At 43.1% G+C, this 288,358-nt stretch overlaps 8 protein-coding genes across 19 annotated transcripts; 3 read left to right on the forward strand and 5 right to left on the reverse strand.

The window, feature by feature from the left end:
* Positions 1-63,238: 63,238 nt before the first annotated feature.
* On the reverse strand, positions 63,239-87,669 carry FAXC (failed axon connections homolog, metaxin like GST domain containing). The gene is made up of 7 exons (XM_035110680.2): positions 87,423-87,669; positions 86,788-87,326; positions 78,372-78,507; positions 74,776-74,972; positions 68,906-69,123; positions 67,335-67,451; positions 63,239-64,511 (listed from the first exon to the last, which is right to left on the reverse strand). The coding sequence occupies exons 2-7, from the start codon at positions 87,039-87,041 to the stop codon at positions 64,225-64,227; spliced, it is 1,209 nt and encodes a 402-aa protein (XP_034966571.1). The 5' UTR covers positions 87,042-87,326; positions 87,423-87,669; the 3' UTR covers positions 63,239-64,224.
* Positions 87,670-90,585: 2,916 nt separating this feature from the next.
* On the reverse strand, positions 90,586-99,868 carry COQ3 (coenzyme Q3, methyltransferase). 2 transcript variants are annotated; one of them, XM_035109342.2, is made up of 7 exons: positions 99,727-99,868; positions 98,000-98,111; positions 96,882-97,034; positions 95,442-95,541; positions 94,206-94,448; positions 92,856-92,973; positions 90,586-91,731 (listed from the first exon to the last, which is right to left on the reverse strand). In XM_035109342.2, the coding sequence occupies exons 1-7, from the start codon at positions 99,830-99,832 to the stop codon at positions 91,526-91,528; spliced, it is 1,038 nt and encodes a 345-aa protein (XP_034965233.1). In that variant the 5' UTR covers positions 99,833-99,868; the 3' UTR covers positions 90,586-91,525. The 2 variants fall into 2 exon arrangements, with proteins under 2 accessions (XP_034965233.1, XP_034965232.1); XM_035109341.2 differs by having other exon boundaries at positions 92,856-93,015.
* A 3,177-nt stretch (positions 99,869-103,045) lies between these two features.
* Positions 103,046-121,801, reverse strand: PNISR (PNN interacting serine and arginine rich protein). Its single transcript, XM_035109340.2, has 12 exons — positions 121,689-121,801; positions 114,412-114,518; positions 112,907-113,092; positions 111,775-112,001; positions 109,905-110,091; positions 109,120-109,310; positions 108,883-109,020; positions 107,717-107,816; positions 107,025-107,078; positions 105,648-105,818; positions 103,674-104,784; positions 103,046-103,413 (listed from the first exon to the last, which is right to left on the reverse strand). The coding sequence occupies exons 2-12, from the start codon at positions 114,497-114,499 to the stop codon at positions 103,383-103,385; spliced, it is 2,484 nt and encodes an 827-aa protein (XP_034965231.1). The 5' UTR covers positions 114,500-114,518; positions 121,689-121,801; the 3' UTR covers positions 103,046-103,382.
* Positions 121,802-121,937: 136 nt separating this feature from the next.
* On the forward strand, positions 121,938-129,109 carry LOC118082233 (uncharacterized). 5 transcript variants are annotated; one of them, XM_035109335.2, is made up of 10 exons: positions 122,091-122,351; positions 122,714-123,060; positions 123,290-123,740; positions 123,851-124,079; positions 124,165-124,395; positions 124,484-124,625; positions 124,699-124,845; positions 124,953-125,179; positions 125,294-125,421; positions 125,518-129,109. In XM_035109335.2, exons 2-10 carry the CDS (start codon positions 123,016-123,018, stop codon positions 125,754-125,756), a joined length of 1,839 nt encoding a protein of 612 aa, XP_034965226.1. In that variant the 5' UTR covers positions 122,091-122,351; positions 122,714-123,015; the 3' UTR covers positions 125,757-129,109. The 5 variants fall into 5 exon arrangements, with proteins under 5 accessions (XP_034965230.1, XP_034965226.1, XP_034965228.1 ...); XM_035109337.2 differs by having other exon boundaries at positions 123,294-123,740; XM_035109339.2 differs by lacking the exons at positions 122,091-122,351; positions 122,714-123,060 and adding an exon at positions 121,938-122,068.
* USP45 (ubiquitin specific peptidase 45) lies at positions 128,110-194,132 on the reverse strand. Of its 6 annotated transcripts, none has more exons than XM_035109333.2 (18): positions 193,650-194,132; positions 181,689-181,795; positions 180,420-180,589; positions 179,225-179,328; positions 177,814-177,914; positions 169,694-169,845; positions 168,749-168,844; positions 167,870-168,000; positions 162,755-162,842; positions 157,875-157,956; positions 156,313-156,404; positions 152,978-153,034; positions 150,147-150,287; positions 145,489-146,173; positions 135,170-135,267; positions 134,372-134,458; positions 133,521-133,674; positions 128,110-132,272 (listed from the first exon to the last, which is right to left on the reverse strand). In XM_035109333.2, exons 2-18 carry the CDS (start codon positions 181,786-181,788, stop codon positions 132,142-132,144), a joined length of 2,469 nt encoding a protein of 822 aa, XP_034965224.2. In that variant the 5' UTR covers positions 181,789-181,795; positions 193,650-194,132; the 3' UTR covers positions 128,110-132,141. The 6 variants fall into 6 exon arrangements, 5 of the variants coding, with proteins under 5 accessions (XP_034965224.2, XP_034965223.2, XP_034965225.2 ...); XM_035109332.2 differs by having other exon boundaries at positions 181,689-181,798; XR_004692219.2 differs by lacking the exons at positions 128,110-132,272; positions 133,521-133,674; positions 145,489-146,173 and having other exon boundaries at positions 134,409-134,458; positions 181,689-181,798; positions 193,650-194,126.
* A 2,633-nt stretch (positions 194,133-196,765) lies between these two features.
* TSTD3 (thiosulfate sulfurtransferase like domain containing 3) lies at positions 196,766-201,958 on the forward strand. The gene is made up of 4 exons (XM_035109330.2): positions 196,766-197,275; positions 198,844-199,020; positions 199,221-199,380; positions 201,101-201,958. The coding sequence occupies exons 1-4, from the start codon at positions 197,101-197,103 to the stop codon at positions 201,162-201,164; spliced, it is 576 nt and encodes a 191-aa protein (XP_034965221.1). The 5' UTR covers positions 196,766-197,100; the 3' UTR covers positions 201,165-201,958.
* Positions 201,959-202,028: 70 nt separating this feature from the next.
* Positions 202,029-216,275, reverse strand: CCNC (cyclin C). Of its 2 annotated transcripts, none has more exons than XM_035109328.2 (12): positions 216,044-216,275; positions 213,418-213,524; positions 211,040-211,124; positions 210,182-210,251; positions 209,275-209,326; positions 208,501-208,556; positions 208,122-208,157; positions 206,722-206,813; positions 205,774-205,841; positions 205,308-205,387; positions 204,622-204,740; positions 202,029-203,406 (listed from the first exon to the last, which is right to left on the reverse strand). In XM_035109328.2, the coding sequence occupies exons 1-12, from the start codon at positions 216,073-216,075 to the stop codon at positions 203,328-203,330; spliced, it is 876 nt and encodes a 291-aa protein (XP_034965219.1). In that variant the 5' UTR covers positions 216,076-216,275; the 3' UTR covers positions 202,029-203,327. The 2 variants fall into 2 exon arrangements, with proteins under 2 accessions (XP_034965219.1, XP_034965220.1); XM_035109329.2 differs by having other exon boundaries at positions 202,029-203,564; positions 216,044-216,272.
* A 41,122-nt stretch (positions 216,276-257,397) lies between these two features.
* PRDM13 (PR/SET domain 13) lies at positions 257,398-273,243 on the forward strand. Its single transcript, XM_035110591.2, has 5 exons — positions 257,398-257,541; positions 260,850-260,981; positions 261,087-261,207; positions 271,550-272,112; positions 272,188-273,243. Exons 1-5 carry the CDS (start codon positions 257,398-257,400, stop codon positions 273,241-273,243), a joined length of 2,016 nt encoding a protein of 671 aa, XP_034966482.1.
* The last annotated feature ends 15,115 nt before the right edge of the window (positions 273,244-288,358 follow it).

Here is a 288,358-nt window from a genome sequence, read left to right on the forward strand (position 1 = left end):
TAGGGACCGCACCTGCTTCATCCTCGACTTGTAACCTCCTCCAGCTCCTTTGATGTCTCTCGAGGTTGTCGCTCAGTTCCTCTTCCCTTTGGAGGGAACTTCTGGTCCTTGTTTCATTATGTCGAGTCACGCAGAAGACAGAGCGATGTACTCCTGGTGTGATGATGAAATTGGTACAGAGTCTGCACTTGTCTGTAGTAGTTTATTATTACGGCTGGTGAAGAAGGAATCCAAACCTGGCAGTAGCAGCCTGCTACAAATCAATATTTTACAGGTAGTGTGCTCTGAAGAGATGACACGTTGACAGACTAGAAAGAGAGAGGGGTGGGGTGGGGTGGGGAAAGAGAAGGCGTGCAAGAAAGAGAATTTATCCTGACATTCTGTGAAAGGTTTTTGTACAAAAACGTGAGTGAAAACACAAAGCAAACACAGCTGCTGATGCTCTGTCTCCAGGCTACATGGACTCCTTTGCAATAGGTATTATTTCCCACCTGCTTTCTCTACGGTACTTCCGCTTCATAATATGTAAAAGGAAGCAGTAGTGCCTACTTTTTTGGAATTTATATATGGGAAAGAGGATGCATACAGTGTTCTGCAATGCAATGCAATGACCTACCTTGGTCATTACTTCTCTGTCCTACAGGAAATTAACATCAGCTCTCACTATCTAAATCAGTGTTTCCCAAACTTGGGTCTCCAGCTGTTTCTGGACTACAACTCCCATCATCCCTAACTAGCAAGACCAGTGGTCAGGGATGATGGGATTTGTAGTACGAAAACAGCTGGAGACCCAGGTTTGGGGAAAACGATCTAAATCTACAGCAGGGCCCTCCAGATGTTTTTTGGGGGGACTCCAACTTCCATCAGCCCTAGCCATCATGACCAATGACCAGGGGTGATGGGAGCTGTAGTTCAGCAACATCTGGAGGACCAAAGCTCCCCCAGCCCTGATCTATAGGTATTAGGTATGGGTTGTATCCAACAAAACCATTGGAGGAGCAGAATGACTTCTGCTTGTGCAATAGACCTCCCCCGCCCCTCTTTGCGTGGAAGGGGCTTCTTTTTCCTAAGCCTTAGTCAAGAGGGAGGATGTTGGATTAGGTTTTTTAAAAAGTTGTTTTTATCAAATAAAATATCCATTCCATTTTTTGTTAAAGTACATAGTAGGAGGACAACACACTTTCCAAAGCAACAAAAAATGAGGAAACAAGCATCAAGGAAGGAAGGAAGGAAGGAACTCTGATATAAGAGAAGAATGGAACAGCTAGAGCAGTCAGGGCTGGGTATAATGAGGCTGCAGGTTGCTCACCTGTGCCATTGAAGAAGGAATTTCAGGAGGTTGAGCTAGGGACAGCAAAACGTTGTCATATCACTGATAATAAGCATCAAATCTAATGTATGTTTTAGAAAGTTGTTCACTTTGCATTTGGACACCTTTTAAGATGTCATAACCAAATTTGGCATGATGGTTCCCGAGAAAAAGCAGCAGGCTTTCATCCATGTTTTGATACAATCAGATTTCGTTCCGAATCAATATGGTGAACCAAACCTTTTAAAAACGGCACTGAACTTAAACATTGATTTCAAAACTGCACTGTTTTTGTTTTTTAAGAATTCCCGAGCAGCACTGGGTATGAAGCTGGGAGTTACACATAAATTGCACAACAAATATTATTGTTAGGAAAGATGGCATTATAAATTATTAGCTGTTAGCTGCGAAGTCATCAGAAATTACCGGCAGCAAACAATCCAGATATACTTTAGGTCTGATGCAACTCTAAGACAAACCAAAACTGCTATGCTACAGCTAACAGCATCCTACTTTAACACGTTAGTTGGACTTCCCCTCCAGTTACAAGATTCACTGCAAGATAGCAAGTCCATCTTTAGTTCTAATGTCCTTAACTTAAAAAAAAAATTCCTCTATGTGATAGCAGCTGTTAGTTCAAAAGACATGCTGGGATGGTGGCAGTAATTATTAGCAATACAAGATGAACTCCACCAAGTAATTTTGGTCAGGTTTAAAAGGATTATTTTATTTGATCACAGTGAGTTATAAACCAAATTACTTCTGCTAAAAAGAGATATTTCTAGTGATCTTCATGGCCTTAACAACTTGTATAAAATTATTTTGCCAATTTGAATAATGGAAAGTGAAATGATATAGATTTCCTTTCTGCAGCTTGCTCACTATAACCCCCATCACACACACACACACACACACACACACACACACACACACACAATTTTTTTTGTAGAAATCAGGTAGAGCCTTAATCCACCTGTGTGTACCCGGAATAATGACTGATGCAGTCTTTGCTAATAAGTCTGTTCTTGCTGATGACACTGACAATGAAATGAGGTGAATTAAAGTAAATAAAATTCCAGGGGCCTATCACTTCGAACTTTGAAACTGAGCTCCTGTTTACTGGCACCGCTTACAACACACTCTCATTTCAAAAAGTAATTTACAAGCTGTCCAGGAGAATGCCACTACCATATCCATTATATAATGGATGCTGAAATATAGCATACAAAAAGGGGCATAGGTTAGGCTGAGAGGTTGTGGCTGGCCCAAGGTCACGGAGTGAGCTTCATGGCTGAATAGGGATTAGAACCCTGGTCTCCCAGGTCCTAGTCCAGCACTCTAACCACTATACCACAATGGCTATCAGTCTGAAGCATAGCAATGTTCCAGTCCCACACTGTTGTCTAAGATGTGCAGATCTATTATAATTATCATCATCATCATCATCATTATTAAACCCCCCTTCATCCCAAGATCTTAGCACAGTTCACAAGATAAAAGTTCAAGTCAGAATTCAGGTCGGACTCTGCAAAGAGCATAATGGAAGCTCCATATGAACAATGACCCCAAGAAAGCTAATTTAAATCTCAGTGTATCTGAAGAAGTGTGCATGCACACGAAAGCTCATACCAAAATATAAACTTAGTTGGTCTTTAAGGTGCTACTGAAGGAATTTTTTTATTTTGCTTCGACTCAGACCAACACGGCTACCTACCTGCAACTAAATTAAATCTCAGTGTGTGGCTGATGCCTTTGCATTTGAAGCTGTTTCTCTTGCAGTCAGGGGGTGAAGTCTCTGCCACTATGCCACTGCAAAACTGCACTTTATTTATTACATTTATATCCTGCTCTTCCTCTAAGAAGCTCAGGGCAGTGAAACTCCCTTGCCCTCATTTTATGCTCACAACAATCCTCTGAGGTAAACTGAGCTGAGAGACGGCCCAAGGCGAGTGAACTTCATGCCCAACTGGAGGAGGTGTGAACCTAGATTTCCCTAAATTCTAATCTGAAACTAAGGACATGGCAGTGTAATATAAAAGAACAGGGTCCTGTGTAGCATGCCAAGCTGACGATAGGGATGGACAACCGTTCATCCCTGTCTCCAGGATCCCCCAGTTCTCTATCAGCCAGGAATCAGTGCAACGTCTTTGATCGTGATGATTGCTATCCTGCCCCCCAACATGTCCTGGCAGATAGCTTAGAGCAGGCATAGGCAACCCTGGCTCTCCAGATGTTTTGGAACTGCAACTCCCATGATCCCTGACCACTGGCCCTGTTAGCTAGGGATCATGGGAGTTGTAGTTCCAAAACATCTGGAGAGCCAAGGTTGCCTATGCCTGGCTTAGAGGGGTAGCTTTGATACTAGTAAACAAATAAATAAATAAATATACAGACTAAATGCAGGAGACAGTCTCACACACCTGTCTGAAAAATCACAAGATTACATTTGGATTTGCCCTTCAAGGCACTTGTAAACATATCACCCAATCTATCCAAAGGGTTAACAGCTGCGAAGAGAGGATGTGCTTTGATTTCCCCTCCCCACCCCCCAAGAATCGAGTTTAAGATGGGTCACTGAATCTTCCCCTGCCAACAAAATGCAGAATATAAGCCATTAAGAGTATACACGCCTTGTGTTTTCAGACAGCCTCCTTTCGAAATACTGATGCCTGCTTATTAGGCTGGCACCTTTCATGCGACATAATGGGTAACACATCTGCAGCGCTGTTCTCAGAAACAGTAAAAGACAGCTGTTAGAATGACACTTCCCCCAATTTTAGGCAATCAACCGCTTGCAGGGCTTGCAAATATTGCTAAGAAGTCACCGTGCCTGAACCTTACTTTAATATGAGGCTTAAAAGCAGAACTGAAACTGATGTAAAAGAAAAGGAAGGGGGACAGAAAGAGTGAGCCTAAGAATCGTCTTGCTCAGTCAGTCCAAGGTCTCTCAACTAAGTCCAGTATTATGTTTCCAAAGTAAGCCAGCCAGATACCTTTGTGCCAGGGGTAGCCAATGTGGCACCTACAGGTCCCCCTGTGCCCGCAGAAGCCTTCCCTGGCATCCGTAGGGTCCCCTCTCCCTACTGAAATTAGGTTTGAAAGAAATGTTCTCTGGTGATGTGCCTATATAGTCCAAAACCAGTTTGAAGTCCATATCGTCATATCAGTTTCATATTTTTTGACCTGGCAATATATTGTAAATCGTGTGTGTGTATGTGTGTGTGTGCGTGCTATGTAAAAATCACAAAGTGAGAAAAACTGTGAAGCCAGTTAATGCTTTTCTCGATTCCCGTAGCCCCTGTTAACTCTGCTGGCTCAGCTCACCCTCTCATGTAGGGGGCAGCGAATCACAAGAGCAGGTGTTGGTAAAAATCACAATGCGGGGAAAACCATGAAGCTAGCTAATGCGTCTGCATAGCTCCACCCCTATTTCTGACATCATGATATATCAACATAATGTGATGCTTAAACCCCTGACCGTTAGGTCCAGTCGCGGACGACTCTGGTGTTCCGGCACTCATCTCGCTTTACTGGTCGAGGGAGCCAGCGTACAGCTTCCGGGTCATGTGGCCAGCATGACTAAGCTGCTTCTGGCAAACCAGAGCAGCGTACGGAAACGCCGTTTACCTACCCGCTGGAGCAGTACCTATTTATCTACTTGCACTTCGTATTTCGAACTGCTAGGTTGGCTATGCGGGGGCGTGTTATACCTGAAAAAAATATGGTGTGAATGAGTTTTAGGTTTTACTCTGTTTTTGTTTTATAGATGTGCTATTTATTTATTTTATTGTTGTAAGTCACTTTGCATTATTCTTTGTTTAAGAAAGTGACCAATAATTAATAACAATAGCAATAATAATAAAAGTAAGCAATGCATGTGAGACAAACATGGCATGCTAATGAACCATAAGCTTTAGTAGTGCTAGATTTCATATCTGTTCTTTAGATTTCACTCATAGCTCCAAGAGGTTCTCAAAGCAGCTTACTGAATCACATTCAAATCCCGTACACTGACAGAAATTGCACCGTGTCCATAAGGAAGCAGGATTAGTCAGGTGACATTTTCTGCCCTTATCCTTGTCCTTAATACCAATTAGCAGCTCCCACCAAAGTGAGTATATGGGGGCACTGAGCAGATGGATCTCGATCAGCCTGTGACAGAGAGGTCTTCCCTTTCTGGCTATCCCACAATACCATATGAAAGGGGCCTTGAAGACCTTGACTATGAAGCCAAACCTATTCTTTTATGCCAAAGTAATCTGGAAGTCTGTTCCAATCAATACCCGTCACTAGTTCAAATAGACTTTAATTAAGGAATCATTGTGAAAACAAGAATAGGGCGCCAGATTTTGTCCTTGCTCAGGGTTCCATATTACCAAAGGCCGCTCCTGCCATTAGTCACCAGTTCCAATGACTTAGAACAGCGTTTCTCAACCGCTGTTCCACGGCACACTAGTGTGCCGCGAGACACTGGCTGGTGTGCCGCGACGTGCGGTGACGAGAAGGGCGATTTGCATTGTCACGTGCCTGGCGGCCGCCAATACACAACACTGACCCGCCGGAAAGCAATATTTCTCCTCCTCTTTCCCAAAGCTCAGTGCAAACGAGCCTGGCAGCCGCCAATACACGGCACTGACCCGCAGGAAAGCAATATTTCTCCTCCTCTTTCCCAAAGCTCAGTGCAAACGAGCCTGGCAGCCGCCAATACACAGCACTGACCCGCAGGAAAGCAATATTTGGCAAGTGTTTCTTACAGTCATAATTATAATATAGGGCGGCACAGAGTTAAACTTTTTAACTTTTTTAATGGTGGTGTGCCTCGTGATTTTTTTCACGGAACAAGTGTGCCGTGGCCCAAAAAAGGTTGAGAAACACTGACTTAGAACAAAGTGGCAGAGAAATTATGAGCAGCCTCTTGGGTATCAAGGTTCTCCTCCAGTTCAAACTCCTAACCATCACCCAAAGCAATCATTACTTTTAAATATACATTAAAATACTTTTTTAACATTTGCCAAACCTCTTATATTAACATCTGGGCTGGCATCTACTCATTCTGTATCTATGTTTTTTCAAACACACATGCATGTTTAAATTGTAATGGAATGTAACGAAATAGAATAATAAAACCCAAGATGAAAATTAAAAGATATCTAGGACTGAACATAGCAGGAGAAATTTCCATACCAAAATGAAGTAGAGCAGGTTCCCAGTAACACAAATAGGTTTACCTTATCCTGTAACTTAAACTGTTTTAACAGACTTTCCCTTCCTCTGTGAACAGCAGACGAAGGGATCACTAAAGAGAATTATCAGCATGCACACTAGACTGCAATTCGCAGGGCTCTTGGTGAGCAGACATGACAGTTAAACTAGTATAAAAACCAATATAAATTTGTAGTGAAGATATGCCTTAGGATTACATGGGAACTTTTGTTTCTGCTAGAACATCCCAGTAGCTTTCAGTGAGATTTTATTTAATTTATTTAACAATGCAGGATTTACAAATCTGAAGGAATAAAGAAGCCCTCCTCCTTCCTACAAGCACTAGTACGCAATAATCAGGTAAGATACATGGTTATTGCACCCCAGATATCACTGTTCCATACCCCTGTTTGTTTCTCATTAGTAAACATTTTCTTTTAAATTATCTCAGATGCTCATTAAATATTATCAGCTACTTAGAACCAAAGGATAATTATGAGTTTAATGAAGCATGTACTAGCTTGCTCAAGTCTAACGTTTGCTTCTCTGCTGGGACTCCATTTTACTCTGCACTTCTACAAAGTCACTTTGGCAATAAGAAGTATTTAATTAGATTAATGAATTTTTATCACCTCTCTCAGGGATTAGGCTTGTTAAATCCTGGCGACCAAAGAACAACAGATTTTTTATTACTAAATACTTGGGGATGTGCTGGTTCCACTGCCATGGCTGCCCTCATAATTCTGTCTGCTCTGGGCAGTTTTTACCTTCTTCTTCTTTTTTTTAGGTCCCTTGACAGGTTGCAGATATTTGGCAGGGACAGCCGGTGCCTTCAGTTAAATCACAGAAATCAAAATGCAAACGACAGTATGCCAGAGCCTCAGACAAGGTTTCAGTGGCTGACTTTATTTCAAAGTTTTAAGTGTGACTAAGAAGAGCGATTAAAATGTTTGCGGTCAATCCGTTTAACAGATTACATACCTAGTAAATAAAGGTTTGCTTCGATTTATTGATTTCAAAGTCTTATTGTACTGATTTATGATTATTTTAGTTTTATTTCAGGTACTAATATACCGCTTAATATTCAGAATTTCTAAGCAGCAGACATACAATGTTAAAATACAGGATCGTCAGCTTCTTCCCAATATGCCTTTACTGGTAGAGCTGGGAGAAGGTGGGTGTCGTGGACTGGCTGGATGCAGAAGAGTGGTGGCAGGCACCAGCCGGAAAAAACCCCTAGGGAACCCCCAGCGGAAGAAGGCTCAGAGTCAGGGGGTTGGAGGTGGGATGACAACAAGTGGTCAGAGGGAGAAGGAGTAGATGTCAGAAGCAGAAGAGGTGACAGGGTTTAGTGAGCAGGAAGAGGCTGTGGCAGAGCACAGTTCAGACTCTGAGGCAGAAGTGGAAGCTGGAGAAGAATCTGCTGAAGAAGCCAGGGAGTCTCCTCCTCTTGTTGCACAGTTTTGGCAACTGAGTCATCAGGGCAAGACCTCCAAAAGAGAGTAACTGAGACCACTAGGCCTGAGCTATGGTTTGTTTCCTTCAATAAATATTTGACTCCACTGGCCTCGAGTGGTTTATTGTTTTTGCTGCTGAGTCCAACCCTGACAGTGGAGGGAAGATGGAGAGAAGTTCACTAAGGGATACTATTCCCCTTTGTTGCTGCAAAAGTGAAAGGGTGAATCCACACCTGCCATGCATTTGATGGATTTACACAAGAGTACAGTATCTATCAAGACCAGTTCTTGGAAAACCTGTATGGAAAATGGTGACGTGAAAGTATCAAATGTCCATGGTGCTGCTGCCCAGGGCTGATGGGAGTTCTAGTCCAAAACATCTGGAGGGCACCAGGTTGGGGTAGGCCAATTGGTTTGAAAAAAGGCAACCTTGACAGCTTGATGTAAAAACTCCTCTGCTTTGTAGACCAAAGTAGGTCACTGTCTCAAAGCTGCTGACCAACAAATAAAACCGACACAATGAATCCCACAATAAATGCAGTAAAACAGACAATATCATCAATAGCCCAATAAAACGCACGTTGACAAAAACTATCCACAGCCCCCTCAGCAACACAAGTGAAACTTTTAAAAAAGCTTCTTGAGAAGTTCAAACAATCAACAAGGAGGCAAACTTTCCAGGCTTCATTGGGGAGTGAGTTCTTCCATTAAGAGGGGGCAAATTTTAAGAAGATTCTGTTTCTTGTAGGCATTGAACTCTGTATTGAAAACAGTAGCACTTTGATTATCTCCTCTGAAGATCCTCAAGCACATAGTGGAAGGTAACACTTGGCATACAACACCATCATCATCATCATCATCAATTAATTAATTAAATTTGTATACTGCCCTTCATCCAAGGATAACAGGGCAGCTCACAACATAGAAATACAAAATGAGAACACGAACATAATAGAAACAAAAACAAACCAATAATCCCCCTCCCACCATAGGATGTCTAGGCCACCAAAGATGAAAACAAATATTTTGAGCTGAACACATCCAAGTTACAGCCATAATGTGAACGAACGCCATAAAGGAGGAGGTCTGTGGAAGCAGTTTTCCTAAGGGTGAGAGCATAGTGTAGCCTGCCTGAGCATTTCAACCCAGGCTGTATCTTTCTGTGTTAAAACTCCTTTGAATCTGAATATGTATGAATATCATTTTGGGTACCCAGGTTGACTGATGTCTGGCTTGTACTAGCCCAAAGCTCCATGTCTGGTGTGCATCAAGTCAAATGAGTATTGGACCCAAGGGAACCATACTGTGTCACATGCCTGGTCCACATCTGTCTGCTCGGCAAACATGGTAAATTGCAGAGTGAACACCTAGAGAGTAGTCAGGAGCAATATTGGCATGAATCCATCCAACACCATGCAGTGCCTGCTTAAACAGAGACTATTTGTCATGCTCCAATTTCTGATGCTTCAGGAGCCATGTTGGCACAGCAAAGGTGTGAGTACAGGCTCAGCCTGAGGCTGCCATCTTCTACTAACATTTTATTTGGAAATTCCTCAGCTGAACTCAATAGGACTAAAAGAAAAAGAAAAACACCCACAGTTACTCATTTGAACATTGTAACCTCATATGCATTGTAACCTCACATGCAATGTTCAAGTTACTCACTTGAACATTGTAACCTCACATGCAGGTGCCCCATTCTTACTAGCACATCAGCTGATACATTGGGTTGCATTTTCCACAGCAGTAAGCAGTCACCATTTTCTCTCAAGTGATGCTGAGCATGCACTCAGAGTGGTCTGCTTGCCTGGTGTCTGTATCACATAGGAATGAATCAATCAATGAATGAATGAATCTTTATTTGCGTCAGCCATCGGCAACAAAACAGCAATGCAATATACAAAGAACAGAAATAAAAAGTCGATTATATAAAACACACTTTAGGGTCCTGAATCAGCAGTCAAATAGTGGACCTTATTCTGATTGCCCCAGCCAAAAACCTTGCAACTTTCGCTGCTCCTCTTGATCTGCCAGGAGAAAGGACACTGTGGCAGTGGTTGGGCGACCCGGAATGGACAATAAGAGGGGGGTGATAATCTCATTCCTCAAGTCTTTATAAAGAATGCAAGCCAGAAAGGCATGAGCCACTGATTCGGTACCACATACGTAGCTCAGGGTCCTGGAAGAATAGTATGAAGGAACAACTGGGATCTACAACAAAATTTTGCAGTGTCTATTCACCTCCTTTTACAGGAAGAATGCTTCCATTCAGATTGCCTGCTGACCAAGCTGTCCTTGTATTTCTTTTCACCCTTTAACTTTCCATTTTATTTTATTTTTTGAGCTGACACATTTCATGGCTTCTGACCATAGTCAGTTCTTAGGGGTGTTTGTTTGTTTTTTGTTTTTAGGTCTTGCCCCTTATTTTTATGTTACACTTTGGAAACCTATTCTCAATCTGTATATCTGTTAATAAACTAAAAATATTTCCAAACACTTTGCGTCTCCAGAGATCCCACTTTTGGGGAATAGCCAAACGCAGGTACCGTAAGCAATTTACTCCTGCAACTTGCCACCAGCATAGGAAGTGGAACACATGCATAACGTTGCATTCTACTGTGTGTAGTTCATGCATCTTGCAGTGCAATCCTATCTGCAAATAATATAAAATATGCTCGGAAGTCTCATCGAGTTCATAATGCATAGGATTGCAACCTTAGTCATTTAAATGTAACAAGAGTGTTTTGCATTGCCTGAACATGGCCTCCTAATGGTAGATTTCACGCTTAAATTCCAAACACTATAGGTATACACAGGGAGCCACACTCCAACATGTGTGTGCCATTTTCAATCTCTCTCCAATAGGAGTACTGTGGTGGGGGGTAATAGCAAAGCGACACCACTAGGGGGCAAGAATGCTTTATTTCAACAACTCCACAAAGGGTTTGAGTCAGGTAAACAGTCTATAGCCACTTGAACTTGTTAGCAAAGATTGAGGTCTGCGTCGGCAGAGCTAGAAAAGGAGCAGAGAGTTAGCCAGCAGCACAAAAGTTTATCTATATTCTGCAGAGTGCTTCATTGAGTAATAAAGTCACCTTTCTCCGAAACCTTTTGCCCAAGAGTGAACTCCATCCTTCACAGCCTGTTTAAAAGAGTCTTATAGAGTGCCTGCATGAATAATATGTGAGCAGCACATGATTATAAAACTTTTAAAGAGGCAAGACTCAAAGGGAAATGGAAGAGGTGGAGAGGAGGCAGGAAAGATAAATGGGGAGGAGGGGGTGGGGAGCGGAGGACCAAAAACAAGTCTCACTGCTAAATCATAAAGAGACTTGGTGAACAGGGGGAGGACGGTGCTGCTTCTCATAGCGCAGCCATGCAGGCTGCAAGGAAAAGATGCTCAAGGAAGCACGTAGAGAGCTGAAGCTTTGTTTCAATTTTAAAGGGAGCAAAAGACACATTTTATCTGATTTCACAAGACTGTCTATACCAGCACATTTCTTCCTTTCACTGTGTAATTAAAATCTAAATGTTATCTTAAAGGCTTCCTTTCTAGGAAGACGGCACTGGGAAGGGTTCATCCATACCATGACAACAGTAAATGACTAGAAACAAAGCCTATTAAGATATATATTTAGAGATCCTTTGCAGATAAAAGGCACAGAAGTACTGGGCGAACTCCTAGGACCGTTCAGGGTGCAAAGAGGCACCAGGAGATGATGCAGGGCAGCAACACACTCGTCTTGTGCTTCCAGTGTGAAATGTGAAGTGCAAAACTCATGCATCTTCTTTTATGTGTGAGTTCCAAAAGTGTACAAAGAAATATGATGCACATAGGGAAGCTGCATGATGCGCCCACCTAACCTTAAAACAGGAAGTACATCCTTTGAACATCCAACCTATGCTGCCATTGCTCTTATTGTTTTAGAGAAACCATGAGCAATCTGTGATTTACCAGTTGAAAATGTTTTTGGTGGGGTCATGATCTAATTAAAAAAAATAGAGCTCACCTGACTTGAAGGCCATTACTTGCCCATTCCTTCTTTGGTGGAACCTATGTATTTAAGTCATCTTAAGGAAAGGGGATAGCCCATGGCCTTGATCATTTTTCTGGTTGCACACCATTTTAAAAGCTTTGTTTCTGCAAACCTTATGAGATTCTTGCCTTGCATCCCACAGCAAATCACGAGAGCCTCATGGCTATACCATCTACATACAAAGGTATCTAGAAAAGCCAGCTAAACGGCTGATCCACTGTTGCGGATATCCCTTTTGTTGGCTGTTGACCAAAGACTGAACATTACACAAGAGCTATGAGGGAGAATCTACCTAACAGCCTCCCATGCAACTGATTTGTGCCAGGCATGAAGGACGAAGAAGTGTAAGAGAACTATGATCTGGAAAGCACAAGCTTTTTTTTTTTGCAAGCTGAAGCTGAAGTTCATGTTGAAGGAATCCCTTAATATCACTTACCCCCTTTGATAGAAATTGGTCTGAAAATTGCAGGCGCAAAATGGATGCCTCGGGTTAAGAAACCTGCCAAGTTGCAGATAGGTCCAGGGGCTTTTGTGCTATGCTTTTAGCAGTTAAGCTAGAATGAATGGCTTCATCTTGTGCAAACTGAGGAACTTCTCTGGATTTCATAGAATTCATAGAACTGTAGAGTGGAAAGGGGCTGTGAGGGGCATTTAGTCTAACTCCTTGCAATGCAGGAATCTTTCACCCAATGTGGGGCTCAAACCCACAACCCTGGAATGAAGAGTCTCATGCTCTACCGACTGAGGTAATGAGAAGTTTCAGATCTTTTTTCACCAAGCAACACTCTTCTGCTAAGTTGAAAACAGCCCTTTCGTAAAAGGAAGAAGTCTCCTCCTAGCATCCTTGGATCCAAAGTACTATGGACAGCTCCACCAAACATAGTAGGAATATTTTTATCTTATGGAAGTTTTGGAGGATATGATGTCTTATACATTAGGAATTTCAATTTCTGTTTATTGTAATATGCACTAAGACTTCAGGACGGAGGGGTTGTACAAAGACATGGAACGATGCAGATTGATCAAACAGGAAAGATGAATTCCTTCAAAATTGTATACAGGAAATAAGGGGAAAGGTAGCATTAGGCAACAATGGATCTCCTCATCCTGTTAAAAGTAATGGCAGAAATTCCATCCATTTTCAATTGATGAGGATTGCACCCATTCCTGTTGCAAGGCTGAAATTGGAATCAAAAATAAACAAACATTTAGAATATAATCAGTAAACCCCCATGGCTGAGAGAACGGAAAAGTAGGAAGCAGTGTGAAAGTGCTTAGGAAGAAGGACACCTGTGACTAAGATATAATGCTATTTTTCATTTCATTTATCGGCAGCTAAAAAGACACAGTTTAAAATAGCTGAGTGGTTGCCTTTGTGCTAATATAATTTAGCACTCTGGTTTGAGTGACAGCTCTGATTCATCAAGGTAGCAAGATCTGTCCTGGTTCAGATAGCTCTTCTTCATGTGGAAGACAGCAAAGTGACTGGAGATTAAGAATTGCCTTGTGGAGTGGGGGCGGGGGAAACTCCTGTGTCAGACCTCCCCCTACTGGCCATAAAGCATAAGAGGAAAGACCCAGAAAAACATGTTAAGAAGTGTTATCTGTGTCATAGTGCTTTGCAATTTCTGCAACCACTTGAAAATCACCTCATAAGAATAAAGGTTCCTGGGTCCCTTTTCAAAATCTGAACACAGCTGCAATTAACCACAAAAACTACAATACTGTAAAAAGTGCAAGAGGCTGCCTTTTTCCAATAAGGATTGAAATACATATTTATTGTTATAGAAAGTTAGACAGAAATTATGTGAAACTCAGAACAGGTATTTTAAAGGTGAGAAATTGATAATTAAGGCAACAAAAAGTTTGTGAGGCCGTATTCTTAGAGGAAAGTTTTCTCTCACTCAAGCTATGCTGGTAAGCAATGTGGATGCTAAGTTTCCTGCTTGGCAGGGGGTTGGACTGAATGGCCCTTGTGGTCTCTTCCAACTCTATGATTCTATGATCTCAGGTTTTATTTCAGCACTGAGACCAGGATCATGAAGAGGAACAGTTTGGTAACCAAACCAGAGAAATTCCCACGTGGCAAAAATAAATGTTTACACCCATATGTCTCTTGGCACTGGGTCCATTCAAAGGGAGGGGAATCAGAAATATGCAGATTGTCCCTTTCTGTAGTGCACAGTAGAGCTGACTTTGGGGGCAAGTTTCTAACTCCCACCTTTCCTTTTAAATATAGGGTGGGAGTTTGAAACTTGCCCCCAACGTCAACCCAACCATGCATTACAGACAGGGGATAATCTGTATACTTCTGATATGAAATGAATTGTGCATATGTGTACCCCTCCTAGTTTTCTACAAAGTTTTGTGCAGATACTGGGTTAAGCAGGGAAATAGCTGCGGTGGGTGGTAGGGAGGCAAATGAGGGGAACATGGTAAATGCATATAAAATTGTGCTTGATGGGGAGAAAGTGGGTGGGGAGATGGCTTCTGCCAATGGGTGAGCAAGAAAATTGTACCTATGCAAAAGTACTGACTGTACCCAGTGCCCTCTCTGAAATGGCCTGACTTACCTCTATGTACAGCCTTTGTAAGCAAATGATCTTCTGTAGCCTTGGCAGGCACTGCACTAGTATACTAACACTGCTCATGCCAGGCCCACGTAAAAGATCTATTGAGAGAAGAAGGCCTTTAGCAGGAGCCAAAAAGACAACAGAGATGGGACTTTTCTCATAGGCCTTTGGTCAGGGTTCAGTCTGAGTCCTTTTCTCTTTGCATAAAAAACACGCATGAAGGAGGTTTCCCAGCCCGCTCACAGGTCCTTATAATATCAGTGGGAACAGTCGGTCCTGGCGAGTATCAACCGCTTTCCATTTTAACCTGAGGATTGTCATTTGTTCAGTTTTAATTTTAATTTATTGGAATTAATTTTGGGATGCATTTTAATTGATTGATTGCTTGCTTTTATGCATGTTGTATTATTTATATGGTGTTAGCCGCTCTGAGCCCAGCTCCGGCCGGGGAGGATGGGGTACAAAATTATTATTATTATTATTATTATTATTATTATTATTAATGTAACGGGAGCGAATTCCAAAGGGTAGATGCCACTACATTAAAGTGATACCTATATTGTACGGAAAAGGCGGCTTCTACAGCTGGCTACATTCCACCCTCTCAGAAAGTCAGAGGTTTAACACACACACACACACACACACACACACACACACACTTTCATTCCTTTCCCATGGAAGCAAGATGAATTATCAGAATCCAAGGATACCCCTGGCAGCCAGAGAAAAACACTTGAGGAGGGTGAGAAGCAGGTCAGTGAGGGGTGGGGTCTGAGTGGGGCACTGAGTGAAAGGCAGAGCCCTAGAGGGTTGCATTTGCCCCCAAGGCCTCTCACCCTGGGCTTAGAAAACCCTTCCTCTCGCTCATGCCATGATGTTGGAGCAGCCCTGCTATGGCTTGCCACCCTCAAGTATCCAAGATTTTATTGCCGTACCCCACTAATATTTTTCCCCACACACCTCACTATAAGGAGAGTCATCCTATGGCTGTATGTCTGCTGCCGGCTGCCCTTCCTACTGTTCACAATTACAAAGTAATCAGAGACCTGCTGCTTATTAATGCTAACTTCTCTAAGGATGCTTGCCTTGCCCTTGTATCTTCCCCTTGGTTTTTTAATATATTTTCAAGCATAGGCCTATTTAAAATAACAACAACCCTGCTGAGAGAGAGAGAGAGAGAGAGAGAGAGAGAGAGAGAGAGAGAGAGAGAGAGAGAGAGAGAGAACATCAACTGACAGAAGCAATTACACCCTAACCCCCACCCCGAAATATTAAGGGAATTGACATATCATAAATCGATCAGCAAGAGACTGAATGGATGGTCAAAGAGGAACTGGGAACAATGAGCACATCTACAAGGTCTGGTAACCCCCAAAGTTACCAGAATCCCCACAGTAATGTGGAACACTGTGATAATCTTTGGCCATTGTCACAGAGTTTGCCACACATCATAGCTGGAGGAGGGTGATTCTCTCAATTTCAGCTCCTCTCATTTTGGTCATTTGTCCAATCCCAAATTCAGTTCTTCGCATTTCCACAGCAAGTTGCAATTTAAAAGGGAAAAAAAATTGCAAAAATTCACCAGCATTTTCTTCCAATAAACACATGGGGGGGCGGTTTTGACTAAGATACCCATTTTTGTGAGCAGTACATTTACACCAATTTACACATTTTTGTAAGCATTGGTTTGTTAGAGAAATGCATCGCAAACTTTTGAGAACTGCGAATACCTGTGTTTCAATCCGCAAATGTGAATTCGGTAGTTTCTCATTAAAATGTAAACAAAATGGAATTCTTCTCCATCCTTAACATGACAATCTATGTTCACCACTATAGTGCAATAGAAAGGAAATACATATGGGCGATCACCAGAACATCCCAAGGATTCTAAAAGCTGATGTCTGAAAACCTTCTAATATTTTATAACCAAAGCTAATAGTACTTTGAGTAATGGCTGTTGATTTAAACTTACACTTAATGCAGGTGATCACAGGAACTACCACAGGTTTTCCCACAATGCACTGGGGAGACTAGAAGCGTCCACATGGGACCCTGAGCCTGTGTGAGCCAGTCTTAATTTTACTGCAGATTCCATCGGAATTCATATCCTACAGAGTCACGACAGGAACCAATTGAGTATCCGCAGAATATACTGATTTTGTTGCTCTGTTACTTAAGGCTTAGTACAACATTTTGTGTTTTATCTGTAATGCATGTTGAGCCTTTGTAAAGTCTACCCAGCGTGGTCTCTAACTACATTCTGCAAAGCCTTCGACAAATATAGAAAGTTTAATTCAATATTGTCGGTTTCCTGTTTTAACACTGCAATAATTCCAGCTTTATAAATCTCTTTGTTTATCTGTGGGTGCAGAGACAGAGAACCATGATAGATATGTCTTAATGCTATCTTCCTTGTTGCAAAGAGATTTTAATTTAATTTTGGGTTGTGTGGCATTTGTTTTATCAGTTATGATTAAACGAATTTTTCAAGGGACACCAGAAAGGTGATTGAAGGTGACCCATTTAATCTCCTAGGAAGAAGATGCCCCTTTCTGCCCAGCTAAGATGTGAAATGCCATTGAATAAAATTATAGGGAGGGTGTGGGCAGCATCGACGCTACTTGCTATAAGGAGGGCTTGGGTTTTGTTTTGCTTTTTTAAAAAAACAGAAAATAAAGGAAGAAGCATAATATAATTTGGAGAAACAAGGATTAAAGGTTCCCCTGCTCATGCTGTTTTCACTGTACATATTGAGTTAACAGCATGCTATTGTACTGAATGAAAATAGAGCCCACATAGGAGGCTGGAGTGGCACGGATAAATCCCCACAGCTTCTTGTAATAAATGCAGTATTTGTGTCATGGAGGTGTGTGGCCATAAATAGTTTTAGGTTTCAAGTTGGTATAATAAGGGGAGATTGTTGCTTGACTCACTGTGGCGCACAGATAGTCTCAGCCACAGAACAAAAGAACCCCTGAGACTGAGGAGCACCAAACAATATCTTACTGCTTATCAACTTCTAATATGCGAATTGTCAAACTTCAGCATGTGAGCCGCTCACCTGTGGTGCTGGCAGCTTTATTTTCCTCAAAGATTACTTGGGCTTTATGTAATTGGTAAGCGGAAACATTGCCAGGGCTATACTGCAAATAAAATAAAACTGATGAAGTTAGGAAGCCCAGTAGATGGCAAGGCCTGTGTATAAGCCGGTGAGAGAGAGAATAGGCTTCTTCTTGGCTTAGACTTACAGGCAGCAGCATTAAATGGTAATGGTTTTCCTAGACTGTATTAGTTTAAGGCTGTTGGGAGGACAACTGGATTTTGAATGTGGAAGGAAGGAAGGAAGGAAGGAAGGAAGGAAGGAAGGAAGGAAGGAAGGAAGGAAGGAAGGAAGGAAGGAAGGAAGGAAGGAAGGAAGGAAGGAAGGAAGGAAGGAAGGAAGGACCTCTCTACATCCTGAAGTGTAATGCATCAAGTATATTATTATTAATAATAATAATCCATGCCTGCCTCAAGTTGTAGCATTTCCTGAATGACATTGGCTGCTCCTGAGACTAAAGACATGGACCTAGTGAAATGTTAGCACACTTAACAGCTTGCTAAAGCTTACTGTGAATGGACTAACATATGTGATGTGTGGGGTGAAGGTGGAACACAAGCTTTGAATATGGCTCATATTACAGTGGTACCTCGACTTACGAAGGTGATCCATTCCGCGGCCGTCTTCGTAAGTCGAATCTTTGTAAGTCGAAGCGCCTGTTCTGCGCATGCGTGAAGTGCGATTTTGCGCTTCTGCACAGGCGCAGGAAAAGACTTCTGGGGTTGTCGACTTCGGAAGTCGAAACCTTCAGAAGTCGAGTTGTTCGGATGTCGAGGTATGACTGTACCTGCATTTTGGCTCTTAGTATAGCATGGACAGGCTTGTCCATGCCAGGCTTCTACAGGACGAGCAGGCTTGAGTCCAATCTGCTTGAGTATATGGCTGAAGATGCTCCACCAAGCATCAGGGGGATCCTGGTAGAGGGTGATTCAGTCACTAGGCACATAAATAACTTGGTCTGTAATAGGCATGCGAACCACACAATGACTCACCTGACCGGCACGATGGTTGCAAATGTGCTGTGTTGCCCATACGCTGCAAGTGTCCTGGAAAAACTGGAATATCCTGTGTTTTCCCACAGCACCATGATCTCCTGAGATTTCATGCTGAGATCTCACCCCGAAAAAGCACTTTTCCAGGGCCGTGATCTTGCGCAGCACCCCAAAATGTTTGTTTTGAAGCACCGTGCTCTCACAAAGAACATGGCCCTGCAGAAAAAGCATGTCTTTTGAGATTGATTCGTGATCCCTCACAGATCACATGACTTGTGTGGGAGCACAGATGGGAAGACATGCTTTGATAAGATATCTTTATTGTCATTGTCCCCTTGCGGGAACAACGAAATTACTCGGTTGCTACATCCACTCCGATAAAGCATTCCGCATAATCCAAAATTACAAAAACCTAATTAAAAACAGTAAATATAATACAAAATAACAAGTAAAATAAGATGACTTCAAAGTCCAGGCTTTCCATTTAAGGCCAAAATCGCTCTAGAGAAGAAACTGTTCCTGAGACGGCTCGTTCTTGCCTGCATTGTTCTATATCTCTGTCCCGATGGCAGGAGCTGAAAGAAATGGTGACCAGGGTGCGTTGGATCTCTTGATATATCTAGTGCTTTTCTATGGCACCTGGTGGTGTAGATTTGTTCTAAGGTGGTGAGTGAGCAGCCAATAATGCTCTCTGCTGTTTTAATAATTCTACACAGCCCTGCTCTGTCCTGGGAAGTACAGCTTCCGTACCACACACATAAACCGTACGTGAGCACACTCTGTATGGCACAGTGATAGAAGGCAAGCAGCAGCTTTTGTGGAAGATGGTTTTTCCTTAAAATTCTCAAAAAATACAGTCTCTGCTGCGCCTTCTTCACAAGCCCCCTTGTATTAACACTCCAGGACAGATCCTCCTGTAACTCAACGCCTAGAAATCTAAACGTTGTTACCCTCTCCACACAAATTCCGTCAATCAAAAGTGGCTGGACCTCGTTCTTCTGTCTCCTAAAGTCCATCACAAGCTCCTTAGTTTTCTTTGTATTTATGAGCAAGTTGTTGACTCTGCACCACTCTGTCAGCCACTCCACCTCATCTCTATACTCAACATGTTGGAGGGTATGGTTGTCTAGATAGCCTGGTGCTCAGTAGAAGTCAGGGCACGTTGGCGTGGGGAAATATAGCCATATGGTCCTGGAAGTGAAATGGAGGTTGCTAGGTAAGAGGAACTTGAAGCTTTCTCTGAAATGCTAGTAGTTCCATGCACAATTTTTTTTTTGGGGGGGGGGGCTTTTACTATCCTAATGCCATCATAGAAATCTATGGCAGAACAACCAGGAGAAGCCAGAGTATCTGTTGGAGCTTCAAGCCATTGGGTCTATTATTTTCATGGCTGCAGTGTACAGAGCTTAGTGGCTGAGAAACATTCTGGATGGTGACGGTTATGAGCAAGACAGACAGAAAATAAAAATAAATCGTCTTCATCTATGTCTGTCAAATATGTTCAAGAAGCAGTAAACAGATGAAAATGTCAGTCTTGTCAATTCCACAAGATGCCCAGGATGCATGGGCGAAAACGGGTGCTGTGCCAAAAATGCCTTCCTTTTTTTTTAAACCATTCCATATAAATTAATGAGAAAGGAATTTGCATTTGAGAGAGAGAGAAAATATAATTGCAATTCTTATGGCTTGAGTTCAGGGTGTTGTTTGTGCTCTTTTTAATTTGAGGTGGCCAAGGGAGGTTGTAAGTGAGCTTTTTTTATGATTCTACAAGTCATTTTTCAGCCTCCCCGGCAGCTAAGCTCCCTGAAAAGGCATGCAAAGCTTTTCTGTAAGTGTGGGGAGCTGAGGAGACTATCAGGTGAAGTCTTTTTACTCTTGTGAAAATCTGGTTTTTAAGGACAGGCTTTGACACACCACTAGGAAAAATACTCTTCTGGACTAGATCAAGGTTTCCCCAGGCTCCTGCTTAGATAAAAGTAACAATAAAAATTGACAGTGAAGTTGAACAAGATCAACTCGTTTTGCTCCAGGGAGGCCTGGGAAACAAAATTTCCAGTGCTTACACAAGAAATACTCCTCCTGGTCCAACCACTCTTTTGAGCTATCAGAAGTGATCTGGTGCCACCATCCAGATTCCGCATGCTAACAGAGTCCCAGCTTTCTCAATCTGTGTGGCATTAGTTAGGAATAATCAATAGCAACAGGGCTGGGCAGCTGCGGATTCTGATATATTTACTGCAAAGCCTGCAAACTCTGTGAATATTTATATGGCAACGAGCTGCTTCAGCATCCTGAATCACTCCAGACAGTCGCAGAAGAACAATTGAAAGTAGAGTTACACTGGCATGTAAAATATTTAAGAGTTGCAGCGGTGGCATTTGACAGGGGTGCTCTCCAGACCTCCGCTGCACAACAAAATTGCCAGCTTCTTCTGTAAAACATGGCAGAGGGGAGGAGGCGACAACCCTTTAATCCTGCAAGGCAATGGATAAAGAACAAGCGCCCGAAAACCTATAACACTTTAAAAAAAATGGTAATGAATAAATTTAGAAAGTACCTTTCCTAGCAATATACTAGTATTGCAAAGACTGGGGGTGAGGGGTGGAAGAGAAATTCAATTCATTTGGATGGAGGAAAGTTCTGTGGCTATAGTTGCACCCATTGTGTACCCTCAGGTTCCTACAGCCAGTCAATGTCAGAGTCATGAGCATAGACACAGGACCAGTGGTCTGACTCCGTATAAGCCAGCTTCCTATGCTCTTATGTATATACTACAACTATACCACTACAAAGGGTAAATGCAAACAGGTGCTTAATTCCACTCTATGCTTTCCAAGCAAATTACATGAGATTTAGTTGATTCCAATATTTTTATTCAACCCCATATATCCAGTTACACTTAACCATTACAGTACGTTGACATCATTTAATTGGACACAACTTATTCTAATTCAATTACTGTACATATTTTTGTAGCATCCTTTTAGGCATCCTTTATTTTGTCCTTTAAATTTTCCTTAATAGCAAGGGTTTTTTTGCCGCCATATTCCATGCTCTATCTTTGTGGCACATTTCCACATTAACAATGTGTGGTAAACTGACCAGCTGCCTTCCCTTGATCTTTAATCCCCTCTAATCTGTTCTGGGAACACTGAAATGTTCCACTTTGGTTCATTATATTTTTAAAAAATGCTCCAAGAATAATTTGTATGGAACATTTTTTAAAATAAAAAAAATAGTAAATGGATGGAAGAGGGCCCTACCTCCTTGCTATTGTGGATGACATTTCTTGTGTCATAGAAGGATTATTTGTGATGCACAGTTCACACAGTGGCTTAAATCCAATGTCCGAGTTAAATCCAGTGTTGCTATTCTGTTCAAGGGATGGCTTTTGATCCAACTGAGGCAATCACAATTGTAGGAGCCACTGACCATTTTGGGCCAGGGGACATTTTTCAAAAGTGCTACAGGCCCCAGTCACAAAATGTAGGAGAGGTCAAGCCACGTGTAGGAGAGGTCAAGCCACTGCAAACAGAAGCTGATCAGGAAGAGCAAACTGTCTCTCATGCCCTGTGGATTTTTGAGGAGATATTTACTGAGACTTTTTGTGGGCACCATAGGAGATGCTGACAGGAAGGTGCCACATTGGCACCCCCTACACTCATTTTAAAAAGGGGGGGTGTAGTTTCCCCTGCAACTCTCCACACCATCTTCCATTTTGCTCTGGAAGGCCCACAATCCTCTGGAACACTTTTTTGGGGAGGGGGGAGAGATAAGAGGTTACAGAGGGGATGAAAAATCAGTGTAAATTGGCTCAACTTTTCTTATGGCAGCAGATGGCCAAATGGCAGTTTCATGGCTCTTGTTATTTTCCCCATTGTCAAAAGATGCTCACTAACAACTTGGAATGGCTGTTTAATATGTTAGGGGTTTTTTTCCCCTTAATGTGTGAGCTGGTGCTATATTTATTCTGGCTTGACATGCAAGGTGTACTTTGCTGTGCCTGAAATTAGATCCTGGTTTTTATCCCCTAAGAGAATAAAACAAAGGTGCTGTATGCTGTGTGGCATGGTAGCAGGATCCACCACTATTGACTGCAAAGATATTGACAAATACCTGAAAAATGCAATGCAAAAAATAAATTTTATCCTGTGTATGTGTGTGTGTTTGTATTACTATTGTATACCAGTGTGCCTTTCCATGTTGCTTTTATCATTTCCTGGACACCAAAATAACCTCTCTCTCTCTCTCTCTCTCTGCGCATGTGTGTTTAAATTGGATCTTATTTAAATGAACCCCTTAGCAGGTTGGCTGAGTTCTTGAAAGCCTAGCCCAGGCTGCAGATGTCTGCCTGTTCAGCCACATGGCAGAACCAGGCTCTGGGAATCCCTGTAGCCTAGCACAGGAACAGGAACTTCTTGGTGCTGGATGCAAAAATCCATATCCCTTTCCAGTTCATTAGGAGCGCCTATTGTTTGCCATATTTATCTGCCATCACTGCTGTTTGTTAGCAAATGGAAAAAGGAGTGCCAAGGCTCCATTTCAAGCCTGCCCTCTGAACACCGGGAAGAGGCTCCAGCCATTCAATGACAGATGGTCTTTGAATGATATACAGAACCTCTGCCCTTGGGCCTGCTTTAGGCGAGCTGTTTTGGATTGTTGCTCTGAAGAGCGGGCGGGCGTTGCACGCGAGGTGATTATTCCATAATAATTTTAATTATTTTGCCTGTTTTCAGACAATAGTTGCAGAATGTTTGTTTGTTTGTTTTATTCTTTCTTTCTTTTTTACACTCACTGACTTGTGACACCAGCGTTGTTTTCGAAGGCTGGGAGAGAAACCGAGCCTTGTATCCCTTCCCCTTTTTGCAGATCATCCCTGTTCGCATGAATTGCTGCTGTGTGGGAAAGAAGTGAGTTGCGGGGTCTTTCTTCTGGCTTGGGAAGTTAAATGAAACGAAATAAAAATAGATCAGAGAGAGAGAGAGAGAGAGGTGGGGAGGTGTGTGTGTGTGTGTGTGTGTGTGTGTGTGTGTGTGTGTGTGTGTGTGTGTTTTAGTAGAAGATTGTCACAGTAGCAAGTCTCCCGAAGATGCTGCTCTTTAACTCCTCTTCCTCGCTGCTGAGAACACAGCTCCAGGAGCCTCATTTACATGCATATGGGCATCTGATTGGATCTGTTCAAAGGTACAGTAGGAGTCAGTCAGATTGCATATGATGTGCATATAAATGAAGTTCCCCAAAGTGAATCATGATGCTTCAGGAGAGACAGGGAAAATATGTTCACTCTGGTTCATCCAAAGGTCCAATAGGAACTTGTGTTCTTTTCCTTTTCCCCCCACCTTTTCTTGCTCCCTCCCCCTCCCTTTCTGGTATATGCTTAGAGATAAGCAGAAAGTACACACTTTTCTATTTTATTTTATTTTTTAAAAGAAATCAGGCTTCAGAATTTGAATTTTAAAATCACATGCAGGAGATTTCTGGAAGCCCAGAACTTGAGTTAGCGCCGCCTTGTTCCTCCAAGGCGACATCACAGGTGTACTCTGCATACCCCTACTGCACACACCCAGGTGCGAAATCTAATTCATCGACAGCATGCAAAATATGTGAGACATATCAGTAGTGCTGGGCAGTTGGAGCTTTTCTGGTAGCACTCACTCTCTGACAAACTGCACCATTAGCACCTGTTATTTTATTGGTGGGATGCAACTTGGCTGCAATAAATCCTAGGCAAAAGAAAGCAGCTCCTTTTCCCAGGGTGCTGGGCTTTGTTCCTTTTTTCACTCCTGAAGTCCAGGGAAGGCTACCCAGTGACATTATCTCAATATATGCATTTTTGGCACACAGTATTTAGCTGGAGAATTGCACTGCAAATTTCAGAGAAGTGCAGATTTCAAAGGATGGCTGTGTTTCTGTTCAAATATTGTTTCAGAACACTTGGATAGCTCAGTCGGTAGAGCATGAGATTCTTAATTTCAGGGTCATAGGTTCGAGCCTCACATTGTTCAAATGATTCCTGCTTTGCAGGTGGTTGAACTAAATAACCCTCAGGATCCCTTCTATGATTCTATTACACGAGGATTTGGCAAGTTCACTTTCAATGCAAATTGAAACAAATTTCTCTCCCATTCCTATGTGACTGCCCATATACTTTTTTTCCCTAGTGGGACACCACCACTTCAAGATTTGGAGGAACATTCACATTGTTTTTCTATGTGATAAGGGACACAACTCTTTAGACATCTAAAACATTGATGAAGACTCAATTTCTGTTCTGACAGAGTTGTGTTTCCAGACATAGTACAGGACAGCTAGATGTGATGGAATCCACTTGCCACCAGCTTGCCCTGACAGTTCTTGACTTTCCATGCCAGCTGTTCCTGCGGCCTTGGTCCAGTATATCCTGAAGGAGCGTCTCCACCCCCATTGTTCTGCCCGGACGCTGAGGTCCAGAGCAGAGGGCCTTCTGGTGGTTCCCTCACTGCGAGAAGCCAAGTTATAGGGAACCAGGCAGAGGGTCTTCTTGGTAGTGGCACCCGCCCTGTGGAATGCCCTCCCACCAGATGTCAAAGAGAAAAACATCTACCAGACTTTTAGAAGACATCTGAAGGCAGCCCTGTTTAGGTAAGCGTTTAATGTTTAACAGACCATTGTATTTTAATATTTTGTTGGAAGCCGCCCAGAGTGGCTGGCGAAACCCAGCCAGATGGGTGGGGTATAAATTTATTATTATTATTATTATTATTATTATTATTATTATTATTATCCCTTTTGTTCCTTTTGGTTGTTCCTTTTTGTTGACACAGTCCTATGCCTTAAGTTACAAATAGAAACAGGAATGATTTTTGATATTTTCAAGAGACTGTGTTCTATAGCAGTTTGATTCAGGAATGCCCCTATAGCATGGGAATGAGGGACCTGTGGCCCCCTCATGGAATCATACAATTGTAGAGTTGGAAGGTCATCTAGTCCAACCCCCTGCATTGCATGAATCTTTTGCCCAATGTGGGGTTCAAACCCACGACCTTGGGATTAAGAGTCTCATGCTCTACCCCCCCCCCCAGGTGTTGTTAGATCCCTGGTTGGCCATGCTCACTGCTGCTGATGGGAAATGTAGCCTGGAGAGCCCTAAAGAAGGAAATATGTATTTCCAGAATGCTTTGGGCTTTAATAAATACAAACACTTTTAGAATTCATCCTTCTCACACGTCCTTGTTTTCTGTAACAGAATGTGCAGGGGCCTTATCCAATATACAAGAACCAACACTCAATCGATAAGCCAAACTAGCTGTTAAAGACTGAAGAAAACAATGCAATATAATCAGTCTGTGTTGGGTGTATTGGCAGAAACTCATTTTCCCCAGTGAAAGATAAATGTTGCAAGGCACCCCGTTTTTATCATCTCTGCTTACTACAAGTAGCTGCTTATATTTCCTGAAAGGTGGTACTATTTTGCCATAGATAATAATAATGAAGGCTGCAAACCTAACTCCACTCAGGGCCGTCTCAAGCCAGTCGGGTGCCCTGAGACTCAGGGCCGTCTCAAGCCAGTCGGGTGCACCTGGCGGGCACAGCGTGCAGCACGGCTTCCGTGCGGCTTTGCCATGCAGCACCCTCCTGCTGGCCCAGCGCCCTGGCGCCCCGCGCCACCGAGACTACCCCTAGAGCCGGGCCTGACTCTACTTACCCAGGAGTAAGCCCTATTGAAATAAATAAAATTTATTTCTGGGTATATATGGTTAGGATTGCTCTGTAAGTCTGCTATAGAACAAAATCAGGACACAATATCCGTTAAGCATTTTTTTATTTAAAACCCTTTTTGGTTAAGGTTTGTGCCAACCTCTTCATGAAATCAATAGCCTAATTTTTTTGGATTGCTCATGCCTCAAGGGTTGTTTTACCTCACACACAAAATCTGGGCTAGGAGACACAAGAATTAAGTAGAAACTTTAGCATTTTTGTTGTGAGCGGGAAATTATTACTAGCTTTCATCCAGCAAGAAAATCTATCTAAAGTCGGCATATCTGATGGAGCTATGCATGCCAGTCCACACTTCAGTCAGCACATACCTGGCAGAGCACATTTGGAGCTATTTAGATGGATGTTCAGTTAGAAGGAGCCCCTTTGCATGGGGAGGATACAGAAGGAAAATAAATGGGACTCCACACAGGGTCCCATCTTTCAGAAGCCTGAAGCATGCATGCATGCATGCGCGTGTGCACACACGCATGCATGCACACACATGCAATAGCATCTTCCTAGCATAATGTTAAGCAGAGCATCTCCCTGCTGAACAAGTTCTTGGAACGGACTGCAGATATTTCACCCATCCTTTTGTGCTGCCTTTGAGGAATCTGTTAGAGAAGCCAGGGAAGAATTCTCCAAAAAGCGTGTGTGTGTGTGTGTGTGTGTGTGTGTGTGTGTAATAGATTCCTCCATTCCGACTACTAATGACCACCCACATTTTCAATATGTGAGCTGTGCTTTTCATTTTCTAAAAATATTAATTTTCATGTTTGACTTGAATCATCCCCCTTCTATCTCCTCTCAATGTTTCCATCTCCCCCTCTCTTCTCAACCAGGCCAGTTAAACAAGACATGTCAGTTAACCCCCATCACTTTGCATGTACTTATACATATTGCACCTGGCTCCGGTTGGTAGAACTTTGGGTTTTAGTGAAAAACAAACCCACAAAGTAAAACTGAGAAGGCTGAAGACTACCCATCCACACCCTGAGCTAGGCCCATAATTCTCAGACATGTTGATATTTAAAATATCCTAGGTAGATTTGATGGCCCTGTTTCTTGGCCCAAAAGAGCAAATGTGTCTTGCATTTTCCATCTTCAGAGAAACGATCAGCATAAAGCCTTGTAAGGGACACATTGAGCTGACATGACTAGGAGGGGGTTATTCGAAGCAAGAAAAATGCCGTTTGCACAATGTAGCTTATATAGATGGAGGAATCCAACATCAACTCCAGGGGGACATATTCTGTAACATCTGCAGTTTTAGTTTAATCAAATCTTGGACTCCTTCTCCAAGGAGAAGTGCCTAGCAGTCAATAGTTAATACCCAATTGAAATTCAGATTGCTCCAGGATGTCAGTGAAAGGTGGGCAGAAATGCCTGAGAAATGTTATTTGCCTGTCCGTGTCTGCACTGAAACCGAACCCCACCCTGTCTAGCGCATGTTTGCACCACAAACCCTGGTGAAGATTTGCACAGCATCTGCATGTGGGGAAGAGGGAATTCCCCTAGTCCCAGACCTCGTCTTTGAGACAATGCTGAGTATGTTCTCACAAACCGCAACAGTCTTTTGAAGCTGTTTGCAGCAGTTCAAAAAGACTCTGACTGCAGCACAGTCTCCCCCCACGCAACAAACAAAAATATAACATTTAAAATTAAACTTCAACATTTTCTACCTGCCAAGACCTGTGTGTTCAGATCTCCAGATCTTTCAGGAAAACCACCGGTGATATTAACATTTCATGTCATTATTTATTTAACATCGAAGAGAGTGTTCAGTTGGGCTGACAGGGGGGTGAAGTAATATCTAGTTTTTCTCATGTTGCAAAAAAAGAAAGAAAACTGCTAAAAACAGGACAAACAGATTTTTCATCTGCTATAGCTTTTTTCCACCTGAGAGTCCCGTGTGTGTGTACGCGCGTGCGTGCACACCTGTTGAAAGGAATCACAGGTGTGGAGAATGGTGTTCCACTCAGGTTCTGCTTATGGTCTTCCAGCAACAAAAGGGTTCCGGACTAGATGGGCTTTAGACATGATCCAACAGGACTCTTCTTATATATCCTTGCACTGAAATCAAGACCATGTTATGGCTTTTTCTCAAGCTATTTGGAAAGAAGTGAGATGCTGGATAAAGCCCACCCCCAGTGGACTAGCTCAACTAGAGACTTCCAGCAATCTAGTAAAATACCTTCAGTGTGGCAGTCGCACAAGAGAAGGGGAAAGAATCACCATATCTACCTTAAGCCTGGAGTTCCTCTCATACCTATCTGCCCAGTCCCTATATCATCTTCAGAGGTCCTTGTACATACAGGTGCCCTCAGCCCAACAAGATGAGTTTCAGAAAACAGAAAATGCTTTCTGTTGATCACACCTTCATCCAGTAGAGTCCTGATCACCTACTCCCAAACAGATTTGGTTTTTTTTAATAATAATAAAAACTGAGCACTGAGGGAAGGTCCATCTCCCATGTGCTCAGGATTCCACAAATCATCTTGACATCTTTTTTGCATAACGCACAAAACAGATTTTGATTCAGAAATGGCCATTGGTCCCACATCCCAAACAGTAGTAAGATGGTAAGGTCAAATCCATACCATACATTTAAAGCATTCTTATATCAATTAAACAGTCATAGAAAATCATGGGAACTGCGGTTTACTGAAGTAGCTTTGAATTTTGCCATATTAGGATGAGTAATTGTTGCATTATATCAGCGAATCAAAGCTTTGAGTGGGGTGTACTTGTTGGGTCGCAAATGCAAGCCATGATATTATGACAACATGGCAGGAGCATTACAGCAGGACTTTAAAATGATATATCAGAGCAAATGTTGAAAATTGGGACATAGTGATGTAATCTAATAACCCCACCAACATGAAACCCTTGTTTGTGGACCAGACATCTATTCTGTCATCACAGAATGACAACAGAGGGAAACCCTGCTCTCCTTCCAAGCCCTTTGCACATTGGCACTGACCAAAGGAAACAGTTTTATACATGATATTTGGAGATAGTTCTGACACTCAAATCATTTTTCTGTTGAATAATCCCACCAAAGTCCAGTGAAGAACATTCTAATGTTGAGGCCAATTCACATGATCTTCTTAATAACGTTTTTTTAAAACCCAAATTCAATTTAACTATGCATGTAATAACTGGCATTGTCAGCAGGTTCACCAAGCTACCAGATTGCCAGCATAGACTGTAGTCATATAAAGGCTTGTGTGCATCAAATATAGTGTCAAATCTACCTCCTACCAAGATGTGGGTACTGGCAAAGTAAAATCAGTCCAATGCAACAGCCATGAGAGGAAGATGCAACAGTATCAGAAGTGTCCTTATGGTTCAAACTAAATACCTCATGACATTCCTTCATGACTCCATCCTTTGGTGTGACCCGGGTAGTGATGCAGAAGCCAAATCCCTTATGTTCCAGATCCACCATGGAGCTGGAGTCCTAAAAGAAAGCTACATATGAATTCAAAATGTTTTAACCAGTATTAGAAAGAGGAAGAGAGACATTGGCTGAGAACCAGGATGAAAATTTAGTTTGCTAAAATCAACTAATGGGGAAAAGTCAGGAGAAACCTGTGAGGTTAGCTATATGCCCATCTCATCTTACATAGCTTGCTAATTAAATGTTTTGGCCCCAGTTAGCTAAGACAGCTGCTCGGTGATCCTACAATCTCTCCCCTGAACCTTAGACTCATGAACACATTCGTTTTTGCACAATCTGTTCAGTTCATCCACTCACTCCATTAGGCTGGGGTTATCGTTTCCAAGCCAATGATTGAGAGAGCAAGAGGTGTATCCTGGGGGTGCATCTGAAGAACTTTGAGGAATATAAAGCTGGAGAGCTACTGTTTCAGACAAAAAAAAGAGGGTCATTTGGCCAGGTTTTGGAGAACGAGTTTTACAGTACAGAGAAGACCCAATGCCAGCTGATCGGCTTGAAGAAATGCCAGCACAATGGAAACGGCATTAGGCAGACGTGCTTTTAAGACAACTCTTTGTGGAAATGTTTGTTCTTCATTTTCAGTGAGTATAATGTAAAAGAGCAGCTTGAAACAGAAAGGATGCCCAGCTATTGAAAGCATATTATACAACTGGTGTCGTTTATGGGTCTGCTCAAAACATAGAAACCCATTACTGTTGCCTGAATAAAATATACTGTAGTAAAACTGCCATGAGATCCTCAGGTGAAGGGCAGTATAGAACTTTAATCAATTAATTAATAACCACTGAGGAACCTAGGGCAGAAAAAATTGGGGGAATAGTCCCCGATTACTGGCTAGACTTGTTCCAGCTCTGGGGAGATGATGAAGGCTGAGCCTCTCGTGTAGGATTCTGCTGCAAAAGTGAGACTGTTCACCAGTTCACACACAAAACATGCTTGTGCTAAGGCATAGGCAGCCAACATGATGCCTTCCAGCAACTGTTGGACTACAACTCCCAGTAGCCACAGCCAGCATGGCAAATGATGGGAATTGTAAACCAGTAGCATCTGGAGGGCACCACTGTGGCTACCCACCCCCAGCCCCCTTCTAAAGCTCCTAGGTTGCCTAGTCAAGACCTAAGAAATGTTTGATCATACAATGGGGTCCTTTTAGCACATTTGCTGAAGCCATTAGCATACCTACCGGCTTTTGGGTTGTATTCAACACTGCGTGAGTGGCACGCTGCTCATGCAACAGGACTTTCTCTTTCTTCTCCTGCCCCTCCTCTAGAGGGACCCGAAATCTGCTCTGGAAGGTCCCCCAACCCACCAGAACAGATTTTGAGGGTGCATGGAGCAGTGTCATAGAGCCAGAATTGGCCTGACAACTTTTCCACTACCCACTCGCAGGCACATTCCTGTGGCTTGGGGCACCAGTTTTAATGCCAAAACCCCCAAATCCAAGAGTAAATAGCTGCTGCCACCCACCTCCTGTTTAAAGCCAGAAGTCTTTGGAAACTGGCTGAAGTCCTATTTGCTCTTGCTTAACTTGGCACCAGACCTATGATCCTTCCCCAGTCCACCCCTAAGAAATGTTTAATCATACAGAAGCTCTAATGCCATTCATTTTACAAATGTGTACCTGCACACATACATCTCTTTATTTGTGAACATGTCAGGTGCACGGTGTTAACACAGCATCTATCCAAAGTAAAAGGAAGATTTGCCAGAACAACCAGGAGTCGCAGAGTGTCTAGGCACATGGCCCTGATGAACACACAGCGTGCACCAAACAAAGAAGCTTCTGAGTTAAGGATTTGAGTAAGATGTTGATGCATAAGACAAAAGACAAAACCACCCACCAGATCCAGCTGTTCCTTGATCACACAGAAACTGAATGAAACACAAAATTCTCCTGCATGCATATAATACAAGGCAAATGTCATTCATTAGTTATATAAGCACATGCATTTCAAAAATGAACCCGAACAAATGGTGACATGGTAGTTGCTGTTGGGAAAATAATAACGACAAGTTCTTGATCACTGCCAATCCCCAGTTAAGTACAGCATCTGTAGGCAGGATTCCACATACACACACACAAATGAGTTCCTTGTAAATGCAAAAGGACACTGAATACCAAGGGCTCATTCATTTTATTATAATAAAGTAGAGAGACTTTTTTCTCCCTCTCCCATAATACTGGAACTCAGGGCCATGCAACGAAGCTGAAAGTTGAAAGGTCCAGGACTGTGTTTATTCAAACAGCAGCACATAGGTAAACTAAGGAATTTGCTGCTACACAAGGTAGTGATGGCCACCAGCTCAGGGGTGGGTCTACTCAGGGCCGGCTCTACGCAGAGTCCTGGTGACGCGGTGCGCCAGGGTGCCGAGCTGGTAGGTGGGGCGCTGCGCGGCAAAGCCGTGCGGAAACCATGCTGCGCCCTGCAAGGGCGGGGGCGTCGGAGCGATGTCCGCCCCTCAGCGCCAGGGCGCCTGACCTTCTCGAGACTGCCCTGGGTCTACTATGAAACTATTGAAGCTTCAGCTTCAGGGCCCCTAATCTTACAGGGGCTCCAGAAGCAGTACTATTCATGCATATATATATTTCCCTAATTATCATCCCCCCATAACTTGAAAACTATAAGGCATAGGACATATTTATTCACACCAGCGATTTTGACATGTGAGATAATCCAGTACAGCAATTTTAATCAAAATCTGAGGTGTAGTAGTTAATTTTTTTTAAATAAAAATAAAAATGTGGTGATCTGTCATGGAACAACCTTATTGAAGAAGATAGCAGGGGATACCCAGACCTCATTGCTGGTTGTGAAGTGGCTCCCATAACAGGTTAAGCTTCAAGGCCCCCAAAATGTATGTCCACCACTGCACTAGCTTTAGAGGCGGATTAGACAAATCCTGACTACTAGCCAAAATGGCTAAATTCTCCCATCCCTCTTGGAAGTAGGATGCGTCTGAATGCCAGTTGCCTGAAATCACAAGTGCGGAGAGCACTGTTCCACTCATGTCCCACTTGCAAACTCCTCATAGGCCTCTGGTTGGTCATTGAGAGAAAAGGATGCAGGACTAGATCTAGCTGGGCTCTTCCTATGCTCTTATTACAAGCAAAAGACTGCCAGAAGACCCAGTCTTGAGCCCATTAGAGTGTTATAATGTAGGGCAACCTTGAATGAGAACCAGATCACACATGCACAAATTAAATCTTGATTACATATGTCATATGCTGTACATTACAGAAATCACACCACCAATTCAACCTGCCCTTCTCCGAGTGCCACCCTCAATGGAAGCACCTTTGGGTTGTAGAGCCCCAACTTTGGAGCACCCTGCTCAAAGATGATTCTGCTGAATGTTGGCACACTTTTCCGAGAATCACAGCCACTGCATCATACAAAGAAGTGGTCTGCTGGCAAATAATTTGTTCACAGCATGCCCAGGTTTCAAAATCGCACAGAAAGTCAAAGGCCTGGAATGGTCAGAGGCCTGGAAACAATGCCTTATGAGGAACGGCTTAGGGAGCTGGGTATGTTTAGCCTGGAGAAGAGAAGGTTAAGGGGTGATATGATAGCCATGTTCAAATATATGAAAGGATGTCATATGGAGGAGGGAGAAAGATTGTTTTCTGCTGCTCCAGAGAAGCGGACACGGAGCAATGGATTCAAACTTCAAGAAAGAAGATTCCACCTGAACATTAGGAAGAACTTCCTGACAGTAAGAGCTGTTCGGCAGTGGAATTTGCTACCAAGGAGTGTGGTGGAGTCTACTTCTTTGGAGGTCTTTAAGCAGAGGCTTGACAGGCATATGTCAAGAATGCTTTGATGGTGTTTCCTGCTTGGCAGGGGGTTGGATTGGATGGCCCTTGTGGTCTCTTCCAACTCTATGATTCTATGAAGTGCCCTACATTGGCTACAGCAGAAGACATGTAGGATCTGTTCACAGTTAAAGTTGAATGCATGGCTGTCAGAGCAAGAATGCTGGACCAAAGTTATTAGCAGTGTACTTTACTTCCCTCTGCCCACCAAATTTTCAGTATAACTTCCGAAAAGTGGGACAATACCCTACTAGTACTAGGAAAGGACATAAACAAGCCTGTTAATTGCTGCTTTGGCATCCTTGTGGTCTTTGGGGTACTAGGAAGACAGCACAGCTCTGCACTAGGTCCCTTCCACAATGTATGTTTAACACTTTTCAAAAGCCATGCTTATGACTTCCCCCATAGAATTCTGGGAGCTGTTGCTTGTTAAGGGTGCTGTGAGTTCTTGGAAGACCTATAGGGAATCGTCACTTCATGAAGGTAATTAGAGTCTCCTCTCTGCACCCTTAACATGCAACAGCTTCCAGAATTCTTATATGGAAGCCGTGGCATCATAGTGCTCTAAATGTATGGTGTGAATGTGGCCCTAGTCTCGACTAAAAACGAAGGTGGAGGCATGAGAGAGATGTGTTGCAGGGAAGAGAAATGTCTCTATTTCCCTTCCAAAGCAGTTCTGCGGTCTAACGTAGAGTGAGTCAAGCCACAGACTTGAATTCTACCACTGGGAAATGAGCGAAGGTGAGCAGATTTCCATTACCACTTGTGGATCCATATATAGAATGCAGGTAGAAACTACAACTCTTTGTTATTCTATGGCTCTAAAATAAGGGAGCTAAACGTGTGTGTGTGTGTGTGTGTGTGTGTGTGTGTGTGTGTAGCAAAGAATTTCACACAACTGTAATTCTATTTAGATTGTTGTCAGTGACAGACAGAATTTACTTACAGATATTTGTGTGCTTTCCAGTGACTCATTCATGCAAAAAAAAAGATAGCCCTTGAAGCAGTGCCCTTGCAATCATCCACCTTGCCCTTTGTAGCTGTGGAGCGAATGCTAAATTAAAATTGGCTGCACTGGCAGAGGTGGGCTTTTTATATATATAAAGCCAGAATAATTATTTAGGCATATGTTTACAGCTGCAAGGTTATACTTCTGAGGACTTTTAAAAGTGGAAAATGCAAACCCGTGGCTAATAGGTTTTCTGCATATTTCGCTCGAGAGAATGGCCATGTTCCCCACTGCGTCCACCATCTTAGCACCATGTCTTACTCTATGTCTGCTTTCATTAGAAGCAATTAAAGCTCTAGTTGCAGAAACGACAATAGTGTCCCTCTGGTATGGTTTGAAGATACCTGAGGCCATCACCTTACTGAAGCTAAGCAGATCTAGGCCTGGTTACAATTCCTGGATGGGTGACATGTATGGCATCTTAGGTTCCATGGTAGAAAAAAAATGGGATATAAATGTAAAAATAAAAAATAAAAAAATTAATTGCCTAATAGTTTATTCTGCATTAGTTGTAGTTGAATGGAGAGGGCTAATCCTAATTCTTTATATTGCCTAGATATTATGTGATGTGTTGACATTTGTGTTTCCTGTCATAAACCACCCTGTGGCCTTTTGATGAAGGGTGGTATATAAATTTACATAATAATCATAATAATCATAATAATAACTCTTTATAATCCCATACAGGTTGGCAACCTAATGACAACAGACTGTATCTGATCTACCTAAGCTTTTCCTGCAGACAAGTTATCCAGACATTTTTTCTTGGAACGATGTTCACATGAGGCTGCACAACCATGTGGGGAAGCCTTGGTAGGCTAGATATGACCCACAGTATGATGGCATCAACACCTGATCTCATTTCACTTAATGGAAATTAGGCTAAGAATTCTTTCCCCACTGCTAAGAATAAAGTGGGGGAAATAGCTGCTATACGAAACCAGTGAAATTAAGAAAACTTCAATGGAGGCCTTCAAACTCAGATTTAAGAAGCTGAGCTTCAAGGGTAACAAATGCAAATAGGACTTAAGAAATGCCTTGCAAGAATTCACAGATCTGCTTGCATAATAGGGAGGAGAACTTTAATTTCTGAAGTGTGAAGCACCTTGAAGCAATCAGAAGCGGAGAGAAAAATTACGCTGGGAAGAAAAAGAAATTGTCATTTGGTATTTTGATCCTGCGTGCTCCTCACAGCAATAGGTAGCAGCACAGCACGGGGAAGGATTCTGCTCTCAGCATCAAACTCTTGAGCAGCGATGCATCCAAAGATATCACAATAACGAGTCGCATTGATGAGGCACTTGAAAGGTCTCCAAACATTGTCCCATTTTTCATTTAGTCACCCTTTAGCCTCCAATAAAGAGTGCTCTGAAAGAGACATGGCTGTAAGTATGGGCAAATTATTCACTTCCACTCAAGCAGCCAAAAGATAAGAGCGGCAAAGAAGATCAGTACCGTGCCGGCTCTCTAAATGCAATAACTAGTAAACCTACCAAGAAAATGAATGAGATAAGGACTGTAATGCAGTTTGCCATTCCTGCAGCACTTTTAGTATGCAAACTGTCATAATCGATAATTTTAAAAATCAGATAGCACCAGTAAAGGGAGGGGGGTATTGCTGACAACCCTTTATGTTTGGTGACATGGTAGAACTAAGGCAAACTAAGCAGTAGATTTGTTTCTAAATTGAGAGCTCTCAGAGCTCAAGTCTGCCTTGAAGTCGTGCTCTCTTTTTCAGAACCCTTTCCTGAAATTGCGACTGCATCAGGACTTATGGTGGCTACACGGTGGCAAAGGAAGTGCACTCTGCAAATGCTCTAGGATACTGCCTTGCATTCTTTATTAATCACAGTTGCATCCTGCTCCTCTAAGGGAGTTCAGGGTGGAGTAAATGGGCTCTCGCATTTTACCCAACCACCACACACACACACAAAAAAAAGGCTTGGAGAATTGTGATTGCCCCAAGGCTGAGTTTCATGACGGAAAGAGGGTTTCAATCCAAGACTCCCTAGCCCAACTCTGTTCACTGTGTCTGCACCTCTAGAGTCTTCCCGTGGCTGAGTCTTGACATTGAAAGCACATGCTGATGCTGATGTTAAGTGCTGCTGGACTCTGACTAAAATCAGGCTTGGCATACACATGAAGCAGAATGATGTGGAGAAGTTGTTGTTGTTTAGTCGTTTAGTTGTGTCCGACTCTTCGTGACCCCATGGACCAGAGCACGCCAGGCACTCCTGTCTTCCACTGCCTCCCGCAGTTTGGTCAAACTCATGTTAGTAGCTTCGCGAACACTGTCCAACCATCTCGTCCTCTGTCGTCCCCTTCTCCTAGTGCCCTCAATCTTTCCCAACATCAGGGTCTTTTCCAGGGAGTCTTCTCTTCTCATGAAGAGAAGTAGGCTAGACCTTCTACATACATTTTTACAAAAAACACCCTGAAAGTGAAAATCTACCACAACAGGGAGCATGCTGGGCTAGAACTTTTTGTCTGATCACAGTTTGGTGGGTTTTAATTACAAGGAGGTTTGTTTTTTTGTCAAGCAAAGCATTCTAAAATGCATCATCTTCCCTCTTAAGTTGTCATCTCTACCCCTCTTTCTACTGCATGTGTGGGCCAGGTATTTAGCTTGACCAAAAAGCTTGAAGATACCAAAGGAAGTGTCATCCTGGGCTCCTCGATCCTGAGCACAGCCACCAACTTTTGAAAGGAGGCATCAGGCTGTGAGAAAATATTAACAGGGATGATAAAAGGAGCTTCACAAACCCCAGAGCTTCAGTCTGAAACTGATCTACAGAAAAGGCAACCTTTCTGGGACTAAAGATTTTTTAAATGCAGGTGGTGGATCATGTGACCACACAGTCAAAGATTATCTGTTTGTATAAAGCACTTGTGGGGCACTTTTGGTCCTCCAGATGTTGCTGGAGCACAACTCCCATCATCCTCAGCAAGCATAGCCAATGTCCAGTGATATCCACCCCATATATTAAGCAACCTTGACAGGAAGAAAAGGTATCATTTAGATTTCTCCCTGGCTTGGTAGGCAGCCTTTTAATGCAGGAGAGAATTTGACATGTGCACCTGTAGTCTGAAGCAGTATCATCCCCCAAAAGGTTTCCATGTGATTTCTTTTAATGTGTAGGTCAGCTCTTACTTTGTTATTGTGACTCAGTAAGAAGCATGGTTCCATTGTGTCACCTATGCTCAACCCAGTTGAATCCACAGATAGGGTCTATGCCAAATGCTCAGGAAGAAAACTGTTCTTGCACAGATTTGCAAGATGGGACCCAAGCAATGATGCAACATTACATAGCAAATGTTTTTTTAATATGGGTTGAGCAACCTCAGCTTCTTTCTTCTTCTTTGGCGATCACTCGTAGCCAAGTAAGACTGTCTTCCAGAAACACGATTTTAACAATGAGACCGTAAGTGACTGTGGAGGCCAATTCTGGATCCACACGTCCTTCCACAGTGGGGACATTGGTTTCCAGGCAGGAGTTGATCATGGCGTGGATTTGCCAAGCGTGCCTTCCTCTTAGCATGTTTCTCCCTTGCATCCTGTGTTCGAGTGTCTTCAAAGCCCATGACACCTTTGGTAAAGGCTGTTCTCCAACTGGAGCGCTCGCAGGCCAGTGTTTGCCAGTTGTCAGTGTTTGTACTACATTTTTTAAGATTTGCCTTGAGACAGTCTTTAAACCTCTTTTGTTGACCACTAGCATTACGCTTTCCATTTTTAAGTTTGGAATACAGTAGTTGCTTTGGAAGACGATCATCAGGCATCCGCACAACATGACTAGTCCAACGAAGTTGATGTTGAAGAATCATTGCTTCAACACTGGTGATCTTTGCTTCTTCCAGTACATTGATATTAGTTTGCCTGTCTTCCCAAGTGATGTGTAAAAATTTTCAGAGACATCGTTGATGGAATCTTTCAAGGAGTTGGAGATGGCGTTTATAAGTGGTCCATGTTTCACAAGCATATAGTAATGTTGGTAGTACAATAGCTTTGTAAACAAGCACTTTGGTTTCCCTGCAAATGTCCAGGTCCTCGAACACTCTGCACTTCAATCGGAAGAAAGCCGCACTCGTAGAGCTCAGGCGATGCTGGATTTCGGCATCAATGTTGGCCCTTGTTGAAAGGTAACTGCCTAGGTAGGAGAAGTGATCAACATTTTCCAACGTTACACCACTGAGTTGGATTTGTGGCCCTGCAGAGGGGTTATTTTGTACTTGTTGGTGCAACACTTTGTTTTTTGGGGTGTTGAGTGATAGGCGAAGCTTTTCGTAAGCTTCTGCAAAGATATTTAGGATGGTTTGGAGGTCATCCTCTGAGCGTGCGCACACTACGTTGTCATCAGCATACTGAAGCTCTATGACAGAAGTTACGGTAACCTTACACAATCTATAGACTGAAATACACAGTCAAACCATAAACATTTCAACTCAAAACTCACTAAGTTTGTTAAATTTTAGATCACTTCATGCTGATCTCAAAAGGTAGACATAAAGGTTGCCTTGGAAGGGGTAGCTCAAGTAATATAGTTTTCATATTTGGGGCTAAGCTACGTACTATTCAAATATGGCCATATGAAGTATATCATATATTTGCAAAAAAATTGGAACACATTTACTACTGTTTGCATCTACCTGTTGCATCTGTACTAACTTGAATCATAGCAGGCCTGGAATTTGAGAAGAGGAAGTTCTTCTACATTGGGTGGAGGTGAATAATTCCTAACAGGACAGCACAATTATGCCTACCAGAATATTTGTACACCCTGTTATGATACCTTGCACCTATCTGACAAAGCCCAAGGAAGAAACTAGTTGCAACGCATCCCAATGAAGACTATTGGGCTTAAGTTTGTTGCTCCCAACTCCTATTCCGTGGCTTTTCCAATGGAAATAAAAATTGTGAATAATATTTTTGCCAGTGTGCGCAGTCTTCTTCTTTGTTCCATTTCTCCCACCTTCTCCAAAGTGGAGGGAGGGTGGCTTTCTCCATCCTCTCTTTCATACATCCCGACACCATTGCTCAGGTTGCTTTCAGAATCCGAAAATCCAAGAAATATATTCACAGATGTTCCCTTGTTTATTTGTTGACTCTGTGTAATTTGTTTGCCCTAATTTGTTTTTGTCTGTCAAGGGACTTCCCTTTTTAATTTCCCTTTCTCTGTTTACCACTCTTTGTGGAGCAGCGGTCTGTTAAGCTGTGAGAGGCACATGCCAAATTAAAAAAAAAAAGGCATTGCAGATTGTTTTAAGCATAGGCTGCCCCTTTGGGCCTGCAGGCCTTGCTTGAAGCCTGCACCTGCTCCTCCTCCAGAGACCCAGGGCTCCTGATCTTTATCCCCTGCCTTTAAGCTGCCTGATTCCTATTATCCAAAGTCAAACAGCGTTCTCTACATTCACGCCTCCAGCACTTGGCATGAAATTAATAAGCCTGGCTGATATATTTCCCTGGAAGCCTGCCACTCTTTAACAGTGGTGTTAGATTAAAAATTTTGGCATGGTTAATGAACAGGGAAAAGCCGAAGCCAAAAGTTTCATGCAGCAATGCAAAGATTTGGGGGGGGGGGGTGTTATGAAAAGAATACCAACTTTGTTCACATTTTCTGAATGCCATCCTAATTACAGAGCTAGACAACACATACAAGAGAATAGACAGAGCTGGAAGAAAGGGCATGTTCTTATCCTGCCCTCGCATTTAGATTTTTATCGCCAGTCTTTTCAATTGTGCACTATTCTGCTAGATTATCTCAAAAAGCAATAATAGCTGTTTGTGCTTATAATAAAGGGGGAAAGGGGGATGTCTTGCTATTAACTGCAGCTACAGAAAGACTCACGCCAGAAAACTGAGATTCACATTTGAACGTCAAGCAGGAACCTCACAACCGTTGGGAGCATTAAGACATCAGAGCTTCTGAACCAAAGGCAGGAGTCGGGCTTGGGGGTGATGAGAAGCAGGAAGGAATAAATGTATTTAAACTGGAGACTGAGGAAAGTGACTGTCAAAGGAATGCATTTAGGGCTGGAGACCAGATTTGGATACCAATTGTCATAGGATGCAAGGTATTTTGAGTCCCTTTTATTCAGCATTTAATTTGAGGTGTACCTTTGCTGTATTTAGGCACAGTGAAATAACTGTGCAGCATCTTCTTAAGGTCAGCCTAGGCTCCAGATGCCCACCTCCCTTCTTTTCCATTAGTCTAAGCCCAAGAGAAACTTTTCTGCAGGTCTGTATTTTAGAGCTATGCTAGAGAGCCATATATAATCTTGCCAATAACTCAGTTAAGTTACCAACCCCTGTACGAACCTGGATCCAATAATCTGAAAGATCCGACACTACAGTCAGGACTTTCAAATCACCTCAGACACTTTTTGCTGGAGTCATTTGGTTGCCTGTCAAGTACAAGTGATGTTCATAGTTGTGCAACGTATTCCTCTGTTAAGCAGGACAGCTCCTGCTTTTTCTCAAAGCTCCCTCTCGAGGCTCAATTCTTCATTCAATTTGCCCATTCAATTCTAATGCCCCTCCTCCATCACTCCAGTTCCCTCCTTATCCTGTTCTTATTGCTCATATAAAAAATAGGCATCTCTTCTCCCTCTGTTTTAGATTGTGTCACTTCTTGTATTGCACAGCACTCACCACTACCACCAGTAGATAGAACCTGGATAGAACTTGTATGTCCAACCATTTCTTAGTTTATTCAATATGCTTCTAAGGCATGCCAGGAACTACTGGTGCAAATACTGTATTTAATCCTGGCCTATGACCCTGATTTGGTACATATCTATACAATGGCATACACATTTTTACAATGCCATATACCTCTGGTTTCCCCCAGTCTCACTCACTAACATACTCCACTCAAAATACATACCAAAAAATCCAGGAAAGTTATCCCACTCTGAAGGTGCCGCTGATCACCAAGAACTGCCAGTTCACCCTAAGGCAATTGGCAAAGCCTTCAACCATTATCGTCAGTAGGATATCTGCCATACCAGACATCTGTACCAGTTCTGTGACCCTCCTTCTATAACAATCACCTCAGTAAAGCTGAGGGGTGCTTTGGCTTATGGGTAGTAAGAAACAAGCACATTATTTTGAAGGGATTGATTGCTTTTGAGATCATGAATAAAACCATGATTCTTAGTGCCACAAAAAATAAAAGCAAAAGCAAACCATGGCCCAGGAGTCTGTCCCTCCACCAGCAGAGAATGAGTTTGGTGACACAGACTACGGGGAAGGCTGGGCGCATGAAGTCCAAAGCGTGTCAGAAACCACTGCTTCACCAGATGAACCCCCCCACCCTGTAGGGAAGCCTCTGGAGCCAGTAATGCCTTCATCTGACTGTATGAAGATGTAGGCCTGGCTCCTCCTCTTCAGAACACTCAACAGTACAGGAGGACACTCTTCAGGTGCCACACCACAGGCAGTGACAGTAGGAGTCTCTCCACCTCAACTGAGGCAAGCCTCTGAGGAGTAGGGCTTGGGCTCCTTTCAGCCCCAACAGGTTCCTCAGATGTAACCTTGAAACACCAGTCTGATGTGAGGCCCCCATAACCTCTCATTTGACTCCAGACCACTATTAGGAGGTTGCACCCCTTGAGAGTCTTGTATCCAATTTCAATACTGTATGTACTTGGTTCCATAGTGAGCTGACCATGGTCCTGATCTCCTGCAAACTACGGTAGTTCTAGACATCTGCTGAGCTTTGACCTCCCACTAGGCCCCAGACTGGAACAGGATAAACAGTCAATAATCATTTCTACATAACTGAATCTCTATAATGAATCCACATGAAACTGTTAGTAGAATGTGGTTGCATGATGCAGGCAGAAATAACTGGGCAGGTATCATTCGGAGCTTCAGTTATTTGCCTGAACATTTAAGTTTTCCTGGTCCAGTCCCATAATGAAAACCTCATAGGTAGAGTCAGGTCTGCCTTTATGGGAAAGTATTATCAACCATCAAGACTTTTCCCTTTTCCCTCAAAAGATACCCCAAAGTTAAAACTAAAGGTTCTTAGGTTTTGGCACTGGATAGATTTTTTTTTTATCAAAATACAAGAGTAAAGATAATTTTTAAAACATATCCTAGGTTTCCTATATAATGGAGTTCTTTGTTTTCATCCAGATAAGAAATTCTGAACTTACTTAGGCAGGCATCTGGGGAAATTGTGTACCTGAACAAACAAGCATAACACTGCTCTTCAAAGAAATGATTTATCTAATGGCTATTGATACATAGAACAAGTAAGACCTGCAACAAAATGTTGCAGTGTGAAGTGCTCCTATTCAAGGTTCAAGCCAGCCAACCACCCAGCCATGCTTTCTTCCAAGATACAACATTCCATTCCACCCATGGTTTTCTGCCCACCTTTCCAACCATCAGTCAGTCTTCATAGATGTTCAGTCTTCATTGAATTCTTTTGGGAGCCCCCTCTTTTTTCCTAATTTTTTGTATTTCTGAAACCTTTGGATTCACTCAGCCCTGCCAATATTTTTATCCTGCGCACCATAACTCCATTTGTGTTGCATAAGGATCCACACTCACCCATGATCATTGGAAATATAGGGAACTAGTGACAAGTGCCTAAAAATGTTGCCGTGTGGAATACTCCTGTTCAGGGTTGCTTTCAGCTAGCTATTGTCTCTTCCACTCCCCTTTTTTTCCAGTTGTTTCTCCCCTACAACAGTCAACCAAAATTCCACGACCACTGAGCATGCTGTCTTCATTGGGCTGCTTTTACACACACACACACACACACACACACACACACACACACACACACACACACCTCTTAAGGTTTTTTTACACAAGGATTTTTTGTTTCGTACTTTTGCAAACTGCAGGATAACCCCAAATCTGTCAGCGCCTTCCTGCTTGTGCACAAATGGGGCCAGTTGGGCAATATAAGGACTCTCCTTCAGGAAATGAGTTTGCTATTAGTATTTCAAATGTTAGGAGCTTAAAGTCCATTCTTCCCTGAAGGCCATATTTGTATTAAAGAGAAAACAGACACCCTAATTCATTTCACCAAATAAAACTTTAACAAATGACTCAGGGGAACTGGCAGCATCCCATCTACTTTTTCGGGGGGGGGGTTGCCACCCAGGTTCACACCACCCGCGGCTTTGCTATCTTTTATTGTTGCTTTGAGGAGGCAGGCTCATTCTGGGCTCAATTGCTGAGTGTTGACCTTTTGGTAACAAAATGATTAATCTTCTCGGAGCCTAAGAGTATAATTCAACATCTATCTTCAGTTCCAAAGAAGAAAAGAAAAGAAAAATCTATTTGCACACAGACAGAGACACACACACACACAAAAAAAACACCTGATTCAAACACCCTCTCACCTTCTCACTTCCCCTTTGCTGGAACACTAAAGGGATAGACAGAGAGAGATGGAAGGCGCTGTGTTGTCCCTTGGGCCTTCCTGACACCCTGCCAGGATTCCAATTGGCTTCGGCTCCCAGGGCAGACGCTTGGCTGTATCTCTCAACAGGAACCGTGAAGCTGAGTGGTGTCTGCCTATCACGGAGAGAAGGAAGGGCACAGATCACACTGTGCTGCAAACAAAAAAACAAAAAACAAACCCCGCTTAGGACAGGGTGCCAAATGCTCAGCTCATCGCGAGCTCAACACGACCATTTCCAAGTAATTTAACATCATCCGTGTTCCCTGACTTTGATACCACCGATGGCGAGATTTCTCTGATGCTTTCATTTTTAGACTATTTCTACGAACATTTCTTAGATGAAGGGAAAAGAAGTTTCCAAATTCCCAGTGTGGGAGTAGCTGTGATAGTCTTGCAGCGATGAAAACAAACCACAGAGTTTTGCGGCACCCTAAAGGCGAACCAATTTCTTATGGCATAAGCATCATATCTAGAAAGCGGAAGTCAATTCATGTGGCTTCGGTATATCAAATCAGTTCTCCAAAATCCTGCTTCCCCTGGTAGCTTTCAAGAAAAATGCAAATAAGCACTGAGTTGAAGTTGATTTAACCAGTGGCTGGCTTTGCGGCATCTGTTCTGTAAACACCTTGGAATCTGTAATGTCTCGTTGTTTGCTGGTGTATGAGTTGTGGTGATAAGAACTAGCTCTGCTCACCTGTGGCACAAACTCACTTAACAGCCTTAGTCAAACCATCCTCCCTCTGACTTTGTCCATTCCCTGCCACACAATCTGCAATACAGAGGATAATAGCACAGTAATGTTGTAATCCTTACCAATATATAGTGTAAGCAGGGCGCTTGGAACACTACATGCAAATGCTAGATATTATTCTTATATTTACCATGACCTTTTAATGCCATATTTGTGGGAGAGCGGTGGCTTGCATCATACATATGTTGAAATCCTTCATTTTATTCCCATATGAATTGCAATGGGATTGTTTGGTACTACAGTTGAAGCACACGTTCTAGCTCAGAACATGGAAGAATAAACATGAAAAGGGTGTGCAACACTAAATGTGGATTTGAATTTAATGTGGCAATCCCCCTTTGCAAACATACGTATGACAATCCTGTACAAAGAATGCTGCAGAGAGATGATCACCTCAAATAGAATTGTTTTTATTAAGAGTTCTAAACAGAAGCCTACCAGAATCTCGTCTCTCTCAGGTGACTGCAGCCAGGAAAGCCACATTTTTCAGAGCCCTGTCCAGCAGAAAACACCCCACTTTCCAGTCCTCCTGATTTTCTGGAAGTAATTGAGAAGTGAATTGCTGCAAGGGGGTGGGGGGGAACAGGATGAATATATTCTCTGGTTGTATCTTGCTGGCAGTGATTGGTGCATAACTTCATAAAACTTCATAAGCAATAAATACATCACACACTAGACCACGAACAACTCTCAAAAAGTGAGTGAGCTGGTGATTGAGGGTCTGCTAACACATGAGCAAACAAGGTTGTCTTCAGTTGTCAGCAGAAGCACATCACAGAAGGTGCTTGCCAGAGCTCAGAGGAGAGACTGTTTGATAAAATAGGTGCCACCACAAATAAAGCCCTTTTCCTGGTTGCCCCTTAGCAACCGTCTAACAATAATTGCCATATGCCGTCCCAGTATGAGTCTCAGGGCACTTAAAAAAAATTCGAGTGGAACTCAGTTTCACAACAACAAATTAAGGCTGCACTTCCACACACAAAATGGACTGTTTGCAGTAAGGAAAGTGAGGGGCACATAGGAAGTTGCCTTATACTGAGTCAGACCATTGGTCCATCTATGACAGTAATTGTTCACACTGACTGGCACAGGTTCTCCAGGTGTTCAGACATTGTCTGCCTCCCAGCCCTACCAGGAAACACCATAGTTTGAGCTTGGAAAAATTGATACTCTACCACTGAGCTATAGCCTTTCCCCCCACTGGAGGGATGGGATAGCAACTGCTTTTCATGACATAGCATAATCTTCCCGCAAAGAAATCAAAACATATGCTCGATTGACAGCCAATAATGTATAGCCTGCCCACAAACTGCACAAACAAATAAGAATGAATGGTCATTAAATCTGGAAGCAATGACAAAAAGCTTTGTTTGGGACATTTGCCCCACTGCTTTTAGGAAAAATAATTTGGGTGATAGGCAGTGTGGATATCCCTGAAGGAAGCAAACGTGGTTGGCAGATTTTAGCTCATGATCATATGTTAAATGCATTTGCCTTCTGTCAGCTGTTATTGCTTGATGCCGAGGCAGAGGCTCCTTGCCCTCCGTGGGCCAGATCTTTCTAGTGTTGCTGTTGCTAGCTGAAATGGATGAGCCTTCTAGCGATACCAGTGGCACAGAGGGCAGGGGGGAAAGGCGTTTTGGTGCGAGTCCACTTTGTGTTCCTAGCCCCAAGCACTGCCTCCAGCCACTTGCACTTGCTTAAGAGGATCATTTGTCACTGATGTTTGCTTCGAGCATCAGCACAAGGCAATGGTGTTGGAAAATAAACAAAGTTAATGGCCAGGCATGGAGCCAGCAGAGATTATGGGTAGTATTAATATTCTTCACTTGCTCGTATCTTTTCAAAAGTCTGACCTTAATTGCAGGCATCCTTCTTATCGCCAGCAATCCTGAATCCACATAGACTATCGTAAATCCTGTTGAGCTCAACAGGATCTCTTTGGGAATTGTAAGTTCACGCATAATATTAGGAACCCAGGCAGAAGCCGTAACTGGCCACTGTGGCCTTTGCTCACAATACTATCAGCCAGACTTTCCACTTTTTTTCTTTTCAAATAATATTTATTGATTTTCAAACATTACAAATTACAAAAATTCACAAAAAAACAAGAATAAAAACATAAAAAAGAAAAACATATCAATTCTAACATTTTAATTAACATTGTAGACTTCCTCGATTCCCCTCGCACTGGGTCCATTTTTAACTCCAAATTAAGCAATTTTCATTTATTATCTTAAACCAGACTTTCCACTCTTTTTTTAACATCCTTTTTTTATTTTTTTACATCTTACGAAACAACACACACATTTAAACTTATTTTAAATCATGTTTGCTTTGGGGTTCATGTAGTAGTATGTTGTTTCATGAAGGCTTATTGAAATGCATATCAAGGGCCAGTCCTATCATTTGCCACAGCTCAGCAACTGCCTCAGATGCAGGGCCGGCTCGCCCATTGATTCTAGTGGCGCAGGGTGCCAGGGCACCTGGGCACTCAGGGGGCGCTATGGGGCGCTGAGTGGCACCCCAGCAAGTGGGGGAGCTGCGCGGCGGCCTCCCTTTTCTGGTCTGCAGCACCCACCTTCCAGCGCTTGTCGCTTGCCGCTGCTGCTGTTCCGGCGCTGCTCTGGCTTTGACTCGGGCTGGCTGGAAGCGCACGTAGAAGGTGGCCAGCTGCACGCCCGACCCGGCTCCGGCTCCTGCCGCAGCAGCGGCAGCTGCACTGCTGCCAGCGCCGCAGTAGAGCCCCACGAGCGAGACGCCCTGCGCCGGCAGCGAGGCCACGGGCACTGCCGAGCCGTCAGCCACTGCTAGTGCCTTGCCCAGCATCACAGTTAGCAGTGCCGCAGCAGCACCGCAAGGCGATGAAGACATCCCCGCCGAGTCCCACGCAGCTCCCGCCGCCGCCGCCAGAGGCAGCAGCAGTGGTGTTCGACCCGCGCGCTCTGTGCAAGGCCGGGACTGGAGAGGACTGGGACCGGAGAGGTAAGAGCCCAAAGGAAGCTGGAAGGACTGGGGGGGTCAACTCTGAGAAATTGGGGGGGTGCCAGAGGGATCTTCGCACCAGGGTGCCGGGTATACTTAAGACAGCCCTGCTCAGATGGCAGGTGAAGCTCCCCTCCTGAGCCCAACAGCCATGCATCTCTGTTGGGTGACACAGCTGGGTCTGCCACCAAGCCTGTCGTGAACCCCCTAAGCTAGCCTCCTTCCCTCAGGTATGAGTGGAGGGTGCTAGTACCCCATTGTCAGAGTTGAAACAAAGTTCAAATGCCAGCCCAGTATATGGGGTGCAGGGGCACCATTTTGTCCTTCCCCTCAGACAGCAAGTATCTTGGGCCAGCCCTGCTCAGATATAAAGAAGAGAAGCCCTGCACAACCTGAGCATATAATCTGCCTTCCACTTAGTAGGAATGGATGTGTCTGTCTACATCTGCTTCATGTCCATTTAGCATGGATCCATTCCATTCCATCCTAGTTCTGCATTAGTCTGCATTTTTCAAAATCTGTATTAAAGTTCAAAGTTAAGTGTGTATTTTTCCACATAACACATATTTAAATACATATTTTATCACAATAAATGCATTTCTAAAAGTATTCATTTTGGGGTATTATTTTCAGCTGAAAACTATACTGCAAAATTCAGAGAACTGCAGTTCTGAAAGACAATTATGTTCCAAGCCTTACAATCAGTCCAAGAGGTGCAGATCAGGAAAGTTTGCACTGGCCTTCACAGAAACTGAATTCCTCAAGCATCACTAGCCTTGAGATCGTTCCTTGGTCCATCTGGCCCAGTATTGTTTACTGACACGAGCAGTTACTCTCCAGGGTTCTAGGGTGAGGTCATGCAAATTACGAGAGTTATGAGCTAGAACCCTTTCCCTTGTTCACTGCTACACCAAATTCAGTCCACCAGCTAGTAATGGTGGCCTGCTTGTGGTTTGAGAAACCTCCCTTTTTTTGGCAGGATTCATGAGCTGGTGAAGCAACAGCACATGACAGGTGGGCTGTGGTCAGCTTGTTGGGTCACAAGCTGTACATTCCCAAGTTAGGGTAAAACTATATTGTGATGGTTGGTAAGAGGTCACTACAGGTAATGGCAGCTATGCAGAATGTTATCTAAATTTGATTTTGAAGCAGCTGCCATTCTATCCCCCACAATGTCCCAGGGTGGTGCTAGGCCTAGTTTATCATGGAAGGGTGCTGGGGGGGGGGAGGCTGCCAACACAGTTACTGCTACTGTCACTTCTACAACCTTGGAGGGTGGGGGGAGAAGCTGTACTGCTCTTGCACTGCTAACAGCGAGGCCCATCCCCTATGATACTATTGGGGAATTTGGGGTTCCATTGAACTTCAGCTGCCCCCGAGTAAGTCATCTTAAAACGAAATGAGTGTAACAGGCCACTAGAAGGAAAAAAATAAATAAATATAATATAGTCTCTGATTACCGTAAAATGCTTTATAGCTATTTGTATTCCTGAGAAGACCAAGCCCTGACCTTGGACACCCTGTAGCAATTGTTTCTATGCCCAGCTTTCTGCTTTTGATGGTGAATAGTACGAAGGATGGAACTGGTAATGTTCATTTGCCATGCACTAGTGATAAGCTAAGCTAACAAAAGTATGAAGAAAATGCATGAAGTACCACACAGAACTGAAAATCAAATCCCCTTTCTGCATCAGTGCCAAATTTTGACTTCCTGACATGATAAGAGTTCAGTGGGAGGGATGCCAGCTGATTAAAATACACAGATAGGGACCACTGGAATGGCATTCAGCTAAACCAAATCTTCTACTGCCCTCCTGTGGTTTTTGTCAGAGTAGCATAGAGCAGTTTCTGGCAATGAAATTCTGCATCCAGGTACAGTAGTGCTATGAATTAACAGCTGTACTGTATGATGTTTTGGGGGTTTTTTAATCCTAATGTTCACTGTCTCTAGAATTCCTGAGCCAGTCCTCATGGAAAGAACAGTGGACAGTACAGTGCGGTTGTTGTTGTTTAGTCGTTTAGTCATGTCCGACTCTTCGTGACCCCATGGACCAGAGCACGCCAGGCACTCCTGTCTTCCACTGCCTCCCGCAGTTTGGTCAAACTCATGTTGGTAGCTTCAAGAACACTTGTCCAACCATCTCGTCCTCTGACGTTCCCTTCTCCTTGTGCCCTCAATCTTTCCCAACATCAGGGTCTTTTCTTCTCATGAGGTATTGGAGCCTCAGCTTCACGATCTGTCCTTCCAGTGAGCACTCAGGTCTGATTTCCTTAAGAATGGACAGGTTTGATCTTCTTGCATTCCATGGGAATCTCAAGAGTCTCCTCTGGCACCATAATTCAAAAGCATCAATTCTTCGGCGATCAGCCTTCTTTATGGTCCAGCTCTCACTTCCATACATCACTACTGGGAAAACCATAGCTTTAACTATATGGACCTTTGTCGGCAAGGTGATGTCTCTGCTTTTTAAGATGCTGTCTAGGTTTGTCATTGCTTTTCTCCCAAGAAGCAGGCGTCTTTTAATTTCGTGACTGCTGTCACCATCTGCGGTGATCATGGAACCTAAGAAAGTAAAATCTCTCACTGCCTCCATTTCTTCCCCTTCAATTTGCCAGGAGGTGAGGGGACCAGTGGCCATGATCTTGGTTTTTTTGATGTTGATCTTCAGACTATATTTTGCGCTCTCCTCTTTCACCCTCATTAAAAGGTTCTTTAATTCCTCCTCACTTTCTGCCATCAAGGTTGTGTCATCAGCATATCTGAGGTTGTTGATATTTCTTCCGGCAATCTTAATTCCAGTTTGGGATTCACATTCATACAGTGTGGTGGTTATCATTGAACACCATTGTGGGAAAACATGGCATAAGGTGTCAGTAAAAAAGGGAGAAAATCTAAATGGTAAAAATAAAATCTCAAAGCATTTATAACTTACACTATTTTGCCGAAAGAAAGGTTGGGGAACCTGTTGCCTTCCAAATGTTCTAGGACTACAGATCCTATTATCCCTGACCATCAACCATGCTGGCTGGTACTGATGGAAGCTGGAGTTCTGCAACATCTGGAAGGCCAAAGGTTCTTCATCCCTCATCTAAAGCAACATTCAAAGTTTGCCTTATGCTGAGATGCACATCTTTTGATCATCTGGGCCACTGGCCTGCAACTGGTGGCTCATGATCCACAAGTGGGCAATAGCAGTTCACCAACCAAACAATACGTACAAAACTTCATGTATTTAAGGGGATAGGTTCACAAAATGCACATACAACATAGGAAAAGGCATTCAGTCAGGGGAAAATTCTTGCAACAAAAAAAAGTCCCTAGTCAAAACTACATACAAAGATGTGCTTATTAGGAGAAATTTGCACAAAATGCTAGTGAATTTTCATTACACACTCCACATTTTCACAGCAATTTGAGAACTGAATTTCAGATTGAAAAAATGGGAAACAGTGGCAGATTTGCCTGCCCCTACTGTAGAATAATTTTAATAGTTTTAAAAAAATAGATCTAAAGTTCCTACAGAATATTATCCTACTACAGAGTAACACCACAAACGACGGATTCCTTTCTGCATATTTAGGTCAAACTTGCCATGAAGAACACAAAACCACTATATAACAACTTCAGCTTAAAGACTGCCTGCTTGACAGTTTATCACCCCCCAGTGCAGCAGTCTTCATCATTATCCACTTTTAAGCTCTGCAACAGCTATAACTATGTGGTTGCTTTAGAGCTACAGATTTTCTAAACTCTGTATGTGATCGTGCAATTTTAAGCTTAAAGTAATGGAGACTTCAGTGCCATTGCAGTGCTTTCAAGCTACTTGAGGACACTGGTGTACTTCTAAACTCAATGGGGTCTGAGTCTTTGGACAATGAAAATGGCTATTTTCCCACTCTAAGTTCTTTATGTCCTCATTCAATATTTGCACTACCTGCAATCCAGATCCATGTCCTAGTTCACATGTCAGATGGGAAACAGGTTGGTGAAAGAGACACAAATGCCATTAATAAGCCATGGTACTGCACCCCACGTCTCGGCTTGCTGTAAAAGACACCTACATTTCTGGCTTGCTCTGTATTAAGTATAGAAACCAGCAGTGGAAGAAACCTTTCTTCCTTTTTTTTAAAAAAAAAAGATATATCCCTAAATGTTCTGAAGCATAGATCACTGAGGGCTACAATTGATTAATGGTCTGTGAACTGCCTAGAGAATTCAGTTATATGAAGAGGAACATAATATAAATGTAATGTGATAAATAAATGAATGAAAAGAATGGTAGGGCTACTATCCATCAAACTAAGAAGTGGCAGTTGTCCTGTCTGATTTTCACTGTAAGGATTCAAAGCATCTTGGCTGTGAGTCCTGGAAGACCTGCTCCCTGCCTTTCAGACCTTTTCCCACCTGGCCTGGGAGGAGAGGGCCCTGACTGACTCCAGCTACAAAAGCTGAGGCTGCTGAACAGACACTTGGACTGAGATATAGTTTTGGGGGGGGATTGTTGGTGGGTTTTCTCTCTTTATCTTAGATCTTATTATGATTTATGTGGAAATTATTTAATTTGGTTGTGTACTTTTTGATCTTTTATTTATTATTTGTGACTACTTTTGTTATGTTTGTAATGATGTAATTTTGCCATGTTGATAAGCCACCTTGAGCATGGTTTTAATTACGGAAAGGCAGCATACAAATAAAATGATGTATGTATAGAAGCAATCTCTTCCATTATTAGGGCCCTGGGACTTTTAGGGATACTATGAAATCTTGGTTCCTGAGCGAAATCCATTCTAGAAGCCCGTTTGGCTTCCAAAACGTTCCCATTGGTTGCAAGAGCTTTTTGCATTCAGCAGAAGCCACATTGCACATTTGGGTTCCAAAAAACGTCTGAAAATGGAAACATTTACTTCCAGATTTTCAGCATTCGGGAACCGAAACGTATGAGAACGGAGATGTTCGGGAACCGAGGTTCCACTGTATCTGGAAGAACAGGGGAGAGTTGAAACATGTCCCTTCATATTGAGGGCACTGAGCTGGTTACATAAAATTGTTTCAGGGTAATATGTGTTAGAATATAGGGATGACAAGCCCTAGATTCTTTCTTCTGCCACTGGCTTTGGTAAAGAAGACAGCAAACAATCGTACTTTTAACTACGTTTATTAGAGAGCAATGGAAAAGTGTGTACGCCATCACTCTCAGTTAGAAGTGAAAGTAAGAGAGAACAAAGAACATCACATGACAGGAGATCAGGTTACATCCGTTCTCCTGTGTGGGAAAGTTACAGCAGTCACACACCCAAACAATCAGCCTGTCTCACATGCAGCTGGGCAGTGGACAGAACTGAATACGCTAACATTATGTAGCCTATCTTTTTTTTTCTTTTTTTTTTTGGTCGTTGGGGCTCTTAACCCTTAATGTTGCAAGGCTGTGCAGAAGGTTGAGAGGGTTTGAAACCCTTTCCATACAGTCAGGAGTAATGGGACAATCACATAAGAGGGTCATAACCCACACTAAACCATGTTTAATGGTAGCACCCCAAAATAGCACTTTTGTGGGAATAAAAAACAATCCTAAGGAGAGCAGGACCTATGGTGATATGGGTGTGAACCTGCCACTTTTTAGTTTGATATAGATCAGTCCTGTTATTCTTCTATAATGAATTGCAAGATGGTGGCAGGTTATGTAACTACAGGTACTTAATTGGATCCTGCTGGCTGATTAGGCTCACGGAAACTAAACTAGCTTCTAGTTAAATATCCTCATTAAAGCAGCATGGTCATTAGCAATATAAAGATTATCTGTAGTGCCCAACTAAGCACTGGAGTTTGCGTGTAAGAAACTATTAAAAGTCCCAGGTGCTCCTACTTCTTCGTTCAACAAAGGTCCTCTAGCTTGCCTATATATATTATGGTTCTCCTGGCTTCATGTAGATGTTAAATAGCATTGGAGATATTATAGTGCCCTGTTGTACTCCATGGCACAACAGCCTGGGGGTGAGGAGCACTCATCCAATACTACCTTCTGAGAGCTTCCGTAGACCATCTCCCATAGTCAGTCTAGGAGGATACCATGGCTGATGATATCAAAAGTTAATAAGAGATCTACTAAGGGCAACAGAGTCCCCTGTCACTCTCCCAGCTGAGGTCTTCCACCACCAGGTCAATCAAGGCAGATTCAGTCCCAAACCCAGATGTGAGCCCAAATCAGAATGGATTGCCCAAAACTGTATGCCAGATAAGATGGCACAATATTTGAGGGGGGGGACATACAAAGAGGAGTAGGAGGAGTTTGGATTTGATATCCCGCTTTATCACTACCCAAAGGAGTCTCAAAGCGGCTAACATTCTCCTTTCCCTTCCTCCCCCACAACAAACACTCTGTGAGGTGAGTGGGGCTGAGAGTCTTCAAAGAAGTGTGACTAGCCCAAGGTCACCCAGCAGCTGCATGTGGAGGAGCAGAGACGCGAACCCGATTCACCAGATTACGAATCTACCGCTCTTAACCACTACACCACACTGGCTCTCTACACCATACAAAGGGAGTTCAGGTTGAAATGGGTATTCAACTGGCAATTCTCCTGTGATTTGTTTATAAATACTTTGACTGTGAGAGCAAGCAATCTTGCAGTGCAAAGGAATATGTGAGAAATATGTGAGAAATATTTTACTGGTCCATCCAACACTTTATCTAGCCAGGTATTCTGTCCCCCAGTAATGGCCGAAAGCAGCTACTATAGGAGATGCCTACAAAACAGAAAGGGCACCATGAGAGCAATGTAATTTCAAGTGTATAAAAGGATTCTAGAACTCAGATCATAAAAAATAAAGTCATATATTGTTTTTTATTGCATTGCTCTCTCTTTCTGCAACCAACAGCAGCAGGTACCAGAAATTGGTTTTATATTATAGCAAGGAACCTATTGGTGATGGGCAGGGCCTGAGGAGAAAGTGGGCAGAGCAATACAAACAACACTTACCTTTCTGGAATAGTCAACATTTCAGCCATAGCAAAGTCAGAGGATTCTACACACCTATGTTAGCACTCAGCATGGACACCAAGATCCTCCTCCAATGGTCTTCTGCTGGTCTCCTCATTGTGAGAAGTGAAGCTACAGGGAACCATGCAGAGGGATTTCTCTGTAGTGATGCCCTCCCTGTGGAAGACCCTCCCTGCAGTTGTCAAGGAGATAAAGAACTACACAACTTTTAGAAGACATCTGAAGGCAGCCCTGTATCGGTAAGTTTTTAATGCTTGATGTTTTACTATGTGTTTATATATGCTGTAAGCCAGCCAGATGTGTGGGGGAGGAGGAGGAGGAGGAGGAGGAGGAGGAGGAGGAAGAAGAAGAAGAAGAAGAAGAAGAAGAAGAAGAAGAAGAAGAAGAAGAAGAAGAAGAAGAAGAAGAAGAAGAAGAAGAAGAAGAAGAAGAAGAAGAAGAAGCAGCTCTCTCCATTCAGGTAAGCAAGAAGGGAAGGACACATTCTAGCTCAGCAAAAAACATTTGAGGAAGGTCTGCAGATTAAATGGTGAAGGATGTGACTTGAGGAGAATGTGTGTGACCTGAGATGAGGCATGCTTTGGGGTGTGTCTACATTCAGCCCCCAGGCCTGAGGTTCCACCACCTATGATCTATATACTGTAACACAGTGTAGAGATGTGGGGGTGGCAATCACTGGTATTTCTTAATATTCAAGGCAAGAAGAACAAAGATGGACTCACATTATATTTGATATCTGTTCATTGTCATTTACATTTAAACATCAACTACATATAGCATTGAGACCAAATATACAGATTTCCACATGTATATATTTACACACACACATTGATCAACATAGTGCACAGTTTAAAGGTATGTTACACTCAAGTGCACAAGTTTAAATATGGCTTTATAAATTAGTAGTAATAACAGTATTAAAAGAATGGATACCCCATGTAACTTCAGAAATTAAAAATAACAAATAGCATCGTTTTTGTCTTCTAACAATGTGTTACTTATTTCTGTAAAACAGTGCACAGGGAACAGTTGGCCATTAGCTTGTTGTTCCACACCAGCTACATACATTTCATTCTTTCCCCAATATTTTTGGATACCCTGGTTAGAAAGACTTTTGGAGTTATCAGTGTTTTTAAAATTAAAATCAGCATATTGTTCTGAACAAAATTTATTGTAGTCAAAATAAATTTGAAAGAGTGCACAGACAAGTACACTGATCTGTAAAAATAATAATAATTAAAAATGCCGCAAACCAAAGAATCCTGCATCTTTTTAATTAGTTTAAAAACAATAGCAACTGAACAGCGACAGCAGCCCAAATCCTGCTAATTACCGCAAAGTCTTGACTTACCAGTGAACATATACAAAACAGATAACATGGTACTACTCCATCAGAGATCCACTCATTTGTAATATACATATGCTGGACCAGATAGTCCAGGCATCCCCAAACTGCAGCCCTCCAGATGTTTTGGCCTACAACTCCCATGATCCCTAGCTAACAGGACCAGTGGTCAGGGAAGTTGGGAATTGTAGTCCAAAACATATGGAGGGCTGAAGTTTGGGGATGCCTGAGATAGTCCAATGCAATTTGTGTAGCACTGTTCAAGATGTCTGGAGACAGAATCTGCATATGCAGTACCATGTTAATTTCCCACTCTCGTGTTTATTTCATACCATCTATTCCACTGCATAGCCTGCAGTGAACTTTCCCTTAACCATAGGCATTATGCAACATGAATGGCAACACCAGTTTCAAGGTCAGATGATACAACGATCATTTGCAAACTGAGAAAAGGAAACTACATGGTAACAACCTCCAGTCGTTCCGTTGCAGCTAAGCTTATTTGTGCCTTCATTTGTAGGTTTTTCCATGCCTGCTAAAAACTTGTGTTCAGGCAAACCTAAACAAACACATGATTTCATTATGTATACTTGTCCTCAAATGCAGTTGATCTTAATCTATATTATGATAATTTTATGATGGCTACTTGCTTTTAAGGTCTGTTGAACTTATTGGTATTTTTTAATATTTTATACTATCGAGGGGTATTAAGAGGTCTATAAATTGTTAAAGAAATGTGCCGCCATTTGCTAAAATATATCTTTAACTATGTCCAGGGGCCAGTGTACACACTCTCTCTTTAGGCCAGGAATGGCTAAGCTGTAGCACTCCAGATGTTGCTGGCTACAACTTCCATCAGTCCCAACTCCATGGTCAAGTAGGATGAGACTCATAGTCCAAAAATATCTGAAGATTAGTCATCCATGCTTTAGACCAGAGTGAGGAAGCTCTGGCTCCTGAGCCAATCTGGCTTGTCAAGACATCCCCATTTGGCCCACCAGTTTGTATCAGGCAAGTCACATCCACCTATAGCTAACAGCAACCACCCATAGACCACATCACATGTGGCCTTTTTCTCTTCTGAGCTTAAAGAATGGGGCTAATTTATTAATCTACATCCCCCTCCCTTGCCAAAACGATTTCTGCAGATAGCATCATATAAGCTAAGAAGTAAGGTATCACATGAAACACATTGCATTTCGTATCTCCTGCTCAGTACACAATCACAGCACTCATCTTCTAGATGCCAAAATCAAAGAATATCAAGAGAGGCATATTGTATCACTGACAAAATATCAGCAACAAAAAAACACAAAGGGACACCCTCCGGCACAAACCTTCAAACCTGTCAAGCCAGAGGTCTGCGCACATTTCCTACACCAAGGCAAAAACAAAAACAAAAAAACCAAACATTTAAAATCCTGCTTCCTTCCTATCCCAGTCATGTCAACTCTTTTCATCAAAGCCTGGTGCCATAAATATTCTGTCTTCTTCTGAAGGTTATGATTGGGGGCATAGCAGAATAGCTGGTGCACACACACCCCAACACACACACACACTAACTCAGACATTTTTCGGGAAATAAAAGAAAGCATAGCACCTGTTATATACTACCCATTTCAATGTATCAAAACTGAAATATTGACTCATCAGTGAAAGCTCTAGCCAGGCCAGCACAACTGGTACTCCACCCAGGCTGAACATGGACCATGTATTGTGGCCTGCCAGTTAGTTGACAAGCCCATACTACGTAGTCCCAGGTACTCCTTAAAGGTCTGTGTTCACTTTGATGAATCATATGTTATTCCTGTATGATCTACTGATTCATTCACCAGTAGAAGATAAGTATTCACCTGTAGTGGCCCATCAATGACAGCCACCTCCTAAATGCTGCACATCTTTCCCTTTCGTCTCTGTGGAGTACAAATCTACAAACTGGTTGTCACCTAGAGATACAAGTAAGGTATACATTGAGACCTCCTGCTTGCATGCCTGGTCTTGCTTTTGTCTGGTACAGCATGTTCCCCCACAATCTGCTACATCTAAGGAAATGAGGACACATGAAATGCACGCTGTTGCTCAATCACATTAGTTAACTTTGGATAAACACCTTCTGCTGAAATTGGCAACATGCTCTTGCTTAGGTCCAAATACATATCTGCTTCTTGAGCTCGTTTCCTATTTGTGGCAGAGGAAAGGGTGAGGAATTGAATGTTAAGGTGGTCATATGCCCACTTGATACAGGTATCAAGAGTGCAATGCTCAAATTGGCAGTCTTGGTGGCCCATGGAGAGAGAAGGGAGCCACTTGACAACCACAATGTTCATTCTGTGCTAACAAAAAATGCAGAAAAATTAAGAGAGGAAGAAGTCATCGGGTGCCACGTAACTTGTACAATTTGACAAACCTAACTGTCAAATTTCCTGATGCATTTGAATACTCACATTTTTCAAAGAAAACTGTGCATCTATACAGCAAGCTAATTGATATTTTGCCAAGTAGTCTCTCCAGGTTTGGCTTACCAATTATTGGATTGCATCCATTACTGTCTCTCAGAGAAACAGCTTTTTTTAAAAAAAAAAAAACTGGCTATTTGTATAAGTGTGGGATACATTTCCCCTAGGGAAGAACAGGGATCTCTGAAACCTTATCTGGCATGCATCTCATTTCTGTGTGGTACAGCCTCTCTTTTGGCGGCATCTATCCAAAAAGTAATTTCAAATTGTTTTGGTTTTTTTTTAAAAAAAGTAAAACACCAATCAGTCTCCTAGCACCACAACCTACAATATGATCTGGCTCTTTAATTTCAATACTTTTTTTTATAGGGTCTCAGTCATTGCCAGACATCTTTTATGAAGGGAGTAATTATGTTTCTTCAATAGAAGCAAGATCTTCAACTATATACCTTAGAAATCAATATACTTATGGTATCCAAAAGGTTTGTGTGTCCATGCATAGTTGCCTTATCCAGTTTAAACTCAAGCAACTCAATTGGCCTCACCAAGGGGGGAACACAGGCTACTTAGCTTCTTCCAAATAACCTGAGTTGTCCCTAAGAAAGAAAACGCATACAGTACAATGTGATAAATACATTCACACATTTCGGGGGGGGGGGGGACAGAAAACCCTGCAGCTAAAAAATACCATGGGTTCCAGACATAACACCATGTCCTTTGTAGCTTCCTTGCAAGGTTTCCAAAGGCTGCTTCTTTGGATAGACAGAAAGAAGGAAAAGAAACTGCTTAAAAGGTTCAAGTAATTTTTTTCCAGGCATACAAACAAAGTCATCTTAGGGTTGTACCCAACAGGATTGCTCAGGTGATGGTAAGGCTTTCATCAGCAGAATGGAGAGAGAAGCAATTCAACCTCCTTTTTATAACACCCCTCATGCACTCATCCAAAACTGTGCCAGAAACTCCACCAACCCTGTAAAGAAGATATTATTACTATTATTATTATCATCATCATCATCATCATCATTCCAATTAATTTGACCACAATGATCTACTGGAAGTGTCTGCTCATGAGGCCAACTGAAGCAGCTGCCTTGGGTGGTGGAATCCTGCCTAGCGCTCCTCCCATGCCCACTTCTGCCACCAGGGTTGCACGGTGGTGGTTTCTGGTGAGATCTTGCAAAAGTTATGCAAGATCTAGTTGGAACCCTGGCAGGTGTGTGACCCCAGTAAGCAGAAGAATGGGAGGGGATGCCCCTGTCTACTGTGTGTATAAGACATAAAGCAATCTCACAACTAACCTAGACCTGAGCTGTATAGGGACTTATATGTTAGTACCAACACCCCGAATACATTTACGCAATATTAGGACAGGGTGCAGTGGGGGGGCAAAATGCCAAAAATTGCTTTCCTCTCCATTCCATTAATGGGAGTCTTACCATCAACTGAGAAACACAACCGGATACAACCCAAACAAGGGTCTAATTATTTTCAAACACATTTGCACTAGTGCAGTGATTTATCATTCAAGCAAGTTAAAGAAAAGAATGTACAATCTTTGTATGACCCTATATTCAAAAGGGGAGACAATCATCTTGAATATTCTTTTCAGGGGCATGCCCAAAGTGCTATGATTTTGGAGACCAGAAAGTATGTGGTTTTAATTTACACGAGATGTTTTTGTTGCAGGGGTGGGAAACGCTGTTATTTCTGTGAAGCACTTCTGTGGTTCCCTGCAGTGTGCTGTGGCAAGCGCCACAGTGGGGTGGGGACCTGAAAGCACTCCCCAATTAAAGATTACTTACAGAGCTTGGTTTTATGGATGCTGGTGCATTTTATTGTTGCTGCAAGTTGTTGCTTTGCTTTTTAATTGTTAACATATCTAGCCATCTATATTTATCCAAGTATAGGTTTCAATAATTTTACATTATCTATATGTCATAGTGTTAAGTTGTTTGAGTGTGTTTTGACACAGAAAAGCAACCAATATATTAATAAATATGAACAGAGCAAATGGAGCTTAGAAGCAGAGTGATCACATGCACCGTCTAGAGAATCCTGCCCCATCCACATTCAGACACTTCCAAGCATCCTCACAAGCCACTAAAAACTTGGCAGAGACAACTCCAGCCCCAGCTGTTCCAGAAGGGGCTCAAAGCACCTTTCAGTACCATCAACCATCATGGTATTCTTCTGCTTATCTGGGGATTTATTAAGTGGTTTTCAGCACCAGCCACCATGGTTCACTTGGGGAGTGATTTGTACTGATGAGAATTTTAAGTTGGACTGGCTGTATATGGATTGGAAGCCACACTGGGAGCAGTTAAAATGAAGAAGAAGAAGAAGAAGAAGAAGAAGAAGAAGAAGAAGAAGAAGAAGAAGAAGAAGAAGAAGAAGAAGAAGAAGAAGAAGAAGAAGAAGAAGAAGAGGAGGAGGAGGAGGAGGAGGAGGAGGAGGAGGAGGAGGAGGAGGAGGAGGAGGAGGAGGACATGGGAATGAATAAATAAATACAAATAAAGACATTCAACCCTGTGTTTAGTTGGGTGTCTGGTCCTTTGGAAAGACACAGAAGTTCAGAGGAAGCCAAGAGGCCAACAAGATTTCCCTAGTTCACAAGACTTAAGGCCTCAGTTGGCATCCATCACCAAGTATCAACGTTACAGACAAGGCACAATGAATTTTTGCCACTGCTACCAACTTCTCTGTCTTTTCAGGCATATTTGGAACCAGCAAAAGTAAAGCAAAGTCTTTGTTAACCTCCCATCCAACATTCCATAGTGTTTTTGTTTCTCAAAGGTATCAGCTAAGTGTTGGGACATTAAAGAGGATAGCCTACGAACATTTTTTTAATGGATAATGAGAGTGGCTACTGTTCTCATCAACTACATTTCAAAGAAGGAATGGAACACATAGCAGCTAAGAAAATTCCAGGAATCAGAAAATTAGAAGATCTATTATAAGTAAACTAAAAGCACATATTCGTTAGGAGACCAGGCACGCTGGTTCAGTGTGTCCCAGTTTATCTCTGGAGGTTTCATATCTTGGTTTCTGTTGCAAGGACACTTGTGTCCTGGCTGAGCAGCTCACTAAGAAGATGGATATAATTACATCTGGATATGGATTTGGAGCTGAATGGTATAGCTCAAGTTATCTGGCTCAATGGGAACCCCAAAGCACCCTGAAAACGATAGAATTAATCTGCAAACTCCAATATACCATCCCTACAGTAGCCCAGTCTGTGTAGGATTGCATTCTCTTTGGGTGGGGAGAAAAGGAGAGAAACCATTTTCTTTCCATCTCAATTAGTTTGCTTATACCCTGACAATTGTTTAGCATCAAGACCCAAACACTGATGGAGCCACAAGAAGTGGGAAATGGTTAATAATGGGCAAAAGAGGTGGCTTCAAATACATCTTGCTGACAGACAGACTGCTCCAAGTGCAGGGCTCAACTGGAGTCAGAGCTCTGGAAATTCATTTAGGGTTGAATAGGGGAGCATAAATACTTATATATAAAATCCCAGAAGCTGGTGCCCCAAGTGCCTTTCCTTTCGAAATCCTGTCCTGTAATAAAATCAGTTGCCTTTGCAAGCATCTGCAGCACACCACCATGTTCTGGATGGTGGAAGATTATTAAGTACTAGCAGAAAGCCTGTTGTTGTGTGTGTAAGGAAGACTTGAATACTGGGAGGACATCAGTGAAAGCTGCAGCACACTGTAGGATCCTAGCTAGTGAGAAACAGACCTCTCACTTTCAGAGATGGAGAGGACAGAAAACCAAGTACAGTGGAACCTCAGTTTATGAACACAATCCGTTCCATGGAGGCGTTCGTAAACGGAGGCATTCGCTCCCTGAAGGCACGCTTTTGCACGTGTGCGAAGCGACGATAGAGTACTTCTGCACAGATGCGATCTGCGCATCCGACGCCGTGGAACCTGGATCTAAACACTTCCGGGTCCGCGGTGTTCATAAATGGAGGCGTTCATAAACAGAAGTAGTTGTAAAGCGATGTTCCACTATATTCATTTATGTAGTAGAGAAAGGGGTTTTAAGTGTAAAGGTAGGCTTTGGGGTGAAGACTAAACCTCTTCTTTTGACCTCCAACAATTCAAGTCCTCAAAAATCAGTTCTGCTTCTCTGTGCATAGCTCACCTCTCCATCTGTGTCAAGGGGACTCCCTACTGGGAGCCTCTCCTAGTCATCCTGACCAGCACTTCACCCAGCGACAGCACAAGCAGCGAGTCGGGAGGAGGGAATGAGGAATGGAGTGGTTTGGAGAGAGGGCTCAGTGAGGTGTCTGAGCCCTGGCAACGCTATGGAGAATAGAGCATGCAGGAAGGACTCAGACGTGTCAGAGCCCTGGCACTGCTCTGGTCGAGGGTCAACAGATGAGGGACTCACCGAGACGTTGGAGCCCAGGTACCGCCCCAGCCAGCAAGAGGGGAAACATCTCCTTCCGGTGCCCAAGTTGAGGCACGCACCCACACATAGGGCAAAGGGGCGGCGTTTTGGGGTGCCCAGGCTTTTATGCTGGCCGAAAAGCAGGCGGCAGCCATTGCTGGGTTCTGAATCAGCAATGTTATCTCTGTTATCTCTGCACTGTAAATAGTATGCACAATAAAACTCTTAAAGACAGTGCGGACTGGAGCGTCTTTACTCGAGAGTAGCTGCAACAATCCCCTGACAATCTGCATAACCTGAACTTGGCTTCTGCTTCTCAGTCACACAAATGTGTGATGAAATGTTGGCAGTGGGCTTTATCCATAAGGCTGAAGAGCAAAATTGGTGCACTGACCCCTTACAAAAAGTTACAATATAAATAAATAAATTGCCAAGCTGATGAGTCAGATGGGAAACAATTGGTGGTATTTTGAATGCAAAAACAACCGCCCCTCATTATTTTTGTCTCTGTTGGCTGTTTCTCTGTGAAACTGGGGACCAGAGGAACCTTCCCCAGAGGAAATGCAGTCACTTAACACACCCAAACTTATGGAGGACATAGAGGGGCAGGATGGAGATAATGTTATAATCCCTCACTGTCATAGCTGCCAAGTTATCCCTTTTTTTAAGGGATTTTCCCTTATGCTGAATAGGCTTCCTCGCGAGAAAAGGGAAAACTTGGCAGCTATGCTCACTGTGTTTACTCCATTCAACCATTTCCATGATCTATGTGGAGTCCTAATGACCCCTCTTTCTTCCCTCCACCAAGCCTGTTTCTGGTAAGAAAGTAGCTCAAACATCAGCCTTTCTCAATACTTCCTTTTGGCCTATGGATGGTTTCTGCGTATCATTCTGGAATGTTCTTCCTTTTTTAAAAAAAGGGGGGTCTCATTCCCACACATTACCTTCCTTGTCAACCATACCACCTTGTTATACAGAATTAAAAATGGTTTCTCTAGAATCCAGTGGAATGTTCTAAAAAAAATAAAAATGCTGAAAAGATCCACATGAATGGCATAAAGCAACATTGTCTCACATCCCAACCAATTTGGGTCTCTTTAGAACCTAGGCCAATTGGCAGGATTCCCAGGAGGTGGTGGCATTTCTGATAAAAGATGGAGAAGCGCTTTGTAGACACATCACTTGCATTGTTCGTGATCTGTGTAGTCATCCATGTCCACATCAGAATCGAAGAGGGAATGTCCCGTGTAATCGGTGTCAGGTGTTCGCGAAAAACTATTCTCGGTTCCCTCATCGTCAAATGTTTCTGTCCTTGAGTAAAAACTGAAGTCCAGCAATGGCTGAGTCTTACTTGCTTCACTGCTTTCTTCTGACTCATACAGAGTGTTGTCATCATCATGGTGCCATTCTGGCCAAAATTTCCTCCTTATTCTCTCACAGTACATAGCAAGGTTAATCAGTTCTCCTAAGAAAACACAGGGAGGGAAGGAAATAGCATTATACGATTACCCAGCTGCAAAGCCTCTCAACGTAGTAATAATATTATCATCATTTTTCATTGAGAAAATACAATTTATTTTATTTTCATAATGTATAACTCACTTTTCACTACCTCCTGAAATAAAACTGGTTTAACTTGATGTCTGAAATTCAGCAGGGATGGGGCCTAAGGGAGGCAGTTCCACAGAGTTGAACCTGCAGCATTGAAGGGAAGACTTCTCGTTCACATGAGTCCATAGGGAAACCACTATTAGTGGTCCTCCAGTTAATATCAGTGAGCAAAATGGGATGTACAGCCTTAAGGTGGTCCTAAAGGTTTTCCAGGCCTAAGTTATTCATGTGCACTAGTACAAGAACTTCGAATCTGGCCTGGTGGCAGATGGGAAGCCAGTGCAGATTTTTTAATACTTGTGTCTAGCCCTGGCATTCTGCGTTACCTGAAGTCTCCAGACCACACCCAAGGACAGACCCACATAGAGTACGTTGCAGTAATCAAGTCTTGAGGTTACCAATGCATGTACAAGAGTGGTCAGGTTGTTGTTGTTATATATTTAATTATACCTCATGTTGTTGTTGTTGTTGTTGTACACACACACACACACACACACACACACACACACACACACACACACCCCTCATGTTGTTGTTTTCCTGACAGGGCTCAAGGCAGCTTACAGTTAAAAATAAGGACCATGGGTCATATTTCTTATATGGCAAGTATATCCCAAACTCTATATTTTAACTGGGAAAGTTCGGGGTCGTCTTATACACCCAGTTGTCTTATACGCCGGAATATACGGATATATACATAAAATATTTTAAAATGTTGTTTAATTTAAAAAGGGACCCTTGTGGTTCTTTCCATCTCTATGATTCTATAAGGCATCTCCCTATGATATCTTGCTGATTTCTTTTGGAAGAAGGGTATTTTTCATATACAACCAATTTGCTTCACAATCTTGTGGCTACCTCTCAAAGTACCATCTTATTAGTTCATATTTTAAAACACATTTTATTGACTTGTTCACTGTTATATGTAACAGCAGCCATTATCCAGAAGAGAAAAATGATATATGTCCTGAGGACGACATGGGACAAAATGAAGCCCAACAAACTGCAGTGGATTAATGCTTTCCCCTATAACCTGTTTTTAGAACGGTAAAAGACATAGGTAATGTGCAACCTTGTACCACCAGGTGGCAGGGTTGTCTGAGAGAAACTCTCCATTCTTCATCAGGATTCTACAGGAAAATATTCTGTAGAACAATATTACTTTCACATACACAAACATAACGTATCTTCTGGCGGTTCCCTCATTGTGAGAAGCGAAGTTACAGGGAACCAGGCAGAAGGCGTTCTCGGTTGCGGCGCCTGCCCTGTGGAACGCTCTCCCATCAGATGTCAAAGAAATAAATAACTATCTGACTTTTAGAAGACACCTGAAGGCAGCCCTGTTTAGGGAAGTTTTTAATGACTGATGTTTTAATGTATTTTTAATCTTTTGTTGGAAGCCGCCCAGAGTAGCTAGGGAAACCCAGCCAGATGGGCGGGGTATAAATAATATATCATCATCATCATCATCATCATCATCGCTTTGGGACAATTCAGCTGCAGATGCTCTTGGGCAAAACTGATTATCTTGGCCCATTCTAGTCTGGGTTCAGATCCAGTTGGGTACCAAAAGCAGCCTTGGTCACTCTGAGAGATGAGAAACTGAGAGGGGCAGTGAGACCCTGTTGATTCTCCATGACCTTTCAGCCCTAACCTCCTGGAACACTTCAGAGAGTTGGGGGTACCATTTTACAGTGACTTCTTTTCTACTAATGGGGTCAGTTCCAGATAGTGGCATTAGGTAATATTGGGAGACCATACCTCAGCCCTCTGGCAGCTAATCTGCGGGGTACGAAAGGGTACAGTTTGTCCACAATGCTATTTAATATCTATATGAAGCCACTGGAAGCAGTCAGTCACTGGGAGATCTAGAATAAGGTGTCACCAGCACACTGAGGATACCCAGGTCTATTTCTCTGTAGCATCTGAATCAGGAGAGTTTGTGCATGGCTCAACTTGTGCCTGCCTGGATGCAGTCATGGACTGGATGAGAGCTAATGAACTGCAACATAAATCAAGATGCTAGTACAGTATCAAACAACAGAGGCTCAGCTGGCCTCGATCAGAAGTCAGGCATTTAATATCTCTTCCACCAGAGATTTGGCAGGCATCCTTGCTTTTTACTTTCAGACATCACTTGAAAACCATTTTATGCCTACAGGTCTACGCAGTTCTTTACTCAAGGAAATTTTAGCCTGACATTTACTGATTGTTCCCTATTGTCTTTATCGTGTGTTTGCTTTTTGTGTTGCCATTCATCATCCAGATGTTTTCTGAGAGGGTGATACATATTAGTTTGACATTTAAAACTCCAATCTTAGATCATAGGTTTTGCCTGAAGTCAGAATTCCCATGCACACTTAGCCCCTTGAGCAAAGAACTATGCCTCCTGGATCCACCTCCCTGACGGTGCTCACCATCCCAGCTCTACCTTCTGACTTCCCTGTCTTGGTCAAAAATCTGAAGGGTGAGCTAACTGTACTCACTTAGCTTGGACAGCTCAGTTGGTTAGAGCATGTTGCTAATGCCAAGGTTGCAAGTTTGATCCTCATATGGGACAGTTGCAAATTCCTGCATTGCATGAATAGGCCTTGGATCAGATTGCAAACAGGTCCTTTCCATTCACTATCAGATAATACCTTCAAATCTATAATGCAGGAATTAAAGTAGCCCCTACCTTTAATTAGTCTCTCCGGCCTAGTTCCTGGCAGCGTCCACATTGCCTGTGCTAGGTGTCCAAAGACTGTAGCATCTAAAGTGGAAAGTTTGGGCCCCATGATGTACTTCTTATCACCTACAAAACAAAGCCAAAAGCATTTTTTAAAGCCTGTGGGTATTTATTTATTTATTCCCCACCCCCACCCCAACTCACATACTCAGTGTTGCCTGGTGATAACCTGCTATTATCTTCAAAGCGTTAAGCTCAGCAGTCAAGCTTTTAAATCACAAATCACCAGGCACAAATTTCAACAATTGCAGAATGGCATTGCCATGCCACTGCAGGGGTATTTCAGCCAATTAATGCATCAAAAGGAAGTGTGTTAGAGCAGTGTTTCCCAACCAGTGTGCCTCCAGATGTTTTGGGACTACAACTCCCATCATTCCTGACCACTGGTCTTGCTAGCTAGGGATGATGGGAGTTGTAGTCCCAAAACATCTGGACGCACACTGGTTGGGAAACACTGTGTTAGAGTTCATGTATGAGCCTGCATTTGAGGACTACTGCAATACGACCAAGGAGTTTTCTGTGTAAGCAATGATAGACAGTTTCCCCCAAAGAATCACATACTGTAATCCCACAGTGCTCATTTAGCAGCTACTACACTAGCAGCCTACTACACAAAGGCAAGAGTCTCACCCATTGCTCTGCCTACTTCTTGCCTCTGGCCCCAGGGGTGTAGGGCTGCTCGCCAGTGCCAGGGGCAGAGGCAGAGGCGGAGTGTGCTTGTTCAGCCCTCAGCTTGGACACCACCAGGCAGGCACCCACCAGCCCCTACCACCAGCCCCCACCAGCAGCAGGGCACAACAGGAATCTCTGCAGGGGTGCACCTGGTTTGCGCCCCCCCCCCCAATTTGCACCCGGGGCACTGGCCCCCCGTGCTCTCCCACTACACCACTGCCTAGCCTTGCATGCCATAGGCATCTGGCCTCCAAAAGGTTGCCCACAGAGAATTGTGATGTTGGGTCTGACAAAGGTTCCATACCCCCTGAATCAGGGTCATCATTGCAGAGGCAAATGGGGATTCTCATTCACAAGGGAACTCTATGTGTGCATTACTGTGGAGTGGAAATGTGTACAGTAATTTTAGGTGATCCATAGTGCCGGTATATTTAATTATTGGAGAGAATTTGAATGAATCATGGTGCATTCCCGAAAGCATGTCTGAATCCTAGAATGCTGAGCCAAGTCTTCAGTGACACCAGCTCTGCAGGTTTCCTTTCAACACAAAATGACTCTTACGCAGAATCAGAGTTGAATAGCCAAGACTGTGCATAATGAGAAATTAATCTCTAAAATCAACGCAACTAAATAAAATGTAAGTTGGCATATGAAAGCATCTCACAGTGGCTGAATTTCTGAAGCATGTGCAATTTGGATTGTGGGGGAGATAATTTAACACATTCATGAGGCATACACCTAAACTATGCATAAGATTAAAGTGGTAAAATGTAATCTGTTGGAGTAGTCTCTCAAAACAAGTGATTATGCATTTTCGATATAATGTAATGAATGGCACTGTACATTACCCAGAAGACCCGCCAGAGAGCGCATGTCTTTCTCCATCAGCTTGTAGATCTCTTCCTCAGAGAAGCGCCCGATGCCGTGGCCATACATTTCCCGCCTCACTATTCCTTTTGTTATATGGCAGAGAATCCACTTCAGCAGGTCACTAAAAGGACCAGTAAAGGAAAGCATCTTCTGAGTCTCATGGAGATTGTCCACCCACTGGCAATATGCTAAGGTCCTAGAATGTGGTGAGGGGGGAACAAACATTTATAGCTGTGAGGAACACAAACACGCTTCTCTCGACCAACCCAAAATGGAAGATGATAAACATGTATAATAGGAAGAACAGGCTTCATTGAGGCAGTAGATTCCCCAAATTTCTTTTGTGCTACACTGAAACAAAGAAAAGCTGCTAGATCTACTATGAAGAGAAGGATGACAGTATAATTATCACTGGGTACTTACTTCTTTCAAACTCATTTTTTTAAAATTAGTAGTAATAATCACACACACACACACACACACACACACACACACACACACACACACGGGCTTCAACCTCAGTAATACTGTATTTAAAACATTTTTACACCTTCCTTTCCACAAAATGCCCATAATTATCTTGAATGAATCAAGTTTTTCTGAAGCTCAGGTATGAGCAATTGGCTAGTGCCCCCACAGGCTAGCATCTCAGGTGCTTTTGCTTTTCTATACATGGCGTGGCTTACTCTTTTGAGGCCTCTGGAGCTATTTGCCGGACATCCATCTTATGCAGTGGCATATTGTGATCTGGAAAGGCCGTTTTGTGGGTTGGTGTATGAGCGGCCCTACCTCCCAGCAGGACGTTGAACCAGGTGGCATTTTGGTCCCATCTAACCCTTTAGCTTAGGAGATGATGATGATGTCAGTAATTACAAAGTAGTGACTGCAGACATTTTTGAAACAAAGGACTGCCTTGTGGATTAATAATAATGTTCTATAGCAATGCTTGTTTGAGTGTGAAAGCCACGTTTAATGGGATTGTTAATTACCTCTCTCAGCGACACTTGGATATTCCCCTTTCAAGAGGACTGCGTGCAGCCAGAACAGGAGATGCACTTGTCAACACAGTATATTAACAGAGGCTTCCAAAAGCTAAACATTCAAGGAAGCTACCAAGACAGGCTTTGTGCTTGCGTGTCCCATACCCAGCCAGCCAGCCAGCCAGCCCCACCCCTCACCTCTTTCTCAGGACTATTCCAGGAAGTGGAGCAAATCACAACTTTAAAAGAGCAAGAGATCAACAATGCTCTCAAAGATAGGCGCAGTAGTTTTTCAGCAAGGTTCAGAATGAAATATTTATAAACCCAGAAATACTTTCTAAGTGGCGTCAATTCAGGTCGTTTACCCTACAGAGCCTGTCTACCGGCTCTCTTCCTTTGCCTCCTCATGCTGGCTTTTGAACAAAGTTGAGCTTCACCATTACCCTAATGGAGCTTTTACCAACCAAATCCCCTCCAGATATTTTGGACCACAAGGCCCACCAGTGTAGGAGCACAGGAAGCTGCCTTAAAGAGAGCCAGTGTGGTGTAGTGGTTAAGAGTGGTAGACTCGTAATCTGGGGAACTGGGTTCGCGTCTCCGCTCCTCCACAAGCAGCTGCTGGGTGACCTTGGGCTAGTCACACTTCTCTGAAGTCTCTCAGCCCCATTTACCTCACAGAGTGTTTGTTGTGGGGGAGGAAGGGAAAGGAGAATGTTAGCCGCTTTGAGACTCCTTCGGGTAGTGATAAAGTGGGATATCAAATCCAAACTCTTCTTCTTCTTCTTCTTCTTCTTCTTCTTCTTCTTCTTCTTCTTCTTCTTCTTCTTCTTCTTCTTCTTCAACTGAGCCAGAGCATTTAGCTCAGTACTGTCTTACAATGGCCATCAGCAGTTGCCCAGGATTTCTGGCAGTTGTTTCTCCCAGCTCTACCTGGAGACACTGGGGACAAAACCTGGGAGCTTCTGCATGCAAAGACCACACTGACTGGGACTGATGGGAGTTGCCATCCAAAACATCTAGAAGGCACCAGATTGGTGAAGGTTTCCCTAAAATGACAGAGGGTGGCCTCAGGTGACCCCACTATGGGGTGGGGGAGGAAGCTTTCCAGTTAGATCACACAAACAAACTTGGTCCCCTATCCTGAAAATATGCCAAGCATGCCAGCAAGGTGCTTTTAGCACACAGTTCTCACTTCAACCAGCTGGAAGTTCCAAGTGCCTATAAAGCTCACAGAAAACAGTCAGAACTGCCAGGGGCACATTAACAGAAATCATTCAACACCATGCAGAAATTGATCAAGGAGAAGAAATTGCCAAGGAGATAAAGAATTACACAACTTTTAGAAGACATCTGAAGGCAGCCCTGTATTGGGAGGTTTTTAATATTTGAAGTTTTATTCTGTTTTTAGTGTTCTATTGGGAGCCACCTAGAGTGGCTGGGGAAACCCAGCCAGATGGGTGGGGTATAAATATTTATTATTATTATTATTATTATTATTATTATTATTATTATTATTATTATTCTTTATGCTTTTATTATGTTTTTAGATATGCTGCAAGCTGCTGAGAGTGGCTGCAGAAACCCAGCCAGATGGGTTGTTGTTGCTGCTGCTGCTGCTGCTGTTGTCGTTGTTGTTGTTGTTGTTGTTATCCATATTCTTTTTAAAAACCAAATATACACAGAATGAGCAAAACAAATGCCATTTTAGGTCTTATATACAAAGGTCTTGAATGAGTACCCATTTGCAACCTGTGCAAGAGAGCCATGCCAGGGCATCTTCTTCGGAGCCCCAGAGAGCAGCCCTGAAATCACTGCTAGTGCTTCTCAGCTCCTACACCAGGTGTTCTGTGACATTAGACTTTTTTGAAATGAGGAACGCGATAGGACGATGCACTGGAAGGCATGGGATAACACTTGCTTTGATGCGGCATCATCTAACCTGCCTGCGAGCAAGATAGATTGAATGCACATTCAATAGCCAATGTTGTCTAATCTCCCTGAATGCAAATCTGAAATGTTTAGCATACATTAATGTGTTTTTTTCATGCCTTCTATAGATAAAGATGCATTGTTCAATGATGATGACATTTTTGTTATATTTATTTCTCTCTCCCCTCCCTGATTGTTTGGGTTCTTTTGTTTAGTGTTTAGTTTTGGATATACTTTTATAATATCAGAAGCTATTCTGCAGTCAATGTGCATGCGTACACGCTGAAATATGAAAAAAAAAACCTTCCAAAAATATTTGTCTGCTTGTGTTTTAAGTGTGGGATGACACAACATCGTCTAACCTCCCCACAACCAAGACTGAATGCATGCTCATTCAATAGCCAACACAGTCTAATCTCCCTGCAAAAGAAATCAGGGCGAATGTCCGTTGGGAAGCACTCTGGATTGCCAGAGCTCAGATGCAGGTGCTGAGTTGGGGAGGGTTGGAAAGGAGGAAGAGGAGGAGGAGGGAGGAAGAGAGAGTCACGCCAGCACAGCAAAACCCTTAATTATTTATCAAGCTAAACTACTTGCTGAAATGGAACAAGAGAGAGACAACATCAATAGCAGTACTTTAAAGGAAATAAGAAAGCCGTGGTTGAAGAAGAATGAATGTTATGAACGGGAGGAACCCTCCCAGCTTCATCTCCTCTGTCCTGCACTTTTATTGCCGAGAAGGAAAAACCAAGAAGTATAACTTTAATCATTTCAATCCCCCAGCATCTCCAGACAGGTCTGGGAATGTCCCCTGTCTGAAACCCTGTTGCCATTCGCGGTAGACAAAATTGAGTCAGATGGAACAATGATCTGATTCAGTATAAGGCTGCTTCCAATATTTCTATTAACAGATAACAATGGGTGCCTATTTTAGAGGGAGCTCTTGGACCTTTCTTTCTCAACAGGAAACATTGCGTCAGGAATTCTTCCTTGTTCAAACAATGAGTATGTGGGATTCGCATGCATTGATGCTGATGATGACAGTGGCAACTATGAAGGAGCTCAAAGTACCTTGGACTGATATCCATAGGTGGCCTCCCATCCAGGCAGCTTACAGAGCCAGAACCCATTTGACTTCAGAAATGTAATGTTTGCCTTCAACACATGCTCCTTGCATCTCCAAGCACATTGCCATTGTATGGTGTCAGCTGCTTTGAAATGGCCCAAAACCATACAGAATCTTTGGGGGAATTTCTTGAAACTCAGGAGACTTTGTGGACATATCTAGATGCTACAATTCTTAACTAAATGTACTGAAGAGGCTATAAAAGAAGTGGACAAGTTAAATAACATGAATCGAATGTAAAACATAATATGGGGTAAAGGTAAAGGGACCCCTGACCATTAGGTCTAGTCGTGACCGACTCTGGGGTTGCGGCGCTCATCTCACGCTATTGGCCGAGGGAGCTGGCATACAGCTTCCAGGTCATGTGGCCAGCATGACAAAGCCACTTCTGCCGAACCAGAGCAGTGCACGGAAACGACATTTACCTTCCCGCTGTAGCGGTACCTATTTATCTGCTTGCACTTTGACGTGCTTTCGAACTGCTAGGTGGGCAGGAGCTGGGACCGAGCAACAGGAGCTTACCCCGTCGCAGGGATTCGAACCGCCAACCTTCTGCTCGGCAAGCCCTAGGCTCTGTGGTTCAACCCACAGTGCCACCTATGCTACTATGGGGTAGCATAGGTTAATTCAGAAAATGGCTTAAAACAGGCTGCTACGTGAAGAATCCTGCCTTTGATTAGGGAGGTGAAGCAGCTGGCTTTCACTGACTTATTATGGAAGCAAACATTGAATTTCTAAGAACATGAAATCTCTCTGTGGCATTCTAACTGTGCTTTTTCCATTATCAGAAATCCTCCAAGTCAGTGTTGTTCTCCCTGGGGTGCATGGCAGGTATTTGTTGACTTGATGAGGGGTAATAGAGAATAAGCCTAGGTGCAAGGAAATGGAAGTAGCTGTGGCTGTGTATTTTCAGCCACCTTTATTATCTGCGTTTCAATTTTGCATAATCCCTTTGTTTTGTTCCTTCCTACTTGTTGCCTTGGGACCCAGGTGGCGCTGTGGGTTAAACCACAGAGGCTAGGGCTTGCTGATCAGAAGGTCAGCGGTTCGAATCCCTGCAATGGGGTGAGCTCCCATTGCTCGGTCCCAGCTCCTGCCCACCTAGCAGTTCGAAAGCACATCAAAGTGCAAGTAGATAAATAGGGACTGCTCCGGCGGGAAGGTAAACGGCGTTTCCGTGCGCTGCTCTGGTTCGCCAGAAGTGGCTGTGTCATGCTGGTCACATGACCCAGAAGCTGTCTGCAGACAAACGCTGGCTCCCTCGGCCTATAGAGCGAGATGAGCGCTGCAACCCCAGAGTCGGACACGACTGGACCTGATGGTCAGGGGCCCCTTTACCTTTACTTGTTGCCTTATAGCTGATTGATTAGACTGAAAACCTTAGGAGGCCAGAAAACCACTTTGGGGAACTGCTGTAGCCCTTGGGAAAGGGCAGGCTTGCCATCAAAATTAAAAAGAGATGAACAGAGGCTGCAGCTCTATATTTCTATGCAGACCTAGATATTGCCAGGGGCCCTCAAAGTTGATGAGCATTGCCATTCAAATGGTGTGTGCACCACATTTTGTGATCGATTATGTGGGGCAGGACCTACCTAGCCCCCCAAATATTTTATTCAGGTTGGCACCCCTGATCTACAAAGTTTATGCAAATCTGTGCCCTCTTGTATTTTTGGGTGAATGGAATCTTTTAAGGTGGTGTGAGTAAACAGAAAAGCAATGCTAATATAACTAGAAGACAGAAAAGAGAATTGGGTCTAACAAGTGTGCTACCACGTCTGAAATCATCAGAGAGCATCTAATATCCATGGCAACTTACCAGTAAAAGTGCTCCTCCACCATTTTCGTAACAGCTCTAGAAACAGCTCTTTCATGCGGGCCAAGATGTTTGTTTAAATTGACTCCAAGCTTCTCTTCCAGAAAATCAATAATGAATTCTGTGCCGGACACTTTTTTGCAATTGTATTCAATCCACGGCATTTTCCCTTGAGGGGAAAGTTTTCCATCGAAGTAGTTCTAAGAAAAGAAGTACCAAAACAAAAACAAGGGGAGAAATCAAACAAACATTTAAAAAATAAATAACACAACAATCACAAATCAGTAATTCAGACTCTATTGCTAAGTCAACAACAAACCAACAGGTCAAAACCAAGCATTATGTCTGCTCCTGAATGAATGGTGATGTGTTTTATCTACCTTTTATACTTTCATTCTCTGCCCGCAGGAAAATTTGCTGCAAGTGTATTGCAAAGCAGTTGAGGAACAGAGAAGGATAACAAGAGCAGACAGGGATGGGTGACTGGGCAGGAGAAATCACAGGTGCCTCTAGAGTCAGAAACATGTTTTAAAGGTAAATTTGGCACCTTTCTATTCCAAACTGCAATGCGCTCATTAGACCTGTCTAGGTATGCATGTCCATCTCCTGAACCAGCCTACATTTTTGGACATTTCTAGACCAAAAGTATGGTAGGTAATAGACAAAATTGCAAAAAGTGAGATTGCCCTCAGCTGGATTCTTCAGACTCTGTGGGCGTGGGGTGTATGTGAGACTCTACCACCAACTTTAATCCTTGGCAAATCCAATCAAGACAGATGGCTAGACTGAGGGTGGAAGGATTCAATTGCAAACCAGGTCTAGCCCTTATTCTTTCAAGTGTTCCAATATGGGTAACCAGTTCTTTCTGCATGTCGGACACCTGCCTTCTCATTCCCATTTGAATATGGCTCACTACAAGAAGGTGGCAGAGGGTTAAAGGCAGGTGAAACCATAGCTGCCAAGTTATCCCTTTTTTACAGGGATTTTCCCTTATGCTGAATAGGCTTCCTCGCGAGAAAAGGGAAAACTTGGCAGCTATGAGGTGAAACAGCAAAGGAAAAACAAAAAAGGCAACATACAGAGCCTGTCAAGTAGTTAATAATGGGGATGACAAGATGATAGATAGATAGATAGATAGATAGATAGATAGATAGATAGATAGATAGATAGATTATAGGCAAGCATAACACCCAGTGATGTTGGATAGAAAAAATGTTTGGTGGGAATTTTCCATGATGGATTTTTTTTTCAAATTATGTTTTTTTAAAAACAAAAACAAAAAAACCTCTGCTGCTACATTTTTATGTAAATCATTCTCTACTTTTAGAAATTCATTGCTTCACAAATTTAATTAGTAACATACTGAACCAACATAATGCTAGTCAAATTGAGCAATTGGAATGGAAACAAAACCAGTCAAATCTAAAATCAAAGCTGCAATTAACTTCTTCTCATGAATCTATTCCTAGGAAGCACATTCATGAGCACAGTTCTTCAGGCCTGCTATGTTTTGATTGCCTTCATTTCTCTCACCCCCTTAATATCTAAACAACTTAAGCGAAGAGTGTGCAACCGAGTCATTATATTTATATCTCAGCTTCCCTTCCAGCAACACTACATGTTTCTCCTCTCACTATCACATATTTACAAGTACTCCAAAAAAAACCCCACCTTTACATGGGAATTATTTTTAACAAATTAACATTTAAACCATATGAAGTGTTTTATGGATCCCCTAATCAAATACAGCAATTCTACTTTTAGTTACATGGGAAACAAAGTCAAATAAACCTGCTAAAGGACATCAAATCTGTGGAGGGTAGCAGAAAAAAATAAATAAATTTGGGGGTGGGGAATCCAGTTCAAAATGGGCTGTTAAAATAGCAGTCATTTGTTACAACGAAGAAAAACAATATGGTTTCTATGTTCTTGTCACGTGTAGCAGTGGGAATGACGCAAGCCTGGCACATGTGCATGGCACCATTGGGCAGGCAGGTTCCAGCAGGCCGTGCAAGAGAGGGAACCTCTTCTGCACATCTATGGACCTCGCCGAGTTAAGACAACAGTCAGCTCCCAATCTACTGAAAGCGCAACCATAATTAAAGCTTCTGCCTGAATCTGTTACTTGACAAAAATAGCGAGGGATGTGAAAAGACAAACTTCAGTATAATCAGGGTATACCCAAGAAATAATTGCTTTTTAACAGCAGTTGCTTTCCCCTCCACATGGAATTGCAAATGCCAGGTACAAAATGTATTAACACCACCAGGCAGGTGTTAAGGCGGTCCCTAAGCAAATCTGAACAACTCCCTCTATTTCCAGTGTACAGAGGCAAGTAACAGTGCTTACGTAGCCAAAATCGCATCACCCGCTTACAAGAGGGAAGTAGCAGCAGGCTCAGGGGAAACAACCCCCTCCCACCAGGTTTTCAGAAGGTGGGAGGAACTAAAGAATGGGGATACAGACACCCTGGAAAGAGCATTCTCAATGACCATGAAATGCTGGGTGTCCCTTGACGGAGGCAGAAGGGAATATCTGGGGGCAGCATGGCTCATGGGCACCACAAGATTAAACAGCAAAATTATGTGGCAGATCCCACTGCAATTCTGTATGTTTTAAAGCAAACTTAGGGGTAGTAGTTCAGTGGTAGAGCATATGCTGTGCATGTAAAATGTCCGAAGTTCAGTCCTCAGCTATGGCTGGGAAGAATCTCCTGGCTGAAATTCTGGAAAGCCTGACAGTGGCAACAATATTGGGCTAGATGAACTAATGGTCTGACTTGTTCCTATGTTCATCTGCTTCCTAAAAAGGGATGTTCTACTCTAGAAATGCTCTTCTGACCTGGTCCCCCTGGGCTGTTCCACTTGTCTTCATGAAAATTCAGTCCAGATGCATACTGCTCTCCTGGATTTTGGGTTGTTCATTGGATAAGGTAAGGATTATGTGAGATAGCTATGCAGCCAAACACTCATATGACTGTTACTTTCTTAGCAAGGGGTAGCGGAGTCTTCATCTCTGTGAATTTTGGAGGCAGCAAGAACCATGAAGAGTCAGAAAAACACAAAAGAGTGTGTGTGTGTGTGTGTAAATGGTAGAGATAGACTGAAATTCGGTGTTAAGCTATGGTTTTTTAAAATCAGAATTGCTATTTTTATGGACATACCTAATACATTTATCTATGTATTAAAATTAACGTGTTCAATCAGGTAAATGTCACCTTAATCAGAAGGCAGCCCTAAGAAGGAGGCAATCACATGGTACAGAACTCTGGCATGACTGTACTACATCATTTATAAACAAGGATCATTTTTTGAAAGCACTCCCACCCACAAACCTGTCTATTACACACATGTCAAAGCTTATGTGTGTTCCCATGTTTAAGCTTTCCACCAAGAGTGCAATATGGGAGTTTTTTCCAACAAGGGTGCCTAAAAACGTGCATCATGAGATGGTACTGTTGTGCAATGACTGTACCACGGGACTCTTTTCTCATTAGAACAGGCCAATACACCTATCCTCTAGGCAAGGCAAATGGTCCTAAAATAGGTGGCATCATGCGCCTGTAAGTAGCCAAAGTAACATAACATGCACAAGTTTACCTGGTAGGGCAAATCAGCCATCCTTAAGTAAGTCTCCATTTTCAAACAGAAAGGAGATAAACTCGGAATACCATTGTTTGGCCTTGAAAACTGATGCAGTATAATAGCATCTTTTGAATCAACCTCTTGCTCTTTCCTATAAGCAAAACAAGCGAGTAAGTTTTACAAAACAGAATCCATCATGCGTCATACAGCATCAATATGTCAAACTTGCAAAGCACAATGCAACTGCTGAGGCAAACTTTCCTTATGTCATTCAATAGGCTGCCACCATTTTGTATTCGTTAAGCTTTAAGTCACTAAGAAGCACTTTGGACTGCAAGGGCAAAATAAGCCAACAAGTCAAGATGATTCAATATTCAAAATATCTAAAACCTTCCACAGTTAAATTCATATACACACAAATGACCATATTCATAGTTATGATGAAGGTGTTACATGTAGGGCTGCCATCTTGTCCAGAAACTGCCTCGATAGCAAACATGAGCCTTGATTTATTATTAGTTCATATCTAATGCTGTTGAGTATTACTTTAAAATCATCAGGACATTACCCTATACTAAAATTAGCATGGTACTTGTAACATGTTGAAGGAGAAGATAACATGTAGCCATGGACCAAAAGTACTTGGCAAAAGCCTTTGAAGTTAGAATGTTGAGAAGTCCATTTCTTTTGAAGCAAGCTTCTAGTCCTCATGGTGAGATAAATACTCTTTCCCTCCACCCCACCTTCATTATTTCAAATAAACTCAGTCAAGTCAATCCAAGGATCAACTTAATTTTTTCTAAGCCTGTGGGGAACTAATTCAGAATAAATATAACCAGGCTTGTGTATATTCTGAAATCCCAATGTCAGTAAGCAGGACATTTAGTCTTGACCAAGGAAGTTAACATCCTGAGAAGATCAGTTTATTCTATTTTAAAAGAAAGGTTCAATCCACTACGATTGCTGAAACAGATTTGGTTAATAAAAGTCCCAGAACCCTGGGGTGCAAATATTTACAAAGGTACTTCTTATATAAGGGTGGCATACTGTACATGGTTCTTCCTCAATCAATTTTACTCTCACAACACCCTATGAAACAGCCTAGTGGCTGAGAGATAGTGACTGGCCCAGTATCTTCTAGTAAACTCTGTAGCTGAGGAAGGATTCAAACCTGGGTTTCCCTGGTCCTAGTCTGACAATCTCAGCACTACACCATTCAGGCTCTTCAATATGGCCTGTTGCCTCCACCTTTGCCTTCATCCCCTATCCTAATCCCAGGAGCATCAGGAAAAGCAGGATTCCTAGAGTGATTGCTTTAGGGTGGCGCCACCTTGTCCAATATGGCACCACCTTAGAATAACCACTCTAGGAAACAGATGTGCAATGCACACGTCCACCCACTCACGCAGCCCCCAGGCTTTATGGTGCATGAGGTCCACTGCCTGAAAGCGGTGTCCAGCAAAGTAGTTCTGTCAACATAAGGATTTCCATTTGTGCAACTGATCTTCCCCTCCCTCTCATTGCCCTGTGTGCCCACACAAATCTGCTCCATAGGGTTGGGAGAGGAACCAGAGCAAAAAGGAGGAACACAGGAAGAGGAAGTTCCATTCTGCAAGTGGAAATCCTTGTGCTAATGGAACTATCTTCTTCAATGCTGCCCCAGGTCTGCCACATGGCAGGGCTACTTAAGACACTGGCAGAGGGCAGGGGAAGTAGTGGCCAAGATAATGTGGCCCCAGTGCCTTGCATAGCTCTTTGCCTGTCCTACAAGAGAATATAAGTTATGCAGGTATATGCAAGTGTACTTAGTAAGTAAAATGCAAACAGACAAAGTTCCCGTATGTGGCTATTTTGAATTTTAAAATAAATAAAACACATGGAGCCCTGAATATAATGTACAACACCCACCCACTTTGGTTCGGCATCTGCCACATCATTAAAATGATACAAAAAGCTTGTTAATTCCATGGAAACTAAAACATGCAGATCAGCAAATCCTTTGTTTTCATAGATTATTTCCCTCAGTGGTGCTAATCAGATTTCCACATTCTATAATCTCATTGATCTTAATGAGATGGGATACACATAAAACTTGTGGATAAAGAAAAGCTAGATAATCCAAAAGGAATTTTGCTTGGCAGGGGGTTGGACTGGATGGCCCTTGTGGTCTCTTCCAACTCTATGATTCTATGATTTTATTCTATGATTCTAATTCTGATTATAGGGGGCTTCAGTTGCTATGAGGCACCCTGCATGAAGAGATTGATAGAATTAAACTCTTACTATGAGCCTTTGTCCCATACAACTCAAAATGTGCTAGTTCTATGACAACAACAGTATTTATTATTGTGCTTCTCCTAATCTCTTACAGGATTTCATATGCAGTGGTGCCTTGACTTACAAATTTAATCCGTTCCGAAGGCAACTTCGTAAGTTGAAAAATTCGTAAATTGAAAAACGCCATTGGAAATGCGATCTCCCATAGGAATGCATTGAAAACGGAAAAATTCGTAAGTTGAAGCAACCCTATCTAAAAATTCGTAAGTAAAAAAATCCCTCTCTAAAACCACCTTGGGTTTTTTCTGGATGTTGAGACATTTGTAAGCGAGCGGCCATTACCCCCATTCGTAAGTCGAAAAATTCGGTTGTCGAGTCGTTCGTAAGTCGAGGTAGCACTGTACTTTACCAAAGTCAACCTGACAGTAGCTCTGTGAAGAAACTTCACAGTTAAGGTAAAGTCCAAATACAATAATATAGTTATGATATGCATACTGTTTGGATGAAAATTGTCCACTGTGTCAATTGGGGCAGGATGAGGTGAGAGGAAAGAACCTAGTCTCCTGCTCCTGTCCAGAGAGCCAGGAAAAAGTGCTTGGGTTCAGCAGGCAGTCTGCTAAGAAATGGTTAGGCCATAAAAGTTTCAAAATATTGTGGGGGTTTTTTTGTTACATACTTGCAAGGCTTCAGTTAACCAAAGGATCTTGCTTTTATTTGGGTCAGGAGAATTGAAAAGGGTCAAATTGTCATAGGTTCTTTAGCAGACAATCTATTCAAATATCATTTGTCCTCACATTTATAGGCTAATGGGATTCAGAAGTGCAGAGAGAACTCTGATGATTGTTCAGAGGATTCTGGCAGGAGTGGAGGAAGGGAACAGAAGTAGGGAAAGGGAAAGGGAAGACTGCCCTGTATGGAGTCAATCATGAGAGAACAGTTGGTCAGAGAGTGAAGAGACTAGAAAGAGGCAGAAGGTTAACAGAGAATCACACAGAGGGAAGGCAGTATGAGGGCATTCCAGTTTCAGTTCTCCAGAATAATTACTGGTCAAAGTGACAGCAGCTGACACTCAGCTGCAGGAATACTTCAGGAGGTAACTGACATCATTGTGCATGAGCCCTGGCCGTTGAGTAGCTGACCAGAAGGAAGACTTGAGATGAGAGCTGCAGCAAATCTATCAGAGGGGCAGCCATAGTTGCAAGAGGTGGAGTCTAGTGTGAGTAACAGCTAAGAGCAGGCATCTCCAAACTGTGGCCCTCCAGATGTTTTGGCCTACAACTCCCATGATCCCTAGCTAACAGGACCAGTGGTCAGGGAAGATGGGAATTGTAGTCCAAAACATCTGGAGGACCGAAGTTTGGGGATGCCTGGCTAAGAGGCTATTTTACAATACTGTACATATTTTCAGTGAGGCCCTGACCACAGAGAAGACTTGCAACTGAAGCCCATGAGTTAACCAGGGAAGGACAAAAGGGAGAAGTGGCTATTGGTTTTGCACAGTGATGAGAATATTGAGCAACAACCACAACTTTACAGCAACAATTTGTAAGGTGACTAAAAGTAACCACCTATTTAACAACATTTGTTGGCTTAAATACCTCTATGGAGATCTATATTAAATAAGCTTTAATAAACTAATGCAAGTCTTCTGGTCTGTTCATCCCATGCCTATACCCAGTTATTGAAGACTGTAAAAGTAGGTGAAAGGAACAAGTTGGAATTAAAGGGTTATAAAATCTAGGTACAACTTATTTAAGCTGTATGATGCAGGGATCCTATTTATTTTTATTTTATTAAGATTTATAAGTCACCTATCATCAAAGATATCAGGATGGTGAACAAATATAACCAATGTATCTGAAGAAGTGTGCATGCACACGAAAGCTCATACCAAAATATAAACTTAGTTGGTCTTTAAGGTGCTACTGAAGGAAATATAACCAAAAACACTGTTAAAGGAACAGTGAGAATAAAACGTAGCTACAAGGCAGTAAGGATACATAGAACGAAGTGGAAATGTCCTTCCCTTGTGTAGCACAAAGGCAGACCTTCATGGAACAGGAGACCTTATCAAAGCTACAGTAAACCCTCCACTTGCTGTCAGGCATCAGTTTGGTACCCAGTGACTTCACCATGAACTCTGGCGCCAGAGGTTGGCCTGCAAATATGATGCATGACACACAACTGTTCATCACCATGTGTGTCTAACCTAAGTATCTCCCACCCAGCACTTTTAGAAAATTCCACTCCAATAGGTTGAGCTCTTAATGCAATGTCCGGATATCAAAATTTCCCATAGACACAGTCTAGCCTAGCTTCAGCTGCAGAAAGTATCGTCGTACTAATGCCAGGGAACAGACATTGGCCTTAAGGCTGTGCTGTTCATTGCAGTAAATATAGTTACAAAGAATGCAAAGTTGGTTAGAGTGCCTTATCTGTGGCAAGCTCAACATCCTCTGAGATGGGGTGGGGGTGTCTACACTGGACTCTGAAGCACTGTTTCCCTCATCCTTGGAATAAGGAAGAAATCTCACTCCACTCGCCTTCCTCTGTGCTTTTGAGCTTCCACCAGCTCCTGCTACAAAAAGAATTGTTGAGTGTCTTTAACCACAGTTGGTTAGAGACCATGGTGCTGTTAACGCCAAGGTTGCAGGTTCGATCCCCATACAGCACAGCTGCACTGCAGGGGGTTGGCCTAGATCAGGGATGTCCAACTTCTGAGAGACTGTGATCTACTCCCACTAAAAAAACACTGGCAGTGATCTACGCATTGTATTTACGTACCAGAGTTGTTGAACTTTTTTTAGGGAGCCAAAGTTATCTCTCCCCTTGCTTAGTAACCAGTCCCTTATCAGGTGCTTTCACTTGTGCATAGAGTGACACTCTGTTCTCATCTCTACTGCAACAGATAGGTGATGTTGGCCTTGCTTGGTGTCAAAGACCAAAATGAGTGCATAAATGACTACAGTGTTCCGGTTCCTGATTGCAACCACAGCAAAATCTCTAATGATTTTCTGGAGCACTGACTAACTAGTGTTACAAGAGTCTTCTCCTCTGATGACTCAGGCCAGCACAAACAGCAATTCAGGATAAATCCACCTAATTCATTTTACAAGCTTACTCAAAATTGTAGCATAAAGGCATGCATTTCCATCTTTAATTGTTAACAGTTCTCAGATGTCAAAGATATCAATCTGTTTACTACTGCTTCGCGCAAGGATGGCTCCTTTGTCTACCAGAATATATCTGTCACAATAATCTCTGGATGTTGCCTCCACCACCACCACCACTCCATACTTATCATCTAGATCTATAGGAGAAATGGTTTGCCAGGTGCTGCCCCAAGACAGCCAGGACTCGCAGCCACCGTTATTTAATATAGTTTACAAGAATAATAAAGACCAACTACGACACTAGTTGTTGACTTCAGGTTCTGGCCTATGACAATCACAGTTGCATAATTTATCTAAACATTGTTGGTCTCTTATTTTAAGCTGCTTGTGGCATTTACAGCAAGCTACACTACAGTGAAGGGACGCGGGTGGCGCTGTGGGTTAAACCACAGAGCCTAGGGCTTGCCGATCAGAAGGTCGGCAGTTAGAATCCCCACGACGGGGTGAGCTCCCGTTGCTCGGTCCCAGCTCCTGCCAACCTAGCAGTTCGAAAGCATGTCAAAGTGCAAGTAGATAAATAGGTACCGCTACAGCAGGAAAGTAAACAGCGTTTCCGTGCACTGCTCTGGTTCGCCAGAAGTGGCTTTGTCATGCTGGCCACATGACCTGGAAGCTGTACGCCGGCTCCCTCAGCCAATAATGTGAGATGAGTGCCGCAACCCCAGAGTCGATCACGACTGGACCTAATGTTCAGGGGTCCCTTTACCTTTACACTATAGAAGACCATTGCAAATAGATGGAGATGGTATCATTTTGAAGTAGTAGGCACATCTATATTGACTTTTATGTCAACAAACCCTCATGTCTGAAGGTAAGGGAGTGTAAGAAAGGGGCTTCACAGATCTGGGACGGATTTGGAGGGTTTGGGGTACAATTCAGCAACTGTGGGAGGATGTGAACATGTCTCAGATGAGAAACACTAACTGATTCTCCCGTTGCAAAAGAGAGAGGGGTGTGTGGAAGATGTGGTGACATATTTATGCCAGTGGGATTAGCAAGAAGTTTTTTGGGTCTGGATTCATCCCACCATTACCACCTCCCAATACCTTCCCCAAAGAAGTAGCATTCCCAGAAAGTTAGAGGCTGACCAGATATTTAGTGGAACTGCTATGTTTGGGTGGAACTTGAAGACTTAGAGCAGGTATAAGGAACTTAAAAAGCAGAGACATCACCTTGCCTACAAAGGTCCGTATAGTTAGAGCTATGATTTTCCCAGTAGTGATGTATGGAAGTGAGAGCTGGACCATAAAGAAGGCTGATCGCCGAAGAATTGATGCTTTTGAATTATGGTGCTGGAGGAGACTCTTGAGAGTCCCATGGACTGCAAGAAGATCAAACCTATCCATTCTGAAGGAAATCAGCCCTGAGTGCTCACTGGAAGGACAGATCCTGAAGCTGAGGCTCCAATACTTTGGCCACCTCATGAGAAGAGAAGAATCCTTGGAAAAGACCCTGATGTTGGGAAAGATGGAGGGCACAAGGAGAAGGGGACGACAGAGGACGAAATGGTTGGACAGTGTTCTCGAAGCTACGAACATGAGTTTGACCAAACTGCGGGAGGCAGTGCAAGACAGGAGTGTCTGGCGTGCTATGGTCAATGGGGTCACGAAGAGTCGGACACGACTAAACGACTAAACAACAACAAGGAACTGCAGGCCTGGGAGACAAATACAGCCCCTCAGGCTTCCCTGCCTGGCCCTTGGGCCTCTCCCCAGTCCTACTTCATATCTCTCATGAGTGTCTTTTCCTGGCTGAAATGTTTTGTTGAACTCCCATAATGCCCCTTGGTTGCCTGGGTGGGTGATAGAGAGGGGTGTGGAAACTAGCCTAGTGTATCAATGTGAAATTTACATTTGTTCCTTCAATTGCTTTTGCCTCCAGCCCCTCTGACAACACACTGGTCATTTAGAGTTTAAAAACACTAGTGGAGGGCAGGGAATGGACAGCTGTGTGTCATGGAGAAAATCCCACAGTAAGCAGTTTTGTAAGGGTGACGTATTATGACTCAAAATGATAACAGAAGGCACATCCCAACTGGTACAGCTGTACTTTGAATGGAGTTGCTATCCAACACATGAAAATGAGTTAACGAAAGTTTCTGCTCTGATTCTCCCCCTCTCCCTGTTTTCTACACCCATTTCTATCATATTTGGTGCTTATATCATATGCTTTGCAGCATAAACACATACCTATAATAGGGTAGAGAGGGCCATATGAACCAATGGCACAACCCACCAGGAAGTCTCCAGTGCAAGCCCTATTTTTCAGGAGGCTGCCCATAGGGACTACTATTCTGCATGCCCAACGAGTATTATTTAGCTGTGTGTCAAGTACTCCATAATAACCAGGTTGCAAGAAACCCAAAACAAACCACAGCCCTGTAAAGTAGTCCACATCAACTGCTAGCATTTAAGAGCTGTGTACTGTATATATTATTATTGGGATATTATTTTTCCATAGCCCCTAACCTTAAAACATAGTTGGCATGGCCTGATCAGCGTGAAGCATATTATAAAACTCAGCTTTATTCATGGGGAGGGCATTAAACCTGTCTGCAAATTGCACCTGGAAGCCCCCCACCCTTCAGCTGCAGGCTGCATTTTCTCAGTGCCATAAATACACTCTACATATGCTCAGAGGCCCATGACAAGCGTTTCACGGACGCATTGCCATTGAAAGCAGGTTCCGGGGTTGATGGACCTTGGGCTCAGACTAAGGCCTGCAGTTGTTATGGTCCACATTGAAACAAAGGAGGTGCAGCTTCTCTTTCTGCCGGTATCCTGGTCCCCATTTGATAGATGCATGATGGCTGATCACAACCCGTCCCTTCCCCCACCCAGCAAAGAATCCCCACCCCACCCTAGGAAAACAACCCTCCTCCCTAGGGGACCGGAGTGCCCTCCTGCGCGCTATTTTGCACCTCTTAGCTCTCCATCTCTCTCTCCCAAAGACCCCCCCCCCCGGAGGTGTCCCCCTCTCACCTGATGGCCAGGAGTTCGTGGAGCAGGTAGGCGGCGGCGGCGAGCAAGGCTCCCCCGGTCAGATAGAGGGTTTTCTTCCACCACGAATCGGACCCCAGCCCGGCCATGACCCCGCCGTAATCCTGCAGAGGGAAAGCGATGATCTCCCCATAAAAGGAGAAGCGCTCGTCGGAGCCCGCGCACCAGAGGCTCTGGTTCCGGCTGAGATCCACCACGCACGACCTGGACGAGGCGAAGCCAACCCCCCAGGGCATGCTGCGCGGTGAGGGCGGCGCTGGATCCCGGTTCCCCCAACGAGCACGGGCGCAGCCAGGGCAGGCGTCTGCATCAGGGGGGAGAAGCAGGCGGCGAGCCGGAGGCTTAGTTAAAGGCGGAGGAGGAAGAGGAAAAGGAAAGCGAGAGCAGCGTGAGCAGCAGCCGCCGCCGCCGCCGCGCCGGGTCTCCTTGGCGAGCTCTGCAACATCATCGTCCTCCTCCTGCAGCTACTCCTCGCCTTTGTGCCTTTGCATGCAGGAGGGGTGATGTCATGGCTCTCCTGCCTTGGGAAAAACAAACAAACAAATAAATAAACCTTAGGATCAATTCATCTACATTGGAAACCGCCGCCCCCCTCCCCACGATCCAGGCGCACCCACCCAAGCCTGCATCCCACTGTGGCGTCGACTGGAGGGAGGACGAGGAAGGTCGCGGCGGCAAAAGGGCAGGTCTGCCGAGAGCTCTGGGACAAACAGGGCGGGGATCGATGCGGGATTGATGGCTGGTTTGGAGGGAGAAAGCGCGCCCCGGTCTGCTTCATTGGTTCATCATAATGGTGCTGTCGTTCCTTCCCTGCAGCTTTCACAACATTAGACCGGACCGTGTCACGTGGGTGGCGTTCAGGTGTGTGTGGTGTGGGGCGGGGGGACGACGACACAGCATCCGAACAAACAAAAGCATGCATTCTCGTTGGTAAACAAAACCCCTGCTTCTTAGAAGATGCGGGTTTTTATTTATTTTAATTATTAGTTTTCCTTCCATGTTTGGCCATGAGGACGAACAGTGTGATCCTATGCATGTTTACTTAGACGCAAGTCTCACTCTAGATTCCATAGGGCTGGCTCTCAGCTAAGAGTCCAGAGTCCAGACAAAAGATTTGCTACCTAGCTCCTCTTGGCCCTCAGAACCATGGTTGCTTCATTCACCATACCCCTGGCCCAGAAGTCAGCAACCAGTTGGGCAGAGGACCCTTGTTGCTTTTTTTTACAGAGAATGGGGTGGGTCTCTGATGGACCCTATTGCCACTTACTCAAATGGCATTGATGCAAAGGCCTACTGGCATGGACTATCCTTCCAAACCGCTCTTGGGAGGGGAAGGGTGACAGCAGAGCTTACTAGCTGCTGAGTCCTATCATAGGGAACAGCTAATTTTCCCACCCATGTTACCCAAGATGCCTCTGCAGATGGGAAACAACTGTTCACAATGCAGCCGATATTCTTTCTCCCAATTTAAGGTGGCAAGTGTGAGGTTATCCTTACAAGCCTAAGAAACAGTCTAGAGCAGATCTAAACACCAAGGCCATTTAGCAAGCTTCCATTTGTCTTCCCATTATTCTTTTCAATACTGTCCCTTGAAATCTACTTCTCCCTGTATTTCTAAAAATAATTCTTCTTTTGTTAGACATTTTCTTTCTTTCTGCAGTGTCTACGGACCGAGGACAACTTGTCCTTTTTCTATTATGGAGTGCATCTTCTTTTCCAATTAGCTTCCTGCCTACCACTTTAAAGATGACTTCCATCATACATATTTAAGAATCCATCAGTAGAGTAATCTTGATATCAATAATTGGAAAGGGGAAGCCTTGTGGTTATGGGAATGTTGTTGCACAACCAGGCAAACAAACATTAACAAATCAATGCACATTTTAAAAATTGTGCATTTACTTGTATCTAACAGGACATGAATGATTATTACTTCACAACTGTATACTATGGGAATGGGAGTGAAATGGTTTCCCCCTCCCCCCAATTAGCCCACAACTGGAAAGCCAGAAGAGAGACCTGGATTCAGAACCACATTCTGTACCAAGTTTGCTAGGTGACCTTGAAATAATGATTATCTGGGAGTGTAGGTCTGGAAAGATGGGATTATAGAGTCAGTTATGCCACCTGGTCTCCTTAAAAGGGAAAGGAGGGGGAAATGTAATACAATTATTTCTATTGCATGTACTTTGGCTTAGTTAAGATCAGACATCCCCAAACTGCGGCCCTCCAGATGTTTTGGCCTACAACTCCCATGATCCCTAGCTAACAGGACCAGTGATCGGGGATGATGGGAATTGTAATTCAAACCATCTGGAGGGCCGAAGTTTGGGGATGCCTGGTTAAGATACTGGGGGTAGTTCCAAAGGCTTTCCAGAAAAGGTGGATCATATACTTTAGCTCAGAAAACAGGGATCTAGTTTCAATCCCTTTGTGTACTAAATCTATGGAAAATATATGGAGTATAATTAATATAGACACTATACCTATTGCCATTCACATTTCAGATGAGTTAGTATATTAATTTGGTGCTAATTAGTAGTAATAAAGCTCACTGGCTTTTTGTCATGGAATACCATAGAAGATTTTAGTTTGTTAACAGGGTGCAACAGATGGAGCTGAACATTTCCTGAATTTGGTAGCTATACGACCACTATATAGATATTTCAGCAGAAGGTTGGACTTAATGGGGCAGTGGTTTTTACACCTCATAATCTCATACCATAGAAGTCAAGACTTCAAACCTCTAGCTACTTAACTGGAAGCAAACCCTATTAAACTGAATGACACCTGCTTCAGAATCGTCATATAGAGTCAGGGCTAGATTTCTCTCAGTAGGAGTGTGACAATTTTGTGCAATCCAAAATATCTTGTAGAATTCTTGTTTTCCCACAATCCTTACTGTCATAGTAGCGACTGAAAGGCACAGAGTTCCTCAAATAAAAAAGCCCTCCTGAATGGTTTCAACATCTACAAGTCTTAAAATCTGTGTTCTTTCCATAGTTCTATTTTTATTTACAAGTTTCCTTAAGACTCCTTTCCCCAGTTATCTGATAAAAATCTGATAAAGAGCTATAAAAATTGTATCTGCCCCTATTCAACCCACTGCTGACAGCACAGCCCTTTGCTATCAACAAAGCATATATACTCTCCTGCAATTCTTGCCTTAATTGTTTCTAGGGTGCAAGACTATAAGGTAGGACCAGCTATGTTCTCCTAAACCCTGGAACAAAGAGATATAAAAGGCTGCTACAAATACAGCAACAGGAAGTTAATAAAGCATTTGCCACAGAAATAGCATAAAGCCATGGTTCCATGTTACTAGGTACCAACAAAAACAGCTGCTGGTGAGGAACAACATCCTTTAAGTACCCTACCTCAGCTATTTCTCCACGGACAACAAATAATGGTGCAAGAGTCTCCATTCATTGCAAAGCAAAGCAGTAATTTGGGCAAGTTTCATAGAATCATCCCATCTTTTACTTTTACAAAAACAAACCTGCAACACATTTTGCCTTTCAAAATTCTATTGAGAAGTGCCTACATTTGTATTGCTAGAGATAGAATTTGTCTGTTCCTCTGATTAGGCACCAATGGTGCTATTGCAACCAACCTCACATGAAATATTGATTGTAATATTTAATGGAATTATTCTTCATCGTTTCTAAGGGTGGTAAAAGCTATTTTAGCAAAAAGCTTTTGTGGTTTGGTACTGATGATCTTGCTGGTGCAGTTCAGATTTTAGAATTTAGCATAAGAAGGAAGTCTTAACTACTGCAATTTTTAAAAACCAGTTTATTTCTTGGCATTACCTTCATGAAAGAAGAGACCAGATTTACACTATACCCCCCCCCGCCCAGTTTGTGATATATGTTCTCAAAGCAGATTTTCCAATCCAAGGTTCTTTAAGTCAGGTGACTTCAATATCTAGTAGAGTACAGCTTACCCTGCCATTTCCTTAGATCACTGGACAAGCCTTAATTTCCAGTCTGGATACCATAACAAGGTCCCATGGAGTCTAGTGATCAGAATGTGCCAAGGCACAGTTCAAGTGACAAAAACATTCTAGCATCTGTCCCTACAGCTATGGAGAATGCATGGCTGTATTTTGCCACAAGCGGACGTATTTCCAACATGATAGTCACATGATGATGTCCCCATTTCCTAGCTCTGCATTTCCACATAGGAAATGTGGAAAGCAGCCCTCTGTTCACCCACATATTGAACAGCAGTTCTTAACAAGTCAAGAAATAGTCCTTGCATGGATTTAAGTCTTGGTTCCATTGCATGTACGCATAACAGCATACCTGAAGATTAACAGGCAATCAAGAAATAAGTAGGGGCTTATTTCTTAGACAAGCTGCTGAACTAGGATAATAAAAGCAATTCAGCTATTTTACAAATACAAAATGTACCATTTTAAACCAGTAACTCTAAAGTCTATTAAAATAATTATTCTCTGGAATTTTAGAGGCATGCATTTTAAGAACTCTTTCACAAAGAACTGCCCCTTTCCCAATAACTTTCACAGCACACCTAATCTGTAGGTATGCAATTGACTCATTATTTAACATAACTCATCTCTGAGAGCTTTGTAGATCTGATACTGTGAAGAATGAACCATTATTTACCACAAGACAGACTGGCAGACATATTCTAACATCCAGCACTGTGAACACAATACTGCTTGTTCCTTCCTGGTTCATTACGGTAATTTATGCTATAATGTCTTAGCCGGAGGTTCTGATGCCATAGTTTTTGTCTGGAGCTGCTCTTCATCTGTCTCTAGATTTGGATCCACTTTTTCCTGTATATCTGATTTTACAGCATGGAGTGCATAGTTAATACTAGTGCTTTCAGTCCAGCTCCAGGACCCAAACAGGGGGTTGTACAACATTCCTTTCACTGTCTTGACTAAAAAGCCATCTGTAAGAAAGGAGAGAGAGACAGCATAAGGAGACTATTCTTTAAAAGGACCTAATATCCACAGTAAACATATGCAAAATTTCCTGTAATGTCATTCTGGCACAATGGTGGTGTTGTCTCAGTAAACTTCGAGCCAAAGCAGCATTAGGAACAGGTTTTTAATCTTGATGCTATCAAAACATTCAAGAATGTCCATCCCAAGTAAAATGTATCTTGCTGAATACAGTGCTACAGATTCAAATTAGCACCTGGATGATTATTTTTGAATTGTGACTAAAACACTTGCATTAACCCAAACCCAGAGTCGAAACAAAATACCTATCTTTAGAAAGCTGATGTTTAAAATCATTTTTAAAGGACACCTACAATTTACACACCAAGATTTTACACATCAGATGATCCAATAGTAAGTGTTTAGGTGTATTATCTACATGTTCCCGTGTGTGTATATACCACTTCATCATTTAATTGTCAACCCCCTCCCTCCCCCAAGTGGGATAAACACTGTTAGCCAAACTTGCCACTTGTAGAATAGTGCACTTGCCCCTCCCCAACCCCATGATATCATACAGTAAATCTTCTCACTGATGCTTTAATTAACATAAATTCCTAAAGCAGAATCCCTTCTGAAAATACACTTTAAATGCAACCTACAAAATTCAGGGTGAAAACGGGACACCGAAAAAGAACTAACAAGGCCCACCTATGTTCACTCGGAAGAAAGTCTTATTTAATTCAATAAGGCTCAACCCCAGGTAAGTGGGGTTAGAACTGCAGGACTCACTTCTGACAAGGATAAGATGCAGCTCTTCCCGATACCTTCCCCCATTTAATTATTTACAGTCATTCTTCGCCACTCTTCATCAAAGGATTCCAGGGTTGTGGGTGTAAGTGTGAACAAATTCACAAAACTGTCTTTCACTTCCTGGTGTGAGACTGGGGGGTCTTTTGATTTAGTATTTCATCCACCTTAGATTCCCCCTACCCATTGACTACATATGATTACTCTGTAAAGCATGCTTGCTTTATGCAACACCTGTATCACGGGACAGTTAAGGTCAGCTAGCAGCCATACTTGAAGGAAGTTACTGACTGTGTCCTTTCATTGGGGTTTAAACACTTACTTGACTCTAGGAGCCTCTCTAGCTCCTCTGGTGGTATGAACTTCTCCCAATCATGGGTGCCTGGCGGAACAATGCCCAGTACTCTCTCAGCTACCACAATGCCAAAGATATAGGATAGCTGTGATTTGTTGATTGTAGTCATAAATAAGGAGCCTTCCGGCTTAAACAACAACAGCACAAGTGTTAGCACATCTGTCATGTATACACAATATAACTAGCAGCATCCAGTTAGTGTGTTAAAATTAGGATTGTCACCAAAGTAAAAAAAAAAATTGTGGTACAAGCTTAAATTGATTTTTTTTTTTACAGATTTCCCAGCCATTGTAGCAGATACCATCTTAGAAAAAGCATTTCTTTACATGTGTGCATATTCTTCTTCAAATATTATTCTTGCCTCCAGTTTTCTGGAATAAAACTATTTTAAAATTCTGCCATCCCTACAAATACTGGCACCTTTCTTGCCAATCACCAGATTTTTAATTGGTGAAACTAGCCCATCAGTCAAGGAATGTAGCCCTAAACATGTAGGCCTAGTCAAAACATATTTGCATGGGTCAATTCAAAAACAGGTCTCATCAGAGCTGTTTGAATTTGCAATATAAGCAATGCAATTTATACTGAAGCCAAATTCAAATTTATTCATGTTACTATGGTTCTGAGATTGGTATACAGAATATCTGTTAAGCGTTACTGCAATATTTTTGTGCACTAATCACTGTTTGGCTTGTTTCTATAAGAAAACAATCTAGGCCCCATCTGCATTCTACATTCAAAGCAGTATTGTATCACTTTAACAGTCATGTCTTTCCCCCCAAAATCCAGGGAACAGTAGTTTGTTAAGGGTGCTGAAAGTTGTGACAAGGCTGCTATTCCTCTCGCAGAGTTATAATTCCTAACGGTTTAACAGTCAACCCCTTTTCGCAGGGAACGCTGGGAGTTGTAGCTCTGTGAGGAACAGGGTGCCACAAGCCACAAGGCGGGGTTATGTGATCAATAAACTACTAGTATTTGCCCTGGCCCCTTGGGATAAATAGAACTCAAAATATCTACTTATTTACTGTGCATTTTATATTTTATTTCCTTCATGTTTTTAGGTCAACTTAACAGATCTGTACCCAGAACCCATTCATTGTCTGGTTCATCTCCTCAGCAGGAAAAAGTGCAATATTCTAAAGGCTGTGTTTGTTTTCAATCTGGATAAGTTGAATCAATAAGGGTTGCATAAAATTAGGCTCTTTAGCACAGAGCAAATCAAAAAAGGAAACCAATGCAAAACATTTCTTATAATCAACAGCTCAATTTTACAGTGCAAATGATTCAGCATTCTTTTTTTGTTTTCTTCCAACTCACTTTTAACACTTTGCTGCAGCACCTGATGAACATTTCCACATCAGCCACATGTTCTACAACTTCAGAAGCTACAATGACATCAAATGTGTCTGATGCCTCTTCCACAATATCCTCCAGTGTACAGGATTTGTACTGTATTCTCTTAGCCAGGACTGGATCAAATGATTTATGCAGTTCTGCTGTTCTAATGCTGTCTTCCAGAGGATCAATCCCAGTAACCGAAGCTCCCAGTCTACCTAGAGGCTAAGACCATAGACACGTTAGTCTCTTCTGCTTAAAAATAATAGAATATGTAACAAAGTTGTTATTTGATTAGAAGGAAGTTACTGAAGAGCTTAAAGTAAACTCTGAAGCTTCCTCCCTAACATCTACCCTTTTGGTGTCTCTCTACGCCCCCCCCCCAAAAAAAAACACCCTACTGGAATAATAGAAGGGACAGGTTTCTAGGTTGATTAAGGAGAACAGATCGTCATAAGCATAGTTGCAGTTTAGACTGCCAATTATAATAAATAGCTAATTATTTTGTCTTCTGGAATCTGTAGACCACAAATACACACTATGAAAAGTAAGGCATGCATAAGGCTTCAATCCTGTCAGCACCTACTTGGAAGTAAGGATCACTGAACACAGTGCAATATAAAAGTAAAAAAAAAAACTTTGTGGAAGTTCCAGCAAATTAGGGAACTTCAACCCTTTCCACAAAATCAGTTGAAGTGTGTTCCAGCTCACAGTTTAGCTCTACAGCTAAATTCTGCATTTCCAGCAAGAACAATAAATACAGTGGAACCTCTATTTGCGACCATAATCTGTTCCGGAGGTCCGTCCAGAGGTCAAAACGGGTCGCTGGGAGAGGTGCCATTGTGTGCAGGCGCAGATTGCCTGTGCCCGTCCGTGCGCATGTGCGAACGGTGATCGCCGCTCCTGCGCATCCGCGAACGACGGCAAACCTGTCGGTTACTTTCGGGTTTGCCGCAGTCATGACTTAGAATGAAGCAGTGGTAAGTAGAGGTTCGACTGTATGTGCATCGGCACACACGCCCTACCACTTTGCTTTATTGGAGGACCTTAATCTAAATAATACAATAATGAACTAATAGAGCAGATTGCAAGAGAGACTTGTAGTTAAGCAAGTACTTGGAAGAACTAAATAAGCACTATTCAAAACTTCAGTGCTGTGCTACTTCAAAACAAAGGGTCAGGGATAAGAAAATTTATTATCAAAGGAGTAAGCCCTACCTCAGTTAACAATCCACCACCGCAGCCAACATCCAGGATCTTCACACCAGAGAGAGGGCTTCCAGGCTGATGATCACTTCTCATATTTAAAACAGTATCTCTTACACAAAGTACAAAATGAATTATATTTTAATTGTGACCGTCCACCAGTAAAGAGCTTTTAGTTGATCAACTACACTTGCATATTACCAAAGCCTCAAAATGTTTGCCTTGTTGGGCTTCCTGTTTCGGGTACTGAGAAATGGCTGACTCCCATATGATCGGACCTCAGCCGTGCCAGTAGTTCAGGGGTGATATGGGGGTAATTAGCCCTGGCAGACTCCCCAGGGTGGGGGAGGACTGTCTCGTAGACCCGCAGATTGTCCGAGATTGTCATCTTGCATCAAGGTGCAAGCGGCAGGACACTGGGTCCCAGAGCACGACACAGCTGGCACTCTCCGAAGCCACTCTCATAGCCAGAAATATCTGTTTGATAAAATAATTAGATTTGGACAATTAGATTTGGTCGTCTTTTGATCTTTGCCTAACAGGAGATGATCAAATTTTTGCTTTTCTGGGAGGTCAGCGAGCCTCGCCAGCAGTGGATCAATAGTCTCTCTACGTGCCTCTTCATAAAAGGGGCATCTAAAAAATAAGTGCTCTGGGCTTCCTATCTCCCCCAATGAACCGGCGTATATTCGCAGAGGATCAGTGGGGCTATTCCTCAGGGGAGCAGATTCAATGTCAGCCATTTGTAGATTGATGTTAGGCAGATATAAGCCTCCACTCTCATCATCCCCGTTTCTAGTCTAGCCCATGTGTTTGAATCGCATCTGGGGACATGTAGGAGAGCTCTAAGGAGTTTGGATTGAACTCTCTCAAGGGGGGGAGAAAGCAGAGGAAGGCGGGCCCAGAAAGGATCCATAAAGGAGCTGTGCCAACGGTCTGGCCTTGTATAATTTTAGGGCCGCGGGGATGAAAAAGCCCCCTTGGGCTCTAAAAAATTTAAGAATACAGTTTGCGGTTTTTTCCACAGAGCTCCCAATGGAGTTTATGTGAAGTTTGTTGGTCCCTGAAGCCTGTACCACCATTCCTAGGTACTTATAATTTGTGACTTGTTCTAATTTGTGGCCTTGAAGTTCCCAGCTTCTAAGCTTTGGTTTCCCCCCGAAAGTGAGTATCTTGGTCTTTTGATAGATAATTTTGAGACATTCAGTTTCACAGTATGCTGCGAGCTTTCTTAGTGCTCTTTTGAGGGGTTCTAGATAGGATTACCGCATCATCGGCATATGACAGGACCGAAATATGCCGATTTGCGCAGCTCCAGTTGTAATAGCTTTGCACTCAGTAAATATTTAAGCCGAGCAATACAAATGAAGACACCTCTTCTCTAAAAGGTGATGTATTACGATTTTCAGATTCCCAGAAGTATGTAAAAGCTGACCCATTCCAAAACCTTACCTAATAAATGGCACTCTAATATCATTCATAGAATGAAGAGCTGCATAATCTCCACGCTCGTCCCACCACTTATGTGCCAGGAGTTGGAATTTTTTCATCTCCTTTGGATCGACTGTTGTTTGTGACATGCTGCAGTGTCGCTCTGTGAGTAACCTAAATATCAAAGGTGTTATTACATTAGGTGGCATAAAAACAGGGATCAGCTAGCAAAAAATGATTTTAGAAGTGCAACAAGAAGTTCCCTTTATGGAAAAGGGAAAATAAATTCAGATTACAGTAGGACCCCACATGATCGTTCCTTACATTGAAGGCTAATGTATTTGGGAAATAGTTTTATCAATGGCTAATAAACACAACAGCTTCATGGAATCTCCGTGTTCTCTGAATACCAATACCATGCCTCTGAATACCCATTGGTGGAGTACGAAAGATGGTTTTCATGGCCTGCTTATGAACTTCAAAAAAATCTAGCTAGCCACCCTAGAGTTAGTTGAGCCCTTGATTTGAATCAACAGAGCACTTATTCATGTTGACAAAGTCTAGCATGCACAGACCCAATTATATCTATTAGAGATTACAAACTATCTGACCTATGTAGAGACAAATAATTCACAAATCACATCCAGTAATCCCAGAGGTAGATGTGCAGAATCCTGCTGTCCAGTTGTATATAAATTATGCCTTACCAACACATAATGATCCTTTTGTTTGAATAAAACAAATGGCTGTCCATTAGCAAGGTTTGCCATGCCACTACGTAAAACATTGGTGGCAAGGACACTAGCATAGTGGCACAAAAATGTGCTTTATGCTTACAATACAAAGGCACAAGTGCCCAGAATGCTACTAGTTTGTAGGCCATGTACCAAGAGAGTTACAGATTACACTACTTATTAAGAAATGTATGAAAACCATAACCCCCTCCACACAAAAAACCCCACAACTTTCATTTTGAACTGAGTCGATCATTATGAAGTAATCAGAAAATACAGAAAGTGTGGGAGGTTATTATTTTTGTTTATTACTATGTTATGCATTTTTGTGTTTTTATAATGTAAACCACTCTGTGATCCTTGTATGAAGGATGGAACAGAAATTTAGTAGATAATAATACTCACATTGTGTTCCTTGCTTGAACCAAACTAACAAATATATGATATTTTAACTGATTTTTACACCTCTTAAGGAAGGGTATTTGGACTATTTGAGGAGGCTGTCCATAGCGATTACCTGGAGAGAGAGAGGTAAAGCAATTTTTGTTGTAAGCTTCCTGGCCCAACCATTTTTAAAACTGCTAAGAATCCCCAATACATCTGAGTTTCTAGCTGAACAGGTTAGCACCTATCTTCTACAAACAATGGCTGCAAAGGGTTGGCTCATCACACCTTGTCTCCCTATTAGAACGATATGTAACATTTTGGAGTTATTCCAGCAGCATATAATGCTTTGCACATTTTCATAATTAGTCTCAGGAATCAGATTGTTTTAATCCAAAAAGGCAACCATGTGTTACCACAGTTATACATTAGTTATGTTTGTGCCACTGCTTTTTAATGGGCTAAAACTACTATGTGCACCAAGAGCTCATTTTCCCATATTAACATGCCATTGCTATAAGATGATCTTTCACTCCTCATCTAATATGGTGCAAGAGTCAAGAAAAGGCCCTTTTCGGTGGTGGATCCTTGCCCCTTGGGATCCTTGCACATGCATCTCGCCTCATTTCTTTACGGATCCAAGTAGCTAGCAAATACAGTTTTTCAGTGGGCATTTGGAGGAGATGAGACCTGATTGTTGCTGTGATGAAAAACTGTTATTCAGTGATTTGTTGTATGTTTTTAATAAATTTTACATGTCCTTATTTACTTGCTTTGATTTTAAACCATCCTGTGGCCTGTACAAAGATGACAAAAATCATCTTAATACACAGATACTGTCAGGAACACTACCTCGATGGTGAAAGATCCACACCCTCACACTCCAGTGATAATTTCAATGCAAACTTAACATTCAATAGAATAAGCTAGTGACATGAGGATCAGACAACCTGGCTGGGGCTGTGAAAATTCATCCGAAGTTAAATGGCAAAGCTATTCCCCCCCCCTTCTACAGCATTAGCAGCACACCCTAGCACCTTGCAAAATTGCATAAGCAGCAAATCGAGGTCCCTGTTCCCAAGGACCTTACAATCAACAGACAGAGCGGGGAAACACTACAATGGCAGGGTCAGGCAAATGCCACGAAACCTATCTAGAGCCACGAAACCTATGTCAATTGGTAGGGCTGTAATTGGTTGGGTTTTCCTAAACAAAAAAACTCAGTAACTTCCAGGGTCTCCTGGTTTTTACTTTTAGAAATATGGCAGCCCTACGAGAGGAAGCCCCGCTTGCTAGGGTTGCCGCCTGCCCTGTACAGTATAATACAGGATTGTCCCCTATTCCGATCTGAAATGCTGCGTCCTGTATTGATACACTTTTGTCTTCTCTCTCGTTACGGTTCCTCTCCAAATGCACGTGTTTTAAAGGGTGCGTGGAAGGTCCTGTATTTAAGCCAAGCACAGACAGATTTACAAATCCATTTGTAGGGTCTGTGTGTGATCAATTCCAAAAGCATCGTCCTGCAGCAGTTTGTAATGAAATGCTTTGAAGTCACTTCAGCACCAGATTTTTTGGGTGGGGGGGGGGGTCAGTTCCCCAAGCCTTTTACCGGAGCAAAGGTGCCAATTCCGCAGGGGTAACAGGGAGCCACCCAGCCGGAGATACGCACGGAAGAAGCCCGTTAGCATGCAAGGACACTGAAGGTAGGGCAGGATCCCAAAGCCACGGCGAAGCGCAAAGTTACTCACAGGAACTCAGGGCGCGCCGGCAAGCCGCCCAGCCTCCCGCCATCTCCCCGCGGAAGACCCACAGCCGCCTGGCCTGGCTGAGACAGCCGCTCTGCCAGCCCTTCATGGCTCAAGCTGATCACCGTGCCACTCTCAGGCGGGGCTCCACCTCCCGGCCCCTGCACCTACCAATAGGGCTCGCCGTTTCCAGCCGCAACCCGCGCCCAGCTTCCGGTTCCGGCGAGAAGAGAGTCGGCTTCCCCTTTCTTTCTTTTCAGGAATAGCGGCACGGTCCTCCTGAAAGGCCGCCGGGGGAAACAGCCCTGCAGCAAAGTCAGACTGTAGCCTTGCTGGCGGGTGGCGAGGAAGCCGCTTTTTTGAGCAGTTTACTTGTTAGTTCATTTTTAAGAACACAGGCATCAATTAACTAATGTGGGAAGGATGCATTCTTAATTGCCTGCATAGGCCTGAATAGAGAAGTTTACACCAAGGCTGACACAGAAGGAGCCTGCTGAATAATGGCAGATAATTCCACAGGACTGGGCAGATGACACCAAAGGTTCTGTTTGTCATTGTCCAACAAGCCACACCAACTTGGGGAGTGACGATGATGCTTCTGCAGATCTCTGGGATATAAGGATTCAGGCAATTCCTGAGGTTCCCTGGACCTAAATTGTTCTGGGCTTGGAAATTAGTGCAAGAACCTTGAACCTGGTTCCATAGTAAGCAAGCAGTCAAAGCAGCTGTTTTAGTGATGGTGTCGCAAGTTCTTGACCAGAAGCTTCTGTCAGCTGCATTCTGCACCAGTTGGGAGTTTCCAAACCAGACCAAGGGCAGGTCGACATAGAACGCATTACCGTACTCCAGTCTTGAGGTTACCAAGACATGGACAACAGCAGCCAAGCTATCCCTGTCCAGGAATAACTATAGTTGGTGAATCAGACAAGCTGGTAAAACGTTTCAAGGGGAGTGACTGTGTTTGAGGTCTTTCTCAGCAAAAAAATCAGTCTGTTATATCCTTTCCTTATTGCAATGTTTCAATATAAGTTCATTTTGTAAAGGAAAGGGGAGACTAAAATGGCTGGAGCAACAGATGTGCATTTAACATTTGTACAGTAGGCTAATTTCACCAGCCAAGCACTCGAGTGTGAAGCAACACAAAGGGTGTGGCCTGTCCCCCAGACAGATGTTCCCAATTTCTGCCTTTATGGCTTGCACATGAGGGGAGAAAAAAACTTCTGGTTGTTTACAATCTTCTACATGGGATGGTTCTCCGTGGGACCTTCAACCTACAATAACTCTCCCGTTGTCTCTTCATTCAGCATAGAGAATAGACTCTTATCTAGGCAACCATTATGATTCCACAAGCACTGGAATAATTGCCAGGGTGCGTAAGAGAGGTGATGAAATTGAGTATAAGGTAGGTACAGTATTGTATTGGCTGGTGATGGCACAAGGCACTGAAACCCAAATAGGCCCAGACAGCTGCCTTCTCTCACTTCTTTGGTTCCAAGTCCCCATATTTACCATATTGTGTAGAAAAATTAATTATAGCTACAATAAAGGAAACTCAATTTACTTAAAGGCTCATTGTGACAACAGCTTGGTTCCACCATTCTCTCTGTGATGTGAGTGTTATAGACCATTAAGTAAAACCTATGAGCCTTTTAAATAGGAAGAGTATGCTCTCTTTATTGGCATACAGACATTACTGAAATTAGTGCACTTGTGTGAATGAAATTTCCACAGATACAGGGAGTGACAAATCCAGCTGGTGTGGTATATAAAAAGCTTCATGCACAATCTTGTTTACTTAACAAATCCAGCTGGTGTGGTATATAAAAAACTTCATGCACAATCTTGTTTACTTAACAAATAGAAGTCTAGTTTTAAAAGTGGATGCAGTAGATCATGGAAAGCTGTACAGTACAGTACTTCATTTTAAAATAAATGGGAACACTGAAAAAATCTTTGCCCCCAGTTTTAATTTTTGAACCCAATCTCTCAGATTCTTAGTTATCTAAAAACCAGTTTATCCTTAGAGCAGGGGTAGGCAACCTAAGGCCCATGGGCCGGATGCAGCCCATTCGCCTTCTCAATCCAGCCCGCGGATGGTCCGGGAATCAGTGTGTTTTTACATAAGTAGAATGTTTCCTTTTATTTAAAAATGCATCTCGGAGTTATTTGTGGGGGCTGCCTGGTGTTTTTACATGAGTAGAATGTGTGCTTTTATTTAAAATGCATCTCTGGGTTATTTGTGGGGCATAGGAATTCGTTCTTTTTTTTTTTTCTTCCAAAATATAGTTTGGCCCACCACATGGTCTGAGGGACGGTGGACCGGCCCATGGCTGGAAAAGGTTGCTGACCCCTGCCTTAGAGCTTGTTTCTCTTCTTTCGTTTAAAACTACAGTAGGTTGAATTCATGGAGAAAGGGATGGGAGGACTCTGGACAACATAATTCTTTGGTGCAGTTCTTTTTATGCAATGTTTACCTGGAAGACAAATCCTGCTGAATTTAATGGAACATTCCCAACTGCATATGCCATTGCATTCGTTAGCCATTTCTAAAGGGTAAATTTAGTGAGCAGAATTATATTTTAAAACCAAAAAGCATAATACTGGGAACCCCTCATCAGAATGTCTTGACATTTTGAAGTTCACAAGAAGTCACAATGAGTTGTTTGGGATGGGCAGCTTGTATTTATAGTTTGCAAATACCTGTTTTTACGAGTTCGGTTCTATCAGCCAAAAGAACATCTCTCTAGGTGGTTAATATGTTGGCAAAAGAAGTTTAAGAACTGTCTTGTTTTTAAAGTGAAACCATAATTCTAGTAATAAGTTGCAAGACCAGACCTAGTTATTTTTATTAACCTTCTGTATCACAGAGTTATTTAATGGTTTCTACTGCAGAAGTTATAGAGTAATAAAACAAATGAATCCAAAATAGATTCTAGCTTCTCTAACCATATGAACCATTATAGAGTGTGCTTTTGAACACAGAAGTACGATGTTGAGGAATAGAGTTTCAAAGCTACAAACTCACATCATACATGTTGTTTACTTGCACTTCGCTACTATTTGTGCTTGGCTAGTATTGGTATGTTGTACAATAAGAATTATGCATATTTTAGTCACAGACAGTAGGATGATAATTCAAGAAAAAATTTTTAAAAACAAAACCCTACAGTTCATTTCAACAATTCTTTTGCCCAGGGACTGACCTTGAATTATCCAACGAGGAAATTAAAACACTGAGAAAATTTAAAACTGACAAACTGTTCAGTATTTTACAAAAGTGTATTGTAAAAAAAGGAATTTAAAATAAATTAAAATACAAGAATTTAAACGAAAAATGAACTAAAGAACTTTATTGACATCACAGTACATTCAATAGCAATTTTAAGAACATTACAGCTGAAAGAGAATGGCATATTTCATAGTCTTAGTAAGCACTACTAAGGAAAAATGTAAATACAAAGAAATCCTAGCAAGTACTTAACTCCGAGCAGCGTTTCCCAAAAATACAGCTATTTACAGATTACTTTTTTTAAAAAGGAGGGTTCAGCTTTCACCTACACAGCCACAACTGTAGCCTCTATAATGAGCCTCTATAATGAGACAAGCCCTTAAAAACTCATGGAATTTTTAAATCGTATGACTAGTGCCATTAACATTCCTCAGCGTTTACGACGTGGAGGAGTCATTGATCTGAAAAATAAAGAGAAAGGGAAGGAAATTAAAGGGGAAAAGAACTATCAAAACCACACACACGTTAGGCTTAAAAACTTAAATTTTCTTAGTTGGAAATAAATGCTATCAAAGTCGTTCCCATCCGCCGCCACCCCCACCCCACCGAGAATAATCTAAAGAAGTTAGCTTAACTTGTAAAATATATAGTTTCAGGCATGATGATGAACAAAAACAGAAATAAATACATAAATCAAACAAGATACTTAAAAGAATACTACCTTGATCGTGATTTAGACTTGTGTTTGCGGCTTGCCTTCTTACCAGACCTTTGAGATTTCTCCACGGACCGCGACCGACTATGCTTTGCTTTCTTAGACTTCTTTTCTTTGCTGCTGCCTGGTGATTCAGAACTGCTCCTTGTGCTAGATTCCGAACCTGAGTGCTTTTTGCTCTCTTTGGTAGAACTTTTCTTGCTTTCCTGCCTAGAATCATGCCTTAATGTTTTTGAGGAAACTGAATCGCTGCGAGAGACCGTTCTTTCACTATCTCTTTTCCTCTTTAATCTCTCATCATGATTGCCAGCTTTACTGTCTTTTTCTTCTTTTCTCTGTTTCTCTTTGCGCTTCTCCTGGTCTCTCTCCCTCTCTCTGTTCTTTTTTTTGTCTTTTTCTAGGCTCCTGCTGCGTTCCTTTTTCCTCTCCTGAACTTTACTATCGTGGCTGTGTTTGTGCCTGTTTCCACTTTCACTTCTACGCTGGTCCTCATTTTTACGCCTATCTCGACTCCCACTACGAGTGGAAAGGCTAGCAAGTCTATCCCTTGAGTGACTATCACTTCTACGCCTCTCCCAGTTTCGGTCATGGGAAGGACTACGATTTCGTCTCCTCTCCCCCCTGTCTACACTCCTATGTCTACTAGATCTCCGCCTTTCTCTTACCTTGCCCCTACTCCTGCTCCTCTCTCTCCTGTTTCTATGAGAATAGCTCCTGCTTCTGCTGCGCCTAACCTTATGTGAAGGTGATCTACTGTGGCTATGCCTCTTTTTCCTTTTAGGGGAAGAAGAATGTGAAGAGCTGCGGCTGCTGCCAGAGCTACTGCTATAGGATGAACTAGAGGCTGTGCTGCTGCTACTACTGCTGCTACTTCTGCTGTTGGCACTCGAGCTACCACTGCTTGAACTTTTTGACCTACTCCTCCCTAGTCTCTCTTTTTCTTTAACCTCTTTTTTGGGTTCAGCATCTGGTGTCATTTGCTTTGGAGATTTTTTCTTTTCACTGAACACATCCACCTCCACCTCTTCTTTTGCATCCTCTGGTGGTGAACTGTTTTGCTCTTTACTGGTGAGTTCACTCATCTCTTTAGCAATTTTCTCATTATGGAGCCTTTCTTCTGCAAAAGTAAGTGCATAAAAGAAACAAATACAAAAATCATGCCAAGCGAGATAGCAGATACACAAGAAATCTCTCCCTATCATCCACTAATGGCCAGTGTATCAACAAGGCAGCATGGTATAACATTACTTCTTTCATATTACTTCTTTTCTGTAGCTATTTGAAAGTCAATGGAGCTTATTTACAAGTGAACATGAATTAGATTGGGTTGTTAATCATCAACAATTTCCTTTTTAATAGGGTTTTGAAGCAAGTATATAAATGGAACCTAAACAATAATAACAATAAATATCTATGAAATATCTGTGTTGCCATGGGCAATTGTAAACTGGCAGTCTCATTGAATTCAGAGGAATCTTTGTAATATGCGTGTTCCTGGAATCTCTGTACTGGAAAGTATGTGCCTTTCCCCAAGGATTTCTTCATGCTATAGCTAATTCTGCCTCTATTCTATCCAAAGATTCTAGCAGATTCTTTACTTGGTAAATTCTGGATGTGAGCCAGTCCTTGTGTGTCCAACTCTTAACAGGTAGATCTTAGGAATTACAATGGCCAAGGCCTCTGCTTATGAATTTTTACTATCTGTGTTATTGACAGAGGTGAGGTCAGCTAAAGATAAAACAATCTGGAGTTGTGAACCAGTATCAAAGCACAGAGAAAATACCAAATTCCTCAATTACCTGTAATGTACTCTATAGCTCAGGCTTGTGTACATGGTGCATTATTCTGCGCAAGTTTACGTTCTTATTTCCATTTAGCTTGGCTCCCAGGTTGCAAGTTAGGGTACAAGCTGGCACATAAGTCTGAGAGGTTGAAAACCACCGCTGCTGTCATCAATTCTGAACCAAACACACATCCTACCTTCCAGCTGTTTCTCTAGCAATAGCTGCTGTTCTCTCTCCTTTCTCCAAAATGCTTCTTGTTTTTGCCTGATTCTGTGTCGCAGTTCCTCGTCATCAGTATCGGATGACTCAGAGCCTCTGTCGCTCCTCTCATCGTCACTGTCTCCTGATCCATAACCACCCAGTCCACCTGCGTGCATAAAGCCTAGTCTATCACGAGGGAAGATTAATCCTGGTTCTTAATATTTCTGCAGGGCAAAGAGGAGAGTATATTGCCCATCTTTCACTTCTTCACTGAAGAAGCCACTTATTCTGGAGGAAGTGCCAAAGGTGGTTGACTGGATGTTCAAGGCCCACACATTTGACCTGTTGTTCAGTATCTGGTTTTACGTCTTCCGGAATAGCTTGCCATGTTTTCCAGCAAGCAATCGCTATGATTACATACTTTCCCGTTAAGTATATGGGTAAAAAAGCTCTTTACAGAGCCAGTACCAAATGCTTAGTGTACATCAGCAAGACCATATACACAGGAGTGCAGTGCCTAAGACCTATCCCTGAAGACATCTTTGCAATGATTTCAGCCAGCTTCAATATCCAGGGCTTTAAAAAGTCCCAAATGCCAATCAATTTTCTACTGTTCAGAAAAGACTGTACATTAAAGAGGTACAGGTATGGAATAGGAATGGACTTCTCTTCCCCCAAAAGATAGATCTGGAAAAACTAACAAGACTAGCAGAAAGTAATCTTGAACATCTGATACAGAAGCATTCTTACTTTCTTTTTATGTTCTCTTCAGTATTAGTTGACTAATACATTTAAGCTAACGTGAAAAGAATTTGTTACTAGTACGGTAGTAAAAATATTTAATATAACAGTTACTAAAATTGTATAATTAATGTTACACTGAGATTTCAAACATTTTTTAAAAATCTATTACATCTCAGAATGTAATTCTGAATTTCATATCCAGCATATCCCAATATTATACTAAGTGCTGGCTATGAGAACTCAAAATGTACATTTGTTGCGTGGATTGCTGGCAGGGCAAAATTGTAGATTTTTATTGGTTTCTTTTATCAAAACACACACTAATAGCTGAATTAAAAACAGGAGAAAAATTCCTCCAAATTCACTTTATTTAGATACTGTAGTAGCTATCTGGTGCAAAACATTTCATTTACAGGACAGGCTTACATTATGCTTACAATGGAAATAACACCACTGTACAATTTCATGTATTTCAATAGGTTTATTTGCAAGATAAGCCCTTTCTAAGAAACACAAAAGTTATCAGATGCTTGCATATTGCATTTTGGGCAGTTTCAATATATATTTAGAAATGCAAGCTAGAGCAATCTCCCCATTAAGTCCCTCTCAAAATTGGGAACATACTTACCAAGTCCAGTAAGGGAAGCCAATGCACTGGACTGTGCCAGCTGTTTTGCAGGAGCTTTGTATCACATCAACAACAGGAACAACATGTTAACACAAATAGCCACGATTTCATAGGCATGAGAGTCTATGGTATTGTTAAATCTACTACTATTGCTGTTTTGTGGAGGAGAGAAAAAACATTAAAAACGTAATCCATTGAAAACCCAATTATTTTCTGGCCACGAATGTTCAGAAATTTAAACTGTGAATTAATAGTGGATAGAGCAGTTTCTTATAGTTATACATTTCCAAGTTAATAAATTTCATCTGCAGACAGAACATTATAGAATTATTTACTCACAACTATATGGAATAAAGCTGCCTATTTTCGTAAAAAGAAAATAGCTGGCTAACAGTGAAAGTTAATTCATTCATAATTTAAGTATGCCTTAAGTTTTACTCAGTTAAATTTGAACTAGAATTATTTAAAATATGTAAAAATAAATAAATGTCATTCTATAGGAAAGAAAGAAATAACTGAAGTTAACTCACAATACACTGCACAGGACAATAGTATATGATTATTACAACTGAATTTTTGCAACTTTTCTTCCTTAACATACAGGCTGCTTTTAGGTACAGATACTATGGATTTAAATGTTCTAGGACATGCAAAAGGATATTTAATTAAAGTACTAGAAAGCCTAAGCATACCTTTTATTGCTTTACGATGGGCATCTTTAGCCACGTAATATATTTCTTCATTTGTGACATCTAGGAGAATTTCTGTCAGCAGCATTTTTGTCAGCAACATCTAAACAATTATAAATATAAAATCCCCAGTTCAAACACAATTCTCAGCAAACCCTTGCAATTCTATTTGGTTATTCATGTTATGAAGCATAATGGTTCCTTTACCCATGATTTATTGGAACTACTGAAGAAAGCATTGGGCCCATACTATATGCAACTTCTTACATGTTCAGCCACCAGCACCGTACTTTAAAATGTACCTATTTGTTCAGTATGCACAGCAGTTCACCTTTGCATTCAGTGATGTGTAGTCAAGTAATGAAAGCAGATGGAAACAGAGTTTGGGGGAGAAGAGCGCTACAATCACATTTCACATGCAGTACATATTTTCTTCTGAGTAAGAGAATCAAGATCCTTATAGGGACGAAGTTTGGGGGTGCCTGCTCTAGCCCATAACTTTACAAAAGGTCATATATGTCCACTTTTTTTTGCCCAAATTTGGTTTTATGTTCTTTCTCAAGCTGGTCAAATGTGTAGTTAAATGCCAATGTAGGTTGTGTGGATTTAAAGTTGGAGTTGACTGTCATCATATTAGGCTGTGCATACAACCATTTCGTTCTTGCCTTAATAGCTACTAGTGGAAGCACTAGCGGAGGCACAGAGAACTTGCTTGCTAGCAGGCTTGCTAGCTTTCTCTAGCTTAGCCCAAGGGGAACAGCTTTTCCTAATAACTAAGAGTGCAATTTTTAACTAACTAAGGACAGGTTGATTAAACTTTTTTTATTCAACTCAAAAAGGAATCCTTGCTTAATTTTTTTAAAAAATTGTTTTTAAGTAAGCATAAACAACAGGTGGCAGACACCATCTTTAAAGAGGCACCCCCTTCAATTCTGGAAAGGAGGGAATACCTCTCAAAAATTGCACTTGCTGCAAAATACATGTACACCATATAAAAACAGGGTGTTTTATGCAAACTCTTATTTTAATCAAATGAATTTTAACAAAAATTAATTAAATCGGTGTTATTTGATAAACCAACTATGATTTCTTTAAATAGAATGGCAGTCCTACTAATAAGCAAGCACATACAGCCATGGGCAATGAAGTGGTCCCAAACTCATCCATACCATCTGATACTCCTTTTCTTCCTCTGTCATTTCTGGTTCGCTTTGCTCCTCTTGAGGAGCTGGAGAGGGACTTCTACTGACTTTTCCACTACTTATAGCTTCTACGTTATCAAGATCTTCATCTTCTTCATCACTATCCTGTAAGAAAAAGGTTAGGAAATAGTTTAAAATACGAGTTAGAATTCAATGCAGAATTATTACAACTGTTCTGTCAGTGCAATAAACTTTTTCACTTACAAATTTACTTTTCTGAGGTAACCGTGGTCCATCTTCTTCTCCTGGGTGGGCATTTTCCTTTTTTTCTTTCTTAGACAATTGAGAACGCTGCTGCTCCATTCTCTCTTTCTCTAGTTTCTTTTGCTTTTCTCGTTCCATCTTCTCTAGGCCCTCACGAATCCAAGCAGGCAGAGTTCGGCGTTTAACAGCATCTAAATATTCATACAGAAAAGTAGTTTCTTAAAAAGGAACCCATTCATTTTCTTTTTAAGCTCATCAGATGATGGATGGGTTAGGATGTTTCACGGGGGAAAAGCCACTGTAACTTTCTAATTCTCTCCCTAGGCTAAACTAGACATTGTGGTGGCAAACACATAAATAGGAGTTGGGATGTGGCTAAGGTAAAGGTAAAGGATCCCTGGACAGTGAAGTCCAGTCAAAGGCAACTATGGGGTTGCAGTGCTCATCTCGCTTTCAGGCCGAGGTAGCCAGCGTTTGTCCACAGACAGCTTTCTGGGTCATGTGGCCAGCATGACTAAACCGCTTCTGGCGCAACAGACCACCGTGACAGAAACCAGAGCGCACGGAAATGCCATTTACCTTCCCATCGCAGCGGTATCTAGTCATCTACTTGCACTGGCGAGCTTTCGAACTGCTAGGTAGGCAGGAGCTGAGACAGAGCAAGGGAGCTCACACCGCCATTTGAAATCCAAAGCATAGGGAGGTGAAAGGGAAATCTCCTACCCATGCATTCTCTCTGAGATCAGCTCACTACATTTATTAAAATTAATATGATGAGGACATACCAATTTGAGGAGTCTCCTGTTTTGCAGGTAATGTGATAGGTGAACGCTGGCGATCTCTGAATGCTGGCCTCTCCCTTCGATTCTGAGGTGGTGCAGGAGGTGCTGGAGGACCTGGAGGGCCTGGTGGTCCAGGCTGCCAGTAAGGTGGATGAAACCCACCTTGAGGTGGACCAAAATTAGCCCCATGCTGAAAGAGTAATGAAGCTCATTTTCTTTCAGATCAATGCCACACATTTCCTAACTTTAATATTTGGTCTGCACAAGAATGCATAGCAGAAAGAAGTTGAATAGAAGCCCTTTTAATATTTTAAGGGACAGCCTATATTATCTAAACTGTGCAATTGACCGTTTCAGAAAAGAAAATGTGACTAGTCCCTTCTCATATCAGAATTCAGAAATAGGAATTTTGCGTTACTGTAACACAACAAAAATAAACAGGAAAAGTTCCAAGTCCCTTCCGTATTGGATGGGTGTTGGAAGAGAAGATTTAAGTAGATATATTAATTATATTAATTTCAACTACACTTATCAGTTTGATTTATAGTTCAAAGGAAAGCCACTGTAGCTGCAGTAAGCCAGCTGCTAGTTTGGGATATAAAGTAAAGGAACATAACATCTAAGTTTCTTTCTTTTTAAATCATACTTGCCCCCTGGTTATGAGAGTTGTAAATTAGTTTATGCTATCTCTGTTCTAAGGAATGGTGTGGTTTTTTGCTGCCTCTTACTGTTTAATTTCATTTTAATTGTTATATGTTGTACTTTAATATTTTTGTAAGCTGCCCAGGGAAACTATATAAATGTGCATGTGTGAGAACAATCTGCATAGTAATGTCTGGGTCAATCTCAGACATTCAATGTGTACATTTTTATTTGTGTGTAGAGCTTCAGCTGACCAATCTAACAATTACATTAAAGTCTGCAGCATTTTTTGCAATTTAAAAAGCCCAGGGGAAAAAACTTGTAATATCTACGTCTAATAAGCATGTGGGGATTTGACACAGAAGTGGAAAAGGAAAAAGAAAGAGCCCTGAAAGTCATTCTCCACTGATGTTTACTTTTAAAAAATCATTTACAACTTCGTATTTGACTGCCATATATCATACTTTATAACACTGTGTAACATCGACACACTGTTTATAATAGCAATTCAGAAAAGTGTGGCATGTTTAAGTACCACTGAAATGAATGGAGCTGGGCACTTCCTCTGAAAAGCCTAATCTAGAAAGCCCCCCCCCCCCCGCCGACTCAAAAGCATAAATGTGCACAGCGGTCCACACTGCTCACTTCAATCCGCACACCTAAAGAAATATACACTTCCAGTAAAATGAATGGAGATGCTTTTTCAGCTAGAGGTGTTCCTTGCACATACTGGAACTCTTGCCCAGGAAAAATAACAGAACCAGAGTAACTGGCTATAATTTTGGCCAGTTCTACGCTTCTAAATTACAGTATTTCAGAGAAGCTTAGCTGTGTGCAGGAGCACACAATTCATTTTGGAAACTGATATTGTGAGCATAATTCACCTTTATGAATCAAATCAAACTGGTGAGAGGTGGAAAAGAAATACTAAATCATCTAGGCTATCTTTCTAAATAGGCAGTTCCTTCTCAGAATACACGTGCTCATGTAATTAAGCATTTTGTTTTCTTTCATATTTTTCTCTTTTACACGAAACTTATTGTATTGGAAAATGAGGTGTTTTAACAACCAAAATATAAAGAGATGCTCACAATGCAGGTGGTTTGCAGATGACAAATTGTATCTGAGCAAACAATAAAACTTGTGGATTCTGTTGAAAATCAGCACTAGAGGCACAACTCCGTGGAATGGGCTCTGCATGCTTACAATATTTAAGCAAGAAATGTTTCACCTGATAGTCAAACTGGTTCACTGGGCCCATTGCAAAGTTATCAGGTGGTGGTCCCCCAAAGTTGTGATTATTCTGACTAAATATATGCCTGTTGTCAGGGGCAAATTCCCCACTGTCCTGACTGTTGCTGTCTTCCGACGGAGGAACAATATCCATTGGGCCTGGTGCTGGAGGAATCCATGGCTGCTCTGGAGGTGGATGAGGGGGTTGGTGGGGCATGCTCCAGTCTGTTTGGATTTAAAAATCAAAATGGTAACAACTCATTTTTTCCATTTCTTCTCTTGAGACTTTTAAAATAAAATCTTTAATGTAAAATACACACAAATATATACCTTAATAAAGCTACCATTAATTGTTTGTGACAATCACTGATACTCCTTCTTGATTTTTGTTTGCTGGCTACCGTAACTATACCATGAAATCAACCAAAATCAGGAAGATCTTGTCTTTCATCATCAATAACGTACTAAGAGCTAGTTGTGAACTTGAAAAAGGATCATGAAACAAGTCAGTGAGGAAGGACACTGTTCTTGGCTAGTTTATCCAAGTACCTTACCATTTCCCTTAGCATATAGCTGTACTAGGCACACAGGCAGAACGGGGGGGGGGGGGGGGCGACGACTTTCAACTATACATTTCCATACTGTATCCTTTAGCAAGCTTAATTTGAAATACATATAAGAGTTTGTGAAACTGAAAAGTCCTTCGTGTACAGTAATGTACATTTGTAACATTTTAACAAATAACGTTAGCCCATTTGAAGCATAGAGGAAGAACAGTAGCAATTGCTGAAAAAGCACTAGACTTGCTGGTATGAAAAATCTCTGTATGAAATGCCTGTGAGGGAAAAGAAAACATTTTGATCTATAGATTGCTATCTGACCAGAGCCTGAATCTGACTACAGCTGGCTGATTAAGGCAGCATCTAGGAGCATATCACAGAGCACTACAAAGGGCAGAACTATATGCTCCAATTTAAATTCTGTGCGTTAACAGAAAAAATAATTCAAAGCCAATGGATTTGGATCTTGCAGTCAGCTTGCCTTTTCCAAGGATGCTCCAGGCTTAGAAAGATAGAACATATCAGTGTTAGAATCCAAAAGCAAAGAGGAATTAGTATTTAAAAACAAACCTGGCTGCCACATTCTGTTGAAGTTTGGATCACCCTGAAAGTTGCCATGGTTGTTTGGACCAGGCTCCATGCCTGTCATCTCCTGGCCATTTGGGATCATCCCTTGCTGTTCCACTACACTCTGCTGCCCCGACGCTTCTCGCTGAGCAATCCATGCTTGAGCTAATGCTGCCCAGTCAATTTGGCCTAGAAATAAAATTAGATTTTCAACATACAGGTTTCCATGGCAGAACTAGGAAGACTTATTTGTCAAGCTCCTCAGAACAGCACCTTATTCACATGTAGGAAGTACATTAAAAGCTTCCTTTTAAAAGTGTCCTTCACATAATTAATCTAACACTATGGTCTGTTTCAAATAAGGCAAATAATCATTAGATTTAGGCTGTAATCCTATATACACACACATAGAAATGAGCCCCAGTGAACACAGTGGGACTTCCTTCTTAAGACTGCACATTAAGACTACCAAAACAGTTCATTGTCCTATTACATTTTCTTCCAATCCTCCATTTCAAAAATATCTAATAAACAGAATTTGTCAGCTGTATTCAGAGAACGAAACCTGTACTGGTACTAATACTCCAGTTGCTATAATATACATACATATTTAGCATGCATACTTAAGCTTCAATGGATTTAGTGGAACTTATTCCTGAATACGTATGTAGGAATGGGCTGCAGCCCTGCAATCCTGAACACACGCCAATTTTAATGGGATTTAAAGATCTAAGCAGTCTACATGAAGGCTTGCAGCCTAAAAGGTTCAAATCGGCATCACACTTAAGTCAAGGGGAAAACTGCCAATGGATTTAAATGGGTGTGGTATGCGCCCGTTTTAAATTGCAGCCTATCTTTGTTCTCCCATCTCCCAAAAGCTTTTTTTTTTTTTGAGGGGGAAATACTTTTCAGTCAGACAACCTAAATTTACTATCATTTTCAAGGCTGAAAGTTGCAATATTATTTCTGCGTACCCATGTTACACAAGTAGGATTCATTGTAAGTATTCTAGTAGAGCCCAGGTCTTTAGTTAGTGCATTCTGATCAAATTGAGGGGCACTGGTGCTGACCATAATAGTTTTAAAACACTACAACAAAATGTCAGCCAACCTACTTCAAGTCAACATACAAGAAATCAAAAGATAGCAAATAAAATACTAACAGTTGTATTCAACCTAGTGTTAAGTGTACAAGATTTTCCACTTGTGCAATGGGATTCTCACCCTCTCTCCTTCCCCTGCCTCCCCAGTTTACAGGGGTTCCCTCTATTTTTTGCAGATTTGGGGAGGCCGTGGGGTGCATGCATGGGAAGATAGAGGGAGAAAGTTTCATTGTGCTAATGAGAATCCTCGCACTGCTGGGATGTGTTAGTTGCATGCTGCCCTATGGAACAGATTAGCTTGATTAATTCTGTAGCAGGTAAAATATCATGTCCTCGTCAAATTCCTAAAATGCCGATTGGTGTGCTAGCTTGCATCTTGAAAGCATTTTTCCAACTATTCACTTACTTGGATCTTGCTGGTGCTGAAATGACTGCATCCATTGCTGCTGATTCAAAGGCCACTGTTGCCAAGGCTGCCCACTTTGATCCCACATCTTTAGTTCTTTATATATTCTACATTTAATCAAAAATAACAGTTGATGTTTGAGTTGAAGCTTCATGTGTTTAGAGTCATTTAACTCTTTCAAAAGTAAAAAATTATATTTTAAAATGAAATTAACTACCCAAACATTATCTCAAACAGATCAAGTAATATTTCCATTTTGTTCCGATTCCTGGAAGCATCCAGAAACACTTATATGCCAGACAATTGCAAATAACAGAGTTGCCATTTCATATTGCAGGATTATAATCAGTTGAGAAACAAGTAAAAACTTCACTTCCAGAACTTTACACTTTCAGAAAACTGGTCAATTTAGATATTACATGAATTCCTAACAAAATTGTGAAGGGGAGGGAAAACCATGATAAACACTTTTGGGAAATAAATATATTGTGAAAAGATGTCCAGAAGAGTTGCCAAATCACAGGAGTGCCTCTTGGTGGTGGTTTTTTTTAAAAAAAAACACACCCAGGCTTCCAAAGAACCCCACCCCTATCAAGAAAAATTAATTTAGTCTCTGTGACTAGACAGATGATAACAAGTGTTCTCAAAGCACACTATGACTTTGAAGTGGCAACAAAAGCTAATTAATTATTGAGACTATAATGTATTATCATTTGCTTAAGTAAAACTGCTACTGGGTGGGATGGGGTGGGGCATAGACCAGAAAGCTATCAATATGCTTAAGAGACATGTTCCTTAGAAATACTTCTGGATACCTACTGAAACATTCCTTCTAAGTAGGATTCAACAAATATTTGTAACACGTTTATTACAATTCAAGAGTGAAATTATTATTATTTTGTTGTAAATATTGCACACAAAGAGACAAACTCATACACATGAGAAAGTGTAACTTCCTTCCTTACAATTCTATGAACGCTACCCTAAGCAGTGGAAACTACTGAAGGAAATACATATTTCTATTGTCCCAAGCAAACATGCTGGACCACTTTTTCTCATTACCAGTCTGCTTGATCACTAAGGTCAGCATCTGAGGCTCTTTCCCGTGTGCTTCAACATTGTATAGTAAGGCATGTGGCTACCAAGTACAAAAAGAGAATCACCTGTTCACTGTTTACATGCCAACTTGCCTGTGGAATGTTCTCCCCAGGGAGCCTCACCTGACATTCACTTTGATGTCATTTTGGCACGAAATATTTCACACACACCCTTCCAATTTTCCAACATATTTATTACACTCCACTGAATTTATTATTATTATTATTATTGTATTTGTGTGTTACATTACAGTATTGAAATATATTGTTGTATTATTTTCTAAGCTGCTCTGGGAATATATCCAGCATGGAAGGTGCTTGATATACATCTTAGAAATTATATATACTGGATACGAAGAACCATGAACAAGAGATTTGAAAAACAGCTTGCACAAAAATTCATATATAATAACAGGCAAGGGGAAGAATTCAACATCATACAGTAACATGATTTGTCTTGCCAGATGGAATGCTCCCCTCTAACACCCCCTAGCCAATATTGGGGGGCACACAGTGGAGAGAGGGAGCCCTGTTGCACAAGCAGAAGTCCTTGCAGAGGGCTTCCACTGATGAGACTCATTCATACATTGAATCCCACCCTTGGTTTATACTATAGCAGTTCAGAAGCATCCACTAAGAGGCTGCAGAAACTCTTGTGCAAGCAGGTGAATTTACTTTCACTTTCTTTGCACAACATTCCAGTGTGAGATGGAATACAATCTTTCCATAAACAGTAGGAAGCCACCTTCAAATCCAATCACTTGGTTTTGCCTTCAGTGTTTCACAGAAGCCCTATAGCAGGAGTAGTCAATAAGGTACCCTCCAGATGTCAGACTCCAACTCCCATCAACCCGACCAATGGCTATAATGGTTGGGGCTGATAGGAGCTGGAGTTCAGCAATGTCTGGAGGGCACCACTTTGCCTACCCCTGCCCTAGAATATTAGAGTACTAATCTATATGCGTTAGTAAGACTGGATTTGTTTCCACTTGACCGAATAGGAAATACTTTACTAGACATAGGAATAGGAATAGAATAGGAAATACTAGATCTAGACATATTGTCCCCTCATGACCTATCCCTTCCATCTTTTGCCTTGTTTCTGAATGCCCTGCTCTTCTGGTGCAGCTAAGATACAATATTCCAGGCTTGAATTTTACAAGGGGGAACCCCAATTCCTTCTGATGCAGTTGAATTTAGAATCTAGAAATACTGTACGCTAATGTTCAAACCATTTATATATTAACTATATACCTATAGGTTTTGGATTTTTAAACTTTTTGAACAAACAGAAGTGACAATGAACAATCATATGATCATTTAGTACACAAGAAAAGTTATGCCATTATGTATTTATGGTACACATAAAATGTCTCACAGAACTATAAAATAGGTCTCTCCTTCATAAGTATTGCTGAATTCCAAATGATGTGAAATTTGAAATACTAGAACTCATTCCGCTGTCTTACCAAAGTAAATTCCAAAGTAAATTCTAACAGATTGTTATTGCCTAGTTTTTATTATGTTTTAATCCATTAGAGACCAATATCTTACATATATTAAGAAAAACAATTATATTTAATGGAATGTACTTCCTAATAATTTTGGGATGTTTTCTGTATCAGAGCATTCCAAACATAAATGAAAAAGTTGCCTTTTGATTCTTGGCATCTCCTCTATTTACCTACCCTTCTTGTTGTATATAATTTCCAGGTGGAAAGTGTCAGTACAGAACCACTGTAAAGCAACACTACTTGCATGTGGCCCCACTTCTCATACATTCAGCTGAGATGGCACTGCAACAGAATAATGATGAATGAGTGGCACAAGACCCCCCCTCTCCTCCATGTGTAACTGTCTCATCTGCTTAAGTTTGCATGGAGACATATTAATGTGACTTTTTCCCTTCAAAAAGCAGGGGACGCTCACAAGTCAAATGGGCATATGCAGAGGGCCAAGTTCACACTAGAGACTGTTTATGTGTAGGTGAGGAGCTGCCGACATTGTTCCTCCACTGCTAAACTATTTTAGCATGAGCCAGACAGTAAGTTTTCATCTATAAATATTCCCAAAATATGAATCATTTTCTTCTTCTGTACTAGGTGTAGGAAACCTTTCACCCTCCAGATGTTGCTGAACTACTACTTCCATCATCCTTAGCTATTGGTCATGCTTGCAGTGTTAATGGGAGTTCTAGTTCAGCGAAATCTGGAGGCCCAAAAGTTCTCCACATCTGTTCTAGATCTTCTATCATTTGTACATGCATTATTTTTCAGTGTTCTAAAAAAATGATGCAATAGATACCTTTTTTATCTCAAATGCTTTACTTCTATTAATAAAAGTTTCAAAATTATTCTTTCTGCCTTTGAACTTGCACCCCGAAGCTGGCTTCCAACTCTCAGCAGATGTGACTATGTGTGTAATTTCAGTAAAGGACTGAAAACAGATGAGCAGTACATACTAAACATGTGTGACTCCAACACAATCTCACATATGTACTCTATATAGAAGAGGCTGTAATTTCCTTTTTGTTACTAGTAAAGGTAAAGGTAAAGGGACCCCTGACCATTAGGTCCAGTCGTGACCGACTCTGGGGTTGCGCGCTCATCTCGCATTATTGGCCGAGGGAGCCGGCGTATAGCTTCCAGGTCATGTGGCCAGCATAACAAAGCCGCTTCTGGCGAACCAGAGCAGTACAGGGAAACGCCGTTTACCTTCCCGCTGTAGCGGTTCCTATTTATCTACTTGCATTTTGACGTGCTTTCGAACTGCTAGGTTGGCAGGAGCTGGGACCGAGCAACGGAAGCTCACCCCGTCATAGGGATTTGAACCGCTGACCTTCTGATCAGCAAGCCCTAGGCTCAGTGGTTTAACCCACAGCGCCACCTGGGTCCCAGTTTGTCACTAGTACCATGCTACATATCCTATGTTTCACTAAGATCTTCAATAGGTGCCCCCATCATCTGAGATGCAGCGGGTAGCTAAAGAAAACAACCTACGGTACTTATTTTTCTTACAATTGGAGTGGATAGCCCTCCCATTGTAGAATGCTGTACCCAGGGAGCATTGCCTGAAAATGCAATGTAATTTCATGAGTAAGCAAATACCTATTTTCTGTTCAAGTCTTTTAATCCTATCTACATTACTTTTGACCTTTGGTGTTTGCTTTTATGCCATTTGTTTACACTATGGCTTTTTAATGTTTTTAATTTTAATCTTTTATAAGCTACCCTGGAAAACTGTAGAACAGATTTGACCTGAACTAAAATCTATTTATTGGAAAACACTATTTCCCCTAATTCTCAGAGACACCAGTTGGACTACACACAGGATCATATGCAACAAGATACCTTCCTTGATTTCAGACATTTAACAGATATATTTTACTTTTAAAGCCAAACTGGCCCTTTATATTTTATATTTATATTTCTTTAACTAATATCATATGCCTTGTATATGTCTATTTTGTCCTCTATTAGGCACAATGAAAATTCCAACAAGCAAAATGTTGCTGAGAAGCCATTAAAGCATTCCCAGAACACCCATCACAGTATAACTAAGTCAGATCCCAAAAGTAAACTGCAATTGGCAAAAATGTGGCCAAGGCTGATGTAGGATTTTGCTGAAAAGTAAACTTGGGTGCAGATGTTTCACGTGTTAGGTGTGTGAAGTTAATCACTGAAGTTCAAGCTTCAATGATTTCCAGAAGTGCAGCAAAGCCTTCCTGTCTGGAGTTTTGACAGCAAAAGTTTTGACACCCATGTGGTAATTTTAATTTCTAAATATTTTAACTGGATAGTCTGTTTTTACTTTATTTTCTTAAGCTGCTATTATTCATCCAAAACCTTTGGGAAGAGATGGGGCGTAATCAGAAATAATTATTTAGACAATAGCTGGTACAGAGACATCTGGATGTTATCAACATAGATTACCCAACAGTGAATCTTTGACTATCAGAGTATTTCAGTTTTCAATGTATGTTGAGAAGTGTATGAAGTTGATAAGTATGTTTTAGTACAGTACCTTAGTTTGCCACCATAACCCCACTTATCTAGAAGTCCTATTGAATACAATAAAACTTACTTCTGAGCAGACAGTTAGAATTAAGTTATCAAAATAGCTGTACGATTTGAAAACTATAAGTTAGCATGGACAAGACAAGCCCTTTTGTACATACTCCTGAACACTGCATTCTACATGCATTTCCATCAATAATGTAACTGGTTCCATGCATACTGAAGCTTCTTTTCCATGAAATATTTACACTCAGGCCATCCAGAGTTGGTATACAGTGGGGATGAAAACTGTCAACTGTGAATTCCCTTTACAGGTAGGTAGCCGTGTTGGTATACCATAGTCGAAACAAAATAAAAAAAATTCCTTCCAGTAGCACCTTAGAGACCAACTAAGTTTGTCATTGGTATGAGCTTTCGTGTGCATGCACACTTCTTCAGATACACTGAAACAGAAGTCACCAGACCCTTATATATAGTGAGAGGGTAGGGAGGTGTATTACTCAGAAGGGTGGTGGGAATGGGTGATTGCAGTCATCAGCCAATCACCCATTCCCATCACCCTTCTGAGTAATACCCCTCCCCACCCTCTCACTATATATAAGGGTCTGGTGACTTCTGTTTCAGTGTATCTGAGGAAGTGTGCATGCACATGAAAGCTCATACCAATGACAAACTTAGTTGGTCTCTAAGGTGCTACTGGAAGGGTTTTTTTAAAAAATTGTGAATTCCCTGTTTAAAATCTCAAAGCCATTAACTCAGCTGGTAGCATTAAGCAAAACTGCTACTCTCTTTTCTCCTCTTCCCATCTATAATGTCAGAATACTCTCCTGCATTACAAAACTCTTTATTGGGATTACTGAGTTAGTGCATGTAAAACCAGTTGAATTGCTGAAATAATCTGTATATAAAAGCTTAGTTCCCCACCCCAACTTTTTGCGTACACAATCACAGATTTTACTGCTGTGAAGCAAAATGAAGTAGAGTGCTTCACTTAGCACACATGCTTTCATAGCAAAGATGTGAAAGGCTTCAAATTAATCCTAACCATGACAATCTTTTATTTATTTCAAAGTCCAACTTTCTTCCATCATGGAACCCAAATCATTACACATAAAGTTCCCAGACTGTCTCCCATCCCGACACTGATTATTTATTGCATTTATATCCCACCCTGACTTCCCAAGAGACCCAGGAAGGCAAATAATATACACAACTTAAAAACAAAAGGCAAAAACATTCTGAAAACAATCAGTTAAAATATGCTCTGCCACCACTCCCCTTTAAGCATCTGGGGGCTGAGGAAACACCAAGGGGGCTCCCCTCTGCCGATCTGTGCAAGATCTGTGAGGTTAGAGCCTTCCTGAGCCTCAATGCTTGCAGCTAGGCCTCACTAAACTGAACAATGCTTACTGCCAAGTAAACATGCGCAGGGTACTGTTGAAAAACATTATCAGAGTTCACATGAATAACTGCAAGAATTTGACATTTTTGGACCAGACGAATATGTAGTGAAGTATGAATTGCTTTACGAGGCTACACGAGGGGAAAAACCCACTTAGCTTAAAAAGCATCCAAGTTCCCAACCCCATTATGGCAACTATCAGCCAGTAATCCTATATAATAAAAACGCCTATACTGTAAAGTACATGCTTATCGAGCCAATGGGCGTGACTGACTCCATCCCTTCCCTCCAGGCACCACTAGCAACAAGACCACCACCGGCCCCAAACGTCAACCCCCATATATTTCATTCCGATCAACCGGGAGCGCACCGGCGCATGCGCATTATGGATTCGTAACGGGTTTTAATCTCAACCCGCCCGTTCAGTACCACAGCAAGGACAAAGGCGCATGCGCAAAAGGGGGTGGGTACGTGAGGGGTGGGGGAAAGAGAACCTCGAGAAAAGGGGTTACGTGCAGTAAATAAGCGCCAGCTGAGATAAGTCAACCAATGTGGGGGAATCGAGAGGGGCGAATCCCTCCACGCTTCTTCACATGGGCCCAGAGGGCAGACCCCTCCCCCCACCTTCTCAACCGCGCCGGCTGCTGGGACAACAGCGCCGAGCCCTGGCGCGCCCCCTGACGGCGAAGGGAAAGACGCCCCAGTCCTTCGGCGGCGTCGAGTGTCTTTTCAACGGCAGCCGCCCTATGGGCCCTTACTCACCCCTTCCCGCTCCTTTCCTGCCGACCGGCGGCACTAGCAGCTCTTGGGCTGCCTCCGTTTCTCCGGTAGGCTTTTTTCCCGAACCACACAAAATGGCGCCCGCTAGGACTCACCCGGAACAGAAACTTACGTCACTGGAACCCGCTGGAGAAAGCGGTCCGACCGCCATCTTTCGTAAGGGCAGACGCGGCGCCTGAGATACTCCCTTAACGAGAAGTGGACGGGGGGGGGTGTTAGCCATTTAGGGGCTAAGAAAAGCCCACTATTGACAAGAGAATACGGGTCCTCCGAAATATGCTAGGAAGAGGAAAGAACCCTTTCATGTCTGCTGATTTTAATCTCAGTCTGCTCTTCCCCGCCACCAACACACACCTTTTAGGGTTCGGATTAAGTTTATTCTGTCGGCGTCATTTTTAGGAAGGGCGCAACGCTCTTCCTTCCGCTCTTGGCATTTCCGCCTCGAGGCGAGGCTTGGGAAGGGTAGTGGCGTGTGCCTGGTGGCTGTAAGGTGTGTTACTGGGTTGCTGGCAAGAAAGCCGGTGGAGCTGCGCATGCAGAACGGAGGATTCGTAAAACCGTTTCGGATTTCGAGACTGCTGCGAATAAGGATGAGCCCAGTCCTTGCAAAATTAAGACATGTCTCACGCTCCTGTGCATGTTTAGGTAAAGGGACCCCTGACCATTAGGTCCAGTCGTGACCGACTCTGGGGTTGCAGCGCTCATATCGCGTTATTGGCCGAGGGAGCCGGCGTACAGCTTCCAGGTCAGCCGCTTCTGGCGAACCAGAGTAGCACACGGAAATGCCGTTTACCTTCTCGCTGTAGTGGTACCTATTTATCTACTTGCACTTTGACGTGCTTTCAAACTGCTAGGTTGGCAGGAGCTGGGACCGAGCAACGGGTATTCGAACCGCCAAGCTTCTGATCGGCAAGCCCTAGGCTCAGTGGTTTAACCCACAGCGCCACCCGCGCCCCTGTGCATGTTTACCCAGACATAAATTTTACACTGAATTGTTTTATTCCTAGGTGAGTGTGCGTAAGGTTGCAAGCACGGCAAGTGAAGTAGTCGGAGCACAGCTGTCAACCTTCCTATTTTTTGCACGAAATTCCTACCCAGCGCCGTTTCCTACTGCTATCCTGGATTGCCTGGGGACTCACCTTTGTTTCAGCACTTCCCAGCGGTGTGGTTTCCTTGCTGCTGTATCCCTTTGCTGGGTCGCTGCGCTGTGGAAACCACCGCTTGAGGCTTCCTTTGGCTGCTGGCTGGGCTTTCTGCCTTTGGGCCTTTGGCTTGGAGGGGCTTGGAAGATACCTGTGCTCGGAATTGGATGGATACTAACATCGACGTCCCACTCACCCATGCCAGGGATAAGGTCTGTCTGGAGTGGGGGCACATGGGGGAAAGAGAAGAAGCGGCTGGTTGGGTACAATGGCGGGCGGGGATCTCATGGGAGGGGGGCTTTTGGATTTGTTTTGGAGTTACTCCAGTCAAATCCCATGTATGAATGTGGAGGAGGTAGGCTTGCTACAGGAGAGCAATCTCTTTGCAAATTGCATGTGTGGCTACTCTAATGTGTTGCTTTTCTTCTTTTTCAAACAAAGAAAGAGATGGATGGAGGTGGAGAAGACATTCCTTCAAAAAAAGCAAAGAAGTTGTGCAAGTATCTTGAGAAATGGGAGAGCGAATTTAGCTTCGTGAAGAAGAGCAGAGTGGGGGACAGTAACGCATTCTGCACAATTTGCAGTTGCGATTTTAGTGTCTCCCACGGGGGAAGGAACGATGTCGCTCAGCATAAACAATCAGCCAAGCACAAGCGCAGGCTAGAGGCACAGAAAAATGCCCCGACAATGTCCGCATTTGTGAATAGGAATACCACAGAGGCTGACCAGGTTATAAATGCAAAGGTTAAAATGGCCATGCTGTGTGCCAAAAACAACATTTCTTTCACCTTCTGCGACGACTTCAACAAGTGTGTAGCTGACATGTTCCCGGACTCTGCCATTGCACGAAAATATTCTGCGGGGGAAACCGAAACTATGCAAATCGTAAAAGGTAAGTTGATTCAAATTAAGAAACAATGGTACCTCGGGTTAAGAACTGAGGTACCACTGTAATATTGTCGGCTTATTGTTAGCTAACATTACTGTGCTCTTACTCAACAGGTGCCATAGCAACAGAGCTAGATGACGAGTTGGCCAAAACATGCCGATCTCAGCCCTTTTCATTGATGTGTGACGAATTGAACAACAGAAAAGCAGACAAAAAATTCGTCATCATGGCTAGACTCTACGATGAGGCCAATCTGCAGGTTGCTACCAGATTATTAGAGATGCCCATATGCAATGTTGGAAATGCAGAAAATCTTTATGAAAAGCTGAGTGAAGCATTAAGGTAGGGAAGCTGCACTGTGTTGTTGGCGTGTGCAGTAGTTTGCTCTTAACTATAACCTGACATTTTGTTGCATTTTTTCTTATAGAAAAAGAGGCATTCCGTGGGAGAACCTGATAGCCTTTAACTTTGATAATGCGAGTGTCATGGAAGGCAAACACAACTCTGTTATCAGCAGACTGAAGACCAGACAGCCCCACATTCAGGATCTTGGCTGCATCTGCCACCTAGTACAGCTGGCCACTGGCTGTGCCATCAGAGCAGCACAGGTACCTGTTGAAGACATCCTGGTCAGAATATATACCCACTTTGGTAAAAGGTGAATTCATGTACATTATTATTAGATAGGCCTTGCAAACATACACATACATATCCAGCCACTAACAAAATTATTTTCTATATTACAGTGCAAAAAGATGTGAAATTTACAAGGAGTTTGTCGATTTTACTGATTCAGACCACCTGAACCTGCTCAGGTATTGCAGCACCCGATGGCTGAGTCTGTTAACCTGCATCCAGAGAGTGTTGAACCAATGGGACGCACTAAAGGTAAGGATGGTAAGTGCAGCAGATATATACACGCTTTACTATGCTTTGTTTTCATTTTAATTATGTCCTGCAGGCCTACTTTAACAGCCTTGAGGAGGTGGAGAAGAGTGCCAAACTACGTGATCTAGCCAGCCATCTGGGTGATCCGGTCGTGAAGATCTACTTCTTGTTCCTGGCTGCTGCCCTTAAGCCTTTATCTGAATTTAATATTGCCTTCCAGGTGGGTACCAATGACATTGTATGTATGTGTGAATAATAGTTACGGTATAAATAGGATTGTGCTAATTGTAGCATTCCTAATTCTCTGTTTTTTGACATTTTCTGCAGTCAGAGGAAGTGCAAATTCACAGGCTTGAAGAGGAGATGTGCAGGCTGATCAGGAGGATCCTGGGCTACCTCGTACCAGCCAGGGCCATCGTGGGTGTACCTCTCAGGGAGGTGGAGTATGGAGAAGGACATCAGTTGGCTGATGAAGACCTCTTTATCGGAAAAGACACAAAGGCGTTCATGAGAAGCACAGAGCTTCCTGTGTCCGCCGAGAAGAAAATCTTTCAGTGAGTATATTACCCAGCATTTATGTAATCATGATATCATCGCACTATGAGAGTATAGGCTGTGTGCCTAAAATGTTGCCACTAATCAGTTTTTCAACTCTTATGCTGTTGTAGATCTGTGAGAAGATTCTACGAAGCAGTGCTTCAGAAGATGTTCTCCTCCTTTCCCTTTGACAATCCACTCCTGAGGGACTTGAAAGTGCTGGACCCTGCTGCTCGCCTTGACATTACTCCAGGGGCAGGTAGATGTTTGGGACGCTTTCCCCATTGATAGAATGATTGAGTTAGTGCATAGTTTGATCAGCACTGTTCAGTCAAACACTTGTTTTGTTTTACAGTGGAAAGGCTAGTGGCCCTGCTCCCTCAGTTGAGCTTGAGTGAAGATAAGCTGAGAGAGGAACTCACTGACTACCAGCTGACAGACAGCAAGCAACTCCCCCAAGAAGAAAAAATTGACAGATTCTGGGGCCTGCTAGGGAAGGATGTGAGGTTCAGTGAGCTGCCAAGATTAATGAAGGCTTTACTCTGTATTCCCCACAGCAATGCCAGTTCTGAAAGGGTGTTTAGTATATGGTGAGAAAGATAAGTTACAGAGAATAGAATGCCATTAGACAACAGCACTATTTGTGCTTTGCTTGCATGTAAAATCAACCACTCTGGCCCGGCCCACAAATACACTCCTTCCAAAAGAGTGTTAAAGGATGCAAAGTCTGCAACACGTTTGTATAATAAGTCATTAATGGATGCGAGAGAGCCAAAAGAGTGAACCTGATCAATCTGCCCATGGCGCTGGAGTCCCATGGACTGCAAGAAGATCAAACTGATCCATTCTGAAGAACATCGGCCCTGGTTGCTCATCGGAAGGACAGATCCTGAAGCATCGCATGAGAAGAGAAGACTCCCAGGAAAAGAGACCCCGAGGTGGGGAAAGATGGTGGTGTGTAGCCTGGTGTAAATTAATTTGTAGCCTGTGGGGATTACCGCGGCATGGACTGTCCCCAAGAACTGTATACTGTCCCAGGCTGCTGATCCCTTATTTTCAAATCCGAAAGTTGACAGCTATGAGTCGGAATGACCTACATCTAACACCACCCCTAAGCTGCAATTATAAACATTTATTTAGAAATTAAAAATCCGTAGCAGTGAATGTGATGTGCTACTCGTTTCCATGCAAGTTTGCTTAGCAGTTAGTTGAGTGCAACCTATTTCGTAGCAAGTATACAGGTCATCACAGCTTTATGTCCAAATAAATTTGCTCAGAATTTGTGGGTGCACTGCAGCCACAGCCTTATCTAGATAAAACCCATGGAACTCTAGAGCTGCATTCTTATCTGTGATAGATTTATTAAACGCAATATAAAGGTAAAGGGACCCCTGACCATTAGGTCCAGTCGTGACCGACACTGGGGTTGCGCGCTCATCTCGCATTATTGGCCGAGGGAGCCGGCGTATAGCTTCCAGGTCATGTGGCCAGCATGACAAAGCCGCTTCTGGCAAACCAGAGCAGCACATGGAAACGCCGTTTACCTTCCTGCTGTAGCGGTTCCTATTTATCTACTTGCATTTTGACATGCTTTCGAACTGCTAGGTTGGCAGGAGCTGGGACCAAGCAACAGGAGCTCACCCCATCACAGGGATTCGAACCACCGACCTTCTGATCAGCAAGCCCTAGGCTCAGTGGTTTAACCACAGCGCCACCTGGGTCCCCTAAACGCAATACTTATAATCATTCATTTAATTCATTCATTTAATTCATTTAATTTAAGGAATTAATCATTAATTCCTTAAATTAGCCCAAGGTCCACATTTCATCCGTTCCACAACCCTGCAAGGAAGGTTAGGCTAAGAGATGTGCCGGAGGCAAGTAAGACAGTTGAGTGGTGAGTTGAAGCCTGGTTTCCCAGATTCTCTTAACTACTATGCTATACTGATTCTGAGGAAATATGCATAAATTCATGCTGTATTCAAATTGTGTGTCAGATTTCAGATTCTGTGTTCTGTGTTGGAAGGGATTAGCATGATGTGGGTGTGTCCCTCTGCTTAGTCCTGCCCAGCTCTGTCATGAGGGAAACTGTAGCAATAGGCCAGCTGAAGCCACTGCCAGCAGCATCCCTAGGGTGGGGCTGGTGCAGCAAAAGGGTATCTTTCCTACCTTCCACCTTGTCTGGTACGAGCAGCAGAGCTGTGCTGTTCCATCAAGCCCTGCCATTGTTGGCCAGGGACTTGGATCAACCCCTGAGCTTACGGGTAGGAAAGGACCCTAATCCAATCTACCTCACACATTCCATTTCTTTCCACCTAATTATTGGAAACTTTACAACTCGCAGAACAGGCAAGCAATAAGGGGCAAACTGCAGAGCACAGCATCATTCAAAAAGACACAAGACAGCTCTAACCATCTGCAGTTGGATCTCAAGAGGTGCATGTGCCAGACTGCCTGCCTGTGCCTCTTCTCTCACTCCTCACAGTGACAGCACTTAACCAAAGCAAAGGTAAGGGAGATGATGCAGGGGACACATCAAACAAGGCTGGCAGCCACTTCCATCCCATGAGCTCAATAGTAAAAGAATCACTTGGCAAGTTAGGGAAGACATGATCCCCCCACCTGTCTTAATGAAATCAAACACAATAATCTGTTTAACATCTGACATTCGTTTCTGGAAATTTCCCACTTATTTTGCAACATCTTGATATACAACACACCTCAGAGAAGTAAGGGAATGATAGATTCTGGGTAAGCTGTGGGTTCAAAATAAGCCCTTTCCCATCCTAAAGTGGGGTGACTTTAATGAACCCACATACTGAATAAAGTTAGCTTGGAGAAAGAATAATCTAGAAACCAGAATATGACACCGGATTTCAGTTAATAATTTATCTTGCCCCTTCAAATAAATATAAACTGAACATTTTTCTAAACTTGTGTGCTGACTTTTATGTTTTATTTTGACAATCAAAAATAAACAAGTGTTTTTGTATCCCAATGGTATATATTTAACAGACATTTTCATATTTTGCCTCTGTTTAATTAAATACATATTCCTGTTGAACATTCTCTATACATTTTATACATAAAATACGTAAAAATACAGTAATAGGTTCATTTATTGCACATACAAAGTAAATTATGCTTGCATTTCTCTTTGCTCATCATTACACAAGTATCCTCTGCAATATATTATTGGCCTAAATATTGTTTTAATATAATCCCAGTTTACTAGTATACTGAAATATTAAGGAGTAGAAAATCTGTTATAGTGCATTCTAAATTTATTCTAAGTATCATCTGCCTCACAAAGTTCCCTGGTTTAATCTATCATATGTAAACCATTGAGGAAAAATTTAAAATATTTCATTTTGAAATTAAGTATTTTGAAATTCTAGACTTCTTTTCAACACACGGCTGTTCCCAACAGGCAAATCAAGTTTTCACTGTGCCTTAAACATAAAACTCACAGAGACTCTTGTGTTGGTAAGCGAACACCCCTGCCTTAGGAAGTACTGGCCTGATACTGTACTTTGTAGCCTAAATTCCAATAGATCCAGGTTTTACAGTGTGCAGTTCCAAGATTAAGCCAGAAGATGGTGCCACTTGCACTGCTCAGTTACCATACTACAGTAGTGATCATATCAGATTTCCTTCTATGATTCCTCCTTATCTGAGGAAGTGTTTTATAGTCAGAGGACTGCTTTCAGTCTGAACCACAACCACACTAACATGGGCATGCTAGTATAAAGAAAAAGAAGTCGAAGGTCGGGAGCCATTTCAAAAGGCTGAAAAGGTTGAAACGCATGGGGAAAAGCAAAGAGAGAAAAAGTGATGGTGTCTCTGTTATTGGGATACTGAATTCTAATTCTAGGGCTGAATATAAATACAAGAGGTGAAAACCTGAGGTAGTACAAGGAGATTGCAAGGGAGATACAGGCAGAGATCCTTTTTTTCAAAAATCACAGAAAACCACTCAACCAAGATACCTCCAGAAGTAGAAAGCTAATTAGGCTTTTGTAGCATGAGCAGACTTTGGCCACCTCATGAGAAGAGAAGAATCCTTGGAAAAGACCCTGATGTTGGGAAAGATTGAGGGCACTAGGAGAAGGGGACGACAGAGGACAAGATGGTTGGACAGTGTTCTCGAAGCTACGAACATGAGTTTGACCAAACTGCGGGAGGCAGTGCAAGACAGGAGTGCCTGGCGTGCTATGGTCCATGGGGGTCACGAAGAGTCGGACACGACTAAACGACTAAACAACAACAACAGCATGAGCAGAACCCATACACTGTTCATTTGCTATCATGAGCCAGCCATTTAAAGCCCACTGATTTTAATGTGAGCATTTTAAAAGTGTAGTTAACTCCCTTTTAATTTGACAGAATTTAGCTTTAAATTGTGTGAATTTTAAAGGATGCTTTTTTAGAAATTCTTAAATATAATGTCTTTATTTGATGTAGAAACCAAAATATAAATCACATTCCAGAGCTTGTGTATGCATTCTTCAGAACTCCCGTACCAATGAATAGGTACCATTTCTTTTCAGTGTATGGGGTTTTAACCCGTGTAGAAACAGATAGCAAATTCCTGTATGCACTTGAGTCTTCATGTCTTATCCCCAAAGTGCTGGAATGTGGCATTTAAAATAAATTCTGAATATGATTGTGCATAAAAAGGTACATCTGAGTAAGCTACATTGCTCTAAATGTGCATGGGTGAGTGTTGGATTTGTTGGTATAGATACGTAATCTGGAAATGATCACACTGAAACTGATTAATTTACTTTAAATTATCAGATTAAATGTGGATCATCATGGATTACTACAGGTCACAACAACTCTCTCTCCAGTGCTGGGGTTATAACATAATATCAATAAATTATCATTAAAGTTGGAATTAGTGAGGTGGGTATGGAGACATTCTGGGTGTATTCTGCATGAAACTACTCAGAGATAGATACGCATGTGCATGACACACGCACTGCTGTCCCATTATACAGCTTGTTAAATTGACTCTCTTGTTTTTAGCAGGCAGTGGGTTATATCCAACATGGTTGCTCTGCTGGTAAGCAAAGCTGCTGTGACTGGAAAGGGAGGGAAGCAATTTCTCATGATTCTTCCTCCCTCTCGCAGCCCCTTACTTCCCTTAACTATGCTCTGCTTTCCTCCCCATTCCACTGATGGAAGCCTTACCATCGGCTAAGACACATAACTGGCTGGAACCCAATGGCTACAATTTAAAGAGTATCCTAATATGTGTGGTTCAGTGCACAGGAGAAACTTGGATTGTCCTGAAGCTGAAAAGGAGTATCCACAAAGAGATAATAATATTTCTTTAAAATTCTCCAAGTCCTAAAAGTAGAGCATGTGGTGCACAGGTAAAAAAAGAAGTTTAAAAATATGCATTTCACATGCGGAACTAGTCCCACTGTCCTCTGTACAATAGAAATAATATGCATAAATCCATATTATTGAGGACAGTAATAAACAGCAGACCTGATCCTTTGTAAGAGACAGCAATATACCCCCACCCCCATATTTAATAGAAAATAAATTGAGTACAGTCAGTAGTGTATATATGTAATGTGTAAATCACAAAAACTAAGAAAATGTATAATTATTATAGGGTATCCAGTCACCACCCTAAAATGTTGGGTGTGCAGTAAATCAGCATGCTTGACTATACGATGCTTTGCAGATATAAATGGCAGAGAACATAATGTACGACTAGAAAGTATATTTGGATATCTATAAGCAAAGTCAAATGTTCTGAAAAAGTAGCATACTGTAGTGACTATAGTCATGGTGCATATCTGAATACACTCCCATCTCAAGCACTCTTTGAATGTGAAAAGGAAGCACATAAGGTAGAAAGGCTCTGTTCTAATCTACTCCCTGATGTACTCAACTTTCTGCATATAGAACTCAACAAGCATTCAGAAGAGATTCAGTTCTAGAAGAACTGCAACGTGCCTTTTTTGAATATAGGAATTGACAGAATCACAGAATTTTAAAGTTGGAAGGGACCCCAAGGGTCATCTCCAGCCTCCTGCAATGCAGTAATCTCAACTAAAGCATACACAACAGAGTAGAACTCAATTGTTGAGCTTGCAACTTAACAAACTACAGCAATGTTTTAAAGGAACGTCAGGTTTCAGATATGCTATTCAAACATGATTAGTGAATGGCACAAACTAACTCTAATGGTTGCACAAACAGAAAGCCTGTGCAATCACACTCTCTCTCTTCCCCAGTCCCTCCTGTACTGCCCCGAAAAAGCCTTCTCCAAAGGAGAGGGCTGCACAGTGAGGGTTGTGTTATACTAGCTTGCAGTGGGAGGGGGGAAATCACCAAAATCAGGTGGAAGAATTTTGCTCTAGTCTCTGCTATACAGTCCTCTGCCTCCCCTTATTGCAAGAGAAAGGTAGAGAAAGAGACTGCTTATGTGAGCTGCAACCCTACTTCTGTATTAAGGAAAACTCAGGCAGAACTCCAGTTCATTTCTCAATTCATGTTTTTTTAAAATTTTGCTCATCCGGAATTGAAATTTCACTACAGTATTCAGTTTCCAAGTACATTGTTTCAGATGCATTTTGGGGATTTAGATAATGAGCATGTGGACTTATATTCAGAGAAACATGAAGTTATTCCCACTTACACATGAGGTGATTTTCTGTTCCTCCACTCTGGTGGCAGCTCCACATGCCCCTTCCAAAAGCACCAACACAGGGTGCTAAAACTGCATCCTCTGCTGTTTGATGGGCAGCTGCCAATCAGCATAGTAAGATACCCTACTTATGTGTGTATCTAGGTGTTTTGTGCATGCACCAGCTTCTTAGAATGCAAGGCATGGTTTTTAAAGTAAGAAATCATGGTAATTTTTGTATTAGAGAACAGATAAAAGCACAATATTTACATGTACTGCATTTAAGAAAACAGAAAAATAACTTATTTAGACTTTCAGTATTGATTACAGCTACAGTATTCTTTCATAGAAAAGCAAGTATGCTTGTGAATTTAATACTCTTGATTCTGTAACTGCTTGTACATGGGTATCACTGACATATACCCATTGTCCTACAGTGGCTCCTACAGAGTCTTTCAAACCTGCAATGCAAAAAAATAAAAAGTATTAATTACCATCATAGTGCAAAAGAGAATATGACTAAGCCAATAACTGTGAGAATTTTGAAGGTTTGTTATTGCATAAATTCCACTGAAACTTTGTTTTCATATTCTCAGTACTGCCAGCTTTGAAAATTGTCTTAGCAAGAGTACAAATTGGGAAAGGCAGTGTTTTCCCAACTGCATGTTGGAGTGAGCTAGAGTGGCCTTGAAAACTGAAGCTACTTTGTTGGATACCTCCACTGCTCTGTGCTTGGGCAGGGAGAAAAGGGCCAGTAGTTGGGGGGGGGGGCAGAGAAGAAATGGAAATAAAAGTGCATAGAGCACCAAAACCCCACTACATGAGCAATGGATTTCTCGTCCTTTCTAGCCTCTTGCGATTTCACTAGAAACTTGTCCATGTTACAAATACATTTCTGCTTCTGTGCAGGCCACACACTTATAATTTAAAAAGAGAACACTTAGCTTCTGAAGATACCCATGTCTACAGTTTATGGGGCTGCTTTGTAAATGCAGAATCACTGAGTCTACAGCACAGATATCCAGCAGTCCTGGATAATACAGAGAGTCCTGAACAATGTGAAATGACATATTATCTCCAATATAGAAGATACAAGATTTCAGCAGTAAATGTTAAGAAGAGCCCTGCTGGCCCATCTAGTCCAGCACGCTTTTCTCATGGTGGCCAACCATGTATGATGTCTATGAGAAGCCTATGAGCAGAACCTGAGTGCCATAGTGTTCTCCCCACTGACTTCCAACAACTGGTATTCAAAGGCTTACTGCTTTAAACATAGCCGTCATGACTCCTAGCCATTCGTAGACTTACTGTCCATGCATCTGTCTAATCTTTTAATGCCATCCAAGTTGGTGGTCATTATTACTACCTTATGTGGGAGAGAATTCCACTGTTTTAATTATTATGTGCTGTGTGAAGATTACTTCCTTCAGCGCGTCCTGAATCTTCCAGCATCCAGATTCAAAAGTTGCTATTTATGACCATAGGCTGGAAATCTTGAATGTGGAAATTATTGCAAGCGTAAGAAACGGAATGTCTTAATTGTCCTTTTGCTGGAAAAAGGTGGGCTGGATCTAAAAGATAACTGTTTATTGTAGGCTGCGGAAGTACTGAACTGATAAAACCAACTGTGTGATACCGAGAAAAAGGCATGCATTTCATGTACTAGATGTGTGTGTCCCAAAAATACATCATTTTCTTTACGTACATACCTTGAACATTTCTGTTGCTAGAAATGTGCTCCAAAATCTTTTTGGATGGTGCTCTGACTTTCACATATGCTGCATAGTGACCTCCTCGCATGGACCCACTATGCTCCACTATTCCATAAAGAGAGTAGAGAACTTTCCCACCATCTGCCACATTCTTCATTGCAAAAACAAAAGGGAGATGGAAAGGGGGAAATGTGATTTCTATGCAGTGAGTTTTGAGAACATAAAAGGTTCTCAACCCCTGACCATTAGGTCCAGTCGTGACCGACTCTGGGGTTGCGCGCTCATCTCGCATTATTGGCCGAGGGAGCCGGCGTATAGCTTCCAAGTCATGTGGCCAGCATGACAAAGCCACTTCTGGCAAACCAGAGCAGCACATGGAAACGCCGTTTACCTTCCCGCTGTAGCGGTTCCTATTTATCTACTTGCATTTTGACATGCTTTCGAACTGCTAGGTTGGCAGGAGCTGGGACCAAGCAACGGGAGCTCACCCCGTCACAGGGATTCGAACTGCCGACCTTCTGATCAGCAAGCCCTAGGCTCAGTGGTTTAACCACAGCGCCACCTGGGTCCCTCTAATGTTTGAGAACATACTCAGCTTAAAAATATAACAATTAGCAAAAACAGTGACAAGCCTTCACTAATTTTACATCTTAGGCTAGCAAGAGAGTTTTTGTTTTGTTTTTAGCTATTGCCAATTCAATACAATCTTGACATGGCAGAAAAATAAGGCTTTCTGTGATTTAAGGGGAAGCCTTAGGCCTGAAAACAAAGACACCTGTAAAAACTGAAGCCTGAAATTATCTTTGAAGTACTGTATAAATTGAAATGGTGCTTCTGACATGCCATACCTTGCAAGAAGCAGAACAAAATGGAGCCAAGTCCAAAACAAGAGGGAAATCCACGTGACGGTTTACTTTCCTTAGACTCATACCAGCCTGAAGAAGAAATGAAATATTTACTATTTCTACTTGAGTGCCACCTGAATCCAGCTGTACTGCAAAACCATAGTACTGAACGTTTTAAATTCAAAAATTCTGAATTGACTGCAATGACAAGAACAGTATACATACACTGACTAATTTATTTACTTGATATGTTGATAAGAAAATTGCTAAATTCAGTCATGCAGAAATGCAACATAGAAGGCTAAATTGCAGAACCACAAAGAGAAATGCTGCATCTGTTGAAATTATGTATTGTACAGAACTAAACTGCATTTTTGAAAAATGCTATAAATCTAAAGATCCACTAACAAAATGGCTTAGTCATTTCTACTTTATTTATTTATAAACCACACAGTCATAGAAAATATAACAAAGCAGTACACAACATTAAGAGCCAAAAAATCCTACTCAGAGTAGACTTTCTTAAATTCATGAACCTATGTTAGTCATGTGTATTAACTTCAATGGGTCTGGTCAGAGTAGGATTAGCATTGGATACCACCCTAAAACAATTTTCTTTGGGTGTGTGTAAAAGGATCAAGTCTTTGATATTTCTTCCTCAGTCAAAATGTGACATGGATGAGGATAATTTTAATCAGCAGAAGAATCACTAGTCACTCTGGAGAAAATACAGTTTTACAGAAATTCAGTACAGTCCAAAATTATAACTCCTTTCAATAACACTTTATTTCAAGACTTTACCTGATGAAATCTTTTCAGATGGAGAACAAGAACAGCAGGAACTGAAGAAATCAACAGCTGCTTCCTGGCATTTGTATATATACCTTCTATTTTCTTTTCTGTACAGAAAAAAATACCAGTTTAAAAAGCATGGCAGTATTTTTTTATTTTCTGTAGTATTTTAAGTATGCATACACTCCCCACAAAAATCCAGAAACATGAATGTTTAGTAATAGTCCTACATTCCTGTTTTTCAGATGGCAGCTGAGGTTAAATAAGCAATGATTTCCCTAAAGTCATCAACACTGCTAAATATCTGAGCCAAAAGTCTCCAAGATCCAATTCCATTAGACTTTCTACTAAGAATACTGGCTCAGTGAACATATCGAATGTTCAAAAATGGTCAGAAGGCCCTCCTCTCCTTTTTTGCTGGATATTTTGGACATAATACTGGAGAAAAAAATATTTCAGATTTGATTATTAATGTTATTGTCAAACTAAAGGAATGGCTCTGGGAAATCCTGTTGCCCCTACCACAGCAAATTTATGCAAGTCCTACTTCAATAGCAACTATCAGTTCTGAAAAGAAGAAAAACCTTTATGTACAGTACAGCAAGTATATAAAATCTCTTCCCGGCTCGCGGGGAGGAGATGTTGTGGGCGCACGCAGCCTTCTCGCGGGGGGAATGGCTAGCATTCCCCCCCCAGCCCATTGGTTGCTCCCCTGCCGCGTCACGCCTGCAGGGCGTCCAACCGGACGCACTGGGCGGGCCTTTCTGACCTATATAGGAGAGCTCGCGGCAGGGGCTCGTCCTCTTTCGTTGGATTCATCTCACCTTTTTCGTCGCTCCTGGATTCGCTGCAGAAGTCGCTGCAGTACTCGTCTGTGGATCGCTGAAATCACAAAAACGGCGTTTTTAAACGCCACCTTTTCCTCCCTTGCAGCATCGCGCCGTAACAGGCTTGTTTCGCCGCGCTGCCAGGATTCCGCATCTCACCCAGGAGGGAAGAGCCCACGTCCGAACGCTTCTTCGTCGATTCCTCACCGTAGCCGCTCCTGCGGGTCGGGGCCGGCCCCGCGCCCCATCAATCGGAACGAGCCGCGCTGGGGAGCCGCTCTGTTCCTCTGGGTGCTGCCTTCTTTACCGTGCCGTTCGGTCGGCGAGTTTGGAGCTGCCGCTGTTCTTTCTACGTGGGCGAAGCCTTCACGATAGTGCTAGCGCTCCTGGGCCAGTTGCCTTTGTCCCCCCGAGCCATCGGGCGGCCGCTTGCCGGTTCATCGGGACCAGTACAGCGCTTGCGCCCCTCGGAGCGGCGCCGCTAGCACCCCTTAGCCGTTGCCCAGCCGCTTTCCGGATCCGCGGGGCCATCGGCTTTCTCCTCATCTTATCAAGGCGGCTATTCTCCCTCAAGGTCTCCGGCGATTCGGTTTAAACCTTCTCCTGCACAGCCTGCGGCCTGTCCTCGGAGTTTTCGGTTGCGGGTATCGTTAAAATCCTTCTTAATTTCTTTGAGCTGTTGGGTAGCGGTGTAGCCGGGTTGCGTTTGGGGGGAATTTTACAGTTTTACGGGGGAAGTCAGTTTGTTGTCTTGGTCGCCGGGGTTTCCTTAGCAACGCGACGGAAGTCGCTGCCGGGTGACTCTCCATCTTACGTGTGGCCTCGTGGCCACACCCAACGGCCATTTTGAGTGTGTTCGCGTTCATCCCCCAGCGGCCATTTTTGTGTGGGCCACGTGTTCCCACCCGGCGGTCATTTTGAGTGGGTCCGTTTTCACCTCCTCAGCGGCCATTTTGAGCGGGCCACGTGTCCCTCCCCGGCGGCCATTTTGAGTGGGGCTGCGCGCACCTTCCTAGCGGCCATTTTGAGCGGGCCACGTATCCCTCCCCGGCGGCCATTTTGAGTGGGTCCGCGCGCACCTCCCCAGCGGCCATTTTGAGCGGGCCGCGTGTCCCTACCTGGCGGCCATTTGGAGTGGGTCCTTACGCCTCCCCAGCGGTTACTTTGGGCGTGGCTGAGGGCGCCTCTACGCCGGCTCCTTGATTTTGCGGCACTCACCCCCCCCTCCGCGAACATTTGAAAGGGAACCCAATTGCCAGTACCAGCAGGGCACCCCACTGCGGCCCACTTTTGAAAGGCTTCACCCCCCCCGCCTGCGGCTTTAGCCTGCAGTTTCTAACCGCTGCTACTGTTGCCCTAGGCTTACATTACCCAGCTTAAACACGACTGCCACAGCTGGGCCGTGGCTATAATTTCATTTATTTATATGCATGTTGAATAATACTTCTATTGCTGATCAGCGAACTGGGTGGAGTTGGCCTGGCTCACAGTAGCACATATTAATTTTCTTTAAAATTAGCAGGCCTCATTAATTCAACGGAATAAGGAGTTGTGAATCTTGTTTTTCTAATTACACTTTAGCCTCCTCAATACTTCAGTGGGTATTTTGACTCGCAACAGCGCTGCCTGGGTGCATTCCCCAGTTCTTTATCAAGCATAACTTAAGTTCCACTTTCATTTTAATTTTTAGCTGCCGTTTTTCTTGTCCCGCTGACCTTTTAATTGTCTTAAATTCATTTAATAGCTTATCTGGCGGACTGTATACTCTTCCAGTGTATACAATTTGCATAGTCCTGCGTCCTCCAGTGGCACCTAGGTTATTAATTCATCGGGGCTTTCGGTGCCATAATTTGATTGGTCCTATTCAATATTAGTTGCTTTCAGTCATTAGCTTTAATCGCATAGCTTTGCCCTCGGCATTGCCTTCCATCCATTTTCTGTGATTCGTGTTTTCAATTTTAGTACAGGAAACTCCATGGCTCCAAAGCGTAAGCAAGCTGCGCCCGCGGCTGCGCCAGCAAGGAAGCGTCCCACGACTGCAAATACTGCAAATGCCACCTCCAATGCACCCACGTTTAACGCCATTTCCGTTCCCCCAGAGGCTCTAGCTAACCTTTTTTCAGGCCTCCAGAACTTCCTTCAGCAGGTTTCAAGGCCAGGGGCTTCAATTCAGGAGCTCCCTGCTGAGGGGTCTCAGGATTTCGTCGCGGATACGCCAAGAGAGGACGAGGCGCGCCCTAGTACCTCGGCGTCCTGTGGCATGGCCTCGGTGTCCGGTGGCACGGCCGGCGCTTGCCGTATTGGAACCAGATCGCAATCAGCTGCTGCTGCGCCTACAACCTCCTCTGACCCCGGAGGCTGTGGGCCTACAACACCTAGCAATAATAATCCTCTTTCCCAGTTATCCCTAGGTACCCCTACGTGTTTGCGTGATATTTCCCAGGGTACTCAGTCTAGGTCAAGGAGCTTGTCTTCAAACACCACCTTCGATGGCGATAATCAGGATCTTGCGCCACTGGGTTCCAGGAGGGATACGGAGCAGGCGGAGAAGGAAGCACCGCAGCGAACCAGCAAGAAGAAGACCAAAAAGACTAAGCATTTGGACCCTCATGATGATTCAGGTACCTCTTCTAGTTCGGAGGATGAAGACCCTACTTTAGAGGGTTATTGGGGCGAGGGTGAGGAACTTGTGGGCTTGCCAGTTTGGGCGCACGAGAGGCGAGCAAATTCACACCGTAAGACTTTCAATGGTACTCTGGAATGGAAGGATGGCGCATTAGTACCGGATGTAAAGAAATCCACTTTTGCGTCATCGGATTTCATTTTAGGTAATCATTTGTCTAATAAAAAGCGAAATAGAATTCTCAATGGGGATTATGTTGACATATTTACGCTACTCCCTCCAGCTAAGATGAAGGGTAAGGGTGAAAAGAAGAACAGTTATAGCAAGCGCAGATACCGGGAGCCTAGAGCCGAGCGGACCTTTGAAAATTGGCTTGACGGTTTTCAAATTTATATGGGCACCATTGTGGCATGTTACCCGAAAAGGGCTATGCACCTTCTGGCCTATATGGCTCATGTCAGAAAAGCGTACGCCCTGGCTGGTGAAGCCCCTGCATTGCTGTATGATGAGGACTTTCGTAGGAATGCCTCTCTGTTGTCCAGTACCAGGTGGGACTTGAGGGATCAAAATTTCTGGGGCGAGCATGTGGGCCCATACATCGAGAAAAAGCAGCCAGACACATTCAAATCTGGAAAGCCAGAATTTAAGAAACTAGCCCGCCGCCTTGTGTGCTGGGAATTTAATAAGGGCACCTGCGGAAGGGCCTATTGTAAATACAGCCATGAGTGCGATAAATGCCAGGGTGCTCACCCAGCCACGGCCTGCTTCAAAGGTAGGCAGCCCTTTCGAGGGAGGCGTGGTAACTTTCAGCAGGGAGCTAGGGGCGGATCAGCAGCTGGCCAGGGTGCATCAGGTAACCGCTACTGAGCGGTCCTTGGCTCTGGCTTTCTCCCCGATTAAACTGGACCCCCTTAAATCTCTGCTACAACATTACCCTGATACCGTGGCAGCAAAATATCTTTGGGAAGGTTTTTCCTCAGGTTTCAGAATCCCAGTTGCTATCCCCCCCGTCAGGTGAACCACCTAATCAAAAATCTGTACAAGAGATGCCCGAGGTTGCTAAGAAAAAGATATCTAAGGAGGTTACTGCAGGAAGAGTAGCAGGCCCATTCACCACACCCCCTATCTCGAATTTACATATTTCACCGCTGGGCATAGTTCCAAAAAAAAGTCCTGGTGAATTTAGGCTCATCCACAATCTTTCTCATCCGAAAGGCTTCTCGGTTAACGACGGCATCCCCCAGGAACTGTGTACGGTCAAGTACGCCTCTTTTGATCAAGCTATCAAACTTATTAGGCGGTTTGGCAAGGGCGCCCTTTTGGCCAAATGTGATATCGAATCTGCCTTCCGCCTTCTACCGGTACACCCTCAGGATTTCAGGTGGTTGGGCTTCAAATTCGAGGGGGCGTACTTCGTGGACAAGGCCATGCCCATGGGTTGTTCAGTGGCGTGCTCAGCATTCGAGACCTTTAGCACCTTCCTGGATTGGGCCCTCCGTTTTAGAACAGGCAAGGGGGGTGTCACACATTACCTGGATGACTTTCTCTTTTGTGGGGAAGCTGCTACCAACGATTGTGCTTACCTCCTAGACGCCTTTGCCTCTTTAACCACATATTTAGGTGTACCTCTTGCCGCAGGAAAGACGGAGGGACCTGTGTCCACTTTAACTTACCTGGGAATCGAATTGGATACAGTAGCTCAGACTTCACGGCTTCCAAAGGAAAAGTTAGCAGCCTTAAAGCATACTATTTCGGAGTTGCTGCCCCTCAAAAAAGTAACTCTTAAACAGATCCAGTCTCTCCTGGGCCATCTCAACTTCGCGTGTCGGGTGGTATCTCCCGGGCGCCCCTTCTGTGCTAGATTAGCCAGATTATCGGCGGGCCTCACAAAACCGCATCACAGGGTGCGCCTTAACAAGGGGGTCAAGTCGGATATGGAAGTATGGTTAGAATTTCTTGAGAATTTTAACGGTGTGTCCCTTTGGCAGGATAACTTGAGCCTCCAAGTGGATTTCCAGGTGCAGTCCGACGCTGCTGGCTCCCGAGGGTTTGGTGTTTATTTCCGTGGCCGGTGGTGCGCCCAGCGGTGGCCACCCGAGTGGCAGGCAAAACCTATTACCCGTGATCTAACCTTTTTAGAATTCTTTCCCATTGTCGTAGCTATACACTTGTGGGCGGAAGAGTTCAAGAATCACCGTGTATGCTTTTGGACTGATAACCAGGCTGTCGTTGGCGTCCTTTCCAGACAATCCTCACGGTCATCTAGGGTTACGGCCTTGCTACGTGTCTTCGTCCTTCTATGCTTAAGATTAAACATTTATTTCTCATCCAAATTCGTACCAGGTGTCAATAATGATATTGCGGACGCTTTATCTCGTTTCCAGATGGACCGCTTCCGCTCTCTAGCACCAGAGGCTCAGGAGTTGCCGGAGGTTTTCCCGGAACACCTTTGGAATCTTGGGAACGAGATGTCTTAGAGGGAGTATTGGCGTCGGTTGCCCCCTCCACTCTTAACACCTACACGAGAGCGTGGTCCGATTTCCGTCATTATAGGATGAAAACATTGGGGTCGGGTCCTATTCTTCCCCCCAATAAGCAAGAGGTCCTGATGTATCTGGCAAACTTAAGACGTTTGGGCAGAGCTCCAAGGACTCTTCAAATTCAAACTGCAGCCATTTCCTTCTTCAGTAAAGCCAGCTACTCCATTGACCCTTGTGCGGATTTCCTAGTCCGGAGGGTTCTAGAGGGTTGGCGCAGGCTTCAGCCTCCGCGTAAGGATTCCCGCAAGCCAATAACCTTTGATATCCTGATGAAAATTCACAAACTGCTCAGGGTCCTTTGCTGGTCCAAATATGAGGCCAGACTATTTTCCGCGGCCTTTTCAATCGCCTTTTTCGGTGCCCTCAGGGTCGGCGAAGTGGTCTTTGAGGGTCCTCCCAATAAATCGGGAAGGGGCATTCTTCTCTCAGACATATCCTTATCCACCAAGGAATTGCTAGTCTGCATCAGACGATCTAAGACTGACCAGCAAGGGAAGGGTACCTTGATGCGGTTACCCGCTACGGGCCACTCTGGTCCTTGCCCAGTAAAAGACACCCGGCGTTTCCTTCATCTGAGGCCCCCCTCGCCAGGCCCCCTATTGATTCACGCAGATGGTTCCCCCTTAACACGCCACCAGTTCACGCGCGTCATGCGCCGGGCAATTGCGAATTGTGGCCTAGCCCCCTCCGAGTTTGCGGCCCACTCCTTCCGGATTGGGGCCGCCACTACTGCGGTACACATGGGTTTGTCGGCTGAGAGGATTAAGGATATGGGCCGGTGGAAGTCCAAAGCATACAAGGGATATATCCGACCCACTAAGTAGTGTCCCCCTGCTTCTCGTGGCTGCCGCGCTTACGTTTTTCCTTTGCTTCACTTTCAGGAAAGCTAATTAATGTCTGGATGGTGGGCCATAGCATCATGCACTGGGCCCGGGTACGAGCCTGCGAGCGAAATCTCGGCACTAATCTCGGGCTGCCACGCTGTTTCAGAATTACTTGGATCACTAGGCGGGGCATGCGCTGGTCCGAATTCTTACCAGCTGTGATGGCCAAGATTGCATTCTGTGGTCCTCCCGACCTCATGGTCGTGCAACTTGGCGAGAATGATCTGGCATATCGGAAAGGCCAAGATTTAAAATGGAATATACTTAAGGACTTTGACGAACTGTTGGCTGCTTGCCCGACCGTGACCATCGGTTGGTCTTCGCTGCTTGAAAGGCGCATTTGGCGCGACTGCGTTTCACCAGCCGCTGTGAACAAAGCAAGGAAGTTTTTGGATTTGGCCGTGGCCAAAAAGGTCCTGGCCCTGAATGGACTTGTGATACCACACCCCGCTATTACTTTCCGAGAGGAGCGCTTCTACCGCACTGATGGCGTACATCTTTCTGATGATGGCAATGATGTTTGGCTGGCTGATGTCCTGGTTGCTATTAGGTGTTGGTTCCGGAGGTAGAGGTATTGGCGGCGAGCCCTTTTGGGCCCGATTGGCGGTAGGCATTGGATTATCTCTAGAAGGTTAAGATGTGGTGGGGAGGTTGCTGCCATCACCTCCCCAAAAATGCAGAGGGGTACTCCCTTAAGGAGTCCGAGGGGCGTTGCCACGTCCGAAGCCGTGGAAGGTGAGGGCCAGAAGGCGCGACCCCTTACGGTGGCCCCAGAATGGGTACCTAGTTGATGTGCATCGCAGGGCCCATCCAACGGTGGTTAACCCCTCACAGACTGCCAGCAGAGCGGGCTGGAGTCAGATATAGTCGGTTAGATCCAATGCCTATGCCAATACCTCTCTTCTTCCGTAATCAATAAAGTTGTGGCCTATTCGACCCATTAACCTTAAGCTATGTGTCCTGTGTCTTTATTCTTGCGGGGAAGGCTGCGTGTATTGCCACACAAAATCTCTTCCCGGCTCGCGGGGAGGAGATGTTGTGGGCGCACGCAGCCTTCTCGCGGGGGGAATGGCTAGCATTCCCCCCCCAGCCCATTGGTTGCTCCCCTGCCGCGTCACGCCTGCAGGGCGTCCAACCGGACGCACTGGGCGGGCCTTTCTGACCTATATAGGAGAGCTCGCGGCAGGGGCTCGTCCTCTTTCGTTGGATTCATCTCACCTTTTTCTCCCACCCCCCCCCCCCCGTCAGGCAGGGTTCTTCCCTGACGTTGCCTACGGACTTCGGTCGGTCGCCTATTGGGGCCAGGTAGGAATTTTCCCACCTGGTTAATTGGCTCAGGCCAGGTGGTTTTCGCCTACCTCGTGGTAATCGTCACAACTTGGGTGTCGGCGGTAGGCATTGGATTATCTCTAGAAGGTTAAGATGTGGTGGGGAGGTTGCTGCCATCACCTCCCCAAAAATGCAGAGGGGTACTCCCTTAAGGAGTCCGAGGGGCGTTGCCACGTCCGAAGCCGTGGAAGGTGAGGGCCAGAAGGCGCGACCCCTTACGGTGGCCCCAGAATGGGTACCTAGTTGATGTGCATCGCAGGGCCCATCCAACGGTGGTTAACCCCTCACAGACTGCCAGCAGAGCGGGCTGGAGTCAGATATAGTCGGTTAGATCCAATGCCTATGCCAATACCTCTCTTCTTCCGTAATCAATAAAGTTGTGGCCTATTCGACCCATTAACCTTAAGCTATGTGTCCTGTGTCTTTATTCTTGCGGGGAAGGCTGTGTGTATTGCCACACAACACAGATATTTATATTATTGCTCATAAGGACTCTGTATTTTCCCCATGTTTTATACAGGTGAACATGGATGATATTCAGTTTACTGATCATACGGACTTACAACAGACACTGTGTGCGATGTTATGATTTATAAATCACACATACAAATTTGTGTTAAAAAATTACTATAAATCCACTTTTAAAACAGATTAGATACAGTCATGGAAGAAACACTTATCAATTTTTAACTAGCCCTGACACGCAAAACAGTGTCTCCATGCACTGAAGCAATATATCTATTATTGGGTGCTAAGGGCAAACAACTTGTGGAAGTAGACAGACCTCAGTCTGGTCCAGCAAGTCATATTGCTAAACTCCTAAATTATGTTCTGAAGTGAGTAAGTTTATGCCAGAGAAAATTCAGCTAGAGGCAACTATTGCCACCTAGCCACTCTCCAACTGCATTATTTCCCATGTTTACAAACCACAAGACAAATCTCCATATCTTTCACGTTGGAGTGATTTTGCTGGGAGACATCAATAGAAGAAGAAAAACACTGTAAATGCATTTTGGCCACAAGAGGGCATTAATATACAAATACAAATTAATGAAAGATGGTAACAAATGTCATATTTATTTAGGTCCTCTAGAATACAGTGGTACCTCTACTTACAAATAACTCTACTTACGAATTTTTCTACTTACAAATGGAGCTCCGTCCGCCATCTTGGATGCGGTTTAGATAGGATTTTTTTCTACTTACGAATTTTTAGATAGGGTTGCTTCGACTTACGAATTTTTTCTCCCAATGCATTCCTATGGGATTCGACTTACAATTTTTTTCGACTTACAAATGTGTGTTCGGAACGCATTAAATTCGTAAGTAGAGGTACCACTGTATATAAATCACACAAGCGCATATAGACAAAACCTATTTATGCAACTCGAATAAATTACGTATCTGGGGAATCTGCATAAATTTCATCAATCACAAGCTTTGTATTGTATGCCAATTAGAGTTAAGGTTTTGTGAATTTTTTTTAAAAAATGAAGTGCTTTGAATGTATCACATCAACATAAAAAATTCCTTCAGTAGCACCTTAAAGACCAACTAAGTTTTTATTTTGGTATGAGCTTTCGTGTGCACCCAGACCAACACGGCTACCTACCTGTAATCACATCAACATGTAACTGAGTGCATTTGTAGCCAAAATTCACACAGAAGAGGGAGGCTATTAGCATGCTCTGGAGAATCACAAGTTCTGTAGAAAGACAGCCCAAAGAGGACTGAGTATGCCTGAGTGGGCATAGAATGACAACCAACTGTCCCGAATCCTGCACGGGAGCACTGCACATGTGCAATCATACAGCTTTTCAGGGTCTCTTGGTTCTACAGCCAGAATCCAAAGGACTATTTTAGGCTGATCAAGGTCTTGGAAATGCCCAAAAGGAGTTCTGAACTTTATCTCTAAAGAGTGGACTTTCATGCCGGGTGACAAAAGGTCTTTGAAATTCCTCTCTGTTTCAAATGCAGTTTACCATGCAGGATGGTGGCTGCTTTTGAAGACATATACAGTAATACATTCCCCGCCCCCCGCCCCCAAGTGTGCCAAATCATACACTCCTTTGGACCCTGAAAAGTTGTCTATGTGAAACAATATACTCAGCCACCATTTCATTACCTGTGAAATTTGCTTTCTTCTGGTGCTTCTGTTTCCGTTCCGTACAGTTCTCACACAAAAGTTTGTTGTTTCCCATTAAGAGCTCCACATATGTAAACTGGTAGAGGCATGACTGGACTGAACATTCTTTAGAACTAGTTATGTAACATTGAGAAAGAGTCTGGAAAGCATTTTGAGGGTTTTGCAGTAATGGGGGGTTCTCTGCTGAAACGTTGTTGGACAGACTTGACAGCTGATCTCTACTGAGAGTCCCTTCAGTCTCACTGACACCACTACCCAAGCAGAGGTTTGATAAGCCAGTAGTAAGTCCCTCTGTACTGCCATCACTTGATTTGTTACACTGTGATTTAATGCTTGCAGATAAATGTTTATGCTCATCAATGCACAAGCCAGGTGTGCTACAAGCTCTGTTGGAAGCAGTTTGCTTAGAATGACTTTCGCTTTCAGAGGCCTCACTGTCTGCACCAATGCTACTTTCAGAATGACTTGCTTCTTTTTCACTGCCTTCAGTCTGACTTCCATTTGCTGCAGATTCTATTACCGAACTGCTGTCTCCTGTATATGGAACAGCAGATCTTCCTTCACCTTTAGTGTTTCGGACTTTTTTGTGCATGATAAAATGTCTTGTTTCTTCTTCAGCAGAGGAGGATTTTTTGGCAAATCTTCTTTCATGATTTTCTTGGTTCTGTCAATTTCCACATCATTAGCAAAAGGGAGGGGGGGAAACCCAAACATAAGTCTGTTGAAAATCCATAAAAGCACTGCACTAACTCTTTAAAAGCATTCAGAAAAGATGGTTTTTTAAAAACAAATAAACAAAAAACAGTGTTTATGCATTTGCTTTAAAATGTCTTTGGCGATGTACTCCAACTTGAAATATCCTTCCTTTCTGAGAGAGAAAAACCCTTTAACCTATCTTATGGAAACCCTACAGCCCCTCCCGGGTGTTAAGATCAGCAGAAAGGGCTTTTTGGTAGTTCCACTACCCTCGGGAGTTTGGGTGGTGGTGGTCCTGGAGAGGGGATTCTCTATGGCAGACCCCAATATCCTCATGGATTTCCATGGTCTTTATATAGGATGACAACAAAACCAGCCCCAGAAGACACAAAGACCTAGGATTTGATAATGGTTTTGAGGGCATTCCTTGCACAAATGATAATGATCCATAAGCATCTGTGCATTGGATCCATGTTTTTGCATGGCAGTACTAGAAAGATCTGGATCTGTGATGTTTACAGATCACAGACACAGCTGACTTGTTATTTGATAGGAGTTGCAGGGCACTCCAGTTTCCTTTCCCCAAATAACTCGCCTACCCCCACACCCTTCTCTGTTACTCCACCTTCTGGTTAAGCTAGTCAGGTACAGATGAGCTCTGGAAAGTATATAGAGCTGAAAGAGGTAGTGCCTAGGATATCTTAAATTAAATGCATTAATTTAGTATCACAAACAAAAATATTTAATTACTAACCAAACCTAAAGCTTAAATTCAATTTTTTATTCCATGCAATTTAAACTTAGATTCCATCTGTAATAAAATCTCTTACGCTTTCAAAATCAATTTATCTTAAGGGCTTGTAAAACTTCTGCAATAAATAAAGAAAAAAACAGTGGCAGCTCATTCCTCTCATGACTCCAATTCTACAATATTTCATGGATGGATTATTCTTAACATAAAGCAGTTTTGGCTGGTTTGAGCAGTAAGTGGGATATGAAAGCATAATAAAAATTAACGTGTACAACTTAAGTAAAACTGAAAGTGTTTTAAAATCCCTCGAGAACTATATGAACAGTATTATACATTTATCAACACTACAAAGTTTAACTTTGATTAACAAAAGCAGCATTAGGCTTGGCAAAAAGATTTTAAAAGCCTGCCTTCCAGTGAAGTGTTGGTTTTTTTCCAAATGCCCTTGGATATTCAGATATAGCTGGGCTTTCTGTCATCCTTGGCTAAGGAAAAAGGATCCCAACACATGGTGTTTGGAATTGGCAGTGCCCTATCTCAAAATAATTTTTCTAGTAAATATAAAGATGGTAAATATCCCTTAGGTGAGTCCTAAATTATCTCAGCTGGAACTAAAGTCCACTGAATTTAATCAGGCACACATAGAGGTTTATGTTTATATGACCAAGGGGACCAAGAAAGCTTTCCACTAGCAGCAAGGAACTTTCTAAATGAAAAGTGAACCATTTAACTATAGTGGTAAATACCTCTTTAGGTCATTTACACACTCCTGCTCAAATGTATTCCTCTTTATTTTAATTCAGACTTTTAATACTAAAATTAAATTGATCAGCCTCCAGACCCTATTAGACTTTTCCCAACTTACTGTATTATTATGGGCAAGTCACTCATCTAAAAAGGGGGATGGCTTCCATTAATTTCAATGGCTCAAAGCTTATACTCTTAAAGCCTTTCTAAACAATCAGGGGGAAGGGAATTGCACTTTTGTTGCACGGGATCCAAAATATCCTTCCTTACAGAAACATTTGTATTGGCTGCATCACATTTTCCTAGTGCTCAAATCACAGCCTATGTTGCTGTTTTCCCAGCAAGCAAGGTATTTGGATTTAAAATTCTGCCTGGAATGTGACGGAGCATGTTTCATGGGCCCCCAACAGGCCAGCATCATTTCAGGAAATGGAAGAGTCCAAGCCTGTACCCCAGTAGGGGGACCCACTACCAATACCTGCAGGCTCCTGATCCTGATATACTCATTCTTGCTGCTGCTGCTGCTGCTGCTTGTTTATCTGCCCGCTTGAAAAGAACAAGCAAGGAGAAGGAACAGAAACCCAACATGCCTCGCTGATTATCTTAAGAGGACTGGGCCAGTGGGAGAGATAAGCAAGTGAGAAACAACAGCAAGGTGGGAGGGCCATCTCATGCAGTATCTTGCCTCAAAGTACCAAAGAGCAGCACTTGGTACCATCACTGACTTACTGATACTGCTGATGACATTCTTGATCACCCCATCCCATGTCTAAGACTGCACAAAAGAGACCTGCATGAAAGTTGAAACTGCTTTTCTGCAGGCAAACTATGGGGGGTGGGGGCAGGGCAGAATTCAGTGTTCACAATTGTTCAATTCCCATTGAAGGATTTCCCAAATAGCCCCTGAAATTCACTTCCCTGTATTGCTAGCTCTGGATTCCTCCACATATAGTCTGAGCATTCCCCCTTGTCTTGCCTTTTAAGACAAAGAAGGGAGGGAGGGAACACAGCACAACTATTATTCTCCATGCATTGTACATGGCCTCAATTTCTCACGGCTACCTCTGAATCAATATGGATCCCCCCCCCAAAAAAGACTAAAACATAGCAGGGGCAGACAATGGACTGATAGTCTCGCACAATTCTTTTAGTGAGCTTTGCCACTATACAAGTGGTAGAATGTTTGAAGGAAGCCTTGTGGTCCAGTTTCTGAGACTGGAAAAAAATTTTTTAAGCATTTCATAATTCCAGACTCCATTAAAAAGAGGGAGAGGGTCTCCACAAATTTGCATGACTGCATACAAAGAGATGCCAAGTAGAAGATTTTGTGCTGAGAGCAAATGGATCAAAATCTGAAACAGACAACAAATGTAAAAATCATAGCATTTGTGTGTATATGGTGGGGGGGGAGGGAAAGAAGGAGGGGGGGAAGAGAGAGAACACAATAATGGAAGGGAATGGAAAAATAAAAAGCAAAGAGAAATAAGTAGGTTTTTAGATTTTCAGCAATAGTATTTTTAAAGTCAGTGGTTTTTTTTAAAAAAAAAACCCGAACAGGAGATGGGAAATTCTGCCAGACTGCCTTAGAGGCCTCACACTCACCACTCAGCTGTTAAGCAAAACATTCTTTCATCTGTTGAAGATGTTGAAGGATATAGGTTACAATTTTAAATAATAAAAAATGGTCTGAAGTATTATATTTTCAATAAATTATCTAAACATAAAAGCTTTCCTTGTAAAATAATGTGCAGTACAGTAGAATATTTGCAGCAAAAATATCAGCATCTCACATTGTATTAGCCCAGCATATCTGCAGCATGCTGTGCCACCATCAGGAAGAACCATGTTAAGAGGCTGAACTATGGTTCATAGGGCCTTGGGCCACTGGAGGCTGAGCACATCATGGAAGCCATGTTCCAAGTCTCCTGGGAGACTGTGTTGGCTGCACTTCTCATGTAGTACACCCTGCCAACTGATCCACCAAATGGCACGAAGGCTGACTTGTCTGCTCTCTTGGCCAGCCCTGCGCTGCTTGCAATTGCAGCCAGAAGCAAACTTGGACAACACTAGAGGAAAGCCGGGAGGAGGGCACAGAGCATGGAGAATGAATTTGAAAAGTAGCTTATTTTATTATTTTATTTTATTTTATTTTAAGAAAGAAAGATAATTTTTAAACCCGTCTTTTTTATTTGTGGGTGTGAATATATCACACACTTTTCAGTTTCAGAAATACAGTACTTTAAAACCCGGTAATTTATCAACACCACATTATGAGTCCTGGAAGTATCAGATGTACAATATATCAAAAAAATCTGTAATATAGTGCTGTAGATTAAAAGAGACCTATTCAAACCTAATATGCAGCTAATGCAAATTTCCATAAAAATGAAATTTGTTATACAACTAGTTGAACTACAGATCAGCAAAGCTGTTGCATTCTTACCTTATCTTTTGTTAACAAATGCTTTCTAGATAGTTTAGATTGTTGATTATTCAGAGCAGTAACAGAACAGTTGTACTCAGCATCTGTTTCTTGGATATGTTTACCTCTGCTTGTCCTCCCAAAAGGAACAGGTTTTGAGATCTGGAAAATACATGTGGTTATTCAAGGTAAAACATACAATCTCCTATATATATATATTTTAAAAATCCCTCCTACCTTTTCCAAACAAGACCGTGCTGGCTTATATCAATGTGCACAGAGTAAATTAGACATTTGACACACACACACACACACACACACACACACACACACACACACACACACCTGGTTAGTTTACTGGTCATGTCCTAATCATATCTTGTAAAATATTATTAATGTGTTTAAAAATTTAATTAGATGTGTTAATAATTACAAAGACATATATCTTCTAGAAAACTTCACAAAATTACGACTCCCAGATACTTGAGAGAGTAGCATAGGTCAAGGCTTTCCTTTTGAAAATAAAATACAATGGGCTAAATCAGCCTTTTCCAAACTCAGGTCCCTAGATGTTGTTGGTATACAGCCCACATCATCCCCAACCATCAGCCATGTTTGAATGAAGGGAATGATGAAGGTTGCATCTGGGCACCCAAGGCTACAGAAGGCTGGGCTAAGAGAAGGTCCTAGGCCTTGAGGACTTGCCATCTATGCAGGGTTGCTCCCTCAGGAACTCCGGAAGCTGCCTTATACTCGGTCAGGCTACTGCTTCATCTTGCTCAGTACTGTCTCTACAGTAACTAGCAATGGCTTTCCAGGTTTTCAAATTGGGTTTTCTCTGTAGATGCCAGGAATTGAACCTGGGACCTTCTACATGCAAAGCAGATGCTCTGCTAACAGAGCTGCAGTCCGTCTCCATGAGCTATGGTCCTGCCCTCAAATGTTCCGGCAACTGTAGCTACTGGAGAGTTTCCAAACAGAAATCAAGTAGTTATAAAATGTCCCTGAACATTTTCAGAGTACATTCATCTATTATAAATTCATTTAGGTATTTTATACCCTGCTTTTAGGATTAAAATTTCTCAAAGCCCATTTTTGTTAAGTTCACGAAGAACTAATGTCTGCCTCACCATTAGGCTGACTACCTGGGATGGCTGCAGTGTGAGAGCTGTAAATCAGCAGTGACTTAGGAGGCCGTCCAAAGTAGGGGAAGAAGCTCAATAAACCAGGGTTAGGGAACTTGTGACGCCCCTCCCCCAGCTGTTGTCGGACTCTAACTCTCACCAGCTTCGAGCAGCATGGCAAATGGTCAGAGATGGGAAGAGTTTGAGTCCAGCGACAGTTGGGATCTCCACCATTTCTCCATCCCTACAATATGTGAAGTCAAAGTGTTCCCTACAAAATGGTGACATCATTGCCTTATTAAGGAGTGCAAGCATTTGCACATACATATTCATTACATACAAGTGTAGTAACATGTAGTAAATTGACCAGCTTTCTAACTTCAGAACAAGTATAAAAAGCATAAAATTGCTTGAAAAAGGAGACACACACACACACAAAAGACACAACCCACAAGTAAAAGATCCTGCAAGCTGAATGTAGAGATTTATCCAACTCCACCTAGCTTTCTTCACTGCACCTTTCATAGTCATTACATGCTGGTTTCTCTGTTGAGAGATACTGTTTGCTAATCTATTTTACATAGCAGGGTCTTGGGGTTTTAAACTTCCCCTTCGCCTGCTTGACTGGCCAAGTACCCCATGCTTCAAGGCATATCCTTCCTTTCTTTTCTATTGGTGACTGGTTAAAGTAATACAGTACAGCTGAAAGTGTGTACTCACATATGCTTGTTTTAAAAAAATTCAATTCACAGAAAAATGTGGTAGATTTGTACATGCATGTGGGCTATCATCCAGTCCAAATCAGTAACACTGGCCTAAGGAGATCATATGATACAGAAAAGCAAAAGAACTTCAACTCTACAGGTCATACTCAAACATCTGACAAGGCTGGGCCTGTACAGAATATAAACTTCATTTATTTGCTCATTTCAAAGTCGTGAGGTGGCTTAGATAGCCAGCTGAGGACTGCATCCATCAGAAATCGCTCTTTTCCCACAACAGTGATTCTTACCCATCCCCAATAATGCTACTTGTTAAAATACCTGATTGTCTGAAGAACTTCACCCTTCATGGGTCAACACTGAGTAATTTAGGTCATTTATTTTAAATATAACCGATGTGCCTGAGCAGATTCCTTCGCCCTCACCTGTCCACCCTTCAAATACCAAACACTGTGAGGGTGTTTATACTTTAATCTATCAGGAAAACACCTCTTTCCATAAGACACTTCAGTTACACTGCATGTTTTCACTGTGAATAACTGATTCATAGCAGAGAAAATGCTAATAACTACTTGCCAAGTACGGTAACACATCAAGTTAATGCTTCTACTGCTCACCTTTTATATCAGACAAGATCAGTTGTGTGCTTTTGGTATAAAACTAGTATATCATACAGGCAAAGGAAAATGGCTAGATAATAAATGTGTCTGAATATAGTAATCTTACTTAAGAGTCTCAATTCAGGAAGGGCAATCCACACACATTTAAAAGGCTCCAGGCATGATTTATTTATTTTTTATAAAATCTGATAGTCACCCTTTGGTCAGTGCAGATGGTCAATTTCAGTTTGGCAGTGCCTATATCTAAGGTAGGGTATGGAGAGATCCAGGGCTCACTGGCAATCTAATGTTTTGGCTGCTCCAACATTCGTTCAGTGATCCGCAAACACAGCAGTGTGATGCTAATGTAGCAATTGTAGCTATTTATTAAAGAAGTTGTTTCTTACCCTCTCTTCTATTATAGGAAGTGAAAGATCAATGAAAGGTTCCTTTACTGTGGAAATCTTAGAAGAAAGTAAAAATATATATATATCAAAGTGGAGTATGCATCATTTCTGGTTTCCATCATGTATTAGAATCCATAAACAATATCTATAAACAATAAACAAAATAATGTTGTGAACCGCCCTGCGATCTTCAGATGAAGGGTGGTAAACAAATTTAATAAATAATTAAAAATTAATAAATATCTGCCTAATTCAAAAATATTACACACTTTAAGGTTTCTTTATGTAATGCAGAACTTCACAATACTTTTTTTAAGAAATGAAGTGACTGTGATTTCATTTTTGTTGTGTGTTGTTGTTGTTTTTTTTAAAAAAAGGCAAAACAGAAGTATGAACACTATGTCGAAATCTAGAGGTAGGCATAGATTTCACTGGCAACAGAACATTTTGTCTTTTAGAACTTAATTTGAATACTATCAGAATATTATTAGATGCTAAATTTAGGCACAGAAATCTAAACATGTTTAGTTTTTTGCTGTTTTACACCAACTTTAACATGCTCCCCTTTTTCTTAACCACTAGCATCACTTTAGGCTTCAGCAACACAAGAATTCTGGCTATGGGCCTATACTAATAAGCAGAGGCAGCAAAATGCCCCACTGAGGGACTCCACTGGAAACCCACACATTAACATTTAAAGGTGGGTCATGTTTCTTTCAAAGTAAGTTGAACTTTGAGAGACACTGATGAAGTCTTTCCAGATACTAGAAGAGGGAGGGGGGAAAAAAAATTCAAGCCCAGCTACAACTGTATCAATGTGGTGCCTGCCAGCAGGATTCTAGCCTTGTTTCCTATGGACAGGGACTCTCCATGTCCAAAAAAGCAAGCCAAATTTTGCAGTTCAGGGCACCGGTTTCCAGCGACTAGTCCCTGCCAATGCTGGCAAGGGAATACGAGTCGGAAACTTGTTTACCAGGGCTGTAGATAGCTCATGCCTGACACCAGCATGAGCAGGATTGCAAGGATGAGGCCACAATGATACAAAACAAACTGTTCATCTTTCTGGCACCCCAATCCTAGCCATATGCATGGATCTAGCTGCTTGCAAAGGCTTTGGCTCAATGACATGTTTTCTGACATTTTGCTTATGAAGTATTCAACATGCATCACGCTCGGTAATTTCCTGGTACAGCAAGTCTTAAGGATATATTTTCCTCAGTGGTATTTCCCATCTTGGGAACAAATGGTTCACACAGTTGTTGCAAGATGGTGAATCCCACATTTAAGAACCATTTGTCCCCCAGGGACATTCTGATCTACATTGTGAGGAACATTGCCCTCTTTCAAGGTAGCAAATCTGGCTCCAGTATTTCCATTTATGCAGCTGTTCAGCATCATCACTATGCCAATAGACAACATCATGAGTAAACATCTCAATATGCCACTTCGATGCCACAGACTGCAGGGCTTATTCATGAATAAATTATTATACTGCTTTCTGATGGTGCAGCATACTAATACTCTAAAATAGCTGTGGCTAACTGTTTTTTACTTGAAAGCTGACCAAATTCACTACTGACCACCCCTTCAGGGTCCACATGTCATTGATAAGTGTGACCATTCCACACATAGAGGCAAACAGCACCCCCCTTCTCAGAAAATCCATGCAGATCAACTATTTCAAATGTTTGATCTGATGACTGAGAATTTGGATTCCCATCAGGGTGCTGGACTCTGCTCACCCCAGAGCTATCTCTCCTTTGAAGTGTGTAGAATTTTTTTTGTTTTGACCAGAGCTGCAAATTCTGAGGTCTTGAGGAGCAAAGAAACTGGCTTGGGGGGTTGGATCAGGTCCCCAAATTGAGGGTTAGACAACCCTGCTCTAGAAAGAGGAGGAACGTCATGGAATGATTAAAATTGTCCCTTGTTATGCTAGAGTGGAACTGGGTGGTGTGAACAAGTTTGTGGAACAGGCTAAAGGCTATAGAAAGATTTTAAGTCTGTCAATTAAGTACTGTACTTAGATTGATATTATAAAACAATAAGTCTACTGAAAGTTATAATGGAATTGCCACATTGGAGAATATCTCATACAGTGGGACCTCGACTTACGAATTTAATCCGTTCCGAATGCACACTCGTAGATCGAAAACTTCGTAAGTCGAGTTTCCCATAGGAAATGCGGTTTCTCATAGGAATGCATTGGAAACGGAAAAATTCGTAGGTCGAGGAAACCGCATCTAAAAACTTGTAAGTCAAGGAAACCGCATCTAGCCGCGAACGGGTTTTCTGTTCGGATGTCGGAAAAATCGTAAGCGCATGGCCACTTTTTTCGCTCGTAACTCAAAAACGTCGGATGTTGAATAGCTCGTAAGCTGTATTTGCTAAAATATGAAAGCAGATACATTGTCAGCTGGTAGAACTATATAAGGCTGCTGAACAACTGTCTGTCTGTCTGTCTACCTATCACCCAGAGCCAGTCTCAGGGATCAGCATTGTTGGGTGACAGCTGAGTTCCAGAGCCTAGCAGGGACCCTCTGCCAATCCCTGGAATCTCTTGGCCCTGCTGTTGCTTCCCATTTAACTGCTCTTGAATCAAAAGGAAAATTAGGGAAGCAAGAAGGACTCGCATACCTACCTCACCCAACACACACACACTCTCTTTCTAGAAATTGGTGGAAACTATCCGGAGGGAGGAATGAACAGGTAGCAGAAACAGTAGCAAGGAGGTAGGTATGCCCAGTTAGGGAAAAGGGCCCCCTGAAAGAATTTTGTCAAAAGACCTCATCACCACCAAAAAAAACCCATTTTATAACTGGCACGACTAACAGCTTCTGGGATATTAGTATTTTCTGTAGATGGCATTTTAAGTTCCATGCTGTCCATGAGGAACTACGTAGCTAAGGAACCCTGAAGAGCATGTATACACACACACAAAGACCTATAGGTCTTTGATGATAATGTGACAAACCTGCAGAAGGGCTGAGAAGAACATCTAGTTTTTCTTCAAGCAAGGAAGCAGCTACATGGCAGCAAGAGGGATATGTTATACTTAATGCATAATTAGTTTTTGATCTTACTTTCATTACAGTATTAGAATTCAGATCTCCAACCTAAAATTATCCAGGTGATCAGGATGGTTTTTTTAAAAATGAAACTCCCTTCTCTATATGAAAGTGAAATTCAAAGGGTTGCACTTTGAAATAATCTTTTTTCTAATATACTATTGCATGACATTGATAAAACAGACAATACAGAATTTAATCAAAAAACACAGCGCATTCACATCATTAAGTGATCTTTTACTTTAACAAATCAAATTCCAGAATACCTACATTTTCACATTCCTCACACATGATAGTGCTAGTCAATTCACCAACAAAGATCCTATCTATGAAGTTCATCTTCACACCCTCTCTTCCATATGCTGCAAAAACATTACCCTTTTTTAAAGGAAGAAACACATACATCCATTCTAAAAACAATTCATTCTAGAATTTTCTTCTGAAAACCATTAGTGCATTGTAAATAAACATCTGCAATACTATCAACACAGAAACGTTTCCATTCATCAGTACTTAATACAGTCTTTGAGAGTGATAAATAGATACATTTCGTTTTGATTTCTGTTTCAGATAGCTAATAGCATGTATTTCAAAACAAGGGATTAAAATGCAAAATATGACTATACCTATCCATATACTCTTACATAGTGGACATATTATTATGATACAGTGGTACCTCGACTTACAAATGACTCGACAACCGAATTCTTCGACTTACCAATGGGGGTAATGGCCGCACGCTTACGAATGTCTCGACATCCGGAAAAAACCACGGCGGGATTTTTCGACTTATGAATTTTTAGATAGGGTTGCTTCGACTTACGAATTTTTCCGTTTTCAATGTATTCCTATGGGAAATCGCGTTTCCAATGGCATTTTTTGACTTACGTATTTTTCGACTTACTAAGGTGCCTTCGGAACGGATTAAATTCGTAAGTCGAGGCACCACTGTATACTGTACAAAGCATCAACAGCACTTCAGAGTGATCCCACTATGTTTTTCCTCCTTGAGTAGTCTGCCTTAAGTATTAAAGAACTAACATTTAAGGCAGACTCCTTTGCGGGGCAGGGAGAGAAACTTTTGGTTTTCGTATCCAAAACAAGACTCCATAGTAACTTGTAATAAGATATCAAAAGCAAATACTTTAACGTAAATTATAATGCTTGTCCTGTAAATTCATAGATAAAAATATATTCCAGCTCATGTTTTCAGTATGTGTACTTTGATATTTTGACTTATGCAGCTGTTAAGGCAGCCCTGCTGGTTTTGCCTGGTTTTGTCTTACAGGGTAACTTACGGACAGCTTAATGCCATAGTTTCTAAGTGGTGATTTGCCTTGAACTAGACTTCATAGACTCATCCTCCAAGGGAAGAGAAAAAGGGGAGGGGTGTTATCCTTTCCTTACTCCTCTAGCCTTCCCCAAGTTGAATCCTCAACTTAATTAGAATATGTATACTTGAGTGCAGCATGGAGGACTTCCTGACCCACTTAAAATTCTAGCTTCTCCTTTTAAAAAACAAAACAAAACCGAGGGCTAAAGACATAAGGCAACCTAGCGATGTGAATCATAGATATGTGAATCATAGCTAGATCAGAGAATCAGGTTACAAGTGTAGAACAAAATGATCAATGGGAGTGTTTTGCATGCGCACTAGATGGCACCAGAATAGGCACAAGCCCTGAAAAATCCACACGGAACCTCCAGTAGGATTCATTTGAATGAAATTATATATTCATGAATACAATTATTTCATAGTCAATTCATTTGCTTAAAAGCAAACTCAAACCAGACTCTGTGCAAGTTAACACAATGGCACATTTGCTAAATACCTTTGACTTTCCTTTTTGTCTCTTCGTCTGCAGTTTTAGTGGTTGGATTATTGAATGCTTTTAAGATTGCAGCTTGTATGCGCTGTAAGAAACATTCAGCACATATTTTATTAGTCAAAAGTTCAAAATTGCAAGTATATTAAATGGAACAAGCAACAATAAACAAGAACACTTGACAGTACTGTCAAAAATACATAGCCTCTTACATTTTATACATTGTCAGTAAATTTGAAACTTAAATTGTTAATATTAAAGGTTTCCTTACAGGGCTCAGTACCTGTAGCACACCAGATGTTGTTGACCTACAACTCCCATCATTCCTGACCACTGGCCATGCTGGCTGATACCAAAGGGAGTTGTAGTGCAGCAGCAGCTGGAGGGCCACCAGTTCCCTGCACCTAACATAGAATCTACAGTATTTAAAAATAAATAAATGGCATGGTATAATGGCTAAGAGTGTGAACTGAAGTGCCCAGTTTGCTTTTACCTCGATATATATGAATATTTAACATGTTTCAGCTTTCTCTCTCTATAAACAACAGCAGCCGAGAGACAAGGCAATCAGAATTGGGCCTGTGTTGCATGCAGACAGAGATTAGCTCTTTTCCCCACTGTGGTCCAGATTGAAATAAAATACACAGACACACACTGAACCTCCTGTAAACCCTGCCAGGGAAGATTCCATCGGAGTCAATGGAAACTTTATTGCTAGGACTTATAATGACTTCATTGGGATACAATTTCCACTGGGACTACTGGGGTGGGAGTGGAAGGGTTAACTCCCTTCTCCCCATACATCATGGTTCCAATCCTTAGGGATGCCCTCTCCTTTGGGAGAGTGAGGCCACACACACAACTGAACTTCTGAAAATAGAAAATGTTAAGTAAACAAAGCCATATTTTGGGGGGGGGGTTATAGCTAAAACATATATGAACATAGCATTCAATGAAAACCTAATTTTATAGTCCACATGTAGCCAAACATTTAAGAACATTAAGTATCTTCCAACTAAGTCATGTTTTACTATGCAATGGCATTCTAGATATGGGCCTTTCTAACCTCATTCCTCACATGTGCTGATAAGATGTGTCAGTATCAACATCAGAAAAGACAAGAAAAATAAAATAAAATTGTATTTCGAACTTAGAAATATTTGTGATGTATTTGCTCTACTCATACAGCTTAAACAGAGAAGTGCCATGATAAATGTATTTTGAAATATTAACTACATCACTAGTGCACCAAGTAACAGCTTCTACTTCACGAGTATCTGACCTGGCTAGTGAATTAACTCCCAGTGCCTCAAGCTCTTTGTTCATCTTAAATCCAACAATATACTAAAGAGGGCTAATCAATAAATAACTCAGCAAGTTGGATACCATAAATGGGTTTAAGGCCATAAGCTACTCCCTTTTTGTTGGGATGAGCGCGTTGAACCATTTATGTAGGTCAAAGAAAACATAGTCTTTGAAGGGTTTGGGTGCGGCTAACAATGGCATCAGACATTAATCAATTAGCAGCAGGGTTCAAATACTTCAAGCCCTGGTGTGAAGCATCTCCAGTGCACAATGTTGGAAAAACCAGACAACGTGCAATTTTGACTGTGGTATTGACTATTTCCATTTGCTGTGGTTTTCAAAAAAGGCTCACTTACATACATTAATGTAATTTAGAAGGATGCAAATGCAAAGAACACTAAGTGTTTGGGAATAAGGAAGCATTCTGAGTCCACAAATGAGATATCAGCATGATTGAAAATTTGAAAGCACTTTAACAGAAAACAAAATGCAGAATCGACAAGCAATAGATACTACCTGCTCTTTAAAAAAAGAAAGTTATCATAAAATTTAGTTTAAAATAGTCTTTATATTATTGTATTTTAAAGCATCAGAAGATTTTTTATTTTAAAAAATAAAGATCAGATTTAAAAAAATTATATTTCAATTTAGGCAGAATAGATGGTTCAGAAATAAAAGTTTATTATGGGGGAAAGTGAAAAACATGGCTATTTGGCATTTCAGCAAGGCTGGTCTAAACTTTTACACTCACATTTAAGAGCAGCATGAAAAACAGAAAGTTTTAAAGGATTCTGGTGGCAGACAGATTGCTCTAGGCTTCCCTTCAAATAAAAAACAAAACACATGGTAGTGACACTCTCTAACAATAGCACGATTAACAGCTGTGGGGTTCCCATGACAGACAATGTTGCTCATGTTTTGTTTCAGACTGGCACAACTGTCACGGCTCACAAGATTGACCAGATCCACAAATCTGACATTTTCAGTTTGTCACACATCTATAAAATCGAAAAGGGGGAAGGGGGGGAAATCCCAAGAGCTTTTACTAGTAATGTCCCTTGCTGTGATGCCTGAGGTGATAAAGTTCCAGTTCATACTATTCCACCATTATGGCAAAACATGGGTTTAAGTGTTATCAAGGGTGGGATGAAGCTTTGTTTGTCCATAGGTGGAAATGGGACTGGGAAACAACTTCTACGCAGCTTTTCTTTTTCTGGTTTAAGTAAGGCTAGAATGCATAATTATTGGCAGGGTAATGAAATAAACAAATAACTTTTAAGGCCCAGCAAAGGGTGTGTGCTAATTTTGGTTTATTTATTCCAACATCATATCGGCCAACATTCTATTATAGGCAAGCATTCTCTAGCTATAAAATTTTGCACAAAGTGATCAAGTGCTTCAAGCTATCAGTTGTGAAAATTAATATCTAAGGGGCTTCTCTAAACAGGAAAAAAATTATGCTATTTCTACTTTTGGTTCTAAACTAAAGCATCAGCATGTCTGAAGTGCTCAAGCAACAAGCACAATATTTTTTCCTACGTTTAACCTATAACTTTATTAGCTTATTAAGCATTATGGATACTTTTCTACTCCAACACCCTAATAGTGGACATGCAAAACCAAAGCATATTTTAAGCAACCTTGTCCACCAGCATTGATACACAAAGAGCATTTCGATAAAAGCAAAACATGCTGTGTGTTGATGACAAAGCTGAACAGGACTGTGCGCACCCCATTACATTGGTTTATTTTCCAGCTGAACAAGTTAGAGGAAGATCCAAGGACAAAGCAAGCAGTTTCCACATTGACTCATGACATGTAAGATTTCTTCGTCCATATTTACACTGTACAGTGACATCTAAGACTTTTGGCTTCAAACCAAGGATTCTACAAGCTATGGCGAACAACCTGGTGAGTAGCCAGACCTTACTGAAGCTAAGGAGGTGGAAATTTACTGAGAGCCTCATGTAAGTTGCCCTCAGACTTCTAAACAAAGGAAGACATGAATACAACTAATTAGAAACAAAAAGGAACAAAAACAGAAACACATTTGCTACTGTTGCACACATGTGTTAACTGTGCTGGGCCTGGAGTCCAGGGGTCTTCTGCATGCAGTAATATCTCTAACATGGAATTATAGAATTGTAGAGATGGAGGGGACTACAAAGATCATCTAGTTCAACACCCTGCAATGCAGGAATCTTTTGCCCAACGTGGGGCTTGAACCCAGATTAAGAGTCTATTCTGGGGTTCCGGTTTCCGCCTGCAGGAATGGCGGACCTGTTTTCCATCTCTCTGACCTTCGTAAGGAATTTGGCGGTTGCTAGGGGAGTAAATGGCAACCCCCTACCCTCTCCGGGGGTTACGGAGAGGGGCCGCTGGCCCGCGATGCCCCCAGACCCACTCCGACTGTTTTTGGAGTGGGGGGAGCTTGGGCTGAGCACTTACGACGGCCAGGACTCCCGGACGCTAATCTGCATGGCGGGGATTTCCATGGTTAAAGAAGATAATTAGGCTTAAATCTATGGACATACTTCAGAAGGAGGGGAAGAAGCGCTGTTTACTGCTGAGAATTTTATGCTGCTGAGCGAGAGGAGTCAAAGAATGTACGGCATCTGGAAGAAGGATTGATGGGGACGGAGCGATAAGGGAAGCAAGTTTTTATTTTTTCTTCATATTGTTGCCTCGTATCTTCCCGGACGCGATGTCCTGGCTTGTTTGGAGTGAAAGAGAAGCAAAAGACTGTGTGAGTTGAACTATATAGCTGTTGTTATTGATCATATTTCTTAAAGATGTGAAGTTGCCGATGAGAAAAGCCCCCCCCTAGTCAGACGGAAGGAGTTCTGGACGCGTTCGGAGGATTTATGAGCTGTGACGCACTTTAAATTGGAGCAGCGACCTGAAGCTAAGTTCAGCTATAGGGCAAGGAGATCCATTAATTTACCAAGAGTTCATGGTTGGATGTTTGGGTCTCCTGCCTGAAAAAGCTGTAAATTCTATAAAGATAAATAAATCGTAAATCTTCATGGCTATGAGAGAAAATGAAAGTGATTTGAGCCTTTTAAGATGGCGCTGCTACTCCGTCGCAACAGGGAGCTCCACTAAGAAGATTTATGGGGAGGCTGGACTGATTAACTCACACAGGAGAAAGAACATCTGTGAAACTTCGTTTGACATTTATCTCAGCAGCTGGAACAATCGGATGAAAGTGGAAAACATCTAGGTGACTGTAAGGGGAAGATTTGGAATATTATGAGCTTGGAGGACGATTTGAACTTTAGAAATAAGACGGCAGTGGACAGTTGCGAGGAATTCCCAATTTCTTGAAGCATGGGAACCCAAAAATAAATTATTTAGATGATTTGGCATAACATTCGGTTTGATTGATATATATATGTGTATAATTTGAAATATTGAATGTGATATAATTGGTTTTAATTGGAAAATTAATAAAAATATTTTTTAAAAAAAAAAAAAAAGAGTCTATTCTGGTTGTCTCAACTACCATATCAGAGCACCAAAAAATAGTTGAAATGTCAATTTAAGTCTACTGCGTACTTATTGATTTACAAACGTATCACCTTTGTCTCTTCTATTCTCATTGCATCCAGCAAATAGTGGAGAACTTCTTGGCTGTCCTGCTGTTGAAACCCCTTAAAGCGAGGAGCCCTGCAAAATGGGAGAGAAGAAATGAGTACGTCTTTAGCAGATGAGCTTTCAGATTCAATAATAAAATGTTTTCTAAATAAATATGTTTTCTAAATGAGGTAATTTATATACAAATGTGTGTTTGCTAAGGAATCAAAAGAAAACCACGGGCAAAAAGAAAAAACCACAGCAAGAAACAGGGATATATAAAGGTGAAAGGGAGGTGGAAAGCACATAAGCTTTGCTTACTTTTCAAAAAGATTTCAATATGAGACATAGCTGAGAGGCAACAAAACTCAAAACTGTAGGGGCAACGCTTGAGAAAAGAAACAACCTTATCACAGTGGTGTCAAGTTTCTCCTATACAAGTGAATGGCTGTCGTTTGCTCCCATGACAAAAAATAAATGCTGGAATCGTGGCCAAAACCAACCAACCCACCACCTCTGAGATCAAATGGCTGATCTTGAATCTGCAGAGATGTCCACAAATTTATTCGGGCAGCCAATTTTCAGAAGGACAGTCCACAGGGCATTACGATTTTAGAATAAATGCTGGAAATTTACAGACCTTCACTCTGAACACATAATGGCATGGTTTGTTTTTTTTAGTTCCAGTAAAAAATATTTAAAGGTACTTGAGTTTTGGTATATTGAGGACTATACAGCAACTATTATAAAGTAGATGAAGGCTAATATTAAAAGTCCTACAATATGTTGAAGAGCAGGTTGCTTGCTTCTTTGCTGAAAAAAGCAGCAGAGTCTTGTCACATTAGTGCAGCAAACAGGGGGCATTTCATTACCAAAGAAAAGGAGTGCACACTACCAGCTCTCTTAGATGCACGGTACCAGGTACTTATGCAAATTATGAGTAAGTTTTAGCTCACCATTGTTCCTACAAAAACATTCAACTTTCTATAAAAAGACTGTGGCCCTGTTCACACATAATAGCAAAATATAGTTAATGGTCTATAATAATCACACCTGAGTGGGCTCTTTAATTCTTCCCTGCTTGTGCTAAGGAGAAGCCATGCAAAGCCAGGCTTTCCTTGTAATCAAACTTTGTGTTGGAAGTACTGATCATAGTTTGCTAAAACAAACCATGATTCCTGGTTCAGACATAATACAAAGGGAGGGATCAAATCCCCCACTGCCTGCTCCCTCCCCCCAGCAAATATACAGAGTCATGAAAGAGTCCTCTTAGGTGCATTCACAATAAATTGTTAACTGTGGTCTGTCCAAGCAAGACTGCAGAATGCAAATGTGATAGATACATGTATCAGGCCTATAAATAGTGATGTGCCATGGCAAGTACGGTAAGTATTGTCTCAAGGTGAAGAGGCCAGAAAGCATTACAGAAGTTTGATCTTTATTTATTTTAGACCTAAACACAGGTCAGCTTCAAACTTTCTGGGCTGATTTCTTAAACCGAAATATTATATTCAGAGTCTGGTCAGTTTTTAAACAAACAGTAATTCTTACTACAGAATACTATAGATTCTTAACTAAGCTGCCACTGAAAGGCAGTATCTCATGGGAAACTGAAACTTGTTTGTAAATACCAGTAAATGTCAAAGCCATTACTTATTTGCGTAGAGAAGTGGAATGGGACACATGCACAACGCCTGTCCACTCCTCTTGATATACAGTCCAGAGTATAATTGACAGAACACAGCTTATGGTGATATCTAATAAAACTTGAAGGTATGGGGAAAGAAAGAATTTCCTGCTTTGGCCTATTCCACCTTTTAATAAAATTAGAAGAACTGAGTCCAATTTTTATTTTAGCCTAAGGAGAGTTGTTCTGAACAGTAAGAGCAGCAGAGTTTTCAGTGTATGTCAGCAACTTGTCCTGTATACAGTAATTTCATTTGTCATTTGCCCAACCAAGGCCTTTTCCGTCAAGGTCTTATACAATTACACCAGTTAGGGAATACAAGAAGAAAAATGTTAAAGCTAGTATTTCTTTCTGAAGTTTTCCCTTTTTCTCACCTACCGTTGAAAAAGAGGCCACCTTGCAGAATATTTTCTGAATCTTCTCTGCCATTTATTGTGACACAAACCATCAACACACTTTCTACTGGAACTACTTACATTTTCCTCTAAAAAACCCTCATATTTTTACTCTGTCGCCCACACCACCCCCCACACCACCCCCAGCCATTTTATTCACAACATGTACTTGTGAGGTAGGCTAGGACAGGCTGAGAAATGAAGGCTGGCCCAAGGTCACATACGATAAAGGTTTAATCAACACACTTTTCAATATAAAATGACAAAAGTACAGCAGTTTAAAAATAAGCCATTTTGTGGTTAAGGCAGTTGCTTAAGGCCTATGAGCAATAAATATTAACGTCTGTTAACATACAACACTGCATGAAAATTCTTAGCAAGAAATGGAAAGATTTCTACAGGAAACCTTTGTCAAAAAAGCTAAAGAAGAGTGGGGGAAGTATGTAGGAAAGGGAAAATAGAAAAGCTCTAATCAGCATTGATATGTTCAGATTTGACAACTAAAAGATGTGCATTCTTGTCTCCTTGAAAATATGCTCCAAGCAAGATCCTTGGCAAAAGTGGAGGACTCTAAGATGGTTGGTTGAACTGACCGTTCACAGATGTGCTAACATATGGAAGCCAGTGTCAATGCGCTACAACCTGTTGTACAGTGTCAGCAGTATAAATGACAGAACAGGTTGAATTCCTGTTAATGGCCATAAGTAGTGAAGGACAACTGTGACAGCTATGTCATGGCAACTCAAGTCTACCATCTCAATGCTCAACATGGTACAAAACAGAACCGTTTTGAATAACACCTAAATATTTAGCCAATACTTAGATATAGCATCTATTCATTTTAAGTGAAGGAGAATTTGTTTTTGGTAAAACTTTCATGATTTGATTGTAAGCACTGTACATTTAAACAAAATATGCACTGTAATTATCAACTACAAGAAAAATAAATAAATGTCAAGATTGCCACCCTGGACTCCTTCAGGGAGGAAGAGCAGGATATAAACTAAACAAACATTTCACTGCATCAACCAAGCACCATCATGGTAGGCATAGAAACAGGTAAACAGAAAAAGGACCAGAATACTCTGATTTGCAAAACAGATGTATGGTGTAGGAAAGATGAGTGTGGCTTGGATGAAGTGGCCTTGTAGACCAAATAGGGAGTCCTGGCGGACCTAATCAGACCCACGGGTCAAAGGTTTCCTATCCCAAATTTATGGGAAGAAAAACAAATGGTGTGTTAGGCTATGACAATGAAGAAACATTTGGGATAGAATTTGAAACTCCTTTAAATCTTTGATAGCCTACGTGGATTGCAAGAGTAGTTGTAATTAGAAACATTAAAACATGCTTTAGAATTTTCTTTTTTAAAGTGTACTGTAGATATTTTACAAATTCAAGGTAGTTTTATACTAACAGCACCTCACCCCACATAATTGTAGGGGGGCAGGATAACAGAATTATCCTGTTCCTATTAATTGTAAATTAAAATTAATGGGAAAGGTTTGGGGGGGGATGTCTCCCATTCATTTGTTTAGCTCTGGATTCCGCAAAATGGTACCCATAGGCACTTTACCCTTGGGACACTTCCCTTGGTTCCCCTCAAGGCCCTCTGTCCTTAGCACCAGCAAAATAACAGGTGCATCTAACAGTGGAATTCCATAATGTTTGCTCAAAAGTCTCATTGAGTTCAGCAGAGCTTACTTCACAGATCTTAAGCCACAGATTTAAGGCTGCAATCCTAAATGTATGTGACTAGGAAATAAGCCCCATTTAAAACAGTGGCACTTATTTCCAAGTAAAAATAGTGGAGAATCTCAGGCCCAAGAGCTAAATGAAACTCTCCAGATCTCCATTTACCTCTCAGTACTCTCCCTAAGCCACACCTCTTTCTGGCCCTGCTCCCATGCCTTTCCTGAGTGCTTTTGCCTGGGCTGGAATGTGTCCTAAAAGTGTGATAATTATTACCTTGCTTGGGGATGTGTGTGTGTGTGTGTGTGTGTGTGTGTGTGTGTGTGCGCACACACACACACACACACACCCCTCCATTGCTCTGCCCGCACACATTGTTCTAACCACTTGGACTCTGGCACCCCCCACCACTAGAATGCAGCCCCTAGGTTCTCAATGAAGGAATGTGGCCTTGAAGCTGAAAACTGTATATATGATTTACAGATGTATAGGAGTGTGTAGCTGATGTCTTAAACGATATGAAGTGACACATATACTAAGTGGTGGTGTTTTTTCATCTGAACCATCTGTGGTTATCCAGAAAAAGAACCAAGACAAGACAAGCTCCTCTTTTGCCCACTATGTGACCTTTTCCTTTTCTTACAAACTACTGGCTTTTCTAAGCTCCAAATTACAAGACACCATAGTTATCGCTACATTATTGCTATTAAACAAAATGTTACCCAGCAATAGGAAAGCACAAGTTTTGTTTTTTTTAAAAAACACCGTTAACTGCATTTTTGGAGCCCACCAAGCAGAAACAAAGCTCCACTTTCTAATTCAGCTGAAAATCTACTCAATAGCAAGGAGTACTGCCATAATACCTGGCTTCACAATTTCTTCCACTGATAAAATTACCCAGCCGTAACAAATAAAAGAATTATTTATGTCCTCTTAGTACATAAATGTTGTGTGAGCCACTAAGTCTCTAGATAAGTCAAAAGTCTGCATCCCTAATATTCAGAATAGTGGAAAACAAACAGAAGGGCCCTGTAGCTATGCACACAATCTGTCTTAGCAAAACGTCTGACAGCTGCAACACTAACAAAATTAACAGTGGATGAATTAGTACCAGACGCAGAACAGTTGCTATGGAAAGAATCATCAATTTCTTTCTTTTTTCCTCAATAACCTAACTGTTAAGAGGGGGAAACTCATATAAAAATCATTGCCGTTTTATTTCAACATGATACGCCATAATAAATTTCTGATCAAAATAAAAAGGATTATGTTAGGCAAAGCATTTCAATTTTAACGTGTGGATTCCATGCATGTGAAACATGCTACCAACGTGAAGTTGCTCTTACTTTAGACAGAGCTGGCTGAAAAGAACTTTGGGAGAAAGAGGCCCTTTTCCAGTTTCTTTCATGCTGTGAAGGAACAGGAACATCGCTGAAGTCAGTGGCCCAGGACTTGAGAGGTTCACTACCAAAGGTTCCTTTGGGATCAAAATAAATATCAGACTTTAATTCACAATACTTCCTCTTAATTTATAAATGTAAGCTAAACAGTTGATGGGAATCCTAAACCTCTCAAGGTTGGCGCTTCACGTGTAAATAAAAACAATTTGTAGAATCCTATATTTGGCGCTGTGGTCTAAACCACAGAGTCCAGGGCTTGCTGATCAGAAAGTCAGTGGTTCGAATCCCTGCGACGGAGTGAGCTCCCATTGTTCGGTCCCAGCTTCTGCCCACCTAGCAGTTCGAAAGCACATCAAAGTGCAAGTAGATAAATAGGTACCACTACGGCGGGAAGGTAAACAGTGTTTACGTGTGCTGCTCTGGTTTTGCCAGAAGTGGCTTTGTCATGCTGGCCACATGACCCGGAAGCTGTACACCGGCTCCCTCGGCCAGTAAAGCGAGATGAGCGCTGCAACCCCAGAGTTGTTCACGACTGGACCTAACAGTCAGGGGTGCCTTTACCTTTACCTATATTTAGGTAAAAAAATCCCCATCGCAGGGATTCGAACCGCCGACCTTCTGATCGGCAAGCCCTAGGCTCTGTTTTAACCCACAGCGCCACCCGCGTCCCTCCAGAGGCATATATAGTGAACAATGAATAAATATTAAATTGGGCAAGAATATATTCACCATTATCATTTTTCAATGTCCAGTCAATGGACATATTCCCAAAGGAGGGTCCTCTGAATATTTCACACAAAGCAGAGTCTTTCACTAAATGCTTACCAGTTGAGATGCAGGACTCTGACCAATTTTAAGCTTTGTCCCCTTTTCTTTAACTTCACACATTAGTTCATTTAACAAGTGTGTCTGTGTCATGTTCTAAAGAAAAAAGGAAGGAAAAGGTTATAGATGACATTTATTTGTTAACTGGACTACTCTAACAAATTATTATTGAAAGTGAATTTATACTGTGGCAGGCATAATTCTCCTCAATGGCAGTATAATAATCACAATCCAAAGAGCTCCTTTAGAACATATGTCCAGCGAGGCTTCTGACCATTTCTTTAATGTGCATCTGCCTATGCCACATCACAAACTGCTTTCGAGATTCCCTCAAGTTTCACAAGTTCCAAGTTCTGCAAACTGCCATTTTAAAAATACATACTTCAAATTCCAACTGGTCACACAGTTAGCAGCAACAACACTCCCCGAACTGAGAGAAAAGCTGCTTGTACACTATCTGCTCAGTCCAAAATTATCATAGTTTTTTCACTCAACAAATCAATCAGCTAGATAACATGTTTAGATCAATGTTTCTCCTTATTCTTCCTCCATTCCATTTAGGAGATCATTTATTTTGACTTTTAAGAGCAGCACAACTCCAGCAATAGTAGATCACCTTTGTGCTACAGTTTAATGAAGGCTGGTCCTTGCACTTCTCCTCTCCCACTACCCCTTGAAATGCAACTACTACAAGAATAAAGGTATTGATATATTGCTAAGTAATATAAAATAATTGAAAATGTAGCCCAGCATCAGGTGAAAGTTCAGAAAACAAGATGGAGCTGTCCTAGGTAGCCAGTGCTGCAGAAGGCGGCTAACAGGCAAATTCATTACCAGATTTTTATCAGCATGTTTCGGAATCAAAGACAAAAATAAGTGCAATCTGCAGCCTTAATGAAATATATAGGTGTACTTCAGAATACGGTGGTGCATCTTAATTCTTACCTGCATGACAGCATTAAAGAAGCAGGTGTTCCCTAGGTTATTAATGCCTTTAACTGGAACTGATGCCCAACTAGAGCTGATGCCTTTGCCCTTTAATATGTCACTTGCTTCATTGTTTTCTTCATGTAACCATATTATTTTTGATGATGAACCTTTAATAGAAAAGAGATAGCAGTAACAACTATGGGTAGAAAGTTGCTGTGTGTTATGAAACAGATATAAAAGACAAAGCAGTGAAGACTTATCCACAGATGCTTGATCAATAAAACCTTAAGGATCTTGGTGTTATTCTAATAAGGTATTTGAACACACTTTTTATGAGTTTGGGATCAGCTAGCACATGTACAATCACATGTGCCGAATACCATGTTTGTACTCTTGACATAGGAAGGTTTGCTAGTCAGAAACCTACTGTCCTGTCATATTAGATGCTCACAAACTCATAAAAGAGTGTAAGCAATGTGTTCAAACTACAGAAAATATCCAAACTTTCAGCATTGCAGAGAGTTGACTATATGTCCCTGGGGTTCCCTTCCAACTCTACAGTTGTATGCTTCTATGAAGCACATGTTCATGGGAATTTCTGACTCCCTTTTCTTTAACAGAAGTCTAAAACTTTCCCCGAAGGACCAGATTAGAGATACCTTAACTTTGTTTTAATCTTTGATGTAATTTTGCTGTTATCTTTTGTGGTACATCCCCTGGGCTTTGCTGGAGCAATGTGATAGATAGATGATAGATGAAAGATAGATAAGATGATAGATAGATGATAGATATCCATTTTGAAAGCAGCTTAAGGTATGATATGGAATCATCCGTTAAAAGAAAAAAAAATCAAAATTTGGCAGATGGATGGAAAGGGATGGATATCATGTTTTCCCCATAACATACTTGCACTGTTGTCTGCCCACCACAGTTCACCATGTGACACAGACTTGTTAATTTAGAACAAGATGAAGCGACTGCTTGCTATTTGCCTTAAACCTTTAAAATCCAATATATTTAAACAAACTGTAATATAAATAATGTGCTACCAGTACGGCGTCCTTGTATTTCCCTATTTGCCTTATTGCTTAAATATATACGGGGCAGTGAAGTTAGACAGCCATTAACTTGTAGCCTAGAGGTAATAGGAATACTTGAGACACAGTATTTAGCCTAGATTTCTACTAGCAACTTTCATATTGTCATGGCTGCTGTACTAAATATGAACATTACTGACATCTGCAACATTCCAAGTATTGATTAACAATGCATGTCAATGTGAACAAGTTATGGACTTAATGGATGCCAAGAGCTGCAGTGCTGCAATCTACATTTTGACATATGAATTCATATATTTGCCCTAATGAGTTACATACTGAGGACTCATTAAGTGTTCTTGAGAAATAACTAAACAGACCTATTTACATTAACATAACTCTCATACTGAAAGATTTCTCTATGCATTATCCTTAGATACTTACATCCTCTGTCGAAAAATAGGGAGGTGGTTGGGGAGGGTGGGGGGACTATAATTAAATAATGAAAGAAACCAAATATGATTAAATATTCCTATTATAGCTGACATAAGATGGTTGGAATGATTTCCCTGCCTTCCAGTCAAAGCACTTTTTTTTTTTATAAAAATTATGCCTGGGTTTGCAAAAGATGCAATTTCATTTTTGACACCACCCCCACTGCCTGATGCTCGTAATGAGGCAGTTCATATAGAATACACCCAAGTTCACTAATAGAGGCCAGTAAAAAGCAAACAAGACACGGCAGGAGATTCAGGAGCTGCTTTGCTGAGCTAGTTCTCTTTGTATAAGAGAGAGAGAGAGAGAGAGAGAGAGAGAGAGAGAGAGAGAGAGAGAGAGAGAGAGAGAGATGAATCAACTACATATTCAATATATTAGTGGAAACATACTTGTGCTGCACTTCATACAACTGTGTGTGCCGTTTTCTGCATGGATCAGCTGTGTGATCAAGTTCCCCATAAGGAACTTGGTGATGCAGCCGATCCTGCTGTGTCTCTAAGATCAGAAACCTGAGGGGTGCATTCTCCAAATGGTGCACCCATAAAAACCTCATTCACAATGCAAGTCTCTAAAATCTCCAGTGGCATAAAACTTATACAACACGTTTATTAATTACAGTTGTATCTCACCTAAATAAGCACACAGAGTGCGAACAAGACTGAGTGTATTGGGGGGGGGGAGCTCATTTAATTTCACTGCACACAGGTGGTGCAGTGACAATAAAGGTTTATATATTATTATTATAAAGCTCAACAGAGCACACATGGCGCCCTGCCCCCACCCCTGGCAAATGTTATCCTCACAACAATTATGTGAAAGAAAGTTAGGCTGGAAGATAAACCCACTGGGCTTTATCACTAACCAGAGATTTGAACCCTGGATGTGTCTGTCTAAACCCAGCATCTATCCGCTGCCTTATACTGGCTCTTTTCTTTTAAAAGTAAATTAAAGTAGAAAGAATTTTTGCCAAAGTAAAAAATACATAAACATACTGGTTACTTTTTATTTTTAAAAAAGTCAAAATTGTGTACATAATCTGCATATTGGACTACCACAGTTGTTTTATTTATCCATCGGCATTCACCAACATCTGGGACAACATCTTAAAGTAAACAATGCTCACAAGGCCATCTGGACAAAACTGCAGGCAAAAATTAGAGCAGAAGCATATGGAAAAGCAGATTTTTCTCTCCCCTTCAGCAGTGCAGGATGACAAATGTCAAACCTAGATCTGTCCACGCTTCACTGTGCTATGCTTTGCAGCACCACCTGGCTCTCCTTGTACAGCCACCAAATATGGACAGCACTGCCACAGAGGACCATATCTGGAGGGCAAACTCAATAAAAGCATTTCATTTCATGGTTAAATGACAGCTTCACACAAGTAGCAAGGTTCTGTTTACTGAATCTCAAATGTGAATCATTCAGCGGGGGGGGGGGGAGATAATAAAACAAAACCCACCACAAAAAACAATGACTATGAACAGGACAGCTTTGTTACTAAGAGATGAATACTCATGTAATTATAAAATGCAGGAAGCCATAATTACACATCCAAACAGCACATTAGCTTAGCAATTATCAAGAAACTAGAAATATAAAGAAAAGGTGTTTTGTCAGTTCTTAAAATCCAATCCATAATCCAGACTGAAATCCTAAGCACACTTAACTGAATTCACTGAACATAGTGGGAATTAATTCTGAGTAAACATGCTTAGGCATAGCTGTCAAGTTTCCCCTTTTCTCACGAGGAAGCCTATTCAGCATAAGGGAATTTCCCTTTAAAAAGGGGGAGAACTTGACAGCTATGTGCATAGGCTTCCACTGCCATTTAAGGTGTTAGTTCAACTGCCCTGAGAAATGAAATCTACATACTTTGGCTTAGCTGATCTTCACCTGAAATAAAATAAAAAAATTCCTTCAGTAGCACCTTAAAGACCAACTAAGTTTATATTTTGGTATGAGCTTTCGTGTGCATGCACAAAGCTCATACCAAAATATAAACTTAGTTGGTCTTTAAGGTGCTACTGAAGGAATTTTTTTATTTTGCTTCGACTCAGACAAACACGGCTACCTACCTGTAACTTCACCTGAAATATTTTGCTTTTAACAGATGTGAGAAGTATTTACATGTTCATTGGCAATTTGAACTCCAGAGAATTCTTAAATCTGGCTGCTCAAGTCCTCTGACCAAAGAATTCTGTTCCTTGGACCATTTTATAAACCTCTTTAACATTCAGAGAGGGTTATATCCAGCACAGCATTCAGTTAAGGCCACACAGGCACTGAAAGTTCTCAACTTCCTCCTCCTCACTGCAGACCCTGATGTGCATCCTAAAGGTAGTGGACCCTTAAGAAGTGTTTGGGAAGCGAAATCCCAGACTGTGGGGGATTTGGAGGAAGTTAGGCATAGGCAGCCATTTGAATAATGTCCCCAGTGAGTTCAATGTGATCTACCCTGCCTCAGGAAACTTTGTAATGAAGTTATATTCTTTTTAAACATTTCAGTCTTACAGTGTAGGTTTTTAGTTAGAAAAGCCACAGATCTACTGCAACTATCTATGTTTACAGCATACAGTATTCACTTCACAGACATACAAGACTACCGGTAGCAGGACTTCTGCATCAATTTGCTTTAACCATGTTTCTTAGAAGAACTCTGTCTTCTGTATACACATTTCCCATATTCTTCCTGAAACAATAATTTAACAGGATGGGCAGATGGTATAAAAGTAAAAAGAAAACAAATGTTCACTGTTTTTCTTTTATCAGGGGATGATGATGTTGTTGTTGTTGTTGTTGTTGTTGTTGTTGTTGTTGTTGTTGTTGTTGTTTTCCATTAAGTAAAAAGGGGGGGGGAGAGATCAGGGATCATGTTTCAAGGTCAATGCTTCTCTCTAATGAATATTCCTCAGGAATAAAAAGCAAGGTTAATAGCTTTCTTTCCTTTTAGCACATTCACACAATGCTGTATTATAAACATATTGCCATTCTATCACAAAAAATTAAAAACTGAATCAGCAGTTTCCCCCCCCCAATACTATGAAAAGGTTAAGATGTTCTAATTTAAATGAGAAAAATCAAGTGAATGCTCCATTCTTAAATGATTGATAAGACTATTGTGCCATATTTTCCATACTATACTATAACACCACTGCATCAAAGAATTAAAATGGCAATTTATTTATAGGGCAATGACAGAATAAATGGGTATTGCTCAATTTCATGATTTGGTCTTCAGGAGACAAGTGAAAACCATTCCATCATACAGAACCTTTATATTTTAAGTTGAAGATTTATTTTTAATTCCTTGCCTGTGCTTCTCTTTTTAATTGTATTGGTATGCCATGATTTTTATAGATTTTGGCCACAATCCACATCTGAATTAAGTGTGCTTAAACCCAATGATTAAGTCTTCTTGGATTATAGTGTTTATTAGTTGTTTTGTTTTAAATCATGCACTTCATTTTAAACTAATCCAAGATTTTTTCACTGTGGAGTGGTGTAACACATTTAAACAATAAAAAAATGAGATTTGAAATGGTTTCATCAAAATGTTTTGCTAAGAGAACATGGGGCTGAAATCCCCTGATTTTAATGGATTTACTCTGATCAAATCTGCATTCAACCCTATTTTCTCACCCAAATACATTATATTCTAATAAAGCACGGGATCCACCTAGCCAGTCCTGTCAGTGGAAGCCCTGCGCAAGGACTTCCGCTTGCACAACAAGGCTTTCCTCCCTCTCCCTGCCTGCACACCTCCCAGCCACCCAAAATTGGCTCTAGGAGAATTAAGAAAATACTCAAAACAGCATGGAAGTGATCGTTCCATCTGGCTAGCAGCAATGTTTGTGCACACAGAACAACCGGAAGACCGCAATATTGAATTCCACCCACTTAGTTCAGGATTCTGTTTCCAACTCTGGCAAATTCACAAACAGAACATGATGGAAATGATAATTTATTTGCCCAGAACACCTTTAAAAGACTTAAATTACATCCGCAATAAAATAAAAATAAATAGGAGCCTCCAGAGTGCATTGCAATAGCATCATCAATATTTTATAATGTTCTCCTTCTGCAGAATATTATCAGACCCGTTCTCAAGGGAGATATTTGGAACAGTAACATGTTTCTGGATCAGTTAAGCAAAAAAAAAAATAGATAGCTATTATAACTATTTCCCATCAATTTCTCTAAGTGCCTGATTAGATATAACCTGAACAGAACTCTTCCTAGAATGTTTTAGACTTAGTGTTTGTGCACACACACCCCTCCTTCTATTTCTCACCTCAACAGAGAAAATAATAAATAAGCTGGATATCCTATGTTTCTTTGAACACTGGACTACAAAAAACAACAACCACTCGTCAGACTATTTATTAGCATTATCTACTTCTATTGAGATACACTGCCCAAAAAGTCAAGAGCTTATATAAATCTACATACAGAGGTTATATAAATCTACAAAGCTTAATTATACATAGTTTGCAAAAATGCTGTTTATAAAAAATGTACACCACTTAGCAAAAATCTTCAAGTGGTTTACAGTAAGTTATAGAAATATTCAATATATTAGTGAAAAAACCAGCACATTTTTAAACAGTAATTAACACTCAGTGTCAATGTTATGAATCTCAAAACATCAAGCTGCATTGCAAATTTTACAGAAACTCTGCCACAAGCAATGAACGCAAGTACAACATAAATAAAAATGGTCTTCCTGCTCCCATAAACTGAAAGAAAAGATGCAGAGAGAATAATCTGTTTAAGCTTTGTTTCCAGTGATCAAGCACGCCCTTGTTTCTAATTTTCCCCCATTCCTAGAAAAGTCTGGCATTCAAACTGTAGCAGCTCAGCATGGTTCCTGTGTGTTACATGTGCACTGGGTTCATGTGAAATTCACAAGTGTACCATCACAACAATAATGCACCTGCTTTACTGGCAAATAAAACATAATGGCCTGCTAACCTTTTCCACAAAACTAGGTTCTGCTGAGTGGTTTACAAAGCCCTTGCTTTATTCTTCCATGTTGTGCCACACATGCCCTTTTAACCAAACAGATTACTTTTTAAAAGTCAGGGCAGGGAATTGGAGGATGGAGAAAGGAGAGAAAACAACATATTGTTGGATATGGTAAACCACTAGATTGTGGTTGAAATCCACACAGCTGCAAGCATTCTTTTGGGAAACCCCACACTTGGGCTTATCTCAATTGCTTAATGTAATTCCCTGGGTCAGTCATGTAGAAGTAATGTAATTTGCACATTTCTGCAGCTAAAGTTTAATCTTTACGAACTGCCAAGTGGAAAGACAGGATCCTGCTGCCAGTCTCGTCCTTTGCATCCACACCAATCACAAGCATTTTGCTTTTGTCATTCCTCAAAATGTACCCAACAGGATATCTGTGTTCTCAACACCCCCACCCCAATATTTTTGCCTTCCCTTCAAATGAATTCTCAGTTAAACTGAAACAGGACAAAGTTGCCATGCCCAAGTTCTCATATTCTTGTTGGGTACATGGTATTTAGAAAAAAATTCCATGTAATAAAGGTGGCAAACTCATTTTTCAACACACTATTATATAGCTTATGTTTATAGAAGACCGGTGCTGTTTGAACCACAAAGACAGCAATTTTTCTTCCCAGGGGAAAAAAGGCTATTTTCATGGGCCTTTTGTTATCATCCTTTATGTACAAGGCTCTTCTAAGTAGTAAGAGAAACACCTCTTCTAAGATGAAACCTTGCAATACATATGCAACACACCAAAAAAAGTACGCATTCGGTTTAAAAGCTATAGTAAGTTACTTAGGCACATAACTTGCTTATGTATATCCTGTACCTCTTCCTTCATTACAGAATAACCTCTCAAACCTCAATACAACTAGATGTCAGGGTTTTCTAGACAGATGATGAAATGCAAAGCCTGGCACCTCTCTTTTGCAGGTGAACTACTGATGTGTTCTGTAGAGTTGTCATTGAGATAGCCCTCATACATACATACATACATACATACATACATACATACATACATACATAATTTTATTTGTCTACTGCCTTTCCATAGTTAAAACTATGCTCAAGGCAGCTGACAACATGTAAAAAAAATACACAATCACAAACTTAACAAAAGTAATCATAAACAGTAAATAAAGCAAAAAAAATACAAACTGAAAAATTTCCACATAAATCATATTAAGATCTCAGATAGATACAAAAAAGTAATAGCAGTAACAGCAATTCCCCCCCCCCAACAAATCCTCCCTGAGCAATTCCCTAGCCCAAGAGTCTATTCAGCAGCCATAGCTTTTGTAGCTGGAGTCAGCCAGGGCCCCACCCTCCCAGGCCAGGTGGGAAAAGGCCTGGAAGGCAGGGAGCAGGTCTTCCAGGACTCACAGCCAAGATGGTCTCTTAAGAATCCCTACTAATTTAGGGGCATTACTTCAGTCATTTGCTTGGTGCATGACTGTAATGTTGTGGGCCACACGGGACTCTTAAAGGACCTGCTGGACGTGTGAGCCTCATGTTTAATTCCTCAAAAATAAAAAGATGCATATCAGCTTCGGCCCCATATAACTTTTATTAACACAAACTTACTTGATTCATTTCTAGTAACATGTCTTTGGAGGAAGTCAACTATCTGTGCCAAAGCCTTCTTGTTACAGTGTGTTGATAGCTCTTCATTACATTCATAACACCTAGAAGAAGGATTTAAAATGTTGTCATAACGATTCTCCAGGGAAATCATAAATTCTTATGACTTTATACGAGGTCATAAAACATTGTGATTCCTTATTTCAGGTAATGTCTATATACAGGCTGCATGTTACAACTACTATAAACAACATATTCAATTTGGGACCTGAACCAAGCAAATTCCCCACCACCAGCATCACCTACTGATTTTGGTGGTGGCAGCAACAAAAAGAGACTGTGTAGCCACAATGCTAGAGTCAGCATACTACAGTGCCTGGATGGGGATGCAAACAGTCCCCTCTCCAATAACAGGGAAGGCACAGACAGAAAGGGTTAAAACACCCCTGCTCCCAAACATATGATATTTAGTTTGGCCCTCAGTCACAAAGGCTGTCCGAAGCAATATTAGCGCCAATAGAACTTTTGCAGATGAACTGTGATCTTTCACTGGAAAGGAAAGTCCCTCTTAGGTATGAACAGTGTAGATCACTTTGCTACTGTGAATCTGACTGCTTTAAAAAAAGGGGTCATGTATGAGAGAGGGAAACATGGGAGAGACTTTGTCCTTCCACAATTCCACCTCCTCCTCCACCACCAGGTGTAGAGTGAGGGCTGGATCCCATAGCCATTACATATGGAGTAATTATCTTCTCAAACTACTACTGGAACCTCTGTCTGATCCTATTAATCCCTATTAACAGCAGGGGTAACCTTTTTCAGGGGTTGACCTCTGGGAGGTCCAATGTGAAAAGGTGTGGCAATTTCCCTTTTTAAAAGTGACACATTTGGTGGGTCCTCGGGTCACAAAACCCTTTTGGCATCACAGAATCACAACACTGGACCTGCAAGAGTAGCTGGTAAAAATATTGTTATTGTTGTTGCTGCTGTTTTTTCACAAATTTGGGGGGGGGCCGTAGGGCGGTTAAACAAAAAACTGTAATAAAGCAGATGACCCATAGGAGCAGAATTTTTATATATATATTATATATTTTTATACAGTATATATAACCTCTGGGGAGCAGAAGCTACATTTCAGAGTCCACATTAACAAACTTTACATTCTAACAAGTTATTAGTTTGACGTACTAGAATTATTGTTCGCAATAAAACAAAGGATTTTCTTTAAACAGCTTATATTTTCTTTTTGAATAACTAAATAAAAAAAATGTTAGTGCAACTCCAAGAAGAATTTCATGTACAAAAGCAATGAATCATTATATGTATGCATACCTGTATACTACGGGGTGTACAAGTGTATGTCTTCTTTCACAAACACACACAGCTTCCCCTCTCAAAACACAACTTTACTTACCATACGATCCATGTGCTGAGGTTGATTACAATGCAATGAGGCTCTCCTAGTGCATTCTGGAAATGCTTAAGTGAATGCTGGCCTTCTGAGTTTTGACTGCAGCCCTGAATTCATTAATAAAAATGTTAAAGTATAGTTATCATAACTACTATGTTCATTAGTAAAATCAGCTATTTTTCTTCTTGTCTTAAGTTTCCGTTCCTGGGCTGACCTGTTGTAGCTTATATGACATTTTTAAGACCTCTGACAAGAACAGCTTCTAAACAACCCAATGCCTAGATAAAGAGTAACATTTTTTGAACAATTACTCTTTATCTAGACATTTACAAGCATTGGGTTATAATAGACACAAAATGGCCAAACAATTTCATTGTTTCAAAACATATGCACTACTCCAATTCTGGCTTTTCTTCAAGGCATCCAGACAAAAAGGCCTAAGGAATAACAAGCTGCTAGGCATACCTAAGCAAGAACTAGTGTTATTGTCCAGATGCCACAAATGAACAGAACTCCAAACACTTACGGTAGTCCTAGACTGATTTCTACTGGTACTTCAGTGGAACTCTACTAAGTCGATGAGCTGCTCTGTATACCTTTGTTAGGGCCCAGAGGGCAGGTTAGAATATCTATATCTATATCCACGTTTCACCAAAACCACTTGACCAATTGCATTCGAATTTTGACACAATGCCGCATTTATGAGAGTAACCCTGTACCGTTTTCAAAGACAGATGTCACACCTGTGCCAGGTAAACCCCAAAAAACCCCGTGTTTCAAAACATACCACTCAGATGAAAATGCATGCTGGGAAAAGAACTAGGTTGCAAACCAGCACCCTCTAGCAGCAGCTACACAGGTACTGCACATATTAAAACTTCCCTCTCAACAGCACCTCGGCTCCCGTTTACATACTAGGCCGAATGGAGGTACTGACTCGCCTGGGTGGGGGGTGGGGGAGAGGAGGGGACAGGATAGGTCAGGACACGGTGGAGCCAGTCACAGGGATGAGCCGGGGGATGGGGGGAAGAGGGGGCGTGATACGTCATGGGTCGGGACAGGGTGGGGGGAAGAGGGGACGGGATACGTCATGGGTCGGGACAGGGTTGGGGGAATCACACAGATGAGCCACAGCAACACGTGGCAGGGCCAGCTAGTATATATATAAATTTATCTTTAAAGTCACATATTTATTTACCTGAGTACCACATTTGAGGCACAGCCATATGTCAGAAGGCATTACTGGCTCACCGTCACATATTCTTCTTTCTTTTAAGCACTCTGAACATATTGACCAGACATTTTGAGCTACTGCTCTCTTCACATTATGCACATCCACTGCCTGGCTTACATGCTGGCATGTCAGACCTATAGAAGTAGGAGGGAAAAGATGAAAATTGTTTTATTGTTGTAGCAGATATCTGGCAAGAAAACATTTTTGTAAATTTGGAAGGGGGAGAAATCACGTAACCATGAGACTGCCATTAATGGCTTCTCAAAGACTATAAATGCACACCCCATCCCCTTCAAAGTATCATTTTGCTATGTCTTGATGGCATGCTTTTACTGCTGTTTAAGTGGGTTTGCTTCATAGGTTACTGTGAGGTTTTGCTCTTTTTTGTTATGCCATGGTTCGCGCTTTTAAGTTTTGTGAGACCCTTGGAGACTTTTTATATGTCAGGTGACTAATAAATTAAATAACAATTAGCAGTAACAGTGGTCATGTATGAAATTTCAGCCACTGCATGAACCAACAAGATTTCTGCACTTTCCCCTCCATTGTGCAAATCAGATAAACCTATTCTGTCTGTCTTTTCCTCCTCCTCTCTCTTCCAAGCTTTTTAGTAGTATTGTCACTGCTATTCTTACTTCCCTTCTCATTTCCACCATAAAAAGATGCAGTTCTACAAACATGTAAATTCCTGAAATAAGAGTACTCAAAGGATAATATCATTTCATAAATCATCAGGCCATAGATATTTCAACTGCAAGCAACTGTTGGAAGTCTACTAATTAAACTAGGAACCCCCAGTTCCATGGACTGTATTTCTACAGCAAGTTTTTAAACTGTATTTTAAATTGTTGAAACCCACCCTGGAACATTAGGGTGAAGGATGAGTTAATAATAATAGAAACAATATGGACAATGCTTTCCTTTCCTTGAGGACCATGGGCTGAGTCACTCCAATCACTAACACTTAGTAGTTGCTCAGCAATCACCTAAAATCAGGCATATTGCCTCCTTGTCTGTGGCAAGACAGCTGCATGTAAGCACTAACAGGATCAAGCTTTTAGCATTAATATGGATTGCTGGAGTGGAGGTGTGCTAAAAGCCTTTCTTGATACGTGTTGGTGTCTCCACATTATCTGTTCATCATAGTCAGGAACCAGACGATGCAGGAAATACAAATTATTACTACCCACAAGATTGTGTCAATTGATTCTGACCATTAGATGGCTTTGTTACCTGTGATATCATCTGAAGAATCATCATCTTGATGCTGACTTGACTTTGTGTGTGACTTGGTTTTGACAGGGATAGCCCTTGATGGATCTTTTACCCGCATCTGTTATCTGCTGGAAAAGAAATGAAGAAATATGTATTGCTAATACGGATAGTTTGGCTGCCATAAAGAACTCTGAAAATTCTGCATTATGTTGACAAAGAAATGCAATAAGCAGCCCCACTCTCAAATAAATGGCCTGGAGAAGTCCCAGCAGCAATTATCCCCACTGCCTTAATTGGCAGTGACTCTCAACTTATGTGCAATGAAACTGGAGCTTGCAAAAATTAGTGGAAAGGGGCTACATTTTTAAAAAGTAAGTTTGACTATAACTCTGGCTCCTTTTAGTATAACTCTGCATAATGCAGACCCCAATTAAAAACCCCTGGACTTTTCATTGGAGACATGAATGCCTTACAACTACCCTATTGGTACTTGCTACTGTGACATTTCTCCCCCAGGATTTGTGTATTTTTTTATACCTTACATTTTATGCCATCCTGCTTCCAAGGACCACAGGGAATTCCCATCCATTTTATCCTCAAAACAAACCTGAGAGGAAAACAAGCCTGAGTGACAATAGCCCAAAGGCATTCAGTGAGCTCCATGGCCAACCAGTTATCCCCAGGCCAAGGCCAATGCTCTCCTCAGAGCTAGAACACTGGTTACTTCCACTGTATTAAAAGCAATTTTAATAAAAGAAAATGCTTAAAGCTTTATCTGTTTTATACAGCAGTGACTGCCTGATCAATACTTAACCTCATGATAATTATAGGATAAGACTTGGTTTTACATGTGGTCAAAAAGCATGGATGATAGGTCTTGCTTCCTCCCATTTTCTAAGAATGACATGTTTACAGATGCCTTACATTTTCACATGAGCTATACGCAGATGTGTTTCGTAACTACCTGTGGCATTTTAGATGTCCAGAGCTAGATCAACTGTCACCCAATTACAGTCAGGACCGTATTCGTCATGACTAGCAACTGGACAATGTCATCAATCAGCAGATAAGATGTTTCAGCACAGTGACAGCTCTGAAAGCCTTTCAAAGCATACAAGCACTTAATGCCTCCTGGAGCAGTAAAAGAACCAGAACTACAGGCTGGTAGTAGCAGAAACGCTGTTTCCATCCCCAAATGTCATTTGAAATTCTCAAAGTGTCATAACCATGATATTCCGTGCCATAGGCACATCCCACCTACAACATTACTGTGGGTGGGGGGTGCCAGAATATTACTGCTCTTTTCCATGGGGTTCTGCGGGGATCCATCAATGGCACCCTCTTCTCATATGACAGATACATAGCTAAGCTATCACAGAAGGGTCATGTAGAAACTCAAAAGCAGGGGAGACAAGACTCACACAGAGAACAGCAGTAGTCTCCCAACACCACCTTCTGAAGCCTCCCAGTGAGGCATGAGTAATGGTACAGCTAATACAGCCCATTCTCACTTATTATGTCCAGAAGGATACCAGTCTGGATCAGAATCCCCCTCTCAGCACAGGGGATCAATCATGAAAACACAGGGAGCCTTCATCTCAAAAGATATCACAACCTATTTCAGTTCATCCATAGAGCTGGCCTGCCTTTTTCTCCTCTGTTTTTTTGTAGGAATGGGAAGTTAGGCTTTAAATCAGGCATAGGCAAACTTGGCCCTCCAGATGTTTTGGGACTACAACTCCCATGATCCCTAGCTAACAGGACCAGTGGTCAGGGATGATGGGAATTGTAGTCCCAAAACATCTGGAGGGCCGAGTTTGCCTATGCCTGCTTTAAATCCACAACTCCACTGTATCTAGAGAAGCTTTTTCAATAGAGGCCTTGCTACTGCTTCTTTTGAAGAGGATGTAACTGAACCTTCCCTGAAGGAAGCTTCCATGACATTGACAATACAGACCTCACTGACTCCAATCATCACTAACTATGATGCATATGGATTGAACAGACAATGCACTGGCATGGACAGAATCCAGCACCCTGTCCACATTCTTAGGTCTCAACAATCAAAATTAATCCAAAGAACTCCCAAGTTTCTGGATGCCTAAAATTATGGAAGACTACTGTAGCTCAGACTTTAATCCATATGTGACTGGCCCTTATGGTGAGACACAAACTACCAGCTCCAATATCTACCTAAGCAGCCAAGGCCCTGGACCAACCCTGCTCACCCATGGATCTTCCTGGACAGGAATAAGAATAAGAAGGCTTCTTGTTCCAGTTAAGACTAAGCAACGCAGTCTTTCTGAGATTTAGAATGCTCCTGTATCCTTTAGTTGTCGTTAACTCCAGATTGCTGGCTTCTCTACTTCAAATCCTTAGTGCAACTCCAGGCTCACCACTGCCTACAGCTCAGCCCTGATAGCTATAGACGTTGAATCTGAGTCCAAGTAATTTTATCCACAAAGCTCTAAGGGACCCAGAGTTTGTTGAATTTACCATAGTAAGCAACTGATATTTCCAATTTCTCGGCAAGAAAATTGGCAGACTGCAACAGGCCCTTAACCATTTGGGAAAGCTCAGCAGGACAAGTCTATTTGGGTGCAATGATGGCAAAAATGAAATCTCTTTACTGTCACCATGGACTAGGCTTTAAAGTAACTTCTAAAGCACCATTCAGATAAGCAGAGGCTTTAAATCCCAAAGAAGCAGCCACAGCCCTCATTTTACAGACACAAATTAGTCATTAGCGGATCAGAATAAATTACCAAATTTCATTGGGTCAGATACTCTTAGAGTAAGCCCATTATTGCCATTGTGGCTATGAAAACCTGAGCACATCTCTTAATTCAGCATACAAATGAAAGTCACTCAAGATAATACTAGGAAAACCTCAACACCTCTTCAGTGATTTAGTCGAAGTCTGTTGGTGATAGATACATCAACAAGTACACCAACAGAAGCATATCCCACATGCCTTTGATGTGGACAATACAGGTGGTTACAAGAGACAGGGTCTTTCTCGTAGTGGCATCAAAACTTTGGATTGTCCTTCTTGGATAAATCTGTCATGTTCCGGCTCTTCCTGAATTTAGATGGGTTCTGAAAAGTTATTTTTTTCAAGAAACTGATTTATTCCAGTCCTGCTATTTGATGGTTTTAACTGCAGATTTATAAATAAGTAAGTAGGTTTTACTGGCTGATTCTTGTTTTTATAAGCCATTCATGGCTTCCAAGGTCATTCATGTGTGTCAATACAGTTTGCTTCATCACAAATATTTTTGACAACTCTCTACAGTATTAAACTAAATGTTGAAAAGAAGGGAAATATCTGCATGCTGGCCATCTTTTATGATCCAATTTAGATGCTGCTTCTATGGTCAGAGAACCCAGGAACTTGGAGGTAATGGGTTCTGAAGTGTGGCTCTGGTACAGCCCAAGGGGAAACATATAGTGGTTGACAAGGGAGCAGGATGTCAGGCTGATGGAATGATTAGCACTCTTTCTCAGGAAGCCACTAACTGCCGAGGGTGTAATATTACATCACTTTTTTTCTACATAGCAGGCTGCCCCAGTTTGTTCTTCATGACACATGTCAATCTCAAAGCAAGGACAAGTTGCTCTACATTGGACACTACCAGCAAAACCTGAGACAGATGGTGTGCTGTTACACAACTTAAGGGGAACAAATCTACAGAATACCAGTTTTGCAATATTTCCTGAAGAAATCTGACAAAAGCTTTACAACTCAAGTACATTATCGAGAAGCTTCTCAAGTCAGCAACATATAGCCTACTTATAAGCTGCAGTGCTGTCTTCATTTCGAAGCCAGAAAGAGATACTTAGGAAGCTAAATTACACTGGCACAAATATTCTGAAAAATTTGCCTCAGTACTGCATAGCAGTAACTTTGTACAAGTGTAATTCAGGTGGCTGTATTTAATAGAAGTTGCTTGGTGCATGTTACCTCTTTAGTTCAGTGATAAGGCTGGAAACAATGGAAGATGTCCACCACCCTGCAATCATGAAAGGGTGGCTACTGCTAGAAACAGGGTGTTAGATTTGTTGGGCCTTAGTCTGATCCTGCAAGACATTTCTTATGCTCTAGAGCAGGCACGTCCAACTCCCAAGAGACTGTGATCTACTCCTAGTACAAAAATACAGGAAGTGGTCTACCCATGGAGGGGGTAGAGGCCAAAGTTGTAGATCTTGGGGGGGGGAGCCATGGATGTTTAGCTTTGGGGGGGACACATCGCTCACCTAAAACAATGACACAGTGGTAACGGCAACTACCGCATCAAAACTTGGCGGCAAAAGACAGCCCATTTGATGCAATGGAGGAAAAGAGCAAGGGTGGCGGGGTCTTTCACTCCATTGCTTTTTTCTTCCACTGATAGGGATCCCACAACTGATCACGATCGAGCGTGATCATCCAGGGATCAACCTGTCGATCGATCGTGGTTGACCGGTTGGACATCCCTGCTCCAGAGCATCCAAGAACAAAAAAAAAGTAAAAGCAAGTCAAACAAACGCTCATTAAAACTATATATTTTCGCCTGAAGTGACCAGTACTCAGAGACAATGTAGGTGTTACGGAAAAGAGTGGAAGCAGTACATTTTTTAAATCATTTATATCACTCAGGGTGGCTTGCAACAATAAAAAATTAGAGTAGCACAATAAAAAAACCTAGGATCAAACAAAATGCAATAGAAGCAAATACGACTGATAAAAACCAATTCTTCAAATAAAACATTATTTGCCCAGTAGGACAAAACCCTGCTGAAATAAAAAAACCTGGTGGATTATAGATAGCATGGGATTCCTGCCTGTTCAATTACCAATTCCAGGTGCCATGACCTGTTTTATTTGGGGGGGGGGGTTGCTCACTACAGTTTATGTCCCCGGTGTACTATGTGCATTTTGCCATAAGCTTTGAAGTTATGTTGAAAGGGTGCTGAAACTGCACACCAACAAATTTTCCTCCCCTTTACTTGGTAACATGAGAAAATTACACATGATCAGGAGGAAGCTTGGTGCACAAGTACATCTGAAAAAAATTCTAGCGGTTTGGGTCTACACAATACAGAGGTTCTACACGATTCCCATGGAAATGAATGAAAAGCCATACAACTGGTGGATGAACTGAACCCTAAAATTCCAAGTTGATGCCACTGCTACAAAGTTGTTTGTGAAGGACTGCAATCTTAATGTCGGTGTGGACAGGGAGGGATGAATTAAGAACCACATTCAACATTATCATGGGCTCTGCCAGCAGGGTGGAAGTGAAGGTAGAGAAATGTTCTGCACCACTCAATAGGTTTCCTGGATCCCTGAATAAACAGGAAGGAGGCATTTAGATACACACAGAAGCATATCTACCTATCTCCCTGGTCATGGCCTAGGATCCTTCAGATCCTGGCACCTACTGGCACACCACAGGAACACCCATTTTTTGCCCTTTTGACATCAGAGGTTGAACCAGAGTGCCAGAAGCACCGACACCATCAGAGCTACAATACCAAATCTTCCTCTTTGAAGCTGGAAAATCAGATTTAACCCGTCCTGGGAGACACCCTCCCTCTAACAATGAACCACATGACGAAGGGCAAGGCACATATGACACAAGGGCCTATTGGTATAACTAGAAGTGACTAGACAGCAAGTCTGATTCTTTTTTAGTTCTTTGCATTTCTGGCCATCTGCCACACTTTAGGAATAAAGTTCACATTTTAACAATGAAGCAAAGGAAAAAATCATTGATATGCACAAACCTATCGGTCAGCTTCTGGGCAACAAACAGGTAAGCATGCAGGTGGAAAACGTATTAAGGCACTCCAATTAGCTTTTACTGAGCCAGTTTCTATAATACATACATATGTAATAATTAGCTATTCCTATCCAGCAGAGGTCCATGATATAGAATACTAAATTCAACAATGAACCAAGCTTTCGAAGCACATTATGGGCAGGCTTCAGCTAAGCAGCCCTGTCAGCAGAAGCCCTGCACAAGAACTTCCACAACACTCCTGAGCAGGTGGGGAACTTGTGGGCCTCCAGATATTGCTGGACTACAATTCCCATTATTTCCTATCATTGGCCATGCTCGCTGGGGCTGATGGAAGTTAGAACAGCATCTGGATAGTCACAGGTTTCCCTACCTGTCCTAGAGTTCTTAATGAATTTTCCTTAAAACATGAACTCCAAGAACTGGGTGCTCCTGCAGGTGAAAACAGTGTTCGAAACTCCCATTGTTCTAGGCGCATTTTGTGACAGGGAATTTAATCAGGCAAGCAGTTTCTGAGCTCAGTACAGTGGTACCTCGGGTTACGAATTTAATTTGTTCCGGAGGTCCATTCTTAACCCAAAACAGTTCTTAACCTGAGGCGTGCTTCTGTTAATGGGGACTCCCACTGCCGCCGCACCGCCTGCACACGATTTCTATTCTTATCCTGGGGCAAAGTTCTTAAACCGAGGTACTACTTCTGGGTGAGTGGAGTTTGTAACCTGAAGTGTTTGTAACCCGAAGTACCACTGTACTGCGCCTAAAATTTCCGATTAAAATTGTAGAGTGGTAGGAAAGGAGGACCCTTTTCTGCCTCCCCACTTCCAGCTACTCTCTGGACTGGAGAAGAGACCCTCTTAAGAAAATAAGGGAGTGGGCGGGCAGGGGAAGGACCCTGTGAAAAATGAACATAATATTTTAACTGCAGTTCATTCATTTTCAGTTTTGTATTCTTGTTATAAAAAAGCGTGCTTAGGCATTCCATTGCTGCGTCCATAACCTAGGTTTAAGGTGCCATTTCGCTCGTAGCCTTCATATCTCAGTTGGGTGGAAAGGGGTAGTCAAATATTCACAAAATATTGTTCTGTGCTATTTGCACTGGCAGTTTGAGGTTTGTTTGTTCACACTTCCTCTTGAGCATTTATTAGAGCTCTGTGTGACTTGGCAACTTGCATAAGTGTGCACCAACAGAAGGCAGCCTCAAGCAAGACAGCTCAGCTTACCTACCGTGTTTCTCATATTATAAGTCATGTCTTATATTAATTTTTTCTTCAAAAAAACACGACATGGCTTATTTTTGAGGGATGTCTTATTTTTTAATAAAGTGCACGCGGGCGCTGTTTGCCGGGCTTGTCAAGCCCAGCAAGGAGCGCCCGCCGATCTTCGGTGACAGGCGGGGATGGGGGGAGAGCGGAGAACGATCTCCGCTTCTCCCCCACCCCCGCCTGTCACACAGCACAGGGCCGAAGATCGGCGGGCGCTGTTTGCCGGGCTTGTCAAGCCCAGCAAACAGCGCCCGCCGATCTTTGGTGACAGGCGGGGGTGGGGGGAGAGCGGAGCACGATCTCCGCTTCCCCCCCACCCCCCCTGTCACACAGGACAGGTCCGAAGATCGGCGGGCGCTGTTTGCCGGGCTTGTCAAGCCCAGCAAGGAGCGCCCGCCGATCTTTGGTGACAGGCGGGGGTGGGGGGAGAGCGGAGAACGATCTCCGCTTCCCCCCCACCCCCGCCTGTCACACAGGACAGGTCCGAAGATCGGCGGGCGCTGTTTGCCGGGCTTGTCAAGCCCAGCAAACAGCGCCCGCCGATCTTCGGTGACAGGCGGGGGTGGGCGGAGAGCGGAGAACGATCTCCGCTTCTCCCCCACCCCCGCCTGTCACACAGCACAGGGCCGAAGATCGGCGGGCGCTGTTTGCCGGGCTTGTCAAGCCCAGCAAGGAGCGCCCGCCGATCTTTGGTGACAGGTGGGGGTGGGGGGAGAGCGGAGAACGATCTCCGCTTCCCCCCCCACCCCCGCCTGTCACACAGGACAGGTCCGAAGGTCGGCGGGCGCTGTTTGCCGGGCTTGTCAAGCCCAGCAAGGAGCGCCCGCCGATCTTTGGTGACAGGCGGGGGTGGGGGGAGAGCGGAGAACGATCTCCGCTTCCCCCCCACCCCCGCCTGTCACACAGGACAGGTCCGAAGATCGGCAGGCGCTGTTTGCCGGGCTTGTCAAGCCCAGCAAACAGCGCCCGCCGATCTTCGGTGACAGGCGGGGGTGGGCGGAGAGCGGAGAACGATCTCCGCTTCCCCCCCACCCCCGCCTGTCACACAGCACAGGTCGGCGGGCGCTGTTTGCCGGGCTTGTCAAGCCCAGCTAGGAGCGCCCGCCGATCTTTGGTGACAGGCGGGGGTGGGGGGAGAGCGGAGAACGATCTCCGCTTCCCCCCCACCCCCGCCTGTCACACAGGACAGGTCCGAAGATCGGCGGGCGCTGTTTGCCGGGCTTGTCAAGCCCAGCAAGGAGCGCCCGCCGATCTTTGGTGACAGGCGGGGGTGGGGGGAGAGCGGAGAACGATCTCCGCTTCCCCCCCCACCCCCGCCTGTCACACAGGACAGGTCCGAAGATCGGCGGGCGCTGTTTGCCGGGCTTGTCAAGCCCAGCAAGGAGCGCCCGCCGATCTTTGGTGACAGGCGGGGGTGGGGGGAGAGCGGAGAACGATCTCCGCTTCCCCCCCACCCCCGCCTGTCACACAGGACAGGTCCGAAGATCGGCGGGCGCTGTTTGCCGGGCTTGTCAAGCCCAGCAAGGAGCGCCCGCCGATCTTTGGTGACAGGCGGGGGTGGGGGGAGAGCGGAGAACGATCTCCGCTTCTCGCCCACCCCCGCCTGTCACACAGCACAGGGCCGAAGATCGGCGGGCGCTGTTTGCCGGGCTTGTCAAGCCCAGCTAGGAGCGCCCGCCGATCTTCGGTGACAGGCGGGGGTGGGCGGAGAGCAGAGAACGATCTCCGCTTCCCCCCCCACCCCCGCCTGTCACACAGCACAGGTCGGCGGGTGCTGTTTGCCGGGCTTGTCAAGCCCAGCAAGGAGCGCCCGCCGATCTTTGGTGACAGGCGGGGGTGGGCGGAGAGCGGAGAACGATCTCCGCTTCTCCCCCACCCCCGCCTGTCACACAGCACAGGTCGGCGGGCGCTGTTTGCCGGGCTTGTCAAGCCCAGCAAGGAGCGCCCGCCGATCTTTGGTGACAGGCGGGGGTGGGGGGAGAGCGGAGAACGATCTCCGCTTCTCGCCCACCCCCGCCTGTCACACAGCACAGGGCCGAAGATCGGCGGGCGCTGTTTGCCGGGCTTGTCAAGCCCAGCTAGGAGCGCCCGCCGATCTTCGGTGACAGGCGGGGGTGGGCGGAGAGCAGAGAACGATCTCCGCTTCCCCCCCCACCCCCACCTGTCACACAGGACAGGTCCGAAGATCGGCGGGCGCTGTTTGCCGGGCTTGTCAAGCCCAGCAAACAGTGCCCGCCGATCTTTGGTGACAGGCGGGGGTGGGGGGAGAGCGGAGAACGATCTCCGCTTCTCCCCCACCCCCGCCTGTCACACAGCACAGGTCGGCGGGTGCTGTTTGCCGGGCTTGTCAAGCCCAGCAAGGAGCGCCCGCCGATCTTTGGTGACAGGCGGGGGTGGGCGGAGAGCGGAGAACGATCTCCGCTTCTCCCCCACCCCCGCCTGTCACACAGCACAGGTCGGCGGGCGCTGTTTGCCGGGCTTGTCAAGCCCAGCAAGGAGCGCCCGCCGATCTTTGGTGACAGGCGGGGGTGGGGGGAGAGCGGAGAACGATCTCCGCTTCTCGCCCACCCCCGCCTGTCACACAGCACAGGGCCGAAGATCGGCGGGCGCTGTTTGCCGGGCTTGTCAAGCCCAGCTAGGAGCGCCCGCCGATCTTCGGTGACAGGCGGGGGTGGGCGGAGAGCAGAGAACGATCTCCGCTTCCCCCCCCACCCCCACCTGTCACACAGGACAGGTCCGAAGATCGGCGGGCGCTGTTTGCCGGGCTTGTCAAGCCCAGCAAACAGTGCCCGCCGATCTTTGGTGACAGGCGGGGGTGGGGGGAGAGCGGAGAACGATCTCCGCTTCCCCCCCACCCCCGCCTGTCACACAGGACAGGTCCGAAGATCGGCGGGCGCTGTTTGCCGGGCTTGTCAAGCCCAGCAAACAGCGCCCGCCGATCTTTGGTGACAGGCGGGGGTGGGGGGAGAGCGGAGAACGATCTCCGCTTCCCCCCCCCACCCCCGCCTGTCACACAGGACAGGTCCGAAGATCGGCGGGCGCTGTTTGCCGGGCTTGTCAAGCCCAGCAAGGAGCGCCCGCCGATCTTTGGTGACAGGCGGGGGTGGGGGGAGAGCGGAGAACGATCTCCGCTTCCCCCCACCCCTGCCTGTCACACAGCACAGGTCCGAAGATCGGCGGGCGCTGTTTGCCGGGCTTGTCAAGCCCAGCAAGGAGCGCCCTCCGATCTTCGGCTCTGTCCCCCGATGCGCGACGGCTCGGGGAAGCAGGCAGGGAGCTCCTGCTGGGTCCCGCGCCTTCGCCTCTCGCTCGGTCGGGGCTACACGACATGGCTTATTTTCGGGGTATGTCTTATTTTTCACCAACCCTTAGAAATCCTGTCATGGCTTATTTTTTGGGGATGCCTTAAAATATGAGAAACACGGTATTTTGTTTCTACTCCTTTGGGACTAATATAGCAACAACTCCCTGGACCAAACTGCCCTTACTACTTGACTCACAATTTCCTGCATAGACATATACAGGACACATTTTCTCCCCCACCTTGGTTGCTCTTTATGCTTTTGCAGTCCCCATTCTCCGTGACCAGCAAAACTACCTCCTTGCATGATCTGAACATGTTTTCTTGGAAGCAAATCCTGAGGTGTTCAATAAGGAGTGTTGTACACTGCAGAGGGTATGTATTCCCTAGATCAGGGCTGGGGAAACAATTGGCTCACCATCCCTATGCTGATTAGGGCTGATGGGAATTGTAGTCCAGTGACACCTGGAGAGCCCAAAGTTCCCAAGATTTGCACTAGTTCATAGAATTGCAGCGTTGGAAGGGATCCCAAAGGCCGTCTAGTCCAACCCCCTGCAATGCAGGTGGCCTGTATGAGGACTGAACCTGCAACCTTGGCACCACAGAATCTTGGAAGGGACCCACGGGTCATCTAGTCCAATCCTCTGCAATGCTAAAGTAGCCATGACAGATGGCCATCCAACCTCTGTTTGAAAACCTCCAAAGGAGAGTCCACCACCTCTTGTGGGAGTCTGTTCCACTGCTGAACAGCTCTGTCAGAAAGTTTTTCCAAATGTTAAGCCGGAATCTCCTTTCTTGCAACTTGAAGCTAGCGGTATTGGTTCGATTCCTACCCTCCAGAGCATGAGAAAACAAGCATGCTCCCTCCTCCATGTGACAGCCTTTAAGATATGGCTACCATATCTCCTCTCAGTCTCTTTTCCAGGCTAAACATACCCAGCTCCTTCAAGTGCTCCTCATAAGGTTTAGTTTCCAGGCCCTTGATCACCCTGGTCAACATCTTCAATTGTGGTGCCCAGAATAGGACAACAGTATTCCAAGTGTGGTCTGACTAAGGCAAAATAGAGTGGTACTATCACTTCCCTTGATCTGGGCACTGTACTTCTGCTGATACAGCCTAGAACAGCACGAGCTTTTTTGTTGCTGCCTCACACTGTTGACTCTAGCCAACTGGGCCAACAATAAGTTAGCGGGCACACGCATTTGGGCAGCAAACACTATGGAGCTCAGTGTCCAGGCTTACTCCCAAATACTCCTGCGGAGGCCTGGGACGGTTAAGGGCTCGATGAGAGCTAAGCGTTCACTACCAGCTCTACCGCCAGAGCGAGCCGGGCTCGAGGAGGTGCAAGGCGGCGTCACAATTCAACCCCCAAAGGTGTCCCCGAGCAGCGTAGGCCGCCTGCCTAGGCCACGATTGAGGAAGGCCGGGGCAAGGGCGCCTCAGCCACCGCCTGCAAGACCTCGGGCCCTCGGGGAAGCACCGCGGAGCCCATAGGGTGGGTCCCCAGGTACTGCAAAGCGGACGAGGAAGGGCCCACATGCCGAGCAGCGCCCACACCGCTTCGGTTTCCACGGCCCCCACCCAAGCGAGAGGCCTCCCCTTAGCTCGCCTCCCCCTGCCCGCCGCACTCACCACGCTGGGCGACGGGCTTCGCCCTCGCAGGTTGCAGTCTGGAGCTGCGGCAGCAGAAGCCGAGGAGGAGGAGGAGCAGGAAGCGGCAAAGGAAGCCGAGCTTCGGCGAAGGCCGCTTCGCTCGCTCGCTCACTCGCTCGCCTGGGCTGCCCGTCCCGCCCCGAGAGCGGCTAAGCGAGAGTCGGGGCGGATGAATGGGGCGGGATTGTGTGTTGGAGGGGTCCGCTCCGCTTTGTAAACACCAGCCGGAGCTGCCGCATCGCCGATAGGGAGCCGTCTGTATTTACATCGATGTCAACCCCTGTTGAAATTGCTGGTGCCCACGTGTTTGGAGAGGCCTCGGTCCTGACTCCCTTGAAAACGGGTGCGGCTGTTTGCACCGGGAAGGCAAGCCATCATCGCGCTCAATGTGCACAGCGGCTTTTATTCTCCTCCATCGTTAAAGGAGCAGGCGTCACGTCCTAGGCTACGAATTGCGCAGGATTCCGGATTGCCCCAGCCCCTGGCCCTTTAGGGATCGGGGGATGGGTATAGGAGGGCTGATCCACCGATCCCTGCGTTGTCTCCTCTTGCCTGGCAACAGTAGTTGTCTAGGATCTGAGGCAGAGTGGGGCCTTTCTCATGATCCTATTAACTGGAAGTGCTGGGGATTGAACCTGGGATCCTGAATATTTTAACTGAATATAAAACTAAGCCCTTGCTCTGCATGGTTTATTTCTGAACAAACGATTTGGCTCAAACCACTAGGTTCCATTTAAGCCAGGGGGTATTTAACATTGTTCAGGGTTTGAGCATGTGTAATTGTACTTCTGGTCATATGCAGAGTGCATTTCCTTGATAGACTATGAATCTAGAGTCACACATACACTTCGGTGTTTGCAATAAAACTCCTGCATGTTGTACCCTGCAGAGAATTCTGGGAAGTATCTATTGAACTCACTAAATGGCAAGGCTGCTTATTAGAACAGGCCACACCCAGTACTTTCAGGTGGCCGCATAGGACCCAAAAGTGAGACTTAAGATTTATGTCTCTAAAGTCCTGTTCTAAGGGCACCTCTGCCCTAAAGCTCCATCAGAACAGATGCCACAGCTCTATAATAACTTGTTATTTTTAATGTTTTGTCTGGTACAGCACCATGCCACTGACTCTGCCTCTTTCCTTCCTGCCATCTTTCTTGGTATGCCACATAACGGTAAATAAGCAAGTTTACTAAATAACACAGATTAGATCCATCTTCAGGTATAGGAAAGATGAGCAAAGTGAGAGCGAATCAATCAGAATATTGCCTATATGGAGTGTATACTGCAACACTTGATTTACTTTTTAACTACGCTATCATAAATATACTCTTCTATCTGTAGAAAAAGGAATGCCATATGGATAGGCTGACAGCCAGCAACCAGAGAACCAGTTTATATGACAGTTTAAATTAATCACCCTTTTATAGAGATGTTTTATCCTCGTTTAATTAAAAACCAAGGGGAAAGCCAGTTAGACATTTCTTCAAATTCCACCTTTGTTAATGAAAATGTGTTTGATCAAAATTCTTTTAAGAACTATGTCAAAGAATATCAGAAAGAGGCAGCATTTTTCCAAATCTCAGGGCCATTGGTTCTGATCCCACCCCCAAAATTGTGCACCCTGTTGTAAAAGAATAAATGGATGGTGATGTCCTCCTTCATTGCTTTACTGACATGAATGGGAAATTTTGCATACATGGCATCTACTGTACATGCAAGACAGTTGTCTGAGAAATATGTCCCAGTGATTTCTGTGGATCACAGTAACCCATTCCACAGCAACCTCTAGTATGGAAGCCTCAAATAAATAAGGCTTGTGGTGGAACAGTTTGCAGGTAATTGCTTATCATTATAATTGTAAAGCCACTCAGTTTAGCACTGTACTGAGGTACAGCTATGTGATCATTTGTTTCTGGGACTACTCTGGAGCATGAGGCTCTTAATTCTTAATGTTTGCTTTAACCTCTAAATATGTTACCTTCTGTTTCTTCAGCTAGAGATCAGATAACTGTATATGAAGTGCCATACTGTAGCTAGCTATCGTATGACATGACTGGTTTGTACCAGTGATAGGTCTTGCATGTGGAAATGCAAAGCCACCATATGCTACAAGGCTGGCTGCTAAAGGCCTTTCAAAATATTGTGAAGCATATATTTAAAACAATACACATTTCATTACAGATGTACACAGAAAGACACTTTGGAAAATTGCACCCATGACTATTTTATAGAAAACTTGCTAGCAAAAAAAAAGGTTTCATGTGAATGAATAAGCCTCAGCTAGGTTGTAAAAATATTTGTTTGCGCAAAGCAATATAATCTGAAGCATTTCTGTGTAAGAAATGTTGTCATAAATAATGCTACCGGGTGAATCACCAGTCTGTAGACTCAGCTGGTAGCACAAGGCTTGCCATGTGGAAGGCTCAAGTATAGGAGTGATCTTTGCTCCCCAAGACTAGCCCAAGGGTGAATATAGAGTTCTACAATTGCTAGTACATTTTTTAAAAACAGTAATACTTGAAATCTTGTACCATCAAATTAAGGTAGGGGGGGAGTAGAATGCTTTCCCCAGCAATCTTTCAACATTCCACTTCACTGGTTGTGGAATTATGAGAGAAGCTTTGCTCTATCCACTTTTATCAACATCATACATATTTTTATACACTTCTAGCATGTCCCCGCTTACTCCTAATTTTTTTCCTAAACCACAAAGCCCCAAATATTATATCATTTCCTCATAGGGGTGTTGTTCCAGTCCCTTGATCATTTTGATTGCCCTCTTCTGCCCCTTTCCCAGCCCTACAATACCCCTTTCGGGGCATAAACAAAAGAACCTCTTAATTGTGCAGAAAAGGAGAAACTAAGGGAGCACCCAGAGAAAAGTAAATGGTGTTAACATAATATGACTCATAGAATCAGAATTGTAGAGTTGGAAGCGACCCCAAGGGCTATCTAGTCCAACCCCCTGCAATGCAGGAGTCTCTGCTAAAGCATCCATGACAGGTGGCCATCAAACCTCTTCCACTGGGTTGAGAAGAAAACAGAAGTGCTTTCTTGGCATGCAACTCTAGACTCGCTTTAAACAGCATACGTTTAAAGCACACACCCCACTCCCAAGAACCTTGAGAACTGTAGTTTGTTAAGGGTGCTGGGAACTGTAGTTATCTGAGAGGTAAACTACAGTTCCCGAGATTCCTTTGAGGGGTGTGTGTAAATGTATCTTGCGTGCTAAGGAGTAAGGCCTACAGGATGCTTCTTAGCAAATGGGCATAGGATTGGGTCGGCCGAGGTACTGTGGCAGCTTCTGGTGCAAAGCGGCACAGACGCAGAAGACAGGCAAACGACGCGGCCTGCTATAGCTTGGGAAGCCCGGCAAAGAATGGGAGGAGATATGTTAAAACGCGCAGATTCCTGAGCCGCGTTGGGAAACATGTGGGGCTGCTGCAGCCGGCTGGGTCGGGCGACCTTTATTTTGACACCAAAGCGGACAGGGGTCACTGCAAGATGCGGGCGAGGAAAGAGCGTGCTGGCAGGGAGCCACGGTCGCGGCTCCATTCTGCGGCCGGCATCGGGAGCAGGCCGTGGCTCCTTCCGGAGTCCGGCGCGTAAGTGCCCCGGAGTGGGTGGGGGGAGAGGGGAGACTTCGGGGCGGGGTGGGGAGAAAGCATCTCTCCTTCCCTATACCGAACCGAACCTGCAGCGTAGTCTGACATTCGCTAGCGTCAGAGTGTAAGATCAGATCCGCACTTGCTTAATTCAGCAGATCTGATTGCTGGGATAGCTCAGTCGGTAGAGCATGAGACTCTTCATCTCAGAGTCTAGGGTTGGCCAAAAGATCCCAGCATGGCACGGGGTTGGACTAGATGACCCTTGTGACCCCTTCCAATTCTACAAGTCTGTGATTCCGTGTGGCATCCCTGACCATAAAATGTGCCCCCTAACCCAGTTACGTTTCATTAGTGGAACATTTCTCAGTCCTAATCTTAGGAGTAGGACATTTGGCTCTGCTTGCAGCCTCCAGATTTAGCTTCCGATTCCGAAAGGGGGGAATAAAGTGAGCAAAATTGCCTATGCTATCTTTCAGCCTCATTCTTTCTTAGTAAAAGAGTAATGACCTCATGCCTCTGTAAAGAAGCTGGGGACAAAGGTGTGAATGATTATGCATGCAGGAAACTTTAAGGAGGAAGTGGTTTCTCAATATCAGATCAAATGCTATATACTGTATTTAAGTTATTCCCAGATCAGGAGAAAAGATTAAGCACACCCACGTGTCACAAGAGTCCTGGTGATGTGACCAGTGGGGGCTTGTGCTCCACCGTTAAGTAGCAACTACATATTTCACACTTAGTGAGAATACGTAGTTCTAAGCTGTTTTTATATCTTTTATTACATTGGTTGTTTCCCTATTCCTCCTCTGGAATGGGAGGGAGAGGCTGCAATCCAAGCCCGCTTTGTGCCAGGCTGGGAGCAAGGGTGATTGGAGGCGCCCTTCTCCCTAAAAGGAACACATTTAAAAAGGTACCACACAGTAAGGCCAGACTAACAAATTTATTATAGCATGTGGTTTTGTGGACTGTAAAAATACTCTGAACCTGTAGTTTCACAGCTCTCAGGAAAACACAAAAAAAGTATTTTGCCAATCTTAATAAACCCTCACCTGGTTTAACCTAATCACCTTTAAAATGGTGTGTAGGCCAGCGGCCTATACCACACGATGTGTTGTGTGATGAAACACTTTCTCTTCTGAGTCTACTACTCCCTTTCAATTTCACTGTCAGATCCTGAGTTCCAATGATACAGAAATTATGAAAATCTATGAGTACATTTGATAATGCAGTATTGGGGGGGGGGAATACTGTGTGTCACGACATAGTGTGTCAGCTGCACTGTGTAGGTTTGTAATGCCAATGCTCCTTGTGCTCCTCCAGGGGCTAGAAAGGGGTTAGTTTAACCTCCAGTTTGCTAGTAAAACTGAATTACTATGTCACAAAATGATGCATGTCTAAAGTGTGTCACCAACATGAAAAGTTTGGTTTGGAAAGCTTTGCCCTATAAAGCCACTGGCATAAACTGTGCTCACTGGTAACATTAGAAGTTGCTAGTTGAAGGATTTGAGAAATGATGGTCCAGAGACAATATTGCTTGCTTGAGTAATAGCTTCTTCTCTTTACAGATCTAAAAACTGGAAAAGCAGACGTGATTGTTTGCCATTTTTGCACTGCTAAAGATAACGTCTCCTACAAAGAACTCAAGGAGTTGCTGCAATCCAAGGCCATTTTGCTTGTTGATGTTAGAGAAAAATGGGAAATTGAGCGGTATGGGATAATTCCTGGATCCATCAGCATTCCATGTAAGCTGCCACACTTCCTGGTCATGAGCAGTGAGGAGGAAATACAAGGCCAGCTAGCTCATAACCTTTTACCTATGTAACAGGAGATATGTAAGGTTCACCCATGTATCATGGATTTTATGACCTGTTGCACTTACTTGCTTTATAATGATTCATCATAGTGAACTGCTTAATTCAACAGTCAGTCTTTGTTTTTGTAGTGGGCGAGGTTATGGAAGCTTTACAGATGGAACCAGTACATTTTAAGGAGATATACAATCAAGATATGCCTTCTAAATCAGACATTTTAGTGTTTTCCTGTATGGCAGGAGTGAGAAGCATACAAGCTCTAGCTGCTGCAAAGTCTCTGGGTTTCAGCAGGTGAGTATATATACTCAGGGACAAACTGCATAAGTATATCTGACTTCTACCTCTGCTTTAATAGTAGAACACTGATGTTCTACTCTGAAGTGTGGTGAATCAATAGCTTTTCATTCCATAGCCCTGATCTTTGCTTCTAAGTAACTTATTGTTCAGTGAAAACCTAGGCCTGACACAAAGGAAGCAAACTGGAACTTTTGTCTCCTGCCATTCGAAACTTATCACCCTTGCCATGAAATTTTAATCATTACAGTTGCAAGTAGTCTGTGCCATCTATTTGTGCAAGTCAGTGAGGTTGAAGCAGGACTGGTCACTCTAGTCCTTTAAACAAACAAACAAAAACTAGGTCAGCTTGTTTTAAGTTCTTTGGAATGCTACAGGCATTTCATTCTGTAGAAGCAATCACAAAAAGTAATGTTCTTGCGCATGTAGGCTGACAGCAAACTGCCCAGAGAAGTGGTGGGCAGAACATAGATCAGGATCTACTAGTAGCACTCTGAGTGACTTGCAATAGATTGTCAAGGATTCCTGACAGCCAATCGTTTAACAGCCACAACAAAAAAAGTCACACACAACACCTACATGAGACAGCTAAAATGAAGACAGCTTGAGATAACTAGGATTTTTTTTAATGTATAGAGAGTTCAGCTCAGTACTGGTACACCAATCTTTGTGCTCAGCAGCTTCCCAGAATTCTTTAATTCTAAGTTATGTATTTTGCACAAGGCTCCATTTGCAGTAAATATAGCCATAGAGCCATATCTAGGTGATCTTGCACCCCTGGCAGAACCGTCCAGATTGCACCCCCTAGCCACAGACAAATTAGCTCTTCTTTCCACCTCTCCTCCAACCCCCTCCTCCACCCATTCAATTCACCCTCTATTTAAAACCTTTTCTTATGAGGCAATAATCAATATTTTTATTTCTAGACACATTTGTGGACATATTTTAGCTGATTTTGTGCCCCACCCCCTAGCTACGTCCCTGCTCATAGAGTAACAGATCTTCCTTGAATATAGTACATGGAAATACAGGCAACCCCTGATTTGTGTGGGGATTGCATTTCAGGTCATCATCGCTTGCAACAGTGAAGCATGCATAAGCCCATTAGGCCCCCTTCTGTCCCCTTTTCCAGCCACTTCTGGGCCGCCTTGGACGCATGTAAATCAGTCGTTGCCTTCAATCTAAAACTGCCACCTGCCATTTCACAGCTTTCCTCTTAAAAGCAAATCCAATTGTGATTTTTAAAAACCTAGGGTGATACCTTATTCTGCTTTGCTACATCAAAGGTTCTGCATGGACTCTGCAGAATCTTAATACCTTTGGCTGCTGTGACAAAAAACAGAATTAAAAATCCTTGTATGGGCTGCAGCCAAATCCGGTGGTGTGATTAATAGTTTTTAATCAGCAAAACTGTATCTGCTTTGCAATATGAACTATTTTGTTTAAGAGGCTATTGTGGGTTGTGTTGTTTGAGAAAGATATCATATGCATGCTTTGTTTCCTTGTCTTATTAAATAACAATTGTTACAGCAGACAGTGCAGCAGATAGTATTTTGAAGTTGGATGTAGAAGGTTAACATTCCCATAAAGTTTTGAGCCCACTGAGTTGTTCTGAACAAATCAAGTGATCTGGCCAGTATGTTTTAGAGAAAGGATAACTAACTAAAGTACTTTGTACAGTGTGAAATGTTAAGATACTTACTTTATGTGCTTGCAGAGCTCAGAACTATGCTGGTGGCTTCAAGGAATGGGCTGAGTATGAATCTTCTGCGGGGAAATGATGTCTGGAATAGTGACCTCATATTACACAGGGTGAAGGCTAACTTTTATTAAGGATCTATATAGATTTAGGAACTATTTTATGTAGCAATATATTGGTTGTGTTACACAGCAGGAAAGAACTGATACCTGTTTTGAATATTCAACCAGGCTATTCCCCATTATGGAATTATCTTCTCCAAAATTTGAGCATTTCCTCTTAAATGGTTTTGCTAATTGAATGAAATTTGCAATGGATCAATAGAATAGCCTAAATAATAATCAGGTTGTTCCCTTAACACTGCAATTAATTTCAGCTCTTACATACCAACTGAATTTTGGTTAGTCGTGATTTCAAATTAAAGTTGTGCATTTTAAAATTAGTAATTAGACACTTGCTTCAAACAACTTTAGCTAATTTGCCCAGTAATTTTTCCTGCACATAAAACAGAGCTCAAATGTTTATCCAGCTTGTAAGAGATAACCTTGGTTTCTTTTTCTTGCTTTTAAAGTCTTTGACTCTTTGTATAGCCCTGCTTTTTGCTGTCTGATAGCAAATGCTTGTGGAAGTAATAGTGTGTGGAAACATGGTTTTATCCAACAGGGGAAGTGCTCACAGTATGAATACAATATGCTACCATCTACATAACCTATTACTATTCCAGAGTTAAATCAACAATGCAATCATATTTCCAATTAAACAACTTTCACTGATTTCAGCGGATCACGATTCCATTCTTTATTTATATATCTGCAATACCACCTTGATTTATTTGTATCATTTATTTATCACTCCAGAATAAAAGAACTAGTCCAAGTTGTCAATTTGCATTTGTTTTTATTCCTACCCAGCTAGTTCATATTACAAATAAAGTTTAAACCCTCAAGGGAACAAAATTAATTTCCATATGGCTAAGGACAAGGTGTCTTCAACCAATCACGTTAGCACGGGTGTGGAACAAGACAACAAAATAAGCAGAACAAATAAGGAGAGTATGAAAAGGCCAGAAACACATCACTTCTCACAGAGGTTTTTTCGTAAGTCAGTATCCAAACACGCTTTATAAAAATAACTTACAGTTAAGTGCAAAGAGCCCAATCACTTGCATACAAAAACACTTTGGTTACACTTAATTGAATGACAGATCAAGTAGAAGCAGGCACAGCTGCTTTTTAAAAAAATCAAGTTTTAGAACAAGCACCAAGTGACAAGATTCTTCAAACCAACATTCCTCTGGTTTTGTACCAGTTTAAAGTTGTTCTCTGGGATGAAAGAAGACCTAAGACTGAAATCCAGTAGTTATTTTTATTTGACTTTGTTTTAGGATAACACACTTACTTCATTATGAAATTGTGTGTGCACAATGTTCATTAAAATCTAAAGGCTTTGAACCAAATCCCATTTTTAGTGGAAGGTCTGCCTGAGTAAAGAGCACAGGATATGACCCTGTGGTTTATAAAAAAAGTAATCCTCTCTAGTTAAATTTTTACAGTAATTAATAAATAGTTTCCTATGGAGTAAGTTTTATTTTCATCTGAATACTTGCTGCTTTCTTAAAAGGCCTCTGTTACGATGAATGATTTGTAACAATGAGGGCAAGCAAACTTCTATAGCACACAACACATCCACCATTACCTCAAATAGGTTAGATTATTATTCAACTTGATTGGATTGCAAAATTTGACTTAATAGTTTAGCACTTGTAAAGGTTGAAATTTTCCTCCCTACAACAGCCACAATTTGCATTATACATATTGCACTTTTTGGGGTACTGGATTTCAATTTCTGCTAGCAAATTATAGGTACAGACTAAGACTATCTTGTTAAATTTCAGATGAGGAATGCAAAACTATCTTACTCTTTGTTTAAGGAGTCTTTTCCTTTCAAGAATTTACTGAAGAAGTGCATTTTCCTTCTTGTACAATAGTCACTAGCATTTTGAGTATATACCTGGTCAATTAGGATTTCAAATCCAACATTTCAAGCCACCTCCTGTGGTCAAACTGGTATGGGGGCAAGAAGATCCAGTTACTCACCCAGCTTTGTGTTAACAGTTTCTTTAACACTTCACTTTTTTAAAAAAAACAACAACGAAAGTGTTGAATGCTGTCCATACTGAAGTTAATCATGTTTTTTCTAGCTTTGTCCAGGCTTGTTTGGAGACTGAGAAGTGGTGTTAAATGTGTTAGTGCCACAATTCAAATGGGTGTGTATTTATGGAAAAGTTTTCAATATGCTTGACAGAAACATTCTTCAAGTTCTTTCTGAAAAGACATTATTGAAACCTTGTGTTCATGTCTTCCACACAAGAAAAAATCCATCATGACATAATCCAAAGTGGTCCACAATGAGTTTCTTTGGAATGACTTAAGACTGGCTGTAGCTAGAATTCTGACTTCCATTTGGACCTTGGTCGCCTTCACTGTTCAGAACAAAACAAATATGGATATATTTTTTAAAAACTATTTCTTTTACTTCTGTGAATTCATTTCATAAAGGCATCGCTAATGTAACAGCAAGGCAGGAGATTGCAATCTTTATTCTACAATCTTGGAGGCACAAGAAGTCACAAAGGACAAGTTCAATCATCATGCAGCTCTTTAATTACATTTACTTCATGTGAGAGCATACATGAATTTATTCTAGGAGAGCCTGTGCAAATGGCAAAATGTAAATAGCACCACGGAAATTTGCCTCAAACTCCTATAGATTGTGAGCCTTGCTTAAATCATGACTGAGGAAATAATTTTAAAAAATGTTTTCTGAGCCCTCGTAGCTTTTGTCTTCATACTTTCACTTAGTTATGGCAACAACTGTTTGGGTAGGGAGCAGTGTGGTTATTTTATTTGCTCCTGAAATGCACATTTGTTTTTCGAAAGTCAGGTATAGAATTTAGCCCACACAATAATCTCACACTCAGCTCATAACCAGAGTTGCAAGGGGCAAAGGTTATGTATATCTTAGCCAAAATCACAACAACCTATTCACCAACCCCTTGCCAGTAAGCCTGTGCTAATCCTGAGTATTTGTTATAAGCAGACAATGTGCCTGGTAAAAAGATCCCTGCAAACCAAAAAGCTTTAATATGATAATCAAGGAACAATGTCACTCAGTTTACAAACATCCAATGACCAAAAGTCCAAAACCATAGTTTAAAGCATTATGTTCAAGCACAACCATTCATCATGTTCAAATGACATTGATAAAGGTTGTTATAATCCCTGAAGATTCAAAAGGAAGTTGCCTATGCCTACACAATCTTGGAGAGTTAACTTATTTCTATTAGGTAAATTCACAAAAGAAAAGCAGGAAGATGTGTAACTGTTAACCTGAGAACTATCAAATTTCTAGCAACTAGGAATACATTCTGATAGATCTCTGGAATATTGTTAAAATTCTTGTTTACACTTTGGACACACTTTCTATAAAGAAATATAGATAAGTACAACAAGGAGAAAACAGAGTTTGAAGACACCTACCTGTTTGGAGGTGGTTTTGGTTTAGGCATCTTACTTAGAATAGTAGCCATTTCTTTCCTTTCATCAAAGTTCTTCCATTGTTCATACAGTTTCAAGATAACCCTGATTATTTCTAAAATCTAAACAAAAATATGTCTAGATGACAAAACGTAGCCATGTTTCTATGTGTCTGTCAGCAATAGGCACACACTTCATATACAAGTAATAGGTGCGAAAATATTAAGTCTTCTGCTTAAATTTAGTAATAATATATTTAATATTTTACCCGCGGGGGGGGGGGAGGACAAATTCTGAGCCTACTTTAAAACATTCAATATCTTAAGACATTGGTACTTGGGATTATTTGGGATTTGTTACTGGGAATTATCATGAGCTTTAATCTTAGAGCATAATAGAGTTTATATTCAGAGATCAGTGCACTAGGAAATTAGCTGAATGGTCAGAAATTTCAAGAGGAAATAAACACAGCCTTCGTTTGATTTACATCAGCCCAGTTCCAATACATATAGGGCTTTGAAAATACAGTAAGCACCTGCACCATAAATTCTGCCCCCAAAATGACCATTGTCAAGAAGTGATTATAATACCTGGTCCTATGAAGCTACCACTTTACATGAGGACATGTGGCTAGCATACATGTTTTCCCATGACACAATAAATCTACCTAGGAAAGAAAATATATCTACCTTCTCCATATCAACAGAGAGCTCAGCAAACCACTGTCTAGCATCCTTTTGCTGGACAACACAAGCCACATGTAGACAAGCTGCAAGGGAAACAAATGTTGCATAAGCTTGGATAACAATACTTGCAGGATGATGGGTAACATACTAGTAATGGCAAAGGACATTTCCAGAACATGTTCTTTGTACCACTGTCTACCTCTCAAAAGAGGATTTTTCCATCAAGCCCTTCTAGATACTTTTCACACTGCTGACACTTAACATGTACATTTAACTTCCATTTCCTAGTTGCTCCATTAGATTTTTTTAAAATTAACACCATAAAAGCATTTCTGTTACTAAGTAAAAAAAATGAAACGGAGGCTATGACGTCAACACCAGACTTTATATGAAGATGGTCATGGGTGGAACTCTACACTCAATCATTCCATTCAAGTAGCGATAAAGCACTTTTTAACGTGTTACTTACCTAGAGCTATCATGAAAGGAGGGTACAGCAGACAAAGATCAGTTCTATACGTGTCATTCACTATCCTCCTGCACAAACAAAAGCAACCAATCAGCATGCTGCAATTCATTTCTCCACATAAGGGAGTCAAGGTAATATGCCACAGAAACACCAGCTTATTTCTCCTTTAAACATTTACGTTCTGTTTGAAATCAGGATGTTTGTTAGCATTATATACACATTTCATTGTTTATATTTTTTTCCTACATACTTTGCAGTTTAGAACAATGGTTTAATTTCTTCCCAAATTCATTCTGGAAGTCCGTTCAACTTTCAAATCACGGCTTCTGATTGGCTGCAGGTAGCTCCCGCAGCCAACCAGAAGCCGCAAAAGCACCATCAGACATTTGGCTTCCAAAAGAACATTCAAAAACTGGAACAGTTACTTCCAGGTTTCAATCGTTCAGGAGCCAAGATGTCCAAGTTCCAGGGTGTTCGACAACCAAGGTACAACTGTAATAGATCTGTATTCAGAGACATTATATATGATGTCATCTTTCCTACTGCAAGACAAAGTTAGGGATGGTTTGAGGGCAGGCACCTTGCTGAAGCCACCTTGAGTTCCACGAAGAAGAGCAGGGATAAATATACTAAATAAATAAAACAGTAATCAGAGTATCTAATTACTATGTGTTCCCCTTGGGTGTTTTGAAGAAAAGGCTGTACAGGTCATATGTAAAAAATCCAGTGGTGGCAAACAAACCAAACTAGTTCCATGTGTTCTCCAGCATGTATTAAACTAATACCGGTACTAATCCCCAGGAAAATGTCTAGATAATTGGCTCATGTGGCTTTGACAAACTGGGGAAAGTGTCTAAGTCAGTTAGCAGACTTCACCTCCATTGTTGTATTTTATCTTGTACTCTTCCTCAGATGAACACACTTTTTAAACATTTATATATTTATTACCAGGCAAGGGGTAGCAGCATATCTTCTTGGCCCATATCTTGCACATACTGGAGTAGAGGTCTATAAGGATGGTATACTATCAAACAGCAGTCCTGGAAAGATTGATTTTAAAAGGCCATTTAAAATTAAGTGCAGCACAAAGCTCATTGTCACTAGCAAGAATTCAAAACATCTGACTTACAAATTATTTAGGTGCTTCCTGCCTTCTATTCAACATGTCCCTGTTGCAGCACCCTTATTCTGTCAAAATTAAGTCAGTAGTCTCTTTAGAATACTCTTCTGTACGAGCTGACAGACTGCCTATCAGACTATCTCCCTCGGAGACACAAAGTGACACAACTGCAGCAAACAATAACCTTATTTGCCCACAAACCTAAATACCTCACTGGAAAATGAGCCTTGTGAAAGAACATAAAAAGTGCATAAACTAAAAGCTTGCCAAAATAACTGGCCCTAGTTTGAAAGCCAAGTAAATTATCATGTCTCTTCTTGTAATATACATGGGGGATTATGTCAGAGAGACTGTAGGAGGAAACTCCTCCTCCACTAGTGCAGAGCAGAGATGCAGTGTGTTGCAAACCACACTAAAAAGAGGGGGAATTTTTAACCACAAAGCACACATTAGAACAGAGTTTTTAGAAGTCAAGGGTAATCTGACAGAGGCCACATGCCAATGGTGAGCAGGGCCAAAGCCAAAGGTGGGTGGAGTCCGAAGTACTACACACTGCCCGTTGTCTGACCAACATGATGACTAGAGTAGCTGTGCTACCTGTACTGGTTAGCAGACTGATTGGAAGAGCAGTTGTCAGTATATAAAGGAGCAAAGAGTACACACATTTCCAGAGAAGTATTTATGAGATGTAAGAAAATGACATGGGTCCCTGAACCTACCTACGCCTGTGGTTAAGTATTTATAGTACATCTTACAAACTGAATATAATGTATTCACATATCTATACAAAGGAAACATTCGGGTTTTGTATGTAATTTGTGCAACTCTATTCTTAACTTCTGCTTAGCTTTCATGAACTTTGTTGTTGTTGTTGTTTAGTCGTTTAGTCGTGTCGACTCTTCGTGACCCCATGGACCAGAGCACGCCAGGCACTCCTGTCTTCCACTGCCTCCCGCACTTTGGTCAAACTCATGTTCGTAGCTTTGAGAACACTGTCCAACCATCTCATCCTCTGTCGTCCCCTTCCCATGAACTACTAAACTATAAAAAGGAATGCTCCTTTCTTAGGGACTTGCAGAGGAACTGGGGAGAGGTGTGGACAATACTGCCTTTTTAAAGGTAAGTGCTGTGGGTAATAGCTCATTTCATCCCATTTAACAAATAGGAAATCTGTATACTTTTGTAATATAAAGTTAAACCAATGCAGAGGTAAACAGATGGAACTTACCATTAATTCTAAGAGATAGAATTCACATTCTAGTATCTGCAAAAATACAAAATAAGTTAATCAGATCAAACACACTGCTCACATTAAAAGGAAGGAGGGGGGAAACACAGATCCTTTGGAGGCAAGGTAAATCTATTCCACTCAACATCAATCAATATATTGTAATGAAATTTGGTGCATAATACATTCTATTAGAGACCAGTTCAACTGTTGGACCCATTTACAAAAGGGCTACATAAGTGATGCACATGAGGAAGTAAGTTCCACTTATCAATGGGTGGAGCTTACTTTCAAATAAATATATTTACGGTGGAGGTGCCAATGTACTAATTCGAAGATGATATACTAATGCAAACTATATCACTACACGGTTACTTACATGGTTCATCCTATAAGGAAATTCCTTCGGAAAGGCATACGAAAACCTAGTTTTCACTGCAATTAAAAGAAGTCAAGAGACATTAAAAAAAGAGGATAAAATCAAACCACTTTGTTTATTTTTCATTGAATTCACCAATCTCACAAGACTGGATGTTGGATTCATTGTTTTACATTTTCAAGCACAAGAGAATACCTGGAAACTATGTATAGAGCATATGGACTTTTGAGATTACCTGACAAAATTCAGATACAATGAAAAACCACTATGAAAGAATGTGAATAAAATAGTATTGCAATGACTAAAGCAAAGGGTAGGTGAGAATAGATTTTGAAATTTATTTTATATACTTTGACAATAAGTTGATATGGCTTTTTTTTTAAAAAAAAATGTTTACCAGCCTATGAAAGTTCACAAATTGACCCAATTATCTACTGGTGTGGAAGCATTTACCAGTTTCTGGAAATCAGTTTTCTACTATCATGCATGTGCAAGTATCTATTTTGCAGAGGGGTGAGGAGAGACAGACTTTAACCAAGTATCAAACAAACTAAGGATAAAGAAATTCATTTTCATTTCTGCTGCTGAGATTGAAAACTGATTTCAGTTAGTAGTTAATCTGTTTTATTTATTTCAGATATTGTTACACTACTTAATCCCCAAAATTTCTAAGCAATGCACAGCTTCCTATGAAAAAGACAACGTTTTATCTATAACTATTATGACTATTTTACCTGTGATAAAGCAACAGAAAAGGATATGATTTACACTTACATACAGAAGTAGCAGCAGATATCAACCTTGTATTTGAGACCACACCAAATTCCTAAAGCAAGAAAAAATAAGTCGCACTAGAAGGTATTCCACACTAGAAACACACTGTGACAAATTGCCTGTCATTATGATGGGTGAAAGGAAGGTTCCCTTGAGAGGCTTGTAGGCTGAGCACTTTCCACGACAGGCTGGCAGAATCCAGCCTGTCCACTGCAGCTCCACTGCAGCCTATGGTGAACAGGTGTAAAAAGGTTCATCTCCACCTCACCCTACTATAGTCACAACAACACTGCAAATAATAAAGAAGCCTGTCTAAGAAGGAATCTCTTTTCTTTCCCATCAGCAGAATATCTTTCAATTGCAATGCAGCTGCCAAGATGGCACTTGTACCTAGCTTCTGTAACCATAAGGCAAGAAAAGCAACCTGTAGTGCTGGAAGCATGGTGTGATCAAGGGACACCATTTATTCTGAATGTATGAACAGCCAAATACCAATAATGATGGTGGGAAGGGAACAAACCCCTTGGTGGGAGAAATGCTATGCACTTTACTAAATCCTAGCATCTATAAAGACTGAGAAGGCAAGAAAGCAACTCAGCCAATAGGACAGATTAGAATGGTAATGAACTACTGTTCACCACCACCATTGGATCTTCTTTTTTAAAATTTACCTTAATGATTTTCTTCTTAAAGGTTAAACAACAACACACATACAACAAAAGAAACCCTCCCCCTCTTGTAAGTGTGATGCAGCACAGAATAATGGAGCTTCTGTTTCTCCCAGAAGGACATGAAGAAACAAAGCCACCAAATGCTCCAATTTAACTTTTCTCTTTAGGGTTAAAAACTAGTTTCGCTCCCTTTTATATCCAATTTATGCACACACAGAAAAATATGTTCTACTTACCTCTACTTTGGATGCCAAAAACACACACGTAGGAGCCATTAGTACCGGATCTATACTTTTTAGGGAATATCTGAAAAGTTACAGTACATGATTTTAAGAAGGCAGAAAGAGCTATTCACCTAGAGCCATAGCTGCCAAGTTTTCCCTTTTCTCGCGAGGAAGCCTATTCAGCATAAGGGAAAATCCCTTTAAAAAAGGGATAACTTGGCAGCTATGCCTAGAGCACTGCTTTTTAGAAAAGTTACCACCAATAATGTAAACCGCTTTGAGGGGTTTTTTTACAATCAAGCAGTGTATAAATTTTATTAAATAAAATAAATGAATAAATAAAAGGTTTGCATATATAGAAGTACAATGGGGTTGAATTGAACGGTATCACTCAGCTGACAGGAAGACTTCCGTAAGCAGAATGGGAAAGGTAGCAGTTTTTAGCTATTTGCCTTCCCTCCTGCAGCCCACACCCCTCTAAATCTGTTCTGCAGGGTCTCCCAACCCTCTGTAGCATATTTAGCAGGTAGAGAGAGACTGCGTTGGCATCCATCTGTCTCAGGAGACAATGGAAGAGTGTGTCAGTGGGGGTTAGAGAGTTTCATCGCCTGCTGTGGCTGTAGAGGTTAATATGGGAGAGATGTTTTATTACAGCTGGGGCAGGTGAAGGTGTTTGGGATCACTGTTATAGAGGCACCATGGCATTGTGGGATGTAATAACTGAAAATTGCTACCCTTCCCATTCTGCTTACAGAAGCCTTTCATCAGCTAAACAGTACCCACTAGATATGACTACAAACCATCTTATCTGTTAACTTATGAATTCTGTTTAAAAAGGTGAAAAAATTATATATACTAAAGTGGTCCTACCTGGCATAGAACCTTTTGAAGTAGACAGTGGCAGTGGCAATAACTTGTTGTCTTAATTTCAAATGTTCACCTAAGGCCTGGATAACTTACAAACAAAAACAAAACAAAGTTAAGATTTTAAAGTACAATTTGCATTTTATCAGAAGTGGTGAAGGTTATCTCCCATGGTGCTGTGAAACAATCACTATGGCAACATTTCTACACTGTCGTTACAATCAGATCCTATGCACATTTATTCAAAGCCCCAATGATTTCATGAAATTTACTGATGCATAGGACTGCAGCCTTAGTATGTAAAGAGTTGTAAAGTTTAACCGAGTCATCCTCTCAGGAACCCTACAAGATACATCAATAATATTTTTACATATTGAGACCATAGCACAGTTGCCTGGTTCAGATATTGTATACATTTTCCAGACTGCTAAATCATAATAAAAAACATGATTTAATATCCTTGTCAGGTACTGACATTAAACCAAAGGTCCCTGTTTCAGACATACCAGGGAACTACCAAGAACAAATGGGAATGTAGTCTTAATGGTTGTTTCTGGCTGCTAAACTGAATTTTAGCAAGCCAGAAAATGTATGGCTGAATTGGATCAGTGATTTTCCCACACCTACCTGAGGGATTAAAAGGTGATTCTAGATTAAAGTGCAGCATGCTACCCACTAAGTCAAACTAGTTCAAACACAGCCAGATGGCACTTAATTCCAACATTTAAAGATAGATCCACGAAAGAAGAGTCATGTGACATCTCCATACAGTGAAGGCAACAGTTTGCTCTAGGATGTACAATTTAAGGCAACTCTCAAATCACTCTAGACTCCTACAATTACATCACACATGCCTTCTGGAGATCCGTAAGCCCTCAGCTAAAATAAACCCAAAAATGAGCCACCTCTAGCCTACAAAGCTTAAACACATCACAACGCTGATGTTATTTGTCCAATGAATGAAGCTGCCAGTAACAACATAGTTGCTGAATTTGGCAGGGCAGCAGGTGTTTGAAGTATGACATATTTAATCTAGGGAAAGGAGTGGGATGCAAGGGGGAGAGACACTAGAGGAAGCAGTCAGCTGCTCCATCACAAGCTCTGCCTGCCAGTTGGCCAAGAAGCAGCCCTGGTGTCAGCTGTGCAGGTAGCTCTTGTTTGGCCTTCCAGGCAAAGGAGATGTGCCAAGCATGTTAGAAGCATCCGTCTGGGATCCCGAGCAGAGGTGGAAGGACAGAATGATGGAATGAAACATAAGGTGATTACTTGGTATTTTTCCTGAATGCCCTCATCCATTTATAATCTGAACATGGCAATGCTGTATCATTATCCTGCCATTTTAAAACAGCACTGCAAGTTATGCCATTCCGATGCACATAACTATGCACAGATTTTAAAGGCTGACTGCCAAGCAAGGCATTTGCACACATGATTAATGTTTAAAGGAACAACCATTACAATTGTGATCAACCTGATGCTGCACTGTAACACCATGAATAAATGCTCAATACATTCATGAGTACATTCATGGTATCCAAATATCATGACACAAAAAATCAGCAGCACTTTACAAATATTCTCCATCCAGCCATAGCAGTTTCTAACATACTACCTCTCTTTCCCATACAGTATTAACTTTACACAGATCTGCTACAGTGGCTAAGAAAACAAGCTAAGAACCAAGAGACCACAGTGCAGATCTTACTGCAGCTAAAAAAATCATTAGGCAGGCTTAACAAGCCACTACTTGACAGATAGCATCTATGACAAGAAAGATCATCAGCAACGTTTGCACACACATGCGTAAGTCCAAACCATGTTCTGGCCTTACACCACAGAAGAATCATACAAGCTGAATCCAAGTTAAAGGCAGAGAAGTCTCTTATCAGTTTCATGGCAAGTCTTCAGAATTGTAGAGGAACCTAAGAAGGACTATTAAAATGAAAGGCCAAGAGAAGAATAACCTCAAGGTAAAGGCTGGACTGTCAGTTTCTCCTTCCCTCCAAGTGCCATCTTTACATACAAACTAGGTATTATGTTTTTGCCTTTAAACCAGGACCTGAAGGACTGTCACATAAAATAAACATGTAGTAGAGGCCCAAAGTTCAGTGTCAGAACAAATGGCTTACATCCACAAGGTCTCAGGATGAAAATATATGCATAATGCTCAAAACAACAAACCATAAATAAACCTAAATGCTATATTTAAAGTGAAAGATAAGGTCTCTTGGGGGAGCATGTTCATGTCACTAGGTACCTAATGAATGTTTCTTCTAAAAAAAAGTTATGGTGAATTTGTGGTTTTAAAGATATTAGCACAAAAATATTTCATCACACACACAGTATGAAACAGTGGGCTAAGTTAAGTGTGAAACTATTTTTACCATTTGTAAAAAATATCTGCAGCTTCCAATATTCTTCTTCTGCCAAAAATTTTAAGTCCTTCTGGCGTTCCTTCAACAGATCTTGCTTATCCAAAATCCATTGTAAGCTACAAAGAAAGTGGAGAGAGAAGAGACAACTTTCAGTATAAGTTAGATTATTATACCAACTAAACAGAAGGGCATTTTACCACAAATAGAAAACAGCCTACGTTTCAACTTCTACTACACAGCCTGATGCAAAAGCCACAAACTTTCCTAGGTATTCAGAGTCATACTAATTTGTTCCCCCAGCACCTCTTACATGTGCCACAAGAGCCAGCAGCTGCGAGAGACAGCAGCAGCCAAGCAAGGAAGCCCCAACCTGTGACAAGCTTCGGCAGACATTTCCTCTGAGGCCTGCTGGGGCTGAGAGATTCAGCTGCAGAGCAGCATCTGGAATATCTGAGAATGAGGAAGAAACTTGTGTATGTCTTTGTTCTGCCCTAGTAACTTTCTTTCTATTTTATTGTATTTTAGATATACTGTTAGATGCCTCAAGAACTCTGGTTAGTAAGCAGAATATAATTTAAATAAATAAAGGCTATGCAAAGCATGCATACACCTAGAAATTCAATCCAGCCTCTCTGCCTGTGGCACCTGTCCCAGAAGCATCTCAACATCATCATGGTGTCCAATTATGTGTTTATATCGTTTTGGGTTTCGAGATCAGACTTTCTCACAAATAAACACATTTAGAATTTAGGTGCTGGTAGATTACACATAAAAAGTGGGCAAAGAAGGATAAACTGACTGCTGCAATAATGAGAATTATCTCCAGCCAGGTGAAATTTTCTCCTATTTGTATTGCTAGTTTGCATTATCCTAAAAATACCCATTCATTTTCTGCCAAATTTTTTTGAACCTGAGTCAAGTCTTTTCACCATGGATATTTTTTACAAGCTTTCAGTTATTTCAAGGGTAGCCAACATGGTGGCCTCCTGATGTTGCTGGACTACAACTCCCGCCTTCCCTGACCACTGATCATGCTGGCTTGGGCAGATGGGAGTTGGAGCTCAACAACATCTGTAGGGCACTTAAGTTGGTTACGCTCAAGTTATCTGCTGAAGGTTCTCTAGCCTCATAGTATCACAATGCTCTATTCACCTAAGACCTTGTGGGTGGAGGTGGTGGGGAATAAGCAACCCAATTCTTGGGAGGTAGTACAATATTCATTTGTGCACAGATACAATATGCAGATACAGTACGAAAGCATTTGAAGAATGGAGGGAGAAATGATGAATTTAAACGGGCAACATTCCTCTCATAGTAAAGAACAAATAGATATCAGAACATTCCACATTTTTCACATTACCTGTTTCCATCCAAAATTTAAATAACTACTTGTTGCCTTTCCATTTGAATCAAAATAAAAAATAAAAACTGTGTGCATAAGGCGATACTAGTATGGTTAAATAAAAGACATCAATAGTTTGTTAGGTTTTTTTAGCTCCACAAAACTCTTGGGTGAGGAGGGTCTTTACTAAATTATGTAGTATAGAACAGGCAGCACTTTTACTATGTCAAAAGCACCTTGCCCTACATGAGCTGTCACCTTATCAATGCCACATGAAAGAACACAAGAAGAGCCTGCTGGATCAGGCCAATGGCCCATCTAGCCCAGGATCTTGTTCTCACAGCAGCCAACCATGTGTCTGTGGGAAACTTGCAAGCAGGACATGGACACAACAGTACTCTGCCCACCTGCGATTCCCAGCTATTGGTATTCAGGCATACTGCCTCAGACAGTGCATGTAGAACTGTGGCTATTAGCCTCTAACAGCCTTCTCCTCCATGAATTTGTCTGATCCTCTTTTAAAGCCACCCAGTTTGGTGGCCATCACTGCCTCCTGGGGGAGGCAGTTCCATAGTTTAACTATGTGCTGCATGGAGGAGTACTTTCTTTTATCTGTCCTGAATCTTCCAGCATTCAGCTTCATTGGATGCCCACAAGTTCTATTGTCACAAGAAAGGAAGAAAATATTTTCTCCATCCACTTTCTCTGCACCATGCATAATCTTATGAACTTCTACCATGTCACTTCTTACTGGCCTTTTCTCTAAACTAAGAAGCTCCATATGCTGCAACATTTCCTCATAGGGAGATTCTTCATCCCCTTGAACATTTTGGATGCCCTTCTCTTAACCTTTTCCAACCCTACAATGTCGGTTTTTGAGGCGAGCTGACCAGAACTTTACACAGCATTACATATGACACCGCACCGTAGATTTGCATGACTCTCTTATAAGGGATTTTCTATCTGGATAAACACAACAGCACACACAGCCAATTTCGTCCTTACAGCCAGTAGCAGAAAACCCATAACAGCTTTGGCATAAAGCCATACAAACACAACAGTGTAAGAATTCATATTTTTCCCAAAAGCCACAACCTCCAGGCACACCCCTTCCACCCGCAAAGCCGCATCTCACTGCACCTAATATTCCGACTACTGTATTACCTATGAAGGACCTACGGGGGGGAATTTGCCTCGCCCGCCTCCCCCCCCTCCCATTTGTGTCCCGGTAATCCGGCACAGCTTTCGCTTCCCATCCTAGATGCACCCAGCCCCGTGAAAACAGCTACTCACTAATGCGAGCTCTGCCAAAAGTTCCCTGCCATGTAGCGGAATCGACGGGAGCCTTTTCGTTTCTTGTTGCCCAGGCGGAGAGCACAGACGCCGGTGCCGGTGCAGCCTCCTCTGACGCCCCCCTCCCGCCCCTCCAGGAACAGGAACAGGAACAGCTTCAGCGGCAGGAAAGAAAAGCCTGTAACGAGCGGCGGCGCTCCTAACAAGCGGCAACCTCGGTTCTGCGTGCTCACCCCTCCGTCGTCCGGCAGCTCGCGGCCGCCTTGCAAATCAGTTCCGCAGCAGACAAGTTCCGCCTGTGGAGGGAGGGGGAGGGCGGAAGGAAACTCAAAATGCCGGCTATCCTCAACCTCAGCTGTTCAAGGGTGAATCGGTTAAGTTTTGCCTTGCCCTAGAGGTCTTTTGTGCAAAATGAAGTTATTTTAGCGAAATGAGTGCACATTCATTGGGGAAGACAGTTACGCCCTGTTTTATGTTCACTATCCCACCAAACCAGCAGACTGAGATTAAGAATTGAGGAAACAGAACAGTTTCTGTATCCGGGGAGGGCATTCTACCATGACAGTCATAACAAAAAGTCCAGATGTTATCCCTCGAGCAAGGGTGTAATTCTGCCCTTGCATATTTTCAAATCACTTAAATGGCAATCTTACCTGAGAAAGGGGATTGCCTCATCCTGTGTTTTTAAGTCCCAAACAAATCTCTTCAGACCATGCTCCAATATTTCTTTATTTTTATCCAGCCCTTCAGCAGAGATTCTAAGGCAATTTTTTTCACTACAGTACAAGTAAAAATTCTGGCCCACACTGAGCAATCTCAGTCCTATAGAGGGAGCCGTTATCTAGCCATTCACAGCTGGCAACATTCATCCACCAGGCAATTCCTGAGAATCCAGAACACACTGTTCCCAAACCAACAGATTTCCCATGTTTTTCCTGTTATCTTTCTATTTTTCACATATGCTCATTTGTGGAAATATTTCTGCTTCAAATATTGTGTGTTACTTGTATGCATTACCCTTAACTACAGCACAGGGAAGTCAAGCCTCTAGACACCCCAATTTCCCGTGGAGTAGGACACAAACCCTGCTACAGGCCTGTATTGTCAAGCCCAGTCAGGGAGCCATATATGCCCTACTTAAATATATGTTAGGTTACCAACCTATATGAAGCCTGGGTATATAATAAAGGTTCAGATTTAAGAAATTTAAGTGGGATTACAACATTGTTCTTGCATCCATAGACTGGCACTGTGCTATTGCTTTCCCTCTGCAAAAGCATTTTCTGTGCTGTAGACAGTGATGTGGCTGATGGTGGTGTTTCCCCCCAGATCATGTTATTACATTACCTACCTGCATTTATGCACTACCTTTCCTGCAACATGCTATGCTCCTGTCATTAGAGTTCTGTCAAGAGTTTGGGTGTAACCTTTGACGCCTCCCTTTCCAGGGAGGCGCAGGTTGCATCCACAGCAAAGGTGGCATTTTTCCATCTCCGCCGCATCAAGCAGTTGGTCCCTTACCTCTCTCGCCCCGATCTGGCCACAGTGATCCATGCGACGGTCACCTCCAGGCTTGATTATTGTAACTCGCTCTACACGGGGCTGCCCTTAAAGCTGACCCAGAAACTCCAGCGGGTGCAGAATGCCGCGGCAAGGCTCCTTACAGGGTCCCGGCCGCGGGATCACATTCATCCAGTGCTTTACCAGCTGCACTGGCTCCCGGTGGAGTACAGGATCAGGTTTAAGGTGCTGGTTTTGACCTTTAAAGCCCTATGCGACTTGGGACCCTCGTACCTACGGGACCGCCTCTCCTGGTATGCCCCGCGGAGGACCATAAGGTCCACAAACAATAATATTCTGGAGATCCCGAGTCATAAGATGGCTAGATTGGCCTCTACTAGAGCCAGGGCCTTTTCAGTACTGGCCCCAACCTGGTGGAACGCTCTTTCCCAGGAGACCAGGGCCCTGCGGGATTTGTCATCTTTCCGCAGGGCCTGCAAGACAGAGCTGTTCTGCCTGGCCTTTGGGTTAGACTCAGCCTGACCCCTGTGTTTTCCTCCCTCATGGCTTGGATTTATGGACTACTTGAAATGAGGCTGCACTTTAAATTTTAATACTGTATTTTAATCTGTATTTTAATTAATTGTTTTTATGTTTTATTGTAATTCTGTTGGTGTCAGCTGCCCTGAGCCCGGTTTTTGACTGGGGAGGGCGGGGTATAAATAAAAATTTATTATTATTATTATTATTATTATTATTATTATTATTATTATTATTATCATTCATCACTTTTGTAAAATTTATTTTCCTTACATTTTTATTGCATTATTCATATCCATATTACATTATCCAATTCTATACATTATGAACGAAATATACAATGATCCTTAAGAGGAATTATCAACAAAGGATTGTAAGCTTCTCACAAGTGGTAGTCTAACCTTAATATGAATAGTTAGAATAGATAGGAAATGTTTCAATTCAATTTTTGGTACATAATAACACTGCTTTTTAAAATGTTTGTTTAAAGTGTAATTGCACCTGGAATTTTTTATTTTTTATTTTGATCTGATGGTTGACGATTGCACTTTTTAACTTTGGAACTGCATGACTGGGTGTGTGTGTGTGAAAATATCCACCCTGACCACCCACATCATGAACCAGTGCCGGATTTACATATCAGCTAAACAAGCTATAGCTTAGGGGCCCACTCTCTTGGGGGTCCCCCAAAAAATAAAGGGAAAAAACAACTGGATGTACATTTCCAAAATATAAGATAATAAAAATAAAAATAAAACCTACGTACAGCAACAGTTTTTTGTGTTGTGTAGGCTCCTATAATGTAAGTATTGGACCCCACCTACTAGCCTGCTCTCTAAAATATAAGATATAAAGGGCCCCATTACCTTCAGTAGCTTAGGGCCTCATCAAACCTAAATCCAGCCCTGTCATGAACCAGTGGGGCACTCGCAATATTCAAATAAAGTTCTCGGAGTGCATCACAGCCATGTGTTTCTATTGAAATACATAGTAATAATAATAATCTTCAGGGCTACATTCCACTGTGGCACATTTGCACACTTTTTGCAAGTCAGGGGGAAAGCCCAGGTGGTATGGTTCTTGTTTACCCATAATGCTCTGGATATACTCACCTGTATTGTACTGCTGACTTGTAATTTGGACAGTGCTGAAAAATAGTCTTTCACAGAGGAATGCTTTAGCTTCCTTACACCGAGGAGGTGAGGCTGAGACATTTCTCTTGGCTTACATTTTGTGTCCATTTCATAGAATACCTATTGCCGCATTTAAAATATTATTGGTTGCATAATAGACTTAAAACACTGGCCTACCTCTCTGCCTTCTCTCTATCTTTCTGTCTAGCCATCTATTGTAGCAACCTTCAGGGATGCTAAGTGTGGAAGGTGATTATTTTATATTGTGTTTATATACAATAGCATGCCAGCTTCCAAGCATCACACATTCTTTCACTTGCACTTCCCACAACATGGAAGGAATGTAGGTAGCTTTTCTAGCAGGGATGAGAAACCTTTTTTCAAACCAAGGTCCACATCACCTTCTGAGCAACTTTCTGAGGGCCACACACAGAGAGCTTGAGAGTTAGGCTGCAATTCCATACCCACCAACTGGTCCCTTTTTCAAAGTGGTTTTAAGAAAACCAGGACAAATTTCTTATGCCAACTTGGATTTTTCTGTTACTGCAGATACATTAGCTGCCACAGTGCATTTAAGGCATCATACGATGGTCATGTACTATACGCATGTGCATACTGTGGCTATAACATATGGCCTAATGTTGAAACAAGTGGACACAAATTCAAAGTGCACAGGATTGGGCTACACAGCTCCCAATAACTTCAATAGGGAACATATGTATGTGCCCAAATATCTCCGTTTTGTAAGCTGCCCTGGAAATGTTTTGAAACTTAAGGGGAGGTGCTTACATCACCATCAAATGTCGGACCTGAAAGGGCCAAACTCTGACTGGATCATATCCATTTAGACTAGGTCACTTTGGACCCACTTGCTTGCTTAACAATTTGGCCTGCATGGCCACTCACAGCCATGCAAAGCAAGGAAACTTTCTTTGCCACTTACTGGAATTCTTCCCGTGCACAGACCCTAATAGCCTGGCGGTAGCTCAACTTCACTGTTTAGCAACGCTGCTGGTGCTGCAGCTTTTCCCATTCTTGGGAGAGTTCGGGAGGAGGAAAGGCAGGGTCCCCCACTTCATGCTGCTGAGACAGGCCAGGCATTTATTGAGTCCTAAATTAGTTGGTATATGCAAGGGCGTACCCACCACGGGGCAAGTTAGGGCAGCTGCCCTACTCTAGAAGCAGGGCTGGTGGGCAGAGGCGGAGCACAGCCCGGCGGAGCACGAGTTCGCCATTCCCGCCGCGCCGCGCCGCACCCTCCAGCTCCCCGGCGTGCCCTCAGGCAAGGCCAAGCACGGGGGGAACCAGGGAGCGCGGCGGGCGGGAACGCCGAACTCGCGCTCCGCTGGGCTGGGCTCCGCCTCCGCCCACCAGCCCTGCTTCTAGGGAGGGGCACAGCCCGGCGGAGCGCGAGTTCGCCGTTCCCGCCCACTTTGTGGCCCCTCCCCTTCCGTGCCTTGGCCCCTCCCCTTGCCCCCCCCTAGTTTTGATCCTGGGTACGCCCATGGGTATATGCCCTTGATCACCCCAGGAAAAAAAAAACCTCAAAACTCCGCCCACCCCTACGCATTTATCTCTTTCCTCTCCGAATCCGTTCATCGCCTCATCCTTTGTTTGTTTTTACTCCGGATTAAGTGTGCCTATGGGATCGCAGTCTTAACCTTCCCCTGTGTCGACCCGCGCCTCTTCCACGTCCTTTCCGCATCTCCATTCATTCCCCTCCTGCCTTGCAACGTCTTAGACGGCGGCCGCCTCTCTCCAAACAAGCCGATAGGCGTCGCAGCATGGAGAGGAGCGCAAGAAGAGGAGGAGGAGGAGACTGCGGCGCGTCACTGCCGCGGCTGCTGCGGGTGTCCAGCCCACCTCCTCTCCGCCAGCGGCGTTGGACGAGCCAAGCAGCTCCGCACTAGCAGCAGCAAATTCGCGGCGGCTTAGTGGGAGAGCAGGCGGGCAGCAGGACCGACTCAGCCACCCGACGGCTTCGCACCGACCGGTAAAGAGAGGATCGGGGCTGGGCTTCGGAGAGCCGGGGAGGCGGAGCCCTGCGCTTTGTCTGACGGCATGAGACTCGGTGGGCCCCACCGCAGAAGTTAAAAGGGCAACGGCAGAGCGCTTACCTTCCCGGAGAATGCGCTGGTTACGTCGAGTAGAAAGGCTGCTCCTCGCTGGAAAAAGGCACGTAGAAGTCAACAAGGAAAACATCGGCACATGGGATGATGTCCAGTCCAGTCCCTTGTTACTAGACCCTCGAGGCGCTTTGAATCCGGATCTCAAAGGCATCGAAAAAGTGCAGGAATTTTCAAGTCATTATACCGAGGATCTTCGCAGCCTTCGTCAGAAATAAGCAGAGTCGGCGATTTCTGTAGCATTCGCTTTCCAAAAACACGGGTGAATCGTATGAAAGATCTTCCTCGCACTATCACCGTTTCCCCCTCGTTTTGGACCGCTTTCCTTCCTGTGATATTTGGCCCGGGCCGGGAATAGCATTTTGATGAAATGAACCACAAAATAAATTAAACCTCGATCAGAAAAGGGACATAAACATGGGAGCTCGAGCCTCGAAAGAAGCGCATTGCTGTTGTGGCATTTCCCCCTATGCTAGGGGAGAAGGGGATACTTCTTTTATGTTATTTCCGAAAGTAGAAAGAAAACCAGGTCTGCAGCAGTCCTTCCACACTTACCTGGAAGTAAGACCCATAAAATTCAATAGGACTTACTTCTGAGTAGCCATAGCTAGCATTGCGCTGCTGTGGTTACAACGGTGGTTACAACTCGAACACACAATGCCGTCCTATGTACATCTACACAGAAGTAATCCCCACTGGGTTCAGTTTGTATAGGATCCCATCCTTAATTGGAAATAAGCCCCGTTAAACACAGTAGGACTTACCTCTTTATAAATATGCATATGATTGATCTGTAAATGACTTAATATTTGCAGTCTGCGCCTAAAGCCCTTAAAAACCTCTTTGTTCTGAAATAGTTAAAATCTTTGGTATCTACACAAAAAAGATTCGGGGGTCTTGTGGGATTCCTGTTTTATTCCTTCGTATCATCATCATCATCATCATCATCATTTCTATACCGCCCTTCATCCGAGATTCACAAAGCACTTTACAATATAAAAACACAAAAATACATACAATTCTTCCCACCTCCAAAATTATATTAAAAACCAACCCGATCCGGAAAAGGGGGGGATTTCAAAAATAAATAACAGTCTCCCTGTATAATCTTATTTTATTATTCTAGGACTTAACATTCCATTAGATTTCTGACGCACTTCTAGTTAATGTGTTTAGTATCGAAGCACAAGCGTTTAAGTAGGGAAATGCATCCAAAGTGTGTCTGTGTAATACATAACTAACTGTGTGATATACGTGTGTGTGCAGATAAATACTCTACCTAATATTTATGGTTCCTTCATATGAGCGAGCTACAAAATATAGCTACAAAATAATTAACGATAACCGCAAATCCACAAATCCTTTAGTTGAGCTGTTCCAGAAGCTGTGGGTTGAGGGGAGGAATGCAAAACTGTATTTCAGATTCTCCTGGCAAGATCTGACAATATTTATTTCTAAGAATACTTGAAATAGTACCACAACTGTTGTTGCCCACCCCTTGATTAAAGGCATTCCCTGGCATTAATACTAGCAATATGCAAATTGCATATCATACCTATGTTTGCTTAGGACTGTTTCACACATATGTGTACCTTGGTTTAAAAGCTGGGGTTTCAATCAGTCATAATCATAAATATGTGAACGTAACTCCATTACATACTGCTAGATGATCTGACAGTCAATGTGTGAGTGACACTGAAAATGCTGTTTTGAGAATTCTCTCCTTTATATAGAAAACTTTGAAGGCCTTTTGTTTCAAAAAGGGTGTGAATATCGAAAGGTGATGTGAAAGACAGGGTATGCATATGCAAACATCTCCTTCGCTTCTCATTATGGGGCTCAAAGGATTCGAATAAGTTTTATTCAGAGTAGACCCACTAAAGTTATGTTCCTGACTTAATAATGTTCATTAATTTCAATTATTATTCTAAGTATAACTAATTTTGGTCACCACCCAAAGACACAAAATCCAAGAATTTGGGGTAGAGACTCTGCGCAGACATCCTTCAAGGATGCCTTGCTCTAAATAACCAAGAGTAATGAAATTGGGGGTTTGGGCTCTCTAACAGGTGTCCCAGTACCACACAAAACCACACTCCCCAGGATTTTTTGGTGGAACAGTATTAAAAAAACCCAGTTACATACTAATTTAAGCTCCTCATGACTGGCCAGAATAGGAGATGCCAACTAAAGCTCTCTGTCTTTTGCAATCCTCCCAAAAAATGGCCCCAAACAAATACATGTGCATTATCAGCAAGCAACTGGAAGTTTTACAGAAGCCGAGTCCAGTACACATGTGCTGTCCTTTGGCTAGGTGGAGAGCAAGGGCTTCAAGTTGTCCTGAAGCAAGCAACATGATTACCATTGTCCCCACCCTAAAAAGTCTCATGTGTAGGTGGTTGTCCTAAAGCTGGGAAGATCTCATTTGGCTGCAGACTTCATCTCCATGTAGGAAAAATGGCCTTGGGCACAATTTCATTCTTTTGGGCATTACAACACTTCCTTGGGGTAGGGGAGTGGGGGAAGACTACAGAGTGACATAACTTCTCTCTGAATTCTAGGATTGTCTGGTCATAGGAGATAACAGAGTGAGATCCACAACAAATCACAACTGTTTCTATGCAGGAGCAAACACAAGCATCCATTTGGCCCCTGTTGAACTAGCAGGTAGTTGCAGTCCATTGGGAAGAATGGGAGTGTTATTTCCATCACTGGGAGGTAGATTATTATCCCCTGGTTCCCAAATCCTGAATACTTTACCATGGAAATAACTCTGCTTCTCCATTCCATCTGAATCAGGGTACGCTGTGAAGGTGTTGGATCAGTGTTTGGAAGCAGTACTGGGCTGGTAGGGAGACAATAAACGGAATCCTGATAAGAGGGATGTGATCTGGGTGGGGGGTTCTCCTGTCTGGGAAATACCTGCTCTGGGATGTTTTGCACTCTCCCTGAAGGAGTCTAGTAGTATGCCTAAATGCCAATTTGTCACTGGTATGGCATCCCAATTGTCTTCTGTGCTTACACCCACTTTAAGCTAGTTTGCCAGCTATGACTGTTCCTGGGCCAAGAGTGTCTGGCCTCATGCTCTAGTGAGCTCCTATCTGGACTACTGTAGTTCACAATATGTGGGGCTGCCCTTGAAGACTGTGCAGAAGCTGAAGCAAGAGCAGAATGTGGCTAACAGGTTGGTCAGTGGGGCACCCTAACGGGATCATGTGTCGGCAGACTTGAAAGCACTGCACAGACTAACAAAGAACAACTGGGCCTAATCGAGCTAAATACTAATATACAAAGCAAAAAATGGCTTTAGATCCAATAATCTAAAAGGGCACAACCCCAGAATCAGCCATCTCCAGTTACGAACAGCACCTATGTATTTTAGAGGAACAGGTTTTAGAGTTAATCAGTGCTAGGTTTCAGCCCTGGGACATAGGGGTTATGAATTATGAGCTGTTATTCTCTGACTGTGGACAGAGTTCATTTCCTCAGTCATTAAGAAATCATAATCCACCCATGAACACCTGAGACTCTGAGTTGTAATAAGCCAGAATGAAGGTCTGTAAAGTTGGCTTCAGTCCTACCTCGGCTCTTCTTCTTAGTCAGATGTGACCTAGGGTACAATAATAGCTGAAATCAAAATTCTAAGCATATTATTTCAGTTCCATATTTGCTTATATCTTTTAGGCATTTATATGTCACTTTTCAGGTAAAACAATATCCCGAAGCAGTTAACAGAAACATTAAGAGAGGAGAAACATGAGTAAACATTCATACATGAGTTTGATATTTGATGTTTCTTTCTGTATACTGATTGTTCTTTGTTCTTTCGAGCTTTAATAAAAATAGAAATATGAGAAAAATACACAAGTGTGTAGCAAATTGCAGCCATTGCTGCAATTACATAGAGTAGGAACGCTGATCTTAGTTGATTAAATATGCACGGCATCAGGCTATATGTATACTTTAAAGAAAAATGCCCCACATGGGAAATTGGATTATGGAAAGCTGTCTTATATTGAGCAAGACCATTGTTTCATCTACTACTCCAACAGCCAGCAGGCTACTCCAATGGCCTTGAAGTCCAGGGCTTCAGACAAGAGTATTCCCACTCCCACATGGAGATGCCAGGAGCTGGACCTTCTGCACAGAAGGCAAATGAGGTACCACTGAGATACCATAGTGGTGGTTGATCAGTAGGAAATCCCAGGCTGGATGCCCACTGGGGCACCTTATTCCAGAGGGGTGAGTCTTGTTAAGAGTGTTGTGGCAAAAAAAAAAAAGTCCTGTGACACCTGAACAACCCCTGCATTGTGCCATAAGTTTTCTCAGGCTACCATGAGAGTAGTAAAAGTGATGGCCTCCAGATGTTTTAGAACAGGCATGGGCAAACTCGGCCCACCAGATGTTTTGGGACTACAATTACCATCATCCCTGACCACTGGTCCTGTTAGCTAGGGATGGTGGGAGTTGTAGTCCCAAAACATCTGGAGGGCCGAGTTTGCCTATGCCTGTTTTAGACTCATTCTCACCAGCCTCAGCAAGAATGACCAATGGTTAGTGATAGTGGGAATTGTGGGAATGTTCAGGGTGGCAGGAGAGGATATGTTGTTTATTAATATCCTTCCTAACTTGTGTTAGCAAGTTCCTTTACTTAGCAGAGTGCATTCCTTTCGCTTTGCACAGCAGAAAACTTGTTGCAAACTCGTGTGAGTTTCTTAAGACAGTACGCAATTCAATCTGGCTTGTCCAGATTGAAATGTGTTCTAATATTTTCCCGGTAAGACCCCTTGGTAAAAGGTAAAGGGACCCCTGACCATTAGGTCCAGTCGTGACCGACTCTGCGGTTGCGCGCTCATCTCGCATTATTGGCCGAGGGAGCCGGCGTATAGCTTCCAGGTCATGTGGCCAGCATGACAAAGCCACTTCTGGCAAACCAGAGCAGCACACGGAAACACCATTTACCTTCCCGCTGTAGCGGTTCCTATTTATCTACTTGCATTTTTGACGTGCTTTCGAACTGCTAGGTTGGCAGGAGCTGGGACCGAGCAACGGGAGCTCACCCTGTCACAGGGATTCGAACCACTGACCTTCTGTTCAGCAAGCCCTAGGCTCAGTGGTTTAACCCACCTGGGTCCCTTGAATCCCTCCTAAAAGAATAAAGACACCACAGTCTTATTCATAAGTAACAAAAAGAAAGTTTACTCATGATCAGGCAGAGCACAGTGTGATCCCTGAAGGCAAGCTTTAGGCTTAAAGTTACAAATGTATAAAAACAGGTTTACCCCATAAGGGAGATGACCTGAGGGACTGCTTGGCTGGCAGCCAGCAGTTCATTCCAGGAAGTTCACAGGATGAAAGGAAGATAGGAAAGAGAGAGAGTGGCAGCATGCCTAGGCCTTTTTACCAGGTCTGGAAAGGTCACGTCCACCCACATGAAAGGAAGAATGCTCCATGCCAGGAGGAACAGGAAGTTTTGACTGGCTGGACCAAACATTCCTTTGCATGTCCACTCTAGCAAAACAAGGAATGTTGTATTTGACTGCTCCCAGTGGATTACATCCCACAGGAATCACAGTCTAACAATATGTTGATGGCACCATGTTGGCTACCCCTGAAAGAACATAGAGGAACCTCAGACGCATCTTCTGCATTGCACTGCACTGGTGAGGGGCGGGGGCGGGGCGGGGGTTACAGAAGGATGTTGTAGATGCTCCTAATGCCCTTTGCCTGGTTCTGAGGTCGATAAAAGAGGTGGGGAGCTGGGTTGCCCGCCTGGCAGAGGATGGTGATGTTGGAAGCTGTGCATGTCCCGAATCTGGTCCCCACAAAAAAGCGCCAGCCACCATCACTTGTCGCTCTGGAGCAACTCGAGGAGCTGCTACAGAAAGATCATCTTGCCGATCGTGTGTGTGCATGTGTGTGTTTTTTCTGTCAAACCAAGGAAGGCAAGAACGCGATGAGAAACAAAAATTCCAACGTGGCTGCGTGTGCTGTGCTGTCTCCCACTCCGACCGAGACCTGGTTGCTGCTCAGAGGGACACACTCAGACGGAGGATGAAGGAATCGCAGCCAAGAACCTGCAGGTAAAATTAGACTCCCTCAGATTCGTAATACGAAATTAGCTGTCACATTTGGCTTATCCAAAGAGGAGCCTTGTGCGTGACAAGCATATTTAGTATATTCACCATTGCATCTCTTGAAGCACACACACACACGTTCACAGGCATACAGAATAGACAGATAATAGGCAGACCGAAGAACAAGCTGGCTAATTAGAGATCCTCGTGGAAACAAAGACAGGACGATGGAGAGACAGATATGCCAGAACTAAATAGGCGGATATCTTTAAAAGCATTAGTGTTATCTTTAACCGCAAGAACGCACGGAGGACAGCGACTTTCGCTGCTCCTCTGGGTTGAAATGATCTGATTGCTGCACACCCTCACGTAATAATTAGGTTGGACCAATTTCCATTTTCTTATGATGAGCAGGAGGCCTGTGTGTAAGTAGGTAATGTATTGTAAGGGTGCACAGCATATCATCATGCGCTGCTCTTTCCCACCCCCTTTGTAAGATCTGACAATAAAAATTCGTGTTTGCGATATCCTATCTAATCCCCCCCGCAGGAAACCAACGAGGAGCACAAAACTCGATGCCTTTGATTTCCATCAAGCCTCGCCCGACAAACATGCGGCGAATGTGAGACATTTCAAGGAGGAAATCAGGGACGACCAAAGAAGTGTAACTGGATCTGAAAAGCCCTTCCAGCTTCTATTCTGTCACTTCTCATGGAACCCTTTGTTATGATTTCACTAAGTTAGGTAATGTGACAGACGTCTCAGATTTTCCTGAAATGGTGGCCTTTTAGGCTATACAGTATATTGAGTTTGGGGAGTGGGGAGGGAAGGGAAGGGAGGGAGGTGGGTGGAAAGAGCAACTCTTGGTGACCCCGTGTGTCAATCCGCTGCTTGAACCTGGTGAGAGAGCATTTTGGGTACGGAGAAGAGAAGAAGAGACAAAAAGTTTTGGCTGCTAATGAATGTCTAAAAGTGGCCTCAGTTCCAAAACAAGCATCTAAGCCATACGCAGAGTAGATTCGTTGAAATCAGTGAATCAGTGAAATTAGCCATAATTAACTCCAACCCATTTATTTCAGTGGTCTGCTCTGAGGGTATCTTAGTCGGATTCAGCCCCAAGCCTGCACATCTAACAGGGCGTAACACCAGGGTTTTGATCTCGACTTTGCCTTGGGTACATATTTAGGGCAATACCTTTGTTAGATCAATCAAAATACCACAAAATAGTGCAAAGGTTTCCAAATGTTCGCAACTGTTCAAGTTAGACGGTAAAAAGGAACCATGACAGGTGAGGAGGGGGACTCTGTCGCCTTGCAGATGTTCTGAGACTCCAACTCCCAGCAGCCCTTGCCAGTATGGCCTGCGGTCAGGGACATAGCTGCCAAGTTTTCCCTTTTCTCGCGAGGAAGCCTATTCAGCATTAGGGAAAATCCCTTTAAAAAAGGGATAACTTGGCAGCTATGGTCAGGGATGATGAGAGTTGTAGTCTGACAGCATCTGAAGAGCCACATGTTCCCCATCCTTGGTATATATACAGTAAAGAGCAAGATGGGTCCGTAGTCTAACTCGGTATCCTCATAACCCTCAAAGTATGTTAGGTGGAGAGACAGTCACTATCCTAACGTCAGCCAGTGAGCTTCGTGACTGAACCCGAGTCTCCACAGTCTTAGATCAAGACACTAACCAGCACACTAAACTGGCCTCCGGACATTTACAGACTGGCCCTTCCTCTATATTGCTGGAAGTGTTGGAATGCAACTCACCTGGTGGGGTTTGCATGGGAGTCGACAGAGAGAGGAACCTCCAAGCTTCCTAGACTGTCTTTCTAATCCAGGCATAGGCAACCTTGGCCCTCCATATCTTTTGGAACTACAACTCCCATGATCCCTAGCTAACAGGGCCAGTGGTCAGGGATCATGGGAGTTGTAGTTCCAAAACATCTGGAGAGCCAAGATTGCCTATGCCTGTTCTAATCTAACCTAACTTGTGCTGACCTTTCCTAGATGGTTAGACAGTTATTCTTAGGGTTGCTGACCACCACCACCCCTTGTCTCTCACTCTCGCTTCCGAAGCTGAAAAACATCTTCTTTTTGTTTCTCTCAAAGACCAAGCAGGGCTCCTTTGGATCTCCGACTATGTTAGCTAAGGCAGGAACTCCTTACTAGCCAATATCTGCATCCTATAAGAAACGAAGCTTTCTTATTTTCCACCCTTGGAAGTCTCACTGTTACTGCTCCCCAGGCTGGACCCTTGCAAGGCTGGCCAAATACATTCCTCTGCCCAATGGAAATGACAAGATGCCCCCCCCCCCATTTCTTTACTAGGCGGTGCGTGGAAACTCTCTGCGTCTTGCCCAAGGTGAAGTCCAGGGCAGCTGCCTGTTGAGATTCAGTTGGCTGCTTGGGGAAACCTCAGTCGGACGTTATCTACCCTGTTCCTAAACACATTGCTTGAATGTGGAAAGTTTGCGAAACTGCCTTGAACAGCTCCGATGTGATCCACCAAAAAAGGCCAACGACCCTAACCTATCCTGCCTGATGAAGTAAGTAAGCCCTGTGGCGATGAATGGACATCACTTCCCGACCAAAGAAGCGAAGTGATCCGTTAAAACTCTCAAGCCAGCCTTGTCGTTGCCTTCTGCTTGATGTGGACTGCAAATTCCTAACACTATCCGACCAAAGTTGAGTCCTCTTAGAATAGATCCTCCTATTGATTTAAAGTGAAGAGATTAGGCTGCATACCAATACACACTTACCCGGGAGTAACCCCACTGATTTCCTTGATTTACTTCTGAGTAGACGTGAGGACTGTAAACCACACATTTAACTCTTCCATTTGCCTTTAGCCCTTGGCTGAATTGCGTCCAGTGTTTCTAGAACCGGGGTGTAAGCGAATCTTTTTGGTACCCATATCCTAAAAGTGTGTCTTGGAAGTTATTCCCAATGTATTGTTTGCTACTTATCCGTTACATTGCAATTTGTTTTAGCATCATAGGTTATATATATTGGGCAGCTATATTTTTTTAATGGCCACAATGGCCGTTGGAGCCATAGGGACGGGGCGAGCTACAGGTAGATGTTTGGATAAATGTGTGCGTATCACATTTTCTCTATCGCTGCCTCTCAGTGTCTGGAAAAAAAACTGCACCTGCTTTATTTCTACCTGTCACGCATGTGCAGGAGCCGGGGGGGGGGAAGAGAGAGGGATTCCTTGTGTTGCTTTCTGCCCAGCATTTACTGCAGGCTAGCTAGTAGCCTCCCTTTTCAGGACTAGCGTGCTCTCTGGTAAGTCCAGATGGAGGAATGGGGTTAGTAGCTGCTACGAAGAAAGGCGCCGTGTATTGAGGGCGCCAAGGGAGAAGGCAGATCGCTTCCGCTCGAGCGCAGTTGACACTGAAGTATTTGCATTCTGCCAGGGCTGCAACGTTTGCTTGATTAACAGCGCAGGCCTAACCGTGTCAGCTCAAAGAAGGGTCTGTTGAATTCAGTGGGGCTTACTCCCAGGTAATTGGGGTTAGAGACTGTCGACTTTCTGAATATAAAACGGATAAGGTGGTCCCCGTGAACCGGGAAGCAATCTTTAAATTAGTGGTGCTGCCTGGTGATGATGATAGAGACTTCTAAAAACTGCCAGCGCCTTATTAGAATAGACACATCCCAAGATGGCGCACACGTTTTATGAGTAGCCTACTCATGTCATTATTACTAAATATTATTTTAAATATTTTCTGATAATATATATTCCATTCCCTTAATCCCCGACACCCTGTCGTAGACACATACAAGGTTCATTAAAAGCAAAGGTCTTGGTCCATTAGAAAGAAGAAGAAATAACGTCGCAAAATTCATAGCTGGGCAATATCTTCATTAGGACTAACCAAAATGCCACCAGATTGTGGCGAGCATTTGCATGACTAAGGCTGCAACCCTGATGCTTATCTGGGAGTAAGCCCCAGTGACCTCAGCTGGACTGACTCCTGCGTAGACTTGCAGGACTGCACTCTTAAGAGCTTGGGAGTACATCATGACGTGAAAATCGCAGCCTCCTTTCCCTAGGAGGAAAATACTGTAAATGGAAATAAGAAATCACAAAGGAGAGGCAATCTGCTGTGAATTCCTTTTCTCGATGTTCTACGAACTCGGACACCATATTGAGTGGTTTGAGGATTATACTGTACCTTAAAACAGGAGGGTGACGCACACCCCTTAACCGCCCTTCCCCATGGTGTTGCATTCCAAGTTCCCATCTGCCTCAGCTAGCGTGGCCAATGAATGGTCTAGGACAGGCATGTCAAACCTGCAGCCCTCCAGATGTGTTGGCCTACAACTCCCATGATCCCTAGCTAGCAGGACCAGTGGTTGGGGAAGATGGGAATTGTAGTCCAAAACATCTGGAGGGCCGCAGGTTTGACATGCCTGGTCTAGGATAATGGGAGCTGGGAGTCCAGAAACATATCGAAGTCCATAGGTTCCCAAGCCCTGCCTTATCAGTGATGGTGATTTTTATTGACACGCTCAAACAACTAGTGCAAGGTTTCACAAAAGTCATTCTCAATCTTTATATGGTCAAGAGTCTCTCCTGGAGGAGAGTGCCTCTGGCTGGGTGTGAATAGTGGTCCTGATGCAAGTTGGGTTTTTGTGCATGAGAGCAAAAGAACGAACACGGCTGAATGTTCTATTTATAAGGAGGCGCAATATTCACAGTGGAACCGGAGGCTGCTGCTTCTGTGCCAAGGTGTTTCGTGAAAATAGAACAATGCCTTGGTGAGCTTTGAGCAGGAGGTGAAGACGGGAGTGCTGCCTTGAAAGGAGCGTTGGAACCTTCCTCCAAGAACCTGATTTCATTCTCTCCCTGTTTTATCCTCACAACATTCCTGTGAGGTAGGCTAATATGAGAAACAGCGACTGGTTCCGGGATCAGATAATGAGCTTTTTTTTAAAAAAAAAAAAAAGCAGAAGGTGGGCTTGACCTGTGTCTCCCCAGCAAGGTCACCCCCCTCGCCATTGCGCCACACTATCAAGGGAGAAAGAATGCAACTTATGGAAATGTTCTGTACCATATTGCGGAACTCTTAAGGAAGCATGGTTGCAAAATTGAGATGAAATCCGTCGGCTTTCGCTACGGATGTCAAAAGCGCTTTGCCTCTTCCCTTACACCCAGAGACCAGAGCAGGCTGTTCCATTGGTGCCTAATTGCAACCCACCACACCAGTTTCGTTGGCTTGCCTGCCCTTTTCTCTGGCATGCTTCCCTCATTTAATTAACGCAAGAGCCCTTCTCTCTCTCTCTCTCCGTTTCTTTTTCCTTAGGACAGCTCAGGACTGCTAAAGCCTCAATCCCACAAGACTCTGGGGCGGGAAGGAGGATGCCGAAGCTGCCTGGCGCTGAGGAGGATGCAGAGAGCGAAGAGACCAAGTCAAAGGTGCTCGCCTGCGCCGCTTGGGATGGAGCGAGAAGCGTCTCCCTCTCCAATCCCGGTGCCTCCCGCTTTCCAAACCTGCTTTAACTCGATTAGGAAATTAAAGGCACTTCTAAGCGCATTTTCCCTGCCTCAGTGGCTCCCCTCACCATTCCTCTGTCTCTCAATAAACTTCTGCTCTGTTTAATGATAATTCATCGCGCAAGGCGTTTTGTGCGTCTTGCGCTCCGGAGAGAGTGTATGTGTGTGTGTGTGATTTTCCACTCAGGTAAACTTGGCGAACCTTGAAAGGACCCGACGTCTTGCCTTTTGAAAACATTGAGTAGGAAAGATGGAAAGAAGTGGCCTATGGAAACACCAAGAGAAGTTTCTCAGACAAATGTTGCCGAGAGAGATGAAGTAATCAGAAAACCTAGCAAAGGAGAAAGTGGTGGGGGAGAGGGAGGAGAGAGGAAAAGATTGAATTAATTAGCCTTAAAGAGCTCTTGCTTGATGGAAAATCAACAACGATCTGAGTTTCCTTGGGTCATTTGCATGCGTTTCAGAACTATGCTATCCTCTTCATCCTGGCTTCCATTTTCTAGAGAAATTTTCAGTGGCGTCAGTATCAAGAAGACCACCTGTTTTTTACCTTTCCCCCCCACAAATCTATTTACCCCAAAGTGTTGCAGTTCAGGCTGCTGTCCTATGCATACTTACCAGCAACACGTCAATCACACCAGGATATATTTACAAACATGATATTTTCAAAGATGTAGATATATATGCCTTCATTTGGTGTGTATCACATTTCATTAAAAACACGCTTCCAACCCCTAAAAGAATCCTGAGAACTATAGTTTACTCTGTACAGAGCTACAATTGCCAGCACCTTTAGCAATCTACAGTTCCCAAGATTCTTAGGGGGGGGATGCTTTAAATGTATGGTGTAAGCTACAGGTAGAACTGGATATGGAATAACTGATTGGTTCAAAATTGGGAAAGGAGTAAGACAAGGCTGTATATTGTCTCCCTGCTTATTTAACTTATATGCAGAATTCATCATGCGAAAGGCTGGACTGGATGCACCCCAAGCCTGAATTAAGATTGCCGAAGAAATATAAACAACCTCAGATATGCAGATGACACAACCTTGATGGCAGAAAGTGAGGATGAATTAAAGAACCTTTTAATGAGGGTGAAAGAGGAGAGTGCAAAATATGGTCTGAAGCTCAACATCAAAAAAACCAAGATCATGGCCACTGGTCCTGTCACCTCCTGGCAAATAGAAGGGGAGGAAATGGAGGCAGTGAAAGATTTTAGCTTCTTGGGTTCCATGATCACTGCAGATGGTGACAGCAGTCACAAAATTAAAAGACGCCTGCTTCTTGGGAGAAAAGCAATGACAAACCTAGACAGCATCTTAAAAAGCAGAGACATCACCTTGCCGACAAAGGTCCCTATAGTTAAAGCTATGGTTTTTCCAGTAATGTATGGAATTGAGAGCTGGACCATAAAGAAGGCTGATCACCGAAGAATTGATGCTTTTGAATTATGGTGCTAGAGGAGACTCTTGAGAGTCCCATGGACTGCAAGAAGATCAAACCTATCAATTCTGAAGGAAATCAGCCCTGAGTGCTCACTGGAAGGACAGATCCTGAAGCTGAGGCTCCAGTTACTCCCTGGAAAAGCCCCTGATGCTGGGAAAGATTGAGGGCACAAGGAGAAGGGAACGACAGAGGAGGAGATGGTTGGACAGTGTTCTTGAAGCTATCAACATGAGTCCAACGAAACTGCGGGAGGCAGTGGAACACAGGAGTGCCTGGCGTGTTCTGATCCATGGGGTCACAAAGAGTCGGACACGACTAAACGACTAAACAACAACAATGCACAGCCTTGGTGCAATTCTATACACACTTACCTAGGTGTAGGTTCTACTGAACACAACTGGGCTTACTTCTGAATAGACATGCATAGGACAACACTAAAAGCATTTTGATATTTCCTGAGTCAGAAGGTCCCAAGAGCCTTTTCCTGTTTTGTGCAACTCCTCGTCATCTTGAAGAGTTCAGAGGCGCAGGGTGGAGTCAGTGCCAGTTTTTTAAGCCTGTTGCAGGCAGTCTCTGATGCTCCAAGGCTTTTTTTTTTTTTTACATCTCAGACTCACCCAACATGTGGTTTTCTGCAAGAGTAAAGTCTGCATGAGCATGTGCTGTTGCTGACTACCAAACTCGGGACAAATATAGAATGGAAGAGGAGGCAGAAAGAAAATAAATAGATTAGATGAATAAATGGGGAACTGTGAGATGCAGTGCTGATGTTCCTTTGGCAGTAGCCCATGATGGAGATGCACTGAGGATTAAATTTGTAAATTACATTTTAAACCTTCCGTACCAAGTGTGTGAGAGAAATATGAGAGTAAACAGGCTGTGAAGCCCTTTTAGCAGAGAAAAAACACTTAAGCACTTTTGCAGCTTACTAGATGCTAGGAATTAGGCAATTACACCTCTTATTCCTGCTTATTTGTGGTTGGCTGACCTTTCCCCTCTTTGTTTGCATTGCTAAGAATCAACCACATGCTTTAGTGTAAAAAAAGAAGTTTACTTACATTTCAATGAAAGCAGCAAAAATATCAAAGTAGTATGCAGGCAAAAATACTTCTAAGTTAAAGGAAAAGGGACCCCTGAACATTAGGTCCAGTCGCGGATGACTCTGGGGTTGCGGCACTCATCTCGCTTTACTGGCTGAGGGAGCTTCCGGGTCATGTGGCCAGCATGGCTAAGCACTTCTGGCGAACCAGAGCAGTGCACAGAAACACCGTCTACCTTCCCGCCGGAGCGGTACCTGTTTATCTACTTGCACTTTTGTGGGAATGTTAGGGATGTGGATTAGGATATATTATTAGATAGATCCTATCCAAGCTTGCGTTATCAAGCTTCCAATATCAGCAGAGTAACATTCCCCTTTTGTGCGCAGCAAGACGTGTGCGTTTAGGTTTGTTAAAACCTATACAACAATATTATACTTCCTGGCAAATCCCCTTTATCCCTCTTAAATGAAATACACGACACAATAGTCTTAAAATAAGATAAGAGTTTACTCACATGACATCCTGAGTTAACAGCATAATCTCAGAAAGGCAGGCTTACGTGGAAAAGTTACAAATATATACATCTGGAGTTTTCTTAGTAGAGTAAGGCTCCATCTGGTTTCTCTCTTGGCAACAGGCCGAGAGGGAGAACCATTCTAACTGTAGATTCTCTGGAGATGTGTTCCCATTGAAGAAGAGATGGCTAAAAGAGAGAATGGCTGCTGGCTAGGGGCTTTTATCTGTCAGCTAATCCATCTCATCTGCATGTCTGGAGGAACAGGAAACTGAGCCTTGGTCAGGTGTTCCTCCAGGTGTTCCTCCGAGTGGACACTCTAGTAACTGTTGTGACTTGTCTGCCCCACTATTCCATCCCACAACTTTGACGTGCTTCCGAACTGCTAGGTTGGCAGGAGCAGGGACTGACCAGGGATTTGAACCACCAACCTTCTGATCGGCAAGCCCTAGGTTCTGTGGTTTAACCCACAGAGCCACCCAGACTTCTTAGTTACAAAATACAAATTTCCAAAATGTAGTTTGGGCAGAGTCCAAGGATGTATTGTTGGCTTGAAAGGAAGAGAGAGACAGAGACAAGGAAGAAGGAGAAAATATTAAGCTCCTCTGTCCTATTTCCTGCTACAGGAAGAACCTGTCTACACAGACCTGTCTTCTCTAGGAATATAGAAACTCTGAAACTTAACCCCTTCATATGCTTATTTAGCAAACATAATTGTAATTTTGATTGCAGATTTTCCACAGCCCAAATGGGCGAAAAGGGAGCTAATGAATCAAGGTGTAGAGACACTTCTGTAGAGAAAAGCAAATGGTGGTGTTTGGAGTTTAAATGCTCAGAAAAAGTAAAATTAATACAAAACCCCACACACTTTACCCTGGGTACAATCACACTCATACTCTAAGTTTGCAAAATAAGAAAGCTATGTTTATTACTGGAATTACATAGTTGATTGGGGTGGGGAATCCCTACTTCTCTCTAACATTTGTAGGCAAAACTATGAGGATCAATGTTCCAAGGGTGAAACCATTAGGCCAAAATGGGGGAAAGATTTTTTTTTAAAGTGCTAATAAAACTGTAGCCAGGAAGCCATGTTTTTGAAATATCTTTCTGTCTATCTATTGTCTATGTATTCCATGAGCAAAGCTCCCTGCATGTAAAACATTTATGTATTTTACACTTGCATTCTGCTGAGGCAGCATACAAGGCTCTCCACCCTCCCCAATTTCACCGTCACAACAACCCTGTGAGTAGGCTGGACTGAAAATGAGTGATTACCCTGGGGGTAGGTTTTGATATTCTACTTTAAAACATGCAGGGAGAATTTTCATTGGTAGAACATTAAAAAATGCAGCCCCACTCTTGCAACCTGTGGGGTGCAGCACAGCATTCTACCACCTTTCTACTTAAGGTAGCCCACCTCCAAATACTCAGGGAGAAAAGGGGTGTGCTCTCACATCTGCCTCACTGGCCAGAACTTGCCCATAAGGCAGCTGCACTAGACCCAGCTTTGTTCAGAAGATAAACATGCCAAACGAGGAGATTAGATTCTTGCTTGAGTTAGTTGCTTGTTGGGGCTATATGGTGAGTGCCAGTAATTTTGATATTTATGTGAAATGAGGGCCAACGCAGCCAGCAACTTGATTTGCCCCTCCTGGCAAAATAGAGTCAATAATGACAGCTTCAGGTGTCCTGTGATGAAAATGCAGAAATTCTTCCACTGGCAAGTCATCTTGGGAGACAGATTGGGCTCATTATTTCCAGAATATGCATAATCAACCCATTGCTATATACACAAAGGGAGGGGATCTGGTTTTTCGAGCTTTGCAGCAAGATCCTGGGAATGTTATGCAGCGGGGCGGGGATCCTTCTGAGTTCAACAGGGCTTGACTCTATCGGCAAGTGTGCATGCCACTGCCCAATCCTATGCATGATTTTACTCACTAGGAAGTCTCACTGAGTTCAATGAAGTCTACTCCCAAGTATATAATGATAGAAATGCTGGGTACATTTTCAGAAAAAGAATATAAATGGGGGTCGTGTGTGTTTGTGTGATTTATTGACCTTACAATCTTTAAGGAACTCAATATGACATACATGGTTCCCCCCCCCCATGTAATCCCCACAACAACCCTGTGAGGTAGGTTAAGCCAAGAGGCAGTGATTGGCCCAAGGTCACGCAATGAGCTTCATGACCAAATGGGGAATTGAACCCTGGTCTCCCAGGTTCTATTCCGACACTCTAACCACTACACCACACTGGGCAGTGATTACTGTTTTACACTTATGAAATCTGAATCATAACATGATTGAAATTATTGTTAAGACTGAATACTTGGATGATGCCTTACTGGAGCAGATTACCAAGCATTCAATAAGGAGAGAAATAGTAATCGTGGGGAACTTCAACTTCCCCAATATCTGTTGGAACTCAAACTCTGCCCACAGTGTAAGGTCTGACAAATTCCTCCATTGCATTGCTGACAATTTCATTTCCCAGAAGGTGGAAGAACAAACAAGGGGACTATCGGTATCTATTTTGGATCTGGTCCTCATCAATAGGGAGGAACTGATTGATTAAGTGGAAGTGCTCAGAAACTTGGGAGGAAGTGATCATGTTCTCCTGGGTTTCAGGATACAGAGGCAAGGAGAAACTGAGTGTAGTTGGACATGCATTCTGGACTTTAAAAAGGCCAATTTCAAAAAGCCGAAGGAGCTACTGTGTGTGATACCATAATCAGAAATACTCAATGAGAAGTGAGTCCCAGAAAGATAGCAGTTTCGAAAAGGAGAAATACTGAAGGCCCAATTGCGGTTCAAGGACCCCCCCCCCGTGAGAAATGAAGACACAGTGACACATGGATTTGAGTTAATGGGTAAAATAAGGCCACAACTTTATTGGTTAGAGCAAGTGAGAGGTATTGGCTTAGGCATTGGACACCCTAGCAAGCATGACCCCACCCCGCTCTGTGGGGGGCCATATCAGGTTAACACCCCGAGGGAGGAGCCTGTTGATGCAAATACAACTGAAAGCTCACCCTGGTGTCACCGGGGGTCGTGCCATGGCCCTAGCCTCAGCAGGGCGTCGGACAGGATCCATGACTGCCGGATCCCTTAAGGGGATACCCCTATAAGAGGAGGGTTGGATGATGGCCACAACCAGTCCTCAAACACACCAGATGCTCCATATTCCAATGCCTAACCGCCACCCGAGCCAAGAGGCTCGCCGCCAATACCCTCACCGCTGTAACCAAGCCCTAATGCTTCGTGTGATATCAGCTAGCCAGATGTCATTTCCTTGATTGTAAAGATGCACGCCATCATCACAGAAGAGAGCCACCTCACTGAACCGAATTTCAGGGTGCTCAACAACATGGCCATCCATGTTAAGCGGTTTGTGTGCCACCACGCGATTCAAGAGTTTCCTGGATTTCTCCAAGCCAGAGGGTTATGGCTATCGCATCACACTCTTCTCTTGAGCAGTGTGGACCAAAACAAGGTTGTCCCAGGGAACAAGGCAGCAAGTCCATCAAAGTCCTTCTTTATATTTAGCAATAAGTCCACGCTCTTCCTGGGGAGGGGGGGAAGTCAAGCTGGCTAAAGCTCAGAAAAAGCTCAGGCTTGCAAGAGAGGTTAAAAATAATAATAAAAGGTTTCTTCAGCTATGTCAAAAGTAATAGGAAGAACAAGCAAGTGGTGGGTCCTCTGCATGGGGAACACAGAGAAATGCTATTGGGTGACAGAGAAAAGGTGGAACTATTCAGCACCTACTTTGCCTCTGTCTTCAGTGATGCCCAACCTGGTGATAACAGAATAAATGATGTAAGGAGGGAGCTGCAGCCCAATATAGGAAAAGAGGTAGTAAGAGAGAACACCTACTTTAAATGTATTCAAATCTCCAGGGCTTGGTGAGCTGCATCCACTGGAACTAAAGGACCTTGCAGATGTAATTTCAGAGCTTTGTCTATTATCTTTGAGAATTCCTGGAGAACAGATGAGGTCCCTACAGACTGGAGGCGGCAAATGTTGTCCCTATAGGGGGAAAAGGAAGACCCAGGTAACTACCGACTGGTGGAAAGTGGAAAGATGTGTGGTTTTCATTTTAGAAAAGTCTCACAAAAAGCAAGCAACGGCTAAGAGAGAGGAGAATCCTATTGCAGCCCATAATTGTATGGCATTATCCAAAGCCGGGAAGTCTAGAATGACTTACGCTAAAACCTCGATGAGTCTTACTATTAGGCAGAAAGAAGCGTACTTCTCAGGGAGCTATGAAAGAGAAAGAGCAGCCGATATATCAGTCACCGTGTTACTAAATTATGAGAAGTAACATTAAATAGAAGCAAAAAACTATCCATTCTGTGTTCATAATCAGTACAAAATATTTCTAATCGCCTTCTTTGTATTCGAGTCAGATTTTTTAAAATGTGCATTCGTGTGGAATAGTGTGATGCTAAATCTTAAAAAGGTACATTGAGTTCAACATCCTGGATCCCAGATACCTATGGGAAACCCGCAAGCAGCAGCCTTCTCCCCCTGTTGTCCCCCAGTGACTGGTATTCTCTGTACGCCTTACACAGGCAGACACTGATAGTCTTACCCACCATAGTTTGCTGAACCCTTAAAATAAATTAGCAGCGCAATGCTCTTTATCTGTCTGCTCTGAAATAAGTCCCATTAAGTTCAGTGGCACTCACTCTCGGATATATTATAAACGGCCCCGGAATTCTGTAATTTTCAGATGAAGAGAGGTTTAGAAATTTAATAAATAATAATAAAACAATAAGCGTGCGCAGGAATCTTAAGCAGCAGCGCTAAACCTGCCGGGTAGAAGCCCATCAGTCAACAAGCTGCAGTGATTGGCTCGGCTTCTCTCTCTCTCTCCATGGCTAGCCCAGCTATATCAAGTCCCTTTTAAAAAGGCAGGATTCAGAGGTTTCCGTTTGTCAACATCATTCATTTCAGATCATCATACGAAAAAGAGGGTTTTTGTTTTTTGTTTTTAAATCTACACCGTCCTTCTCTCCTCTCCTCCCTAAACTGTTTAACCAGGAAGGAATGTTTAACTAAGTGTAAGGAACAGTTTCTGACTGGCTGTGTGCGTGTGTGCAAAACTTGGATTTTTTTCTCGGCAGATATCTGGCCAGACAGAAGAGGATGCAAACCCAGTTTACAGCATTATGCGCCCTCATTAAAATAAAGAAAGTGCGTCTCTCGCGCAAAACCCTCTCCTCCTCCTCCACCTCTTCCTTCTTCCTGGCAAAGCCGGCCTCGTTCTCCATTTAGATGATTACCAGCCAGCCAGCAGCCGAGCAGGCCTCCCCTCTCCCTGGTGCCTTCGCTTCGTCGTTCTAGCAGCAGCTACCATCTCCCTCCTCCTCCTTTCCTTCCACGCGAAGAGGCTGCTCTCTTGTAAAGCAACCGAGGCGAATTCGCAGCGAATGGAGGTCAGATCGTGATCCGTCTGACTTTCTCTCAGCCAGCGCTTCTTCTTCCTCGGGCTTTGATGGGAAGAAGAGGCAGAGAAAGGCTTCTTTTCACAGGCGGAGTGGGAAAGAGGGAGGCAATACAAATCGCCGTTAAGGTCCAAGGAGAAGTCACGATTCAACCGCTGCATAGTAAAATACAATTTTTCAATTCGATTTTCAGAGCACTTTGGAGTTATACCCGCCAACACTGTCAGCGCAATCCTATGTAGGTTGACTCTGAAGAAAATCCCACTGGGATTAATCAGTGGGATTTATGAACCATCTGGTGGTTATACAGTTTACTCGTGTGTGCAGAATCATTAAGTTGGCCAGAAGCATACAAGGAAGAATGGTTGTAATGGGAATAAAGGGCTTCTGAAACGAAGCCCCTGAAGACAGATTCTTCACTTGGACCCACTACCTACATAACCCGAAGTGCTGGCCTCATTATTAACATTTATTTATATAGCACCAAGACGGTTGTACACAATCAAAATAAGAATTCTACCCCTAAGGGCGTACAATCTACTACAACAAAAAGAAGCATTACAATAAAAAGCAATCGTTTACTGTGGGGTTTGCAGCCAAATCACAAATGCGAGTTTTGCTAGACAAGCACAGAGCTGGTACACAGGAAGCTCTTAAACTTCCTAGAGAGGACCCTCTGTGTGTGGCCACTTCCTCGGCCACCTATGGGCCAGAAATCTGTAACAAATGAGATCCTTTACACTTCCTTCCACCTCTGTTTTTCCACTGTAGCAATGGTTAGATCCAACAATGAGACATGAGACAAGGCTGAGTTCCACAAAGACCAACCCCAGGCAAAGCTCGGGGGTCTGTATTTATTAGCAGCAGCTTTGACAGGTAAACATTAACTCACGATGTAACTTCCAGCCAATCACAGAACAAACCTCATGCATAAACATGTACAGGTACAGGTCACTTCCTGCCAACACCCTAACTTCTCCACCATAGAGGAAGTGGTGGACTGCACATCCCACACATCAAGTACCTGTCACATGTCCCTCTCATCAAACATCCCCCTCCTCTCAGTCTTGTGATCCTCAGTAACTTTCCAAACTCCCCATAAGGATTCATTGTGCTCTTCTCACCTCAGCATGACCCATTCCGATCTTCCCCTGTCAGGCTAGATCAAACCAGTTTAAACCGAACCTCTCCAGGTCCATCCAGCTTCTCCCAACACAACTGACCCATACCTCACCTTCCTATTCCTAACACTGTACTGGTTTGCCAGTATTACTCTAGCTAAACCTAAGGATTAGCGGGTTTGCCACGCTACTATCATACACCAACCCCACATTCCACCATGCTTCCAAACTTTTTCAGACTTGTGTCTGAGGGATCCAAACACATGCAGCCTATTTTGAAGCCAAATTTATATTTTAAAGCCGAGAGGTTTTCTTGAATTGTATTTGCTGCCTGCATTGAAATTTAAATAAACATTTTATGCTTATCTTACAAAAAATGTGTGGGTCAGTTTCTGCGATGGGGGTGAAGAGGCAAAAATCAGCAAACCAGAAATAAAAGGGGTAAATATGTGTAATTGCCTAATTCCTAAGCTTTAAAACCTGTGTGTTTTACTCTGCTAAAATACTTCACAGTCCCTTTACTTTTTGTATTTCTCCTACATATTTGTGGGAGGTTTAAATTTTAATCTACAGTTTTAAACCTCAAACCATCTCCTACGTTTACAGTTGACAATTCGCATACTTAGCATCTCAGGGAACCATTGAAAAACAAAACAAAATATTGCGCTATATAATTTATTTACACATTTTTTTCCTCAGATGTGAAAGTCATTTTCACTATTAAGGACATGATATAGCCAAGGTTTAGTACGTTGGATGGAAATTATTTCAGTGGGAGATATTTAAACATGTCTTCAACTTTCTCATTGAAATTGCTGGGTCTTAAAGTGTTTCTACTGTACTTGATTGGATTGTGAATACAGGAACATAGAAAGCTCCCTTATACTGAGCCACAGCCACTGAGCCATCTAGCTCAGTATTGTCTACACCAGGGGCGTCCAACTCCCAAGAAACTGCAATCTACTCACAGAATAAAAAACTGTCAGTGATCTACCCCTTTTCTGGGGGCGGGGTTCAGGTTCACGATCGAACTGTTGGACATCCCTGGTCTACACTGTCTGGTAATAGCGCTCCAGATTTCTCAGGCAGGAGATATTCCTAGTCTTACCTCAAGTTGTCAGGCATTGAACTAGGGACCTTCTGCATGCAAAACAGATGTTCTACAACTGCCCTCATTTTCATCCTTTTTAAATGAATTAGATTCATGAGTATATTCATGTTTTACAGAATGATCTTGTGTTGACATGGTGCTGGTAGCATTTCACCCCCTGGTTTAGCAGTTTCAGTTCTTCATTTGGAAAATACAAAGAATCACTTCAGCAATGTGCTTTTTGCCATCTTATGCCAGCCATTATGTAGCAGAACAGTGTGTTGGGGTATGTGTGAATGTCAGTAGTGACTAACAGGGCAAGTGCATGTTGAAGGATTAAAAGAAGAGAGCTTGAGGCATGGAATGAGGTCAAGAAAGGGTTTCTAGATAATGGCAGCCTCATAGAAGCCACAAAGCAGGCAATTAGACCAGCATCTTCAGCTGAGCTAATAGGGCAAGAGAGTGTGAAAGGAAATAGAAATTGATGCAGGAATGTTCCATACCAGAGAGTAGGCAAGAAGACAGAACCTGACAGAATATAGTAGAAATAAAGAAGATGTGTATAAATATTTTTTAAAAGATTTCACAGTGGTTGCAATTTGCAGTTTGATATAATGAATATGTAAATTTGAATTTTATCTGGTCCCATGGCAGTGACTGGGGAAAATCCAGTTGTAGTTCCCATATGAGATGGGTTATGAACTGGACAGTTTTTCAGCAGGACTTTGGAAAGCTTGAAGAATGTCTGAGTACTGATTGAGATGTTCCTAGGACCTTCTACATAGTGGAGGAGTTGCATGTCCCCTCTGCTCCACCACACAGGTGACATAACAGATGTGAACGTAAGAAGAACATAAGGATCAAATGAGACCAAAGGCCCATCTAGTCAAGCATTATGCTCTCTCAATAACCAACAGTGGCTAACAGTGGCTGTTGTGTTGAGATTCGGCTTGTGGGCTTCACATAGGCATCTGGTTGGCCTGAAAACACTCTGCTGGACTAGATGAACTATTGGCCTGATTCAACAGGCTCTTATTATATTTACTAACTGGAGAAAGCAGTATGTCCACTCAAAACCTTTGTAGATGCAAACAGCATTGAAAGCAGCATTGTGTATAACCAAACTGATACCTTCATGAGCACAAATCATCATGAGGATACAATAAAAAGAACGCAAAGAGGGGCCCAATAATTGGGCTTGACACCATTTTATGCATAATGGGTCCCTGTATATGCCTTTGTCATCCGAAAACTTGAATTGTGAAGCCCAGTCCCAAATATCTCTATCCTTCCTATGCCAGAAGGAACCTACACATCTAGAACCAGTGAAAAAGCCTACCTCTAAGTAACCTCTAAGTAACTACCGTAAGTACCTCTAAGTAACCACAAACCAATAAACATCAGGCCTTGGGAAAACTAGACAAGCCCCATTTGTTAATCCGGATGCCATTACTTGGCAGTGGAAGGGGAAATAGTTTTTCAGGAAACTTGACTGAGTGGCTAATAAACAGCCAGTGCAGATCCCTTAGCACTGTGATATGTGATATCCCTTAGTGTGATATGTGGGGCCCTGGGACACTTTATTTCCCATTGACCAGGTGAACACAAGTAAGTTTTTATCTGACCAGTAGTGAGGCCAGTAGTGAGAAGGATAACCATATTTTCCCAGGGACTGAGTTCCAGAGGCCTAGATGCCACCACTAATAAGACCCTTTTCTTGTGTAATCACACCATGAGCCACTTCTAGTAGTGGAGCCATGAGCATTTTCCTTTTGGATAGATAGATGATAGATAGAGTAATGCTGATGACAGGGATGCCTTGTTTATAGTAACCAGTAAGCTGCCCTGGGAGTCTTTATTAAATTTTAGGGCTATTTTTAAAAGTAAAAAGAAAATCCCATTAAAATTATGAATTTATCTGGGTTTGTTACTTAGTTCACATTCAATCATGGACCTCAACAGCTGCAATATGTTGTTCATATTTAAACATCACCTGATATGATATGATGTTCATGTTTCCCAGACACCTGTACTTTGCTTTGGCATTTTTATATGTACAGTTAAAATTACTTTAGGTGTAAACATCTAAAAAACACAAAGGGTGAAGCAGTCAGTGTGGCAGGCTCAAGGACAGGGAGCAAGCTTTGATTTAGAATTCGATGTTTACATGGCTGAAATTCCCTTATTGTGGGAACAAGTCTATCAGCTTCTGACCCAAGAAGCATGTGTGCGCCATCCTAGCCCCTTCTGGCAGCATGTTTGGTTCAGTGGCCATGCAGCTATTATCTCTCCACCCACAGCTGCACTAGCTCCCTCTCCAAGATGGCTAAAACCCAGAGACTGGAAGCAAATGCTCCAGCAAGCAGAGTTCACTGAAGAAGCATTTTGACACAGAATTTACTGGCGTGCCATTGAAAACTGGCTGCCACCAAACTCTGACCTCTTTCCTGACAGCCATTCCACCCACAAGCATACAGAAAATGAAATCACAGGGCTTGGGGGTTAACCCTGTAGGGAGACTGCAAGGTCTTTGGGCTTGAACCAAAACATTTTGCATTACCTTTGTGGTCAATGACAAGAATGACATCTGCCACTATGAATGTTGAAGAGATCCTCAAAGGGAAGGCATGAGAATCATCCTGCTCCTATCAAAATGTGGTGTCTAATGCAGAGGTTATTATTATATTTTAATATGAATTGGGGGAAAAACTTACCAGAAGATGCTTTTCTCTCATTAGACTATTTATGTTACAATACGTAATCGCAGGGATTGAATTCTGTGTTTCTGTAAACAGCAATACAAGCATCAGAGTGCTGTGGTGTTTGCAGAATAATGGTGTTGGACTTGAAATAACACATAGACTGAGCCACTATAAATACCGTTATGTCACATGTTAAAACTTCATTTTGTGCTGCTTCTGCTTCTGTTTGTCTGCTATTTCCTTTAGTTAAAGGCCTTTCTTTGAACACACATTCGATGTATGATGTGCTGTCTTAAACTTTTATAAACACCTAGTTTCATGCATGGCCTGTTTTCAGGCAACTCTCACTGCATCATACATTTTGCAGTCTTAAAGCTTCCACCTTTACAATTCTCTGATTCTATGACTCATATCACAGGTCCAATCCAGTTCAATACTGACTACACGGACTGGCAGCAGCTGCCCAGGATTTCAGACAGGATTTCCCAGCCCTACCTGGAGTTGCTGGGGACTGAACCTGGGAACTTCTGCATGCCAAGCAGGTGCTCTCCCACAGAGCTAAGGCCTTTTTCTCACCAGGCTTATTACCCACCACCCCTTCTGCAACAGTAATTATGGCTGTATTTTGGCCTTAGTATTTTGGCCACCATCCCATCAGGGCCTAATTAGGTCACCTAATTTGGTGTGTGCTATTTTTTAAATAATCTTTCTCTCCCCACCCCCACCCCTTCCCCACCTTTCTTCTCAGAAGCTGTCAGGAACATTTGCTGGTCTGGCAAGTTCCAGAGAGGAGAGAGAGAGGCCTGTACCTTCTCCGTCTTGGCAGGGCCCGTCTCTTTCATGCCCTCCGCTCCTCCCGGCCAGCCCCGCCGAAGCAGCGTCCTCTCTCTCCAGGAGGAGCGTTCAGGCGGGTGGAAGGCCGAGCACAATGGAACCTGAGAATTTCTGTCACTCTCCGCATATGGCCCGAAGTGCTTTAATCCCAATTAGGGGCGGCTGACACACGGTCCTATTCATCCCCCTCAGCTCTTGAATACATTTGCCTAGAAATGAACTTCGCCCATAGAGGCGCCGCTAAATGTGCCCAACAGCAAGGAAAATCGAATTGAGGCCTGCGCTCAATTGGAAGGCGAGGGCGGGAGAAAAGGTATGAATTTATAAGGTACACCGAAACATTGCGATTCAGCCACAAGTCGGGTGACTTTTCTTTGCACCCTGTCAACCGAAAGAACCGGGAGATAAGTGGGCTGAGGGGGGCAGGGGGCAGGGGGACGGACGAGAAAAACTTTTTCCAGAGACTTTGAATACGCCAGGATAGGCCTTTCCCCCCTTTTGAAAGCGGCTGATTGTGCGCGCCTTGAAATCCGTTCGCCTCCCTCCAGGCATTCCAGCGGGGCGGCCCAGCCTTGAGCGCGTCCATTTCACAGAAGGGGGGCGGGCTAGGCGGGCTGAAACCGAGGGAGATGTTTTATTTTAAAAAATAATAATGGCGTTTTCCAGAGGTCCCCAAGGCGCCTTGAGACTCTGACTCTCTCTTTTTTCTCTCTCTCTGGGAGTTACCAAGGCAGGGCTCTCGACAGCCCAGGCCGCGATCGTGTCATCTGCCGGGGTTCCCATAGAAGCCTAATTACTATTCAAAAGCTGCTCCAATATCCCACCCGCATCTTGTCTGCCCCGCACAGCTGGTTGGGGGCCTCGGAGGTTCGCCTCCCCTCGCCCAGCCACCAAGCTTCACACAATCGGTCGCTTTACACAATCGGCTGCCTTTTTTCCCTTTTTTTTCTTCCGTCCAACAAGATCTCGATTCTCCGGCCTCTTTTCTCGTTTTGGAAAATAAATAAATGAATGAATTAGGAGTAAATGAAACGAAGCAACCAACTCGAAAGGAGAGAGAAGCACTGTTAACAAAGCGGGGCTTAATTGGATTTGTCGGCTTCTTCTTGGGCAGAGCAGAGGGGCAGCAGTAAAGCTGGAGGGTGGGCTGGGTCCAGGCAGAGTTCAGAATGGCACTTCCAGGATTTAGGAAACACTTCCCCCCCACCCTCCAAACAACCACGTCTTTGAAATGAGTGGCAGATCTTGGCACTGGTCGCAGATGGCAATGTGTGTTACTTTGCTGACTTCAGAATTTGGTAAACCTTTTGGGGTCCCTTATGCGAAGTGAGGCCCTGGACGTCTCCCCTAAAGCCGCCCTTTGACGACACCACTGGAGACACTGTGGAATCCACCCCCTAAAACAGAGCAAACATAAATAAATTCAAAAACCCAACCCCAGTGTATCAGGAAGAGTAGTGCTAGGGCGAGCTTAGTAATTTTCTGCTTGCATAGGGTTTTGTTTTGATATACAGGAGCTCCCAAAGGGGTGAGTCTCTCACCTGCAGCATGGTATGGTGCCGTCCATTCTACCACTTCCAGACTCCTCTGCTCTGCTGCATGTCTAGATCTGTCTTCAGCCTTGAGGCATGCAAATAAACAAGAGCGCTCCTAAGCATACACAGAGTGCATGTCTCTTGGCACTGATTAGCCACAGTCCTCTTCTATATCTCTGGGGACAGGGATTTCAGGCAGACCAGGGCACCTCCTCTATTCAAGATGTTAGCCACTGTTCTGAGCATGTGCAGAATGCATGCCCCATAGCCAGGGGTAGGGAAAGTTTTTGAGCCAGAGGACCATATTCTCCATGGGCAAGATTCTGAGGGACACATGTCAGTGGTGGGCCGGGCCAGAGGCAAACTAGGGCAAATGTTTCAACACCCACTCGTACATCTCCTGTCCTTCATCTAGGCAAGCAAGAGGCCTTATGTTAGTTGGAAGGTCACATTCCAACCAGGCAATAGGGAACATAGGGAACAGCCTTATACAGTGTCAGACCACTGTTCCACCTCTCTGGCAAGGGCTCTCAGGTTTCAGATGAGGCACATTCCCAGCCCTACCTGTAGTGGCTGGGAATTGAATACAGGACCTTCTGAATGCAGAGCAGATGCTCCATTACTGAGCTACAGACTTTCCCTAGGGGGGGCATAGAGCAGGGCAGGGGCCTATGGAGGTTTGTGGCCTGGGAAGGGCCCAGAGGTCAGATAGAGAGATCTGAAGGGGCATACTTGACCCTAGGCCTTTGCTTCCCCACTCAGTCCCTGCCCTTAACCTAAAGCACACCTACTATATCTGAAACAGGATATGTTTACAAGGCCAGATGGTACAACTTTTGGGCTTTCCTCTCTATGGCCTAAGCCTTAGCATTAAGGAGGTTTAAATGAATTACTGGGTTGGCGTAGTGGTTAGACCAGGGGTCAGCAAACTTTTTCAGCAGGGGGCCGGTCCACTGTCCCTCAGACCTTGTGGGGGGCCGGACTATATTTTGAAAATAAATATGAACAAATTCCTATGCCCCACAAATAACCCAGAGATGAATTTTAAATAAAAGCACACATTCTACTCATGTAAAAACACCAGACAGGCCCCACAAATAACCCAGAGATGCATTTTAAATAAAAGCACACATTCTATTCATGCTGATTCCCGGACCGTCCGTGGGCCGGATTTAGAAGGTGATTGGGTCTGTCTGGGTTAGACAGACTAGGTCAGAAACACTAGGACCTTGAAGATGAGAGTTCAAATCCCAACACAGCTATGAAATTCATTTAGGCCAGTCACTGTCTCTGAGCCTAACCTACCTCACAGGGTTGTTGTGATGATAAAAAGTAGAGGTGGAAGAACTATGTATGTCACCTTGAGTTCCCTGGAGGAAAGGTAGGATAGAAATGTTATAAAACAAAACAAACAAAATTGTTTTAAAACTTGTTTTCAGGGGGGGGGGCTGCTGCCACAAGTGAAATAACAGAGACGTGCCCTGAGCATGTGTTGAGTGCCTTCCTCTTATAAAGTAACTGCAACAGGCCACACTTATCTAAGATGAGAGGCAGAGAGCCTAGTATTCATGTAGGCTTCAAACCCAGCATTATCTCATTTTAAAAAATTCACAACTGTAAGAAGAGATAGGACAAAAAGAAAGAAAAAAGCTATTGAAAGCTTTATAGGTTTTAAACAGTCTCCACTAAATAGTTGTCCCAGTGAAAGCTTCTTTTCATCTTACCTCTATTTAAGAATATAATTCAAGGCAACAATCCTCAGACTGTTTACGAAGAGTCAAGTGTCGCTAGTCAAAAGCAGATTACACGGTTGCTATCCTGGGAGAGAGTTCTCTCTGTCTCTCTTTTAACCCAGGGGTGGGTAGCTATATTCTCTCAAGGCCCTTCCCCATTAAAATCAATATATATTTAATTTATACAGCCATGAGGAACAGAAACTTTTTTTAATTCAAAAATAAAATCTGGCATTTGAGAGGATTCTCTCCTGAAAGAATCATGTCAAGGCTGATCTTGTGTATGAAAATGCCAGCTTAGAAGGCAATGCACATAAACTTGCAATGGATAAACTGATTAGGGGTTAACTGAATTTACTCTGGTAAAAAGTGGTGGCTATTTTGTGTGTGTGTAAATTGTAAATTGACTTGTAAATTGACTCTGATCAGATGCCATGCGGAATGCTCTTTAGCCCTTACACCATTTATTCTCACCCGCTATAACAATCCGATTGACTTTACTCGGATTGTGGGGAGGAGAACGAGCGGGTACGGGGAATAAATGGACTGGAAAGATGAAGATGCTGCAAGATTCCAAGGGGCTGATTTTGGCTGAAACACACCTTTCTTTGAGCAGGAACGAGATTCTGCCTTGATTCTGCCTTGGGGAGAGAAAATAGTCTGCTCCGTTTGCACTGGGAGAATCTGGGCCACTGAATGAACTTGCAGCATTTCTTTCTTTCTCTTTCTTTCGTTCCCCTAACTTTTTTTTGTTTTGTTTTGTTTTGTTCAAGCATCCACTGTGTTTCTTTCCCCACAGCATAATGGAGCTGGCCCTGTATACAGGCATTCATGCTGGTTTGAATGTAATGTTGAACCTTCTCAGTGCTGGAGCGGTTTGATGGTTTGAATGGAGCTCCCTGGTGGGACATTGCTAGGCGCAACTGTGCCTCTTTGGACGCCTGTTGTTCCTTAACATTCATGCCTCATTATGGGGCAACCTGTTCAAGCCAAGAGAGAGCCAGTCCTGAGCCAAAGCCTTCCCTCGGGGGCGTTGGCAGTTCAGAGAGAGAGGGGGGAGGGAGGGAAGGAGAGATTGAGGGAGAGGGCTAAGGAGGGGGGGAATCTCTTTTGGTCGCTGGGCAAAAGTGATTCCCCCCTTTTAACTGGTCTTTCCAGCGGCCCAATTGAAGTGTCTCAAAAGGGACTAGTGGAATGTTTTGACTCTCAACATTGTCTCGGAATAAAGCTAGAAGCATGTAATTAATGTGTCCTTTTAATAAGGGACAATAAAGCCGTTCAAGCTATTTAATTTCATTTAATTTTCCATCCCATTTGCTTCCAAGGCTCCTTTTACCCATTTTTTTTATTTAAACCCAGCCTTTCATGGCGTGGCTTGCTTCAGTGGGCACGTTAGATCGATTTCAGCCTGCCTTTTTAGGGATTGGGGGGAAAGGAGATAGAGAAAAATCAAAGCAAACGTGTCTCTTTCCCTTTTGGGGGGAGGAGAAAGACCATTTATTGTAACTAAAAGAAGCTTCCAGGCAACTGAGCCACAGGAACGGAACAAAATAGAAATAAAAAAATAAAATAAAGCCAACGGGCGGGGCCTCTGCCATCCTTTCCAGGGGTTGGGAAACGAGGTATAACTTGGATGTACATGTGGATATAGAAAGAAATGGTTTTCTCTCGTAACCGACCAGCTGTAGGTTGCTTTCCGTTGGAGGATTCGCGTGGCGCTCACGACTCCAGCCGGCCGTGGCGAGGCTGCCCCACTAGAGCAGAAGGGAGCTTCTTCCTTTCCCCTTTGACGCCTCCGACCAGTGCCATGGGAGCCGGCGGGCGGGCCAGGGTATATTTCAACCGGTTGTCACCCCGAAGCCGGCAGGCCAGAGGTTAGACGGACTAGTCCTTGGCCTGAATTTATTGCTCTCCGCTTTTTGTTTCGCCCTTTGCTTCCTATTCAGGATGCGGACCGCAGGGGTCATCTTCAGTCTTCAGCCCCGGCCACCGCCCCCCTCAGAAGCCTCTGCAACAACCCAAACGATCCCTTCTCGAGAAAGCACCGATCCAATTCCACCTGACCCAGGAAAGAAAGGGTTTCTGAACTCGGGTTGGTACAAAGGCCGTTTTTAGGCGCGTTTCCCCAGCTCTACCCTCACCCCACATCTCCGTTTGTCGTTCCCAGTAATTTAGAATCTCAAATTCATACTTGCTAGAAAAAGTATATATATTCGATTTGAAACTGGGGTCCCTTTACCTTTAAGACCCATTGGACAATGTGGAATTTACTACCGAGTCAACTTGAATGGGCTTGTAATCTGAGAAAGACACTTTTAACAGCCCATAACATTTGAGACTCTTAATCTCAGGGTCGTGAGCTCGAGCTCCAGGTTGGGCAAAATATTCCTGCTATGTAGGGAGCTGGACTAGATGATCCTCGTGGTCCCCTCCAACTTTACAATTCTATGATTTCCAAAAACTGGATGTGTCAATACTCAAGTCCTATTAAACCCAGGGCGAGTGACGTGGATTTGGGGTTATAAGCAGTCCAGTCCTTCCTTGCATCTCCATCCCAGAAGGACAGCCGTGTCATTCCCGGGGCATCAAGGAATCTTGTAGATGCACCTTCCAACACACAACGTTATTCTGACATATTTTTTACCACCCAGTTCCTGAAATGCCTTTAGCTTTTCCAGCCTACCAAATGCAAGTCACACAGGGGTGGCTAACTTGTGCCTCACCAGATGTTGTTGGACACTGACTCCTATGTCTTGGAAAGCATTAGGATTTACTTCAATCACCAGGGTCTACTTCAATATAAATTTATTGGTGCCAGACCAATTTCCTCTTCTGGTCATTTGCTCCGACTTCATTGATATATCTACGGGTGACCCCGTAGGCGTTTCCTCAGAAGCAAGCCCAAATGAGTTCAATGGGGCTTGCTTCCAAGTGAGCACCGATATGATTGTGGCCGCCGTGTGTGCCTTCAACCCCACATTTTAGAGCAGGGGTGGGGAACCTGTGGCCCTCCAGATGTTGGGTTCTGACATCCACCAGCCGCAGCCTGCAGAACCAACGACCAGGAGTGATGGGGCATTGTAGTCAAGCAATATCTGAAGGGCTACAGATAGCCAACCGGGACTACAACTTCCACACACCCCCGACTGTTGACCATGCTGTCTGGGGATGTTGAGGGTTGGAATCCATTAGTAGCATTGGTTACCCTTGCTGTGTAGAGGCACAGAATCCATAAGAAAATCCCTGGGGATATTTTACTGGGGTTCTCACCACATTGCATGAAAGAAAGTCTTCTTGAAATTTAGATATAAACCTACCGGTAAGTAGAACTTAAGTTTTCCTTATATGGCCCCTGAAGTTGTACCCCTGCACCATTTGGCTAGGAGAAAGCTCCACTAAACTTAATGGGCTTACTTCTGAGTCAGGGTATAGGGTTGTGTTGTAAATTACTTACACTTCACAAAGCCTCTGTGAGTTTCTACAAGGAAACCTTTCTTGATTTTTACCTTGGGCAAACTACCATGCGTTTCTGTTATGTAAATGCTTAGGAAATATTTTTGATGTAAATATAGGACAAACGAGTGGATTTGCATGAAAGTCAGCTTCAGCTTCAGAGTGCTAGGCCGAGATGAATGAAAGCTACGGAGCTGAATAGAACCTGCACAAATGAAGTGTCACGTTAATGTTTTCATTAACTGCAGAGAATTAGAGCCAGGCTTAGACAGCAGTTCGGAGCACACTTCCTAGTAAGGAGTAAGACTAGTCGAACTCAATGTAACAGACTTCCAAGGATTCAGAGGATCGCGCTGTTAAAGTTGTCCGATTCATAAAGAGTTTAAGGAAGAAGCAGCACATGAGCTGATTTAAATTCTGGTCGGGTGACATTCTGCTGAAATCAATAGATAGTTGAAAGTTATCCATATTTACTCGGACGTAGATTCCACTGAATTCATTTGGCTTACTCCCAAGTAAGCGTGCACAGGATTACAGTCCGACAACCCAGACGGTATGCCGAAATGAGTTCGACTGAGCTGAATAAATTCGACTTATTCCCGAATAAATAGATTTAGGGCTGCAGACTTAATTGTGTGCAAGGCCATCAGAGTACTACCCAGGCATGTTTCGAGGGGGTGGTGGAGGAGAGGGGCATAAATAAATGCATGTTTTAATGCTGTAATAGAAACCAATGTGCTGTAAAAATGCTGGGTCTCTTCCTTTGCATTTAAAGGGAATAATGCCCTGATCAAAATGCTACTTGAAAGTCAGTTCCATTCATTTCATTTGGACCTACCTTCCAGTGAATGTGTAACCACCAGCCTGCAAGGCGTCATTGCTTTATCAAATGTGTTGTACTTAGGCTGTATTGAGCTTGACTCCAAATAGGGAAAGGCAATAGCTCAGTGACAGAGGATCTGCTTTTCATCTAGGTTCAGCCCCTAGCATCTCAAGGTAGGACTAGGAGAGCAGCTGCCAGTCAGTGTAGAAAATACCATGGCTGTTCCAAGACATGTTGGCACCTGAGACGAACTACAAAATGACACTTTCCAACCCCGCCAAGGAAGGAGAGAGTGAAGATCCTACATCAGAGACAAGGGCAGGCATGTGTGTGGGGGGGGGGAGGACGACGACTTAAGATCTACATAGGGATCTGCTGCCCCTGTGGATCCTGCCACCCGAAGTGCAAGGCCTCGGATGTAGATCTCTGTGTCTGTTTGCCGTGGTGCTTAAATCAACGTGCATCTCGCTACAAACTGTGCGAGTGGGCTAGGTGACAGTCTGCAAATTCCACACTTGTGTGATTGAAAGAAAACTCTTTGGAATCTTTTCCCATTACTAAAGGAGCTAGTAAGTAGCCAATTAATGAGGCTGCGACATAATGCTCATAGATATGGGGAGTAAGGCTCCATTGGATTTAATAGGACTGCATCGAAGTAAATTGGCACAGAAATAGATCACACACCTTCCGTTTCCGTTATGAAAACTTTAAGGGTCGGCAGTAAACTCTGGCCCCTCCAGCCTAAACACTCGAGGAAGTGCATTCCATTTATTTCGGTGGGCTAAGACTTTGCTGGAACTTTGCAATCATTTCCCGCTCTGGGTTTTAAGGTCTTGGCTTTTGTCATTTTCTTGAATCGATTCTTGTTACTGGAAGACCAATTCCTGGTCAGTTTTGACGTCTCATGATGCCCTGATTCTTACTCATACTTACACATTTTGTTAATGTCAATGGGTCTCTGCATAGCTTGAGCAAAAGATTCTCTTTCCCCCAATGCAGAAACAGGTGAAATAATAGGATGACCACGTGCATTCTGCTACCCTGTTTGTGATAGCCTCATCCTGACTTGGAAGCTATCGCCTCTCATTTCAACAGGACTTTCCTCTAAGAAACTAAATCTAGCAAGCCAGCACCCCCTCCCCCCAGTAGCCCTGCGACTCAATCCTCCTCAGAGGTAATCCCCCTTATTTAGTGGGCCCCAGCTAGTGTGTGCATAGGATTGCAGCTGCAGCCGTATTTATGTCGAATCCCGTCTCAATGTTGTCCAAAGTATCTCCTTGCAGATAAGTATTTTACGAATTTTGGCTTATTTCTTCCGTCCATCCTCTCTGCCTTTCCTTTGGGAAATAAACATGGACAGGAACAAGTACGTATTCGGATTATTTCGTCACCACTCCTCATCATTCCCCCTCTCTTCTGGATGTCTTAAATAAATTTTTGTCCGTCTTTGGAAATCCCAGAGAACACATGGGTTGCGTATTGTTCTTTGGAATGTGAGTGCTACTTTTCTATTGACAGTTAAAAAAATAAAACCGGACCATCTTTGTAGTTTAGCGACCTATATCGGGGTCGGAGAATGGATCCAGGGATTGAAAAACGGGCCCGTTCCGTGAGACTCCTGTATGAACTTCCCCTGTTTATTGTTTTGTGCGCTCGTGCGCCTTTTTCGCCCAATACAAGGCGCTTACTTCGATAAGCCAAAAAAACCCTATTTCTAGAGAGCTTCCAAACGCGAAGCTTGGTGCTTTCAACTCAGGGCGAGGATTTCTCTGTTTTAAGCAGTTAAAAGCAGAAGAAAAATGAGAGTTGAGGAACAAAGCCGTAGTTGCAAAGGGATTTCTGGGCTCCAACCAACCCACTGAATTGGTAATATGGCAGCGTCCCCTCCTTTTTTAAAGTGTAGGTATTTTCTGGTGTTTTCCCATCAAGTACCTGCCCAATTTCTGTATGGCACACGCCAGGAATCAATAGAAGTTAACAAGTCCTCCAAACATCCCCCCCTAATCTCTTTGTTTAATCGCCTTTACAATCCAGCCCAAGGAAAGTGAATTAAAAATCTTTGAAGTCTCCTGGCTGACAAAAGGCTCAGCCAAGTAGACGTAAAACACTCCCGTCTTTTCCAAAACTGGTTTGTCGGGGAACAATCGAAGGAAGTAAAATTTATGGAGAAATTATACAGTGGATTTGTCACTTAAAATATCGTAACTGTCTCGGGGACAATCCCCCATGCTGAGGATTAATGGTCCCTCCAGACCTTTGATTCACCAGCGCCTTTTCTTTGCCCTTGACAAATTGGATTTTTAGGAATGGGAAGGTCGCCGAGGCCATTGTTGGCTGCCCCATTCAAAAAAGCCCTTAATTATGCGTTGGGGTGGGTGGGGAGAGAGAGAGAGGTTGGTGGATGGGGCGGGTGGGGGTGGGTTAGAGAAAATCTCCATGTGACCCTCTCGGGTGGGATTCGGCAGCTGCTGCAAGAGCCACACTCTCTCATCGCCCCAACCCGGCGCCCTGGAGCACCGGCGGGCCGCGGGGAGAGCCCTCGTGTGGCAATTGAAAAGGCGGCGCGCATCGTCGGCCGCGTCACTTTGCGGGCGGAGATAACGCCGGTGCTCAGCCCTCCTTGCTGCCTGCCTCTCTCCCTCTTTCTGCCTCCCTCTCTCCCTTCTGTCACTCCAGCCCTCGAAGAGAGTCCTGGGCGCCTTTCCCGATCGCCGCGTCTGTAACCCGGAGGCAGCGATGCAAAGCAGCCGGGGTCCGCCGGCGCTCAGCGTTACCGCGGAGAGCTGCATCCCGGCTGGCCTGCGCCTGGGTCCGGTGTCCGGCACCTTCAAACTGGGCAAGTACTTGTCCGATCGCAGGGAGCCGGGACCCAAGAAAAAGGTATTGCTCCCGCACCTTGGCGGAAAGCACTGTGGAGGGAGGGTGGGGAAAAGGGGGAACGCGCAACGAGGGGAAATGTCCGAGGGGCTGGCGCACGTCCTTGGGAGGGAATGTTTCCTCAGCAAAGTTATTTCTCGTCCCTTTCCTCCGTTCATAAACGGGTTTGGGTGTCCAAACGAAGCATCTCTGCTCTTCGGATCTTCACGAAGCCAAGAGGCTGCGGGGATAGGCAACCGCCTCTCTTTCACACCTCCTGGACTTTCGGGGAGATCTCTGACTTTAGATGACTTATTTGTGGCATAGCTGCCAAGTTATCCCTTTTTTAAAGGGATTTTCCATTATGTTGAATAGGCTTCCTCGCGAGAAAAGGGAAAACTTGGCAGCTATGATTTGTGGGGATGGGGGGGACCAGTGTTGAACCCTGCTGGATTGGACGTAGATGGGGAGGGGGAAGCTGGAAAAAAGAGACAGCGGCGGGTCAACAGACTTACTGGTGCCCCCCACCCCGTACCCCGAATTCTAGGAAATCAAATCCGGGTAAATCAAGGTAAATCGTGTCCTCCGGCTGATCCTCCACCCTGATACTAGAGTAGTGGATACGAAATCGGATATATATACACAACACAAAATAAAAATACTGTAATAATGAACGAACTGGTAGCTCGACCCGTGTTGCCTGCAGTTGCCACTTGCTTTTATTAAATGTACTATGTTTACTTTCTGTTTCAAGGTTCTTTTTTAACCTTAAAGTGGAAGAGGCAAAATAACAGTTAAGCGAAACGAAATCTAAAGGTTCCTAACGCCACCAGGTGAGATTTGCCTCTCATGCAGGATAAAACAACCGCAAGAAAACCTCGCCCGAAACAAAAGCGGCCTGCAGTTGAGATTTCAAGAAGGTGGCTGGATGGTGGAAGTTTGTGGGAGCGAAATCCACAGTCTTGCGGCTCCTTAAAGACCTGCGGATTTATTGTGGTTTACGCTGTCCTGGACTAGAGTCCGTTTCATCACCTGCTTGAAGGTGACAGATGCACACACGCGCACAAGAGCGAGTCGATGTTTGTTTGTTTGTTTAGGAAATGCTGGGGCCTTAAGGCCATGAAGTGCAAGGGGGGCAGTTGTGATCTTACCCCACAAGCATCTGTGCAGAACCCAAATGAATGCAAAGATCAGAGATGAAAACAGTCATCCCACAGACCCCAAGTCTGGAATGATCCAATTTATGAAGCACCCTTTTAACGCCGAAATTCTCCCGGGCTCGCCACAGTCACCGCCATAGTTATATTGTTTTGCTTTTAAAGATGATTTCAGTCCATAAGAAACATTGACCAAGCAAAGGAGGATCGGAGCAATCGAGCTGATTTCCCAGCTGGCTCCAAATGTTGATCACTGCTTCTGGAGTGCTTTACAGAGAAGTCTCCAAAAGGAACCCCAAATAAGAAAGATTTGTTTGTGTGTGTGGATTGCAGCCTTCCAGCCTCTCCTCGGATGAGCTTAGCAGAAGGCAACGTTGCCTCCTTTCTTCCCCAAAGCGCAGAGGTTTGTCGTACGTTCCGCTCGGATTCTGAATGCCCTTTAATTGTTTTTAAACGCTCTGCCAGCCCCTTCAAATTTATTTCTCATCTGGCTCCGTTGGTTGCTCCCTTTAGTCTGCCTTTGTTACAGTGACTTTTATTGCCTGTTCATTCAAAGAGGTAGCCCCTCATTTGCTCGCTCTCTGTGTATGACCAAGCAGATTATGAAGGATGAGGCAAGACTGAGGCTCAACAGAGTTGCTCCTGCCCTCTTCCTCTTTTGCTCTCCTCCTCCTCTCTTTTTTATTATTTTTGATTAGATTATTCGTTAATTAATTGCCCTGCAGGGGCTGGGAGCCTTGAAACGTAGGTTTAGCAATTCCCCCCTCGAAGGGGGGAATATAATAACTATGGTTCTTAAATATGTCCCCCCTCGTCTTTTCAGGCTGCAGACCTGCAGGTCAGGGAATGACAAGAAGCGGAAGAGAGTTTGAAGAAGGCTCTTTTCCCAGCTAACAGGGATTGCTTAAAGAGTGTATATAGCGCGTTTGGGGATCACTGACCTCAGGCCCACTTACACACTTATCTCACTTGTCTCATTTCGGAATGGGATGGCATCGAGTGGAGGTGTCCCTTTATTGGTAGCTGCAATTAAGGTAAAGGTAAAGGACCCCTGGATAGTTAGCGGCTATGGGATGCGGCGCTCACCTCGCTTTTCAGGCTAAGGGAGCCGGCATTTGTCCACAGACAGCTTTCCGAGTCATGTGGCCAGCATGACTAAATCACTACTGGCGCAAGGGGACACCGTGACAGAAGCCAGAGCGCACGGAAATGCCGTTTACCTTCCCGCTGCAGCAGTACTTATTTATCTACTTGCACTGGTGTGCTTTTAAACTGCTAGGTTGGCAGACGCTGGGACCGAGCAACAGGAACTCACGGATTCGAACCGCAGACCTTCCGATCAGCAAGCCCAAGATGTTCAGTGGTTTAGACCACAGCGCCACCCGCTCCCTTGGTAGCTGCAATTACATGGCAGTGAAGCCGGCGCACGTCGATTCAAACCCGATGGACAACCTGGTCCACAGCTCTGGCTAAAGTGTAACCAAATCGACTGCTATCTAAGTTAATTGGCACATTGATCCTAAAGACTATATATATAGCAGTCACGTCGACCGAAACTCCCCAACTTCGACCCACCTGGATTTAAGAGGATTTAAATCTTCCCCAAGACAATAAAGCCATGAGCCTAAGCATACTTACTTAGGACTTTTCAAATGAAGTAAAGAAGAACCAAATGAAAGAGTGGAGTTACGGATGCAATCCTATGAATGTCTACTTGGGAGTAAGAGCCCTTGAACGCAGTGAGGATTTGCTACCGAGTAAGCATGCAAGTTCCAATTCCACAGAACCAGTCGCTTATAAAATAAGGTGTCCACCCGCAAACCGTTTTCTAGAAGATTTTTGCCTCGTTCTGGATTAGTGCAGCAATGGCTGCATTTGATTAGCCCTCTAACTCGTCTCCTGGCTGCTGCCTCCGACTAGGATCGAGCTGCGCACTGGTTCACCTCTCTCTCTGTTGATTGTGTGACCCGCTTCTCATGGAAACGATCAAACAGAGAGAGAAATTAGACAAATAAGTTATTTTAATAGGTTATGGGGGGGACAGGGATGTAAAATTAGAGGTCTTTTTGTATACGGAGCTGCTCAGTACCAGCGAATGTTGTTTTGGCTAAATAAAGCAAGGACCTTGAACTGACTGGCGGTATAAATGACAGCCTCTGCTGTCCTATGTTCCAGGTGCGGATGGTGAGAGGGGAACTGGTGGACGAAGCCGGGGGCTCTGCTGTGGAGTGGATAGGGTTAATCCGGGCTGCCAGGCACTCTCAAGAACAGACCTTGGAAGCTATTGCAGATCTACCGGGCGGACAGGTACCTACAGCCTCCCTAACCCAGCTCTATGAGCCTTTCTGTCTCAGGGCTGGATAGATTGGCATTGCTGTCTGGTCCCTTGACGGGCTCTTTCTGTTCTCCTAGATTTTCTACCGGGCGCTGCGAGACGTCCAGCCGGGAGAGGAGCTGACCGTGTGGTATTCCAGCTCCTTGGCTCAGTGGTTTGACATCCCCACCACCGCTACTCCGACGCACGACGAAAAAGGTACGTACAGCACCTTGGCCAGCGACTTGTGCAAGGAGTAAGAGCCTCCCGACAGCGCTGCTCAACTAACTACGTCTTACAGTGAGAGTTTTGCTGTAAACCCCGCTGAGTTCAATGGGATTTACTTACCCACCAGTAAGTTTGGGATTTCAACCCCCAGATTCTTTTATTTGAACTTAAATCGAGACGGAAGATAACAGCTGAGCCGCAGACCATCGAGTACTTAATACAGTTAAGGTGGAATAAACTTGAAAGGAAGCTCTGTTAAAGTCAACACTGGCTAATAAATTTGTGTGCGGGTGTCAGTCAGTAGGTCGGTCTTATACCTTCTCCTAAACTCTAAAAAACAAACTACGGGGCAATAAACTTGCCACAAACCTGGAAGTAAATCCCAGTGTAAACAGTGGTGGTTGTTTTTAAAAAGTTCAAGCGAGCTGTTCGTTTGTCGTGCGGGGTCTATATGAGACATATTTGCAAATACATGCTGCTCTGCTAGATCCTGTCATAGCTGCCAAGTTTTCCCTTTTCTCGCGAGGAATCCTATTCAGCATAAGGGAAAATCCCTTAAAAAAGGGATAACTTGGCAGCTATGGATGATCCTGTGCATGCTCACTCGGAGAGAAGCCTCAATGAAGTTAATGGGGCTGATGTGCAAGAAGAACCCCAGTCATGCCAAGTACTTCGTGAAAGAAGTGGGGGCTTAAATACGGCTGAACCAGGATTGTGGACCTAATTGCCGTAGAAAGGCAGCATTGGACCACAGCTTTAGCGCTAAGATAAAAGTAGCTTAAGTAGGGCAAACGTACATATTTATTCCAGATACCGTCTTCCCAATGCAGTTGACCTTTCATTGGAATAGTTCTTGTGCTACGAATTTAGACCGTGCTAGAAGGGAGTTTGGACCCTGTTCCTGCTCAGCCTTTTCCTGCATGTGCACCGATTCCCTCTACACCGTACCCAGTGGGCGCCCTGCCACACGGACATTCTTCTCCTTACAATACGACAGTTTTGGATTTTGCCCCCGCCCGTGCTAAAAGAGGCTCGCTGGTTCTAAAGGCCTAGGATGGCTTTTCTTCTGCTTTTGCGCTTTGCCTTGCATCTGCCTTGCATCTCCCTCTCCAGCTTTTCCTCTGGATCCCGTTCTTATTCGAAGTGACGGTAAAGTCAATTTAAAGCGGGAAAGTATGGGCGCTGACATACATGAGCGCTCTTTAAAAGCAAAGGACACACACACACACACACACACACACACACACACACACACACACACGCTTTTAGGAAATCTTGGGAATACTTGGAGGGACTACAAAAGAAACAAATGTCACTAGATCTTCTCCGAGTTCTAAGTGCCAGAGGAGAACTCGGGTCGCCAGATTTCTTTCCCCAGCCCACCCAGTCATAGCTATGGAACTATAGTTTATATTTTGAAATGGATCCTTTTTTTTAAGAATAGTGTTTTCAGTCAATCCATTCGTTCTCCTTTTCACTCTGGTAATGAGCGGCCACAGCTTCTTGTCCAAGTTAACGCTTTGCCACACTCTTGCTATATATCCAGTGGTGGGAAGGACTTTGGTTTAAGACTCGTTGATTCTGAGGCAGGGAAGTGCATGGAGCTACTAGACCTCTTGGATTCAGTGATTTGTGGATCCATAATGGCGGTGAGGTTAGTGTGCTTTAGGAGATAATATGTTAAAACAAAGAGGAAACGTAATCCTGTTAACACAGGCTGTACGGATTCAGCAGCATTTCTTGGGGGTGGAACCTACCACGAGATTTTGGCTGCAGTCCTAATCACACTTTTTTATTTTCGGCAATATCCCAGGAACGCGATGGGACGTGTTTAGAATCGCGCAGCGAATTAATGAAACCAGAGCTTTAGCTGTTAAGTCATCAAACAACCATTCCGAAAGGCTTCAGCTAGAACTGGTGTCCATTGATTACGGTGGAGGTTATTTTCACCACAGAGTGCAAGTTCTACACACCATTGACTTAGATTTAAACCAGCTCTGCGCAATACAAGGCAGTATAACTGGGACCAAACCCAAGAGGTTTAGCAGAATTAATGGGTCAAGGAGAAGAGCTTCTTAAAATCCAATTTCCAGTGTATATGGATTGGCCCACATAGCTCTAACAGACTTCAACTTGCACTCAGGCCCAACCCATGCATGTTTAATCAGAAGTAAACCCCACTGTGTTTAAAAGGATTGTGGATTTGCAAGTTTGAGTTTGCAGAATACTTACCCGGTAGATGAATAATTTTGTAGATATTGCACAATCATGCTTGGGAGGAAGCCCCATTGAACTCAGAGCAGCTGCTTCTGAGTTGAAATGTATAGGATTGGGCTGCGCTGCGTGGTGAAAGGGAATGAAACTTGTCATTCCAAGGACCCTTCTTCAAAAGTGCTAGTTATATAAATGTGAAAGTACATTTCCAAGCACAATTCAAAGTGTTGGTGCTGACCTTTAAAGCCCTAAACGGCCTCGGTCCAGTATACCTGAAGGAGCGTCTTCACCCCCATCGTTCTGCCTGGACACTGAGGTCCAGCACCGAGGGCCTTCTGGTGGTTCCCTCGCTGAGAGAAGCCAAGTTACAGGGAACCAGGCAGAGGGCCTTCTCGGTAGTGGCACCTGCCCTGTGGAATGCCCTCCCACCACGTGTCAAAGAGAAAAACATCTACCAGACTTTTAGAAGACATCTGAAGGCAGCCCTGTTTAGGGAAGCTTTTAATGTTTAACATACCATTGTATTTTAATATTTTGTTGGAAGCCGCCCAGAGTGGCTGGGGAAACCCAGCCAGATGGGCGGGGTATGTATGTATGTATAAATAAATAAATAAAAATTATTATTATTAATTCAGCTACAGAGGACCATTTAACATAACCATATACATATGTTACTGCTTTCTGCACCTATGTGTGGTATAATCCTCCTTACTACATGAGAAGGGTGAAAGAGAGAAAGTCAATTGTTTTAAATCCAAGTACTTCAGGAAAAGTGAATTTAGAAACAAGCCAAAAACACTAGAGGAAGAAATAGGACCTCACCCTACTCCAATACTAGTAGACAGGAATTACTAAAACAAAAACAAAATAGTTTGAATGTGGGAGAACTATCCTAATGCAAGAAAACTCCTCAAAAAAGTTATCAATGAATAACTGATCTGATTGCCCATTTCACATCAAAAATATGTATAAGAGGCTGGGTACTCTTAATCACAACTTTATATCCCAGACAAATGGTAAGATCTACTGGTCTCAATGGGAAATTTATAAATCTCCTGCAAAAGATCACAGATGGTGCGCAGAAAGGAGAACTTTTGCCTCACAGGCATTTAGTATCAATAGCTATGATTATAGTTGCAATGATTCGTGGCTTACTACAAAAAGTCTCAAAGTGGCCTACAATTATAAAAGCATGCATAATGCATTAAAATACATCAAAAAGATAAAAGAATATTAATGGACTAAAAGTGTCCATCCTGCAATAACTTAAGAAGGCCAAATCTTACCCCAACCTGCTACAAGATGAACACCAGTACTGTACTGGCTAGGCTGTCATTGGCCTTTGGCTTATTAAACAATCTATGGCCTTTTAAACCGTGGGGGTGTTATTGTTTTTGTTTGTTGTTATGGTATGTATTTGTGTGTTTTTATATTGCAAACCGCCCTGTGTCCCTTGGATTAAGGGCAGTATAGAAATTTAATAAATAAATAAATAAAATTATACCATATGACCCCAGTTAAGAGCCAGGTTCCTGGGTGAACATGTACATATTTGCCTGAAGCCTAAAAGTTGATAATGATGGCACCAGAGAGTATTCCACAATCAGGGGGCCACCACCGAAAAGACTGTGAAGCTGCCTTATACCATATCAGACTATTTGTCCATCTAGACCCCTGGGTCAAGGGCGGAATATAAATTCTAATAATAATAATAATAATAATAATAATAATAATAATAATCAGTATTGTCTACCCCAAAGAAAAAATAAGTAAGTAAGCCAACTATGGTGGGCTGCAAACCTAAACACACAGGAGGAAGTAAGCCCAATTGAACATCCTAGTTTAGGACTACTGAATAAACAGGCACAAGTTTGCACTCCATAGGAAGCTGCCTCCATAGGAAGCTGCCTCATAATGAGTTAGACCATTGGTCCATCTAGTTTGGACTGGCTTCACTGTCTACACTGACTAACAGCAACTATTCAGGGGTTCAGACTGAGGTTTCTATCTGCCCTACTTGGCTATGCTGGTGATTGAATTTGGAACCTTCTGCATGCAAAGTGAACTATATAGCCTTTCCATTTCCTCTGGTTTCTTGTACTGTACTGGACATCATTTTGAGACATTATGGTGCCATATTTTTATGATATGGTCATGTACTCTGACCATACTGCAACTACTTTTTAAAATAATTTTGTTAACTTATCTATCATGTTGCAACATATCGGTTCCTCTCCTTGGCAAGTGTTTTCCCTAGCCCTGCTACCTGAGATCCTTCATCTCAGGTGTGGGAGGAGGGGACATCTTTGGCCCTCCAGATGTTGTTGAACTCCACTTATCTCAACCCCGTTCAGCATGACCAATTGTCAAGAATGATGGGAGTTGTAGTCCAACAAAGTCTGGATTTGCATGGGCTCTCACTATTCCGTCTTTAATTGGGAAAATCTGGGATTTAAGATGGGATTTGCTGTACGTGAATGTGTTACTTTGATGCCCACTTTCCCAAAACTGTACACCTCTCGGATGCATATCTTTTCAATATAACAACAACAATCATGAAGGGGATGAAGCCCTGTCTTTCCTATCTCCTATCCCCTTCTCCTTCTCTGTGTTTAGAGTCCATAATATATAAGAAAGTCCGTCAGATATTGGCCAGGTCTACAATTATCATCCTGTTACTGCTGTGGCCTGTGATCCTAAACACGCTTAATCCCGAGTAAGTGTTACAGATTTCAAGTGACACAAGCTTATTAAGGACTGGAAAACGTCTGCTAGTCAGCATTTTCTTTCCCAAGACTGCATTTTAGTAATTTCTAAGCTTCTGGCAATTACTAAACCCTTCATACGAAATTAAAATACATAAGGACTAACGCAATAGGAAGCAACTTGAACCAAGACTTTTTGCGGGGAAAGATTTAGATGTTAAAAGCCGATTCAGCGATTCTTTCTTCCTTGATAACCTAAAATGTGCAGGGAGCTGAAGTCTCGGCGAAATCAACACGATTTGCTTTTGGAGAGTTGCGAACCGCGCGAGACATTCAATAGGCGACCTTTTCCCCACCATCACCCCATATCGTTTGCGTGCGTCTGCTGATTTTTTTTTTTTTTTGCAGCTGCTACAGGCACAGGAGCCCCTCTTGAAAAACAAACAAACAAACAAACAAACAAACAAAACCAGCCTTACTTAGTACTGGCGTGCCAAACCAATTCTTATGCTCAGCTTCTACAGTTGCGCTGAAATTATTTTTAACTTTCTCGAGCAGACTTTCATTCAGTCCTAAAACGGCAACAGAAACCCTGAGACAAAAACAGTTGTCAAGCAAGTGGAACTAGAAAGAGGGTGGCACTTTTAGTTTCACAAAAGTGTTTGACTCGCTCCATTTAGTCATAGATTGAGTAAACGAGGCTCTTAGCAGCATAATGTGAATCGAGAATTGGGGGTGGGGGGAAGAGGAGGACAGAAGCCAGCAGTCTGGGTTTAGGGATCATTAGTGTTTGCAAACAAAGATAATTGGAGAGCGCAGCCTTTGACGAGCTCGCCAGCCGGAGAAAGCTACTCAGTTAAGCTTGTTAACAGCGCCATCCTAACCATGCACGTTTATGCTGAGATGTAAGTCCTATTGAATCCAATGGGTTTAGGACTGTAGACTTAAATTCGTAAAGTTTTATTGCGGCTTCCTAATCCTATTCATTCATCCCTTGCAGCCGGGTTATCTGCCTTTCCAGTGTAAGGCCATAGGATGCTTGCAACTGCTTACACTCAGGCTGGGAGGGAGCTATCACTGATCAGAAAGACTTTAGTTTTCTCTGCAGTTAATGAACAGTTCCACGCTGGTTGATTCTTGAACTGACAGTCGTTTTTAAAAGACCCCTTGGCTTGCTTATTCCAGCAGGATCGAGACCTAGCACCTCCTATGCCTTCTTGGGCATCCTTTCCTACACGCCAGTTTCCATATCTGCCAAGTTTTCCCTTTTCTCGCGAGGAAGCCTATTCAGCATAAGGGAATTTCCCTTAAAAAAAGGGAGAACTTGGCAGCTATGAGTTTCGCGTTAACCAGAGACGGAATCCTATCGCTGGAATCCTATTGGCCAAGCACCGCCACTAAACACAGAAACCGTAGCCCATGGCCGTCTCTATTAAGCAGCCAGGGACATTCACAATTATTTCGCTGAGATGGCCAACTAATGCATAGATCACAAATCTTATTGACATATAAATTTACAAGGTAACCAGGTGTGGTTGGACCCCAGGTCCCATTAGCCCCAGGATACCGGTAGCCTACGGTCAGAGAGCATGGAAGCTTCTTTTGAACCCATAAAAAAGGGAGGGAGGGAGAGAGGGAGGGAGGGAAGGAAGGAAGGAAGGAAGGGAAGGACATTGGCATCTGATTGGCCACTGCAAGAACAGGATGCAGGATTAGGCGGGCTTTTGCCCTGGTCCAGCAGGACTCCTCCTATGTTATTGAGAGTAATATATCTGTATCTAGGTGTGGCGTTTATTATATGTCTGTATTTCAACTTTTAGAAACACATGTAGAAGAAAGATAATCGAATATAGATTCCACAAGCTATACATTATCTTTCATTCTTTGCCTCAGCCAGGCTCTTCACTATCTGTCTTTCCCTCTAAGCGATTTGCTTGTTCACTTTTTCATATTCTGGCCCACCCCCCACCCCCCACAATTGAATCCCTGTGGGGCTTTTCTTTTTGCATTCGGAAATGCCACCTCTTTTACGAGTCTCTCTATAGCTTTGAAGCGCTGGCCGCTTAATTTAACCCTTGCTGGTGAATCCTCCGGTGCAAAACCTCCGTGTTCTGCTGCAGTGGCCCCACCGTCTCGAAGGGGACGTGCGTATCGCAGGAGCACGAAGTCGCCCCGTCGGTTTGTTCCGCCTTAGGGAACGCCAAGCGTTTAAGGATCGGGGCACAAAGGGCATTGTATTCTGAAAGGACCGATTACGTATGGCCCATACATATAGGATATTGTCTCGCCTGGTAATGGGAGGCTCATGATCATTAGATTGGCCTTTGTTTCCTTGCGTCAGCTCCCTGACATACGCCACCTATTCTGCAAACGTCAACAGATGGGCCGCCGGACACAGGCGTTAAGGCAACAGCTGCGCGCTTTTCATTCCTCGTGGAGTCCAAAGGCAGCCCAGCTAGAGCATTTGTGGCCCTCTGTTTGCGCTGCTTTTTACTCAACTCTCTACCTCCCTCCCCACTCCTCTCTCAGGACTCAACAGAGAAAGGCACTAGCAGTTTAGGATTCATATTCCACAGCCATACATCTTTTCTTTTTTTTAAAAAAACCCTAATCTCAAACAACTCCTAGCTCGCTCGTTATTTACAATCACATTCTGAGATTGATTTCAGCCACACACGCGTGTACTATGGAAGAATAGAGGGAGGTTCCTTCGACTGAATCCGACCCGGTTGGTTTTTCTAGGTCCACAAAAACTGGCAGCGACTCTCCAGGTTTTAGACAGGGAGTCTCTCCCATCCCTTCCTGGACATGCCGGAGATCGAACCTTGGGACCTTCCGCATGCAAGGCAGGTGCTCTGAGCCATGCGCTTCTATCACTCCTTCCTTATATCTTACATTCATATATCACCTTTCTTTCCTCATTGAACCCAAGCAATGTGCTTTCCTTCCAGCAATGTGCAGACCCATACCAGATCAGCTTCAACAAGGTGTTGGCCTCAGGTGCCCTCGGAGCGCATCTTTGGCACTCCTTACCTGCTCTTTATCTGAAGAAGTGTGCATGCACACGAAAGCTCATACCAATGACAAACTTAGTTGGTCTCTAAGGTGCTGCTGGAAGGATTTTTATATTTTGTTTCGACTAAGTCAGACCAACACGGCTACCTACCCTGTTTCTCATATTTTAAGACATACCCATAAAATAAGCCATAGCAGGATTTTTAAGCATTCAAGGAATATAAGCCATACCCCGAAAATAAGACATAGTGATAGGCGTAGCAGCAATGCCGGCCACGGCAGGAGGAGGAGGAAAAAAATAAGACATCCCTTGAAAATAAGCCATAGTGTGTTTTTTTGAGGAAAAAATAAATATAAGACATGTCTTATAATATGAGAAACACGGTACCTGTAACTAGAACCCTTTCTATGTTACCCTAAGTGTGGGCTCCAAAGGCGAGTAGGGGATAGTCACAGCCGTCCACGGCTTTAACGGTAAGCACGCTTACTGAAAAGTAAATCCTTGTGCACAAACACTAATGTAAGAGGGCTGTTAATCCGATAAATTATTTATAATGACTTTTATAATGCTACTCACACACTCATATTAAAGTCACAAGTCTATAGTAGGCTAACTTGGACGGGAAAAGAGAAAAAACAAGGGACTACTGACTGACTGACAGTGCAACCCTATACACACGCCTATTCAGAATTAAGTCTTGTTGAGTTTTGGTAACTTCCTATAACTACCTATCGCATGGGATTGCCGCCTGAAGCAGGCGGATCCACGTTTAAGTGATCGTCGGTTTTCCACGGAGATAAAAGGATGAGAACTCCAAATCACAGTCTAGTTAAGAGATGAAGCGTTTAAATATGAATGAAATTGGTTTAGTTCCGCTAACGTCTCTGCTGCTGAACTTGGCTTAAATCCAAGTAAGTTGACTTTGCCAGACAATGAATCAGAATGCAGTTGCCAAATGTCCCATTTTTCCAGGACACGCCCTCTTTTTCATGAGTACACTGTAAGTAGAAATCAGCAATAGTGTTCTCTTTTTTTTTGCTCTTCAAAACATGGCAACCCAAATTATTAAATAACTAAACAATATATCCTCTTCTAGTATCGAAATCCATTCTACAGATATTTGATCCATCTACCTTTATACTTATTTATGTGGACTTGTCTTGGTTGTCCAGAGCTTCAGACACGAACATTTCCTTTAGATCCCAGGGAATTGAACCTACAGGACCTTTTTGCACGTGAAGCACCCGCGTGCTCTACCACTAAGCCCAGAACCACCCCAGAATCTGGTTCTCTGTCTTGAATGTCAGTGCAGTAAAGCCAACCTCGCCGCTCCCACACATCTGAGAGCAATTGCTTTGCACGCAGGAGGTTCCAGATTCCACCCCCAGCATCTCCAAGACACCTTGAAGAGCTGCTGCTGTCAGTCGGTGTAGACAGCACTGACGTAGACGGACCAACAGTCTGACCTGGCATAAAGCAACTTCCCAAGTGTAATAATGAAATGACTATCCAGGCACTACAGATCGCTATACCGACTTGGATAAATGATAATGGGCTTCTATCCGAACATGGTTAGCTGAAATGCAGAGGCTGAGAGAGATGCTTGCTATGTGACTGTGGCATGATGTAGTCCGCTTTCATCTCCGCATGTTTGGGAAGAAGGGTGGGAAGTTGATATGTGCATGAATAGACTTGATATGCCCTAATGTTGGTCTTTGCTAGAAGTATATGGATGAACTTTTAAAAAAATGAACGTGAGTGAATTTGTGAAAGACAGTTAACTACAATGTTTAATTATGGGCAGAGTATTCTCCACATTGGTAGTTTGCATTGCAGAACTGGCAAGTGGGTTGCCCCTAGGGCAAGAAAAAGCGACGAACAAATTCAATAAATTATAATAATATTATTATAATAGCTGTGAAGTATCAATTCCACACGACTTCACATTAAAAACAAACAAACCGAGAGACATTATGTGTATTCCAACAAAATCTGAATCAAATTCCAACTTCAAATCCACGTTTACGCAACACTCCAAATTATGGATAATGCTGCACGGACAGCATCTATTTCCACACTGGGTGTGCAGTAATTAAATATTGGGACACTTGCAAACACTTCTCAAGTTGTGGTTAAAAGGTGACCCTTCAGATACGGCTGAACTACGGCTCCCATCATCACAAAGCATTGAGGGCTGACGGGAGTTGGACGTCTAGAAGGCCCGAGATTAGCAACCTCTGCTTCTAGCATTTCTCACTTTCAAAGTTGAACATATAATATTTCAGATCCAGGTTTCATATTCCCAGGCACCTGGTTCCAAATCTGTGAGAAGAGCTTAGTCGGGGTTTCTACGTATTTGCCTTGCTAACGTCTCCCTGCCTTGCTTTCCCTCTGCTAGGCGAAGAGCGCTACATCTGCTGGTACTGCTGGCGGACCTTCAAGTACCCCAACAGCCTCAAGGCGCACGTCCACTTCCACTGCGTACTGAACAACGGCCGCAGCTTCCTGGGCTCGCCGGAACACGCCCGGCCTTCGGACCTGTTCAGCCTGTCGCTGAAGCCCGCGGCTGCGCCGGCGTCCTTAAGGACCCACTGCACTGGCGGATCCAGGGAGAGCATCAAGCGGGAATCCTCGGGCTCGCCGCCAGTGGCCAAGGCGGGTGGCGGCGGGCGCAAGGCGGCGGCCAAAGAGGAGCAGGAGAGGGCCTTGGACATGAGCGTCAGCTCGACGGGACGGGGTCCAGGGCAGTTCCTGGGCTTGTTGGGCAGCGGCGGCAGCAACGGGCTGTCCTTCTACCCCGGGGCAAGGTCCGCCTTCAAGCCCGCCGGCCTGGCCAAAGCGAACCAGGCGGACTCTTCTCCACCGGCTTCTTCTTTCCGGGAAGAGGGCAAGGCCAGCGGCTTCAGCAAGCTCTTGGGGAGCCTCAAGCCCAGCCGCTCCAGCGGCGAAGGTCCCCTGGGCGTGGGCAGCGGTTCCCACGGCCACGCGCAGCAGCACCACGCGCCCCAGCCTCACCACCACCACCACCACGCCAAGTGCCATGCGGCTACCGCGCCGCCTCACTCAGCGGCGGCGGCAGGCTTGGCTTATTCGGGGGCCGCCCGAGGCTTCCCACTGCTCTCGCACTTCGAGGAGACGTCTGCCTTCAAGCACGTCGAGAGGGGTCTCCACGCCAGCCTGTCGCCGCCCGCCTCCGCCCGCTACCCGCCTCTCCCCAGCGGGCTCCACCTGGAGCGCTTCGCAGCCGCCCTGCCGCCCTTCGACGGGCTCAAGCCCTTCTCTGCGTCGGCTGAGTGCAGCCTCCCGCCCTTCATGCCTTTCACCGTTTACAACGGCGAGCTGCTCTACAGCGCCCCTTACTACCCGCTCAAGCTGCACTTTGGCAACCTCCTCAAGTACCCGGAGTCCGTGTCCTATTTCAACGGGGCTGCTGCTGCGGCGGCTGCAGCGGCTGCAGCGGCAGCAGGCCTGAACCCGTCGGAGCTGGGCTCCCTGGCCAGCATCGACCGCGAGATCGCCATGCACACGCAGCAGCTGTCGGAGATCGCGGCGGCCGAAAAGAGTCGCGGGCGCTTGGAGAGCTTGCAGCCATCCGCGCCGTCGGGCCCGGCAGGCAGCAAGCCCAAGACGGGCCACTTGTGCCTGTATTGCGGCAAGCTGTACTCGCGCAAGTACGGCCTGAAGATCCACATGCGGACTCACACAGGCTACAAGCCGCTCAAGTGCAAGGTGTGCTTGCGCCCCTTCGGAGACCCCAGCAACCTCAACAAGCACATCCGCCTGCACGCCGAGGGCAACACGCCCTACCGCTGCGAGTTCTGCGGCAAAGTGCTGGTCCGGCGCCGGGACCTGGAGAGGCACGTCAAGTCCCGGCACCCGGGCCAGAGCTTGCCCAAGGGCGGCGCCGGCGGCGCAGAGGACAGGAGCGGCGCCGACGCCGCCGGGTACACACGCCCGGAGCTGCAGGAGCCAAAGACTGACAACGAGAGCGACGTCGACGTCTGCTTCACGGACGATCAGAGCGACCAAGACACGGGCGGCAGCAGCAGCGGAGGCGGAGGCGGAGGCTGCCGGGCCAAGGAGCAGCAATAGGAAGCAGCCCGATGGGGTGGGGGATAGGTAGGGTGGGCTTGGGTAACGGGGCTGCCAAAGCTGCTGCCGCTTTCCTCTCGACCGGCTCTGCTGATTCACTCGCTCCTTGACTAAAAAAACGACCCATAGAATCTCCCTTCTTCCCCTAGGAACAAGACAGTTTCGCTTCAACACAACAGCGGCTTGTTTTAAGACATGCCCGCATAAGATTTCATATCATTTCTGTCCTTTCCCTCGACCCCCCTTCCAGCCCGCGGGGGCTGCTAAGCTGTACACCACGGGTAGCCAACGTGGCGCCCTCCACATGTTTTTGGACTACAATTCCCAGCATCCTTCACCATTGGCCATGGCGCTGGGGCTGTTGGAATTGGCGGTAGAGCAGCATCTAGAGGGCGTCACGTTGGCTAGCCCAACTATACACGCAGTACTGTAACCGGTATGTTCAGAAGTGCAGCGTAATTCCTACCGAACGCAGTGGCACTGACCTGCCCAGTGCGCATGTGTAAGAACGGCCTCCACCAATGTGAATTCCTTCAGGTACCTCGACGGGAACTTATGTCAAAGTCAAACAATAATCTTCTGGTCTAGATGATTCAGGGAAACTGAAGATTCTGTCAACTTGGGTAGGAAAAATTCCTTGTCCTGGCTAAGTGGGAGATACAAAGAGCGATGCGTGGTCTTTGTTCACAGCAGGGGTAGTGTGGGAATGTTGGTTACACACAGGGGGAGGAGGCTCCAGAGCAGGTATGACCGGAAGTCCTTCCTGTCTGGAGCAACATTCCCCTGTGTGTCTACTCTAGGAACAGGACACACAGGAAATGTTGCGTTTGACTGATTCAGTGATGATACATCCCACAAATAGATCCAAGATGACCTCTCTCCAATAGGTCTCAAAGATAAGTGAGCGGGTGATAGGAAGTGAGGAGCAGCAACCTAAGATTATCAGTTTTAAGATCAAAGGAAAGGTCCGCGCAGAGATCAAAGGACAAAGGAACAGGTTAGGAATATCTGAGGTTCCCCACTCTAATCTGCTTTATCCCCATGCAAACTCCTCTCAGAGTGCTACAACGGCAGTTCTTCCAACACATACAATGACCTCAAGGCTCGCTCCAGTCATTATCATTGTAATTCAACCTGATCCTAACCGTGCCTAGCCTACTCAGAAGTAAGCTCTCCTGATTTCAACGGGACTTACTTCTAAGGGAGGATGTGTAAGGCTGCAGTCTGAGTGGACATTGCTGTTGAACACTACCTCCGACGTAATCAATCTTCAATGGAGGCAAATCCTGAATATTGACTTGATCACGAAGACCACCGATATCATTGAAACCTTATGCACTTCATGCTCCAGGATGCGAGTGTTTGAACCAATTCTAAGCATATTTAAATTATCCCAATGGTGAAATTTCATCCAGATTAAGATTACTTGGTATAAATCTTATTGAAATGAATGCTCTTCTTCGGGGGGGGGAGTCACATTGGAGATGGGGAGGAATTAGTGGACTCACTCATAATGAGTTCAGTCTTCAGTCTAAAGGTTTTGGGCGAAGATTAAGTAAGGTGTAGCCCAGAATTAAGATGCGGTTCACTGATTCCCTTTCCTAGAAATATCCAAAAGGCACCGGAGACTCCACAGCAGCGGATCCGTTTTTCTGTTGTACCTTTGTAGGGAGAAAACTGTGCCTTTTTGTGTGGGGTGGGGCAGAGAAGAACGGGGAAAGGAAGTTGGTGTTCTTGTCTCACTTTTAAGAAAGTTTCGATGGTGGAGGGTTAGTTCCAGTTTTGGAGCCAGATGCATATCTCAGTGGAATATCAGCAGCACTTGAAAACATAAAAAAACATCTATAGCCACAGTCTCCCCTGCTCAGTACTAAACACATTAACAGCCTGTCTACGTAGGCTGAAATCCTATACTCATCTGAAAACAAACCCCATCAAATTCAGTGGGTCGCAAATCTGGGCAGATGTGCACAGGTTTGCTCTGTCAATTGGGTTTACTTAAAAGTAAATCTTACCCAGCCTATCCGGATTTACTTCGTAGTTAAGGAAGGATTCCGGATTTAGGTGGAAGTGACCATGGTAGATTTCAACGGAACGGATTTTTCAAGCAAGGCTGCAAATCTTTCCTGGGGTTATTTGGACGAACCCCTTCGTAAGCAGCGGGGCTTTCTTCCGAGTTAACATGTTTACTATCGTACAGCACAAAGGGGGTGTAGGATCCCAATGGGGGTAGTATGCACCCTATTTGCAACTTATTTATAGCAGAATAATATTTGCATAACATTTGTAAAATAAACATTGAAAGCATGAATCATAAAAGCACGCCGTATATCATTCTCAATAAGATACTTCTGTTAGGTTTCGTAGACTACATATTTGGTGTATGCTTGTTTTATAAGACTGATGTACAGTGGATACAGTATTTTGGTCTTGGTTGCAGTTTGTCATGAGATTCTTCTTTTTTAAAAATAAAGTTACAGACAAACTATTGTCTGTATTCAGCAAAGGACTTTCATCCGGTTTTTCTTTGTGAAAATTTGGAATTATCCACTACCATGAACAATTTGTTATAAAAGAAGTCCCATTAGAAGGAAAAAATATATTCTAGCAAGTTATTTCGAATTAAGTTTCACTGAACGTTGTGGGGTTTAAGTCTACTGTGCATAATTTCCCCCCCAATCGGAGTGTAAACCATAGTAAACCAATTGAATGCACTTGTTTTACATTTCTGGATTCAGGAGATTGGGCCACAGGCGAGATTACACCGGTGCCCTCTCATTGATTTCAGCGGCAGCCAAAGTTAACGATCTCTCTCTCTTTCAGAGAAATATAGACGTAGTATCTAGTCCCACGCCTTCGACTGACTTCCGGTTTGTCACACCGAACAAGTCCCAGGGACTTCAAGGAGTCACCCTTACAACTACACACTGCCGTATTAAACCTATTCTGATATACAGTTCTCAATACAGTACTGTATATAATTCCGTCTGGGCCTTTCCCTAGTAATCTAAACACAGACACACAAATACTTGCGCTGAATTTGTTTCAGGCACGATATTCTCCATCCCAGTTTGGAAAACCCATTGAAGAATCGGCAGATTTGTTATAACTGCAGGAAATCCGTTAAGGTGCCACAAGACTCTTCTTAGCTTTGACTCCACCCGGAAGGTCTATTCCTTTGAAGATAGGGGACTGAAGCTGGGAAGTTAAGAAAATGAAAGCAAAACATTGGGTGAAATTCTTTGGAGATCTCTAGACAAAGTATTTTATTGCAACTTATTTTAAAGGGGGGCGCTTATATACCTGTGAATATCGCGGGACTGAATGTGGATGGAAGATTTCGAAATAAAGTAGATCTTCTCGGCAAGAGCCGTTTAGGCAAGGCTGAAATAACTAGATAAACTGGGAGCCAGTGACTCCCATGCTAGCAACGCCCGACCTACAGAAAATAGTTTCATTGTTGGTAGCTGCCTGGAAGTTGCCCAGAGGACCTGACCTGGGGGGCAGTTAATAAATGTCTAACTAGGTTTTACTCATGCTGAGTTGGATCACAGATACAGAAGATACCTTATCGCCTTTTTTTTTGAATGAAATTCTTCACCACAGAGACAAACAAACAAAAAGCACCGGTGGGAAATTCTGTTCCCGTCGATTCAATGACCACTCTTTATGGGGTTCCAATGTGGAATTCCCCCCTCTTTCTTTGTAAAAAAAGAAGAGTGACTATAAACCTGATGGATGATAGGAGAAGTTATGCAGCTTACAGTGGGAGAACAACGAGTGGGTGGCGCGAGAAAAGCTCAGTCTGGAAACACCCTGACGCCTGCCTAACTCTCCCTGAAATAATGGGTCCCACTGAGAACAATTTGCGCTCGTAATTTTGGGGCAGGTGAAAAGTTAGCCACTTGGGGACAGTGCCTTTAGTTCAGCGGTAGAGCATCCGCTTTGCAAGCAAGAGGTCCCAGTTTCTATCCCCTGCATCTCCAGGTAGGACTGGAGAAGACTCCCTATATGCCAGTTTTATACCGTCCAGTTTTGTAAGATGTATGGGTTAACTGCTCCCCCCCCTTACCCAGTGCAGTATGCCTCTGAATACCAGTTGCTGGGGTAGGAGAGAGGACGCTAGCACCCAGGTTCTGCTTTATGGGCTTCCCCTGGGCATCGGCTTGGCCACAGTGGAAACAGGGTACTGGAGAGTAGATGGGCCTCCAGTCTGATTCAGCAGGGCTTCTCCAAAGCTCTTAAAATGGAAAGTCGCTTTACATAAATATATGTGATTCATTTAGGCAGGAATTACCAGCTACACAAATATAAGATGGGGGACATCTGGCTTGCCAGTATGTTTCCGAGCACAATTAAGAGTGTTGGTACTGACCTTTAAAGCCCTAAACGGCCTCGGTCCTGTATACCTGAAGGAGCGTCTCCACTCCCACCATTCAGCCCAGACACTGAGATCCAGCACCGAGGGCCTTCTGGCGGTTCCCTCATTGCGAGAAGTGAGGTTACAGGGAACCAGACAGAGGGACTTCTTGGTAGTGGCACCCACCCTGTGGAATGCCCTCCCAGCAGATGTCAAGGCAATAAACAACTATTCTACATTTAGAAGACAACTGAAGGCGGCCCTGTTTAGGGAAGCTTTTAATGGTTGATGCTGTACTGTTTTTAATATTCAGTTGGAAGCTGCCCAGAGTGGCTGGGGAAACCCAGCCAGATGGGCGGGGTATAAATAATAAATTATTATTATTATTATTATTATTATTACATGTGAAAAAGATCCAGTTGACAGCAGACTTAAGGCAGTGTGATGCAGCAGGAAGAAAAGCTAATGCAGTAATGGCCAAACTTGGCCCTCCAGGTGTTTTGGGACTACAATTCCCATAATTCTTGACCACTGGTCCTGTTAGCTAGGGATGATGGGAGTTGTAGTCCCAAAACAGCTGGAGGGCCAAGTTTGGCTATCACTGAGCTAATGCTATCCTGGGCTACATCAACAGAAGTAAAGTGTCTAGATCATGGGAAGTAATAGACCACACTTGGAGTACAGTGTCCAGTTCTTGGCACCACAATTTAAGAAGGGTATGAAACATGTCCAGAGGAGGGCAACCATGATGATCAAGGGTCTGGACCAGGCACCCCCAAACTTCGGCCTTCCAGATGTTTTGGACTACAAGCCCCATCATCCCTGAACACTGGTCCTGTTAGCTAGGGATCATTAGAGTTGTAGGCCAAAACATTTGGAGGGCCGCAGTTTGGGAATGCCTGGTCTGGACCGCCTGGAAGGAAACAAAGCCTTATGAGAAATGGTTGAAGGAATTGAGTATGTTTAGCTTGGAAAAGAGGAGACTCAGAGGAGATATGATAGCCACCTTCAAATATCTAAAGGGTTGTAACATGGAAGGTGGGGCAAGCTTCTCCCCCTCCCCCAGGGTAGGACCTGAAACAATGGATTCATGTTACAAGAAAGGAGATTCAGTCTAAACAACAGGAATAACTTCCTGAGAGTAAGAGCTGATCGACTCCCTCAGCTGGTGGAATCTCCTTCCTTGGAGATTTGAAGCAGAGGCTGGATAGTCATGGATACGTTAGTTGAGATTTCTATTGCAAGGGGATGGTTGGACTAGATGACCCTTGGACGTCACTTCCAACTCTACAGTTCTATGATTGTAGCTTTGAACCTCCTTACAACAGGATAGCAGCAGCGAAATGAGAGAGCTCAAGAAAAACGTAAGACTAAAGGCAAACCTAGTCGGCAATAAACGTTCCGCTGAAATCAATGCGAGCAGGCGATTTACAATACAGAAGGAAGAGGGTCGCAAATGTTGTGGTTTTGGATCGGGCTGGAAACCCCTTTGCAGGCAGAATAATTGTGCTCGGCGAGTTCTGTGCTTCGGATAGGAAAGGGTTTTTGTCCACATATTCTGAGCAAAGTTTTTACTACAGTAGCAATCAGACGAATGCCTTCGAATACGCTCGGGGAACCCGTGTCCCTCCAAAAGTGGTTGGACTATGACGCCCATCATCTCTGACCATTGGCCATGGTGGCTGAGGCTCATGGGACTTGGAGTCCAACAACATCAGAAGTGCGGCAAGTTCCCCATCCCGAACGTGCCTGTGCCAGTGATGATGATGATAACAATTAATTAATTCAAACCCCGCCTTTTCCCCTGTCAGGTAGTCAAGGTGGTTTACATATGAAATAGGAACAGCCAACACACAAGAACAAATACCGAGGTGGTCAATAAATTATTGTCCCTGAAGGAAATACTTGCAGGAGGTGAATCCTGCTGAGTTTTTTTTTTAAATAAAAAAAATCGCAGCAGCAGAGCTGCTAAGCTTACTCCGTCCCCATCTCAAACAGTTTTATGTATGTCCCGGTGAAATCTTAGATTTAGATTCGTTTGATTGACTTTTAGCAGCCAGTCACCATACAGTTTCAATACAGCCAGAATATTCAGAATGTTTTTAGCCCCAAATAAAATCATACAGAAGCAAATGAATAAGGTGCGGGCTGGGGAGTAATAGCGCACCAATAAACGCAAATTAACCTTAAAGTATCCGAGTTGCTATTCCGCGCGGTAATCGACGCCGCACGAACCTAGTGTTTCTTTAAACTGGCCAGAAACACTCAAGAAGACTTGAGATTTTATAATGATAATAGTATCTTTCTCCTCCTCTTGCTTCTGCTTCTGTCTCTTCTTCCTGATTTGCTGATCATCTGCTTAAGTTGATTGACGTCAAGCCCACCTTTGAACAACCACACGCAAAAGCAGGTGTCACCCCCCTCACCCAAATTCTCCAAGTATTGTTATACTCCAGAACCATCCGTTCGATTTAAGTAAATTCTGGATCGTCTTTAAACAAACAGAACAAAAATTTCTACTCGTGAATCTTTACATCGCATTTCTCGGTGGTAAGATATTTCTAGATACCACTTTCAACTAAAATATAAATTTGAACGGGTAATCAGCTGCCATGTGGCTTGGAATCCTTTGGGAGACTAACAGCGGAATCCTGTGGATTCAGTAGGGCTTACTCCCAGGCAAGGGGTTACAGGACAGGATTCTCAAAGTGGGACTCCCCTATCCTCCTTCCTTCCTTCTTCTGTAATATGGGATGTATAAACGTACCCTGGTTACAGTGTACTTTTGAGTTCTTTTGCCAAGCCCGTGACACACATAGCTGCCAAGTTTCCCCTTTTCTCGCGAGGAAGCCTATTCAGCATAAGGGAAAATCCCTTAAAAAAGGGATAACTTGGCAGCTATGGTGACACATTAACGACACTCAAATCTGGCACAAATAGCGCCATAAACGTTGGTTTGAAATTATTATTATAACCATTATTATTACTATTCGCTTTTTAATATGATTAGATGGGATGCACATTCGCTTTTTTAACAAACGGATTTATTCCATAGTCTATACACGACTAAGAGCTTCGTCAAGCAATTCCTAGTCGTATCCTATACCTTTTTCCTCGGAAGCAGGTCAGTTCAACTCTAGATAATATTGCAGCCCCAGTGAGATCATTTCTTGTTTTGCTTGCAGACGTTGCGATCAGCAGTTTGGGTAATATAATCCGCATTACAGAATTAGTTGGAATTTGGAATATCAATAAACCACCAGTACTTTGCGTCAGTATATTCGCTTATGTATGCTAAGTCTGCCACCCAAATCTTCTTTGAGCCAGGCTAGGCGGGCAGGGTTGAATCATCTTGTAAATCAACAAAACGTAACAAATTATGATTAATCTGATGCATGCTAATACCCGGTCTGCGCTTCTGCCTTGGATTCAACGGTCCACATTAGTGTGGAAGGCCACACTGAAATTAAAGGGATTCGTTTCCGCGCAAAGGCGTTCAGGTGGTAGCACTAGCGCGACTGACGTCAGTGAAACCCGGTTGATTTAAAAATATAGGCTTACGTTGTCAATGGGTCTCCCTGTCGTATTAGCACTACGGAATAACGACGAGTCCCTATTGACAGGCGCACACATCTTGGATAAGGTCATTTGCACTGATGATCCGGCGTATTTGCCTCCATAGGACTAATGTTGCAACAATCTTATGTCTATGGCTTCGGATGGCTTATGGCCCATGTGCCCCCCCCCCTATCCACTTTGCTTCGAGCTTTAGGATGCATATGCACACTTACTTGAAGGCAAGTCCCACTGAACTCAGAATGAAACCCCCACCCACCAAAGGAAATACCGGTACGTGTAGGATTTCTTTTTCAGTCATATGGCCACTGACTTGGGAGGAAGCCTCGCTGAATCCTACGGAACTTGCTTCCAAGTGAATATGCATAGAATTGCACTGGACAGCTGCAGTTCTAAGCACGCTTAGCAAGAAGTCAATTCTATATGAGCCTCGTATTGAGGCGTGTGCTGGCAGGTAGACAAAGCAGGGAAGAAGCACCTAAGCAATCTCACAGGTCCACGGCACAGCTTTCGCTGGCGATTTCCTTTCCTTGCCTCCTCTGGAAACCTGTTCCCGCATGCACGGAAGGGACCCAGTGCAGACCACTCCCATGCAGACATCACGAAGATGTCAAAGAGAGGTCGAGAAGAGGAGGACTCTGGCTGGGGGAAGAATGCAAACCCTTCGGGAAGGAAAGGGTGGAATATGGAAGAGATCGAGAGTCTTGGGGATCCGGGGCCCTTCCAGACGTCTGGGCTGGTATCCTCCTCCTCTTCTTCCTCTTCCTCCTTCTCCTCCCCCCTCCTTCTCATTTGCACCCAGAGATTCTGCAGAGCACCCTCCCCGCCCCCACCATGATGTCAGCTACTGTTACGAGAAAGAAACCGGGGCTGATCTTCTCTTCTGTATGCCTGTCCTGCGGCTGTGCAGCTCCTGTACAAAACTGTTTGGCCTGAAATGCTGATTCTCAGACGTCAGCTGTGCAAGCTGAGGCAAACACGCGCACACACACAGGCAGCCCGCTAGAAGCCTGCAGCAGGAAGGCCAAGGAAGGTTTCCTGCAAGAAGCAGCTTATCTGCACCTCTCTGCAGTTAAACCGAGCTCAATAGAAGGAAAGCGGCAAGCTGAGGGTATATGCGTCTTGCTCAGAACACAGGACAGAGCTCAGGAGAGAGAGGAAATCCGGCCTCCTACCCCCAAGTCCAAATTTCTCCCATGGCAAACACTAGCTTCAGAATTGAAATAGGGATTTCCCTTAGGGGAGGATAGGATTAAATCCCCCTCCAAGCTGTTGCCATCTGGGCAATTGTAATATCCCCCCATGTTATCTGCATTTCTCTATTTTAGAAAATCTGCACCTTAAATGCAAAAACATATTCACTGTCACTCCTGTAGCCAAGGTGGGGCCCTCCAGACTATAACTCCCATCAGATTTAGGCAGGGTGGCAGATGATCCAGGATGATGGGAGTAGTGATCCAACAGCATTTGGAGGCCACCACATTTGCTACCTGTTGGCTCATTGAATCCCACATAGCTTAGCACTCCCTCTTTTTGAGGAGACCTATTTTTCAGGCAGCAAAGTATTTTACTTAAGCACCACTTGACCAACATAAGGGGAAGGGACTTATCTCAGTGGCAGAGCAGCTGGCTTGCTTGCAGCCCCATGTTCAGTCCCTGGCATCTCCAGGTAGGGCATCTCTAGAGAGGACTTCCTGTCTAAAATCTGGGAGAACTACTGCCAGCCATTGTGTAGACAACATTGAGCTAGCCAGGGTTGTCCAACTTTCATATCAATTGGGCCATAAGAGTATTTTGACATGTGCCTCCTCCTTATCCAGCCTTGGGAAGGCAGCATGGGGTAGGGTGGGGAGAAGCTGAGAGCTGCAACAAAGCATTGAGGGTTGCATGTGGACCTCAGACCATGTGACCTCAGACAGCCCTGAGCTAGATGGACCCACAGAAGGACTCAGTATTAGGTAGCTTCCCATGTTTGTATCTTATGGTCTGGACTCAACATTTGTGGTCCAAGAATAACATTCCACTAAACTTGCTTTCTTATGCTCTCCTGCATTTAGGGCCCATTCAGCTCCCTTTGGTTTAAGGTAGGGAAAAAGTCATGAAGAGCTCAAGAATGGAAGATGGAAAGGTGTTTGTAGGAGTGATAGCAAATGAAGGTGGCAACCTTAAGCATACTAACATGGAATAAATCTAACTGAAAGCAGGGGGACTTATATCTGAGCAATCACGGTCAGGATAATGCTGAAACTGGCAAGCATTATTTTTAAGCACACTGCGACAAAGAAATATATCTGAAGGGTTTGCCAGAAAGCTTCAGGTCAAAACTTCCTCTGTGACAGAAGATACGGATGAGAAACAAATGCAGCATCCATCAGTTTTAGCACAGGAAACAGTGATGGTCAAAGCTTCTTTTTAATCTATCTGTTTCTTAAGGGAAAAAAAAAATCAGTATGAGGACTGATGTCAAAGTTGAGCCGGAGCAGTTTCTGTGTTATCACCTTGAGGTAAACAAGAACATGTCAAGGTCAGGTTCAGCTGTGCTTGAGTTCATTGGACCATATCAGATAAATTCTAGGAGCAACAAAACGCTTTCAGGTATGTTCAAAGTCAATCCAATAAGATATGCTTCCTTATAACATGTCGGGTTTTGTATACTTATTTGCAAGACATCACAAAAAGGAAATGCTTGGCGATAGAGAGACACAGGGAGGGAATTGCATTAGCCGACTTATAGAAGTACACAGCTGTACATGGTTAAATCTAGTATTTTGAAATGAAGAAGAATGCTCCATTTTGGGAGGAAATAGCCACATGTTCTTTGCAAATAATGAATGATGAATGAATGAATGAATGAATGTTAGTTCTCTTTATGGTTTGTATAAGTCATACAATACTGCATAGACAATCTATTTGAAAAATGCACATTACATTCATTTGTTATGATACCTTTTAAGGAACTGATACTCATTTTAAAACCCTCATTTTTTCTCATCTTGCATCTTAAACAGAAAAGACTCGGGACACTTCAGTACCCGAAGCAGAAAATCAAAATAGCATCCTCCCCTAGGAACGTAAAATATGATAATGAATTAAATAACTGGCAATTTGCTGCCACTTTAGGGTACAGTACTTCCAAATCTGACACCTGCTTAACAGTAGAGCTGGATCTAATCTTGCAGTACTTGCCGCTGCCTATGGACATTTGTTACTGATTAATCCAAAATCGGCTACATTCTACTAAAGATGAAAGAAGAAAACATGAAAATGGAAGTTAGTTAAATGGAGCCATTCCTATACCTTAGCTCTTCTCTACTGATTCCTGCACTTCTAACAATCTCTACTGCAGTGTCAAGAGGAAGAGGTGTGTGTGTGTGTGTGTGTGTGAAATAAAAAAAAAGCCATTGCCTGGATATTCAAATGGGTGTCCAATATTTCATGTACTGTATAAGGACTCACAGCTTTAACATAATTAATAACAAGGAAACAGAAATAGGTTTATGAGCTGATCCAGCAGTGGTTTGAAAGGCTGTTTAATATTAAGGGAGGGGCTGTTGGTGAACAGAATCTCTGCTTGATCCAGCAAAGGCTTAAGTGAGTCGTAGTGGTTTTAATGTGTCTACAAAATGTTTCTGTTCACGGGGTTTCCTCGTTAACTGTGACAGAGAGGGAACACCTCCAGGTGTACACCCACAAATGCACACCTCACTCTACTGAAATGAAAAAGGAAGCTCACAGGACAGCAGCTGGTGTATATGTGCTTAGTATTATTATGAATATGATTATGATTATTAAAATAATTTTTATTAAAGATTTTCTTAGTTTACAAAAGTACGTGCATTTTTTCAGGTTGTGTTTTCTACAGATCAATTACATTTTTTTGTAAGACATTAGCGTTATATACAGTATAAAGTTGGGAAGAAAAAGAGGGATTGAGATGGTAAAGCTTATATTCTTCTACGTTGTGTATGTGTGGGGTTTAGTGTCAGCGTCACTTGGGTAGGTTCTCTTTCTATTTGCTTGTTATATTTCCTTGGTAGTGAGAGGTTGGAGTGGTCTAGGGCGTGGTTGGTTGTCTTTGGTTAGCTGCAGTGAGATTTGTTGGTGTGTGGGGAGGTTGTTGGGTCAAGTTAGCCATATTGATTCGTATGCTGTTGGTGGGTTCTTGTTGTTGTCTTTTTGGGCTGTGTATGTGATTAATGGGAGCCATAGCGGAGTGAAGGCGCCCTCTTTTATTTGTCCCTGTGTCAGTTTCTGTCTATTGGTTAGCTTCTCTAGTAAGGCTATTTCCCATACAATTTGCTACCAGTGGTCCATATTTACTCCTGACAGGTCTCCCCAGTGTCTGGATATGATGCTTCTGGCTGCTGAGAGTAGGTGGGCTGTGAGCTCTTTGTAGTTTTGTAGTGTTTAGTATTATGACCCATTGACCAACCCAACTCGGATCTCTTCTTCTTCTAACCTCTGGGAGCACATGACCACTTAGAGCACCAATTAGCGACTTAAGCAGCACATTCCCAAGGTTTCTATGATCCATCATAAAACTCCTGGCAAACACTGACTTAAGGCACCCCCTTCCAGAATGGAATGAGCACTCTGATCCGTCCCTGCACATGGAATGAGAATGCGCATTATACATTTGAAGCATCTCCAATGCACACGTAAAGCACATGACGTTCCCCAAAGAATCCTGAGAACTGTAGTCTTCCCCTCACAGAGCTACAACTCCCAGCACCCTTAACAAACTCTAGTTCCCAGGATTCTTTCGGAGAAATCATGTGCATTGAATGTGCTTGAAATGTATGATATGGGTCTGCCCTAAGCACTGAAGCTTAACTGTGTGGTTGATCAGCGTGAGTTGATGCTCTGAGCCTTTCATAGCACAGTGTTTGCTTTTTAAATGGGCTGGCAAAAATGATAGAGTTTGGTTAGAAAGTGGAAACAATTTTTGCAAGGAAAATAAACCTACAATAATATACATGGGATGGCATATTAAAAAGGAATGAAATTATCCTTAACAAACAAACAAAAACGCCTTCCAGTTCCCTGCAACAGATGGTGCTCTATTGTGATTTTATGCCAGTATGGTTTTTCTCTGTGCAGAAGGATGTAGGATGGGAAACAAAGCATATGACATGTCAATATTGTACAGCACAGCGGTCCTTGGGAAATCACCTATTTTGTTTTCACAATGGTCCTTAACACCTTTTCTTTTTTCTTTTTTAAAAAAAGAAGTTACAAAACAAAAAGAGTGGGAGATTTGCAGTCAAAATCTAACAATGCATATTATTTTTAATTAGTAAGTCTAGGGGTTAAACACAACAGAGCTTTACATTTCTAGATAGGCAGACTCAAACCATAGGAATGCAATTGGTGGAAAGAGAGCTCTGTGTGATGTCATTTCTTCTATTTCCAGTGGCTGGAAGAAATGAAAGATATAAACCCTTTGCCTTCCTGTCGCTCAATCTCTTCGTTCTTTTGCTCCATGTCTTTGATGGAGTCTGTTTGCTTCACAGCTGGACTTAAATAAGACAAGGTTTTGCAAGCTTTCCCAAGCTTCTGTTTTTCTGCCAGGGGTGGTAATTGAAAGCTCTGCCCAGCTCACATTCTAAGTGCAAACACTAAGCTGATTATGATAAACATTTAAACCCCCCACACATGGGACACTGGAAGGATAAATATAATTAATATATCCTTTCCTACCTGTTATGTATTGGTTTAATTTGTGTACATGAGTTTCTCTGCTAGTCCTGTAACTACCTTTCCCGCTCCTGGGCGATTCAAATGGGTGCAGTGACAGTTGCTATTGGTTATCTTGTTAGCACAATTTGGATCCTTACTCTGATAGGTTCCCGCCAAAATCTAAATGTATCCTTTCCCCAACCCCTGCTCCTGAGAGTATAAAAGGAGCTCACCCTTTCCCTCCAGTCAGTCAAGATTCCTGCTGCAATAAAGAAGACTGTTCTTGTTATACTTGACTCCTAGCAGTTCCTTGCTAGTATGCTGAATCACTATTCTGAGCTGACTTCACGAAGAGCTGAAATCACACTCACGACATAACACTACCTACTAAATCCATCCCACAAGAAGGACAAATACATAGGTAACTACCCGCACCATCCCCAATAGATGAAGTCCACTTCAAAGCATAAGGTCTGCAACCACTTGAGTACCCAGGTTTCAGGTATCTATGAAAAGAGAGACAAAATATAATCATACTAGCCAGAAAAGTTTATAAGAAGCATGACGGTCTTATGACGGTCTTTGCAGTCTTTTTGTTGTTGCAATAAACATAATATACGTAGTTACACCAGTCCATCATGTTTTAATCCTGAGTTTGTTACTCAGTTTTTCAAGAAGTGCTAATTGACAGACCTTATTACACCAGTTCGTCAGAGAGGCCCCTTCTAGATTTCCCCAATATATTGCTGTGATAAAGTTGGCAGCAAATAGCAAGTAACCAAGAAGTGGTTTAAAATGTAGGTTCACATTTTCTCCACCAAAAAGATTGAGCAAGGCCAACTCTAGGCACTTCCCAGTGGGTTTTATGAATTTCATTGTACACTGCGCCCTTTGGCAACCTTTGTGAAGGCTCATCACACGTGATGGGTGAGTGTGATGTCACACAGCGTCTCCAACACCTTGAGGAACAGGCAGAGCTGAGATGGACCAAGCAGATGTGGTAAGTTGTCACTTTTGCAAGATTTTAAGTGCTGTTTCCCTTATCGAGGCTGACACAGATTTAAATGGGAATTTCCCCCACATGGCAGCCTAGTCATCAATGGAAATTTTCCAATCTAATTCCCACATTTTTTGTATCCCATCAGCTGTGTTCATTTTTGTAGTGATCTGTATAGCATATAATCTAGAGACCAACACATGTTCAATGGTCCATCTATTAAAGTATAAATTAGGACCTTAATATCTATTAAAGTATAAATAATGTGAAAGGTAACAGAAGGCTAGCATTGCTATGCTCTTTTATTTAAGAGATTTGTGCAATAAAAGCACTAGCATTATGAGCACCCTCAAATTCTCCTGCCAATGTTCTGATTCAATCTGAAGTGTCTGTCTGTAGAGGTAAGGTATCCACAAATCTAAGCAGGCATATTTCTCTGGAATGGCTTGGGAAGATGAAACATGACTTCTTTATGTGTTTGTACAATTGTCTTGCTGATACAA

This window comes from Zootoca vivipara, chromosome 3 (assembly GCF_963506605.1).
Source record: "Zootoca vivipara chromosome 3, rZooViv1.1, whole genome shotgun sequence".
Classification (NCBI taxonomy): Eukaryota; Metazoa; Chordata; class Lepidosauria; order Squamata; family Lacertidae; genus Zootoca; species Zootoca vivipara.

Coding starts and splice junctions, on each gene's coding strand:
- PRDM13 (XM_035110591.2), top strand. CDS start 257,398: ATGCAAAGCAGCCGGGGTCCGCCGGCGCTCAGCGTTACCGCGGAGAGC. Junction 257,542..260,849: donor AGCCGGGACCCAAGAAAAAG/GTATTGCTCCCG, acceptor CCTATGTTCCAG/GTGCGGATGGTGAGAGGGGA. Junction 260,982..261,086: donor CAGATCTACCGGGCGGACAG/GTACCTACAGCC, acceptor CTGTTCTCCTAG/ATTTTCTACCGGGCGCTGCG.
- LOC118082233 (XM_035109335.2), top strand. CDS start 123,016: ATGGATACTAACATCGACGTCCCACTCACCCATGCCAGGGATAAG. Junction 124,080..124,164: donor AAGCTGAGTGAAGCATTAAG/GTAGGGAAGCTG, acceptor TTTTTCTTATAG/AAAAAGAGGCATTCCGTGGG. Junction 124,396..124,483: donor TATACCCACTTTGGTAAAAG/GTGAATTCATGT, acceptor TCTATATTACAG/TGCAAAAAGATGTGAAATTT.
- FAXC (XM_035110680.2), bottom strand. CDS start 87,041: ATGCCCTGGGGGGTTGGCTTCGCCTCGTCCAGGTCGTGCGTGGTGGAT. Junction 69,124..74,775: donor GTGGAGGAGCACTTTTACTG/GTAAGTTGCCAT, acceptor ACCACATTCTAG/GACCTTAGCATATTGCCAGT. Junction 67,452..68,905: donor CTCTCTGGCGGGTCTTCTGG/GTAATGTACAGT, acceptor TTTGTTTTGTAG/GTGATAAGAAGTACATCATG.
- PNISR (XM_035109340.2), bottom strand. CDS start 114,499: ATGTGGGATCAAAGTGGGCAGCCTTGGCAACAGTGGCCTTTGAATCAG. Junction 107,817..108,882: donor AAGAAAAGGAGTATCAGATG/GTATGGATGAGT, acceptor ATAATTGTTTAG/ATGTTGCTGACAAAAATGCT. Junction 103,414..103,673: donor AAGTCTAAATCACGATCAAG/GTAGTATTCTTT, acceptor TTTATTTTTCAG/ATCAATGACTCCTCCACGTC.
- COQ3 (XM_035109341.2), bottom strand. CDS start 99,832: ATGAAGGGCTGGCAGAGCGGCTGTCTCAGCCAGGCCAGGCGGCTGTGG. Junction 97,035..97,999: donor GTTCAAGCAAGGAACACAAT/GTGAGTATTATT, acceptor TTTGATATTTAG/GTTACTCACAGAGCGACACT. Junction 91,732..92,855: donor AGAGAGGCTCCTAGAGTCAA/GTAAGTGTTTAA, acceptor CCTTTCTTACAG/ATGGCTTTTTAGTCAAGACA.
- USP45 (XM_035109333.2), bottom strand. CDS start 181,788: ATGCGGGTAAAAGATCCATCAAGGGCTATCCCTGTCAAAACCAAGTCA. Junction 156,405..157,874: donor GACAAAAAGGAAAGTCAAAG/GTATTTAGCAAA, acceptor ATGTTTTTGCAG/CATATGGAAGAGAGGGTGTG. Junction 133,675..134,371: donor TTTGTTCTGCTTCTTGCAAG/GTATGGCATGTC, acceptor TTTGCAATGAAG/AATGTGGCAGATGGTGGGAA.
- TSTD3 (XM_035109330.2), top strand. CDS start 197,101: ATGTGGGGCTGCTGCAGCCGGCTGGGTCGGGCGACCTTTATTTTGACA. Junction 197,276..198,843: donor CTCCTTCCGGAGTCCGGCGC/GTAAGTGCCCCG, acceptor TTCTCTTTACAG/ATCTAAAAACTGGAAAAGCA. Junction 199,021..199,220: donor TGGATCCATCAGCATTCCAT/GTAAGCTGCCAC, acceptor TTGTTTTTGTAG/TGGGCGAGGTTATGGAAGCT.
- CCNC (XM_035109328.2), bottom strand. CDS start 216,075: ATGGCAGGGAACTTTTGGCAGAGCTCGCATTA. Junction 213,525..216,043: donor TTTTGGCAGAGCTCGCATTA/GTGAGTAGCTGT, acceptor CTTTCTTTGTAG/CTTACAATGGATTTTGGATA. Junction 209,327..210,181: donor TTTTGGCATCCAAAGTAGAG/GTAAGTAGAACA, acceptor TTCTTGCTTTAG/GAATTTGGTGTGGTCTCAAA.